The sequence below is a fragment of the Phascolarctos cinereus genome, unplaced genomic scaffold (genome assembly GCF_003287225.1).
Source record: "Phascolarctos cinereus isolate Bilbo 61053 unplaced genomic scaffold, phaCin_HiC Scaffold_9;HRSCAF=440, whole genome shotgun sequence".
In the NCBI taxonomy this organism is placed as follows: domain Eukaryota; kingdom Metazoa; phylum Chordata; class Mammalia; order Diprotodontia; family Phascolarctidae; genus Phascolarctos; species Phascolarctos cinereus.
Genome location: NW_027556402.1, coordinates 217,052,139 through 217,340,496, shown reverse-complemented (window position 1 = coordinate 217,340,496; position 288,358 = coordinate 217,052,139). Strand labels below are relative to the sequence as shown.

At 39.4% G+C, this 288,358-nt stretch overlaps 2 protein-coding genes and 3 pseudogenes across 12 annotated transcripts; 2 read left to right on the top strand and 3 right to left on the bottom strand.

The window, feature by feature from the left end:
* Positions 1-24,874: 24,874 nt before the first annotated feature.
* On the top strand, positions 24,875-25,687 carry LOC110218926 (transmembrane protein 192 pseudogene; annotated as a pseudogene).
* A 21,919-nt stretch (positions 25,688-47,606) lies between these two features.
* LOC110218973 (ubiquitin-ribosomal protein eS31 fusion protein pseudogene) lies at positions 47,607-48,121 on the bottom strand (annotated as a pseudogene).
* Positions 48,122-87,184: 39,063 nt separating this feature from the next.
* On the top strand, positions 87,185-183,362 carry BTBD10 (BTB domain containing 10). Of its 3 annotated transcripts, XM_021002044.2 has the most exons (9): positions 87,185-87,412; positions 119,153-119,310; positions 153,355-153,551; positions 155,667-155,952; positions 160,310-160,412; positions 167,956-168,076; positions 172,087-172,284; positions 174,790-174,900; positions 182,253-183,362. In XM_021002044.2, the coding sequence occupies exons 2-9, from the start codon at positions 119,210-119,212 to the stop codon at positions 182,561-182,563; spliced, it is 1,428 nt and encodes a 475-aa protein (XP_020857703.1). In that variant the 5' UTR covers positions 87,185-87,412; positions 119,153-119,209; the 3' UTR covers positions 182,564-183,362. The 3 variants fall into 3 exon arrangements, with proteins under 3 accessions (XP_020857703.1, XP_020857704.1, XP_020857702.1); XM_021002045.2 differs by lacking the exon at positions 119,153-119,310 and having other exon boundaries at positions 87,191-87,412; XM_021002043.2 differs by lacking the exons at positions 87,185-87,412; positions 119,153-119,310 and adding an exon at positions 135,358-135,497.
* LOC110218898 (small ribosomal subunit protein eS17 pseudogene) lies at positions 136,682-148,567 on the bottom strand (annotated as a pseudogene).
* A 573-nt stretch (positions 183,363-183,935) lies between the features above and the next one.
* BMAL1 (basic helix-loop-helix ARNT like 1) lies at positions 183,936-270,722 on the bottom strand. 9 transcript variants are annotated; one of them, XM_021002038.2, is made up of 22 exons: positions 270,534-270,721; positions 244,928-245,016; positions 237,931-238,104; positions 230,084-230,184; positions 225,669-225,803; positions 221,852-221,999; positions 221,254-221,274; positions 219,449-219,487; positions 219,141-219,182; positions 217,064-217,221; positions 213,056-213,135; positions 202,433-202,525; positions 199,847-199,964; positions 196,266-196,415; positions 195,303-195,549; positions 194,061-194,167; positions 192,571-192,721; positions 189,215-189,303; positions 188,519-188,627; positions 187,085-187,178; positions 185,289-185,391; positions 183,936-184,614 (listed from the first exon to the last, which is right to left on the bottom strand). In XM_021002038.2, the coding sequence occupies exons 6-22, from the start codon at positions 221,989-221,991 to the stop codon at positions 184,454-184,456; spliced, it is 1,902 nt and encodes a 633-aa protein (XP_020857697.1). In that variant the 5' UTR covers positions 221,992-221,999; positions 225,669-225,803; positions 230,084-230,184; positions 237,931-238,104; positions 244,928-245,016; positions 270,534-270,721; the 3' UTR covers positions 183,936-184,453. The 9 variants fall into 9 exon arrangements, with proteins under 9 accessions (XP_020857697.1, XP_020857700.1, XP_020857696.1 ...); XM_021002041.2 differs by lacking the exon at positions 244,928-245,016 and having other exon boundaries at positions 195,303-195,546; positions 270,534-270,722; XM_021002037.2 differs by lacking the exon at positions 244,928-245,016.
* Between the last annotated feature and the right edge of the window lie 17,636 nt (positions 270,723-288,358).

Genomic DNA, 288,358 nt, shown 5'->3' with positions numbered 1-288,358 from the left:
TGAAAAGCAAGCCTTCATTAAATTCCTCATAAAAACAATCAACAACATTTGGCCAATGACAGATCCCTGGGGCATTCTATTATAGAATATTTTCAGAAGTTCTGGGCAGATTTCTTATATTATTTCTTATATTATTGTATTCAGGTTTATTGTATGTCATGTTTTTCTGGGAGATATATGGTCCTTAAGTTATCTCTGCGCATACTGTCTGCAAGGTTAGTCACTCTGGCTTTTACAGAGTTCATATGGTTTTTTTTACATCATAGTCTTTTATTTCTCTTCTGACAGATTTTCCTCTCCTTTTTAATTTTTTTTTTGTCTTCCAAATCTGTTCGTGTCTCTTTTGTTTTAGAGAGATTCTCCATCAAGGATTCAAGTTTGTCTAATCTGCTACTTATGTTTTAAGCTTTTGTGCTGAGACTCTGATTTCTTACCTATATTAAATTCTAGTATCTTCTTTTGTAGATTTAATTTCTCTTTTGAACAAGTCTGGAGTTTCTTGTGGTTCCTTGGTTTCAGAGGAAATCCACAGAATTCTTTCTTCCATTAGACACTACTGATTCACTTTCCTTCATATTATTATATTTGTTAAGAAAGCTTTGTGTTCTCTTTAAGGTTTGGCTCATTTTTCCTTCTGCTTTTAAGATATTCTCTGTTGATTTGTATCCTTGTGCTTAGGCTTTTATTGGGATTTTTTTTTAAATAACTTTGGTACTTCAACCTTTTTTTTTTGAAGGGAGTACTTTTCCAACATTTACTTTCTGTCCCATTTTCTTTTGCTGGTGGGTACACTTGTAAGGCTGGGCGGCCAGGCTGCCTCATTCTTGCTTCGATTTCACCAACCTTGAATATTCTCTTGAAGGAACAGGACTGGCCTCATTTAGGTTTCAGTACCCTTTCCTTCAGGCTTAGTTCAGAAACTCTTCTTGGTTCTTCCTTCTGCTCTCTTCATTTCCTTAACACAGCTAATCAGTGTCAGCATCTGACCTAACATTCCACTTGGTTCTTCCTTCTGCTATCTTCCTTTCCTTAACATGGCTAATCTGTGTCAGCATCTGACACTTCTTTTTGGATTTTTTTTTGGGGGGAGTGAAGGTGTTCGTGCAGAGCCACTGCATCAGTAGGGCAGCTGTACCCTTGAGTCAAGCCCTAGAGAAATCTACAATTTTGCTTAGGCTTCTGACCCCTGACAGATGAGGAAGAGGGATTAAGTTAGCACTCTGAAGTTCTTTTGTGTTAATGGATAAAGAATTTTGCCTTCTTGAGGATTTTATTGTCTTACTTCTGCTTCTAATACATAATCCCCCCTTTTTTGAGGTGGTGTTATGAGGCTAGAGGGTTGAAATGACTTGGAGAAAGTGGCTAATCTTGTTCACCAAGGTCATAATCTGTTCCTTTAATTCAAAGGTTCCCAAAGTGAGCGATACCAACCTCTGGGGGTGCAGGAACATCCAGGGGGGCAGTAGTGGCCTTGGGTGCAATTGAGGGGCATTGAATTAAAAATAAGGGGTTAGTAGAAGCATAAGGAAAGAAAGAGAAGAAAATTTTGAAAAGCCATTCATACATATTTCATCTGTTGTATACCACAATCAAAGTCACAGTGATTACATTATTTTCCAAACAAACACACAAAATGCAAGTTATAAATGATCAATGGTCAAGTCTGACAGAAGGTCTTAACAAGCAAGTGTTGGCGTGTTGCCCATTGTCAGGGAATCCAGCATGTGTTAGCAGGAATACATGTGTATAATGACTTGTTTACAATATGATACTATATGGTTCCATGACACAATGTTACATCATCAAAATTTCAGTACAGGAAAAAAAACCCCACAAATTTATAATAAATTATTAAATTTGAGATGTGTCTTTTGTAATATTTTATTTTTTTAAATGACATGAATTTCAAAAAACTGTTAAAGGGTTAAAGAAAATAGATTTCCAGGGGGTGCTGAATAATTTTTTAAAAAGGGGGCAGTAGGCCAAATAAGTTTGGGAAGCTCTGCTTTAATTCATCTATTTCATTTGGTTTTTTTTTCCATTTGAGTGGTCTGTAGTTCACACCAATGACCATATCTCTTCAGTTTCTTTCTCCTTTGATCTTCACACAGATGTTTTCAACCATGCTTCCCCTCTGGTTTCTAGATTGTTTCATAGGAGTATATGTTCTTTATATACAATGCTACTCCGTCAACCTTTTAATCTAGTCTGGTTTTTTTGCCATAAGATGTACTTTTTTTCAGATTTGTATCCCAGTCATGATTCCCAGCCTACAAGGTCTCAGTGATACCTATGAGGCCTCTGAAAAGTTAGCTGTCTTCTCTGTTGTTGATAGTAGTTTAATAAGTATCATTTAAGTACCCTTCAGCTAGGTACCATCAACTTTCCACTTCCAGCTGATAGATTTTGGAAATCATCTTAGGTCTCTCACATTACATTTCCTTGGATTCAATGTTCACTAAGGAGTTGGCAATTCAAGCTGTATAACTAAGTCTGCACCTTACCTTTTAGCTGTAGGTAGATGATCCTATGATCTATTTCTGATATGCTTCTAAGATCATAATATAGATCAGGAGATGGTAAATCTGCAGCCTATTTTTGTATGACTTATAAGCTAAGACTGGTTTTATATGTTAAAATACAACAAAATTTTATTTAAACACATAAAAACCATTCTTGGCTCAATTTTGACCCACTGGCCTATACTTTGCCAATCCCTGATCTACGTTATGATCTTCTTACATTATGCCCAACTAGGAAGCATACTAGTCAGGCCTCTGATCGACAAGGTAGGAGCTGATCATCTCAAGGGAGATGATCATACACAAAGTGAGAGAATATCTCATTTTTGTCTTTGCACCTCTAGGATACAAAGATTTTATTTTTACCAGAAAACTAATAAAGTAAAGCATGTGTTCTAGAAATTAGAGATGAACTGGGGCCTCTTGTGGTTGATACTCAAAGCCTTTCTAGCTTGATAAAACTCAATTGACATAGACTTGAAGGAACTAGGGTCACCTCTACACCACAATGAGATATGAGTAGCATTTTAGTAGACGAACAGGTAAGAAATACCTTTTAGACCATTTTGGCCACTTTGGTGACTCTGAGAAGAAACGAAGTGCCACCATCTTCACCAAGGCATCTATGATTGCAAGGATCATTGAATCTGTTTCTGGTTTAGACTACGGGTCATTCTAGGTTGTAGCGAACAATCCTGACCATCACCAGACCATTTGCTCCATTCTGCTAATGCCACCATGCTTGCAATGTGGCTAGGAACTCCTAGTTTGGTTCAACTGGTAAACTTTCAAGAGATATTGGAATGAGAAATAGGAAGAATAGGATTCAACTCAGCTGAGAGAGGATAACTCCTACCATGTTGTTGAAGGCATTCATAATAAATGGATCTGGGTATGAAAGGATGACTGAAAACATGAACTGGCATGTTAGCATCTCAAATTCCTCATTACTCATCTTTGGGCATAAATCAATCAGCAAGCATCTATTCAACACATAGCATGAGGGTGCTGCTAAGTACTGAGAAGTACTTAGTACTGAGAATAAAATAAAAAGCAAATATACAACCTTCTTTAAGGAGATTACATTCTAATGGGGCTATTGTAATTGTCCAGGTGAGACATAATGAGGTTGAACTAAGGTTGTGGCTGTGTAAATGAAGAGAAGGGGGAAAACTCCATAAGAGAGATATTAGAGGGAAATAATTGACAAGATTTGGTAACTGATTGCAGATGATGGGGTGTTAATTTATGGAATTATTCAATGGGAACAGGCACACTTGATTCTTTGGGTACTCCAGAAAAGACCATGATGGCAGTAGGGAGTAATGTTTCAATCACACTTTAATAAAGCATAGAAAGTATAGGTGTAGATAGTATATAAAGCATAGAGAAAAAACTGCACAATGTGCAATGGGGCAGACAACATGGAGACAGGGATGGGGTGATGTAGAAAAGCAGGCAGCATGGGAAAGAGAATGATGAGGGGGAGAGGCACAGAGAGTCTCATAACCATGGATTAGAGCTGGGAACACTAGAACAGCATGGACCCTTAGGAGATGGAAGAGTGCTTGGAGAGCAGGAGTTTGATGTCTCATCTTAATAAGGTTTTGGTGGGGGATGGGCTAACTCTTATCTGAGCCATCTTGGGGTTCGTTCATTAACATATCTATATCATCTCAAAGTTATTGGAAACATTTAGGATTCTGTTGGTCTCTGGAGTTTACCCAAGTCTTATGGAGCATGACAGTTAGTAAGACCAAAAGGCCCTTACAGAAAACCTTAACTGGCTTCCCCTGATTTAACACATTATCTCGAGATGTGATTTTTAGTTAATACCTAATACAGTTTTCAAGGACAAGCTAGGGCAGCTAGGTGGCTCAGTGGATAGAGCCCTAGCCCCGTATCAAGAAGACTCCTCTTTCTGAGTTCAAATCTGGACACAGACAGACATTTAGTAACTCTGTGACCTTGGGCAAGCCACTTCACCCTGTTAGCCTCAATTTCCTCATCTATAAAATTAACTGGAGAAGGAAATGGCAAACCACTCCAGTATCTTTGCCAAGAAAATCCCAAATAGGGTGATGAAAAGCTAAACATGTCTGAAATGACTGGACAACAACACAACAGTTTGCAAGTAACTGTTAGGCTCTTTTGATCTTTGGGATGGTCTAGACATGACTTCTAGGTTCCTCTTTGCAATTTCACTTCCTGCTATTGTTCCTTTCTACAGGCTACTTATAAACTTGCTTACTATACTAACTAGAAGGGGGCAGAGGGGCAGCAAGACCAGACACGAAACAATTTCAGCACACTTAACCTGAGCTGAATTTCAATTTGATTTAAGAAACATTTATTAACACCAGCCCTGGATTCAGGAGGAACTGAATTCAAATCCAGCCTTAGACACATAACGCTTACTAGCTGTGTGACCCTGGGCAAGTCACTTGATCTCATTGCCTAGCCAAAAAAAGCAAAAAAAAAAACCCTAACATTTATTAAAAGACTACTTTGTTCTGGATACTATGTTGGATTCTGGAGATACAAAGACAAAAATAAAAAGTCCTTGCTCTCACAAAGTTTGCATTCCACCGGGGAAAAGGGGGCTAACCATTTTTACCCAATAACAAAATCTCAATTTTGCAAGAATTTTATTTTATTTGAAAACTGATGTATTTGGCATTTTATTTAAACTCTAGTACTCCAACAAAACTATGATATCATCTATGTAGGTATTCCCCCCAATAATTTAGATTGCCATCAATCCTAAACCATCCTCATCCATGTCCTTCCATGGGTTTATTATTATCTGGGGCACCCAACATACTGGATTAATTCACCAACAGAGCACACAAGTTCTTCATCAGTTATCCCTCACTCTGCCATATAAGCAGTCCACATTGTTTTTTTGGGTCGTATGTTGATTTGATGACAACCTTTACATCTCCTCACTTTCTTTGACACCTTCTTATAAGGGTGCCTGTACTTTTTCCATTACCCTTTGTGTGGTCTTCAACTTCATTTCTTCAGAACACAGTGTCTCAAGAATTATAGTCACACATCACCAGAAGGATATTAATACTTGGGCAGTGTCATAAAAACAATACTATAAAAATAGACATAAGGTCGGAGGTATCCTAGAGCCAACTCAAACCAGTCTGTGAAAGCTTATGTTAAATTTTTAGCGTGATCATTTATAGTCTTGGAAATTGCCAAATGTTACAAACCAGGGCTCTATTTGTTATTTTGCTGATTGTCTAGGCTAAGAAAGTAATGGTCAAAATGCCGATAATGCTGATTAAACTGAAAAGTATGCATTAATACACTTAGGTTTTTTTTTCTTTCAGAGAGCCATTTGTTAAACATTTACCAGCATACCCTTCTATAAAACTCTTTAAGTATTAAGACATTTTCGTTGTGTGTCAGATAAGGACCATTTCAATGAGGGGCTGCTAATGAAAAGGATATCAGAGCTGTCAAGCAGGAAAGGCATGCTTTAGGCTGAAGGGTAATTATGGGCAAAAGAAAACAGGTAGAGCCCAGCTAAATGAGTGAAAGCAGAACTAAGTGAAAGGAAATGAGAATGTTTGAGAGTGGGATGGAAATACTAGAAGTTGTCAAAGGCACAGAATTGTAGAACCTTAGAGTTTCACGGAACCTTAGAGTTGGGGGTGTACTGCCGATTGTTTTACAACTGGCTCTTAGGGGACAAAAGTATGCAGGACACACTTGGAAGTTTGCTCTGCATTATAAAAATGTCTCTATTGCTTTCCTAAGTATGGACAATCACAAAATGATAAATCAAGCCTTCACTTATTGTATTTGTTGACTTCCAACATATAAATACTTGCACTAGTTTGAGATGGCTCCAGCACAGATTTTCTTAGAGACCATTTAGGCTCTAAAAGACTATTTTATGGATGAGAATATTGAAGCTCTAGAAAGGGGAAGGAACTTGCTCAAAGTCACGGAGTGAGTTCCTGTCAGAATGTGAAATCAGAGTTCATGACACAGCATGACATCAGTTGAATCCTGGAATTTCAGAGGTGGAAGCAGCCTCAGGGGCCATCTAGCTTAACCATATCTGACCAAGAATTTTCTCTTCAACATTCCCAAAAGGGGTCATTCAGCTTCTGTGTAAAGATTTCCAGTAATGAGGAACCCTCTGGTGCCCAAAACAACTTTGGGAGAGTGATACTTGTTGTAATTTTTGCTCCTTATTTTGGTTCTTAATTTGTCTTTCTGCAACTTTTATCTATTCCAAGTTTCACCCTCTGGAGTCAAATAAAACAAGTTTAATGCCTCTTCTGCTCCATGACAGCTCTCCAAATATTTAAATATGCTCTCAGGACTGTTTGCAGTATTTCTTCTCACCCTTCCTCCCCAACTCCTATCCACTCCCACTCAAAAAATAAAAAATAATAAAAAAAACCCTCTGCACTCTCTTCATTAGAAAGACGGGAGAATCCAGGGGGAGTGGTGCACACAATAAGAAGACAGGATAAATATTCCCTACATTGGAAGCTTGTTTATTGAGGGAACTGTATCCTGTTTAGAAGTTGAGCATCAGGGGGTTTCCACTGTCAAGGAAAAAAAGGGGGCAGGAAAGGCAGCAGCTGCTTCCAATAGCTCTAAGAAGACCATGGATCTTTCTCTCCTCTGAGGTGGAATGTAAAAGTAAGGAAAGGCCAAACCTCTAGACTGGTGTTTTGTAATAGACTCATTTGTCACATTGCAGTTATAGAATTGTTTGTGAAGGAGGGAGAGACAGTGAGTTTTGTAAGATTTATATGTGGCTGAACCAGGCACCTCTGGGATCCACGTGTCCCCGGGTGGATTTCCCTGTGTTTCTCTGTTATATTGTGTTGTGTATATGTGGAGGAGATTTTAACTGTCAGGCTGGACTAAGAACTGCTTAAGCTCTTGGAAATGGAGAACATCGAAGGGCAATAATGACTCCTTGTTGTAAGGTCATATTTAATGACAATTTTTTGGAGTCCTTCCCTGTTCTCTTGTATGTACCTTTATTGGATATTGTGGTTCTCTGACACATCGAAAAAAAGGAACCCAGAAGTTAACAAGTAATAGAATTTGTCTCTTTTGATTTATATACAGAAAGAGAGAGAGAGAGAGAAAGAGAGGGAGAGAGAGAGAGAGAGAGACAGAGAGAGAGAGAGAGTGCCAGGCTTAAAAGCAAAATAATCTTCAATAAGAGGCCAAGATGAGCTATATTGATGAAAAGGGATGATCAAAGAAAGGTGAATGGAACAATGATAGCGGACAACAGAGATAAAGCAAAGTTGTTCAACTCTAATTTTTCACCTACCATTCTCTACCAAAGAGAATGATCTTCACACAAGAGAAGCCAAAATAAAATGGTTAATAGAATAGAAACCCAAAATAAGAAGATAATGAGAGAGTATACAAGACTCTAGAATATATATTTATTTATTTGTTTGTTTGTTTGTTTGTTTGGCTAGGCAATGGGATTAAGTGACTTGCCCAGGGTCACACAGCTAGTAAGTGTTATGTGTCTGAGGCTGGATTTGAACTCAGGTTCTCCTGAATCCAGGGCCAGTGCTCTATCCATTGTGCCACTTAGCTGCCCCTCTAGAATATATTATTAAAGAGATCGTGAGTGAACCTCTAAGAAAAAGCAGTGATTACAAAGAGTCATATGACTTTCACAAGAATATCATGATTTTATCACGTCAGGGCAGATTAACCTAATATCTTTTTTTTTAAAGGATGCTAGACTGTAGATTAAAAGAAAGCTATAGATCTAGTTTTCCTAGATTTTGGGACATCATTTGACAACAGTCTCAGGCTATTATTAGAGACAAGATAGATTTGGACTAGATGATAGTACAGGCAGATGAATTCAGAGCTGGTTAAATGATTTGTTATTAATGGGTTGTCATTAATGGGTTGATGTCATTTTAGAAGGAGGTTTCCAATAAATGCCCCCAAGAATTTATGCTTCTGCTTTTAAAAATTTCTATCACTAATTTGAATGTAGCCACAGATGCAATGCTCATCAGATTTCCAGATGATTTAAAATGTTGGGATGTGAATGGGTGGGTAGAACTTAACATATATTATAGTCAAAATCCAAAAAGGCTTCCTACAGGATAGAATGTTGGATCAAATCTAATATGATGCTACTTAACAAGGAGGAATATGAAGTACTACATATGGGTTTCCCAAAAAAAATCAACCTTGGAAGATAAGATGGTAAGTTAGTCACTTTCTCCAAACTTCTTCAAATATTCAGCAAGGCAAGTAAGAAAAAGACAGATGAAATAAATTGAGAGTTAAGATGAATGGAACGAATTGATTGTGATTTTTTTTTAATTTTTAAAAATATAAAATTATTTATAAAAAGTTTTATCTGGGTACTTAGGATGAGGTACAAACATTCATAAATAATTTTTAAGAAACAAAGCTGAAAATTCTAACAATTATGTGGAAATTATGAAATAACTTGAGTGTATAATAGTTATATTTCTACTACAGCTGAGTGACAGTTATCTGTGTCTCAGGGGTGGGTTGACTTTCTTTCTGGAGAAAAGGGTGAAGAGACACAAATAGGGATTCTTAATCTGGGGCTCTTCAGATTTCAGGAGGTTGGTGAACTTAGAGGGAAAAATTATATCTTTGTTTTCATTAACCTCTAACTGAAATTGGGCATTTTCTGAAAATTTATAAAGAACATTCATGAGCCTCACCAGTCTGCCAAAGAGGTCCATTACTCAAGAAAGACACTAGGTGGCCACCAAATTGTTAGGGATGATGAAGGGTTCCTAAATGAAACAAGAAAAATTTCAATATGGGGAGGGGGGAGGGAAGGGTACTGGGGTAGAAAAGGAGAGATTTGACCTTTGCCTGGATGATAAAGAATTTAAGAGTGTTAGAGGAGACAGGAATGAAAATAGACACCTAAAAATCCAAATTCAAAAACAGATCTGGGGTTTTTCCTAAAGAAAAGAGAATTGGATATTCCAAGGAAGGAACAGCAACTTGTCCTCCCATGAATGATATAGTGGAGCCACAGAAACTATCAGGGCAGAGAAAGAGCAGAGTAGCCGGTAGTAGAGATTTTCTGATAGCTGTTTGTTGACAGCTGATATTGTTGGTAGCAACAATGGGGAGGTCTTATCTTCCTGGGGCAGATATCCAAGATATAACAGAGAACTTCTCAAAATTTTACACAATAGATGACAACCATCTGCTTCTGGTGATGCATATGAACACAAATGACATTCCAGAAAGAACTTTTAAATGATTATGAAATCTGGGGCAAGAAACCAAAACCCACAGCAGCACAGGTTGTATTTACATCACTTCCAAACTTTGAAGGTAAAGGATGCAGAGAAGGAAAAAAATATTTGGGAAATGACTAAAACAGTGGTTTCTGAGAATGGGATTTGAATTTCTGGTTCATGGTTTATGATATAGGTTTGAGAGATTCCTGACCAAAAGTGAAACATATCTAACAAAAGTTGGTAAGAATGTATTTGTCAGGTGTCTTGGAAGTCTAATCAATAAGGTTTAAACTAAAAATGAAGAAGGAAGGAGACTGGCTTATGAATATCTGCCAAGTTATATACTATAGGAAGTAGACACAAAGAAGAAAAGAAGCAGAAACATCTAAAATTCATAGGAGACAATAATCAAAGAAAGGAGTAAAACATTATTTCGAATGTTTATGCACATGTCCCCAAAGTTTAGTCAAGAAACACAAGGAACATTTATCCTCATAGATATGACTGAGATTTAGTAGGATGAAACACATGGACTATGGCTCTAGATGGGCATATTTTATTCAAAAGAAACTAGATAGATGAGAGGATAGCATAATATTATAGTAGGTATACTCATGTGAGGAAATTCAGGAACTAGAGGGAGGGAAACATGATGGGGAGAATATTTGGGTGAAAGTGAAAGAAAGGAAAAACAGAAGAAATGTTTGTCATTAGAGCATATGATATGCCACTTGGACAGAAAAGAGATAATGAATGTGGGAAGCATTGCAATTCTGGTACTGAAACATGTGACATAGAAGTTACCTCATCACCTAATTAAGTGATAGCCAGCTTCAATTATCCAGACATCTGCTGGAGCTCTCTCTGCCAAAAGCAGAGCAGCTCATAACTTCTTGACTGCCTTAGTAGTAGTTTCATTCTTTAAAAAGTGGAAAAACTGGGGGCAGCTAGGTGGCGCAGTGGATAGAGCACCAGCCCTGAAGTCAGGAGGACCTGAGTTCACATCTGGCCTCAGACCAAACACTTCATTCACACTTACTAGCTGTGTGACCCTGGGCAAGTCACTTAACCCCAATTGCCTAAAAAAATAAAAATAAATAAAAATAAAAAGTGGAAAAACTGGAGAGGATTCTGGGAAGATGGTGGAGTAGGTCAGAAAATTCCAAGCTCTCCAGATTTCCCACAAACAAGATAAAATAGCTCCTCAGGGTGAACATAGAGGGGTTAAAAATAAACAAGAACAATAGTCCTCCAGTGACTACAGGAGAAAGGAAGAATAATCCTAGGACCAAGGTTTAGAAGCTGAAAAGAAGGTGATTTAGGGTGGATCTCCGGAAAAACTTTCCAGAAATTCAAGTTGTCCAAATGTGTAATGGGTAACTTACTAGAGCAATAGTAGGTTCCTCCTTGAACATCTTCAAGAAAGGTTAGATAACCCCTTGTGGGGCATGTATGCTGTAGTGAGGATTCCTTTAGTGCATGAGTTGGATTTAGTGGCTGCTGATGTCCTTACCAGTTCTCCAATTCTGGGATTCTATAAAGATTATTGGGCAGTCATGAGATATCACCAAGGAGAATGGAATTATGTATTCCAAAAATCAAAGGATCTCAAGCTATGACTCAAAATGACTTGAATCAAATTATCAGTGGGGGGAAAAAAAGATGACTGGTCAAGAAAAAGAGACATTTGAGGCGTTCACTCACTAAAAGCCAGATAGAAGACTACTCAACCTGAAAATACTCCCAAACAATAGAAGTACAACAAAAATAGGTGCAATTACAAAGGAAACAATAATAAAATAAATTATGCAATTTTTAGAGGTTATTGTTTTTCAAATGAGGAGGCATGACCTAAGGAGTAAAACAAAAATAAATAAATAAATAAAAAGAGAGTATCAAGGAATCAAAAAAGGCATAAGAGAATAAAGACAATTGCTTAAAGAAGCAAAAGACATGGATGTAGAAATGCTTAATTGAAGTACCATGGGCTAAATATTTTTCTTTCCCCTTTCCCTCTTAGTGATCTGTTTTAGAGTTTCTTTCCATTTTATAAATTGGGAAACAAACTGAAGTAAATTTACATCTAGTCACTAGCCAGGCTTCCCTGACACCTATCCCAGTGCCCAATTCACCACTGACAGGAGTCATCCTATAGGATCCCCTGTCTGTTTCCAATACACCAGAATAAATTCTTTCTATTTCTACTCTTCCCTTATTTTTAAGAGATTTGAACAGCTTTCTCTTAAGATTCCTTGAAATATCACGTGTAGACTCTTTTTGGTTATGGCATTCAGATAGTATAATGATTCTTAATTTTTTTTTGCCTCAATCTTTTTTCCAGGTCAGTTGTTTTTGCTATGAGATACCTGGCATTTTCTTCTATTTGTTTTAGCCTTTTGACTTTGTTTTTAATATTACTTTTCCTCGTGGTGTCACTAGCTTTTATTTAGTCATTTCTAGTTTTCAGGGAGTTTGGTGCTTGGGCAAGGTTTTATAACTCTTGTACCAAAATTGTTAATGACTTTTCCAGTTTTTCTTCCATGACTGCCATTTCTTTTCTTGTTACTTCCTCAAGTACACTCATTTCATTTACAAAAAATATTTTAACTTCTTTAAAAAAAAAAAATTCTTGCTTCATTGGCTCCAAGAATTCTAGTTTGGTTTTTGCCCATGCTGTGTTTTTCTCTTGTGCTTTGCTTATAGATGTTTTGAAATTATTGAAGGAATTGATTCTGTATTTTATATTTTATTTTATTCTGTAATTGTATTCGGTATTCTATGTAACAAGCCAAGGCTTCTTCTCTGTCTCTGGGTAAAGTTCAGCTTCCCCCTCTCTGAAGAAAAATACCAAAGACACAATTGCTGCTAGTTAAAGAAAAACTCTGTCCTTAGTGTTCTCACGAAACATCATCTCAGTATTTCCTGCAAGGTTTGTGGGGTATCCCTGAGAAGCCAGGACCACCTGACCTTGTCTCATCTTTATCAATTAAGGTGGCCTTATCAAATAATTGCCAATAAATCTGCCCTTATCAGTAACTTCAGGGTGCAGCTAGGACCTGTAAATTTACAAAAACATTCCTTAGAGATAGAGGTGATCCTCAAGACCTGTGGGGATTATGCCTGCCTCCTTTAATGCAACCAATAATGATCTTTCATCTCTGTGATGCTGGCCAATTAGATGATTTCTGTTCTGTTCTTTGTTCTATGCTTATAAAACTGTATTGCATCCTAAAGTTAGGGTCTTTTGGCCAGAGACAGGGCCATTTGACCAATTCTTCATTATCAGCCACATCCCCTGTTAATAAATGATATTTTTTGCTTAGAGAATTGCTTCAGTTTACCTCTTTGTTAAATTTCATTCCCGACATTATTCTCTTCTGTTTGTATCTTGAGTTTCTTTGCCATCATAGCAGCTCTTTATGGTAGGATTCTGTTGTGGTGGTGGTGGTTGTGGTGGTGGTTTTCTTGTTCTTTCAGTTTACTTTCTGACTTTGGATTTGATGTTAGGGCTGGGCTCTGTAATGTAATGCAGAGCATTATTTTACCATTTTAGGTAGTAGGGCCCTTTAAGCCACAAAAAGTAGAAATTACTGCTTAATCTTGCCCCAGACCTCTCTCCTCCTAAATCTAAACAATAGTGAAATGTACTCTTGCATAGCTCAGCACAGCCTCTACAAATAGATAAGAAAACTTGCAACATAATGGCTTTAGATAATTATGTTTATACCAGATGCCAGGACACCTGGTCTGGTTTGTGTGATCTCTCACTTGTAATAATGGGGTGCTCGGGTGCTTGTGCTTGTACTTGTGCCCCAATTTCTCCCTAGTCTCAGAAACACTGTCTCTGACAACCACTCCCCAGCCCAAGGACACTGTGCCTAGCAGTATTCCTGCATGGGCCTCAGCATGACCCTTATCTGTCTCCCTGGTTTAGCTACACAGAGCTGGGCTGCTCAGGCCCAGGCCCTCAGATCATGTCTCTGGAAGCCTCCCAGTTCCTTAGTAAGTTCCTGTCTTGTCAGAAAGCTTTCCCTTGTTGCAGACCATTCTCTCATCAAGACAGAGGGAGAGGGGTGCCTTGGCCAGCCCAAGGAGTTTTGTCCTTGGCCAGCCCAAGGACTCTTCCTCCTGCCAGCCTCCAAAGATACATACCTCTGTCATCTCCCTCCCTGTCTGTATACTCCCTATACTTTCCCATCCATAGCCCCCAAAGTCACCTGCACCTTTGTGAGTGAAACAATGTAAACAATGTGAGATCTCTCAGATGGACTGAGTGTAGCAATTTCATAGACTGTTACAAACTCAAGGTTGGTTACACTAGCCTGAATAGGCCTAAATTTCAGGTTCCTAGAAAACACATGATTTGTACTGTTACATCAGCATTAGGTAAGGGCTAATGCTAAAAAAGAGTAAAATAGCTAGGATTGGTAGTATTATAATGAGATTCCTTGTTTCTGGGGTAGATTTTCGCGTTTTAGATTGTAAGGCTGAAATTCCTGTCCAATGGGAATTTAAGGCCAGTGGTGGGCGGGTATCTCTGCATTAGGACTATACAACCTTTGTTCTGGCCTTGGTGCCTTGCCTTGCTTTGGTCGGACTGCTGGACGAAGCAGACTCCTGCTTCTCATAAGAACATAATAAATCTTTCACTTTATACGTAGAAAACCTCTGAGTGTTATTTTTGGGTAGCGGTAGCACACATTTGGATTACCTCATCAGTGTTCCTGGCATTTCTTTCCCATGCTCTTTTCCATATAAACCTTAGCTCAACCCCTGATTGGGGCTGCTTGATTTGGGTGTGCTTACCCCTTGCAACCGCACACTAATAAATCCACATTTTTAATTATGTCTGGGTCTCACTTGCTGATTTCTCGGTCCAACAGTAACCCTTCTTAAGAGAAGTTTGGGGTTCGTCCTCTTGCTACTTTCTTGAGGTATTGAGTGTTGTAATTCTGGGATCTCAAGGACAGGCTAGGGATCTGACATTTTTCAGGGCTCCCAAAGTGAAAGTGATCCAGAGAAAGTCCAATTGTTAATCCTATGGTTGAGCTCTGCAAGTTTCTGATCTGAGTTTGGGTTTGAGCAAGAGTAGATTGCCACTGGACTCAGCTCTTATCAGCAAGCTGGAAAGCTCTGATTAAGAGCCACAGAATAGTAGGCTCCTCTTTGTTCTGGACTCTTGCCCTGGTTATTCCTAAACTGGTTGGGTTAGACACTGGAATTGATAACTCACTCTGCTGCTAGGGTCTGAGCCATGCTTCTGTTGCTTGCTTCTGAACTTCCTCATTTCTCAGTACTCTGCCTAGGGCCTCCCTTCCAGGAATATGAGTATCACCCACAGGTGCAGTCAGTCCTCCAGGACTAGCAGTAAGTGACAAAGCTGCCACTTGGCATCCTTCCCCATTGCAGTAACTCAGTGTGGATCTGTGACCTCCTCCTCCCCCAATGCATAGCTCTGCGGTACTAAAGTCCTTTGGTGTGCTCCTGATCTCATTTTGATATCCCTGTCTGTCTTCCTCTGCCAACCCTGGGCTGGACAAATGATTCACTGTATCCTTTTTCTGTGTTCCCCTGGCAGGATTCAATTTGGTGCATTTTCTAGGTCTGTGGAGGAGTTTTGCAAAGAGGAGCTTGGCTGCACTGTTTCCTGTCCCATACTGGTATTTTTGAAAGGAGATCATAAAATCATTGCTATTGAGCTAGAATGGATCTTGGAAACCTTTGAGTCCAAAAACTTCCTTTTGCAGATGAGGAAAACAGAGAACCAGAGAAGTTGTAACTTGCTCAAAGTCAAGCAGGCAAGATTCTAATCAAAGTCCTCTGGCTCCAAAGCCTGGCCATTTTTGTGGCTTTATGCTTCCTCTTTTGTTATTGTTACATATTGTGGTTTGATCTCTTCCTAATTTAAGGGGGGTGGGGTGGGTGTTGCAACTCAGATGAGAGGCCAGGGGATGTAATTCTAGGTAATGAGGTGTTAATATGTTAGCAAGGTATTCAGGCTGGTTACCAACTCCCTCTGATTGTGACTTTTTTTTTGTAGTCTCAAAATCTTTATTTATAAAATATAAAGTACCTGGATATATTTACATAATATAATGAAAGAATATCATTTATTTGGTGCTTATTATGTGCCTGGCATTGAGATTACAATATAAATTGTAACTTACAACATTACTAGTTTAAAAATAAATCACTTGCTCTCATAGAGCATGCATTCTAATTGAGTTTTCCTTTTTCTTTTTCTTAATTTATTTTGATTTCTCAACAATCACTCCCATAAGCTTTTGAGTTTAAAATTTTTCTCCACCTCCCTCCCTGGACTGTGACTTTTAAGGGTCACCTAGGGACATGATCAGTTATGTTCATCCAAAGGTGTCCCTCCCTCTGACTCAGCTTGAAGTATTCATATTTCTTAAAAGGTTAAGAGGGTGTTAGCATCTTGATAATACATTAACATACCTTTTCCTCAGAAATTACCTCTTGGGGAAGGAGGAAGAAGAAAGCAAACTCCGTCTTCCTACCTTTATCTCAGTCATTTACCTGGAAAGAAATGCAGATCAAACACTGGGAAAGCCACCCTACCTACTTAGCAGCAAGGAGGTGCAGAAGAAGATAAGCAACCTCTAGGGGGCACTCCTTGCAACTGTGACAGATGCCCCAGATGCCAAAGTTTTTGCACTGTGTTCATTTTCTAAAGGAATCAAACCCCTTTCATGGGAATAATTGACCTACAAAGAAGGTAGCAAAAAAAGTGTTGTTTTTTCTCTTTTATGAATCAGGAAACAAAAACAGAAGTGCACCAATGTCCAGAGACATTCTGTCCCAGTGTTCTACTTACCACCTAACAGGGGCCATCCTGCAAGATTCCCAGTCTGTTTTCAAGACGTCAGAAACATAGAAAAGCCAACCTTGTTACCCTTGATCTGCAGTAAATATCCTTGTCTTCAGCATGTCAGTATAGAATCCCCTGTGAGGCCAGTAAGAGTAGATAGATGAGGGGCTGCTGAGTGGTGCAGTGGATAGAGCACCAGTCCTGGAGTCAGGAGGGGACCCAAGTTCAAATCCGTCCTCAGACACATAACACTAGCTGGACCCTGGGCAAGTCACTTAACCCCATTGCCTAGCCAAAAAAAAAAATGGATGGGTAAAACATGGCATCATTATGGTAAAAGTATAGACCTTGGAGTCAGGAGAGACCTACCTAGCTTCAAATCCTCACCTTGTCACTTCCTTGCTGTATAAACAGCTATGGAACAGAAAGTAAGTCATTTAACCCTTTCTATACTTCCTTTTCTCTTCTGTAAAATAGGGGTATGTATCATACTTACCTGACAGAATTGTGAGAGTCCAATGAGATAATCCATGTATAATGTTCTGCAAACCTTAAAGTCCTATATAAATTCTGCTGCATTCATATGATACGGTCTCTTGCTGCTTTATAGTATAAGGTATAGGAGAAAAAATGTTGGATTTGAAGCCAGAGGATCTGGGTTCAAATTTCAGCCAAGTTGCTACTTATTATCTGCATTACTTTGGAGAACATCTTAACCTTCCTTAGCCATAGTTTTATTCTTTGTTTAAAAAAAAAAAAAGAATGAGCGGGGTAGAGTAGTTGCTCTCTAGATTTCCAAGGCTCCTTTCGTGGAGCTCTATGCCTCTCTGCTCCTAAATCATCACTGAATCATAGTTATTACTTCTATGCCAACAGAGGCTTCCTCCTCTGCTAAGCTATGGCAGCCTTTGGTTGTCTTTCCTCATTAACTCTCATTACGCCCTTGGTAAAAGCAGACAGCTTCTGAAGAGCTCAGATCAGTTCCCCAGGGCAAGAAGGGAAGGAATTGTGTTTAAGTGAATCTGAAAGCCACTGCAGCTTCCAAGTCCACCTCCTCCAAAAACGCAGCCACCCCTGGCTTCAGAAGGCCAGTTGGATGGCTCAGTGGATAGGGCACCAGGCCTAGAGTCAGGAAGACCTGAGTTCAAATCCAGCTCAGACACTTACTAGCTGTGTGGCCTTGGACAAGTCACTTAACCCTGTTTGCCTCAGTTTCCTCACCTGTAAAATGAGTTGGAGAAGGAAATGGCAAACTACTCCATTGTCTTTGCCAAGAAAATCCCAAATGGGGTCGTGAAGAGTAAAACACAACTGAAAAATGACTCAGCAATGATAATATAGTTTGAAGGAGCTTTCTTTTGGGGAGTGAGATATCTCAGCTCAAGCAAAAGAAAGAGTCCCTAAGGGAAATTTTCTAGTATAACAAGTTTCTAGTGTCAAGCTGGAATGTTATCATAGTACATGTTAGCTTCTTGCCAGTCATTTTCCCTTCAGAGGAGCTGGAGAGATGGCTCACTTTCTCTCTCTGTAAGCCAGGAGATGAACCCAAAGAGACTGAAGAGACCAGATAGATGGCTCTTCTCTTCCACTTTCACCAACTCCATCATTCCTTCAAAGCAGGCAAGGAGAGAACCCTATACCAATGGGCATTGGAGCTAGGGTTATACCAGCAACTCTATGAAGTAGGGAATGCAAATAAATTCTAGGCCGCATATAACATTATATAGAGAGACCTATCCACACTTGTTCTTGTATGGATGTAGCTATAGCAATCTTCTCTCCCCACCCCCCATTTCTTTTCTACTCCTCCAGAACCCTAATCACAAAGTGAACTAAATTGGACCAAAGGCCTGACCCAGCAGTGAAAGCAACAGGCACTTTTTTTTGTATGGACTATGCATATATAGTGGAAAATACCATGGAATGATATGTATATGTGTATATGTTATCTTCTCCACTAGCACACATGCTCCACAAATGTTCTCCCTCTCTGGGCCTCAATGTTTATGTCTGTACAATCTGGGGAAGATCTCTGGGGTCCTTTCCAGCTCAGAAGTGCTATATGATTCAGTCCCATTTCTTTTCCAGGAGTAGTTCCTCTTCTTTCCACGTGATGGCAACATTGAGAGTGCTGTGGCCAGGGATGGAACAGCTGGTCTGTTGGCTGCAAGAGGTAAAGCGTTGTATGGAATTAGGGATGCAAGCAAGCATCCTGCCTTCTCTCAAGTTTTAAATTAATGGATTTGCTCCAGTTTGCTGTGGAGCAGAGTATGGCCAAAAAAAAAGAAAAAGAAAACAAGGTACAATCACAAAAATGATACTTGTGATCACCATCAAAGGGCTTACTGCTGTTTTACTGAATTACCTTAGTCTTCTAGAAGCAGGGGTAGGGGGTGGTGGGGTGGCAGTGGGGGGGGGGGTCATTATTAGCTGAGAAAAGTTGCCAACTCTCAATCAACTGAGCAAAATAATACTTATTATTTTTAAAAAGCTTTATATGTGTATATGTTAAAAATAAAAAAGAACAAAGTCGGTGGAGAAATATATTTGAGTTAATAACCAAAGAAAAATAAGACTCAAAAGTGAGAACATTTAACAATTTTCCTTTCAACATGATCGGTTGAAGGCTTGTCGTTCCTCCAAGAGGACCAATGACATCAGGAGTGCTGTCTTGAGAGTGAACTGGATTTAAGTGAAGCGGAGTTACACAAAGTTATCAGCCTCCTCTCTCTTCCACAGCCATGGAAATCTAGTGGCAAGACAAAAGTCAGGACAATGGCAATGGCCCCAGGATGCGGCGGATAACTTGGCGTCTTCCTCGTCTGCCCAAGCTCTAAGCACTCCACAGCGCCTGCTTTAGCTGCCTGTATGGCCTTTGGAGCAAATTGTTCTCATCTACCCATTTCACCAGGGGAAGTCTTCACATGCTTGGGGTGGACACTTCCCTAACTCACCTATGGGTTGGAGGCCTGTCAGTTACCTGGTTTAGCCCATCTTCTGAGACAGTTTTATGGCTGTGGCCACTGCATATACTACAGCTAGTTGGAGCCACAGGTGAGGATTGGGTAATAGGTGGACACCAAAGATGGATGAACACCCTTAAAAGGGCTCAGCAAGCCCTCACACCAGTGGTGCTAGTACCACTTGAACACCCCGTATATCCCAATTGATTTAAGGCAAATTCATAGTAAAAGGACCTTGGATTTGGGAGTCAGGACACCAGGGTTCTGGTCCTGGCTCTCCTCCTATTTACCTGATTAATTAGCACGGTTCCTGGCACAAAGTAAGTGTTTAATAAATATTTATTGACTGACTAACCTGTGTGACCCTGGGCAAGTCCCCTCTCTTAGCTTTAGTTTCCCTCTTTGTAGCCTGAGAGGGTTGAATATTTGAGTCATTTGTAGCATTAGGGTGTTGAACTTCTGGGCTCAGATGGTTTAAGTTCTATTTATGTCCCAGGATTCCCTAAAATCAAAGTAGCATAAAGTTTGCTTTTCCCACTCAAAAGAGTTGGTATTAACCCAAGAAACAGTGACCAATGCTGTAGAGCCTTGGGGCCATATTTGGGATATGCTTGTGGGCTGTATTAAGCCACACATAGACCCTTGCCCTCATTTAGTCAGTAAAGGTTTATCCTTATCTTCTTGCCTAAATTCACTGAGCCTGGTGCCAGAGCTTCCAGGTGGGCCACATGTAGTATGGTGGGCTAGAGAATGGGCCACTGGACCTTTGGTTTTCAGATAGGTATGTTTAGAGTTCTGATGCTCACTTCCCTCCTCCTCTTTCTGAAAGAGACCCTGGAGATATTGTCCATCCTCCAAGTAAGTAGACCAAAGACATAGGGTTGGGGCGGGGGGGGGGGTGGTGCTGCTCCATACCTGGAGCTAATCCTTAGTTCTATTTGACTGGAACGTAGAGTGTGTGACAAAGGCTATTGTGGTATCCTTGTCCATAAGATGTCTAGTCCAGATGTGGACTAGACAATCATACAGTAGATTCAGGCAAAATTGAATTACCAGATGAAAGAATAGTCATTAATAGCTTGACATCAGCTTGACTAGAGGTTTTTAGTAGAGTGCCCCAGGGATTGGTCATTGGCCTTCTGCTGTTTAATATTTTTTATCGATAGCTTGGATAAATGCATAGGTGACATGATCGGCATATTTTCAGAAGACACAAAATGGGAGAGAGAAATCATATACTGGATGATGGAGTCAGGATCCAAAACAATCTTGATAGGTTGTATTGGGCCAAATTTATATAAAGCTTATACCTGGGTTCAAAAGCACAAGATGGGGGAGATGGTGGCTAGGTAGGGCATCTGAAAAAACGGGAAGAGTTTTTGTGTACTGAGAGCTCAACACGGGCCAACAATATAACATGGCAATAAAAAGCAACAACAACAACTAGCATGATCTGAGGCTGAATTTTAAAATACTGGTCAAAAATAAGAGGAGTGATAGAGGCCCACTGTACTCTGCTCTGGTCAGAGGAGAAATGAGTTACGGTGTTCAGTTTTGGGTGCCACGTTTTCAGAAGCATGCTGCTTAGTGGGAGAATACAGAGCAGGGTGTCCAGGATGGTAAAAGGCTTTGAGACTGTGCCATATGAGGATTAATTAAAGGAGTGTGGGCTTTCAGCTTGGGCAAGAAAAGATTCTGGAAGCTAGGAAAACTGTCATCAAATATTTGAAAAGTTTTCAGTCATGCGGAAGGAGTATTAGGGCTTATTCCGCTTAGCCCCAAAGGGCAATATTTGAGATGTAATGTGGTCCAACAAAAAGCATGAGAAAGAGGGGGTGGGGCAGACAGACTGAGCCTAGAAACAGGAAGACCAATAAGGAGTCTATAAGAGAGATAATGAAAGCCTGAACAAGGAAGGTGACTGTGTGAAATAAGAAAAATGAATGGATATAAGGAGTGTTTTAGAGATAAAAGGCACAAAACTTGTGAACTGATTGGCCCTAGGAAGTGAAAGAAAGGGGAGACTCCAGGACGATTTAAGGTTACAATCTATGGTTTCTGCATAAGAAATAAGTTTGAAAGGGAACAGACTTAGGGGAAAGATGATTTCCATTTGGGATGTGAAAAATCTGAGGCAGTGACAAAACATCCAGGTTGAGATATTTAATGGGTCATTGGCAATGCATGACTGGAGTTCAGGAAAGACATAAGGGCTGGACATATAGATTTCAGAGTCATCTGCATAAAGATGATAAGTGAACCAATAGGGACATGTAATAATCTTGCAAAAGACTCCTAAAATGAGTAATCAGTAAAGTAGAGAGTCTTTTCATAGAAGTCTTTAATGATGTATTCTTTCCCTTTCTACACAGCTCACTTGGTAATCACTTGCTAACTTGTTGCATCTCACATTGTTTTTTAGTTTATTTTTGTGTATGTGTGCTGGCTAGCCAGTGGGACTGTAAGCTTCTTGAAGGCAGTGATTTAGCCTGTGTCCTTGATAACTCTTAACACAAATCGATGCTCAAAAAGAATATTAAATAAATGCATACAGTGAAATAACTAGTGAAGGGTAGTCCACCAGGCCACTTTCAGCCATTAACTGCAGTTTGGCTCTCACAGATAGGATGGTCAAATGAAATCTTCAAGGGTTTGGCCCTGTAGCACGGCTTTTGAGAAAGAGAATTCAACGTGGAGTTAGAAGACTGTGTTTGAGCTCTTGTTGCAAACTAGCTTTGCATTCTTGGGTAAGTAATTTCACTTGGTTAGGCCTCAGTCACCTGACTAGATGAACTAGATTCTCTTTAAGGTCTTTTCTGGTTCTGGAGTTCTAGGAGTGCATTAGAACATTAGCATTTGTAGTTATACATTATTATAGTTCTGTCTTCTGAAAAGAACAAAGGACTCATGTCCTACATTAACTCCAACCCTGTGGAGACCTGATCCCACATCCTCCAGACAGATTGGAATGAGGAAGGCAAAATGCTGATGAAGCCCGTATTGCATAGACTGGACTCTTCTCATGCGGGCTGGAGGAGCACTGCTTTCAGGATCAATGCATATCAGTGGATCTTTTCCCTCAGTGCACCAGTCCATGACTAACCACAGTATCCCCACAAGATGTACATTTTGTTCTTTCATTTTCATCCCGAGTGATTAGCAAGAGTCACACAACTTTGAAGAACAGAGTGATATTGTGAAAAGAACAATGACCTTAAGTTCAGAACACTTGTGTTAAAGTTCATGCTCTGCTACTACTGGTAAAACAAAGTAAAGCTTAGTATCAACCGATCTGGATCTTACACAACAGCCCTGAAACTTTTGAAACTATTATCTCTTTAGTATCATACTGACCTTGACTTTAGATGTCACAAGTGAAAATGGAAGGAACAGACCTTTGGGATTGCTGCAACTGGGGCCTCAGACACCAAATTGAATGCTTAAGGGAGAGGGCCTTAGATACTAGGACTGACACAAAGGTGAGGACGTGTTCCTTGTGAGGCGTAACTTCTGGGTGTGCCTTATGCCCCATCATCTTCAGATGAAAAACTATTGGGCTAGTATCACATGTGAGTTCAGTCTGGACCCTGGAGGCCTAGGCTCCTACTCCCTGCCTCCATCACCTCTGGCTTTCCCATGTTTGAAAAAGGAATGCACATGCACACACCACCCTGGAGTACTCACAGGTCCTTGGAAATTAGAATCCCCAACCAAATGGTATTTCCCTTGTCCTATGGCTAGCAGATTCACATCTTCCATTCCTCTAATCATAGTGATTCAGAAATCTCCCTTTCTGTACTACTCTTCTCCATACTTTTGAATCCCTGTCCAGCTGAGTTATACTATTTCTCAGTCCTTTGCTTCTCCTGCCCTGCCTTAAATGCTATATAACCATAAGAATTCCAAGTATTTTTTTAATCAGCCTAAATAATAAGTCCTTCAGGAAGGAGCCAAATGTATCTCACCATACATGTCACCAGAAATAGCCAGAGGAGCTCAGTCTAGCTCCATGAGGTGTACTCTAACCCAATGCCTGCTGTATTCATATGTACTGAAAAAAAAAATACAAAATAAATACAAGTTGGTTAGGATTGGAAAGCAAAAGCAGTTAGGAGGAGCAGAAAAGTCTGAATGTAGGAAATTATGCTTGGGTTTGGCTATAAAGAGAAAAGTGAGTAAGGGATGCATGGGGTCAAAAATGGGAGATGAAATACCATGCGTGAGGAATAGAAAGAAGGCCAGTTGAGCCGGGATAGAGTTCAGGGATAGACTTGAGAGAGAAAAGAGGGAGAGAGAGCAAGTTCTGTGACCCTGAGAAAGTTACGTAACTTCTGTCTCTTCTTCAGCTATAGAATGGGCATAATAGTAATGCCTACTTCCCCAAGGTTATTGCCAGGAGATAATGTTTGTAAAGAACTTCGCACAACAGCACAATGTCTGGCATATAGTAGGAACTTAACAATGCTTGTTCCTTCCCCTTTACATATTAAATGAGCCAGCAAATTTGCCATTTCTGCCTCACAACATCTCTTACATTCTTCTTCTTCTCACTACTCACACAGCCAGAACCTTAATTTAGGTTCCCTGAATCCTTTCTCACCTAAATTATTGCAATTGCCTCCTAGTATGCCTCCCTACAGTAAGTAAGACTCAGGTCTTCCTGAATCTAGGCCCAGCACTTTATCCGGGTACCGTCTAACTTTTTCTAAAGAAGAATGAGGAGTTGAGAATAATATGTATAGACTAAAAAAAATGATGGCACCCTGAATAGAAATGGTGAGGCTTTGTAGTGAGAGGAAGAAAAATTTTGGGGGAAAGACAATGAGTTCCGTTTTGGATATGTTGATTTGAGATTTCTTTAGGACATCCATTTGGAAGTGTCCAATGAGCAGCTGATGATGTGGAAACTGGAACTCAAGAGAGAGACTAGGTCTAGATGTATAGATCTGTGAGTCATCTGTATAGAAATGATAATTAGTCTAATAAGGAGAGACAGAGACAGAGGGAAAGAAAAACCCAGGACAGAGCCATGATGTTGTGTGATATAGATGGTGAACCCACAAGAGAAACAGAAAATGAGCAGTCAGACACATAGGGTGAGAATCAGAAGAGAATAATGAACAAAAACTTAGAAAAGAGTGATGATTAGGCAGGGAGAGTAATTGACAGTGTCAAAGGCTGCAGAGAGGCCAGAAAGGCTAAAGACTGAGAAAAAGCCATCAGGTCTCTCCATTAAGAATTAACAGTGAGCAGCTGCAGAGACATGCAAGCCATACCTAGCAACAAGGGATTCAGATGTCAGATAGAGATGGTAGGACCCAGCTGGAGGACGGTTCATTGACTCTCACACAAAGTATAGAAGATGACCTTCTTCTAGGCACTCAGCTTCTGCCATAGCATTCATTGCACATTCATTTCAGACCTAGATTCCGTGCCTTTCATTATAGCAGATCTCCTCTTGTTAAAACTGCCTTTTATTTGTTGTTTTAGCATTTTTAACAGGTTTACTTTGTTCTTATCTTAATCCAAATGAGGACAAATGCCCAGGAAATGACATCAACCCATTTAAAGTTCAGACTGTGCTCATACTTGGAAAAGTGATTTTATGGGTCCTCCATGCACTTCTTGAAAATTACATCCAGTACCACCATTGCCAAGTGAGAAACTGAGGCTATGTCATGATCTACAGATCCACAGGAAATCTTAACAGACTGTCTTTAATGATACATTTATTGGAAATGCAGCACTGCTCCTTGTCTTGGTATACAGCACTCCTTTCCTGATGACAATCCCCTCTATCTTGACCACATCTTGGCAGTCCTGGCTTTTAAGTTGATTTGTTCTCTGATATATCTAGTCATTTACACAGTGAAAGCAAGAAAATTTAATGAGACCAAACCAAGACCTGATATAATTGAAGAGGAGAAGATGTATGTGTATGCCAATAATAGTACCTCAGAGACTGGATTTCAGACTAGTTTTAGTCTAGAAGTAGTTAAAAAGCAAGGAGATATAATAGAATACCTCAAATTACATAGTGCCCTGTTAAGCAAGTAACTACTGGCCTTCATGTCCCTTGATCCAGCTTTTCAACCAAGTGGAGAGTGAAGGTTCCCAAAGTTTCAGTATTTCTAGAATAATCCAAAATGAAACAGTCCACATTGGACCTTTGGACAAGCTGTTAGAATTCAATTAGAGCATTTGCTGACTAGTTGTTGTTTTTTTTAATAATGATTTATGGTGGAAACTTGAATTTTGGTTTTGAGTATGTTTTTGGACTTTTTCTTCTGTTGCTACAGCTAAGGCTTCTTCCATATTTGAAGAATCCATTTCTATAACTGGTATTTCAAAACATATAGGCTTACACATATTCATTTTTCCCTACCCTTTGGCATAATGGGTTTGAATTGATTTAACTACTCACTTTCCTTGAAGGTTTCAATTTCTCCCCTACTGACACATCCAAATTAATGTAAAGCCTCTAACTTTTAACATCTTGGCCCTTTATAGTAATAGTTTATCATTCCAGAAAAGTTTCTAAATAAATGAGTTCAATACAAATGTGCTGAAGTTGAAGAAGCTACCATAATTGCATATGGCAAAAAAAAAAAAAGACCTTCAAGTCATTTCTACATACATGCCTTGTGGCGCTGGGAAGAAATTCAGTTCACTCACATTAATGCAGCCACTAGAAAAGTTTAATATCACTGAATTGAGTTGTATGAAAGGGACCTTGTACAGATGACAAAAAAGTAAACTGACTTTGTTTCTTCAATCTCATCTTAATTGGAAATTTAGAGATAAGGCCAAAAGCCAACATGAAACATCCAGTTATTAACTGTTCAGATAATCTATGAAAGATACTGACTAGTCAACTGCATTATTTCCCCCTCTGCCTGATATAATTTTACATGACACATTTGTCATCAGTACATTAATGCTTCTTTAGGAAAACCTGATTTTTTTGGTTTAGTTTTTATTTTCCTACAGAAGTTAATCCTGTGGGTAGGAAGAATGGATTTCTTCAGTGGGTCAGAATATATTTTTAGAAACTTGTGCACATGTACATTTATCTTTATTTGGACTTCAAATAGTTTACTTATACATCACTTGCAAGATGTATAGTATTAAGCTTATCACTTTCATGACTATTTCCTAATTGGTGAATAGAGTGCTATATGCTCTTAAAGCAATTGCGTCACTCGCACACAGTTCAAATGTGTCTGTGTGTGTTTCTGTTTTAGGACGAAAAAACAGACTATATATAGTTTCTGACTTGTTTAAGTATGCCTGGACCCTTTTCTAAATGCCAGATTTTATCAGGATTTGCTGCTTTATTTTCACCAACATGTACCTTAATTTCATGCCATTTCTAGGAAGCTTTGTCTCCTTCATTCTAAGAAAAGCTATTTCACTGCCTTCAGCTTCCCTACCATGCTTTAAGGTATGTAGGAGGAGGCAGATTATTTTCAACTCACTTTGGTGTTTGAAATTCCATTTTAATCATTTTGTAAGAATTATAGAATATGTTTTTGTTTAAGTAACAGCTATGTTCAGGAGATTTTTTATAGGATACTCAGGTTTTGACATATGTGTGCATGCCCATCTAGACATAATTTCTAAATTGAATAATAAATACTTTGAATTGTCCAAACAATAAAAGCTACTGAAAAAGTTTTCAAAAGAATTACTAAGTAGCTATGGAAAGAACAGACTCAGTTGAGTCATGAGGTCAGAAACCATATTGTCAAGTGTTGAAAAATGAGTGAGAAGAGAGGAAGTGGAGTCAGTGAGGGTGAACAGCTTTTTCCAGGAGTTTGGCTGAGAAAAGAGATATAGGAGGATAGCTTGTGGGGACTGGAGGGGATAGTGAAGATTTTTAAGGATGACTTGGTCATGTTAAAATGAAGCAGGAGAGGAATGGGTACACAGGGAGAGACTAAAGATTAAAGAGACAGGTAAGATGTTTAAAGGGACAATCTGTCTTTGTGCCCCTTATTCAAAATGAAAGACAGTAGTACAGTACAAGGGGCAGCTAGGTGGTGCAGTGGATAGAGCACTGGACCTGGAGTCAGGAAGATCTGAGTTCAAATCCAGCCTCAGATACTTACTATTTGTGTGACCCTGGGCAAGTCACTTAACCTCTACTTGCCTCAGTTCCTCATCTGTAAAATGGGGACACACTGCAAAAGGACATGGCAAACCACTCCAGTATCTTTGCCAAGAAAATCGCCTGGATGAAGTCTATGGAGTCACAAAGAGATGGACACAACTGACCAACAAGAATATAGTGGAAGGAGTGCTGAATTTGAAATCTGCAGACTTATGTTTGACTTTGGTCTTTATAATTTCTATTTAAGCAACCTTGAACAGGTTGCCTCCCCACTCTGAATCTCACTTTCTTAATCTATAAAATAAGGGAGTTCTAGTAGATGACATTTAAGTTGTCATGTAGCTCTAGCATCCTTTGAGCTCACCCATGATAAAAGTAAGCTTATAATAGGGGCAAAGGAAAGATCTAGTTAAAGAGCTGCGGGAGAGATTGAAGACATCATCATTTGACAATGAATTAAACATTTCACTAATGATTTTTAAGATATCTTTTAAATTTGAAAGCCAATGGTGAAAATCTGCCAGTCACTAATGGTGATTGTTTCTTCTTTTATTTTTTTTCATTCTTCACCCTTAACCATCTAGTCCCTTCACTGGTGGATAGCATGCTGCATCTCAAAAAGTAGTCTAGACTTAATTTGAATGCAATTCAGTTATCATTACAGTAAAAAATCACTTAACTTCCCTGGGCCCAGTTTCTTCATCTGTGAAATGAGAGGGTTGGCCTAGATGGGTTATAAGATTCCCTTCTAGGTCTAGATTTATTATCCTATGATTCAACAACTCTTTGCTGACTCAACTTAACAGTTAACAAACATGTGTCCCAGTTCCAGGGCTGAGCTTGCAAATGTGGCCCACTCTTCAAAAAGACAGTATGTGCAACACCCTTTTAAGTTGAATCTGCAGTGTAACATTTTCTCTCACTTTCTTAAATCTAGATGATTAACAAAACAATAAATCAAGTCCTAATTTGTAGGCTATGCTGAATTCTGAAGTGTAAATGCTCATTCTGAAAATTTAACAATTGGTTCATGTGAACCAATTAAAGTTGGCTCCACCATCCTGCTAACCAATTCCCTCCAGCCTTCAGTAGCAAAAAACAGACCAATATATCTGTACTCAAAGATTCTGGCTTCCAGGGTGTCCAAAATGATTCAAGATTCAAGATTACATACCCTCAATGGAAGACATGATACCCCTGTCCCGGGTGTGAGGTAGCTGCACCTTCTGCAGGCCTTACCACTTAACAGTATCACCCCTTTAAAAGTAGAATGGGCGGTACTCAAGAATAAGCCAAGTACGAAGCTAAGATGTTAAGAGCAGTTAAGTCTATCAGCCCTCTATTGTTTTTATTCCCTTGTTTCTGATAATTCTCAGCATATGTGAACATTTGAAAGTTGGCTTTATTCCTAATAGAAATTCTAACATCTGGACTTTTACATTTTCTTCCCTTGAAGGTCACTTTTACCTGCTACAGATCTGAATAGTGATACTTAAAAACTGTTGAATTGACTCAGTATTCTGCATGTCTTGCCTACCCAAACGATCTTTGTTTCTTCTGCAAGGGAAAAACTAAATCATGGGCACATGTAAACATTTGCTGTAACCATGTTCTTCATCTAATTGGAGTATATGTGAACAATGTATTGTCTTACAAATGGATTGAGAAGATAAACAACAAGGTAAAGGCAGGTTCAGTGTTGAAAGATAAATTTTGGGAAAGTGAGGTACAAAGGTGAGAGATTGCCAAAGGTATAGTTAGCAAAGCACAGTGACTATGTTGTAGCCAGGGAATTCTGGGAACAAATGCTGAAGGCTGAGCAGGTCCTTTTCAATTTTTTTTTCTCACAAAAGGCAACAAGCTTTCCCATGGGAAAGAAATATCCTCATAGTCCTCGTAAGTATATTAATGTCAAATGTCCTCATAAGTATATTAATGCCTAGCCTAGACATAGTCCTTTGTAGTAATGTTAAGCTCCCTAGAAGGACAACAAAATATATTTGACATGGGGTGACAGGCCTAGAGCTCTGATTCCAGGAAACCAACAGATTGCGCCATTCACTCCTTCCACTTCTACAACACAGACACCCAGTGCAATTTTATTCTACTCAGTGAGCATTTATTAACTATATATTTTATTCAAACACTATTCTAGGTACAGGGCTTACAAAGACACAACAGATTATCCCCATTCTCAAGTAGTTTATGTCATGGGAGGGGGTGGAGAGATACAATGTTTACACATTTAAGTAAGTGAAAAATAATTTGACCAAGGAACTGGAAAAGGCTTCTTGTAGGGGGTGCTGCCTTAGTAAGACTTGTAAGAATTATAAGAGATAGTGGTAAGGAGTCAATGCATTCTAGATTTGTGAACAATCTATGCCAGGGATAGAGAACCTATGGCCTTGAGTTCACATGTGGTCTTCTAGGTCCTTGGGTGTCAGATCTATGGATAAGGGAAGACTTTATGACCAAACAAGAGATAGATATCGTTATGAGATATAAAAAATAATTTTGATTATATTAAATTAAGAAGCTCTTGCATAAACAAAACCAAGTCAGCCAAGATTACAAGGAAAGCAAAAACTTGGGGGGAGGGAACAGAATTTTTAGAGCAAGTGTCTCTGACAAAGATCTCATTTCTCAAATATATAGAGAACTGAGTCAAATTTATAGATCCTGTGACCCCCAAGTCAACATTCTTTCTACAGTACTGCAATTCCTCTTCATATTTTGCTGTGACTAGCCTTGAGACTCCTTTCTGACATAAAGGACCTGGCTACACTTTGGGGGGTCAATTAATAAGCATGTATTAAGCACCTTCTCTGTGCCAGGGACTGTGCTGAGTACCTGGGATACACACACACACACACACACACACACACACACACACACACGCACTCATACACACACACACACACACTCAAAAGATGAACTTTGTTTCCAAGTAGCGCATAGTCTAATTGAAGAGAAAATATGTAAACACTGATGGATAAACACATAATATAGAGAATAAATTAGAAATAACCAACAGAGGGAAAGCGCTGTAACTGAAGTAGAATGGGAAGGCTTCTTGTAGAAGATCAGATTTTAGCCAAGACTTGAAGGAAGCCAGAAAAACCAGGAGGCAGAGATGAGGAAGGAGAGCACTGCAGGCATAGGGAACAACCTGCGAAAATGACCAGAGCCTAGAGATGGAGTGTCTTGTTCAAGGATCATGGAGGCTAATGTCACTAGATCACAGAGGAACGTAAGGTATAAGAAGACTGGAAAGATAGTGGGGGGAAGGTCATGAAGGGTGTTGAATACCAAACAAGGTTTTGTATTTGACATAGAAGGGAAAGTGACCGACTAGAGTTTACTGAGTATGGGGTGACATGGTCAGACCTGAGCTTTAGGAAGAATCATTTTCGCAGCTGAATGGAGGAGGGGCTGGAGTGAGGAGAGACTAGTGGCAAGGAGAACAACAAGCAGGCTGTTGCAATAGTTGAGGCATGAAGTGATGATACCTATACCAGGGTAGGGGCAATGTCAGAGGAGAGAAGGGGATACATACACATAAACACATATACATATATATGTATGTATATATGTATATATATATATATATATGTATATATATGATATTATGATAGTAGAATTGATGTCTTAGCAATAGAATGGCTATAGAGGATGAGAGACAGAGAGACAGAGAGAGACAGAGACAGAGAGAGACAGAGACAGAGAGAGAGAGACAGAGAGAGAGAGAGAGAGAGGGAATGGGACCTAAGTTGTGAGCCTGGATGACTGGGAGGATAGTGGTACCCTCCCCAGCTTTAACAGTAATGAGGAAGTTAGGAAGAGGGAGAGTTTGGGGCTTCAGATATCTCTAGGCATTCAATTTGAAATGTCTGACTGGCAGTTGGGAGATATGAGCTTGAAGTCAGAGAGGTTAGGGCTGGATAAGTAGATTTTAGAATCATCTGAAGAGATGATAACTGAATTTATGGCAGCTGATGTGTGGAAAATTTTTTTTACGTTGTTTGAACCTAGCCCTCCCTAACTGAAAAACCAGACCTATTGCTGAGAGACCAGATTTGTTGAATGCTTAACTCAAGACCTAGTTTATATTGACTAGAAATCCAGTCAGATCTGAAGATTAATGTAAGAAGTTTTCTCCCACTATACATCTCAAGCAACCCACATGTGATATCTGGCATCTGAACAATTGACTACTATTTTCTTCTTCCTCTGTTTGAATTCTATATTCTGTGTAACTTACAGATACTTAGTGGGCCCCTCTTTTTTTGGGGGGGGGAAATTTACATATTATTGGACTAAAAGGCCCTTAGGGCAGCACCTAGATGGCTTCTGCTGATTTATTACACATTACCAGGGTGTGAATTTGGTTAATATATTACACAATTTATAAATTATGCTTCTTTGATCTTTGGGACAGTTTGTACATCATTTTAGGTTCCCTTTTGCAATCTTATTTCCTGCTATTGCTCCTTTATACTGGCTACTTATAAACTTGTCATACTAACTAGAAGGCAGGGTAGGGGTGGGGAGGATGGTAGTGGTCGGGGGACCAGAACAAGATACAGCATTCTGTCCATTGTATCACCTAGCTGTGTTTGGACTGTTCAGGCTTTGGTGTGAGAGCTTGCCAAGCCATTTTCAGGGCTACTCATCTACTTTGAGTGTCCACCTGTCATCCAACTCTCAGCTGTGTCTCCAAGAAGCTGTAGCACATTTTGTCTTGGCAGACAGCTTAAACCATGTTGAGGGTAACTGACAAAACTTAAACCTGTTGGTGAGTTATGAAGATGTCTACTCCCAAGCATGTGAAGACTTTCTATGGCAGAATGGGCATATGAGAACAATTTGTTCCAATGGCCATGAAGGTGGCTGAAGCACGTGCTGTGGAGAGCTTAGAGCAAGGGTGGGGAACCTGAGGCCTCGAGGCCACATGTGGCCCTCTAGGTCCTCAAGTGCAGCCCTTTGACTGAATCCAAACTTGAGAGAACAAATCCCCTTAGTAAAAGGATTTGTCCTGTAAAACTTGTACTCAGTCAAAAGGATGCACCCAAGGACCTTGGCCACCACATGTGGCCTCGAGGTTCTCCATCCCTGGCCGAGAGCTTGGTCAGACAGCAAAAACACCAAGGTCATCCACTGCATCTTGGGCCATTGCCAATTGTGTTGACTTTTGTCCTGCTACTGGGCTTCCATGAGTCTAGAAGGGTGAGTGAAGCTGATGATTTGTGCAATTCCACCTCACTTAAATCCGATTCATATGCAAGTCAAGACATCATCCCATATCATTGGTCCCCTTCAAAAAGGAAGGATGAACAACAACAATTTTTAATATGACTGGGTAACTAACTTAGTTAAGTCCCAGTTAAGGTTGTTCTTACAAATGTCTCTGGCTTGTCTTCCCTCCTACCAAATGAATCTTGGAAATGTCAGTATCTGGCACTTATCAAAGGGTAATACTGTCAGCTCATTTGTTTCACTGATCTGCCTCTTTTGCTTCCATTGCAGGTGGTACTTTGGACAATCTGCACATAGCATTCTCCCAACTCTCTTCATGATTATTCAGGCTCACAATGGAAAGATTTCCTTTACCCAATGAAGAACACAGAAAGAACTAATATCTGAGCCCTTAGAGGGTTGATAATTCATTCCCATTTTTGGTTAGTTTGTACCTCCTCCTTAAAGGCCTATGTTTAATTGAATGCAATTCAACCAGCATTAATTAAACTCCCATTATGTGCTGAAAACTGTGTTAAGAGGCAGTGTAGTACAGGAGAAAGACACCTAGGCTCTGGAGTCTGGGGTTCAAATCCCATCTCTGACCTTTGCTAACTGTGTGACCTTGGGGAAGTGACAACCTCCTGGTGCTTCCTCCCCTATAAATTGAAGAGGTCGGACTAGGTGGTCTCCTGATCTATGACCTTACAAGCCTAGGACAATTTATAGCAATTCCTACCATCAAGAAACTTACATTTTACTCTGAGTAGGCAACACATGCACAAAAGAAGTGACTTCAAAATAAATACAAAGTAATCTGGTGGGGGAAGCATCAATAACTTGGGGGGGGGGATTAAGAAAGGCCTCATGTGGTACATGATATGAGTCTTGAAGGGAGATAACTAAAGATTCCAAGAGGTAGATTGAGGAGTGAGAGCATTTCAGGCATGGGTGACAGAGGGGAAGGAGAAGGCTTGTCATACTTGGGACATTCATTTTGCTTCTTAAGCCCTTGAAAATTGGCTTCTCACCCCACCACAGCTACTGAAATTGCTCTAAGTTTGCTAATGATCAATGCCAAATTTGAAAGCCTTTTAGTAATTGCTGTAGTTTTTAACACCATTAATCATCTACTCTTTTTGGATACTCGCCTCCATTGTCTTTTGTGATACTGTCCCTTCCTGGTTCTCCTTCTACCTATATGACCATGACTTCTCAGTGTCCTTTGCTTGATCATCATTCATTCCCCATTTCTAAGTGTGGGAAGTCCTCCAAAGCTCTGTCTTGCATCCTGTTTTCTGTCTCCTTTCCATTTCTGATAGCAACTGTTTTCACAGGTTCATTTGTCATTTCTAGATAGATAGACAACTCTATTTATCCAGCCCTAATTTTTCTCTTGAACTCTGGTCCTGAGTGCTAGATTTCTCCACTTGGATGTCTTATCATCTCATCATCAAACTCAATATGTTTAAAATGAAACTCACTGGTGGGCATTCTGGGAAGATGGCAGAGTAGGTCAGAAATTTTCAGGCTTTCTAGGTTCCCTCCACAAACAGACAGAAAATTGCCTGAAATTAATGTAAAGCAGTTGTCCTCCTAAGACAATTTGAGAGGACAGGGCATTCAGAAGCTGAAGTTTGGCCTTAGTGAAGTATAGACACATCTGAGTGAACTCCACTGAAGTAACAATAGGCCCTGAGGGCAGCTCCCTGTGCACAAAGGCACCTCCTAGTTCAGGACTCTTACCTTGACTATTGTAATAGTCTCCTAATTCATCTCTCTGCTTCTTGTATCTCCCCTCTGAAATTTCTCATCTACAGAGCTATTCCTAGGCCCAGGTCTGACCATGTCATTTTTCTGCTTTAAAATTTTCAATGGCTATGGCTGCCAGGATAAAACATAAACCCCTCAGCTTAGCATTTAATGCCCTCTGTAGCCTGTTTCTTTCTGTACCTTTCCAACCTGATTTCACATTAATTAGTGCCCCCCCCTTTATGTATAGGGAATACAAAACTTTGATTACTAAGGGGTGGAAGGAGAAGATCAATAATTCCTCTAGTTCCATCAATGAGTTATGGTTTGGGATGAATGATGACCCAAAATGGGCCTAAAAACTTGAGTAGATTTCAGGGAGTCCACATTCTATATTCTGTTCAAATCAGACAACTAATTATTCCCAGAAAACTCAATTCCATCTCTCGTATTTATCCAGTCTGTCCCAAGGTTTCCTGGAATGTACACACTCCAACACTTTCCAACTATCAAAATAATGTTATTCCTTTGAAGTTCAGCTTGTCTGCCACCTCCTCCAGAATGCCTTTCCCTATTCCCTTAGTAGATAACATTTCCTTGTTCTCCTTGCCTTAAATTTGTTCAAGAGTTGTATGCTATGCCCGCTCTCAGCATTAAGAATATATAAACTCCTTGAGATCAGGGATCGTCTTGTTTTTGTTTTTGAATCACCAGTGCCTAGTCTCTTTGGATCACCAGTCCCTTGAACAAAGAAGGAGCTAAATAAATTGGTGAATCCAATTGAAGTTGTAGAGAGCCTGATTTAAACTCAGTGTAAGGGAAAATTTCCTCATAATCAGAGCTGTCCACTTTAGAATGGGTAGCTTCTGTCAGTGGTGCATTCTCCTTCCCTGGACATCCCTTAGCAGAGGCTATAAAATCACTCCAGTAATATAGACTATATTCTTGGTCAGATATAGCAAGAACTCAGTGGCCTCTGATTTCTTTTCACACATGAGTTAATAATTTTTTGAAGTACAAATTTCTTAGATTGGCACTGACTGATCTCTACTACCTTTTTTCTTCTTAATTTGATCATCTTCTAGTCCCTTCTCTGCTCTGCTTGGATTGTACCACTAGCAATCCCCTACTCATGCCTATGCTTTCTTGCTATGTCTTTACTTACTTCATTCCCTATTCCCAGAATGTCCTTCTCTCATTTCTACTGATTACAATAATATCTACCTTCCAAAGTCTAGCACAAATGCTATGTCTTCCATAAAGCCTTCTCTGTTCCTTCAAGCAGAACATGGTATAGCGAATAAAGAACTGGGCTCAGGAAGACCTGGGTTCAAATCCTACTTCAGATACTTACTGAGTTGGTGATGTGGTCCAAGTCACTTAACTTTTCTGGGCCACAGTTTCCTCAACTGTAAAATGAGAGAGTTATACTCAAGAGCCTCTAAGATATCTTCCAGTTTTAAATCAGTGATCCTATGATCTGTTCCCTCACCCTCAAATAGCACTCATTTTTGCCCCTCTCATGCAATTATAATGTACTATTTTGTATTATAACAATATAATAATTATAATAATAAATGCTTTGTCTCCTCTATTTTCCTACCTTCACTGATATTCTCCTCTGAAAACTTTCTCTCTCCATGGAAATAGTTCTGAACACCAAACATTTTGTAAATCTTAAAGGGCCATATCAACATCTGCTATTATTATTTTTATGATTATTCTCAGTGTCCATACCAGTGGAACATAAGTTTTGGCTGGTCTTACTGTCCTGGAGAGGTTTCGGTAATGGACCTAGCCAACATACTCTTTCCTCCAAGGACCAACTTAGCTAAGCTAATCAACAGAAAGTTAAGCAGGTTTTGTTTCATTTTGTTGGTTACCATCTAATAAATTACAGAAGGGTTTTTTATAAAACTTGGCAGCAACTGGCATGTAGAAGACAATAAATGGTTGTTGATTGAATAACTTCTATTTACATTAGTGGAAGGCTTATGCACACTGATAAACTCATGGATCCTTAAAGCACTGAATTAACAGTCTTTAAGTCCCTTGAGGGCACCACTACAACTGATTCAAGTCCCTATTCCTCACAGGACCCAGCACAGTGCTGCTGTGTTGCGTTTGCAGTAGGTGCTCAGCAAATGCGTGTTTAATTGGATTGAATTCATGAAATGTGTTCATGAGAGTGGATTAGTTTGTCTAAAACTATTTGCAAGCGGCTGATTACAAGGAGGAGGTCCCCATAAAAAAAAAGCCACTGCAAAGTCTGCTAGCATCCTGTGTGTCCCAGTCCCTGAGTGAAGTGAACACCAATGACAAAGTGTTTATCATACTGGGCTAGTGAGCTAATCCTGATGAATATTTGATTACATGACAAAAACAGAAGTGACAAAACAGTGACAGAACAGAAGTGGGGTCATGGGCTGAGGAACAGCAGCTGTCGCTGGGAGGCATCTGTGTCATGCAAAGAATGAATGTCATTCTATGCAAAGTTTGCATATTTTTAAAGAGCTTTTATTTAACATCTTAAGGGAATGTACTCTATAATATGAAGGAAAAGTATGTCTAGAATGTATGTACAGAAACTGTGACTTCTTGTATGTGATTTGCTTAAAAAGTTTCTTTGTGGACAGAATTGATTATAGAGATGCCTTTGAAGAATTTAATTGCATTTAAAGATGAAATCAGTTTTGATTGTAATAGTACAATCATTAAACATGAATGGGTTGGTCATCCAATTTTTTAATGAATGATGATACAATTTAAATAAAGAAGATTAAATTTAAGGCAATTTCTATACTTAATGGAAATAATGTGATATATATGGATCTTACACAAGCAGGTAGTGACCCCTACATCAGGCCCTGTTAAAGTTGGAGCAAGAAAGATGAGGATTCAAATACTAACTTTTACACTTACTAACTGTGTGATCCAGAGCAAGTGATTTTCTCATCTCATCTGTAAAATGGAGTTTTAAAATACCTATAATATATCAGAGGAGTGATTTGAGGCTTAAATGAAATAATGTGTGGAAATCACTTTGCAAGCTTTATAAATGTCTTTGGTTATTATCATTAATTCCCATTCTTCTAGGGGCTGGGGCTTCTGTTGCCATAAGAGCTATATAAACGTGGTGGTTGGAAAAGTACATGCAAGATCTTATTAATTTTTGGATTAAGTTTCACTCTAGCCTGTATTAGAGGGAATAGACTGGGTTTCCAGGGCATAAGATGGGAAAGAAAAAAAAGGAAGCTTTCTCCCAGCCTATCACCCTACCCCTTAGTGAGTCCTTGGAGCTATTCAAAGAGAAAGACAGTAGGGAAGGAAGAATAGTAAGAAGAAAGGAATGCTCCTAGGAAGTGAAATCTGACAAAGAGATCACTGGAATGCCATGTCTACCTTATTCCTTCTCATCTCCACCTGTGGACACATGACAGAATTTCTGAGGAGGACCATCTTCTGATTGCAAAGTTCTATTTTCAGAGCCTCCCTCCATCCCCCATTGGTTAGCTTCTACTACACAATTCAACCGAAGAATCCTTGTACATTGCAAGAATAATGGGCTTGGAATCAGCAGACTTGGATTTAAGAACTGACTCTGATGTTTAGTAGCCATGTTGCTGTGAGCAGATCACTCTCTGTCCTTTTTTCCCTGTTTATAAAATATATGTGCCCACACACCTCATAGTGTTATAAGGGAATAATGAAGCACAATGTAATTGGGAGCAATTATTATTGTGAAATAGGATTATAAATCATAGGATCTTAAGTCAATAAACATTTATTAAGGACCTATTATTATGGGCATGGCATTATGCCAAGTGTGAGTGTATAAAAATAAAAGCAAAACATACTAGCTATTCTGAAGGAACTCATAGTCTAATGGCTGTAGGTCTGGAAGGTGCCAATCTTCTAGTTCAAACTCCCTCGTTTTATAGATGAAGAAACTGATGTTCAAAAAACTTATATAACATCGTCAGAGTCATGTTGTCGTTGTTGTTGTTGTTGGTGGTGGTGGTGGTGGTGGTGGGGGTGGGGGTGGTCCTTTGTTTTGGGATGATGTCTTGATTTTCTTGTGAATTGGATTTAAGTGAGGCACAGTTGCACAAAGTCATCAACCTCACTCTCTCTTCCAGAGTCACGAAAGTCAGGGGAAGCTAGGCGGCGCAGTGGATAGAGCACCAGCCCTGAAGTCAGGAGGACCTGAGTTCAAATCTGGCCTCAAACACATAATATTTCCTAGCTGTGTGACACTGGTCAAGTCACTTAATCCCAACTGCCTCACCAAAAAACAAAAAAACAAAAAACAAAAACCAGAGTCACGAAAGTCCAGACAATTGGCAATGGCCCGGTATGCAATGGATGACCTTGGTGTCTGATGCCTGGTTAAGCTCTAAGCTCTCCACAACGCCTCTTTCAGGTGCCTTCATGACCATTGGAACAAATTGTTCTCATCTGCCCATTCTGCCGGGGGAAATCTTCACACGCTTGGGGTAGACATCACCCTAACTCACTTAGCAAGTTTAAAGCTTGTTTGTTACTATCGATCTGGTTTAGACTCTCTGCTGAGACGGTTGTACTGGGCAGAGGCTACTGCATTTGCTACAGCTTCTTGGAGCCACAGGTGAGAGTTGGGTACTTACAGGTGGACATCAAAGGTGCATGAGTAGCCCTGAAAAAGGATCATTCTCTATTCCACTAAGGACTGATAGATCAGGAAAATGTGATGGGCAAGGTCTACCTAGATTTTAATAAGGTTTTTGGCAAAGTTTCTCATGGGTTCTTCATGGACAAGATGGAGAGATATGATCTGTCTCTGGATGATAGTTCAGTTAGGTAGATTTGGAACTCAGTGAAAGACCAAGCCTGAACACTTATAATTGATAGGTCAGTGTCAAGACAAAGGGAAGTCTCTAGCAGAGTTTCCACATGGACCTGTGATTGAACCTATTCTTTCCAATATTTTTTACCATTAATTTATTTTGATTACATTTTATTTATTCCATTAAATATTTCCTAATCACATATAAAATTTTTAACATTCATTTTTTAAAAATTTTGAGTTCCAAATTTTCTCCCTCCCCCCCCTTCCCCCAACCCTTGAGAAGGCACACAATATGCAGAAATGCATGTGGAATTATGCAAAATATATTTCCACATCAGCCATGTTACAAAAAAAAAAACCCACCTACACACACACACATAAAACAAGAAAAGTAAAGTTTTAAAAGTATATTTCAATCTGCACTCAGAGTTCATCAATTTTATCTCTGTCTTTTTCTCTGTGTCTCTCTGCCTCTGTCTCTGTCTCTCTGTCTCTCCTTTGGAGGTGCATAGCCTTTTTTATCATGGGTCCTTTTGCATTGTCTTGATCAGATTAGCTAAGTCTTTCACAGGTGATCATAGTTACAATAATTTAGATGAAAGAATAGACAACAGTTATCAAGTTTGCAAATGATGCCAATCTGGGAAAGATGACTAACATGCCGGGGTAACAACATTAGCATAGCAAAAGGCCTCTACAAGTTAAAACAATAGGCCAACTTAACTAAGATGAAATCTAATAGAGAAAGCATTTATTAAGCATTTACTATGTACTAGAACTGTGTTAATGGCAAGTCTTGCTATTGATTAGGCTACTTGGAAGTTTGGGGGGAGATTGACTTGGTAGTGGTGCCTTGTTTCTGTGTTTGTTGGGAAGTGACTTCTACATTAAAACAAAAAAACATATCAATAAAATAAAAATGAAAGAAAACAATGTACTGCTATTATGTTACAAAAAAAAAACAAAACACTGAATACAAGACTGAGGAGATATAGCTAGAGTTCATGTGATGGGGACATGGCTATTTTAGTGAAATGCAAGCTGAAAATGAAGGCAACTGGGCAAAATGACACATTAAAAAAATAAAGAGGTTCTTTTTGGTTGTATTTGTAGAGGCGTAGCATTGAGACAGGTGAAGTATACTTTGACCTGCCCTGATGTGACCACAAAAGTATTGCATTCAGGTCTACGTGCCCTAATCTAGGAAGGACATTAAGAAATTGATTAAGACATGCTCCATGGAGTGTGACCAAAACGGTGAGGAGACTGATAATCATGTGGTTTGTTTGAATGAGCTGGCAATGTTTACCCTTTGGAAAAGATTTAGGAGGAACGTGTTGTCTTCCTTCAGGTATTTGAAGGGCTATCATGTGGAAAGTGATTTGGCCTGTTCTCCTCAGCCCCAGAGGAGACAATTAGATGAGGGAGGTAGAAGTTGCAAAGCGGTCAATTTTGCCAGCTACAAAGAAATTTCGTAATAGTTGGAGTTATTCAAAAGTGGAATAGGCTCCTTCTAGAGGCAATGAATGGGTTCCACTTCACTGGAGGTCTTCACTAGAGCTGAAGCCAGATGACCACTTGTCAAGGGTGATGTTTGCTCAGGTATACCTTAGACTACATATAGAATGATCCTATAAAATATAACACATATCTTGATAGTATGGAATTGCTTTTAGAACTTATTATTTTCTAATTTGTGACTAATGGTAGCCATCTCTAAGGTGAAGGGGGGGAGAAGAAAAAATAAGAAATTTCCATGATAAATTTATTATATACTTAAAAGGAATAGCAAATTGCACATTGTAGATAGGCAGTTTCAAGTGCATCTCTCTTTTTTTATTATACTATGTTATGGAAATGCTTGTTTTATTCTATAAATTAAAAATAAAATAAATTTTTAAAAATTTGTTTTAAAAAAGAACTTATTGTTTTCTAGTCGGAGATATTGGTTGATGTAACTGAATGGTGATAAAATCACAGGATGAATGTGCAGCTGACAGAGAAATAGCACTGGTCAGTAAGTCAATAAACATTTATTAAGCATCAACTATGTGCCAGGCACTGTGCTAAATGATGGGGACGCAAAGAAAGGCAAAAGACACTACCTACCCTCAAGGAGCTCACAGTTCAATATAGGGGAGACAGCATGCAAACAACTATGTGCAAACAGGGTATATACAAGATCAATCCAAAATAATCAACAGGAAGCAGCACTAGAATGAAAGGGGATTGGGAAAGGCTTCCTGTAGAAGGTAAGATTTTTTCTGGGACTTAAAGGAAGTCAGGAAAGCCAGGAGGTGGAGATGAGCAGAAGGAGCATTGCAGGCATGGGTATTGCAGGACTGTGAAAATGCTCAGAGTCAAGAGATAGTGTGTTTCATTCTTGAAGCAAGGGGGCCATGTTACTGGATCTCAAAGTATATGGGAGGTAGGGGTGGGGTATAAAGGATACAGATGCTGGAAAGGCAAAGTGGAGAATAGATTATGAAGGATTTTGAATGCCAGTGGATTTTTATATTTGATCTTGGAGATGGTAGGGAGCCATTGGAGTTTATTGAGTAGGGAAGCAACATAGTCAGACCTGTGCTTTAGGAAGATCCCTTTGACAAGGGAATGAAGGGTGGACTACAACTGCGTTGCTTATTTCTACTCTAGTGGGAATTTCAGGGGATTCTGCTTCAAGATGTCCACAGTGGGCTCAGGTTTGGGGAAAAGGGAGAGTTCCTGTTCTTTTGGTCTGACCTGTAAGACAGATCTACATTTACAAATGAGAATGAGTCAACTGGGCAACATGACAAAAAAAAATAGATGAAAGGGGTTTTGGACTGTGCTTGTAGAGAGACAGTGTTGAGAAAAAGTGATGTCCTTTGACTTAATCTGATTTGACCACATTGGAGATTTAGAAACATTTTGTTTATTTTGATATGATAGGATTATTGCAGTGCTAGGCTATCTTTATTCTTTCATAGAACTGATCCATTACTTTACTTCTTCTCTAGCCCTGTTCTGACTGGTACATAGCATTTAGGAAGTTAATGATACTCTCCAAAAAGATTGGTCTGAGGCAAAATGGTGATGTTGACCAAGGTTGTCCTTGTTGATTCCTGCTTCCTTCTCTGCCTCTAAGGGCCAGTTCATAGGATTACAGATTTAGAGTTGGAAGGGATATCTGAAGTCATCTAGTCTAATGTCCTCAATTTGTAGATGAAGAAGGTAATGCACAGGGGAAGCTGAGTGACTTGTACAAGGGCATATAGGTAGGATCCTCCAATTCCAGAGTCAATGATTTTTGCACTACACTGTGCTAGTGTCTCATACTTTCTTCCAATTGCCCAGAAACTCTCTCAGGCACGACCCAGCTGAGCCCATCCTCTTTGGTAAATATCCCATGCTCTGGACATTTCCCAAGACTTAACTTATCCCAAAGGGAACAGCTAGCTGATTAGATGAACTTGGCTGTGGTCTTATGATTTCAAGAATAAGTGCTTATCCCAGCCTCCTTCTCTTTCAATAACACACATTGTAGCAAGGGCCTTCTGAAGACAACACCTTCACTTTTGTTGTCTAATTCCATAGAGTAACTTTACTGATCGGAATTTCAGGTCAGGGGGGAAGTAAGGGCATAATCATGGCAGATCATGGAGGGAAGGGTTTATCTATAAGGTAAGTAAGCCTGGCAATAACCCTGCACTCTGCTTCTTGTAGAAACAGCCTTGCTCACCCACTATGGTAACTAAATGCATTTGAACCTATCACGCCTTTACAAAGGCTACCCCCAAATACAGTTTTCATAATAAGTCTAAGGATTTCTAAGAAGTAAATAGGGCTTCCTGGGGCAGAACCAAGATGGTGGAGCAGAGAAAGCTTTCAGTAGAGCCATCCCAACATTCCCCTCCAAATAACTTCAAAATAATGGCTGAAATCAAATTCTGGAGTGGGAGATGCAACAAAAAGTCAGAGTGAGACATTCTTCCATCCCAAGACAGAGTTCAGAAAGAGAAATCTGTGACACAAATATGGAGGCTGATCCAAAGCCCACATGGATGAAACACCAGTGGTGGGACTAAGTAATGATGACAGAAGCAGCAGCAGCTTCAGGAGCTCCTAAGTGAGAGATAATAAGGGGACCCATTAACTGGTTAGAAAGAGACCACAGGAGACCACTGAGCTAGCACTGGATGTAGGACCAGACACTGTTTGACAACTCAGTTTCTTATACCCACTTCTGGGTCATAGTTCAAGGGCAGGGAAGAGTGCTTTTAGTCAAGAGGGAGTGGAAGTCCTGAGGGGCAGTATTACTTCCAGCCCCAACGGATCAGGGACACTAAGGAGGAGTATAATTGTAAACCTAAGGGATCTGGGGCCCTTACTAGGTAAAGATCAGAGTGTAGACAAGGGATGCAGTGACCACACCTCTCCCCAGATCATTCCACCTTGAAAGCACCAAAAACTTTCAAACCCCAGAACTAGCTCTGAAAACAGCTTGTGAAAAAGACTCAAGGTTGAGACAGTGCTCCTCCACTCTCCACACCATGAACAGAGCCCAACATGAACATAAATTTCCAAATCAAGAAATATTGTGGAAAAGTGAGAAAACAACAACAACAAAAAAATCTGACCACAAAAAGCTACTCTAGTGACAGGGAAGATCAAGACACAAATTCAGAAGACATCTATAAGCAAAGCCTCAAAGAAAAATGTGAATTGAACACAAGCCAAATAAGAACTCTTGGAAATTATTTTCAAAATCAAATAAGAGTGGTAGAAGAAAAAATTAGGCAAATAAATGAAAGCAAAAGAAGACAATTATGAAGATAATTAACAGCTTGTTAAAAAGAGATACACAAAAAGTGATGAAGAAAATAACACCTAAAAAGCAGAGTTGGCCAAATGAAAAAGAGGTACCAAGTTTCACTGAAGACAATAATTTCTTAAAAATTAGAATTGGGCAAATGAAAACTAAAGACTCCATGAGACATCAAGAAAAAACCAAAACAAAATCAAAAGAATGAAAAAAATTGAAGAAAATATGAAATATCTCATTTGGAAAACAACTGACCTGGAAAATAGATTAGGAGAGACAAATTAAGAACTATCAGATTATCATATTTCAAGAGATTATTGAGAAAAGCTGCCCTGATATCCAAGAATCAGAGGGTAAAATAGAAATTGAAAGAATCCCTTGATCGCCTTCTGAAAGAGATCTCACAATGAAAACTCCCAGCAATATTACCGCCAAATTCCAGAGCTGTCAGGTCAAAGAGAAAATACTTCAAGCAGCCAAACAGAAACAAGTCAAATATTGTGAAACTGCAGTCAAAATCACACAAAATGTAGCAGCTATCACATTAAAGGAGTGGAGGGCTTGGAATATGATATTTTGGAAGGCAAAAGAGCTGTGATTACAACCAAGAATAACCTTCTCAACAAAACTGAGTATAATCCCTTAAAGGAAAAAATGGCTATTTAATTAAACAGAATACTTTTAAGCATTCCTGATGAAAAAAGACCAGAGCTGAACAGAAAATTTAACTTTCAAATACAAAACTCAACAGAGGCTTTAAAAGAAATTAAAGAGAAATCATAAGGGACTCAATAAGGTTAAACTATTTACCCTTCTGTATGGAAAGATGGTACCTGTATCTTTTAAGAATTGTATCAGCAGGGATAACTAGGTGATGCAGTGGATAGAGCTCCAGCCTTGGAGCCAAGAGGACCTGAGTTCAAATTTGACCTCAGACACTTGACACTTACTAGCTGTGTGACTCTGGGCAGGTGACTTAACCCCAATTGCTTCACCAAAAAGCAAAAAAAAAAAAAACAGTTATCAGTATTAGGGCAGATTCTACATAGAAGGTGTAGGAGTGAGTCAATTATGTTGGGATGATATTAAAAAAAGGGATAAGTGAAAAAGAGGGATGCCCTGGGAGAAAGCGGAAAGGGAGAAGAAGAATGGGGGAAATTATCTCATATATAAAAGGACTTTTATAGTGGAGGGAAAAATAGGCAGGGCAGGTAACACTTAAACCTCATTCATATCTAAATTGTTTCAAAGAGGGAAAAATACACACACACACACACACACACAGAGAATTGGTAATAGAAATGTATTTTATCTAACAGGAAAGTAGGAAGGGAAGAGGATAAGAGAAAGTATGGGGCAAAATAGAAGGGAGGACAGATAAAAGAAGACAGTGGTCAGAAGCAAAAAAGGCTTTAAAGGGGAATAGGAGAGAGAGAGAGAAGGATAAACAGAAGAAAACAGGATAGAGGGAAATACACAGTCAACAATCATAACTGTGAATGTGAATGTGATGAACTCATCAATAAAATGAAAGCAGATAGCAGAATAGATTAGAAACCAGAATCCAACAATATCTCATTTACAAAAAAAAAAAAAAAGACTTGAATGAAACAGAGAAACACAGAGAGATTTAAAATAAAGAACCAGAGCCAAATCTATTATGCTTCAGCTGAGGTTAAAAAGGCAGGGGTAACAATCATGACCTTAGAGAAAGCAAAAGCAATAATAGACCTAATTAAAAGAGATAAGCAGGGAAACTATATTTTGTAAAAAGGAACCATTGAAAATGAAGTAATATAAATCCTAAACATATTTGTACCAAATGGCATAGTATACAAATTCTTAAAGGAAAAGTTAAATTGATTACAAGAGGAAATAGACAGTAAAACTATACTAGTAAGAGACCTCCCCTCTCAGAATGAGGTAAATCTAACCATAAAATAAGTAAGAAAGAAGCCAAGGAAATGTTTAGAATCTTAGAAAAATTAGATATGATACACCTCTGAAGAAAACTGAATGGGAGTAGAAAGGAGTATACCTTTTTCTGAGCTTTACGTGGCACCTTCACAAAAATGGACAATATGTTAAGGCACAAACCCTCACAACCAAATGCAGAAAAGCAGAAATATTAAATGCATCCTTTTCAGACCATGATGCAGTAAAAATTATACTTAATAAAGGGCCATGGAAGCATAGATTAAAAGTTCAGTTGAAACTAAATAGTGTAATCCTAAGGAATGAATGTGTCAACAAATCATAGAAACAACTATGTCATTAAAGAGAATGATAACAATGATACCACATACCAAATTTTGTGGGATGCAGCCAAAGCAGTACTTAGGGGAAAATTTGTATCTCTTAATGCATACATCAATAAGAGAGAGAAAGAGCAGATCCATGAATCGGGCATGCAACTAAAAAAACTAGAAAAAGAAATCCTTAATTAAACACCAAAATGGAAATCCTGAAAATCAAATGATAGATTAATAAAATTGAAAGTAAGAAAACCATTGAACTAATAAACAAAACTAGGAGCCGATTTTATGGAAAAAAACAAAAAAAATGTAATTTAAAAAAGAAAGAAGAAAAACAAATTACTAGTATCAAAAACTAAAAGGTGAATGCACTACCAACAAAAATGAAATTAAAGCAATTATTAGAAGTCATTTTGCCCAATTATAGACTAGTAAAACTGACAATCTAAGTGAAATGGATGAATAATTACAAAAATGTAAGTTGCCAAGATTAACAGAAGAGGAAATAGATTACATAAATAACTCTATCTTGGAAAAAGAGATGGACAAAACAACTCTGAGGGACCACATCACACCTATCAGAGTGGCCAAGATGACAAAACAAGAAAATGATAAATGTTGAGAAGATGTGGGAAAACTGGAACACTAATGCATTGTTGGTGGAGTTGTGAAATGATCCAACCATTCTGGAGAGCAATTTGGAACTATGCCCAAAGGGTGATAAAAATGTGCATACCCTTTGACCCAGCAATAGCACTTCTAGGGCTATATCCCAAAGAGATCAAAAAAATGGGAAAAGGACCCACACGTACAAAAATATTTATAGCAGTTCTTTTTGTGGTGGCAAAGAATTAGAAATAGAGAGGATGCCCATCAATTGGGGAATGGCTGAACAAGTTGTCGTATATGAATGTAATGGAATACTATTGTACTATAAGAAATGATGAACAGGCTGACTTCAGAAAAACCTGGAAAGACTTTTATGGTCTGATGCTGAGTGAAATGAGCAGAATCAAGAGAACATTGTTGTTGGGTTTTTTTATAGTTGATTGTTTTTTATTAACACATATACATTTACTTGTCTTCTGGCTTGTTGAAGCAGTAGGTTAGACAACACTTGCCGCAATAATGTCTGTCAAAATGGCTAGCCATAAAGACCCCAGCACCACATTCATTAGAAGGGCACTCTCGTCGAAGGCAGCTAATCTTGCCATTCTCATCAACCTTATAGTACTTCAGAACTGCAAGCTTAACTTTCTTTGTCTTATGCTTGTTCTTTTGGGGAGTGGTATAAGACTTCTTCTTTCTCTCCTTGGCACCACCATGAAGCTCAGAACAAGATGAAGGGTAGACTCCTTCTGAATGTTGTAGTCAGACAAAGTTCGACCATCTTCCAGTTGCTTGCCCGCAAAAATCAATCTTTGTTGATCAGAGGGAATACCTTCCTGATCTTGTATCTTGGCCTTGACATTTTCAATAGTATCAGAGGGTTCGACCTCAAGTGTGATGGTCTTCCCCATCAAAGTCCTCACAAAAATCTGCATCGTGACACTGGGTCCACCCCAGTGGATGGCAGATCTGAAAGACAACCAAGAGAACGTTGTACACAATAACAGCCACGTTGTGCAATGACTAATATTGATAAACTTAATCCTTCCCAGCAATACAAGGATCTAAGACATTTCCAAAGGCCTCATCATGGGAAATGCTATCCACATCCAAAGAAAGAACTATGGAGTTTGAATGCAGATCAAAGCATACTATTTGCTATTTTTTTTTCTTCTGTTGAGTTTTGTTTCCTCTTTCTGGTGGTTCCTCCTATTGGTTCTAATTCTTACTTACAACATCACCAGTGTGAAAATATATTTAATAGGAATGTATATGTATAGCCTATATCACACTGTGTTCTGTCTTGGGGAGGGTGGTGGGGAGGAAGGGGGAGAAAAGTTTTAAACTCGAAAGCATATGGAAATGATTGTTGATAAGTCAAAATAACTTAATTTTTTAAAAAGAGAGAAAAAGAGATTGAACAGGCCATCAATAAGCTCTTTAAGAAAAAATCCTGAGGACCACGTAAATTCACAAGTGAATTCTACCAAACATTTAAGGAATAAAATTAATCCCAATACTATATAAACTACTTGAAAAAAATAGATAAAGGAGTCCTACCAAATTTATTTTATGACATAAATATGGTTTTGATACCTAAACCAGGAAGAGCAAAAACAAGGAAATAAAACCAATTTCCTTAATGGATATTCATTTTTTAAAAATTAAATAAACTAATAGCAAAGAGATTACAGCAATATATCACAAAGATCTTACATCATGACCAGGTGGAATTCATACCAGGAATGCAGAACTCGTTCAATATTAGGAAAACTATCAGAATAATTAACCATATTAATAACAATAACAACAAAAATCATATAATCATATTAATAGATGCAAGAAAAGCCTTCTGCCCATTCCTATTTTAAAAATACTAGAAAACATATAAATCAATGGAGACTTTCTTAAAATGGTGAGTAGTATCTATCTAAAAAAAAAAGAGCAAACATCATTTGTAAACTTGAAGCTTTCCCAATGAGATTAGTCATGAAACAAGGATGTCCATTCTCACCACTATTTTTTCAGTATTGTACAATAGCAATGACACAAGCTATAGCTATAGCAATGAGACAAGAAAAAGAAATTGAAGGATTAAAACTGGGCAATGAGGAAACAAAACTTTCAATTTTTGGAAATTATGTGATGGTGTACTTAGAAAACCCTAGAGAATCAACTAAAAAAGGTTGAAATAATTAACAACTTCAGCAAAGTTGCAAGATATAAAATAAGCCACATAAGTCACCAGCATTTCTATATACTACCAACAGAATCCAGCAGCAAGAGAAAAATTCCATTTAAAATAACTGCAGGCAACATAAAATACATGTGAGTCTGTCCATTGCTAAGACAAATCCAGGTATTATATGAACACAATTACAAAACACTTCACACAAAGACAGATCTAAACAACTGGAGAAATATCAGTTGCTCATGGGTAGGCTGAGTCAAAATAATAAAGATGGCAATTCTACCTAAGTTAATTTACTTCTTCAGTGCCATACCGATCAAACTACCAAAGGACTGTTTTGTATATCTAGAAAAAATAGCAACAAAATTAATCTGAAAGAGCTAAAGGTTATCACAGGAATCAAGGGATAAAAGGCAAAGTAAGGTGGCCTAGCAGTTCCAGATTTCAAACTATATTACAAAGCTATAATCATTAAAATAATAAGCTAAGAAATAGAGTGGTAGATCAATGTAATAGGTTAGGTACATAGTACACAGTAGTAAATGACAATAGGAATGTGATGTTTGATAAGATCCACCATCCAAAGATCCAAGCTTTTGGGGTAAGAACTCACTATCTGACAAAAATTGCTAAGAAAACTGGAAAGCAGTTTGTTAGAAACTAGGCATAGACCAACATCTCACACTGTACACCAAGATAAGGCCAAAATGGATAAGTGATTTAGACACAGGGTGATATCATAAGTAAGTTAGAAGAACACGGAAAAATTGCCTGTTAGATCTATGGATAAGGGAAGAGTTTATTACTAAACAAGAGACAGGATTATGGGAAGTAAAATAGATCATTTTGATTGCATGAAATTAAAAAGCTTTTGCACAAACAAAACTAATACAGCCAAAATTAGAAGGAAAACTGGGAAGTATTTTTCCTGTAATTTTCTCTGATAAAGGCCTCATTTCTCAAATGTATAGGGGGACTGAGCCAAATTTAGAAAAATAAGAGCCATTCCCTGGTTGACAAATTGTCAAAGGATATGAACAGGCAGTTTTCAGATGAAGAAATTAAACAATAGGCATGTGAAAAAACACTCTAAATCAGCACTGACTAGAGGAATGCAAATTTAAAAAAAAATATGGCCTCACACCTATCAGATTGGCTAACATGATACTAAAGGAAAAATGACAAATAATGGAGATGATGTGGAAAAATTGGGACATTAACTCGCTATTGGTAGAATTGTGAATGAGTCCAGTCCTTCTGGAGAATAATTTGAAATTATGGCCAAAGTCTATAAAACTTTGCATACCCTTTGGCCCAGTAACATCACTACTAGGTCTAGAACTCTCACTTATAACAACAAATAAGTACAGGGTGTCCCACAAGTCTTAGTGCAGTTTTAAGCTATTGAAGCTTTAATAATTTGTTGCTTTAATTAGCTTAAAATTTAATTAGCCTTAAAAGCTTAAAACCAAACTAAGAGTTTTGGGATACCCTGGTGATGTGGTCAAATCCATGCTTAAGGAAAATCACTTTGGCAGCTGTGAAGGGATGGGTTTAAATAACCATTAAAGCTTTAATAGTTCTACATTGTACAAAGACTTTTAGGACGTCCTGTGTACAAGAAAAACAAATCAACACTTCGGTCACATCTGAAAAAGTACGCCCCATTCTGCATAACTAGTCCATCATGTTTCTGTTGAGAGGTATGAGGCTTGATTTCAGCATCGGTCATCATCAGTCATGATTCCCAGACTGCCTTTCGAGAGTTTATTTTGCATGTTTTCCCTTTCCACACTCTAGGACCTGCCAAACTGGCCTACTTGCTGCTCCCTGAGGTTGGCATTCACTCTCTTGCTTCCCTGCCTTTGCAAGGGCTGACCTACATGCCAAGAATCCTTCATTAACTTCCACCTATTGGAATCCTTAGTTTCCATTAAATCCCAACTCAGGTACTACCACTAGAAACTGTCCCCAATATCCTGGGAAAGTTACGTAGGCTGTAACTAACCATTCTCACTCTTCAAATCACCTTGCATTTGCCTATTATGCACATTGTATTTCCCCAAATAGAACATGGAGTCCTTAAGTAAAGAACCTGCGTTTTCCCCTTTGTATTGCCAGGTCTGAGTATTATGTTTTATGCAGAGTTGGTGGTTAAGTAATGTTTTTTTCATTGAACTATAAATATGTAGCAGCTCAATATAGTGCAAAGAGCATTCACAGTCTCTGTGGTTCAAATGCTGCTTCTGAATCTTACTCTCTTTGGGTTTCTGGGCAAGTCCCTGGATTTTAGTTTTTTCATGTCTGCAAATTGAAGGGGTTGGACTAGGTGTTTTCTGAGGTTCCTTCTGTCTTTAAATCTGTAGGCTTAGCTGCCTACACGAATCCAATAAACTAGAAAATCCCAGGTTCTTGGATTTGCTTAGTTTTGAAAAGAAGGTAGGGAAGGAGGAAGGAAGGGAGAGATTGTGCAAGGCTAAACCCTCTGACATGGTTGATTGTGTAACTGGGTCACAAGGAGGCAAGGATTTGTGGGGGAAACACTAGTAATGGACAGAGCCAATGGGATCCCCAAGAGAAGGGCAAATCCAAGCAATGGAAGCCAGAAGGGTAGATGATGATCTGGAAGTTTGGAAAGCAGGAGGAGAAGATTTAATAGCATCATGGGATCATAGATTTATAGCTGGAAGCTACATTAGTGCCCAACCCTCTCATCTTACAGATGAGTAAAATGAGAAATCGTGAGGTTAAATAACTTGCTCAATGTCACTCAGCCAAGTAGGAGCAGAGCTGGGGTCTGAATTGAAGTCCATCGGTTCCACATTCTGCATCTCATATCTCACAGCTCTGTACTGCCTCCCAAGGACACAAGAAGATAAAAGAATCTTTAAGAGTCAGTGCTAAACATCTGTGATCTTTGTGATTTGAAACATTTTAAAATTACACAGAAACAGGGGCAGCTAGGTGGCACAATGGATAGAGCATAGGCCCTGGATTCAGAAGGTCCTGAGTTCAAATCCAGATGCAGATACTTGATTCTTAACTAGTTATGTGAACCTGAGCAAGTCAATTACACAGAAATAGTGGGAAATAATAGCAGTAGAGATTAGACTGGTAAACAAAGAATGAAGACTCTTTGGGGGGAAATAGCTCAAAAAGGTTCTAAGGAAAATGGTTTCTAGGGGGAAAAAACCCATCTAGTCAGCAAATTCTACAAGGTTGTCTTTGCCTCCTAGGACAGTAGAATAGACAGGGTGGGTAATTTTTTGTATTTTGTATTTTAAGTATTTGTTAACGCATGTTTATGAGTCTTTCCTATTTTAAGCATTACTTTAGTGATGGAAGAAATAGTTATCTTGTACCTGATATCTATTTTATATTTTGGTGGTGCAATGGATAGAGCACAGGGCCTGTAGTTAGGAAGCCTTGAGTTCAAGTCCAGCCTCAAATACTTAGTAGCTGTGTGACCCTGGGCAAATCACTTAACCCTGTTTGCCTCAGTTTCTTCTTCTGCAAAATGAGCTGGAGAAGGAAATAGCAAGTCATTCCAGTATCTCTGCCAAGAAAATCCCAATACACACAGAGTCACAAAGAGTTAGACACTAATGAACAACAACCAAAATTTTATATATCGAGTAACTCATCTATAAAAGACCCTGTTAATTCTTTTTAGAGAGACAGTGGGGCTGCAAAAGCAGAGAAAATGAGAGAAGCCTGACTTCTTTCTTTGGGGTCACCACACCCCAGGATGAATTTGGACTCTGTGTAAGACCACAGCCAGGGTCCTTTGCAAGAGGGTCCCTCCCCCACCTCTCAGCCACATCTACTATCCCTGCTCCTCCTCCCATGGGTCGTAATTATGTATAAAATACAGACAAATAGTGGGGAAAACACTGGGGCAGTATCTTTTTAACCACACTGGCCCATTTGGATAGCAACTATTATTAGAGTGAGTGGGTATGTGTCTGGGTGGAAGCACGTGTGTGTAGGTGTGTGCTAGGGTACCCACAAACATCCAATTTAGTTTGCAATTGTGCCTGGAACAATCATTGCGGAGGAATTCTGAGTCAGGTTTATGGACTGGGGAAAGGTCAGCCTCAAATGGGGAAGAGGTGAGCCATAGGAAATGGGAGAGTATAGGGGAGTGAAGGTGGGAAGGGCAGAAAGCTGGGAAAGGAAGACATCCTGGGACGAGGCTACCACCACTTCAGTGTGAGAAAGGAGCTCACCTGTTTTATATCCACAGGAGATGAAACAAGAAGTGTGTCCCCTGGGTGGTACTATCTATGTCCTCTAACTCTTTCATGCTGAGACAAAGCCTCAATTACCCTGACCCAGCTACAACTCTAGACTGTGCTGTTACATTTATCTATGTATCACCCCGCTGCGAAGTACATTTCACAATGTAGATGTAATAAATAGTTGAATTAATGAGTAAATAATAGCAGCTCAATTGTCAAATTAAAGAGAGTTTTTTTTTTTGGTTACTCTCCTCATTAGTGGCACTTAGTACATCAAATAGATCTTTAAAAATATTGACAATTAGCCATAGAAGCTACAGAATAACTCACAACCTTTTCTTTTCTTTTTATGGTGAGGCAGCTGAGGTTAAATGACTTGCCCAGGGTCACACAGCTAGTGAGTGTCAAGTGTCTGAGGCTGAATTTGAACTCAGGTCCTCTTGACTCCAAGGCTGGAGCTCTATCTGTGCCACCTAGCTGCCCCTATAACTCCCAATCTAATGCACCACTTTTGTCAGGCTCAAGAAACTGTATTTTTCATATGATAATCATCTTTTGTGATGACAGGAGCTCTCACTTAAATAAACAATTTTTAGACTTAGAACAAGAGGCAGTAAAGTATAATATAATGGCAAGAGGTCTTGACCTGTAATGAGACCTGAATTTGAATCCCAGCTCTAACATTTAATTGCTTCCTCCTCTATAAAATGAGAATAATAATTCTTTTAGAAGAATTGGATCTTTGACTGGGTCCAAACTCGAGGCTGCAGGTTCCCCACTCCTGGTAGGCAAATTCTCATTGTTAGATGCATGTTAGTTGCTCCCTATATCTATATGCACAGGTAATATACATATATATGTATATGTGTATATATATATAGTGTATATATATATATATATATACATATACATATATATGTATATGTGTATATATATATATAGTGTATATATATATATATATAGTGTATATATATATATATGCACACACACACATACATATATACAATCAAAAAGTTAGACCTCTAACGTCCCTTTCATCTCTAAATCTTTGATCCCATAATAAATACCAAGATAACACAGGGACCAAATGCCTTAACTTCAGTCTCAGGAACTATTTAAACCTGATTGAACTAAGCAGTCCCTAAGAGAACAGGATGACAGTGAATATTTGTGTGAAATCCAAATAGCAGTTGAAAATTTTCAATTGTAGAATAACTGAACAAATTGTAGTATATGATTGTAATGGAATACTATTGTGCCATAAGAAATGATGAACTCTTCCCCAATTGATAAATGGTCAAAGGATATGAACAGGCAGTTTTCAGATGAAGAAATTAAAGCTATGTATAGTCATATGAAAATATGCTCTAAATCACTATTGATTAGAGAAATGCGAATCAAAACAACTCTGAGGTACCACATCACACCCATCAGATTGGCCAACATGACAAAATGAGAAAATAATAAATGTTGGGGAACATGTGAGAAAATCAGAACATTAATGCATTGTTGGTGGAGTTGTGAAATGATCCAACCATTTTGGAGAGCAATTTGGAACTATGCCCAAAGGGCAATAAAAATGTGCATACCCTTTGACCCAGCAATAGCACTTCTAGGGCTGTATTCCAAAGAGATCATACAAATGGGAAAAGGACCCACATACACAAAAATATTTATAGCATCTCTTCCTGCGGTGGCAAAGAATTGGAAATTGAGGGGATACCCACCAATTGGGGAATGGCTGAACAAGTTGTGGTATATGAATGTAATGGAGTACTATTGTGCTATAAGAAATGATGAGCAAGTAGACTTCAGAAAAACCTGGAAAGACTCATATGGACTGATGCCGAGTGAAGTGAGCAGAACCAGGAGAACGTTGTGTGATAACTAACTTTGATAGACTTAGCTCTTCTCAGCAATGCAAGGCTTTAAGGCATCTCCAAAAGTTTCGTGATGGAAAATGCTATCCACATCCAGAGAAAGAACTATTGAGTCTGAATGCAGATTGAAGCACACTATTTGCTCTTTTTTTTTCTTCTGTTTTGTTTCTTCTTTCTTGTGGTTCCTCCTATTGGTTCTAATTCTTCTTTACAACATGACTAATGTGAAAATAGGTTTAATAAGAATGTATATGTATAGCCTATATCAGATTGCACACCATCTTGGGGAAGGAAGGGGAGAAAATTTAAAACTGAAACACCTATGGAAGTGAATGTTGAAAACTAAAAATAAAATAATTAATTTTTTAAAATGAATGTGATTGATTTTCTCCCAATGACCTGAATGTGTTTTTTTAAAGCTACCATTTGGGGGGAAAAAAGCTAACATTTGGTTTGCTTTGTAACACAACCTCAATGTTGTCCAAAAAGCAGTTTCTAGACAACAACCCTGTGAGTATCATCCCTATTTTACAGATGAGTAAAGTGGGTCTCAGAGAAGTGAAATGACTAACCCAGGGTTGTTCTACTCATAAATATGAAAGAGTAGATTTGAGTTCAGGTCTCTAGAATTTGAGTCCAGCACTTTTTTCATACCCTGAAAATAACCTGTGACTCTATTATAGGTGCTGAAAGAGTGGGGGAGGGGCAGCTAGGTGTGGCAGTGGATAAAGCACTGGCCCTAGAGTCAGGAGGACCTGAGTTCAAATTCGGTATGAGCTGTGTGACCCTGGGCAAGTCATTTAACCCCTTTGCCTAGACAAAAAAAAATGTAATTGGGAAATGTTTAACAAAATAAATTAAATTATTTTTTAAAAAAAGAGTGTGTGGGCAATGGGCAAGGCATTCAGTTTGTGGTCATTTGCATTTGTGTGTAAAGTCAATTTGTTTTCTCTTCACAGTTCTTTGCAAAACACACACACAATGTGATATCATATCATTTTTTTCTGCATTGTTCAATGGTTAAGGGGAAATGGATACCTTTTGCTGATTCCAGCTCTAAGAAGGGAAATTGCCAACTAATCTACTTGGAAAAACATTTACAGTTGAAAGACTGTGAGCGAGGGCCTTTCTGCACAGCCTAAAAGATCTGCAGTTTCATCGTAATCAAGTCATCTTTCACTGCTTCCTTAGCTACTCTAAAATTATCTTCCAATCTGCAGATATTGCACAAAAGCGTGAGAGTCTGACCTTGAGACATTTTGTGACTAGCAGAAACAAGGCGGCATCCACGTTGAATAGCCAGACCCAGTCCTGTTGAGAAATGTGTTCAAGCTTCCGTTTTCTGTCATCAGTTTCCCAGAGCTTCTGCATTTACAGGCTTGGGTTCTTCCTCTCCCCTGCTTTCCCCCATAGAACTCTCATCCCTTTCTAGCTCAGTCCTACCCCTCCCCTGATCCACTCCATTCCGGTTAACCTTCTATTTGCCTGTTGAATTGCATTCTATGATGCACCTGTTGTCTAGTTCATGAGTCAACTTCCTTTCATGTCATCACCCGGTTTTCTTTCTCATAGCTCTCTCAATGGAGAGAGCAGCAAAGTCTCACTCCCCAAGGATACGACCCTTACTCCTACTCATAGACATGCGCAGAATGTGGACCAAGTGTGCAGTGCAAACCATCCTGTGCAATCCTGTGCTCCGATTGAACCTATTCTTTTCCCTCATAATCACCTCCAGACACCTAGTCCTTCCACTCCCCCCAGTGCATTAGTCTTCTGGCTTCATTTGCCTCTCTACTAGACCCACCAATAAACAGTGTTTTTGCTAACAACCTTATCTTCAGGTTCCTGCAATATATTCACTTTGACAGGTGCATCATAGAACGCAATGCAACAGGCAAATAGAAGGTTAACCGGAATGGAGTGGATCAGGGGAGGGGTAGGAACTGAGCTAGAAAGGGATGTTAGCCTGGAGCAAACTTCATTAACTGCTTTGTTTATTCGTGTATTTGGGTTGCTAAGTGCTCCTCAAAGGGAACCCAATAAAACCAGTCAAATGGCTATAATAACAAATTCATACTATCTAACCACCGCTGGGCCCTCCCTTTATCTCTAGCAGAATCCTTGAAGTCTACCTCTAAGGCTGCTCCAATCCTTTCTCATTCTAAATAGTTCCTGAATATTACCTTGAATTCAGTCATTTTCTAGTCCTGTGACTCTTCCTGACCCCATTGGGGTTTTCTTAGCAAATATCCATTTCCTACTCCAGCTCATTTGACAAATGAGGAAACTGAGGCCAACAGGATTAAGTGACTTGTCCAGGGTCACACAGCTAGTAAGTATCTGAGGTTGGATTTGAACTCAAATCTCCCTGACTCCAGGCATAGCACTCTATCCACTTCAGCACCTAGCTGCCTCCTAACTATGCCTATTTGTAATAAGGGTTTTCATTTTCTTTTTTTTTTCCCTCAGTTGATGGGAGTTGGGGGGGGAGGATCTGAAAATGAAATTTAATTAAAATTTTTTTTAAAAAACACTGGAAAAAAGAAAAGAGAAAAAGCAAAAGATATAAGATGGACAAAGGAGGGCAAAGGGAATCAGGGCAAAGAAAATGGAGAAATGACTGCAATTCCAGGCTTCTCAACCAATTAATCATGCCCATTTAACAAAGTGGAAACTGAAATTCAAGGTCATTGGTGAATAATAGAGCCAAAGCTTAAAGGATGTTTAGATAATAAGTTTTTGAGAAGATCATTTAGTGAAGTCCTCAGGCCTCACAATTTAGGAATAGGCCCCAGAGGGGTTAAGTGATTTGCCCAAAATTCACATTGTAGAATTTGTTTTTGTTTTTGTTTGGGGTGGGGAGGGTGGAGTTAGAGTAGCTAGGTGGTGAAGTGCAGAGCAGCCAAGCCTAGAGTTAGGAAGACTCAACTTCCAGAGTTCAAATCTGACCTCAGACACTTACTGGGCAAATCACTTAATCCTATTTACCTGATTTTCCTCATCTGTAAAATGAGCTGAAGAAGGGAATGGCAAACTGCTCCAAGATCTTTGCCATGAAAACCCCAAATGAGGTCATGGCGGGGGGGGGGGGGGGGGGATAATTGAGCTCAGTTCCAAGAGTTAGCAAAGTGGTGGGGTGGAAAGGAGAGAGGTGCTGGAGAAGACAGAGACTCAGATAGCCTGATCTAAGGCTCAAAACGAGAAGGTTCTGGGAGAAACCAGTTACTCAGAGAAAAGAGCCCTGGGGGCAGAGAGTACTTCGAGTATGAGAAACCAAGGGGAGAGTGAACTTCCAGGTTGAGAGGCTTGTCCTGTGCCGCAGTACAAACAGAAAGCATTGTGCTTGAAGTTGGGTCCAGATACTGGTTCTGACATTGAAGTCAGAGGACCTGGGTTCGAATTCCACCTCTGTTGCTTACAATCTCTGTAACATCTTGGAGAAATCAATTAATGTCCCTAAACCCCAGTTTTTTCACCAATAAAATAAGAGAGTTGGACTGGATAGCTTCTTAGGTCCCTTCCAGTTCTAGATCTATGGCCTTTTTAAGTAATTTAACATCTAGGAGCCTCAGTTTCCTCATCTGTAATGTGATGATAGTAGTAGAATTGAGGGCAGGGACTGCGCATCATTTTATATCTTTGAATCTCTAGCATTATGCCTTGCACATGGTTGGCCCTTAATAAATGCTTGTTAAATTGAATTGAGATAATAGCATTTATACTTCCAGCCTCAAGGGATTATGGTGGGGAAAGCATTTTGCAAACTTTAAAGCATTAGATAAACCACCCAAAGTGGTCCCACTAGGCACTTGGATGCCATGTTTAGCTCCATACCAGTCAACTGGGCTTCTTACTCATTTAAAGTATAAGAAGAGGTAGGAGACTTTTTGGTTCCAAGACCGCTAATCATTTGCTTCAAATGAAAAAGGGACTAGGGGAGTCTTGCTTTGTGAATGAAGAAAATGTGGACTTTTAGGAATGAGGATGGGCCCGAGATAAATTGGAGGGCTGAGTTTCGCCTCTTTGTGGGGATTGTGTCCATCCGTCATATGTATGACTATGTGACGTATTGCATGCTGCTATGTTCAGCCCCCATTTGGTGGGTACCTCAGTTAGCCTTCCAGGGCATGTCTCTCCAAAGAATATGCAGTATCTCATCTTCATTACTGTCCGAGCAAACATTGTAACATTCGTCTGGGTAATTCTGTTCAGCCACACCAAGCTTGGGATTCCCCTCATTGCTGGAAGATGAAGTCAACAGGACTCCTTGTCTGGGCTCCTAAACAGCTTTGAGGTATCTGTAAAGCCAGTGGAAAAGGAACAAATACCCACCTGGGACCCCATCAAAGACCCTAATGACCAGATCAAATAGTCTTGAAAAATGAGGGCCCAAGCTTCTTTACTTATGAGGTCATAGAAATGATCTCATAGGCTGTTTATCCAGCCCCCTCACTTTACAGATGAGGAAACTGAGGCCCAGAGTTTCAGAGACTTTCCTGAGTCACTGATGGGTGCAATAAAGCGGTTGGAGGTTATGTCTGTGAACATACAGTCACTGAGCAGGTACTTATCTTCCTCGCTGGGGAAGGGAAGGAAAGGCAAGGGAACAAGCATTTATTAAGCACCTACTACATGCCAAGCATTGTGCTAAGCATTTTACAATTATTATCTCATTTTTGATCCTGATAACAACCTTGGCAGGTAGGTGCTATTATTATCCTCATTTTATGGTTGAGGAAACAGAGGCAGAGAGGTTAAGTAACTTGCCCAAGGTCACACATCCAGTGAAGTGTCTGAGTTCACATTGAACTCAGCTCTTCCTGACTCCAGGCCCAGTGCTCTAACCACTACATCACCTAGCCCTGGGTATAAGCAATTATACCAACGAAATCACAATTATTCTACTTTCATGGGTGCACTTAACAAAATAATGACAGCCTTCCTAGAAGAACAAGGTTAGTGCTTTCTCTATTTCATTCGCTGAAAACCAATTGCATGAGCTGGTGAACTAAACTGTTACTTTGAAACATAAGAGGAAGAAAGCATTTTTTTAGAAGAGGAGAACAGGGTTTTCTATACGTACTTTGGAGAGTTACAAATCCATGCTTCTCTATAGATGACATTGTGCCTCACATTAAGACGGCTGTCTACAAGGACTAGCCGATGGACTTTCTCTAATGCTACCTTGGAAGGCAGCGGGCTGTCAATAGGAATGACAAATTCAAAGCTGGATTATACTGGATTATAGTCAGAGGACCTAGGTCTGAGTGCTCAGCTCTATGGCCTTATGATCTCGAGCAAGTAACTTCATTTCTTTGCACCTCAGTTTTCTCATTTGTAAAACAGTACAAAAAAGCAGTACTTACCCCCAAGGTTGTTCTGAAGATCAAAGTGGGTGAGAAGAAATTTGTGAATCAGTATTACTATGATTTGGGTTAATATGGCTTTTAATATTTTATAGTCAATTAGTTAATAAATATTTATTAAGTACCTACTTACTGGTGTCAGGCACTAGGGATACAAAGAAAGACAAGAACAGTCTCTGTTCCCAAGGACCTCACAGTCTAATGGAGGAAACAACATGTACACAACTGTGTACAAACATACCACATACAGGATAAACTGGAGACAATCACCAAAGGTGATTAACTAGAATTAAGGGAGATTAAGAAAAGTTTCCTGTGGAGAGTGGGCTTTTAGCTAGGACTTGAAGAATCCAGGAAAGCTTAAAGAATAACAAGGAGAGGGCAGCTAGGTGGTACAGTGGATAGAGCACCAGCTTTGGAGTCAATGAGTTCAAATCTGGCCTCAGACACATAACATTGACTAGCTGTGTGACTGGGCAAGTCACTTAACCCCAATGCCTCACCAAAAAAAAAAAAAGAATAGTAAAGAGGCCAGTGTCCCTGGATCTCACAGTATGGAGGGGTGTGTGTGTGTGTGTGTGTGTGTGTGTGTGTGTGTGTGTGTGTGTAAGAGATAAGAAGATTAGAAGGTGGAGGATGGGAGTAAGTAAGTTATGAAGGGCTTTGAATGACAAAGGATTTTATACTTGATTCTAGTGATGACAGGGAGACATTGGAATTTTTGAGTATGGAGGTGACCTGGTCAGACCTGTACTTTAGTGGGAAATCAGTTATAATGTGGATGCTATACTATATATGCTATTTAGCTAGAGCCTTGAAGGTTAGCAACAGATAAATTAAAATATGGTGGCTTATCTTGGCCATCAGGTTTTATAGTAGGAGGCATCAGGCAGAAAGAAAGCATTTAGAAGGGTGAGGGCTAGGGGCTCTAGGGGCCATGAGAAGCTGATGGCAGTGACAGCAACAGGCAGGAAAGAAGAGCTGAGTACAGCTATTTTCTTTAAGAAGGTGAGATGTGCCTAACATTTATACATGTGTTGCAGCCAAGGTTGGATAATTAAATTAAATTCAAGTCAATAAGGATTAATGAAGCGTATGCTATTAGGGGATGGGGAGGAAGATGACTGAAAAACAAGATTGTCACATTGGTCCCTGTAACTGTAGGAGAAGTCAAATGCCTTGGATCATCTGTGAAATTTAAGACATAATTACCCAAGCACCTAGAAAGAGCCATGCTGTAAGAACAATTTCTTCTTTCTTGAACTATCCATGTGGGTGATAAGTATAATACTCAGCATAAAGTACTTTTCTGTAGTGTTATAGAAACTAGCCTCTTTCTAACTATGCTTTAGACTTAGAGGATGATGGTGCTGGGGCCCTGAACAGAAAGTATCAAATGGTAAAGGGATCAAAACTTCCTTCCCTCCCTTTTTATTGACTATTTAACAATATAAACATTAATCCCTCTAATGTTTAGTCCTTAGGTGCGGCCTTTGGTTTCAGTCCAAGCTTTACAGAACAAATCTTTTTATTAAGGGGATTTGTCCTGTGAAATTTGGATTCAGTCAAAGGACCACACTTGAGCAGCTAGAGGGCCACATGTGGCCTTGAGGTGGAAGGTTCCCCACCCCTGGCTCTATACTCACTGCCCTCACTTCTTCTCCTTCTACTCACTAGTCGACCCTTGGAAATTTGGCTTCTGACTTTTATCACTCAACTGAAAATCCAGAGTTACCAACAATCTCTTTTTTGCCAAATCCAATGGACTTTTCTCAGTCCTTCTTCTTGCTGTCTCTGCTGCATTGACATTATTGACCCCCCTCCCCCTTTCTTCTCTGGATACTTTCTTCTCCAGGTTTTCATGATACCAGCTCTCTCCAGGTTCTTCTACTTCCTGCCTATCCACTCCTCAGTCACCTTTGCTGTCTCATCATCCCTTGCATGTCCCCTTTCTATGGGTGTTCCTCAATGTTCTGTCCTGGTCCCTCTTCTCTTTTTATAACCTCATCAATTCCCATGAGTTTAATTATTAGCTATATGCAGAGGACTCCCAGATCTATATAACCAGCCATTCGACTCCCCTAAGTGTGAGTCCTGCATCACCACCTGCCCATTGGACATTTCAAATGACTCATTAAAACTTTATCTTACTCTAGGGATTCTTTAATTATCAGACAATCATAGTTTTAGAGATGGAAGACATTAGACGGTCTTCACCTTCAGGCACTCTGTGGACTAGCCAAATTGGTCTGTTCCTAACATACTGTCCTCCATCTCTGATCTCCTTGCCTTTCCACTGGCTGTGTCCCATGCCTGAAATGTTCTCCCTTTTACCTCCATCTCACAAAATCCCTCTTTTTTCAAGATGCACCATCCTTTACAGCAGGCCAGCACAACATACGGCCCACTGGCTGCTTGTGGCCTGCCAAAGCAAGTATGTTGTGCAGGCTTCTTTTATATCCTCTACATCTTTCTCGGGCCACCCAAAATCCTTTCTCAGGCCCCAGGTTGTGCAGATCTGCTCTACAGGAAGCCTTTCTTGGTCTCTCCCTGCCCTTAATGGCTAGTGTCCTCCTTCCCAAACTACCTTGTAATTATTCTAAATATACTTATATATGCACATGCTGTTTCCCCTATTGAATGAAAGCCCCTTAAGAGAAATAGTTATTTCATTCTTTCTCTATATTTCCTCAGTGTCTACTATGTGGTGGGCACAGTAAATGCTTATTGCTTGATTATGATGTTATGACTGAAAGTTGATTATTCCTTTTCTTTTTCTTTTTTTTTTTTTAGAAAGAGAGGTTCTGGACCTACTGTTTTTTTTTTTGATGAGGGGCACCCTCTCCCAATGCGGATCAGCAATTGTTCTGTGCCACATCATCTTAGAGAGTTGTCTAGAGCAGAGAATTTAAGCAACTTGTCAATGGTCCAACAGCCTGAATATGTAAGAGGTAGGACTTGAACCCAGGCCTTCCTGGGTCCCCAAAAAATAACACTTCTCCAGGTTTGCACAAACATACTGTACTATTTACCCTCCTTCTCATTCACCTTTTCTTCTCCACCAATGATCTGATGATGTGACAAGTACTCCAACATTTGCCAACTATTTTGCACTTTCAGATTTGATTTTCTTGTAAAGATGCTCTCCTGTAAATTAAGTTGTGATGATGAATCCTTGCCAGTCTGTTGGATCACTTTTCCTAATCTCACTTCAGATTTGCCACCCCACTCTGGCCTTCATTTGAGTTACCTAGCAGACTTTTCTCTAGGATTCTTTCCTCTCCCCTCTGACCTTTTCCCCACCCCTCTCCACCTCACTTTTTTCTTTATGCCCAATTAGAGAATGGTGGACATAGGCAGATGAGTGGGTGGGTATGTTCAGCCCCTATAGTTTGTGACCCAGAGAAATGGGAGGGACATCACCTGAAACAATAAGACGGCTTCTTTTGGTGCATGGAAGACCTATATATAAAAGTCACATTTAAGGGTCCTGCAGTTTAATTCAGCAGCCTCCTCAAGTTTACTCAGCATTAACAGAGAATCAGCTGCTAAGCCAAGCTCTGAAGGAAAAACTTTTCCTCAGACATTCCTGGGTGAGTAGAATTTATTTTTGGTGGGTTCAATCAGCTAAAAGATTTGAATATCAAGGAATTGCTTGGGTGGTACAGTTTCTTTCCAGTGGCATGATATCTTGGGATGTAAGCTAGCCAAAAAAAAAAATATGGCAAAGCAAAAGAAAGCCTTTGAAAAGAATTCAATTTTGTCTTTTGAGATGCTGGAATCTTTATTAAGGCAGTAATCTAAAATCTATGAACATTTGACTTGAAGTATGTGGTGGCTCCTTGGTTGAAATTAGAAAATGAAATATTCCCATGAAGAATGGTTTCAATAACCAAAGAAAGCTGATGAAGGTAGAGGTTCGCATCACTTTTCCTCCATCCTCCAGTCCCACATAAAAAATGCTGGATTTGAAGGTAAAAGAAACTTGGTTTCTACCAGGAATGATTAACCTGAAGTCTGTGAACTTTTTTTTTTTGCAAATATATTTTGATAGCTGCATTTCAACATAATTAGTTTTCTTTATAAGCCTATGTATTTTATTTTATGCATTTAAAAACATTTTTTTTTTTACTGAAAGGGGGTCCATAGGCTTCCCCAAGCTGTCCAAGGAGTTCTTGATACAAAAAAATGTTAAGAGACTGATTTATATGCTAGCATCACACAAGTACAATCTGAATCCTGGAGATATTTGTTTTTACTACCATTCATACCAGGTGTCAACTTTTAAAAAAAATTAGTACCTTTCATTTTAAAGATATTTTATAGCATCTCTCTAGTTCTTCCTTTTGTCATTTCTATGAGAATCCACCATCTTTTGAGGAACAGGGAAACAAAGATGCCAGAAGGGTCTGGGATCACTGGGTGAATGAATCCATAGCAAAGCAAGGATCATGACCATAAAGGCCATGTCCACTATTGCCTTACTGCCTTAATTAGTATAGGAGGACTCTTAGTATACCCCGATAAGCAACATCTTTATGTTCTGTGAGACAGGATGGAATTTAAATGGACAAAACAGGCTATGCTTTCAAAGGTGGTCATTCAGGAATTCCATTTCTGTGTTCAATAAACAGCACAAAACTAAGCATTTAAAAAACTTAAATAGAATAATTGCCAATGAAATGCTTATGATGTGGATACAGGCAAAGGACAATCCCATGGAAGGAAAAAGATCATCAGGAATGGAGGAAGGATAGTGGAAAAGACGCTTTTGTCATTAAAACAAACAGGAAAAAAATGTAGACTCAGAAACTTATGTCTCTGTTTCATAAATAAGTTGTATTTAGCTCTATAGTTTCTTTCAAAAAAGGGCAATGTGAGGCTCAAGTGAGAAGATTGTGCAGAACACTTTGCAAACTTTACATGCCTGTAGTTATTTCAGATAAGGTCAGCTAGATGGCACAGTGGATAAAGTGCTGGGCCAGGAGTCAGAAAGATCCCGGGTTGAATCTGGCCTCAGACACTTACTAGCTGCGTGAACTCTCTTTGCCTCAGTTTCCTCACCTGTAAAATGAGCTGGATAAGAAAATGGCAAACCACTCCAATATCTTTGCCAAGAAAACCTCAAATTGGCTCACAAAGAGTCAGACATGACTTAAAAAGGCATTGGCACCAAACACCTGGCAAATACTTGTTAGAAGTAGTTCAGGAAAACTAAATATTAGTTCAACAAAACCTCATTAAGTTAGGCTAATTTTGAACTTGTGATGCTTAGGACAGAGGTTAGGCTAAAGTTTACTGGCACAGAGGGGCAGAGGTTGCTTAGAAAATCAATTGTGAGAATAGTTTTGCTTTCTCAGGAGAACCAAAGCCTTCAGGCATTTTAGAAGTCCCAGTTTGTAAGCAGAGTATTATGTGTTGGCTACTTACCAGGTCTCCCCAGTGATGGTCTGTCATCCCCAACATGATACAGGCAGTCTTTTAAAAATTACATACAAGTAATAGAAACCAATTCTATGAACATCTGTTTCTATCTCTTCATGTCCTCCCATTGTTGGTGGTGACCATATGTGACATTTTTGACATCTGTTACTCATGTGACAAGAGAGTTGCGCTTCGTTCATTTTGCTTTGCCTTACTTCACATATCCTTTTCACCTCCCATATGTCTATCCCTTTTCTCGGTTCTTCTGTATCTCATAGTACCAGCATACACCCACATTTGTTGATTTAATCTTCTAGCCTGGGGCATATAAACTGTTGCCACTTGTCCCCTGTGTTAGAAGTCCCATGATGAGCAGCCTTATAAAATGACTTCTTCCCACCCTTCTTCTGTATATAAAAGTTATCACAGGTGAGCTCTCCTCAAACCTTGCTCTGTGTATTGGCAACTCTGCTTTTCCTGCTTATATAGGAAACACAACCAGTATAAACAAGACAAATTTAACTTGCCATGTGACTTTATTCTTGAACTTCATGGTTATTCTTTTGAGGGGTATATCTTCAAAAGTGAGGTTCTTGGAATTAAGGGCAGCTAGGTGGTAGAATGCATGGAGTGCTAGACCTGGAGTCAGGAAAACACAAGTTCAAATCCCACCTCAGTCACTCATTAGCTATGTGACCCCAGGCAAGTCACAATCTTTTTCAGCCCCAGTTTCCTCATCTGCAAAATGGGGATAAGAATGAGATAACACTTGTAACATAACTTTGCAAGCCTTAAAGGCCTATCATCATCATCATCATCATCTTCATCATCATAATCATTATCATCATTGCCTTCATTGGGCATGAACAATTTCAGAGCTCGAGTAAAATATCTAGAAGCATCCACTTAAGTCTAATGTTAAAAAGTGGAAATAAAGTTACCATAATCAAGCTTTCCTCAAACTTTGCTCTGTGCACTGGTAACCCTGCTTTTCCTGCTTATATAGGAAACCTAACCAGTATACTTAACAAAAATTCAACTTGCTAGGTGACTTCATTCTTAAGCTACATGATATGTATGTACTGTGAATGTGTTTGTGTGTGTATGTATTGTATATGTGTACGTGTGTGTATGTAAAAATGTTTAACCCAGATAGATTTTTAAAAATTTTTAATATTTCAAAATTACATGTAAAAATAATTTTAACTTTTTTAAAAAAAATTTGAGTTCCTAATTCTCTCCCTTCCTCCCCCCACCCCTTGAAAAGGCAAGCAATTTGATTTAGATTATTCATATACACTGGATAGATTTTTAAAAAACTATTTGGAATTGCTTAAGTTTTAAATGTTTCCCTTTCTTCCTTTCCTTTCAGTGAAGATGGTTTTTGCAAGAGATATGGCAAGAGCCATCGTGGTTTTGTATGTAATTGGCTTCATTACCAATGCTGATGGAAAATCAATTAAGTAAGTATTGTAGCCTGGTTTGCTTTGTTGGCCAATGGGACAACATTGTTGTTGTCTTTCACTTCATTCTGGAAAATGGGAAGGAATGAACCAAATGATTTATGCTCTCTCTTCTTTCTCCTTCTACCTTTCTCTTGCCCTCCACCCCCTCTATTACCTTCCTCCCCAGGAAGAGAATTGTGGCTGAAATAGAACTGATGCATAATTTTAGTGAGTTCTTGAAAAATGAAACCAGGGTGGCATGGCTAAAAAAGTACCTCGAGAAGATACTGGATCCCAGAGATTTACCATGGGTCCCTAAACCCCTTGTAGCCCCTGCAGAGATGCAGCTCCGAAAGAGGGCAGACACCAATCTGGTTGCAAACCAGGATTACCAACTAACTCCAGGAAAGAAGACGCTTGGGAAGACTGACAAGGCTGACATGTACATGTTGTCCAAAGTCAATCCTCAGCAATAGGGAATAGGTCCAGCAAGAGGTTGGGTCACTGTGGCACAGGTCCCTGTGTTACAACTGTCCATGCTGCTGATTTTCCTGGCTCCATTGAAATGACCAAGGTCCATTGGTTGTCCTAGCCCCTTACCAGCTGTGTGTTAATGACGATCCTCGCAGTTAGTTCATTTTGATGTTTTGATGCTATCTATCCATATTCATTTAAAGAGCACTTTCAATGATCCTATTTCTATAACTAATTCTTTTGAACATATGTTTGTGCACACCTTATAAAGGAATAAAATTGCACTTTCAAACCTCTCTTCTACTTTACAATGCCAAATAAAATCCTGCCAATGATAATGTCAAACATGAAACTTAGTATTTGTCATCATTCATGAGTATGTTGAGTTATGACTGATGTCATAAAATGCCAGGGCTGAAAAGGCCCCAGAGATCACCTAGTCCAACCATCTTCCTGTATGCCGGAGAAAACTGAGGCCCAGTGAATTTGGGTGGTTTTCCGTAGGTCATACAACAAGTTAGTGGCAAAGTTGGGACTAGATCTTGGTTTTCTCCTTCCTACTGTAATTCCATTTCTACCATGCCAGTCTGACTCATTTTAACTGACCACTACAGTTAAAGCACATAAGGTAGAAATTAATATATTTCATATTTCTATTTTAATATATTAATTTAAAACATGTATTTTAACTATTGTAATGTTTTAAAATTATATGTATATAATTTTAGTTTTATATATAAATTAAAATTATACACACACACACACACACACACACACACACATATTTAGGGCAGCTAGGTGGCGCCACAGTGCATAGAGTGCTGAGCCTGGAATTGGAAAGACTCATCTTACTGAGTTCAAATCTGGCCTCAGACACTTACTAGCTGTGTAACCCCGGGCAGCTCACTTAACTTTATTTGCCTCAGTTTCCTCATCTGTAAAATAAGCTGGAGAAGGAAATGGCAAACCATGCCAGAGTCTTTGCCAAGAAAACCTCATGTGGGGTCACTAGGAGTCAGAGGTGACTGAAACTACTGAAAAACAGCAATATATTTATATTAAGAGAAATTGCATGGTACAGTGGAATGACAGTAGGCCTCTGAGCAAGTAGGACCTGGATTTGAGTCTTTTCTCTGACACATACTGACTGTGTGACCCTGGGCAAGTCACTTAAATTTTATTTCAGTGTTCTGTTCAACTCTCTAAGACTTAAGTTCCAGAACAGGTGCCAGTATGTGTTGGCAGAAGGAGTTTCCTCATCTGGGAGTTCTCTACACCAATGAAATCCCATTTTCTGTCCTTAGCCATATTTTTATACCTTACATCAGGAGGCAGTGTGGTATAGTCTATAGAAAGGTGACCTCAGAACAGGACAATCTGGGTTCATGCTTCACCTCTGATATACGCTGGCTATGTGGACCCTGTATAAAGTGTCGAACCTCTCAGTGCCCAGGCAACTCTCTAGGGGTAGAAGCACTGGTACAGGGAGTTCCTCATTCCCTGTACCAAGGAAATCAAAAGTTTTCATATTTTTTAAAAAAATGTTTGCTTAATCCTCTTCACATTTCCTAAGGGCTAATTCTCTCAGTAATCATGCATTTACATAACACTTTAAAATTTGTAGAAAACTTTCCTCAAAACCCTCTGAGCTAGGGGATGCAAATCTTATTATGATGCCCACTTTCTGAGCAAATTAAGGCCTGGAGAGATGAGATGACTTGTGCAGCATTACAGAGGCAGGGAGCCAGGGTTTGAACATCCGATCTTATACAGACAGGAATTATTGTCACACCCATTTTACACATAGAGTCTCCCAGAAGACAGGACAGCTGTCTGACACTGGAGAAAACAAGGCATGTGACCATACCCCGATCTGCTAGGGGTGAATCCCTTAACATCTCAGGACTTCCACGTCCTCGCCTGTGAAATGATGCAGATTGGCTAGGTGCTATTTAGGTTCCTTCCCATTCTAGCTCTGTTAGTTATCGATTGACCATGCTTCTGTCCTGGAATAAAGTCTCTAGGGAAGGAAATCTTTTCAGTCTAAAGAAAGTTATAACATAAAATACAACATGTCAATCCTCAGTCCTCTCAAAGGAAGAAAGAAGCATCCTAATCCTATAAGGGTAACCGAGAGGACAAAATGACCCAGAAGATAATTCAGCATGCATTTGGGGACTGGCTAAGGCATGGATCCCGATGTAGAGGTATATCAGATAATAAGAGGAGTTTCAGAAATCAACTTATACTAGGCAGGATTGATCGAGGGAAACCTGGACACTTAGTTTGGGGGAACATTATCACTATCCTCCTATTTGAAGGGATGTGCTATGGAAGAGACATGAGACTGATGGACATGGTGCGTTTTAATGGAAGGGCAGTGAATTTTGCATTACCTGACCTGGGCTGGGATTAGGAATCTGCGCTTACAATCAGTCTCTCACCTTGGGTCAGTCACTTTCCTCATTTGTCTCATCTGTAAAATGGGGGTATATCTACTATCTATCTCACCAGGCTTCTGGAAGCAAAGTGCTTGGTAAACCATTAAACAGTATGGAAATGTGAGCTGCTACTATTATACTATTATTCTGCCTGACCCCAGAGGGAAGAATGATGCTCAATGAGTAGGAACTGAATAGCCAAATTTGGGGCCTAGAGTACCCTAGTGCATTATAAACACTCCATAAATGCTTGCTGGATTGATTGAATTAACAGTTAGAACTTAGAGAGAGCTAGGTGGTACAGTGGATAGAGCACTTGGCTTGGAGTCAGGAAGATGAGTTCAAATCCAGCCTCAGACACTTACTAGCTGTGTGACCCTGGTCAAGTCACTTCTGTTTATCTCAGTTTCCTCATCTGTAAAAGGGAGATAATGATAGCACATATCTCCCAGGATTGTTGTAAGGATCAAATGAGATAATGGTTGTAAAGTGCTTACCATAGTAGCTGGCATCTAGTAAGCACTACATAAATGTTAACTGTTGTTATTATTATATTTATCTAATAGTGAAATGGGCTGTTCCAGGGAGAGTGACCTCACCATCATTGGAGGTATTCAAGTAGAGGCTTTATGGCAACTTATTGGGATGCTGCAGAGAAGATTCCTGCTTAACTACAGGGTCAGCTTACTGACCTCTGAGATCCCTTCTCCTTCTGAGATTTTGTAATTTTAAAAAGTATGCTTTTGTACACTACCAGGGAAGAAGCCAGTGGCATTTTGGGTCTTAGTTAAACTGGGCTGGTTATGACTGACTGGAATAAGATCCATGTGAGTCCAGGACTTTGCCAGGGGTAAAACAGGCTGCTTACGCAGGAAGTACTTAATAGATGTTTGTTGAGTTCTGAAGAGGTTAAGGAATGCTAAGGCTGAGGCATTCTGGGCTTTAGAGGTTTCCCAGGATTTCACTGTCCCTTTACAGAAGGAAGGCTTGCAAATTAATCTTCATGGAGGAGTTGTTTCTGTTGAAATAGAAGTGAAGGGGGCAATAGTCAGTCTAGGTGGAGTATGCTGGGGAAGGCTTTAGACAGTTTTAGTTTCATTCGTTTCTTCCGCTTGAAGCTAATTAAGTCTTCTTTTAGAATAGTGTGTGTGTGTGTGTGTGTGTGTGTGTGTGTGTGTGTGTGTGTTGAACCACTTTTGGATATCACTTCAATATGTTCTTGGAACCTAGGCTATATAGAATGGAATTGCCAAATACTGATCATACCCACCAGCTTTTTTGGTTCCAAAACTTATACACATTTTTGGTTACTCGATGGACTGCTTGTTTCATTGCTTAGGCAAAATGCTAACTAAATCACAATGCTTCCTTCAATATTTCCAGGATGTATGATTGTGCGTAGAAATGTTCACTCCACACAGAAAGATCTCAATCCCTAGGATTTAGAGAAGTCACTAGGAATGAAAAATTGCTCACTCTGGCCAATTTGGATCTAGATATTGTTGCTTCATTTCATGTCAGTCGTGTCCAACTCTTCATGACCCCATCTGGGGTTTCCTTGGCAAAGATACTGGAATGGTTTGCGATTTCCTTCTCCAGCTCATTTTACAGATGAGGAAACTGAGGCAAACAGGGTTAAATGACTTGCTCAGAGTCACACAGCTAGTAAGTATCTGAGGCTGGATTTGAACTCAGGTCTTCTTGACTCTAGTCCCAGCACTTTATCCATTTGGGCCACCTAGTAGCCCCTTTAGACATTGTATTTGGCTTAATTTTGGATTCTTTGTGCATACTTATATATGTACATGCTGTCTCCCTTGGTAGAACGTAAGCTCTTTGAGAGCAGGATTTGTTTCATTTCTGTCTCTGTATCCTCAATGCCTTTGGACACATTGAAAAAACACTTCATAAATGCTCACTGACTGATTGGTTGGTTGATTAATGAGTTAATTTAGCTGGTCTTTAGCAGTCATAGGTGGTCATCAGTCTGCCCTCCTTAAGACTACAGAGTTAAGAGCTGGAAGGGACTTGAAAAGGTTTTCATACCTTCCAGAGATTAAGCTTCACTGTCAGAGCATAGCCTTTAGGAATCACAGGTAGGTCCTTGGACGGGAACTTAAGTGGACGAGCTTCATTCATTCATTCATCAAACATTTTATGGAGTATTTGCTGCTCTACTAGGTGCTGTGGGAGATTGTTTTAAAAGTGAATACAATGTAGACCAGTCCTACTGAAGCTATTGATTAAGTAGGATCCTAGGTCTCTTGCCCAAGAGTGAGACAGGAAGGAAAGAATTACAGAAGGCTGCAGGTAAACCAGGGGTGTCAGACTCAATTAGAAATGGATCCCTGTTAACTCGTATTGACATCTTGTTGTTGAGTCATATCTGACTCTTTGTGATCCCATTGGGGTTTTCTTGGCAAAGATACAGGAGTAGTTTGTCGTTTCCTTCTTCAGTTCATTTTACAGATGAGGAAACTGAGGCAAACAGGGTTAAATGACTTGCCCAAGGTCACACAGCTAGTAAGTGTCTGAGACCAGATTTGAGTCTACCTGACTCCAGACCCAGCACTCTATCCACTGTACCACCTAGTTGCTCCATATTGGCTTTAAAAAAAAAACCCTCAAATTAACCACCTATGTTGTATTGTATTTTTACTTACATTGTTAATTATATTTTCATGTGGCCGGTGCAGCACTCAAGAGTTTTGTCACCTCTTGTGGCTGCAAGTTTCAGCAATTAAAAAAAAATTATTAAGTACTTGCTGCATGGAAAATCCCATGTTAGGTTGTTATAGGTAGCATTTCTATGGAGAAGGCATTTAAGTCAGGCAAGGCATAAACAGCTACTTGGGGTCATGCTTACCTACTACATAACCACAGACAATGGGCAGAATCAGAAATTTACAGTCTCTATACTAGTGTATCAGTCAAGCAATTAATCAACAAACATTTATGAAATGCTTATTATGTGCCCTGCATTGTGCTAAATGGAGACACAAATACAAAAAATCAGTCCCAACTGTTAAGAAGCTTCCATTCAAATAGAAGAGACAACAGTATAAATCTATTATCAAACAAATAGTTAAAAAAAACAACTAAGGTATTTAAGAGAAGGGAGGTATTAGCAATTGTGGGGCGGGGTCAAGAAAGGCTTCATGGAGAAGTTGGTGTTGGAGGTGGTCTTGAAAGAAGAGAGGGGCTCTGTGAGGTAGAGGTGAGAAGGGATAGTGAAGGGGGACGGCTAGGTAAATAGGAAATGGAGTGCAATGTGCGAGCAACTGAGAGAGGGACAGTTTGACTGGATTGCAGAGTGAGTGTAAGAGGTAATGTACAAGGAAAAGTGTTGATGGGGGGGAAGGGAGCAAGTATTTGCCTATTTAGTGCCAGGTACTGTGGTAAGTAATTTTACAAATATTACCTCATTTGACCCTAGGATCAAAGGGCCCAGGGAACAGGTTATGTAGATCTTCAAAGGCTAAACAAAAGAGTTTACATTAGATCCAAAAGGCAAAAAAGGAGTCACTGGAGTTTATGGAGTACCCAAACTACACTTAAAAGAAGATCAATTTGTAACCTGTGTTGAGCATGGACTAGAGGGGAAAGACTTGAGGCTTGAGGCAGGAAGGACCATTTTGATAGTCTAGGTGAGAAGTGATGAGTCTGTATGAATAGAGAAAAGGTTATATTGGAGAAATGTTGTAGAGGTTGAAATGGCAAGATTTGGCAATCCACAGGATATGTGGGATGAGAGTGTGGAGTCATGGATGACATTGAAGTTATAGACCTGAGGGTCTAGAACAATGTTGGTGCTTTTAACAGAAATAGGAAAATTTGGAAGGAAAGCTTTAATTTGAATTGTACAATAAAGGAATAGATAAGACCAGATTGCAGCTCAGCAGAGACTGGGGCTGGAGATATATATATATATATATACACACACACACATATATATTTCTGAGAGTCATAGTCATAGACATGATAAACTTAAGGGATTTGATGAGGTCACCAAGTAAAGGGCCCAGGACACAGCCTTAGGAAACTCAGTTAGGGGTTGTTATATGGATGATACACTGACAAAGGAGACTGGGGAGTGATCAGATAGGTAGGCAGAAAACCAAGAGACAGTAATGAAAACTCAGTGAGGACAGATTTTTTTTTTCACGAGCAAAGTGTGGTCAGCATTGTTAAATGCAGCAGAGATCAAAGACAAAGATTTTTAAAAGACCAATAGATTTCGCAGTCTTGGTATTTTCTCTCTCTCTCTCTCTCTCTCTCTCTCTCTCTCTCTCTCTCTCTCTCTCTCTCTCTCTCTCTCCATATATATATTTCCCTCTTCTATTGAGAGCAAGTATATTACCACAGTCAGGAAGACAGGGCAAACTTATCTGTGGGACTGGGAGACAGCAGCTTCTACCAGTAACCCCAGTGAAACCCTTCTTCCTATTGTGGTATGCCTGGAAGCAGCAGATAGAAGCTGAGGAAAACTGTGCCTTTGGGTTGCTTTTTCAGGATGTTTCATTTATTCAGTGGTAGTACAATATACTATTTTGAAAGAAGAAAGAACATGAAAACCACATGATTCAATTTGTGCAATTCTGGGGTCCAGTGACTTTCGATGACTCTCCCTACTTGTCTCTCTGTCCCCTAATGTTGTCTATGTGCCAGGCTGCAGGGTAAGGCTTTGTTAGCCTTCAAGCACCTAGGCAAAGTGCTAAGCTCTAGTGATACAAAGACAAAAGATAGTCCTTGCTCTCATGGAACTCACAGTCTAGGAGTGACATTGACCCTATGTCACTGGGTCAGTGACATCTGGTTGTTGTTTGTCCTTCCTTCTCAAAGAGGACCATGACATCTGAAAGATCAGGATGACCAGAGGTGGCCCTGGTCTGCAGCAGGAAACCTTGGCCTTTTTAAGTTAAAGTGTTTAACAGGTCTCAGTTCATATGAGGCAAAGCCCATGATTAAGGTTAGTTTAAAAATGAGGCAAAGAATGGCCTCTTTCATCTAGTTAAAAGAAAAAAAATCAATTTGGGAGGGGAAGTTCCTCAGTTTCTGGCCAAAACAGAAACAATTACCACGTGTGCTCACTCTGAGCTATCAGAGCCCAAACAGTGAGGCTTGGTCTGGGGCCTATTATTGGCCAATCAATGAGACAGAGTGATTTGGGTTTAAGGCATGGTCCTTAAAAAAGAAATCTAGCCTGTAAATCCTTAGATATCTTTGTGAGGTTTCAGGGATCAAAATATATATTCCTTTGGGCAGAGCACCCTCAGGTAAGGATATGATTCCCTATGTGGACAGAGGGAGAGAAGGGAGGGAGAAGAGGGAGAGAAGGAGGGAAGGCAGGAGGGAAGGAGGAAAGGAAGGAAGGAAGGAAGGAAGGAAGGAAGGAAGGAAGGAAGGAAGGAAGGAAGGAAGGAAGGAAGGAAGGAAGGAAGGAAGGAAGAGAGCGAGCTGAGCTGCCCAGCCAGAACTGGCCAGTTGGGTCCTTAGTGGGACAGCCAGTACTACTCACAGGTTATTAATTGTTGGTTGTTCTTTGTTCTAAAAAGGACCACGACATTGGGAAGGTAATGTCATGACTTGCAAATGAATTGGATTTAAATGAGGCAGACATCTGGTAGTGACATTAAGAAGAAGCTTAAAAATACAAAGCCCCCAGCTGAATGGAAATGAACAATTTCATTCATTTTTTTATTCAATAAATGTATCGAGCACCTATCTCTTCAAGGTATTAAGCTAACCCCTTGAGGTTGTGTTTTTGTTGTTGTAGTTTTAGGATAAAGGAAGCTAGGTGTTGAAGTGGATAGAGTGCCAGACCTGGACTAAGGAAGACCCATCATCCTGAGTTCAGATCTGGTCTCAGACATGTCCTAGCTGGGTGACCCTGGGCAAACCACTTCACCCTGTTTGCCTCAGTTTCCTCATCTGTACAATGAGCTGGAGAAGGAAATGGCGAACCAGTCCAGCATCTTTGCCAAGAAAACCCCAAATGGGGTCATGAAGAGTGGGACACGACTGAAACTACTGAATAACAAGTCTCAGGATAGGGGAGAACTGAGATTATTTATAAGTTGAGTGAGATGGAAAGATTGAACATGTGGGGAAAAGACTGAATGAGGGAAGGAACATGTCATTGAGGAATGCCTCTTCCTCAGAGGGAAGGAGGATGGATGCTTAAAGACACAACTTTTGACAGAGAGCGGTGATAAGTATATTCTGAGGTGTCTATGAACTTATCTGAGGAAGTGCGTGCAGGTCAGTCTATTTCCTAAGCAGGAAATTTCTACTGAGAGTGAGGAAATGGAATGTCAGTGAGTGAAAAAGCATTTATTAAGTGCTTATTATTTGCTAAGCACTGTGCTAACATGCTTAGAACAGTAGCTGGCACATAGTAGATGCTTAATATATTTATTTGTTCATTGATAGATTGCTAAACGCTGAGGATACAAATATAGAAGCCAAGATAGTCCTTATTCTCTTTGTTGTTGTTGTTGTTATTTTAGGCAATGGGGTTAAGTGACTTGCCCAGGGTCACATAGCTAGTAAGCATTGTGTGTCTGAGGCCAGATTTGAACTCAGGTCCTCCTGAATCCACCGCCAGTGCTCTATCCACTGCACCAGCTAGCTGCCCTGATAGTCCTTATTCTCAAGAGGCTTACATTCTAATGGGGCAAACAACACACATAGGACTAAAGAAGTGTCAGTTTGGTTTGGAAAATTACAGGGATGGTGAGCTGGGGATAGGGAATCTACAAGAGATGGGAGGCAGTTAGGTGGTTCAGAGGATAGAGCACTGAGCCTGGAGTCAGGAATACCTGACTTCAAATCTGGCCTCAGACAGTTACTAGCTGTGTGACTCTGGGCAAGTCTAAGTTACAGAGGTGAAATACCTCTGTTTGCCTTAATCCACTGGAAGAGGAAATGGCAAACCACTCCAGCGTCTTTGCTATGAAAACTTCAAACCCCATGGATGAAGAGTCAGACATTCTGAATAGCAACTACAACGACGACGGATAAAGAAGAGCTATGCAGATGATGTAATTAAAGTCAAACAGCCTGAAGCTCTAATGAGTCAGGTCAGCAGTTTCACGACTTTTTACATTAATGCTCATTGGGCAGCACGTGTGACCAGGGCTCAGGAGTTACAAGGTGGGAAATGTTGCGGGGCTGAGAGGTTGAGAGGTGGTGACCCCTCAAAGACCGGAGTACAGGACTGGCCGTCTGGAAAGAATTCACAGACTCAAGCATTCTTTAATTCAAGGTGGCAAAGATTTATTGTTACGCTTTTCAGAGGGCAAGGATTCTTAAAGGATCCTGCAACCTTAGAGAGGTACAGGTAAAGTTTATATAGGATAAAATGCAATAAAACATATGTCAAATATGCTAACTAGGGGATTCAGGGTGGGATTAGGGAGTGGTTAAGGAGTGGTCAGTTCTCAATTGAAACTCAAGATAAGAAAAGTCCCATTATTCAAGAGAGTATCTGGTCCCAGACATCCTGGGCCCAGTGATAGCAAACAGGAAGAATACTGATCAGCTCTATCTGGTCCTGGAATTTGCTGACACTGGAAGGGGTGTTTTTAGTTCACTCAGAGAGAAAAAGATTAATTTAGGTTTTTGGCCCTTATTGGGGCTCAATTGATCTTAAATGATTATCAAGGGACAGTGTTTCTGAGGCTAGGGAGAAATTGGGGCCCAAGTACAAGCACCCAAACATAAGCACCCAAGCCCCCCAACAGGAAAGGCCTAAAATGAAGGGATGGAATTTTAGAGTATTTGCAAGGCCATAGAATCCAGGCTAGGGTAGGAGGTTAGATGAAGCCAGAAGAGGGCTGCTAGACTAGGAAACTGGGAAAAGTTAAGGAAGTAGCTAGAGATCAAGGGCATAGAGGAATGGGAAAGGCTGAAATTCAGGAAGTTATAGTGGGGGAACAGGGGAATAGCCGCGGAGAGAGGCTCTGCTGAAGATTTTGGAGGTTGAGAAGTTTCAAGTGAAGACAAAGTCCAAGGTGTGATCATGTCTCTCTTAGTTTTGGGAAGTTTGAAAGCTAGGTCTGCAATGAGAAAATTCTAAGCTGTGAACATCTTAACTGCAAAGTGTTTCAGCTACAATAACCGTCTGGGTTAGACATCCACTCTTTTTGGGATTATCTTTCATTTTAACTGGATAATCCAACAACAGTCAAAGTGGGCACAAATAGGTGCTTGAAATCCCCTCTGGTTGTTGATTTTACCGCAGGTAAATCATGTTTCTGTCGGAAGTATGAACAGGGTAAACGGGAAAGGATTAGCTGGGTTCAGAGAAGGGAAGGAAGACTCCAGCACAGTGCAGTTTAACAATGCCTAGGAGATCTTTGATCTAAGGTTTTTTTTTTCCTTTCTGCTAGGCAATTGGGGTTAAGTGACTTCCCCAGGGTCACACAGCTAGCAGTTAGTAGTGCGTGTTGTGTGCCTGAGGCCGGATTTGAACTCAGGTCCTCCTGACCCAAGGCTGGAGCTCTATCCACTGCACCACCTAGCTGCCCCACCTAGGAGATCTTTGAGCAAGTTGTTACTACAAGATTCTTCTGGTGAATAAAAGTTAACTGGGCAGTTTAGAATACTTTGGTCAGCCCCAACTTCAAGGGAAGGAAAAGCCCCACTCCCCAATCATTAAAGGGATATGACTAATAGAGCACAACTGTCTCCTGGGGAAGGAGGGACCCTTTTCCCTCCATATAAAATTGCCTTTGACATCTCTATGGAAAGCATGACACACTCTTCACATGGATTTGGGCTTTAATCTCAGCAGTCAGAGTCCCCTGTGATCCCTATTCAAATTCAACAAACAGCCTCTTTGGGAGATCTTGTTTTAAACTTCGCTTTTTGGGCACCTACCTGGAATCAACTGGTTTGTTTCCTTAGATGAATGTCCCTCAAAATACTTTCTTTAGTGGAATCTATCCTTTACTCACAAGATTCAATGGATTTGTCATCACATCAATGCTGGCGTTCCCTCCCCGCAGATTGCAACCCCTTCATGGCATAAATTTAAAACCGGTTTTTATAGGACTAGATTCCATATCTTCTCAACATGCTTGGGACCTTCTGCTAAATCTCTTGATGGGATAGAATGGTACTAGACCTGTAATTCCATTGGTAAAGAGAACTAACTATGAGAAAACTCCTTCAACTGATGCAGACATCAGACAGGCACCTTCTATGCATTTTCAAGTCTGACAGTCAGCTGCGGGGGGGGGGGGGGCACCAACAGATTAAATGACTTGCCCAGGGTCATATAGCCTGTTTGTGTCAGAGGTGGGATTTGGATGAAGACTTCCTGACTTCAAGTCCACCTCTATCTGCTATACTATCCTGCCTTATATTGATTCAGCTTGTAAACAAATGTCTAATGAGGGTTGTCCACTATTCCTCATTTTTGTTATATGACAAAGCCCTCCTCCTTTTCTGATCACATCCTTAATACTGCTGCTGTACCTTTTTTTTTTTTTTGGTGATACATTGTACCTTACTCATAGCCATCATGCAACTCTCCACTGACCTTTGGGTGATCATTAATTTTAATTCTTTGCAGACTATGGTTTTATTACATGACTCAAAGCCATACAGCATAACCAGGATATTATTGATGAAAAATATGGATGTTTCAGCAAAAGGCTTAGTTCATTAAAAAACACTATGAAGTTTTCCAAAGGTGACCGAGCTTCTTCCTGCTTAATTCTGGGAATTTCTATATTCAGTCTGTCCAAGATACACATTTTAGGGGACCAACTCTATAAGCTATCAATCCACCTGCATCTCATAATCTGGACAGCAGTACTTTTCATCCACTTGGTTTTTCCTGTGAGTATGGTTAGATCAAACTCTTTTGAGTGATTATAGATTTCATTTAAGAGGCTCTGTCATGTTCCCAGACTTTATGTAATCAGCACAGTGACCCACAAACAAGGGCATTGGAGGCCCTTAACATCCATAGGGAATTTTTCTGTTTGGACTCTGTGTAGTGTCACTTACTACCTGTGTGACCATGGGCAAGTTAATTAATTGCTCTGGGCCTGTTTCTTCATCTGTTGAACGAGGGGGTTAATTTTGTTGTTCAGCTATATGCAACCATGACCCCATTTAAGATACTAGAGTGGTTTGCCATTTCCTTCTCCAGCTCATTTTACAGATGAGGAACTGAGGCAAACAGGGTTAAGTGATTTGACCAAGGTCACACAGCTAGTAAGTGTCTGAGGCCAGATTTGAACTCAGGAAGACAAGTTTTCTTGACTCCAGGCCTGATGATCCACTGTACCAGCTAGCTGCCCAAAGGGCTAATAGGTACCAGGTTAAAAGCTTCTTGGGCAAAAATATTTATAGCAGTCTTTTCCCCATCATCCTTCAGTTGAGAACCTTCCCTTCTAAGTACTTCACTGAAAAAAATGGACGTCATTTGTAAAGCTCCCTCTTCTTCATCTCATGACACTAGGATGCCCTTCTGTTATATCCTCTCCTTTAGTTTCACATTGAGATGTGACCCTTTTTTTTTTTTTGCTAAGGCAAACCTCTACATGCACCAGTAATCTCACTGCATTACGGTCTTCTATAAAAGATTGTCCTAGTATCCCTTATCATCTCACTAATCTTCAGTGTCTCACTATCTCCTGGCTGCTTCCCTGCTGTCTATAGATATCATCATGTCTTTCTTGTCCTTAAAAAAACCTCTCATTTGATCTGATCATTCCCACTAGCTACTGCTCTGCAACTCTTCTCCTTTTTTTGGCTAAATTCGACAAATCTGTCTACACCACATGCCTCCACTTCCTTTCCTCTTACTCTCTTCTGAACTCTCTGTAGTCTGGCTTCCAAACTCACCAGCTAACCTGTTCCACTCTCTCCAAAGTTACTGGCAGTCTCTGAATTGCTAAATCTAATTGCCTTTTCTGAATCCTCATCTCTCTTGACCTTTCTGCAGCCTCTGACTATCCATCACCTCTTTCTCCTCTCTGGGCTTCATGCTGCTGCTCTCTTCTGGTTCTCCTCCTACCCTGCAGACCCTGTCTTCTCACTCTCCTTTGCAGTGTCCAAGTAATGCCCTTGAGTATGGGTATCTCTCAAGAGTCTATCCTTCGCACCCATCTCTCATTATAGTATTTCATTTGGCGATTCGATTAGTTCTCAGGGGTTCAATTATCCCCAATCTTTTATAAAGATTGTCAGATCTATTTATCTAGCCCAAACCCTTTTCCTGAATGCCACTTGCACATCAGCTGCCTACTGGGCATTTAGAACTGCATGTTCCATAAATATTTTTAAAAATACTTTTTATTGATGTCTTGTTTTCTACATCACTAGAATTCTCCCCAATATCCTTCCCCTTCCCCTCTCCCAGAAAGAGTCATCCCATTTAACAAATTATTTCAAAGGAAAAACGAAAAAGAGAAAGAGAAGATTTAAAAAGTAGCAAGACCAACCACGAATACGTGGAAAGACTGAAGATACATTTAACACACCACACTTGTGGACCTCTTGCCTCTCCACAGAAGTGGCGGGAAGGCGTGTTACACTAACGCACCACACTCGTGGGCCTCTCGCCTCTCCGCAGAAGTGGTGGGAAGGTGTGTTATACTGCTCTTTGTAGCCAAGCTTGTTCCTTTATCATTTTACAATATTTACTTCATTATTTATGGCTGTTCTATTTACATTGTCATAATCACTGTATATACTGCTTTCTTGCCTCTGCTTACTTCATTCTGCATCAGTACTTTTTTCCATGCTTTTTTGTTCATCGTATTCATAATTTCTTACAGCAAAGTAACATAAGATTACATTCATTTGCTTAGCAGTCCCACAATCAATAGGTATCTACTGTGTTTCCAATTCTTTGCTACCACAAAAAGTACTTCTATCAATAGTTTGGTTATCTGGGGACTTTCTTTCATCATCAATGACCTTTTGGAGTACATAGGTTTTATACTGAAATCTCTGGACCAAAGGGTAAGGACATTTTAGTCTCTCTATTTCCATTAACTTCATATTCTTTTCCAAAATGGATGGTTGCACTAATTCGCAGCTCGATTCCCCGTGCAGCTGTGTGCTTATCTCCCCACAACTCCAGCACTGATTCTGCTCATCTTTTGCCAGTTTTGCCAGAGTGCTGGGTGTGGGTGGATGAAATTTCAGGGTTGTGTTGGTTACATCAACATCTTAAAAGCAGTTAAGTCCAAAACAGAACTCATTATCTTTCCCCCTAAAGCCTTTCTTTGTCTCTACTTCCCTACTGTTGCCAAGGGCGCCATCTTCCTCCCATTGACCCATACTTGCAATCCGGGTGTCCTTCTTGACACCCAAGTTGTCTTTCTCCTAATTTCCATTCATCCCATACATCCAATCTGTTGCCCAAACCTTTCTACTTTTACAACACACCTTATATATCCCTTCTCATCACTCACAATTGACATCCTAGTATAGGCCCTCATCAACTTATGCCTGCTGGTTGGTCTCTCTGCTTCAAGTCCCTTTTGTTCACCTGCCGAAGTGATATTTCTAAAGCACAAGTCTGATCGTTATCATTCCCCTACTCAGTTCTAGTGGCTCCCTATTGCTCCCAGGATCAAATAAATCCTCTCAACAGCTTGTAAAGCCTTCCATAACCTATCCCTTTCTGATCTTTTCAGTCTTATATCCTACTCTTCTCTCCCCCCTCCCCCACCCCATTTGATGATAAAGTGACACTGGCTTTTTCTACTCCTCAAAGAACTCCATCTCCTGACTCAGTCTTTTCTCTGGTTGTCTCCCCATGCCCACAATGCTCTCTCCTCATCTCTGCCTCTTGGCTTCCTTAAAGAGTCATCTCAAATTCTACTTTCTGTAAGAAGCCTTTTCTGGTCTCCCCTACAGCTAGTGCCTTCTGATGTTACCTCCCATTTACTCTGTATACATCAAGTATTTACACTTGCATGTTGTCTCTCCCATTAGAATGTGAGATCCTTGAGCTCAAGGGGTGTTTTTCCTTTTCTTTTTGTTCCAATTGCGTACTTAGCATAGTGCCTTTCACTCAGAAGGTACTTAAGGTTTGATTTTTTTATGCCCTTATATTAGCCATCCCCTCCACGGCAGTGAGATGGCACTGGATAGAGTGCCTAGTCTTGAGTCAGGAAGACATCTTCCTGAGTTCAAATCCAGCCTCAGACACTTACTAGCTGTGTGATCCTGCACAAGTCACTTAAATCTGTTTACCTCAGTTTCCTCATCTGTAAAATGAGCCAAAGAAGGAAACATTGCAAATTATTCCTGTATCTCTGCCAAGAAAACCCTGTATGGTGTCACAAAGAGTCAGACACAACTGAACAACTACTCCCCAATCTCACATACCTTGAATGCATTTGCTTTTTTTAATTCTACCTAGTAGGATCCTTTTCCCCCTCCTTTCCCTCTTTATTAGGTGGGTCCTTCTCAGCTCTGGACTCACAAATGTGGACTGGGTTTAGTCTTACGGAGCATGGCTCATAAAGAGGTCAGGTTCTTTTTCTCATCTTTGGTTTTGCTTTACACCCTAACACCGGAGCACCAGTGAAAATTACGTAGAGCTTAGATTTTGGCTCTTGTCCCGAGACTCCCCCAAACTGGGGGGAGAAATAAGGTACTCAATATACAATGTAGATCAGGTATAGCACAGCTATGTATTTCCTCCATACAAAAGAAATACCCTATGAGACTCACAAGCATGCCTTGACCAAAGTCTTAAACAAGCATACACCATAACTACTATTATATTCTTCTGGAAGGCTGAAGCAAACATTAAAAAAAGTGAAGCGGTTTTTGAGACCGCTAAATAAGCATTTTACATTTCACCTTGGCCCTAACTTTGTCTGAACCAGGCCCATGTCTTCTTGAAAGCCAGGCCAGGGCTTATACTTTCCTTCCTATCAGTGGTGATCTTCTCAGAGAAGCACTGGGGTAGTTACAAAATATTTCAACTGCTGCCAGTCGGTTCTGACTAAGGGACCCAGGATTTCTAGTGCTGGAACTCACAAGGTTGCCTCCAAAGGTTGGAAATATTCTCAGGATCCCTGCTCAGTGACCTACATTTAGGAAAAAAAACCAAACTAAAACAGAAGAGGCAGCCCCAAACACAGGCTCTGGCTTTACTTGGGTACATAAATACACTGCCAAAAGCTCTACAGCTTGCCAAGGTGGGGAAGGGTACCAACTTTCTCCTCCACTACTCCAAGAAGAGTTCACTCACTTAATGGGCCAGAGTGCCAAGGCAAAAGGGGTGTGACTCCGGGCAAGTCACTTAACCCTGATTGCCTCACCCCCCCCCCAAATACATGTAATATACATAGACAACCCACAAAGTAAACCCCTTTTTAAGGTTCACTAAGTCAGTGGTTCTCTCAGTAGCCAGCATAAAGGGATTGCTTCATCTCAGAGGCCCAGGTATCCTCAGATGTTGCCAAAGTAGCCCCTGGGTTTACTTTGTGGGCTATCTATGTATCTTACATGTATTTCTTTTTTTTTTGGGAGGCAATTGGGGTTAAGTGACTTGCCCAGGGTCACACAGATAGTGTCACATGTCTAAGGCAGAATTTGAACTCAGGTCCTCCTGTCTCCAAGGCCAGAGCTCTATCTGCTACACCACCTAGATGCCCCAAAGAGCAATAGACTAGAAGTTGAAAGAGAGAGAAAGAAGAACTACTACGATTCTACCACCTTTTTTTTGTTTTTGTGAGGCAATTGGAGTTAAGTGACTTGCCCAGGGTCACACAGCTAGTGTCAAGTGTCTGAGGCTGAATTTGAACCCAGGTCCTCCTGACTCCATGGCCTATCTACCGCACCACCTAGCTGCCCTCTTACATGTATTTCTAAGCTGCAGGCAAACACTAGCTTTTTTCTCGATTACAACAAACCCAAGGATTGACTGATTAATCTCAGACACTGTTCTGCTGTAATCCGAGAACAGCTGTTTTAGACAAGAAAAAGGACCAGGCTTGGTCCCTCAACTCTTTCATTTCACCCTCCCTAGCCCAACGGTTTATTCTTGCTATCTTTGTTTTCTTGAGGGATATTTATACTTCTTAGAAGATCATCACTATGGCACAGCCTAGAAGACCTTGAATCCTTCACGACTGACTGTTCCCACTCTCATTTCCCCCACCCCAAGCTGATTTCCCCCCACTGTCTTAGACTCCTTCATCAGTGCTGGGTCCAACACCCCTAACTCCATTACACCCTCGTTATCCTTGGAGGGTCTCAGTCCTACATTTTTCCCGAAGGCGTTGTGTGAGTCTCTCCTTCTGCCCTGGGCTGGAAGATGAGTTGGGGCCTAGGGTGACAAAGACGGGGAGGAAGGACACTCCTGGGGGCTCACTGGGGGGAAAAGATCTGGGGTTCCCCAGAGAGGTGTCCACCCTCCCTCCCAATAGGACTCAGACCCATCCGAGGCTGGCTGGGCTCGGGGCAGGGGCGGGAAGTCCCTCCAAGTCCCTCCCAGGTTTTCCTTTGGAAGTTAAACTTTAATGGATTAATCAAAGATAATGGCGCTGGCAAGGTCTCTGTTGGGGTAGAGGTCTGCTCGGTCGGGGCCTGGGCGAGGCTCGGCTGGGCCAGGGGCCCAGGCCAGCACGGGGCCGTCAGGCTTGCCAGCAGAGGTTGTCCAGGAGTGAAACCGGTCCAGGGTGGTCTCCATGTTGGACAGCTGTCTCCCTAGGTAGCTCAGATTCTTGCCCAGGTTCGTCTGGGTGCTGGTGATGGAGTCGAGCGCACACGGAATCGTCCTGGCCAGCACGTCCACCTTGCCGGACAGGTCCCGGATGGCCAGGTGCAGGGACTTCTGAGACTCGTGCAAGGCGCACTGGTTCTTCACCAGCCTTTCCATGTGGTCCCGGAGCGACGCGGCGCCCGCCGGGGCGGTCCTGGGGCCCCCTCGGGGAGGCTCCCACTCGGCGCGCCGGGGGTCGCGGTCGCGGCCCGGGAGGCTCTGCAGGCGGAGCGCCGCTTCCTGTGCGCGGGCGGCGCCGTCGGGGACGCCGAGGTCCCGGGCTAACGAAGGTCCGCCGGCTGCGGGCGCCCTCGGGGCGCGCGTGCTCGGGGACCTCGCGCGAGGCGCCGGCCTGCCGGGATAGTCTCCCGGGGCTTTGCCGTCGGGCGCCTTTCCCCTGAGGTCTCCTCCTCCCCCGAGGCGGTCGTCCCGCTCTCCCTTCGTGGGGCCGTTGCCCGCACCGAGTCTGCGCACCAGCTGGATCAGAGCCACGACTGCCTCCACGCGAGGGTCCATGGGCTTTTCAAAACTGTTGGTTCCCCGCGTTTTCCTAACGGAGACCGGGGAGAGGGGAAGCCTGGGAGGAGGGATACGCCCACCCGGAAACTCAACTGTGACCTGAGAGCACGCGAGCCCGTAGAGGCCCAGGAGGACGTCACTAGGCCAGCTGACTCGGCGGGGGGCGGGGCGTCATCGTTTAAGGACAGGCCCCGCCCCTCAGCAAAGGCCTTCCCTCCTGCCGCTCCGCCCCGCGACGGCTCGGGAGCCCAGGCCTCTCGCGAGAGCGCGGGGGGGGGGAACCTTGCTTTTTCAGGCCCGCAGGCTCTCGCGAGACGAGGAAGCTGAGCCGGCCTGCAATCTTCGGGGCTGGCCCTGGCAGCTCCTTCCTCAGCAGTGGCCGCCGTGGCCGCGCCGGCAGAAGGAGGGGCCATCACCCGGGCTGCGAGCTAGCAGGCGCCGCTCCCACTCCCGCCGCCGGCCCGCGGCCCCCCGGCCCCGGCCGACGCGTCAGGGCCGCTTGCAGGTAGGAGGGCGCGGGAGGGCGGGCCGGGAGGGAGCGCCTGAGGGGCGGCACCGCGGTCGGGACCCGGGAGCGTGGGGAATGGGACGGCCCCGGGCCCCCATCCCTACCCTTCCCCCCCGTGCTGGGCGGCCCCGGCGACCCAGGCTCCTCGGGCTGTCTCCGCACTGACCCACTCATGTTCTTCTCCACGCCCCGCCCCACCCCACCCCACGGCAGTCATTCTCTGGTCAGCGGCGAGAAGAGCCGGTTGGTATCACAATGGGGGCGCGGCCCGGGGAGGGGGAAGGGCTCCTGGGGATCCCGAGCGCCTCGACCTGCCCACGGCCGCCCTGTTTGGTTCGGTGACAGCGCCTCACGTGGGGCTCCCCCGCCCTCCTCCGCCTCGTCCAGCGCCTCTTCCATCCACTCGGACCCGCTCCGGTAGCGAGCCTGCGCCGCCCTGGGAAATGCGGGGGGTGAGGGGCTGGCTCCAGGCGTGTGCGGCAGCTGCAGGGCCGGCTCGCCGAGCTCCCTGCCGCCTGCGCCCCGGCTTGGCTGGCTGGCTTGTTCTGGGGGTGGCTTCTATGGACTCTTACCATGCCAGTAACTGGGATCCACGTGTGTGGGTGTGTCTGTACACACTTTTGTTCAGTCGTGTCTGACTCTTCGTGACCCCATTTGGGGTTACCTTGGCAGAGATGCCAGAGTGGTTTACCATTTCCTTCTCCAGCTCATCAGACAGATGAGGAAACTGAGGCAAACAGGGTTCAGTGACTGCTTGCCCAGGGTCACACAGCTAGTAAGTATCTGGGGCCAGATTTGAACTCGGGAAGAGGAGTCTTCTTGTCTCTACACCGGGCCTCTATGTGCTTTGTCACCTAGCTGCCCTCCGTACATATGTGTGTATGTATAGAAACACACACACAAATAAAAACATGTAAACGCATACATATATAAAAAGGTACATTTTACACAGGCAATAGATGTTATACACATATAGAAAATACGTTATAGGTATATGGGTAAGACGAATGTATATACGTTTGTGTGTGTGTGTATTTATAAAAATAAACATAATAAACATAGCTGATGTTCTCTTCAGTCTAATGCTAATGGCCAGTTTGAGAAGATACAATTTAATGTGAGAAGAAATAGAAGGGTGTCTCCAAAGATATCTAAGACCTTTGAGGACACCTTGTATAAAGATATCTCCACTTTGGTTGAGAATTCAGGTGTGTGCTAAGTACTAAAAGGAGGTGAGCTTGGTCTAACTAGGATTCATATGAAAGAGCCTTTTAGTTGATGGGTAGGCCCAGGCAGGATGTGAAGGCACTAGTTGCCAGAAAGGCTATTTTGATTTTACGTTGGTATATAGAGAAGTATTGTGCCCTAAATTAGGAGGTGTGTCAGAGTTCTGATGAAATTTTTTTTTAAGGCACTTGAGGTTAAGTGACTTGCCCAGGGTCACACAGCTAGTAAGTGTCAAGTGTTTGGTCTGAGGCTGGATTTGAACTCAGGTCCTCCTGACTTCAGGGCTGGTGCTCTATCCATTGCACCACCGAGCTGCGTCCTGATGAACTCTTAAAGTTCTCAGATATAGCATATTCAGTACTGCATTTTAAGGAAGGACGTTGCTGAAGAGTATGTCCAGAGAAAGGTTGGGGGTCTAGAAATTACGTATGAGAGGTAGTGGGAAGAGTCAGAGATGTTGGAGTAGAGGGAGGGTGTAGGGCAGTGAGTAGCATGATAGCTCTTTTAAAATTTGAGGAGTTATGATATGGAAAAAGGGAGATTAGATTTATTTTCTCTAAAGGACCCTGAAGGGGCAGCTAGGTGGCGCATTGCGTAGAGCTCCAGCCTTGGAGTCAGGAGGACCTGAGTTCAAATTTGGCCTCAGACACTTGACACTTAACTAGCTGTGTGACCCTGGGCAAGTCGCTTAACCCCAATTGCCTCACCAAAAAAAGCAAAAAAAAAAAAAGGGACCCCCAGCAGTAGATGGCACATAGTAGGCTCTTAAGAGCTTTTGACTGACTGATCCAGTAATAGGTAGGTAGCAAAAGGTGACAGCTTTCAGCTTAGAGTAAGGAAGAGCTCTTTTTTTGTTTAATATTATTTTTAATCTTATTTTTTATTGACAACTTTTGTTTTTATATCACCCTCATTTCTCCGCCTACTCCTTTGAAACAAAGAATAAGGGTAGAAAAAAGTATCGACAAAAGGAAAAAAATCAAAGCATATGTATGCAATAATTTATACGATCCCCTACATCCATAAAGAATGGAGGAAGGTACATTCAAGGAAAAAATTTCTAAATTTCTAATTAGACCTGTTTAGTATAGTTGCAAACCTTGGGATTTTATGTATGCTTCTTCATTTGAATTTCACAGTAGATTTTTTTTTTAAGGCAGTTGGGGTTAAGTGACTTGCCCAGGGTCACACAGTAAGTGTCAAATGTTTGGTCTGAGGCGGGATTTAAACTCAGGTGGTCTGTCCACTTCGACACCTAACTGCCCCCACAACAGATTTTTGACAGCAGAGTACTATAACTTATCACCCCATTTTTTAGGTGAGGCAGGAACAAAGTTTTTACCTTTGTTTGTCTCTATAGCACTTAGGCCACTGCCCTAGCTTTTAGTAGGAAAGCACTTAAATTCTCATTGCCTGAAGTTATCATTTCCTGGGTTTGTGATTTGCCTAGCATCACACAGCTACTAAGTGGTTAGAATCAGGTCCCAAGTCAAGGTATTTTGACTCCAAGGTCAGTGCTATTGCTGCATCACCTTTCCTTCAAAGTTGACCATGAAAAGATTTATTGGAGGAATTAAACTGTTGAGGTGGATGATTTTTGAAGCTGTTAACATGATTCAAATACTAAGCCTTTAAGAAGCACCAAGTATGTACCAGACACTATCCCAGGCACTGGAGATGAAAAGACAAAAATGTGATGATCAACAGACATTTAAGTGCCAGGTGCTAAGGCCAAACAATTCCACTGTTCTCAAGGAGCTCACAGTCTAGCAGGGGAGACAACAGCAAATATTGTACGAAACAAACTGTAGATAGGATATGTAGGAAATGAGAGAGGGAAGGCTCTAGAATTAAGAGGGGTTGGGAAAGGCTTCTCGTAGAAGATGGGATTTCAGTTGGTACTTAAAGGATCCTTGGGAAACCAGTAGGTAGAGATAGGAACATTCCAGGCATGAGGGACAGAGAGCATGCCAGGAGCCAAGAGATGGAGTGTCTTGTTGATAGAACAGCTAGGATATCAGTGGCACAGGATAGAACAGTATGTGGTGGGGAATAAGGTGTAAGAGAACGGAAAGATAGGAGAGGGCTAGGTTATGAAAGGCTTTGAATGCCAAACAGAGGATTTTGTATTTGTTCCCGGAGGTGATAGGGAATCCTAGATTTTATTGAGTTCAGAGGTGACATGGTTGGATCTGTGCTTTAAAAGGAAAATCACTTTGGTGGCTGAATGGAGGACAACTAGAGTGGGAAGAGACTTGAGGCAGGCTATTACAATAGTTCCTGTCAGGTGATGACTACCTGCAGTTAGTGTCAGAGGAGAGAAGGGGATGTATTCAAGAAGCTATTGCAGATGTGAATTTGACAGGCCTTGGCAATAGATTGGATATGGGGGATGAGAGAGAATGAGGAGTCAAGGACGACTGTTGCCTTGACTGTAACAGGGAAGTTAGGTGGGGAGGGTGTAGGGGGAATGATAATGAGTTCAGTTTTGGAGCCTAAGATGTCTATCGCATATTCAGTTTGAGATATTTGAAAGGCAGTTGGAGGTGTGAGGCTGGAAATCAGGACAGTGTAGGTAGATTTGAGAGTCATCAGCATAGAGATGGTTGTTGTTTGTCCTTCGTTTTCAGAGAAGACCATGACATCAGGAAGGTGGTGCCATGACTTGCAGGTGAATTAGATTTAAGTGAGGGAGGGCTGTGCAAAGTCACCAGTCTCACTTTCTTCTCCAGAGCCATCTGGGCCCAGTGGCAAGACACGGATTAGGATGACTGGAGATGTCCCCCATAGAGATGGTAACTAAATCATGGAAGCTGAGGGGATCACCAGATGAAGGGAGGGAGAAGTGAAGGGAGTTCAGGACAGAACTCTGAGGGACGCCTACAGTTAGAAGGTGTGATCTGGATGAGGATCCAGGAAAGGAGCCTGAGAATGAACAGTAAAATAGGCAGGAGGAGAACCAGGAGAGAGTGCTGTTCCAAAAATTTAGTGTACAGCATTTTCTGCCTTCAAGGAACTTACATGCTGTTGCAAGAGACAGCCTAAACTTGGATCATTATTTATGTACAGGGTAATTGTTTTTCTTTTTTGTGGGAAGGGCCCAGAAAGCTTAGCTGAGGGGATCAGAAAGGAAAGGCCTCATGTAGATGATGGCACTTGAGCTTTAGAAAACTTGGAATTCTGAGAGGAAGCAGTAAGGAGAGAGCACATTGAAGCCCAGAGAAAGGAGATGGAATAGCACGTGGGAGGAGCGGCAAGGTAGCCAATTTGTCTGGCCCGTCAGATGTAGGAAGAAGGGGAATCCAACATATAATGAGGCTGTAAAGGTTGGTTGGAATCAGATTGTGAAGGACTTTAAATAACAGAGAAGTTGTTGAAATGCTATCTGTGTGGGCCTTGGCCTTAGAGTCAGGAAGATGTGAGGCCAAATCCTGCCTCAGACCCTTGTCATCTTTGTGACCCCCTTTCTGGGCTTAGATACCTCATCTCTATGGCCTCTTCAGTTCTGTTCCTTATCTAGGTCTTTGACTCTATGATCTTATTTGATTCTAAAGTAATTAGGGAACTGCTGGTGTTTGAAGGGCATTCAGCAAGCAAGCTCTTACTGTGTTCTAATCTGGGTGCTAGGTGGTGAACTGGATTGAGTGCTGGGCCTGGAGTCAGGAAGACCTGAGTGTCTGGCATCAGACACTAGCTATGTGAGCCTGGGCAAGTCACTTAATCCTGTTTGCCTCAGTTTCCTCATCTGTAAAATGAGCTGAAGAAGGAAATAGCAAACCACATTAGTATCTTTGCCCAAAAAAACCCCAAATTCAGGCACAAATAATTGGACACAACTGAACAACAAAAATCTATGCTAATCACTGGGGACACAAAGAAAGACCCTGCTCTCCAAAAGCTAGTTCTAATAAGGGATATGGATGTGAACTAGGGTGATAGTGATAAATTTCATAAATTTCCATAACATTTCTCAGTGTTGGTGACCTGAAATATATTCTCATGTGGAATACAGGCATATTCTTTTTTAAAGTGACCAAATCCACATAAACTCCAGTGGCTTTCTATACCTCAGGATCAGATATAAAATCTTTAGTGTTTAAAAATCTTTCAAAATCCCCACCCCCCAAGGCTTCTTCCATTTCTCCCCACCACCATACTCTTTGGTCCAAGAAAAAGAATCCTGTTTCTACAGGACTAATGGGAAATAATTAAGACAGGAAAGGCTCTAGAATTAAGAGGAGTTGGGAAAGGCTTCTTTTAGAAGATGGGATTTTAGTTAGAATTAAAGGAAGTCAGGGAAGCCAGGAGGCAGAAAAAAAGAGGCCCTTCATAACCTCCCTTCACTACAGTGTACTCTTAGATCCAGTGACACTGGCCTCTTTGCTGTTACTCAGACATTATCGTGGGTGTCTCCTTTATTGTTGTTAACTGACTTCTCATGATTAACTTCTTCATTACTGTTGAGGGTGCCACCATTCTCCCGGTAACTCACCTAGAGATGACTTCCTCAACAAATTGCTCACTTTCACTTGCCAAATTCTGTTGATTTTACCTTTATAACATCTTTTATATATGCCCTCCTCTGACACTGCCACCATCCTGCTGGTATAGGCTCTTATCACCTTATGCCTGGACTATTACAGTAGTATTACAGCAGAATTGGGTAACTATGTGGTGCAGTGGATAGAGTGCCCTGCCTGGAGTTAGGAAGACTCATCTTCCTGAGTTCAAATGTGGCCTCAGACACTAGCTTTGTGACCCTGGGCAAGTCACTTAACCCCATTCACCTCAGTTTCCTCATCTGTGAAATGTGCTGGAGAAGGAAACCACTTTAGTGTATTTGTCATGAAAACCCCAAATAGGGTCATGTAGAGTCAGAGACTCTGAAAATGAGTCAACAGCAACAATTAATGAAAGCCTATGAATCAAGGAGGTGGAGAGGAGGGAAAGATCTGATCATCTGGTCTCCAATCTCTCCCCACTTCAATCCATCCTCCAGTCAGCTGTCTAATTGGTTTTCCTAAAGCACAGGTCTGACCATGTACCTTCCCTCTCCTCTCCTCTCCCCTCCCTATTCAATGAATTCTAGTGGCTCTCTCTTAACCTTTCTGGTTTTCTTCTACCGCCTTCTCCCAACCCTCTTCCAACCCAAAGTATTCTTCAATCCAGTAATACTCCTGATTCCTCAAACAAGATATCCCAGCTCTGGACTCCAGGCATTTTCATTGGCCATCTCCTATGCTTAGAATGCTGCCCCTCCTTATTTCTCCCTCCTACCTTCATGGGCTTTTTTTCAAGTGTCAGCTGAAGTCTCCTATTATTTATTTATTTATTTTTTGGCTAGGCAGTGGGGTTAAGTGACTTGCCCAGGATCACACAGGTAGTAAGTGTCAAGTGTCTTAGGCCAGATTTGAACTCAGATCCTCCTGACTTCAGGGCCGGTGCTCTATCCACTGAGCTGCCTAGCTACCTCTGAAGTCTCCTATTCTGCAAGAAGCTTTTCCTGGTTCTCTTTAAATTTAATGCCTTCTCTCTGAGATTTTCTCTAATTTGTTTTGCTGATATCTTGTTTTTGTATTATGGTTGTTTGCATGTTGTCTCCTATTAGACTATATGCTCCTTTAGAGCCAAGACTTTTTTTTTTTTTGCTAATTTCTTTGTATCCCTAGTACTTAGCTGCCTTGTCCTTTAACAGGTCCTCGATAAATGGTTGTTGATTTGACTCCTGATTCTGGGCATTTTCACTAGCTGTTCCCTGTAATTAGAATGCTATCTTTCTTCATTTCTACCTCCTGGCTTCCTTTAAGCCCCAAATAAAATCCTACCTTCTACGGGAAGCCTTTTCTGATCTGTATTAATTCTAGTACCTTTTCTCTTGGTTATTTCCAATTTATCTTGTATATAACTTGTTTGTACCTAGTTGTTTGCATTTTATCTCTCTCTTTAGACTGAACTTCTTGAAAGCAGGACTGTCTTTTGAATTTCTTTGTATCTTCAGTGTTTATCACTGTACCTGTAAGTACTTATTATCCCTTAGTGCTAGTGCTTAATAGTAAGTGCTTATTAAATGCTTATTAACTGACTAGTCATTGCATATTGTCCTCTCCCAAGCAGTCTGGTCAAACTGGCTTTCTTTTTGTTCCTCATACGAGACATGCCATCTCCTATCTCTGTGCCTTTACACTGGCCGTTCCACGTTCCTACGATGCCTGTCTTTTTCTCTTATAATTCTTCTGTTCTTTTAAGACATAGGTCAGGCATCTTCTGCATCATCCTTTTCTGATTCTCCCCAGCCTCTCAGAGTGCTAGTACTTTCCCTCCCAAATGAATTTATTTAACTACTTTGTATATGTTTGTATTTATTCACTTTGCATTATATATCTAATAATAATAATAATAATAATAATAGCATTTATATAGCTGTATAACACTTCCTTTGCTCCTGGCACATAGTAAGTACTATGTGAATATCTTGAATATATATATGTACTTGCTGTGTATGTGTGCACTTGTCTCCCCATTAGAATGTAAGCTCCTTGAGTGTAAAAATTGTTTCATTATTTATATTTGTATCCCTAGGCCTGGCACAGTGCCTGGCCCATACAAGGTGCTTAGTGGATAACTTGTGAATTGAGTAGAATCTGACTAGGTTACATCTTAAAGGGAATAGTCACGAATTCACCTTTGCAATATCTCTTGAATACAACCTCTTCTCCCCTTTGATGCTGCCACCATCTTGATGCTGGTGCTCAGTACCTCACACTGAGACTGTTGCCATTAGCCGACTATTGATTCTGCCTACCTTACGTTTCTTCTACTCCAATCCTCAATTCAGATGCCAAAATGATTTTAGTAAAGTGTAGGTCTGATTGTGTTTGATCATGTCTCCTCCCTCCCCCACTCCCCCACTCTTGTTAAACTCCAGCGGTTCCTTTTGTCCTTTAGGATCAAGTACAAAATCTTTTTGGCCTTCAAAGTCCTTCCTAATCTAGCCCCCTTCACCCTTCTTAAATCTTAATCGCTGCCATTTACTTTGTAATCTAGTACCAGCCTCCTTGCAGTTCTATGAACAAGACACTCAGTTTCATTTCTAGGCATTTTTCCTGGCTGTCCCCCATACCTGGAATGCTTTCTCTCCTCATCTCTATCTTGGCTTCCTTCAAGTCCCAACTAAAATCTCTTCTCTAGGAAGCCTTTACTGACCTCTTTTAATTCTAGTGCCTTTCCTCTTTTAATTATTTCCTGCTTATCCTGTATGTAATAACTTGTTTTTACATATTTGTTTGCTTATTGTCTCCGCTATTAGATTTTGAGCTCTTTGAGGACTATCTTTTGCCTCTTTTTATATCTCCAGTGCTTAGCACAATGCCTGACATGTAATAGGTGCTTAATAAATGGGACAGCTAGGTGAAGTGGATGGAGTTCTGGGCCTGGAGTTGGAAACACCTGAGTTCAAATCGGACCTCAGACACTACTTCTTTGACCTTGGGCAAAATTACTTAACCTTTGTCTCAGTTTTCTTAACTGTAAAATGGGGATGATAATATAGTTCCTACCTCTTAGCCTTGTTGTGAGGAAAAATGAGATAATAATTGCAAAATGCTTAGCAGAGTGCTTTGCACATAGTAAGCACTGTATAAAATGTTAGTTGCTCTTATTATTATATGCTTATTGACTGGGCAATCCACCGTGGGGAGCGATGGGTTGGTGACATGACATGTTCTTCACTCGAAGCTTTTCCTTTTAGTTACATTTTTTAAAAATAAGAGCCTTCTTCAGAATGTTTCTCATTTTTTGAAGCCTTTTTGGTGCTTTTTACCCCCTCCTACTCCTTTTTTTTACTTTCTTCTAACTGTAGTATTTTTCACTTTTCTTCTCATTAATTTAGATGTTATTTATTACTGCATTCTTCTCTTGTGCCATTCTTCTCTACATTTGATTTACCTTTCATACCTAGGTACCTTTTTACAATCTTTAAGACCTACATTAGACTGTAGAATTGTAAATTTGGGCAGTGGAGGCTCCTTAGGTGCCAACTAGGCCAGCACCAGTTTTAAAGATAAGGAAGCTAAAGCCCAGAGAGGTGAACAGTAAGCTGCCCAGAGCCCCCAGAATGTCACAGACACAGTAGATAACACTGTGGGATCACCAGTTTCCTTTGTGGGCTCTGGTGTACTTGTTTTATTATGCTACCTTGGCTGCCTCTAGGCTCCACACTGGTGAGTTCTTTTTGGGAAGGGCCCCAGACCAGCCATCCCTCATTCTCTAAACTCAGCCACTTTCTCCCTACCTTAGTATCCCCCTTCCCACTTAACTCCCTTTTTATGTATAGTTTTCCCCCATTAGAATTTAAGCTCCTTGAGGTTTGTGACTGTCTTTTTGTTTGGATTGCCAGAACTTCAGAGTGCCTGGAACATAGTAAAAGCGTAATTGCTAGTTGACTGACAGATTCATACTTTTCCTACTGTAAATTTGTCACTGGGGAGTCTTTTTCAGTTTCTTCTGACATGGTGAGGGAGCTGGTGCAGAGCACTCCAACTGTTAACCTTTCATCTATTACCCATTCTATTCATACTATTCAGCCCATCCATCCTGTCTCCTTCTCTAGTTGCCCTCCCCTCCCTTCTCCTCCATTGTTTATATGTTGCTGTCGAAAAAGATTTGGGGTTGGCAGAGAGGATTTGACTTGTTATCTTTGACCCCAGAAGGGAGAACCAATAGCAATGGATGGAAACTACAAAAGACAGATTTAGTCTTGATATCATGACAAACTTACTACCAATATGAACTGTCTGAAAGTGGAATGGATTTCCTAAAGAGGTAGGGAAAAGGGGGTTCTTTTTCCATGGGAAATCTTACAGGCTGAAACTGGATGACCACTTGTTGGTTATAATAATAGTGGGAATATCTGTCATATGTAGATTGGACTAGAGCATTTTGTTGAGGTCCTTTCTAACTCTTAATTCTATGATTCTGTTCATACTTGCTGTGTGTTCCTCTTTATTATGTGGATGGCAAGGCTCTTTTGGTGTTCTTGCTTGTGAATGGCCATTGTACTAGTTGTATTAAGAAAGGACATTCTTTGTAACTAGAAAGAAAAGAAACCTGTGGATAAGAGTGAAAATAAATTACGAGTATGAGACTGAGAGGAATAGAAACTTGAACATAAAAATGGAAAAGTTCTGTGTGTTGATGATAATAGCTGCGTTTATATAGTTCTTTGCATGCTTTGTACAAGGCTGTTAGGTAGGTGCTATTATCGTCATTTTACAGATGAGGGAACTGAGGCCCATAGTCACCAGGCTAGTAAGTACCTGAGGGAGTATTTGAACTCAAGTCATCTGACTACAAGTCCAGGGTATTTATCCATTGTGACACCTAGCTGCCCTATTGATTATGGATTAGTGAGATGCCATAGGGGTTTTTGGCAGTAGAGATAACTTTTCTTTTGGTTCCAAATTGGTAATTTGAAATAGTATTTTTTATGGGGTGCCATAGATAAAAGAATTCATCACTAAGTGGCCAGGCTGGTATTTTAAGTTTTTAAAATGTGATATTTGTCTTTTCTGATAGTGCCTGGGTGTCTGGTTACATGGTACTTATTTTTATATTCACAGCTAGAGTGATTTATTTTGGAGAGTTAATTTCCTTTATTCTAATTGGCGATGTAGGTGTGTCATTGTGAATCATTGATTGAAGTGCGTGATTAAAATTGTGAATCATAGTTTTCTAAGGTCAGTTAAAATTTGAATACATTCCTGTTTGGAATATCTTTTTGGTAAGTTAATGTTACACACTGTTACTCCTAAAATGTTTACTAATCTAGAGACAGAAATACTCCATCAGAGCTGGTTTAAGAGAGAAAGGTTTAAGAAAGTTATGTGTTCTTAGAATCAGTAAGATACTGTTATCTACTAGTGACTCAGGTATATGGAAGATTATGTTTTAAAGTTTCTCTTGTGCCTTATCTGAGACTCTTGTGGCTTATTGACTAATGGGTTCTTCTGCTTTTTTCAGAAGTGTTCCTTCCCCCCTTTACTGGTAACCAAGATTTTTAGAAAATGAATTTTTAAGTTATAACTTCAAAATTTTTTACAGAAACAACATGTCTTGACTAGAATCAGGTTCTGAATTGAAGAACTTTCTCCTTAGTCACATGCCATGTTAAATGTCAATTTAAACATGCATTTTTAAACTCTGTTGAAAAGGCATCCTGATTTGTAATTTGATTAAAAATGAAATGCCTTTGTAATATATTCCTGTAGGGATAGTTTTCTCACACTTTAAGAAGCAGCAGTTAAACCTTCTGCTTGGTCATTTGGTTGATTCAGTCAAGGTTATTTTATGTCTTTTTTTTTTTTTGGTTAGGCAGTGGGGTTAAGTGACTTGCCCAGGGTCACACAGCTAGTAAGTGTTATGTGTCTGAGGCCGGATTTGAACTCAGGTCCTCCTGAATCCAGGGCCAGTGCTCTATCCACTGTGCCACCTAGCTACCCCCATAGTTAAGATTATTTTAAAATGAAAGATGAATGTTAGCATGGAAGATGGATTTGGGTGCACTCATTTTGGTTCTCTTTTTTAAAAGAAAACACCTCATTTTCTCTTTTAAAAGAGAATTATTTTAAAATATAACTTATATATAGTCTTATAACCATAGAGTTGAAAGAGACTCCAGAAGTGATTTAGCTTGACTCCGTTGTTTTGGATTCAAAAGTACTTTTTCTGCCTGATGATTTATAAAGCACTTACATCAGTAGTGTCAAACTCAAATACAAACAGGGGCCATATAAGAATCCCTGGAAGGGGAAGTGGGGGGGAGGGGTGGCAGCAGGGAGAAGGGAGACCGGGCATATGGACTTAGTTTTAAAATGTAACAACTATATGTTATTGTATTTTTTTTGTTAACCATTTTCCATTTATATTTTTTCCACTTAACATGTAAAAACAGTTTTTAACATTAAAAAATTTTTTTGAGTTCCAAATTCTCTTTCCCTTCTCTCCTCCCCCTTCATTGTGAAGGCAAGGAATTTGCTATAGATTATACGTGAGTAGTCATACAAAACATTTCCGTATTAGTCATGTTGTGAAAGAATACACAGACCAAAAAAACCCAAGCAAACAAAAAAAGTAAAGTTTAAAAAAGTATGCTTTGATCTTCATTCAGACTCCATCAGTTCTTTCTCTGGAGGTGGATAACATTTTTCATCATAAGTCCTTCAGAATTGTCTTAGATCATTTTATTGCTGAGAATAGCAGTAACAGCTGATCATTGTACAGTATTGTTGTTATTGGTTCTGTTCATTTTACTTTGCATCTATTTATGTAAGTTTTTCCAGGGTTTTTTTTTTGAGAGCATCTTGCTTGTCATTTATAGCACAGTATTATTCAGTCACAATCATGCTACAACTTGTTCAGCCGTTCCCCAAATGATAGGTGTCTCTTCAATTTCTCATTCTTTACTACCATAAAAAGAGCTGCTATAAATATATTTGTACATATGGTTCCTTTTGATTTCTTTGGGATACAGAACTAGTATGGTGTTGTTGGGTCAAAGGGTATGCATAGTTTTATATGCCTTTGGGTATACTTCCAAATTACTCTAAAGAATGGTTAAATCAGTTCACACCTCCACTAACAGTGCATTAGTGTCTCAATTTTTCCACATCCCTTTTGTCAGTTTCCTTTTCTGTAATATTAGCCATGTGGGGTGGTACCTCAGAATTGTTTTATTTTGTATTCTCTAATAAATAGTGACTTAGAACATTTTTTTCCCCACATAACTATAGATAACTTTGATTACTTCATCTGAAAACTTTTAGGAGTTTCTGAGAGTTATTTTCATCAGTGAATTTTTATACCTCTTTTTCCACTTGACCAGTTCTGCTTTTTAAGAAGTTCTTTAGTGTATTTTTGTGCCTCTTACCATTTGGCTTATTCTGTTTTTTAAGGTGTTAATTTTCTTCAGTATTTTTTTGTGTCTCCTTTCCAAGCTGTTGACTGTTTTTTCATGATTTTCTTGTTTCACTCTAATTTCTTTTACTCATTTTTCTTCTACCTCTCAAATTTGATTTTTAAAATCCTTTTTGAGCTCCTCCAGGAAATCTGTTTGGGCCTGAGACCAATTCATATTTTTCTTCAAGGCTATATAGCAGTTTTAACTTTGTTATCTTTTTCTGAGTTTGTGTTTTAAGCTTCCCTGTCACCGTAGTAACTTTCTATGGTCAGTTTCTTATTTGTTGTTTGCTCTTTTTTCTAGCCTGTTTCTTTCCTTTTAACTTTATATTAAAGTTGGGCTCCCACTCCCAGGGTAGAAGAGGCACTGTTCCAAGCTTCAGGTATTGTGCAGCTGTTTTCAGAGCTAGTTCTAGGAGTCTGTAAATTTTCAGTTCTTCTAAGGTTGCCACCTAAGTTTATGCCATAAATATAAGTGGAGGTTGCTTTTAGTTTGTTTTCTAGTTGAACACAAAACAGATACTGAAAAAGGGTAAAAAGGTGTGTTTTTGGAAGAAGCAGTATTTGTTTCCCTAGTGATGGTTTAGTTTAACATCAGCTTTGAGCATTATTATTATTATTATTATTATTATTATTATTGTTATTTTGGCTAGGCAGTGGGGTTAAATGACTTGCCCAGGGTCACACAGCTAGGAAGTGTTATGTGTCTGAGGCTGGATTTGAATTTGGGTCCTCCTGAATCCAGGGCCAGTGCTCTATCCACTGCGCCACCTAGCTGCCCCTTGAGCATTATTCCTTAAGAGAGTGGCAGTTTAGAGTTTGATTTCAAGTTAGTCATTAAGAAGGTTATTTGGAATAGTACTTGAAAATAAATGTCACAATATCTCCTAATGGGGACAAGATGAACTTGTGTTCTTGAAAGGACTAGTGGGTATAATTGCTGCACCACTGTCAGTGATACTTTAAAGATGTTGGAGAATGGGAAAGGAATCCTAGAGCCAGAGAAGGGTAAATGTCTTGATTTTCGAAAAAGGGAATTTGGAAACTCTAGCCCAGTGAATTTGACTTTGATTCCTGCCAGAATTCTAGAACACATCATTGGAGTGTTGGCTGATACCTAGAAAAGGGAGGGGTTTACATAAAGAGCTAGCTTTGTCAAGAATAGGTCATCCCAAACTACCTTATTTCTTTGTTTTTGAGAGGTTTACTGAGGTCTTAACAAAGCATTTGACAGTCTCATTTTTTTTTTGTGGAAAAGAAAACAGGGAGATGATGGCAAGATGATAATGCAATGAGATTAATCTGAAATTGGTTGAATGCTGGGCCCAAAGAATAATAATTAATGATATGATGCCAGCTTAAGGAAGGTCTTCATTGGAGTGCCCCACGAATCTGTGCTTGGTCTATCAGACATCAGTTAATCAGTTAGAAGATCATAGACCTAGCCATCTATTCTAAACTCTCCCCTTTTTGTAGATGAGGAAACCGAGACTCAGGAAGGTCATGAAATTTGTCTGCAAGGTCATGAAGATATGTATGCGTCAGGAAGAGATTTGAACCCAAGTTCTCTTGCCTCCAAAGCCAGTGCTCCTTCCACTGCATTTGAAGTTTTTAGTGTGGGCTTTCTTAGACCTTCTTCTGTTTTCCTTCTATACTTACTTGGTGACTTCATCAGTTTCCGAGGGTTCAATTATTATCTCTATGCAAATGACTACCCAATCTCTGTGTGCTCTGGTCCCATATCACCAAATGTCTATTAAACATTTTCAGCTGACGTTCCCATAGACATTGCAAATTCAACATATCCAGAACATAATTCATTACCTTTTCCAAGCTTCGGTATTTCTATCAAAGGTGCCATCATTTTTCTAGTCACCAGGTTCCCAACTTTGGTGTCATCTTAGACTCATTTCCATTCATCTGACATACTTATTCAGTTTTCAGATATCCTTTCTGCCTCTCCATCTCTTGCAGCCTTATCTTCTCTACTCACATAGCCACCACCCTAGTTCAGCTCCTTCTTATTTCTTGTCAATTCTGTTGAAGTAAACCTCCTAATTAGTCTTTCTGCCACCAGTCTATCCCCCCCTAGAGTCCATCCTCTACATCCTTAGTGTCAGAATCAAATGGAAAGACTCTCTATGGGCCTCATATTGACTTAGAAAGTCATAAATTAACATATCTATTGTATTTTTATTTATTTTGTTAAACATTTCCCAATTACATTTTTTTTTTGGGGTGAGGCAAAAAGGGTTGGTGCTCTATTCACTGAGCCACCTGGTTGCCCCTCCCACTTACATTTTATTCTGCTTCTGGCTATTTCACTTGGACTATGAGTTTGACCCCATTGCTCTACATAGTTGCCAAAGTAACATCCCTAAAGTACAGCTCTGACTATGTCAATCCCCTGCTCAGTAAAGTGCAGTGGTTTTCTGTTCCTTCTAGAATTGATATGCACTCCCCTGTGCATTTAAAGCCCTTCACAACTTGACCCTTTCTTCAGTCCAGCTAAACTGGCCATAATACTGTTCCTCAAATGTGACACACTTTTATCCTATCTCCAGTTCTTTGCAAAGGCTTTCCCTAATGCTTCAAATGTACTCCTCCTTCACTGGTGTTTCCTTAACTCAATCTGAAAGTTGAGTTAAGCTCATTGTGAATGATGCTTTTCCTTTCCAAAATTTATTTTGTACATATCCGTCTTCTTTAGGAAGCCTTCTCTGTTCCTCCTTAATTCTAAAGCAACAGTTTATCCTGTATATAGTTGTTTGCATTTGTCTGCTCATTAGACTGTGAACTCCAGAGATAGGACTATCTGTTATCTTACTTTGTATCCCCAGTACTTAGCACAGTGCCTGGCACATAGTAAGTGCTTAATAAATGCTTTTTGGGGGCAGCTAGGTGGCGCAGTGGATAGAGCACTGGCCCTGAAGTCAGGAGGACCTGAGTTCAAATCCGATCTCAGACCAAACACTTGACACTTACTAGCTGTGTGACCGTGGGCAAGTCACTTAACCCCAACTGCCTAAAAGAACAAAAACAAAAACAAATAAATGCTTCTTGACTGACTGGATGGCATATTAGAACGTTTCATTTTTTAATAATGTGTCTGTCTCTTTGCTAGGTTAATTAATTGTATTATTATGTTATTAGAACACTGTGATTGAAAAGCACAAAAATCTCTTGCTTTTCTGATTATCATCAGCATCCTTTACCAAGATGATAGCTTGAGAATTTTGCCACCTTCCATAGTTTTGAAAGGAAAGTTTTAATTTTAATGTGCCCCTTATTTCATAATGTTATCTGATGTTTCATGTTATCTGATAGTTTCAACTTTAAAAAAAATTTTGAATTTATGAGGTAAAATTTTAAGCACTTTGACATTTTTCCCGTAGTTGTTACACTGGTTCCAAGAAGTATCCTTCACTTGCTACCAAAGTTCTTGGTAGAGGCAGGGGGAAACTTCTCAAATATTGTAGATCTGCAAAGGACCACTGAAGCCATCCAGTCTAGGTGTTCTTAACCTGGGGGTCAAGTGGACATTTGATTTTAATATTTTAATAATTGTCTTTCAGTACACTTAGTTTCTTTTGAAAACTTTTGCATTCATGAATGTTATTTTGTTCCATGACACAAATAAAGTTAAGAATCTCTATCTACTCCAGCCCCTTGGCTTTACAGATGAAGAAGCAAAATCAGAGAGGGGAAATGACTTTCATAGTCACATATCTAGCCCAGTCATAGCTCATATGTCATTTTGCCTGTTCATCCTTAGCTTGTTCAGATGAAGACAGGACCATGCATGATGCAATGGGATAGAAATTGATGAGTTTTGAAAAGAGGATGGAAATAAGTTTATTGAGGTAGGAGGTGGAGTTGGGTAAGGTCATTAAACTGCCATGGGGACCTTTGGCATTCTAGAGGATAGCCTGAGGCATTTATAGAGATCTGAAAAAGAGAGAGGCTAGATGGTATAGTAAGGACAATTAGTAACAGAACCAAAATCTTGAGGAATCCTGCCAACGCTAAACCATCATTTGTTTCATTGCTATTTCCAGACATTTTCTGAAATTGAACATTGTTGCTAGGAGGTAGTAACAAATGGCAGCCTCATCTTTTTTGTTTTACATGCATCTATGTAAGGATTGATCTTTGGAAGATGCCATTTTTACGCCTTCTTTCCTATGCTAGAATATAGTTCTATTTTTCTGTGTAGGCAGTGAGTATGAAAAAATAGCCAATTTTATTCATATAGATTTAAATTTCTTACTTGTGAAACTGAAGCCAAACAAAGCCTTCTGCTTTGACCAGTGAAGTTTTGAAAGGATAAAAGAATGACTACCAGAAAAGGACCTTGAAAGTTCTTAAGGAATTTGTATGGTTTAAAGTGGACTGGGTTGGGGGAAAAAATTCTTACTATAAAATTTAAAAATAAGCTTTTAGCTTAAAATTAAATCTGGTTTTTAAAAATTGTTATTTTTTTCTATCAGCAAAATTTCTCTCCCCATTTACCTTATTGAGACTGAAAGAAAAACAAAATCCCTATTACAAACATTTATAGTCAAAACAAATTTCTGCAAAGGCCATGTCCTGTACATGTATACATGTGTGTTTATACCTGTGTGTACAAACACATATGTATCTCATTCTGTATTGTGAGTCCTTCACCTCACTATTGGACTGTGAGCTCCTCATTAGGTTGGGGGCTCCCTGAGGTCAGTGACTGTTTTGTGCTTCTTTTTGTATCCCCAGTGTTTAGTACCTGGCATATAACAGATGCTTGATAAAATGTTTTTTGACTACTAAGTGGGTAGTATATATTACATCATTAGTCCTTTGCAATCAAGGTTAGTGATTACATTTATCAGAGTGCCTAGAATTTTCATACTTGGTTTGTCTTTATAATATTGTCATCAGTATACAAATTGTTTTCCTGGTTCTTCTCTCTTCACTCTACATCAATTCATATAAATCTTCCCATTTTCCCCTGAAACCATCTCCTTCATCTTTTCTTATTGCACAATGGTATTCCATTACATTTGTAGCTTGTTTAACCGTTACCCAGTTGATGGGCTCCCTTCTCAGATTAGAATTCTTTGGTCAGAAAGCTCCAAAAAAGCTACAAATACAATTGTGTATCTTTAGATGGAATTTGTTTTGCTGAGTAGTAATCCTGCCCTTAATCCAGGAGTGGAGAACCTTTGGTCTTGAGGCCACGTTTGGCCTTCTAGATCCTTAAGTGCTGTCTTTTGAGTGAATCCAAATAAGATTTAGATTCAGTCAAAAGTCCACACTTAAGGATCTAGAAGGCCACAGGTTCCCCAAACCCTACAATCTATCTTCTCCCTAATTTTCCCTTCTCCTTTCTCTCCTTTTTCTCATTTTCCTATTAATGAAATGTATTTCTTTTTTAAAATTTATTTTATTAATTTATTTTGATTTATCAACAATCACTTCCATATGCTTTTGATTTTAAAATTTTTCTCCCCCTTCCTCCCCACAACCCTCCCCAAGATGGTGCACAATCTGATATAGGCTATACATTTACATTCCTATTAAACACATTTTCACATAGTGAAGTTGTAAGTAAAAATTAAAACCAGTAGGAGGAACCATCAGAAAGAGGAAACAAAACTCAACAGAAGGAAAAAAAAAAAAGATAGCAATTCGACTTTCACAGTCATGATTACTATCTGTGTCTTTTTCTCCATCCTTTTTTCCCTGTTCATGCTTTTCTTTCTTCTTTCTCCCCCCCCACTAGTGTTTTGCTTTTGACCACCGCCTCCTTCAGTCTCTCCTCCCTTCAATTATTCTATCCCCTCTCCCTTTTCTTTCCCCTTTTCCCTCCTACTGCCTGTAGGGCAAGTTAGATTTCTATACCTAACTAATTATGTTATTCCCTTCTTGAACCAAATCTGATGAGAGTAAGGTTCAAACAATGCTTACCGCCCTCCCTTCTTTCCCTGTGCTGTAATAGGATTTTCTGTCTTTTCCTGTAATGTAATTTACCCTTGTCTGCCTCCTCCTTTCTCAGTACATTTTCTAAGATCAGACTAATCTACTTACTTGGATCCATTTAACCCACTTGATCAGATTTTTTTTTATCATTACATCAAAGTCAACTAATATCCACCCCCTTTATGTATACTCCTTTAACATGGTGTAATAACAATACAGTTCTCAAGAGTTGCAAGTGTCATCTTCCCTTGTAGGGATGTAAACAGTCTGCCCTTATGAACATTTTGTATCTTTCTGTCCCATTTACCTTTTTATGTCTTTCTTGAATCTTGTACTGGAAGATCAGATTTTTTGTTGCGCTCTGGTCTTTTTATCAGGAAGGTTTTGGAAGTCCCCTATTTTGTTGAATATCCATCTCCTCCCTTGAAAAATCATGCTCATTTTTGCAGGGTAGTTGATCCTTGGCTTCAATCCAAGCTCCTTTGCCTTATGGAATATCATGTTCCATGCCCTGTGGTCTTTTAATGTAGAAGCTGCAAGGTCCTGTGTAATCCTGACTGTGGTTCCGTGATATTTAAATTGTTTCTTTCTGGATGCTTGTAGCACCTTCTCTTTCATCTGGTAATTTTGGAGTTTTGCATTATATTCCTTGGCATTGTCAATTTGGGATCTCTTTCAGGTGGTGAGAGGTGTATTCTTTCTATGGTTATTTTTACCTTCTGGTTCTAGACTTCAGGGCAGTTTTCCTTTATGATTTCCTGAAAGATACTGTCCAGGCTCTTCTCTTCATCATGACTTTCAGGTAGTCCAGTGATTTTTAAATTATCTCTCCTGGATCGGTTTTCCAGGTTGGTTGTTTTACCAGTGAGGTATTTTACGTTTTCATCTATTTTTTCATTTTTTTGTTTCTGTTTGACTGATTCTTGCTCTCTCATAGAGTCATTAGTTTCCATTTGTCCAATTCTGGTTTTTAACAGCTTGTTTTCTTCTGTTAGTTTTTGTACTTCCTTCTTGGCCAATTGTATTTTTAAGGGATTTGTTTTCTTCAGTGTACTTTTTTTCCAATTGGCCAATTGTATTTTTTAAGGACTCTTCTATCTCTCTCATTAGACTTTTAAAATCCTTCTTGAGCTCTTCTAAGAAGGCTTTTTGGGCTTCATACCAGTTCATATTCCCCTTTGATGTTGCAGATGTGGGTTTGTTGACAATGTTGTCCTCTTCAGAATTTCTGTCTTGATCTTCACTCTTCCCATAATATGAATCTCTGGTATGTTTCTTTTTACTCATGGTTTCTTTATTCCCTGGCCTTTAAAGAGATTGAGCTCTCCTGCTGGGGAACAGATGGCACTGATCCAAGCTACTTGTGCTGGTAGCCTAGGTCTTTGTCACTGGCTTTGTGTGCTGGGCCTCTTATGTTGGCAATTGGAGACTTTAGGGTATTGGCAGCTTACCTCATGTTGGGCTGGAATCAGCAAGGCTGGAACTTTAGGCAATTCTAGGTTGCCTGCTTTTCCTTTCCTTTAGCTTTCTTCTGCTCCTTTTAGATGGGTGCTGCAGGGTGTTTATCTGCCTGGGGCTCCTTGCAACGTTGCCTCCCTCGTTTCTGCTAATGCCCTGGTAGATTCCTTTGCAGTAGAGTGCTGAGGCACCTGGTGGTTTTCTGATCTGGTTTCCACTGATTCCCGCGCCCTCACTGAGGCACTTGGAGGTCTATTTGTTGGTGTTTGCCTGCTTTACCTCTGGGCTTCAGGATCTCCTCCTGGTTGACAGTTGGAGGCTGTAGGGTTCCTGACAGCTTACCTGGTGTTGGGTTGGAATCAGCAAGGCTGGGACTTCAGGAAGACTCTAGGTTGCTTTCTTCAGCTACTTTCAGATGAATGCTGCAGGGTGCTTTGTAGTGTTGCTTCACTTATTTTTGCTGAGGCACTGGGAGACCTGTTTGCTGGGCTGCTGCACTGCTGTTTGTTTCCCATCTTTCTTCTAGTTCATAGCTGTTCCAGGGTTTTTTTTTTTTTTCTGGGATGATATTTTCTGTGTTTTCAGAGGTTGATAGGGGAGGGTGAAAGTGACTACCTTTTTACTCCACCATCTTGGCTTCCAGAAGCGGAAGTTGAAGATGAAATGTATTTCTATACCCACCTGTGTGTATGTATTCTTTCCTCCTTTGACCAGTTAAGATGAAAGTTAGGTTAAAGTCCTGTATTTGTATAGACTTCCACCCTGATTATGTGAGATAATTTTCCTTAACTTTCCTTTTCCTTCCTCTCCTGTCTTCCTCCTCAGGCTATTCCTCTTCTCCTCCCTTTCCTGCTGTACTCTGCCTTGGTCAGACTTCATTTGTAATTTTGTGTTTGGTTCAGGGACCCAGAAGCTTGTTCCTAAGTTTGAAGAGTGTCCAGAGGAGGGTAATAGAATGGTAAGGTATCTTAAAATTATATCGTAAGGAACTAGAGATGTTTAATAGGGAGAGCCTCAGCTGTCTTCTTTTCCACCCCTGTATCTGGAATGCATTCCCTTCTCACCTCCATCTCTCACCTTTACGTCCTTCAAAAAATTCAGTTCAGTGTTCCTCTTGTATGAATACTTTCTAGTTGGGTTTCCCTCACCTCTCCTCTTCCCTCCCTCCTCAATTATGTGTGTACTTGTTTGAAGGCAGAGGCTATTTTGTCTTTGTATTCCCAGCTTAGCACTTAGTAGGCACAAACTAAATGTTTGCTGATCTGTTGACTTTGGGATGAGGGGGAGTGATTAGTTTTCAGTAGTTAAAGAGCTGTCATGTGGAAGGATGATAAGTAAATCTTGTTCTACTTGGCCTCAGAAAGCAAAAGTAGGAGGAATATCGTGTAGAAATTAGAACCAAATTTAGACTTGATGTCAAGAAAAACTTTGCAGCAGAGTTTTATCCAAAATTGGAATGGACTACTTCAGGAGGTAAATAGGGCTGTTGCTTTACTGAATGGCTTGGTATAGAGACTTTTATTGTAGAAAATATTCTTATTTTCAGGTACATGTTGGAATAGAGGTGACCCTCAAGTTCCTTCAAACTCTGAAATCTTATAAATGTGTTGTTTGTTTTTTTAATAAAGTTACATCTCTCTCTCTCTCTCTCTCTCACTCTCTCTCATATTCAGCTACATTTGTTCTGTAGGGTTAGGGGCTGGCTCCATCATTTCGTTTATTATATAGGAACTCCTGGATGAGGAAACTCTTCCCACTGCAGATCAGCACCTCCTCTGCTTCTTATCATCTTAGAGTTGCATGGGAATTGTTGAGGCTCAGGGAATGATATGTTGAGGTTTAGGGGTGCTGGGACCCTGAAATAGCGACACAGAGGTCCTGCATGAGTGAATTTGACCCAACCCTTCTTTCAGCCAAACACAAGGTTTCTTAAAGATCTGCCATATTGGCCAAACTCTTAAGGAATCTAAACATTTGTGACGTATTGACCAGCAGGCTAGAGTAAATCTCAGCCATTGGCTAGCTTTTAAGAATCTGAGCATTTGGCTAGACTCTTAATTAAAGAATCTGACCACCTTCATGGAGATAAGATAGACCTTATATACAGAAGGACTGTGGGAGGGATCTAGGATTGGCCAAATAGTTTGGGGTGACTTGAGGAGGGGTCTAGGGAGGATCTTGATGGGAGTGACTGTGGGAGGTAGAATGGGGTCTAGATAGGATCTAGGGTGGGAAGTAGCTGGGCTATCTGGAGGTAATAGGGCTGGACTAGGTTAATGGTAACCTGAGAGTTGGGAGATTGGGCTAGGCCTTAATGAAAGGCCAGTTGATAGGATTATAGCTTCAGGCGAAAGTAGAGATTTGCTTGACCTAGTGGGAGTTCAAGGAGAATCCTAGGTGGGGTTTTTTCTAGGGCCCATAGACTAATGGGACCCAGATTCTTTTTTGGGGTAAGGGACAAAGTTTTCTGCCCTGTACCCCATCAGAATGGTGAGCTGAGAAGTTAAGGGGGGGGGTGCGCTGAACCCAGGTCTTCTTGATTCTAAGACCAGCTCTCCGTCTATCATGTGATGCTTTTTCTAGTCCTTCATGTTTAAATAATACAAGAGTATCTCCATAGTCTCAGAAGTATTAAGCTTTAATAGCATAACAATGCATCAAGACTTTTGGGGTATACTATACACATACCAGTTAGTTTAAAGAGCAGTTATAAGTCTTTTAACTTCTGTGAGCCTCCGTTTCCTTATCATTAAAATAAAGGGGACATCATAAGTGTCATTAAAATGATGGTGCTGTAGTGTGGAGGGAAAATTTTCTTTTATTGCTTGCTTACGATAAGTCCACAAAGCCCTATCCTCTTGATTATTTTGTCCTTCTTGAGGCACAGGAGATCTTTTAATTTAATATAGCCTTTTTAGCCTTTATTTTCTGTAACTCCAAATGGCTAACATATTCCTTAAATTTCTGAATTACCTATTGAATTTCATAGGGTCTACTTGGTAACTTCATCAATATGTGCTTCAAATATGGTAATAATTTTGAATATCACATTTGTTTTCTGAAATTTCTCTAAAATTAAAATTTCTTTTAAAATTTTGTAAAGATGAAAGCTACAGCTATTTCTTATTTACAAAGAATATGTAAAAAAAATTAAAAATAGGGGAACATTTCAGACCTTTTGCAACTTTTACTTTCTGGAATATTACCAGGAAGGGAAATACAGGGAAAAAGGTTACTTACTAAACATTGGAAATGACTGTCATAAATCTGGCACCTAAAGCCATACCCTAGGCCAGGGGTGGGGAATCTGTGTGGCTTCGAGGCCTCATGTAGCCCTCTAGGTCCTCAAGTGAGCCTCTTTGGCTGAATCCAAACTTCACAAAACAAATCCCTGTAATAAAAGGATTTGTTTTTTAAAACTTGTACTCAAGTCTCAAGGCTGCAGGTTCCCCACCCCTGCCCTAGGCTATCTCTCAGCCTTTTTTATTCTTGTATGTGTGCATGTGCATACCCATTTTATTTAAAATTTTAAAGCAAAATCAATTTTCAGTTGACAAAAATCTCTCTCCCTGTTGCTTCTACTCCAGTTTGAGGAAATTAAAAAACAAACTTGTAACAAATAAACATGGTCAAGCAAACAGATTCTCACATTGGCTATGCCAGAAAATATGTCTTGTTCTGTACCCTGAATCCATTACCTCTTTGTCAGGAGGTGAGTAGTATACTTCATCACGATCCATCATTGTGTTGCTCAGAGTTCTTAGTTCTTTCAAAGTTGTTTGTCCTCAACAGTGTTGCAGTGATACAAATTGTTCTCCTGGTTCTGCATTCCTCAGTCTACTCTGTATCAGTTCATATGTGTCTTCTCTGGGTTCTCTGAATCTGTCTTTTTATCCATTTCTTACAACCCATTAACATGTTAGGTTCACATAACTGCAGTTTGTTCAGTCTTTCCTCAGTTTATGACCCTTTACTTGCTAGTTCTTTGTCACCACAAAGAGAGCTGCTGCAAATAGTTTTGTGCATGTAGATCCTTTTCCTCTCTGATCTTTTTTGTAGGCATAAACATAATAGTAGTATTGCTGAGTCAGATGGCATGAGCTGTTTAATAAATTTTGGGGCGTAGTTCCAAATTGCTTTGGACCAATTCACAGTTTCACCATCAGTGCATTAATGTCCTTGCATACTTATTTTAAAACCATAGTTTTTAGTAGGCTTGGCTACCTAAGAGACAGGTACAAATGACAGTTATGAGAAATAACACATTTTTTAGTCTTTTTATCTTTCTCTCTGAAATGCCCATGTGGTCTGTTAAACAGTTATTCCTTTAATAATAACCTGTAGAAACAATTGCAGTTATGTGTACAGAAGGTAGTGAAAGACCCAGAGACATAAAATGACATTCCCAAAATCATACAACAAATAAATGGCAGAATTGGGAGTAGAATGTAGGTCTTTGAACTTTCAAAAGTCCTATGTTCTTTCCATACTGTATAGTCTTTTGTAATAATAACTGTAGTAATACTAATAAACATTTACATAGTTCTTTGTATTGCAAAGTGAACCTCAGCACCACCCTGTGTGGTAGGTGCTATTATTATCCTAATTTTACAAATATGGAAACTGAAGCTGAGAAAAGTCAACACAGTTTATAAATATCTGGGGCAGGATTTGAACTCAGGTCTACTGGTTGAGCCACTTAGATCTGTTCTGGCAGACCAGTTATATTTTCCTTTGATCCAACAAAAATAATTTCTATGTTTATAAAATATTGATTTATTATAAATAGCTATTGTAGAAAAAGAAACAAATTTGTCATTTTTTGTCTGAAGCCACTCAGAAAGAACATTGAGTTCTTTGTATGTTGTTTTATGTATGTTGAGTTGAATATGGGGTCCTTTGGACCTGGACATTAGGCTATGGCTCCACGTAGTCCCTGGGTAGTTTACCTATTGTATCTACTGTTGAGATAGACAGGGCCTAATTATGGGGCAAAGGGTTTTGGTGGAGTCCTTGCTTGTGAAAGAGACTAGGACATTTTTCAGAAACTCTGACATCACAACAACAAATCTACAGTGATTGCCCTGTTCTTGGAATTTGGGGAGATAATTTGGAAAAATATGTCAATGTACTCAACCATCATGTATAATTTATATAAAAGAACTTGTTAGATCACTTTTTCTTGGTGACAGAAATACAGTGACTAAGTTGAATTCTGAGAGGTTGATTCAGCATATTTGTGTACTTGCCTTCATCACTTCTTGCTTGTGATATTGAGGCAGTGTGGTATAGTAATAGCAAGGGTACTTATCTGGGGGTCAGGTTCAAAGGTTGCCTTTGCTCCTTACTCATATGTGACCTTGGTCAGTCTCTTAGCCTCTTGGATGCTCAGTTTTTTTCATTTGTAAAAGGTTGTTGTGAGGTTGAAATAAGAAAATGCATTTAAGGTGCTTTTGCAAAACTTTGAAGCTCTCCAAAGATGTCAGGTGTGTCATTATTATCGTTAAGCCACCTAACTCATATTCTCCCTCCAGCTCTTCCCACTCTGATCCATCAGTCACAAAGCCACCAACACAATTTTCCCAATGCTTACGTATTTTTTCCTTGATATTCAGAAACTGTCACTGGCTATCCATTGGCAGTATACTGGATAAACTTCTCTAACCCAGTTATTCCCTCTCCTTCTTCCTCTGTTTTCACATAGGTACTCAAGATACTAAAACCATATTCCTCCACATCTCTGCCTGCTTGATCTCCCCGAAAGGTCTGACTCAAGTGCCACTTTTTCCAGGAAAACTTTAAAAATACCACTTCTTATCCACAATTTAGAAGCGATGTCTCCATTCTCAGATTTTCTTTGGTATTTTCCCACACCTCTCCTCTGTCTTTATCATAGCCCAATTTGTATTATATTTGTTTGTATGTCTTATATACTCTCTCAACCCCCTTTTAGATTGATCTCCTTGGAGTCAAATAGCAGGTCATTTTTTCATCTTTGTAATGCCATCACACATTACCACACCTTAAGTAAATAGTAGATACTTCATAAATATTTGAATTGAACTTCAGTGATGTTAGAGTACCATGAATAATATTGCCATCTTAACTAATATTTATAAGCATTAATTTAAGTAAGCATCATCATTTGCCTGTTGGGCCAGTATGTGGTATATATAATGTACATTACCTGATTAGAAAATAAAAAAACATAGAGCTGATTAACTGCAAGTCAAAATGCAACAAAACTGATATTTTAACCAAAAAATCTACTTCGACAAATCTATTTCTCTTTGATAGCTAATGAAGCTTGGCATTTTCCTTGTAGGTGGCTTGTTTTTAAAATTTTAAACATTTAAATTAGTTTTTTTTGGGGGGGGGATTGCATGGCGTTTTTATCCTAGCATTTTAAAGTGTAACTTGAGGAACATTTGTCATTTGAATTTTAACTTTATAAATATTTTTCCAAAAGTAGAAATCAAGGATTCTTCTTTCAATGCCCTCATGAGTATACAAGATTTTTTTCAAATGTGTTTAGGGCTTTGATTGTCCATAGAATTTGAAGAATTACCTGTGTTTTCAGCGAAGCATCTACAAATGCAGTCTGAAACAATGGCTCTAATTTATGTACTCTTTAATCTCTTACGCACAAGTAATAGTTAAATGTAAAGTTTTTCTTTCTTATTTTCAAAAGTGGTTAGACCAGTTTATAGCTTTTGTACCCTTCTAGCAACATTAATGATTCTGTTGTTGGTGGATGGAGGGCTGGACTTGTAGTAAGGAAGACCTGGGTTTAAATCCTGCCTTCAGTAGATAGCTGTGTGACCCCTGACAACCTTTCTCAAACTTAGTGTCCTAATATGTAAAATGGGCATAATAATAATACCTACCTCCCAGCTTCCATGAAGATAAAATGAGGTATTAGTAAGCACTTTGCAAAACCTTACATTTCTATAGAAATTTTAGCTATTATTATTATTATTATTATTTTTGTTATCTGCTAGTTTTGTGAATGAGGTAAAAACTCAGCTGTTTTGATTTGCATCTCTTATTAGTTATTAACAATAGTCTTCTATATAGTTGCTAATAGATTGAAATTCTTATGAAAACTTCATGTCTTTTGACCATTCATTTCTTGGAGAATGGCTTATTTTTTCTATTTCTGTTAGTTCTCTGTGTATCTTAAATATAGACTCTTGCCAGAGATATATAATGCAAAGATGTTTTCTCCCAATTGACAGCCCTTCCTTTTATGCTAGCTGCATTGATTTTGCTCATTACAAACACTTTACAATTTCCTGTAATTGAAATAAATTTGTTTTACCTTTTGTACAAGTTGGCTATGCTTTGGTTAAGAACTCTCCACCTAATCATGACTATGAAAGATACTTGATCTTGCTCTAATTTTTTTATGGCTCAGCTTTCCATGATGAGGGTTTTGTATCCATTTTGAGCTTACTATATATTATATATATATATATATTTTTATATACATACATACGTATATATGGTATATGTTATAACATATTGATATAAACTCAATTTCTGCTGAACTGCTTTCCAGTTGTAACAGTAATTCTCGTCAAAGAGTTCTTCCTAATTTATTTTCTTGGGTTTATTTTAATGACCTACAAGTTTAAGGACTCTGTCTAATGAACTGAAAGAATATATTTGCAGCCTTGGAAGTTGTATGTGGACCCTTTTTTCTTATTTCTATTGGACTGATTGTAACCTAAAACCTTTCCCCTTTCATATTTATTGTTTGGCATGTGTAGACCATTTGGAAAGTTTTTTTTCCAGTAGAAACAGGATTTTTCATCCTTGCTATAGTTGATGAATTATCTGTGTGTGACAGGGACTTAAGTTTGAATTACCATTAAGTCATCAGAGATAACATTTATTATTTCTTCTACTCATTTCTTTTCTGTTCATCTATTTTTGTTCCTTTGCTAACTTTATTTTTATGTCTATGACATTTAAATGTTCCTTATTTTGAATCTCTATGTCGTACTCTAGGCTTTTTGGTACAGAAGGCCCTGTGTAAATTGAAAACAACAAAAATAGACATGTAAGTATAGGTGGCCCTTGCTTGCGCTGTGGAATAATTTTTAAGGATAATTTGAGGGAAAGAGAATTTCTGTATAGATAATGTATGATGTACCCTTTGACTTCTACTCTAAATTTGAAGATATTTCCCTGGAGACAAACAATCCTTTGGTATGCTAAGTTGAAGCCTTTTGGTAAAGAATAAGGCCTACTGTACTTGATCTGCCAGTCTGTCTGTCTTGTTTCTTCATTTATAAAATGAAGGCATTGAATTAAGAGACCTCAAAGTTCTCTTCTAGCTTTAAATCTGTGATCCCATGGTTATATTTGATGTGCTATTTCATATACTTTAGTGTGTTTGTTGTACTTTCTAAGGTCTATTCGTGGCTTTTGTATCAGTGCAAAACTGGAATGAATGATGCAGTGGGAAGTCCCCTGTGTTGGGATTTGGTATTTAGTTAAACTGCTGTTAAGCAGAGACTGCTGTATGCAAGGTGCTGGGCATTAAAAGACAACCAAGTCCCTTACTTAACGGAATTTAATCTACCTAAACCTTCCTTCTACTCTTGAACCTGTCATCATGTAAGCTTGTGACGTTTAATCACTTCTTTGGGCTTCTGTTTCCTCAATACAACTTGAAAGAGTTGTTCTACTGTGTCAAAGGTTCTTAACCTGGTATGTATACTACCTTACCCACCCAAGGAGTCTGGATGGATTTCAGGGGGTCTATGAATGTGGATGGAAAAAGCAATATTTATCTTCATTAGGTTTAAACTAAAATTCAACATTTCATTCAGTTATTTAAAAAAAATAACATTCTGAGAAGGAATCTACAGGTTTTGCTGAACTGCCAAAGAGGTGGGGGTGGGGGAGAGATACAAATAATGACTATATGATCTTTCTCTTCTTCATCAGTGCGTCCAAGATCCCTTCCAGTTCTAAATCTATGATGAATGAATTTAAAAATGAAAAGCTATATTAAGTATTTACTGTGTTTACTGTATTTAACATGTTAGCACTATGCTAAGAGATGGAGTTACTAAACAAAAAGCAAAGACAACCGCCCTCAAGAATCTTATATTATGAGAGATAGACTGCATAGTGCCAAAAGGTGTTGGGTAGGAAGGGACATTATGGTATAATTAAGATGGTAAGTAGTATTGTAGAGAAGTAGATTGACACACCCTCTCCAGGGACAGTGGCAGCATTGATTTGATCTTATTCTGTTTCAAGAAATGGATATGTGTGTTGGGGTCAGGGGTACCTGCCATCTATCAGAATTTTTTCCAGGGTAGGAAGGAGGTTGAAGTTGAGAAGAGGAGAAGGAAAATATTTGAGCGTAAGGAATGATGCTTATATCAGGTTATTTGTAAAAGCTGAGCTGCAGTGTCTCTTAGATGCTATTGCCTAACAGATCATATTCTCCAGTCTGAATATTAATTGGGTCTTTGAGATTTCAAGGTAGGTAAAATGAATTAGTGTGATTTACAGAATTATAAAATGAGGGCTACAAGTAAGAGAAATGCTGGACTTACAAAGTCCTCTTACCTTCATAAAAATATGGAAGTATGAAGAATATGCAAAGTATTAATGAAACATTTTGTGTTAATTATGAAAGGGGTATATTTTAGGTTGTTTGAACGACCGCACTGCAAATTTTTTGTTGTTACAAATTTGGCCTTTGCTCACATTAAATACAGGAAGTCTTTATTATCCGAGGATATTGGTACTGGAAAAGTCCATATAAAGTAACTCAATTTAGAAAAAGGACCAACATTTCACACTAAATGATGGAAGGGAAAAAACCTAAAATTTGATAGAAATTCTCTTGATAAATACAGATTAAAAATTATGAACAATAAATTGATTTTATCTTTAGCAAAATTTAGGTTATAATTGCACCTGTGTGCTAGAACAAATGGAATGAATGAAGTTTTGATTTTTTTATGAATGAGTTAAATTTTTTTTTTGTTGGTAGTATTTCTAATAAAATTGTGTGATATCATGAAATAACGTCTTCCACTTTTGACTTTGGAAGCATGATCGTTTTTGGAAAAATATTTGAGGGTTCTATCAGTTTTCTTCAGGGATTCTCTTAGTCTTTTGATACCCAAATCATTCTTTTTTGGAATTCCTTGCCTACGGGTCAACTACTGACTTAAAATGAAGACCTTGGTGTCAGTGGGCAAGAATAGTAGCTAGTGTAAAGCAAGGATGGCAGTTTGATTGGGAATTAATTTTATAATTGGTTCATTAGTGATTTTTTTCTTGTTATGTTGATTTTTACTTTGCTTTACAACATTGAAGGGAGACAGTGGATGCAGAACTGATCCTGGATTCACTAAGAGCTGGATTCAAGTGCCCTGTCTGACACATACTTAGTGAGTGAGTAGGCTCCCAGTACAGCGCACTGTTCGTAAGAGCACAAACTGGCAGAATTAATGATTTTTCTTGCCAGAGGGAATTTCTTCATTAGGATTTCCTTATATGAATGAAATAATAGGTCCAGACTAAAACAAAATGTACCCTCATGAATATTCCTGTAATTAGAAACCCAGGTAACTTCTTTTCTGTGTCTGTATTTTTAGGTGGCCTGTTTTTTTTTTTTTTTGGAGGTGGGGAGGGTCAAATAAACAGTCCAAGTTGTAAATCGTTTCTTTTAAAGAAGCCTCATACACATCGCAAACATTTTTCCCTTCCAAATTGGGATGTCTATTTTCATGTTAGATGACATTTACTTATATGAAATCTCATCTTCCAGAAAAAGTTTTTACTATGTTGATAATGCTACTATTTGAAGGTGTAGAAATAATTAGCTTCTACTAAGTTCATTAAAAGTGTGAGCTTGTTTACTATATGGTACCACATTAAATATGAATAATAAAAGAAAAACTTAGAATTGGAAGCTTAATGAAAAATCTTCTTTAAATATGATGCATATTTTGTCATACTTTATTATGATGTGTATATTGGCTTTTGTAATCTTGACTGTTGGCCTTTTAAAAACATACCTAAACTTCTGAAAAGATATTTTAAAATTCTGTTTGTTTTCCTCTTCTTGGAATTAGACTTAAAGGTGCACACTACTTTCTTACGTAGGTTGTGGGTGCTACATGTGTGCTTTCAGAGCTGTAGTGTGAGGAAGCTTGAAGTGGGATGGCAGGACGCCTTCATCCTTATGACAGTAACTCCAGTGATCCAGAGAATTGGGATCGGAAATTGCATAATAGACCTCGTAAACTGTATAAACACTCAAGGTAGGTGGAAAATATATACTTCACATATCAAATCTATGATAAACTGAGTATGAAGACTAGTGCATTTGGTTGTAGCATCCTTATTGGAGGAATAGAATGTTACAAATGCAAGGCAAAATAAGTATTTTCATTTAGATAATTTTGGTATTCCTGTTAGGATTTTTATTTTCCAGGTAATGTTAGAAATTACTTAATTGGTTACATGTTTGAAAAGTGTGGAGAGCACTGGGCTGAATGTCAGGAGTTGGTCATTTAGCTATTATAAAGCAAGGAGGTTGGAGCAAGTGATCTCCAAGTTCTGCAATTCAGTTTCATGTTCCCTAGAACTGGACCTTGCAACCCTCTTATTGGTATAAATTTGCTTTTGCTAATTAATGCCAGTGCTAAGTTATGGGAGTTAGGGCATTTCAGCTCTGCATTAGTTAGCATTAGCTGTGTGACCTGGGGTGTTACACTTAACCTGTCTTGGGAACCCTCAGTTCCTTATCTGTAAAATGGAGATAACAATACTTGGCCTAAGTATACAGCTCTGGGTGGTGGCTGTGAGAAAGCAGTCTGTAAGCCTTGAAATATTAGAGATATTTGAAATTAGTAATGAAAAGTCTTTAATATAAGTGATGATTTATAGATCTGAATTTGTATTTGCCCCCTGTTTTTTTCAGCCTTCATTGGTTTATGTGACATTACATTTTTTATCCTAATTGCAAAAAGATTTTATTGTTGTTGAGAGTGAGCTCCTGGTTTGTTGTTAAATTAAATATGGGATACTTTTTAAAATGCCATCTGAAAATTCTGGGTTTTCCCCCTCTTGTTATATGTGTTTTGTAGAAAGTAAGTTTTGGTCAAGGCTACTCTTAATTATCAGTCAATAAGTGCACTTATAATAATTAAGCACTTGTAATATATTCTAGTCACTGCGTTAAAGATACAAGAAAAACAAGAGTTTATGTTAAAATATGCAAGAGATCCATCTGCATTAAATAAAAGGTACCTTTTCAGAAACTATAGCTTATCCGTTCTTAAAAGTTAGCACCTATAGAGGGGAACAGATATCTTCCAGGTATTTGGATTAGAGGCCAAAGAACAGCTGGTTCTCTAGAGCTGGATGTTGTACCCCTTCTAAGAAGTACAGTTGGAGAGTATGAGCTTTTTGTGGCCTCTATATCATTGCTCACTCACACATAACCTTTAGTCTACTTTCATTTTAACTGAAATATACTTTGGCTTTCCTTAGTCAGAAATTTAATTGAGAAACAACGTTGTATGGTGGAAACAATAGTCAGTTTAGAGACAGAAGTCCCTTCTCTGCCATTTAGTACTTTTTTTTTGATTTGTGTGCAAGTAATTTAATTTCTTGAAACATGTTTTCTCTATTTACTGTGCCACCTAGTTACCCTTGTTTGGCACATTGTAAGTGCTATATAAATATTGTTGTTATTATTATGGGGGGGAGATTAGTGTTAAAGAATCAATTAGCTATTCATAATAAAGGATGTGACACAAGTTACACAGTGCTATTTATGTTATGAAGGAGCAGTGTAATATAGTAGATAGAGAGCCACACCTTGAAGTCAGGAAGATGTGTCTTAGGTCCTGCTTCAGACACATATGCAATCTCTGTTATTCTGGGCAAGTCAGTGTTCTACACAACTCTCTAAGGCTAATAGATGGAGAAGATGCTTACCTATATTGGTAGAAGAAATTTCTTTACCTGAGAGTTCCCTATACCAGTGAAACCAGAGGTCCAAACCTACCCTTTGTTTAGTTTTTTGACTTGTTTAACTTTGGAAAAATATTATTAAAGATGTGTAATTTTGATATTATTTTATTAAAGCAGGCATTCAAGGTTGATTAAAAATGGTATGTAGAAAGTTAAGGAAAACATCGACTTGTTCCATTTCTTTTTCTAATAGACTACTGAATATTTGTATCGAAGTGTCTTCATAAAACAGTATTGAATAAATACTGAAATAATGGAAATTAAAAATTGAGGCTTGGTGTGATTTGCTAAAAATAAGTAATATTTAATCTGAAATACTGAATTGTGATAAATAATATCATTAGGGGATTATTTATTAATTATTATTAATTATTTGAGGATTACCTTCTGAACCTGTGATAACTACTTTCAAGGAAATGGGCCACTTTCCAGGTCTGAGAGGGTCTCACCCCAAGATATAGTTGCTGTCATGTGTTTATTTATTTTAGTGTTCATTTGAGGCTGTTTTCTTAAATACTAGGACTAGCGAAGATATGTTTCTTTTGTTATATTCTTGTAAAGTAGGGGTGCTTTAAGTCCATGGCAGATAGTTTTGCTTTGATATATATTTTTCAATAAACTTAAAATGGGCTGAGATTGAGAATTATGGAGTTTATTAGCACACCAGAGAAGCTTAAGAATCAATACATAACAAAAGAATGTGAGGTTTTAAGTTTTGGTGTCCATTATAACTGCTTCCTTTTCCCATCCTGGAGTCTATAACTGATGCTTGTTTCTTCTTTGAATATATTCCACTAAATTTAGGACTATATTTGTGTCATCTTCTGTTCATCTATTTCCTTCCTATGGGCAAACTTCCCGTTTCTCCTCTTTCTTTCTGCTGTTATGTAGAGTTCTCTGTTATATAGAATTGTACTTTTAAAAGCTCAGTAAAGACAGCAGTGAAAACAAAACGCCATTCATTTGGTTTATAAAATATGTTTACGTATAATTCAATTCAACAAGCATTTATTAAGCACTTACTAAGTGCAAAGAGTATAGGAACATTTTAAAATTGCTGGTCTCATATTAATGTCATCACATACCATGACTGTTCCCAGTATTTATGCCAGGAGACTTTTATGTCCTTTTGTTTTTAGGCAGCCAGGGCAGTGGTTTACAGATTGGGTTGCTTGCTTAAAGGGCATGAAAGAAAAACAGGAGTTCACCATTAAATGACAAATGTTTGGCTAAAAACTGATCTCATGCAGCCTTATTGTACACAGTATTTTAGCACCAGTACTGGAGGTTTGTGCCAGAAGAATAACAGTTGAATTTGTGGACTTTATCATACCAGACAAAACCTTAGGACAACATATTTCGCTACTTTAAAAATTATAATATTTAAATGAGTTAAAACAGATTGTTCTAAGGACACTTCATTTAAGACCAGAATTATATACAGCCGTATAGTCTTTTAATGTTGCCCAATGCCTCTTTTTTCTTTCTTGTTTATCTTAATGGCTTTGCCTGAAGCTGTTAGCTGTAAAACCTCTTGGAAAATCTAGTTAATGCTTGTGTGCTTGTTTTGGAAATGATGAGGAAGGGGAAAAGTTGGAAATCAATGCCTTCTTGAAGAAATTCTGGCAAAGATTTCAGGTAGAAATAAGGATAGTGGCATGATAGCAAGGTAGTAGTCTTGGGGCTCATGAGAAAGAAGAAATTGGGAGAACTCTTCTGGAATTGATATATTTGGAGGCTTAACACTGGTAAGAGGTCCCGACATACATCATTATGTTATTTTGGGCTGTCCTGAGTGATACACTCCTAAAAAAACTCTCTAACTCAAGATACAATGGTAGTTAATTGTGCTAAATTTTTATTAAAATGGCATATTTCTGTAGAAAATGGATAATTCATTAATTATGTTTTAAATGCTTTCAGAACTTTACAAGCCAGTTTTACCATTTAATTCAGTTATTTTTCAGTTTGTCTCTAACTCTTTGTGACCCCATTCAGGGTTTTTTTTGGCAAAGATAATTGGAGTAGTTTGCCATTTCCTTCTCCAGCTCATTTCACAGATAAGGAAATTAAGGCCAACAAAGTTAAGTGACTTGCATATGGTCAGACAGCTAGTAGTAAGTGTCTGAGGTCAGATTGGAACTCAAGAGAGAGGACTTCCTGACTCCAAGCCAGGCACTCTGTCCACTGTGCCACTTAGTTACTCTTTGCTGCTTACTGACTGTCTGACTTTGGGCCAGCCAGTAGTCTCTTGGGGGCCTTAGTTTTCTGCTGAATAAATTATATATACAGAAGACTGGGTGATCTTAAAGTCCTCTTTCTAACCGTAGGTTTTATGACCTAGTGGATCAGAGGAACATTTGTACCTAGGAAGGGGGAAATAAACAACTATTAGCATTTCAGACAAAGGTCATTGAGTTATTGTAGATTGTAGTCAAGTAACACCTGTTCTTATAAACATGGCATTTGTTTTTGTAAACATTAATTTGAAAATAATTTTAAAAAGAAAATTTACCTGTGATATATAACTAAAATGGGCTGGAAAATGTACAAACCTAGGAGACAAAGAGAAATCTAGTATAAGTTTCCAGCCATGAGCTGACTAGAATGTTTGCAGTAATAATGAAGATTCAGGGAACATGTCAGGAAGATGAATCCTTCCCTTGCTTTATTTTTTTTCTGATGGCCAGTAATTTTTTTGGCTTAGGTAGTTAAGAGGATGGTATTGTTACTGAGAGAAATGAAGTAGTTCACAGAATTTTAGAGTTGGAAGATAGTTCAGGATTCACGTAGTCTAACCTCAATAGGAATTCTCTCTACAACATCAGAGTCATGCACTTGGAAGGATCTTAGAGACCATCTAGTCAAACTCACACTTAACCAAGAGTGTCTCCTACAACATCCCTGACTCATCATCATCTGATCTTTGCTTGAAAACCTCTGGTAAGGTCTGGCTTGCATCTACTGTATCATGAATTATTCTATTCCACCTTTATGTTAAATTTGAATTTTTTGTAACTTTCACTTATTATTTCTAGTTCTGCCTTTTGTGTAGCCTTCATATACATTTTGGGGCCACCACATGTCCTGACAAAACATTGTCCTTTAACCAATCCTTACATGCCTTGGAATCAAGGCCCTTTCCTGTCCTGATTGTCATCTTTTGGACGCTCTCCAGTTTATCAGTATCCTTAGTAAAATGTGGTGCTCAGAACTGAGTATAGTACTTCAGTGTGGTCTGAGCCAACCTGTTTGAAAATCTCAGGTGATATTGAACCCTCACCTCTTGAAGCAGCCTTCTCCACTTTTCAGAAGTTCTAATGATTAGGAAGTTTTTTCTTCAAGGAAGAGAATTCTATTTCTATGTAACTGCTGCGTCTAGCTACAGTCAGGCAGAAAAAGTGTGATTTTTCTGCATTGTAGTTCTCCAAGTACTGGAAACAAGGTATCAGATAAGTTTTTTCTTTGCCCTCAGAACTGCACCCTGACTCTCCCATTTCTTATCCAGATTTATCTTTGCACTTACCAACAGATGTAATGGGACAACATCTCCATTCCTCCTACAATTGTCTCCTAATTTTTCAGTACTGATAACTGGTGCCTAGGACTAATGGTAGTATTCAGCATGTGGTCTATCCAGAGCTAAGTGTAGTGGGACTATCTCATTCTTTGTTCTGAACTCTATGTCTTCATTAATATGTATTAGTTTGTTTTAGTACTTCTCCCACTTCCCAATTCATTGTGCACCCACAATAAATTCCACAATTGAATTTTACAAATATTAAGCATTAGGCCTTTGCTAGACATTAGGCTGACAATAATGAAAACCAGGGGTTCTTGCCATACTGAGATATATGTGACATGCATAGATAAGTAGAGTATAATAAGGTCCTGAAGAGATCCACTTAGAGTGCTATAAACAAATTTGGAAGTGGAGAGAGCTCTGAGCTGGGGGTGGGGAAGAGAGGGCCTCTGTGTATTAGGGAAGAATCCTTGTAGGGAAGATTGCCCTTGAGTTTGAGCTTTGAAGATAAAGATTCTGATTGTGGTTTTGAAGGAGTACAGTCACTCATGGGGATGATTTAAGTGAACTTTTGTACAAGTATCAGTTTGGGGAATAGTTTAGTTTGACTAGAATACAGTGTAACAAAAGCTTAGTGAAATTTTAAGATATAATAACTTGAGAAGTATGAGTGTTACAAATTTACAAAAACAATATTTGAAAAGTTATTCAAATTTCAGAAATGTTTCTTATAATTTAACGTAGCCACTGTCTGTCAGTTTTTGAACTTTGTAAAAACTTTCATCAGCTCTAGCTTAATGACTGAAAGGATTATATTCATAATCTTAGCTTTAAGATCATCCAGAGAATGAAGTTTTGATACGTACATGCCAGTGCTGATATGACGCCCTAAGAAAAAGTGTAATGGAGGTAGATCAGGTGACCAAAGTGACCAAGCAAGAGGACCTCCTCTGCTAAATCTACTGGTGTGAGAAACTGTTGCACATGCGGTGCATAATGACAGGATGACCTGTCATTCAGCATTCACAATTAAAGCCTTTATATGATGTTTTTATAAGGATATAGAATTTATATTTCTGAGGTTATTAAAGTTTAAAGCTGCACTAAGACTTTTGGGACTCCTTGTATGGAGAGTCTGTAGGGAAATAATATGAAGTGAGTCTGAAGAAGTGCCTGTCATCCTTGCTAAGGTCGGTCTTTTTACATTTACTCTTGAACTCATCTCCTCCAACAAATTGCTCTCACAGTCATCCCGTTTCTCTCTCAATTCTTCAGTCTTTTCCTATATGCTGGTCCCTTTACTTTTACCTACAAATAGGTCTAGGTCTTCCCCATCTTTAGCTCTCTCTTGGCCTTCCCATTCCTCCAAGCTATTGTACTAAATTTCTTTTTTTTTTTTTTTTACAGTCAAACTCCTTTAGGGTGTGTGTCCTCTTGTTTTTCTCCGTTCTCTCAAATTGCCACATGATCTCTTAGTTTGCCAAACCTGGTGGCCTTTTCTCAGTCTTTATCCTTCTTGACTTCTTTGGATTACCCTTTTCTCTCTGGGTTTTCCTGACACTGCAGCTCTCTTTATTCTGTACTTCTTAGTTTCCTTTGTTGGATCATTTTCCGTGTTCTGTCCCCTAATGGTATATATTTCAATCAAACAATAAGCATTTTTTAAAGCATTTACTATGTATTAAGTACTGTGCTAGGTACAGAGACAAAAATGAGACAGTTTCTGTCCTCAAGGAGCTTAGATTCTATCAAAGAGAGACTGTACTCATATAAGCAAATACACTTTACCAGGTAAGTGAGAGGTGAAGTTGGTACAAAGAGCGTGTGTGTGTGTGTGTGTGTGTGTGTATATACACACACACACACACACACACACACACACACACACACATATATGGTGGGGATGAGGAAAGGCTTCCTATTCCAAGGTGTTGTCACATGCCCTCTTCTCTGCTCCATTCTCTGAATCTTCAACTGCCTGTTGTTCATCCCAGACTGGATGTCTTGTAGGCATGTCTCAAACTGAACTCATTATTGTCTTCCCTTTACTTGATTCTCCAATGGTTCCTTCTTCTCAGATCAAATACAAACCTTTATGTTAGACATTTAAAGCCCATTAACAATATGACTCCAATCTACTTTTTCAAAGTTTTTATACATTTTGCCATTTATCCACTCTTTCGTTCAGCCAAAGCGGTCTCTTTGTCGTTTCTCACATACAGCATTCCATCTCCTTTCTTCATTTCTATCTCTTAAAATCTCAAGTTTCTTTCAGAAGTTTAGCTAAATTGCTATTTTCTAGGTAGGAGGAGAACCAATGGATTGTGTCATTGAAACCATGGGAAATTAAAGTACCCTGAAAGTGCTTGTGTTCCAAAAGGACTGAAAAAGGGCCTTAATATTCAATAGTCATTGATTAGTGGTGATTTTTTGAGAGGGTACTTTGAATAAAAGGATGGGATTGGAAGTTAGATTGCAAGAGGTTGAAAAATAAATGTGTGGTGAAAAACACAGTGCTCCAAAAATAACTGCATATCTTTTAACCACCACTAGTATTCTGCTCCTGGAGGTCAAAACCAGAGGGATAGGACCTATGTGTATAAGAATATTTATAGCAGCACTTTTTTATTGTAGCAAATATTTGAAAACAAAGTTGGTGCCCATCAGTTAGAGAATGATTGAATGAATGAGCAAATTGTGGGGTAGTAATGTAATATAATTCATCATAAGAATGATGAATTTAGAGAAAACTGGGAAAACTTGTTTCAACCAATGCAGAGTGAAATGAGCAGAAAAAGAACAATTTACAGGATTGCCAACATAATGTAAAGGAAAACAACTTTGAAAGACTGTAGAACTGTGATCAGTCACCAATCATGATTTTAGAAGACTGATAATGAAGCACTTCCAGCTCTTGGTAGAGAAGTGATAGATGAAGAGAGAGGTGGGTCCTGAGGACTATATTTGGCCTGCTGCTTGTTTTTGTGTGGCCCTGAAACTAAAAATGGATTGTATATCTTCAAATATAATAAAATCTTATTTGAAAATGTGAAAGACATTTTAAGCTGATGGGCCTGTGTAAGAGCAGAATAGCTGGTCTACAGTTTGCTGACCTCTGGACTAGAGGTAGAGAGTGAGATGAGTGTTTCTGGATATGACCACTGTGTTGAAGTGTTTTGCTTGACTCTATTTAATTTGTTTCAGGGGAGTGGTTCAGTGAGACTGTGAGTTTGAGTTATGTAGTAAGTAGTATTGAGTATTTACTGAGATAGAGATTTAACAAATACAAATGTAATAATACAAAAATTCATAAGGAAGCACATAATGATTTTATTACTACTGTGGTTAAAACACTTAAAAAAACTTGTACATAACAAGTTTGTGATTTCTTATAATCAATAGCCAGAACACATTATAGGTCATTGAGTTCAAACACCCCCCCCCTCGTTTTATACATGATGAAACTGAGGCACAGAATGGTTACTTGCTCAAGGTCAGTGATAAGAGGTAGTTAAGTGTCTGAGGTGAAGGTTTGAACTCAGGTCTTCATGACTACCAATCCATCACACTCTTCACTGTTCCGTGTATGTAATATACTCTTTTTTTGGCCCTTTCTTTATTGAAATGTTCATTTTTTAATTTAAGTTCACAATAAAGAAAATTCTAAAAACAGTTTTTAAAAATGGGTGTTGAGACGTTAAGTGCAGGTATTTTTTCTTAGAAGTTTAGCAATGAAGGGAAAAGGGAGGAAAATAGGCAGCTAAAGTGGAGGCACAGACAGGTGAAATTTTTTCATTATTTTCAAAGACAGGAGATATGAGTATGTTTTTGTAAGCAGTGAGGAAAGGAGTCATTAGATAAGGAGAGGTGGAAAATAGGAATAGGAGGGAAGGAATGACTTCTAATGGAGGTGGCAAGGTGTTGTTGGTCAGGTCAGATTCAGGCCAGTCTGGTAGTTCAGGTTTAAGATTGAGATGAAGTGAGAAATTTTAGAACATTTAACAGTTAAAAAACCAAAAAGGTTTACTGAGTCAGAGCAGAGGAAAGATATTCAGCAGGGACACGTTAAATTCACTACCTCAGTAGTATTGGCCATGCTTATCTGTGTTTCAGAAGTCTGGGGGAAGAGCTGATGACTCTGGTGTTGCCTTCTTATACTCAGGCCTATGGGAAGCTGCACCAGCAACCCAAGTTTTATTCCTCTAAGCCATTTACTCTAAGTCTTGAGGATTTTTTTTTATTAGCTTTTAAGGATAAATTAGCCCAGCTTATACCAGATATTGCTTCTACCATAGGAGAACCGAGGGCGCAAATGGAAGGGTTAGTCTTGGCAAGGCTGTACTCTGACACTGGAGTAGAGAAGAGTATAGGTTTGAGTAACATATGAAGAAATTTTTGAGGTATGGAGTAGGTGATATAAAAGATCTCTTGATAGATTTCCTCAGTCTTCTCAGTAAAATAGGCAAGGTTGTCATTTTAGAGAGAATGAGATAGAGGTAGAGTTGAAGGCTCAGCCACTGTTGAGGATAGGGTTTAAACACAGAAAGGACAAGGGGGTTAGGAATGAAAGGTAAAGGAAAACAGTTTCTTAAGTTGTCTTAACACTGAGGAGGACGGAAATGGAAAAGAGAGGGAGGCCAGATCTTTTTTTTTATGCATTCTATCCATTCTTGTCTGTGCCTATATTGTGTCATAATCGTTTTTTTTCTGAATCCAGATGTAGAAGGTGAAATTTAAAAAAAAATTCCTAATTCGAAATTTAAACAGCATTTGCATACACAACAGCAGAATAAAAGAAAGGATTCCCTAGAAATTGTGAATTTTCATTTCATATTATTTGCTTTTTTAAAACCATTTAATTGTACATTTAACTTTTTTTTGTATCGTTGTTCCTGAGACCCCTCCCCCACTTCCTGGAACCTCTCACTCCCCATTAAAAACTGAAAGGGAAAATAAACACACTTGTAAAAAATAAAGCATAGTTAAGCAAAACAAATTCACGTGGTAGCCATGTCTAAAAATGTATGATTTTTTTCCCTGCACTTTGTGTATATCTTCTTTTGGAAGGCGAGTAACATGCTTCATTATACATTCTCTGGAGACAGTTATTGCATTGGTCAGAAGTCTTATGTCTTTTAAAGTTGTTTTTCTTTACAATATTGCTGTTGATGTGTAAATTCTTCTTTTGGTTCTACTCACTTTATTCTGTGTCAGTTCATATTATCCAGGATTCTCTGAAATCATCTTTTTTCATCATCTCTTATAGCACAATAATATTTCATTATTTTATTCAGCCATATCCCAGTTCAACTCCACCCCACCCCCCTACGTCAAAGTCAGAAAAATTGTATTTCTTGCTGCTATCCTCCTTCCCTTATTTCTAACCCCCCCCCCTTGAGTTTGATTTATTTTTATCCCAGACTCCTTTCTCTCCCTCTCTCTGTATTTTTAACCTTTCTTTGTCCATTTGAGGTGACTGAGATTTATCTGATGCTTGAGTTACTTATCCTTTCTTTCGTGCTTGTGTACTCTTGTGTACCCCACTTAGAAGAAATAACAAATTCTACCTCCTGTTTCCTTCTTTCTCCACATACTGTATTCCTCCTTTCTGTTTCTGTTATTCAAGCCCTCAAAACAACCAACCCACCCCAGGTCCTCTGTTTTTCTTATTTAACTCCCTCAATATCTTTTGAAGTTCTTTCCCCCTTAATAGAATGGAGGCACTATATCATCATCTAGCTCCTTTCAGTTTCTCAAATAAAGTTACCTTTCTAGATTTCTCTGGACTCCAGTGTTTATATTTTGGAGTTCCTAGTTAGCGCTGGTCTTTTAATCAGAAATGCTTTAATGTTTTCTGTGTCACTGAAGGTCCATGTCTTCCACCGTAGGATTATTCTCAGCCTTGCAGGGTAAGCTGTTCTTGATTATAAGCCTATGTCTTTTGTCATTTGGACTATTATATTCCAAGATCTCTCATTTATGCCAAATCTTAATGTGGTCCTTACTGTAGTTCTTTGGTACTTGAACTACTACTTTTTGGATGCTTCAGGTATTTTTTTTCTTTGATGTGGGAACTCTCAATTTTGGCTATGACATTCTGGGACTTTAACGTTTGGAGTTTCAAGAAGTGATCAGTGGATTCTTTTGATCTTCACTTTGTCTACTTGTTTTTTTGTGTGTGTGTGTGTGCGTACACACACACAACACACACACAGAGGCTTTTTTTTCCACCATGATTTTTAGAGACTTCTATAGTTCTTAAATGCTCTCTTGATTAATTTTCCAGGCTTAGAAATATTTTGCATTAGGTAGTTTATATTTTCTTCTATTTTTCCTTTTTTTTTTCTTTTTGGTAAAGCAATCAGGGTTAAGTGCCTTGCCCAGGGTCACACAGCTAAGTAAGTGTCAAATGTCTGAGGCCAAATTTGAACTCAGGTCAACTTGACTCCAAGGCCAGGCTCTAACACTGAACCGTGTAACTGCCCCTAGTTTTTTCAGTCTTTTAAATTTGTTCTAATATTTCTTGCTGGCTTTTGGAGTTAAATTGATTTCTTTTTTTTTGGTCTCTTCCAAACAATTTTTCTTCCTTCCAGTTCTTTCCTCCATAAGCATTTCAGTTTTTTTTCTCTCCATTTCTTTTAGGTATTCATATAGTCCTTGTAGGAAATCCATTTTTTCCTTTTAGTCTCTGCTTACAGTTTTGGCATTACTTGTTTCTTTGGGGAATCTCTAGATTTGCAATAATTTTTGATGCTGGTCAGTGTTTTCTTTGTTTACTCATTTCTTCACCTTTAATTCCCGAATTAGAGCTTTGTGCCATACCTCAGCTCTGCCACCTGCTGTGTTTTCACATATGTTGAGGTTTTTGGTCTCACCCTGGGTCTTCTGGGTTCCTGCACTGAACTTATCTTCATGACATATTCCTTCTTCCCCAACTTTGGGGTTACAGTGCTGCATCTTCAGTACCCTCTCTGGTATCTCAGGATGATGGAAAGTTAGGTTCCTTAAAGACCCTTGACCTGGGTTGACCTTGGCTGAGTGCTACTGCTTGGGACACCAAAAAAAAAAATCTCTCCCTGGGTCTTTTTTTTTTTCCTTTTAAGTGAGGACTTGCCCACAGTCACACAGCTAGGAAGTATTACGTTGTCTGAGGACGGATTTGAACTCAGGTCCTCCTGACTCCAGGGCCAGTGCTCTATCCACTGTGCCATCTAGCTTCCCCATTCTGGGCCTCTTTTGTGGTGCGCCTTCATTCTGCATCTATACACAGAGCCTTCTGTTTCTCTGACTAGTGTCTGGTCAAGCTGGGAGGCTGGTGCTGGCTTTGCTGCTCTTCTTTTTCCTTTGCTTTTGGACTTCTGGCTGACTTTTTGGGTAGTTTTGGGGTCGAAAAAGTTACTTTAGTTTTACGTTAGATTTCTTTATTACTATTTGGTCTGATGAGAACTTTAGAGTTTTGTTGGAATAGATATGCAGGAGTGGGGCAGTTTGCCTTTTATTCAGTCATCCTTCTTGGATGTAAGTTGAAAGTAAAATTTAATAGGCATACATGTGGTCTTATTTTTTATTTAACTCATCGTTCTTTCTTGTAGAGACTTTTAATTTCTGACTGTCATCATAATTGCTCACATTCACATCGCATATTGAAGTTTCCAAAGTGTTATCTTCAGAACAACCCTATGAAGCAAGTATTAATGCCATTTTAGAAATGAGAAAATCAAGGTCTTGAATACTTAAATGATTTGCCTAAAGTCATACCTTTGCCAGGTAAATATTTGATGTAGTATTTAGCTCATTTTTTCCGACTTCCCATCTCTCTTCTGTGCTGTGCCATGTCTTCCATTGTACTTATTATTCCTCTTTGTGTTCTTATCTGAAAATTCTGATAAGCATCCAGCTAAGTTTTCGTTCAAATCATTGGTCAAAGTTTTGAAAAGACTTAATGACAGATTCCTGGAGCAGGCCACTAGAGATCTCCTTTACTTCGGCAATAATGAGTACTCTTTGGGTCTGGTAATTGAACTAATTCCCAATTTACCTAACAATATTGTCATCTAGTGCACTTCTTTGAATCTTCTTCATGAGTGTTGGATGAGAGATTTTGTCAAGGACCTTGCTGAAATCAAGATAAAATAAGTTAAACTATTTTCTTGACAAACCAGTCTAGTAATCTCAAAAAAAAAAAGGAAAATGACATTGGTTTGGTATGACTTCTTTGGTGAAACCATCTTGACCCTTTATTGAGAAAAGGATTTTGTTTTACTAATGAGCCCTTACAATGTTGTAAGCCCATTGTTGTGAGTTCTAGTATTATGCTACATATGTGTCTATGTACATAAATAGGCTCATTTTAAGGGGAAAAATTTAAAGTGGTTGTACTTGCAAAATTATCTGATATCACAACTCAACATAGTTCCTTTCATATATTAAGCACTCAGTAATATAGCTTACATTTATATAGTACTCTGTAATTTAGAGTGATTTACTTGGATTACCTCATTTGATTCTCACAAGAATCTGGGAAGAAACTGGAAATTAGGGGAAAGGGGGAAGACGTTCTTGCATAAACATCATCAAAATATTACATTTTAAAAACCTAGCTTGCCAAAGTATGTCTGTTATTTGTTAATTGACTTTGCCAGAGTCAGATAGCTAGTAAGTGAAACAATTCTTTCTACTGTTTCATACTTCCTCATGTTGAATGAAAATATGTAGGCATAGAGATGGGCATATTCTCTTCCTACCTTTCTATTCTTCCACCTTGTTTTCCTTTCTACATACTGCACAATCCAAGGACAATGGCCTCCTTGCTGTTCTTTGAAGAAGACACTCTCCATCTCCCAGCTCTGAGTGTTGCTACCTGTCCTTCATATACGACTAATGATCTTTCTCCTTGTTTCTGTCTCCCTTGGCTTCTTGTAAGTCTCAGCTGAAGCCTGATCTCTGTAAGATCCTTTCCAAGTTCTCCCTAGTCATGATGCCTTTCCTCTGAGACTGCCCTCAAGTTATCCTGGATTTAGCTTGTTTGTGTCTGGTTGTTTTCATGTTGTCTCTCCCATTAGACTCTGAGCTCCTTGAGAACAAGGGCTGTTTTGAGGGGGGGGGCGGCGGGGAGGAGCAGCCTTCTTTCTATCTCCAGTGCTTACAGTTCCTGGCATAGTGTAGGTGTTTAATAAATGCCAGTTGACTCTCTCTCTCCCCTCTCTCTCTCTCTCTCTCTCTCTCTCTCTCCCTCCCTCCCTCTCCCCCCTCTTCTCTCTCTCTCTCTCTCACACACACACACACACACACACACACACACACACACACACACACACATATTTCAATCACGATATAAACTCTCAGGTATGTGTATATATGTGTCTGTGTGTCTGTGTATTTCCAGCTCTACTGTATACTAGTTGTGTGACTTAACCTTACTGAAGCTAATTTTCCTCCTCTATAAAAGGGAGATGATAATATTTGTAATCTAAGTATTATCCGAGTAGTCCAAGGAGTAGATAAAATTAAGTCCATAAAATGAAGTAATATATGTAAAATACTTTGTAAATGATATGTATAAATGTGATCTCTTTTAGAAAGTATGTATGATATATCATAATATATTATTAGAAATGTAATATAAAATACATAACAAATGCTGTATATTAGATCTGATATTTTGGGCTACAATTGATGTGATATATTAGGAAAGAGAGCCTTGAAACTAATAAAATTTTAGCATATGTTTTCACTAGGGTTTTGGTTTCCTTTTTTTTTTTTTTTTGCTTTACATAGAGGTTTGATAATTTACCCATATTTTAGATGGCATTTTTGCTAACAAGCTCCTAATTCCTTTTCTGAAGTTAGCCAGAATTGTAGCTGTTTTCTCTCAGTTGTAGGTCAGAGGAAGGCTCTTTGCTTTAAGAAAAAAATAGAATTTCATTGTATATGATAAAAATTAGATGCCTAAAGCAATTAACTATAGACTAGAGGTACTTTGGAGGACCATCACTGTATCAAACTCAAATCTGCAGCCTGCTCAAGTTACCAAAGATACATGCATCATACATTCAATATGAGACTTTGCCGCAAGGTTTCACTCCCACACACGGGGAGCGCGTGCTCTGTTCTTCATCTGGGCTTGAATGAAGACTGAGCTGTCCATTTACTTTATAAATTATAGTCTAGTCTCCACAGCTGTTTAGAAGATAAAAAAGTTTTGTTTCTTTGAAGAATAGTACTTAGTTTCTTAAAACAAATAGCATTTCTTGAACTTTATTCTTTGGCCTTAAATTCAAATGAATCTTTACTGTCTCGAAGGACCTCAAAATAAAAGGTAATAAAATGTGGTGAGAAAAGAAGTTTGCTGTATCATTTTCAATTGGCTTTCCCCGCTTTTACTGAAACCTGGAAGGCAGGCAAGGTTAGAATTAGCTTTACAGATGGCATTTGGCAGTGTACCACTAAGCTCTCTTCTCTCAGCCTTCCTTCTCCTGTCTGTCAATTACAATATCCAATGGCTGTTCAGAGATGGAGAAATGGACCGACCACAGCTCATACGATGCTGTTAGGTTAGAGACGTCAGTGCTGCACTACCCACGGCTGAGTCAGTGACTGTGAGAAAATGAACTGAATTAATATCTAGAGGGGGGTTGCATCTCTGTACATTAAGCAGCCTAAATAACTGCAACAGGATTATTGCACTTAGAAGGCAGAGAAGCAGGAGAAAAAGCTAGAGGAGTTGGGTGTATGTGAGAGGAATAGGATTATTTTTGAATGGTTCAAAGGAATCTTGAGAAGATAATGGAAATATCAAGTGTGCTAAACTTTGCTAGTAATGCTCAAGGATGCTGACCTGGCTTTCACTGCTGCATTGTTTGAAAGAGCAGAGCTCCTTTGTGCTCTGATTTCAAAAATTTTTCCTTGCTTTTGTGTGTCTGCCTTGGCATGTTCAACAGGAAGGTGTGTATTCATTTATTTATTACAAGATAGTGTCTGGGTTTAATAAGAGATAAACAGGGGAAAATACTTGGGCCCCTGCTCCCCTTCCCCCCTCATTTTGATCACTTAAATCTTTGGATGCTAAAGGTCATTCATTCTCTCTCACTTCAGTGGCAATCATTTTAAAATAAGTAGCATGTGGTTTTTTTTCTTTTGTGTTTATAGGTGGCTTTTTGTTTAGAAACCTACTGGAATCTTCCTGTAACTTGAGATTGTATTAGATTTGGTAGTTTTTTTTAAAATGAGTATCATCAAAAATTATTTAAGAAAAAATTAATTTGGAATTTATTTGTTTGTGTTTCATCTTTTTAAAAATCAAATCCAAGGTGAGAATAAAGTAAATGAAATCATTTTTAAAGAGCAAAAAGTTAAATGTTCCTTCTTTTAAAAAAGCATATTGAATCAATACAACCAACCATTAGTTAAAATAATGCTGTGATTCATTAAAGAATAGAAATTGTTGATCAGATGATATGGTGATTGTTGATTTGAAACAAAAAGTAATCTATATGTAATTATTCTTTAAAAGATGGTACAAATTGAGTTTATTTCCAAGATTGTCGGTATAGTATTTTCAAATGGAGCAAATTGTATTACAGTCATGTGTTTCTGTTTTAATAGACTGAAAGAAAATTGCTTAATTCAGAAACCAATATAATTTAAAACTTCCTGACTTATATTAACCTCTTCTTTGCTTTCTCTCATCCTTCTGTTATATTTTCTCTCAGTGAATACTATTATCTGGTTATTAATATTGAAAGGACTTCTTTGAATATGTCATATTTACTTAAAATTTTTTATTTAAATTTTGTATACTTGAATAATGGATAAAAGATGGACTATCTTCATTTCTCTCCTAAAAATTAGAAGGTTTCTATTAATGTCATGTTAATTTACTGTTTAGGTTTGTGTCTTCTAGTGTCACCTGATTTATATGTATTTATTAACTTTTATTAGAGTAATGTAACTTAATAATACCTAAAGATATAAATCTTAGGTTTCTAAACTGTTCATTTAAAATATTGTACATTCTTGAGCATCTCATCTGAATTTATGCTAGATAAAGAATGAAGAATGGTAGCTAACTTTTTTGGAAGTAAAGGGGAGAGTTACTAAGTTTATTGGAAAAATGGTAAAAGTAAATATTAAATAATTCTTCTTGGTGTTTTAAAGTTTATCCCTACTATGGGTTGGGTAACTTGAATGTTGGACAAACTACCGAAGTCTAGAAGTTTCAACATTTCTTTGGTATCAGGGTCCACTTCAGTGACCGGATCCAAAGCACAGATCTCGGGGACATAGTTATCCCTCCTTTCTCTTTCTTCTTCCTACAATTTGATGGAGATACCTTTCAGAGAGCCTCTCTGGATTCACTTCAACAAATGAGTAACTTATCCTGTGATTTTCTTGTGGAGCTTCTTGCTGGAGTTCTCGATGATATCCTCATATTTGTTCTTTTTTGTGTGGAACTTGTTGCCCAGGCAGGTGTAGTACTTTTTGATGATAACCTTCTTCATGGTCTTGGTCCAAATGTGACTCTTATTAACTCTAGGGAACAAAGGAAAATGACACTAACTTTTCTAATCAAATTTTATCCACCCAAAAAATTCATTTAGTTTTTTTTTCTTAATTCTTTGATGCTTAGCAACAGGGATAGAGGCCATAGGGGAAAAAAAAAAAGAGCAAGTGCTTTGTACCATCTCTACATCTCTATTGCCTTTTCTAGTTCTCTCAAATTGTACTTTGAGGGTAGGGTAGATAACTATAATATTCTTAGCTACATGGTGAAAATAATTTATAAAAGGTAAAGATAAGTGTTGTCACTGGGGGAAATGGAAAATACAATTCTTTAATAAAGATTCTTATTATAATGCTAGAGATGAGCCTTAGTTTCCTTAAGGGTAAAGAGAAATGGTTGAATTAGTTTATTTTGAAGGGTCTTTCCAGCCCTGACAGGCTGTTTTTGTAAAATATAGTATTTACTTTGAATTATATGACCATTAAAAATTGTGATTTTCCATTTTTCCTCTTCAAGAAATTAAACATCGGGGCGACTAAGTGGTGCAGTGGATAGAGCACCGGCCCTGAAGTCAGGAGGACCTGAGTTCAAATCTGGCCTCAGACCAAACACTTGACACTTACTAGCTGTGTGACCCTGGGAAAGTCACTTAACCCCAATTGCCTAAAAGCAAATGCAAATAAATAAATAAATAAACAAACATCTAGAGGCTTGTTTTGCTATAGAAAAAAAATCTTGTATAAAACTGCATTTAATTTTTTAAAAAATAATTTTAGATCAGCCTAGAAATGCTAATTGTTACCTTTTAAGATAATTGTGTTGTACATTTTCCAGCACAAAGGATTTTTACTTACATTCTTATGCATTGTCTATTCAGTAGTCCCGTAAAAGAATTAATCTAAGTATTATTCCCATTTTAAAGAAGGTGATATTGAGGCTCACATGGACTCAAATCCCAAGACTAGTCTTTAAGTTTATATAATTACTTAAACTCTCATTTTCTTTCTGAGAATGTTTATAATGTCTTTTTTTTTTTTTACTGAAGTACATATATTTTCATTAGTGTTAGGCTGAGGTTTGCAAGATATAGCACCTTGAGTTGCATCTTGAGAAACTTTGATTTTTCAAAACACATTATTCCATTCCCTTCTATGGTTTCTGGTGGATGCAGAATTGTCTTGTATTATTTGAATTTCCTTTCCTTTATTTTTGAAGGTCTTTTCCCTGGTTGCTTGCTGAATTTGTTGTTTGTCATTGTCATTGTAATTGGTTTTGGGGGTTTTTTTTGGCTAGGCAGTGGAGTTAAGTGACTTGCCCAGGGTCACACAGCTGGTGTCAAGTATCTGAGACTGGATTTGAACTCAGTTCCTCCTGACTCCAGGGCCTGTGCTGTATTGACTGTGCTACCTAATTGCCCTGTTATTGTAATTGTTAAATTTAAGTACCACAAGTATTGAAATTTGCTGCCTAGGATCTTTTCTTTTATCTGGAGGCATTCTGTGGATTCTTTTCATTAGCATTTTCGTTTTTGTATTCAGAAGTTCTTGATAGTTTTCTGTATTATTTTCTGCATTATGGTGTTAAGATTTTTTTTTACTTGTGTTTTTCTTGGAGACCTATTATCTATCAGTTGTCTCTCTACAATTCTTTCTTTAAAATAAATTTTGCTTGTATAGAGACACATTTTCTTTTCATGTTATTGCCTTTTACTTGTCTTCCAGATATACTTTCACTTCATGTATTTGTTTTCCCAATCAGTTATTCTTTTTTTTTTGTTTGTTCTGTAATGAGACTTGTCACCATGGATTCAAATTTTTCTCTTGGGTCAATTATTTCTGTTACACAGGCCATGAATTTTGCTTTAATAATTTTATGTATTTATTTATTTTAAACCATTTGGGAGCATTCTGTTGTGATTCCTTGCTTTCTTGGGAATCTACAGGGTCCTGTGCCCCATCAGATAGATGTTGGTTCATTTTCCATTGTCTTGAAATATTTATTCATACATGTCTGAACTGTTTCACCTGATTTGGAGGCTATGTTTTCTTCTGTCATTAATATCATCCTTTTTGATTTATCTCTTCTCAAGGTATTTAATTGAGTTTTCCTCCTGAGACTTTTGGTAATTTCAGTCTTTTTCTTTTCTTTAATTCCATCATTTAACTTTCTGGTTCTCTTGGATGGCAATTTTTCTTGGGTTCTGGACCTCAAAGCTGTTTTAACTTCTCCCCATGCTGAGTAACTCAGGTTTTGCTTCCCTTAGTTCTTTCTTGAAGTAACTTCTTGTAATCAAAACTGGCCTCAGCTAAATGCTGGGCTTTTTTTCCTCAGGTGTAATGGAGTGCCAGCATAGCCGCACACAGGTCGTGCTCTAGTTCCCTTTTGTTCTTCAGTTCTCTGGCTGAGTTTTCTTTCATCACAAGAGTACTGCCTTGCTGTTCTTCCACCCTGAGCAAGCTTCTGCTTTTTGGTTTTCTGTAACTGGAAAGGAGGGTGGTGGTGGAAATGTGTTTTATTCTAAGTCCATTGTGGATTGCCTTGTGTAGCTCTGCTGTTGGGAGTGTGGTTGTGGGAAGTAGAGTGCTGAGAAAGTACATTATGGGTAAAGGAATTGTCCCCTCTAATGTTCATTAAATTATTACCTTGTTTGGATTCTTGGTGTCCTAGACTTCTATGGAGACTGCTGATACTACTTTTGTTCATAATTCCTGTTTTGGAGAGGTTTAGAGATTATGAGGATCAGAAAAGTTGTCCATTTTGTTAGTCATGTGATATTCCTTTTTATTTTATAGAAAAAGGAATGGAGAATATTCTTTTTTCCATCATCAGTCCTTTGGAATTGTGGTTTGTTACTGAATTGATCAATTCTTGAGTCTCTCAAAGTTGTTCATTTTTTGTAATACATACATACATACATACATACATATACATTACATATATATGTGTGTGTATATATAATTTTTTTTATTTTTTGGTGAAGCAGTTGGGATTAAGTGACTTGCCCAGAGTCACGCAGCTGGTATCACACAGTTATGTGTCTGAGTCTGGATTTGAACTCAGGTCCTCCTGACTCCAGGGCTGGTGCTATATGCACTGCACCACCTAGCTGCCCCCAATTTTTTGTGATATTATTGTATAGATTGTTTTCTTGGTTCTATTCACTTGACTCTGCATCAGTTCATATAGGTCTTCCCAGTTATCTCTGAAACTGTCCCTTTCATATTTTCTTGTAGCAAAGTATTGTTCTGTCACATTCATATATTAATTCTCCAACTGATGAGAAAAAAATCTAATAGGAATAAATCTAAAGGTATGAATTTAGATAAAAAAACAACTGCACAAATTAAATTTCAGGAAGATATAGCTTAATAGCAGTTTAAGTGAAAAAGATAACATTTTAGATATTTCCAGCATGCTGTGGTTTCCAGAAAAGTTAATGTAATTACAAATAATTAACATGTTAAATGAAAACGTATAACTAAGGTTAAAGACATTGGAAGTAATATATGTCCTTGATTCTAGTCAGGTTATATTTGGAACTGTGTATTTACTTCTAGGTGCCACATTTATAATAACCATCTTCAAAAATTTAAGTCTTTTGGTTAGAAGGAGAATCAGGCCTACTTTGTGTACCTGTAAAAAGCAGAATTAGAAGCAGGAGTTACATATAGGAAGAGAGATTTTTGGCTTAATATAAAGAACTCTTATGATTAGAGATGTCCAAAATTGGAATGGCCTGTCCTATAATGTCTTGAGTGTTTTATTGGATGTGATCTTTTTCTTGAGCTCCTCTTTCCTTTATTTGTCTTTATCTTTTTATGGTCTGTAGTGTACTTTAATGATCTTATTTCTGTTTGTACTTCTGTTGATCTTTGTCCAAATCCTCTTCACCGTGTTTCTTCCTTCTGGTTCTTGATTTCCTTACATGACTAGCTTTTATAACTTGGTAAATAAATATAAGCATTTTCCTTTCCCCTTCCCCTTTCCCTTTTAGCTTAAAGATTTTTATTATATTTTTAAGACTTTAGGGGGTATGTGTATGTGTATATGCATGTATCCATATGGATATTTTTGGCCCTTTTAAAAAACATTGCTGTCACTTTCCAATAGATTAGCTTCCTTTTAATAAGCAACAGTAGTTAAGTTAACAAACATATTGACCACATCTCTATTTTTGGCCAGGTTGTCACCAGCCTTCTAGTCAGTTTCCCATCCTTGATTTCTCACTCTCCATCACCACACATATTCAGTCATTTTCCAAGTCTTGTCATTTCTACTCCTTATTTCCATTCATATGACCACACTCTAGATCAGGCCTAGTTCTCTCCCGGACTATTGTTTTAGATGCCTAATTGATCTCCTCTCTTAAAGTCTCTTCCCTTTTCCTGTCCATCTTCCCCATAATTTTTTTTTAAATTTTATTAATTTATTTTGATTTGTCAACAATCACTTCCATATGCTTTTGAGTTGAAAATTTTTCTCCCCCTTCCTCCCCTCCCCAAGACGGCACACAATCTGATATAGGCTTTACATTTACATATCCATGAAACATATTTTCACATTAGTGAAGTTGTAAGTAATAATTAAAACCAATAGGAGGAACCATCAGAAAGATGAAACAAAACTCAACAGAAGGTAAAAATAAGTGATAGCGATTGGACTTCCATAGTTCTTTCTTTGGATGCGGACAGCATTTTCCATCCTGAGGCCTCTGGAGATGTCTTAGATCCTCGTAATGCTGAGAAGGGTTCAGTGTAACAATATTAGTCATTACATAACGTGGCTATTATTGTGTGCAAAGTCCTCCTGGTTCTTGCTCACTTCACCCAGCATCAGACCATATAAGTCTTTCCAGGTTTTTCTGAAGTCAGCCTGTTCATCATTTCTTATAGCACAATAGTATTCCATTACATTCATATACCACAACTTGCTTAACCATTCCCCAGTTGATGGGCATCCTCTCAATTTCCAATTCTTTGCCACCACAAAAAGAGCTGCTATGAATATTTTTGTACATGTGGGTCCTTTTCCCATTTGTTTGATCTCTTTGGGATATAGGCCTAGAAGTGCTATTGCTGGATCAAAGGGTATGCACATTTTTGTAGCCCTTTGGGCATAGTTCCAAATTGCTCTCCAAAATGGTTGGATCATTTCACAACTCCACCAACAATGTATTAGCATTCCAATTTTCCCACATCTCCAACATTTATCATTTTCCTGTTTTGTCGTGTTGGCCAATCTGGTAGGTGTGATGTGGTAACTCAGAGTTGTTTTGATTGGCATTTCTCTAATCAATAACAATTTAGAGCATTTTTTCATATGAATGTGTATGGCTGTAATTTCTTCATCTGAGAACTGTCTGTTCATATCCTTTGACCATTTGTCAGTTGTTCCCTGTAATTTTCTTGAAGCATGGGTCTGACCACTTCACAGCTTAAAAAGCTCTGTTGATTCCTTATTGTTTCTAAGAAAATGTACAAACTTCTCGCTGTCATTTAAAGCCCTTCACAACCAACCCACCTTTTCAGGCTTATTATATATTTCCTTTACATACTATTTACTCCATCCAAACTGGCTTTAAAAAAAAAAACAACCCTGCAAAACTTCCTTAAAAAATGTAGCCAATTCCAGAAAAGAACATTTCTGTATGCAAAGTAGAACAGAAAAAAGACTATGTGAAGCTACAAATTTGTATTATATACAGCTTACCTTTTAAAAAATTATTTAATTCAGCATATTACTTTCAAAACTGCTTTGTCTGTATTTCCTTTCAAACTTCCTTCTAACTTCTTATAAAAAAAAGTTTCCTTTTTTCCTTTCCCTCTTTTTTTTGGGGGGGGGTTTATTGCTAGTTTTCTAACTCCCCAATCTCTTCCTATAATTACAAAAAGTCATAATCCTTTTGAAAAATGTATATAATCAGACATAATAAATCCACACATATTTGCCATGTCCAACAACATAAATCTCATTCTGCATCTTGAGTCCATCGCTTTTTGATCCGAAGATACATCATTATTTGTCTTCCTGAGTAGTGGTTGGTTAATGCATTGATCAGAGTTCAATTCTTTCAAAGTTTTCCTATTTATCGTTTATAACTGTATAAATTGTCCTCTTTGTTCCACACAATTCATGCTGCCTTAATTCATACAGGTCTTTTCAGGTTTCTCTGATAATATTCCTTTTGTCATTTCTTACAGTGCAATAATATTTCCAGTTATATTAGTGTATTGTAAATTTGTTCAGCCATTCCTCTGTTAATGGGCATCTTCTTTGTTTTTATTTCTTTGCTGTAACAAAAAAGAGTTGCTGTAACTATTTTTGTATATATGGATCCTTTTCTTCTTTCTTTGATCTCCTTGGGATTTAGGCTTAGTAGTGTTGGCTCTGGGTAAAAAGTTGTGAATGGTTTAGTGATTTTATGGTCATAGTTCCACCTTGCTTTCCATAATGGCTGGACCAGTGCACAGTTCTTCGAAGAGTGCATAGCTTCATCTGTCTTTCTACAGCTCCTCCAATAATTTGTCATTTTCCTGTTTTGTCATTTTAAGTCAACATTTATTGAGCACCTACTATGTGCCAGGCACTGTGCTAAGGCCTAGGGATACAAAAAAAAGACAAAAGACAATCTCTGCCCTAAAGAAGTTCACAATCTAATAGGGAAGACCACAAGCAAACAAATATGTACAAACTATATACAGTATAAATAGGAAATAATTAAGAGAAAGGAGGCATTTTTCTAATTGTTGGGATTTGGAACACTTTTTTTCATACGGCTCTTGAATGCTTATCTTTCTTCCTTTAGGAATTGTCTGTTCTTATACTTTGGCCATTTCCCTATAGAGGAATGACTGTCATCCTTATATATTTGAATCAGTTCCTTATGTATTTTGGATATGAGACTTTTATCAGAGACTTGCTGAAAATTTTTTTTAAAAAAATTAGCTGTTGATTTTGTTTGTGCAACAACTTTTAATTTAACCTTATCAGTATTATACATAGTATTTCCTATTATCCTCTCTATCCTTTACCTGGTCATGAACTCTTCTCTTAGCCATAGTTACAAAAGGAATTTGCTATGCTTCTTCAATTTACTTATAATGTGAACTTTTATATTTGGATTATGTATCTAGTTGGAACTTGTGGTGGTATATGGTATGAGATCTTGATATGGTGGTATATGGTATGAGAACCTAATTTCTGTCAGATTGTGTTCCTCAAATCGGTTTTTGTGATGTTCTTCATTAAGTGACACCATCTCCTGTCTCTCATAAGCTATCCTCTATGGCAGGAATGCATTCCTTCTTTATCTCTGCCTTCTAGAATCCCATTTTCCTTCAAAGCTCTGTTCACATACTATTGCCTATGATTCCCTATGTGTGACCTGTTTGAATCTCCTTAACTGCTAATGTCTTCTCCCTGAAGTTGCCTTGTTTTTATTCTGTACGTACTTTCATGTGTACCTGTTGCCTTCCCCTATATTAGCTCCTTAAAGGCCGGGAATATTTTATTTTTGTCTTTGTATTCCCAGCACCTAGTTCACTGTCTGGAACTTAGTATGTAGTTAATGTGTGCTTCTTGATTGTGATGTTGGTATGGCCTCTTTCTGTACCTGTAGTTCATAGCCTGACTTTTGAGAAGAAATGACATGCTTGCTGTCAGGATTGGTTGCAGCATTGATCAGTTTTTATCTATATCAGTAGTGTTAATTTCCTTTATGTTGTTGTAGTCATTGTATAAATTATTATTTTATTTGCTTTCTTTGTCTGGGATCAGTTCTTAAAGTCTTCCCAAATTTTACTAAATTCTTCATAATCATTGTTTCACAGGGAAGGATAATGTTCAGCTACATTTGTATACCACAGTTTGTTCAGCTGTTGCCCAGTTCGATGGGCATCCACGTTAACTTTCTTCTATAATATGTTTTTGTATTTTTGCCTTTCCCTCTGTTTTTTACTTTCTTTAGGTAATTTCTGGTAGTTGTTTTGCTGAATTGTGGGTTTTTACAGTTTAGTGAATGATAGTATAATACCAAATTTTATTCCTGAATGGTTGAATTAGTTCACAAGCTCCATCAAGATGTGCCTATCTATCATAGCCTACTCCTTGCAACAATTAACATTTTCATCTTTTGTCCTCTCAGGAAAGCACACTTCCTGACTTCTATTAGGAACAGCCCATGCTTGGATTGGGAACCTATTCTTCCTGTATTCTAAGCTGTGGTTCAGAAATTCAAATCCTACCATTCTCAGTTACTGTTTCTTAACCATCTTGTTACTTATTTGTGTTGGATGAATTTTGGTGTTAGATAAGCCATGAAACTATATTCAGAAAATACTGGGCTCCGAGAGGTCAGTTTTATAACCTCGACAAGGGACCTGGTTGTTGAAGAACATAGCCCAATTTTCTGCTGGAACTAAAAAGGTATTCAGAATAACAGCTAACAGAAAACATCAATGCTTGCCTTTTGTAAAATCAAGGTATGTCTGAATATAATGGGTACTTTCACATACTTCAAGAAATGTACTAGAACTATAAAAGGTCCAGAGTAGGTAGTCTAAAATGAACAAAGCAGTTAGGGAAGTACATGTGAGGACAGATCTTCAACTTAAAAAATAATTTTAAGAAATGGTATTTGATTATAGACTCTTACTATTTTAAAAATCAATCTGGAAGGAAAAGGTTTGAGACACATCAGGATGGGTATGGGCATGGATTTATTTACCAAATCCCAGATTATTTACCAAATCCCAGAGTTTATGCCAGATTATTGCCCTATCATCTAGAGAAAAAGCAGTGTTCCTGGAAGTTTTAGAGGGGCAGATAATAAAATAAGCATTATTGTATGCTGTTGATAGCTTTTGAACTGGTTATCCCAAAGAGGAAGATATAGGTTGAAAATATAACTTCAGTAAAATCTGTTACTTGGTACCTTGAAGTTTGGCAGTTAGGAAACTGTTGATGCTACTAAAAATGAATTCCTAATTGGTGATTACCTTTGCTATTGTGTGAAAAATACTAAATTCATCATGATCATCTATAGTCACAGTGTAGGTTAAGTGCTAACTAAGTCTTGGAATACAAAGAAGGGCAAAATTGTGATCCTTGTCCTCAAGGAGCTCAAATTCTAAGGGAGAAATAGTGTGCAAACAAGCCACAAACATACAAGGTATACATTCATATATGTTGTATAAATGGAAGATAATCTTAGAGGGAAGGCACTAGCAGTGGGTGGTTGGGGTGGGTGGGAGGCAAAGGTCTTTTGTGGTAGATGGGATTTGAACTGATCTTAAAGGAAGCCAGGAATCAGGTGAGGAGGGAAAGTAAGAAGATAGCCAATGAAAAGTCACAGAGTTGTGCAAAGGAAACTGCAAGAAGGCCAGTCCCCCTGGAAAGTGGAATACCCAGCACTGGGGAGAAAGGTAGAAGGTTGTCCAGGTAGGAAGAAGATACATTGCAAAGGGCTTTAAAAGCCAGAGGATTTCATTTATATCTGATCCTGAAGGTAACAGGGAACCACTGGACTTTATTGAATTGGGAAGTGGGTGGGGAACAGAGACAGAGAAATGTCCAGACTTTTACTTTAGGAAGATGTCTTTGGCAGACGAATGTAGCATGGACTGCATTCAAATTATCAGCTTCATACACAAAAAATGGGTGCTTGCTTACTGTTGAGGCAGTTAAAACTTGGCAGCAGAAGAAATTGAAGTAATTATTTCTGCATTTTGTTTGCTATATGCATTCTTATTCTCTTCCTTTGCCCTTTCTTACAGGATGAGAAGTCCCTGTGTATCTACCCTAGGGGTTTTTGTTTTTAAAGAACAGGTAGATGTGTAGGGATTTTTGGTACTTAACTATGAAGAAAACAACTATTTCAAGTACAGAGGTGGGGAGACCCCCTGGCAGGCTCTTGCCTGCACCAGAGTAGCAGCTGGGGGAGTGGAGAGAAGGGTCACACAGTAGAGGTGTTGCAAAGGTAGAAATGATGAGATTTGTAAACTGATTAAGTACGAGAGGTGAATGTGAGTGAGACATTGAGGGAGGTTGTGAGCCTGGGTAGTTTGGAGGATGATAGTTCCCTTTACTGTGATAAGGAAGCAAGTAAGAAGGAAGCCTTTTGGGCAAAGATAATCAGTTATATTTTGCCCAAGTTGAATCGAGATGCTTATGGAACACCTGGTTTGAGACGTCCAGTAAGCAGTTGCTTAATTGGCAGCAAATAGCACCAACTTGCCAAACACCAAGGATACCAAGCTATGAGACAGATGATAGAGGTTCTTTGTGCATTCAGAGAGTTTACTGCTCTGGTTGTAGAGATAGATTTACCCCTAAACATGGCAATAATAACAACATAGTGTGGAAAGTGAATACCAAATGAGTCATATCAGAGAGTGCTAGAGACAGAATCATCCCTGATGGCTGGCCTTGTTGGGAAAGATAAACAGAGCAAGAGGGGTATTTGCAACAGTTTAAATGTCTTGCCTGGGATGATAGTGGGAATATGAAAGAATAAACCAATGCAAGAGACCATTACTAATAAAGACTTGTCCAAAGCTTATGACTATAGTTGCAAAATTCAGCCTGATTAAATGTTCTTTATTGAATTAATGAAGAAGTTAGCATTTTTAGGTGTTTTCCTTTTAAGTGCCAGTGATAATATTTGAGTGTTCTTTTCTAAAAGTCTATAAAATGAGTACTTTCTCCTACAAAAGAAGACTTCTTAGTCAGTGACCAAAATAAAATTGCAAATCTTTTCTCTGCTACAAGGCTGATATAAGCTGGATGGGATTGGAATTGAAACTGGAAAGCAGATTGAAGTGGTCACTGATGGCAAGATAATAGAACAGTTTAGGTGCACTCCCAGAAAAAGCCATTTCAACAATTCACTTAACTTTATAGAAAGGAAATCCAGGAGATATAAACCCAGAATTCTGTATCTTTTTTTTTTTAAATGAGAGACACTGATATTTGGTGTCATTTTTATAGGTTGAGGTTGCAAGGCTGGCACGGGAGAAGATTTTTATATTCTCCTGAGTTCCTTAACAGCAGTTAGGGTAAGCTGCCACTAAGTGAAGAGTTCTGCCTTGATCTGAAAAGTTACCCTTTGCAGAACTGTGATGAACTGAAATAGATGCATTTTTTCCCCTTCTTTACCCACCTCACAATATTGTTTTTGAGTATCAAATGAAATGCTATACATAGAGTGCTTTGCAAACCTACGAGCACTATATACATTAGCTGTTAGGGTGTTTTCAATCTCTGAGGCTTCCATCAGTGCACATCATAACTTATTCATGCCTTCTCATTCTGTGCAATTCTTGCCTGTCTTCTCCCATAGAACCTACATAGGGGATCCATCTATTTGGTAGAAGCAGTCCTCTGTATCTTTTTGTGTTTTATGTTTACCACTATAGCGTTGGGACTTCCATCCTTTTCCTCTTTCACCGCACTGGCTCACCTCCTTTTCTGATCGGGCATTACCACTCATCTGTTTGCCTTTATTGAGCGGCATACCAGTGAACACGTTAGGCACTTGTCTAGATTGGACATTATGGCTGAACTTAGCCAGTAGTGCTTACGTGAAATAAATGATCACCTTCACACACAGAAAATGGGTCCTTTCTTAACAACAACAATAATAGCTAGCACTTATATAATGCTTTAAGGTTTCCAAAGCACAAATATCCATCTCATTTGATCTTACCGTTTAGTGGTATTAAAACCTGGCAGCGCAGAGATTTGTAGAAATTATTCCTGCATTGACTTTGCTTAATATTATTCCTTCTTTTGCTAAATCTTGAGTAAATGGATAAGTAAAAGTCATAGTGTACCTACTCTCAGGTTTTTTTTTTTAAACAGAGATACACAGTGACTTGGTACTTAGATATAACAAAAATTACTATTTCAAGTGAAACACGTAAGTGCCAACTCTTATCTAGAACTCACAACACCTGAATAGGTTAAATAAACAGGGGTTTTTTTTGGGGGGGAAGGATGTCTATTTTTATAAGAGATAAATTGCAAATGAGAGAACAGATATCAGGTATTCCAAAAAAGAAAACTCTGGCGTATATTCTAGGGGCAGTGTTTATACTTAGTTCAATTACTTATACCTTATACATCAATATCGTAGTTCATATAATAATGAGCACTCTAAAGCACTTTATAAAATTGAAAAGACTTGAGTCGTTAAAAATTGCTCATGTAATCAACATAATTTCAGTAATGAGTATAATTAAGTACTTTTTAAGGATTTACTTATATACCACTGTATGTATAAGAATACTTCATATATATTCATTGTTGTAGGTACTCTTATTTCCCTGATTCAGTTTTTAACTCTTCCATGACTTAGTAGACAGTCATTGAGAGTTATGCAGGTGAAAAATTCACTGTCTTACATTCTGGTGGTGAAGCTTCCCATATGGAGCCAGGCTGCTTCTCAGATGGCAGGCATGTAAGTGACTAATACTCGAAGCTTTTCTACCTTGGCATAGGGCCTTCTAGAGTTTGTACTCCATCAGTATAATCTTGAGACCTGGCAATATTTATTATAGTAAGTGGAGATAGAGAGCAGAATGTACAGTAGATCATTGGACAGAAAAGTCAGGAAACCAGAGCTCACATCCTCTCTCCTCTGAGTCTCAGTTTCCTGAAAATGGAGATAAAATTTGTAGAATTTAATTTATAAGGTTATTGTAAAGCTCAAATGAGATATAGAAAGCAGGTGCTTTGCTAACCTTCAGGTGTTACGCTACCAACTTGACTTTGGCCGAGTCATTAACTTTTCTGAGCCTTATTATCTTCATTTGATTGGTATTTAATTTTCATGTATACATATCTAATCTCTCAAGTGAGATTATACTACTTAAGGGTAAGGATACCATATTATTTTCTCACCATAGTGCTAGGTGTATTGTGTAGGTATATAAATACTTGTTGAGTGTAATGTAGATTTTATCAGAGCAACCAGTTCCCTGACTCTTCTGGATACCACCATATAGAAAGCAAAATTGATTTACTACTTGACTCTTCTCTCTCCACCCCTCTCTGTTCCTACCTGACTGATGTCCACATTTTTTGACTAGGACTTATAATTTATAAATCCCTGAGGAAGTGTTGATTTGCTAAAGCCATCTCACCAGCATTATAATTGGAAACTTGGAATAGTTTTTCACCTCCTATGTTACCACTCATCAGCCTCCTTTCCTCATCATCCATGGCCTACTCCTTAACCAGGGGCCAAACAGTAGTCAGTCTGTCCAATATTTAAGTGCAATTATATGCTAAGCATTAGGGATACAAAGAATGATAAAAGACAGTTCCTGCTCTCAAGGAATTCACAGATTTTAGGGTTGGATGTCAATAAGTGTTTATTAAGTACTTACTATGTGCTAGACATTATGCTGAGACCTGGGGCACAAACACAAGGGTGAAAGAATCCCTGCTTTCAAGGAGCTTAAATTCTAATGGACGAAACAGTGTGAACACATGCATGTATGTATAGATTATACAATATGAGTACAAGGTAGTTTTTAGGAGAGGTTTTCTAGCAGATGGTGGGACCTGGAAAGAAGATCTGAAAAGGGTGGTTTTTAAGCTGGATCTTGAAGAAATTAGAGGCACAAAGATAGGGACGTGCATTGTGGTATGTGTAGAAAATTGAGGAGGCCTTTATGACTGGGGGAGTGAAATGTAAGAAGACTACAAAGTTGTGAAGGCTTTTTAAGGGCCAGGCAAGAGAAGGTACATTTGATCCTCCAGATGATAAGGAGCCACTGGAGGTTTTTAGTAGAGAAGTGATATGATATCTATGTGTATGCTTTAGGAAAATCATGTTGTGTTTGGGACCTCCTCTTTTCTCTTTATGTTCATTCTCTTGGTGAACTTGCTAATTATAAGGATTCAGTTATGTCGTGTTGATGACTCCCAGTTGTATATATACAGTCCCAGTCTTTCTTGATCTCCAGTTTCTCTTTTCATCAACTTAGTCTGCTTGATATCTCCACCTGGAGGACCTACAAGCAGGGTGTTTGGTAAATATTTTAACATCTTACCCCTGCTTGATAGGCAACTCAGTCTCAACACATCCAAAGCATATCCTATTGGCTTCCTCCACCATAACAATTCCTCCTGAATCTCCCTGTTTCTATTGAGGACACTAGTGTCTTTATAGGGAATTATTCGTAACTCTTTCCTCTTTGTCTCCTCTCTTATCCTGTCAGTTGCAAAGTTCTATCAATTCTGCTTCTGTGTTCTCACTCCTCACATGACCACCACCTTAGGTCAGGCTGTCATTACCTTATTATTATCATCTGCATTATTGTAGTACCCTCTTAAATAGATGTAAGTGTCTAGTCTCTTTTTTTAATCAGTCTTCCATATAGTTGCTAAAGTAATCTTCCTAAAAGACAAATCTGAACTTGTCATTCTCCTACTCAAAACCTAAGAATGCAGAATTTACTACTCTGGCATTTAAAATCCTTTCCACACTGGTTCAGTGAGACTTATTGCTGGTATATTCCAGGTTGTTTTTTTTTTAATTACTCCACTTAATGCACTTTATTCCATACAGATAAGCCTTTTGTTGTTGCCTGAACAGGCTGTCTCCATGCCATGAATACCCTCCTTCCACACCTCTACCTTCAGAATCTCTAGCTTCCTTCAAAGCTCAGGCCAGATACCATCTCCTTTTCTAATCCCCTTATCATTAGTGCCTTCTCCAGTGATCACGTGTGTGTGTGTGTGTGTGTGTGTGTGTGTGTGTGTGTGTGTGTGTGTGTGTGTGTTTAAATGTTGTGTTCTCCTAGTAAAATGTTAAGTTTTTTGAGGTCAGGGAATAATTTTTATATTTTCTTCGTATCCTTTGTGCAACCTTTGGTACTTAATATTTTTAAAAAGTTATATTGGAGGGGCAGCTAGGTGGTATAGATAGAGCATTGGCCCAGGAGTCAGAAGGACCTGAATTCCATTACTACTGGCTGAGTGACCCTGGGGTCACTTAAATCACTTAACCCCAATTGTTTCCCTCCCCCCCAAAAAAAAACCCCAGAAGAAAAATTATATTGGAGTATTGCAGTAGCTTTCAGATTAATTTGGGGTGCTCATTGTTTCCCGCTTTTCCAAGTTCTTCTACTCATCATTGCCAGGTTAGTTTTCTTTCATTTCAGCCAGTCACTTTACTCTTCATTGCCTTCCTGCATAACAAATAAAGTTCAGATTCTTGAACCTGGCATTCAGGAACATTTTGATCTACTGTGTTCATAGGATCATAAATTTAAAGCTGGAAAGGACCTTTGAGACCATGTGGTCTGCACCCCTCCTGATAGTTACTATGCAGCTAGTGTCAGAGGCAAAATTTGAACCCAGGTCTTCTGATTCCAGATGCATCATTTTTACCATTATGCTATGCTGTATTACTCACCTTTTCTCCAAATGCATACTTAATTTTCCTGCCTTAGAGCCTTTATTTACCCTGCTTCTAATTTTGAAATGCTTCGCACTTCCATCAGTTTTTTAAATACTACCCATTCTCCAAGGCCCAGAAAAAAAATGTCAATTCTTCCACCAAACCTTTCCTGATTCCCTCTTGCTGTTTCTTCACAAGCTAGAAGTGATCTTTACTCTGAGCTACCAACTGAACTTTGTTAACATACATTTGCTATTTTGTAATATGTCGTCATTTGTGTACAGTGTGTAAGTAACTACTAGATTTGATCTTCATGAGAGCAAGCATTATTTCTTAGGTTTCTTTGTGGCTCTTTGAACATCTAGCACCATATGCTTTGACATCTTAAATACTCAGACATTTATTGAATGAATGAAATGCATCAGGCAGACATTTCAGTTGAATGGTACTGAGAGGTACTTTTCATTTTTTTCATTTGTTTCATTGTTTTAGTTGTTCTTCAGCAGTCAGTTCCCAACTGATCCGCCTTAAGTGGTCTGCCAGCCTAGTAGATTATGGATCAACCATAGCCAGATTTTCTTTGACTCTCAGGTTGATTTTATTCTTGTTCTAATTTTGATTCACTTATTGACTAGATATTCTAACCTTGGTTAAGTGCATTTTCTCTCTGGACCTCAGTGAAATAATTTTTTAAGTTAAAAACTGGACTAGATAAGTGTACTCCAAGGTGCTCCATAGTTTAAAGAATCTGTGAATTTCAAAGCTGCTTTTCCCAGCTTTGAATAGATTTGGTTTATGAATCTGGAAACTTTTATGTTTGCTTAAATTTTTTTTCTTTAAAGACTTAAATAATTTTAACCTTTTAATAATGGAATAATGTTCTTTTTTAGTACTCCATCTCGTGTTGCTAAAGGAGGAGCAGACCACACCAAAATGAGTTTACATGGTGCTAGTGGTGGACATGAGAGATCCAGAGATAGACGACGGTCAAGCGACAGATCCCGTGACTCATCCCATGAAAGAGCAGAGTCACAACTCACTCCATGTATTAGAAATGTTACTTCTCCCACTCGACAGCATCACATTGGTATGTCAGAATAACATTCTCTGAGTCTTAGAAAAATAGACACTTTTGATTTAGCTTTTCCAGCTCTAGTAATATGATTGAATTCTTGCCTTAAAATACATTGTACCTTTATTTCTTCATTGCATCCTGTTATGACAGTTTTTGCTTAGCTGGATGGTTGTTGTTTTTAGAAAAAGACAGTTTTAAAACGAACCCAGTGGTGAGCTCAGTGTAACTAGAAAATCCTCACAATCTGGAATTCTAGGTACTGGTGATAATGGAATTTTTTAAATGCCTTTTAGTCTAACTCAGCTTTATAGATATGAAAATATTTTGAAGTAGATTTTATGCTCAGATATAAAGCAATGATATGCCTTTCAGCATTGTCTGGAAGAGGTGAAGGAACTTATAGTTAAACTTTCAGAATATTTTCTAATCAAGAATTACTACTTTGGATTTGGAGCAGTCATAATGCTTGAGTAAAAAAATAAAGTTAGTATATCAGGTTCCAAAACTAGTAAAAAGTACTGCCTTCCTTAGCCATATTTGTTAATATTCCTTATTCCCTACTGTCTACTCCATTTTTGGCAGTAGAAAGTGTTAATTTCCCAGACAAATAATTCTAAAGCTTAGGTGAGCTTTAATCTCAGTGATTTATATTTACATTTTTCCTGGGGGAGTAGGTACTTGTGAGGGAGAGGACTGGAGAGGGAAGGGAAAGATATGGGTGTGTGTCTTTTGTGTATGTATGTGTCGGATATGCATTGGCTTAACCGCACCCACTTAATGGACTGCAGTTTTTAAAATTATATATGGCCCCAAAGAGTAAAATAGAGATAAGATTGTTAGTGCTTTAGATAATCAGTTTAAAAAAGACTTGAGAATTGTCAGTAATTTGTGTAGAATGTTTGTCTTAAATATAAATTGGGGATAGGGAGAATAGGGTGAGGACATATAACTGGTGAACTTGGTGTTGTAATTATGTGGTGTTCTCAGGCTATTAATATTACCAGCATGATGAAATCTGACAATCAAAACTATTTTCTAGTATTAGAAAGTTCTTTTGGGACCTGTCAAACTAATTATAAAAGTATAAACTATGTAATCAGTAAAAGGAACATCCTAAAGATATGTAATTATTAATCAGTGATGTTGTACTAAACGTTCTTATTAAAATGCCTGGTTGTTGGAGAAATTTAGCTAATGCTTATGAAACTGATCAGATGTTGCTAAATTTGTGGGTCACTGTGCTTTTAAATTTCTTATTTAAAAATCAAGATTTTTTTTAGAATATATAAAACATCTAAATTGAATCTTCAGATTTAATAAGTTTTTTTTTAACTTCTTCAGATGTGAAGTGATTAAACGTTATTCCCAGAAATTGGCAGCGTTGCTTTTCATGAAAAAATCAGAAGGATGTGGCATGCTATTATCTGTAAGCCATGTATTTGGTAATCACTTAAGTAGATTTTTGAAAAAAGAACATGCCCTAGTGTCCTTAGTGGATTACTAAATCTTCATTTTATGAAGAGTTGCTGCTTCCATGTGATGCCAGAGCTAATACTTTGAGCATTCTGAGAGATTTTAGTCTTTAGGATACAGCACAGTTAAAATCGATGCTCTTAATAGAATTATCACTGAATTTGCAGTGTTTATATTTGCTTGCCATGTGAAAATATGCTGTTGTGTTAGGTACAGAATTATCCGGGTTAGGTACAGAATTAAATTAATGTAGTTCCTTTCTACTATTAGTCTGGTTTAACTAGTACTGTCAGTTTCTGTGGACCATATATCTTAGACCATGGCCAACTATTCAATTCATGTTGACATTTTATCCTGGAGAAGTAATAAGTTGATATATTTTGCATTAGTTTCATCAGAAAAGGTAAGCTAGAATTAGTAGAAGCTGATTTGCAATGAAAAAAATTATGGTCTGAAAAAATGGTATCCCTTGATGAATCTGAGACTCACAATCAACTTATTAGACACTAAGATTTCTGTGTTTAAAAAATTCTGAAAATACAAAGATATATGTTCAAATTTGTGTGTGTGTGTATGTATATATATATATATATATATATATATATATATATATATATATATATACACACACACACATTTTTTTTTCTGTTGCAGAACGAGAAAAAGATCATAGTTCTTCCCGCCCAAGTAGTCCTCGTCCTCAAAAAGCATCCCCCAATGGTTCCAGTAGCAGTGTTGGGAACAACAGCAGAAACAGTAGTCAGTCAAATTCAGATGGTGGTTGTAAGACTTCCGGGGAAATGATATTCGTGTATGAGAATGCAAAGGAGGGAGCTCGGAGTATAAGAACATCAGAACGAGTAACATTAATTGTGGATAATACTAGATTTGTTGTAGATCCATCTATTTTTACTGCACAGCCAAATACAATGTTGGGCAGGTTGGTATTAGTAGTAATAGCTAACTATAAAATGAATTGTTATTTGAACTCTTTGAAACACAAGTGACACTTGCGTTCATGAAGAACATGTATTTTAGTATTATATTTTGTTGTTAGAAACTTTGTTGCCCGAGGCCAGTCCTGTGGGATAGGTCTTCCAGGGTTCTTCCTCACTCCCCTTTTCCCTTTGGTTTTACCCCTTCACCTGGGACCATGGGAGGCCCACAAACTAAAATAGCACCCAGCTGTATACCACAGTGAAAATAATGCAGAGTAGAATTTCTTCCAGTCCCTTTTTAATCTGTGCCCAGACTAACTCTTTAAGGAGCTTTGGTCCCATAGGATTTGTTAATTGGGATATTCTTGTATCTGAGAATAGTATTTATGACTTTGAAAAGGTTACCAAAATTTACTCCTTTTTTCCCCCCCCAGAATCAATAAGTAATTGTCCTGTGGTCTTAGAATTGGAAGGAACTTTAGAAGCTCCTAACCTTCAGCAGGAATCTCTTGTCATCTAGCACCTGCTTAAACACTTAAAGTGGCAGGTGTTCTCTTCTTTTGGATGTAGACCATTCCATTCTTTGACAGCTTAAATTGCTTAGAAAGTTTTTTGAGCCCAAAAAATTGTTCCTCTGTAATTTTTTTTGGGCAGCTACATGGCGCAGTGGATAGAGCGCTGGGCCTATAGTCAGGAAGACCAGAGTTCAAGTCAGCCTTGTGATAGTAAGCCACACTTACTAACCGTATGACCCAGGGCAAGTCACCTAAGCCTGTTTGCCTCAGTTTCCTCATGTGTAAAATGAGCTAGAGAAGGAAATGGCACACCACTCCAGTATCTTTGCCCAGAAAATCCCAAATGAGGTCATGGCGAGTGAAGACCAGACTGAAACGACTGAACAACAACAAATAACTGAACGTTTCCCCCTTGATTCCCTCAACCCACTCTCAAACAATGACAGAATTTTAAGAGATTATCACATGTAAGATTTATTTATTCTTTCATTTGAATGGCAGATTTTAGGGTTTTTTTCCCCTTTTTTATAATGCAACAGAAAATTCCCTAGGTTTCTCTAACACAGGGATTCTTAACCTAGGATGTGTGGATCCCTACAGGGTCTGTGACAGAATTTAAGGACATCTGTGAACTTGGATGAGTAAAAAAAAAAAAGAAATCACATATTTTCACTGAGTTCTAATGGAAATTTAGCATTTCCTTCAATTACTTAAAAATATTATTCTGGGAGGGGTTTCATAGTTTTTAACAGACTGCCACATGGGTCTACAACAAGAAAAAAAAAGATTAAGAACATATGCCCAACATATGTTTTGGTATCACCACAAGCCTACCAGATAAAACCTTCCCTCTCCCCTACCCCTTTTCTCTTACTAATTTGAAAAAGTTAACATAAAGATTAATAGTAATAAAGCTTAATAATAAAAACTTAATAGCTTTCTATATTGCAAGCATTTGATAGATGCCAAGAGAAAGAGGGTGTGCCCAAATTCTGAAATATATTAATCTTTGGAAGTTACTCTGAAGTGTTGCAAAACTTCCATGGCTCCATGATCTCAGAGAACCTTAGTGTTTAAGGAACTTCCAGTTCCACTTACACCCAACAGAAATGCCTTGTATATAAGGTCAGACAAGTGGTCATCCAGTGCTTACTTGAAGGCCTTTGATGAAAGGGAACCCACTTAACTTGTCTATGTGGTTACTTCCTTCCTGGTGTGCGGATGACAACCCATCCATTCTTTTAGTATCTAACATGATTTTTATCCATGTTCTTCCACAATATCCTGTGGATATTTCATTACTCATGGTCACCAGTTCAACACTGAAACTGTCTCAGACACTTGATTTTAGTTGTGTGATACTGGGCAAGTCACTTAACGTCTCTCAGTCTGTTGCCTCATCTGTAAAATGGGAATAATAGCACCTGCTTCAAAGATTTGTGGTAGGAATCAAATGAGACGATACATTTAAAGCGCTTTGCAAAGTTTAAAGCAATACCATTATTATTATTATGGCTATTATCTACCCCTCAAAGGAAATTCCTGTGCAGGTACTTACTAATCAGCTCTGCTATGCTGAAGATTTTAGATATATAATCTTTTTTTCATGGTAGTTCCTATTCAAGAGAGTTTGCTAGGCAGGAACTGGAATGTTAAGCTTAGTTTTTGATTGACCACTATTATGTTATGCTAACCTAATTGTGAGTAGAGTATATTCATAATTAAAACTAAGCAGCCTTCAACCATGTTACAAAACAAATAGCTTTGACCTCATTGGTTCCAGTGTGAAAATGGAGGGGTAAGGGGGAGGTATGTAGGGGAAAGAAATGTCTGCTTGGGACACATGCGAATGGCTTATACTGCATTTGAGTGTTTTGTTTCTTTTTGGCATTTGTTATTGTGTTAGATAATGGGGTAAGACAAAGAGTAACCAGAGCACTCTAAAGGGCAAAAGTAATGAAATTATGTTGGGTCCAGGGGGGGAGAATCCATGGCAGGAATTTACTTATTTTTTAAGACACACATGGAAAAGGGTGTTTTAAGGAAATGAGACTTATTAGTGCTATACACGCTTATCTAAACTTTAGAAAGTATAAAAAGCTGATATCTGAAATTGTATTTAAAATTGTAATTCCACATTTTAATTCAAAGGTGCCTGTGGGATTTGTTAAAAATTTCCAGACTGATCTAAGTATATTAGCTTGCCCTTTTGGTCCAGTTCAAGTATTTGAGAACTGTGTGACATTTAATTCCTGAAAGACAGTCTTTTTTTTTTGTTTTTAAACAAAGAAGGCATCCTTTCATTTAAAAGGACTACAGTATATCATTGTGAATGGAAATTAATATTCATGGGAACTGTAAAAGTACTTGGTTGGCTTTTGGAAAGTTTTGAATAAAAAGGCTTTGTTCTGTATGGGTTTCACTTACAGTAAGAGCAGAAACCTTGTGAATTGGGAAGTTGTTGGATACTTGGCCATCTTTACTTTAGGACATAATTCATTTAGAATTATGACTTTTTACAGTAAAGATCAAACCTTTAAATTTGGTATGAGGACTATGCATTTTAAATTTCTAGACAATTTTTTTTTGTAAATTAGCTTCCACAAAGCATTTGTGCATCCATTATCTTTTTTCACACTACATGCATGCAAGGCACTTAGATATAAAGATGAACAATTTAAGAGTATTTTTATTGTTATTGCAAAAGTGGCTGGTGTGTGTTTTGCAAAAATTTAACCTTTCCATATTTTATACTTTGTGCTTTATTTTGTAATGGAATCCAATACTAGGTTATTCAGGATATTGATTTAAGTTCCCTTTCCTTATCTTTCTCCTTTTCCTAGTCCTGTTCTTTCCCTGCCTAGTCATTTGTTCTTCATTTCTATGTAAGTGGCAATGATTGATGGCATGATATTTTTACATATAGTTAAAAGATTATGAAAAATAAAATTTTACCTCCTATCCATCCCCTGAACTCTCTAGCCTATTATATACATTTTTTTCTCTATTTATTCTCTCTTTTACAGTAAGCTAGCAATTTTAAATGAAGATTATGGGAGTGTATTTTTTTTTAAGTTGGCTTCTTTAGCCAGCACCACTCTTTTGCCCCTCCTCTCCATTTCTGCAAAGTTTAATGAATGGATTATTAACTGCATTGTGGGAAGGAATTGATAAGATCATAGCTTTAGGGTAAGAATTTTTTTTTTCAATGTGTATCCAACATTTAGAAGGAAATTCTTTTTTTTTTTTAAAGGCAATTGGGGTTAAGTGACTTTCCCAGGGTCACACAGCTAGTAAGTGTCATGTGTTTGGTCTGAGGCCGGATTTGAACTCAGGTCCTCCTGACTTCAGGGCCGGTGCTCTATCCATTGCACCACTTAGCTGCCCAGAAGGAAATTCTTGAACATGTGTATTGCACAGTTTAGGAATTTTATTACTATTTTATAGATAAAGAGGCTACTGTTCTATATTCTCTTCCATTAGGATGGAACTACAGTAAACAACTCTTAAGAGGTCTTTCACTTCTGCTTTGTCAGTTATATTTCTACAGAAATTTCTGTAGTTACTGTGATAATTTTCTTTTGGGGTGGGTGAGGCAGTTGGGGTTAAGTGACTTGTGTAGGGTCACACAGCTAGTAAGTGTCAAGTGTCTGGTCTGAGACCAGATTTGAACTCAGGTCCTCCTGACTCCAGGGCTGGTGCTCTATCCACTGTGTGCCACCTAGCTGCCCCCAATGATTTTTAATATTTGCATTTCACAGTAAAGAGAAATAATTTTAACTTTAAATTTTTTTTATCCCACTTGGAGGAAACTTTGATTTGTTTTTATTATTTTATGTGATAGGATGTTTGGATCTGGAAGAGAACACAACTTCACACGTCCTAATGAGAAAGGAGAGTATGAAGTAGCAGAGGGAATTGGTTCTACTGTATTTCGAGCTATTTTGGTGAGTGTTAAGTATTTTCAGGTATATGGACTATGTTGTGGTACAAAGAACTAGGAATACAACTAGGTGTTGCATTCTATTTGGGTACCATTTTGATACCATTTTAATGTTTGATAACCTTTTAGCGAGAAAAAGGGATATATTATAAAAAAATGCTAGGTGACCTTTTGTAGAGGAAGGTTTTGGGCAGGGAGCAAATTCTACTTTGTATGCAGTAAGTTTTTGTTACAGCTTCACTCAGCTAAGTATATTTAGGAGTGACGTGTCCATTGCAAAATTTCCCCCAATAAATTTTCACATAAGGATGAATAGGTGATCTCCTGTGCTTTATGTGTTACTTATTTGAGACAAGAATATAGAAAGTTATGGAGGAATTAAAGTATTTCAGAGTTGAAATGGACTTTAGAGATCACCTTGCTCCAACTCCTTATTTTACAGATAAGGAAGCAGCAGCCTAGAGGAGTGAAATGAGGGCAGATACAAAGGAAGTGGAAGAGGCAGAACTCAGACACAACTCCTTTGACTCTTTACATTCAGCTTTCAAAGTTAATTTGACAACAGGTTTATTTTTATCAGAAAGAATTAAATTAGGTTAGCTCATTTCCCTACTTGTAATTTCAGTTCGATAATGAAGAAGATTCAGCTTTAAACAGCTTGTACAATTTAAAAACTTTTATTTTGCTTTATAAAAATTAATGCAATGTGTAGCCAGAGGCCATAGACTAAAAGCTTAGGTGGTCAGTCTTTTTTCCCCTCTTTATTCTGAGGTGCTTAAGGAGTGAATAAAAGAGGAGGAGAATATTTAGGCATATAAGATTGATGAGATTATAGGATATTTCTTGGAGAACACAATCCATCCTTACACTTAATTTAAAAAAGACCCCTCACTTGAACATTTTGTATTTTATATTCTTGGACTGGGGTACAACTTAGAAAATTTTATTTGAAACTAGCCTAATTTTCTGTGAAGTTCTTTGGACTATATACATTTGCTGCATAAGCATCTCCACTACCTTTCATTAACTCTTAGATCCTGACACTCATCTACCTGGTTTTCTTTAGTATTTGAAAAGGGAATGAAAAGGCCACAATTTGGGTTGGTTTCATATGAAAATTAGCAATATGGATTTTTTAAAAAAAGTTCACATGCAAAGAATCCTGCACCAGGAGCCAGAAGATAATGTTTTTACTTGCAACTCTGCTATCCTTTTACATCCTCCATTACATCCTCAGTTCCAAAGTTCCCAGACTTGTACCTAGACTTTATGCTTGAGCAGATGATTAGCCTCTTAATTCACTGAGAAGATTGAGGTCATTGAATTTGGAATTCTCTTTGCCTCTTTATTTCTTAGAATCATCGCTCATTCTCTCTTCCTTTGTTTTATCAGATAAAGAGGTACTTTTAAGCCCCTTGGGCTAACTGCCATGTGCCCTTGACTTCATCGTTTCCTTATTCTCTCATAATCTTTAATCTCTCAGCTCCTGATGACCCCTTCTGTCTGTCTACAAATATATTTAGGGTTTTCCAGTCCAAAAAAACCCCCCCAAACGTTCCCTTGACTGTTCTACACTAGTCACCTGTTATCTCACTTTTATCCTCCCCTTCATGTATTCATTAATTGGAAAAAAGTTGTCTATGCCACATACCTTTACTTCTTTGCCACTGTATGCACTTCTCAACCCCTTGTGATTGGATTCCTTCTGCACCACTCTGTTAAAACTACTGCCTTAAAGGTTACCAGTGATCTCCTACATACTAAATTAATGGTCTTTTTATTCCTCAGTCCTCATTGCCCATAACCTCTCTGTAGCATTTTACATTTTTTTTTCTTTAGTGAGGCAATTGGGGTTAAGTGACTTGCCCAGAGTCACACAGCTAGGAAATAATATATGTCTGAGCCTGGATTTGAACTCAGGTCCTTCTGACTCCAGGGCCAGTGCTCTATCCACTGTGCCACCTAGCTGCCCCATCCCTTTACATTATTGACTATCCCATTCTTCTGGGTACTTTTCCTTGACTTCTGTGACATTATACTCTCCTTATTTTTCCCACCTCTATTTCTTCTGTATCTACTTCATGGGCTTTTTGTCTTAATCAGGACCATTTAAATAGAGTGATCGTCTTTTCTCCCATGTTTGAAACCTTGGCTTTTTCTTTGATCCTGTCTTCTCCTTCATCTCTCCTATCCAGTGATTTACTTGTTTTTTTTTCTTTCATCTCAATATCACTCAATTTTCCCCCTTCTTTCTGTCCCTGTTGCCTCCATCCTAGTATAGACCCTCATGACCACCTGCTTGGATTTTTGCAGCAGTTTCCTAACAGATACTTTCCACATACACTCTCATGCCTCTTTAATCTTCTTTAGGCATAGATCCAACTATGTTCCTCTTCTGCTCAAAATCCTTTTTAATGGCATTCAAGGCCCTCCACAACCTGGTGCAAGCCTACCTTCTACCTTTTTAAAACTTGAGCTTTCTAAAAATAAATTTTTATGCTTTTGTTTTCACATCACCAGAATTTCTTCTAGTATCCTTTCCCTCTTTCTTCCTACCCTTTCCTCCTTCCCTCTCCCAGAGAGCTATTCCATATAACAAATGTCATTTTTTTTTCAAAGAAAAAGAAGGCAACAAAAATCAACAAAACCAATCCATATATTGAGAAAGTGGCACGGCAGATACAGTGCTGGCATCTGAAGTCCTGAAGACTTGTCTTCCTGAGTTCAAATCTGGCCTCAGACACTTACTAGTTGTGTGACCCTGGACAGATCAGTTAACCCTATTTGCCTCAGTTCTTTCATCTGTAAAATGAACTGAAGAAGGAAATGGCAGATTCTCTGCCAAGAAAATCCCAAACAGCGTCACAGAGACTCAGGACTGAAGAACAACAATAAAAACATAAATATATATGCAGTGTTCCATATCCATTGACCCACCTCTGTAAAGAAGTGGATTGGGAGTGTCTTTTCTAATATCTTCTTTGGGGTCTTGACTTGTTCTTTGTGATTTTGCAACAGTCTCTTTTTATTGTTTGTGGTTCTTTTCATTTATGTTGTAGATTTTATGTATGTTTTCTTATCTCTACTTATTTCACGTCATATTAGCTCACATAAGTCTGTATGTCTCTGTTAATCATATTCATCGTTTCTTAAAGCACAATAATGCTCATCTCATTCATGTTCCTGCAGTTTTTTTAGCCAATCTCCAATAGATGAACATCTACTTTGTTTCCAATTTGCCAGGCTTATCAGGTACTATTTTCCCATCTCTTTCCCTGGTGTCTTTGTTTCCTGTACTTTAAATACGTCCACTTTCCCTCCACCCCATTCCCATTCTAGGTCTGCTACTGAATTCCTGCTATCATTTAGAGCGCAAGTCAAATTCCATCTCTTTTATGAAGTGTCTTGCCTGATCCTCCCTGTGCTGGACCTTACTTAGCACTTTTTTAAATTAAATTTTATTTTTTTCCTCCTCTACTCCTTCCCCGAACACCCCCCCCAAACCTTGCAACAATTAGTCAAGCAAACAAATTCCTATATTGCCTATGTCTAGAAATATGTGACTCTGCATATTAATCTGTCATCTCTCTGTCTGGAGGTAGCATTTTTCATCATTGATCCTTTGGAACTATGATTGCTCATTGCATTGATCAGAGTTCTTGTCTTTGGAAATTTGCTTTATTTTATTTTACTTATTTATTTGTTTTTAGCTTTCAACATTCACTTCTATAAGATTTTGAGTTCTAAATTTTCTCTCCTTTCCTCTGCTCCCCCTTCTGGAAATTTGCTTTTACAGTGTTGATGTTATAGTATAAATTGTTTTCCTGGTTCTGCTTATTTTACTCTGCATCAGTTCTTCATATAAATCTTCCCAGGTTTCTCCAAAACTGTCTCTTTTCTTACTGCGTAATCATGTTTCATGAAAATCACATGCTGTCCAGCCATTCCATGATTAATAGGCACCCCTTACTTTCGAAGTCTTTGCTACTACAAAAAGAGTTGTTATAAATATTTTTTGTACATCAAGGAAGACTTTCACCTTTCTCTTAGATCTCATTGGGGTGTATATAGTAATGGTAAAACTGAATCAAAGAGTATGCTCAGTTTAGTAGCTCATCGGGTAGAGGTCTTAATTGCTTTCCAGAATGGCTTTACCAACAGTGTGCTAATGTTCCTTTTTTTCCCCCATAGCCTCTCCAACATTTGTCTTTTTTTTTTTATCAGCTTTGCCAGTTTGATGGGTGTGACATGGATGTGAGGTTTATTTTTTTCTCTAATTATTAATAAATTGGAGCATTTTTTAAATGCAGGGAAAGTCTATGATCTATGGCTATGGGTAGCTTGAATTTCTTCCCTTGAGAAGTACCTATTCCCTTGAGAAGATTTATTGACCATTTATGAATTGAGGAATGGATCTTATTTTTATTCATTTGAATCAGTTCCTTGGATATCTTGGATATCTTGGAAATGAGAGCTTTATCAGAGAAACTTGCTGCAGAGATTTTTTTCCCTGAATCTTTTTTATTTGCCTAATGTGAATTGTTTTCCTTCTACTATTAGTTGCATTAGATTTGTTTGCACAAACCCTTTAATTTTGTGAATTCAAAATTGCCAATTTTATCTTTTCTGATCCTCTGAGTTCCGTCTTTGGTAGTGAACTTTTCCCTTCTTATAGATCTAAAAGGTAGGTTTTTTTTTCCCTTATTCTAATTTTTTTATGATTTGACCTTCTGTGTCTAGGTCATATATCCTTTTCGAGCTTATCTTGCTTGAGGTGGAGGTCCAAATTGCTTTCTAGAATGACTTTACCAACAGCACGTTAATGTTCTTTGGTCCAAAAGACCAAAACTGATTTATGCCAGATTATCGGACCAGTTTTGCCAGCATTTGAGTCCTTCTTCCTTTAGGTGGGGTCTTTGGATTTGTTGAACAATAGGCTGCATTTGCTTCATTATGTTTTATACCTAATCTGTTTCACTAGTTAATGTCTCTATTTTTTAATCATTATCAAATTGTTTTGATGATTGCTGATTTATAATACAGTTTGAGATCTGGTACTGCCAGGATCCCTTTCTACCTAATTTTTTTTTTTCATTATTTCCCTTGAGGTTCTTGACTCTTTTGTTCCTCCAGATGAATTTTGTTATTAAGTATTTTTTTTGTAATTCTACAAAATAATCCTCTGGTAGTTTGGTATAGCACTGAATTATAATACCACCTTAATTAATTTGGATGATATTGTTGTTTTTAATATATTGTCTCTTCTAGGCCTACTCATGAGCAAATCATATTTCTTACATAGCGTTATGCTGATGGCCTCTGTCATTTCCATTTTGTTTTATATTCTAAGCATACATTTGTGTGTCATTTCCATACTGAATTCTTGCTCCAGGAAGGCCAGTACAGTGTGACCTCTTAATTCCAAATCTGTTAACCTCTTCTTGGTTTTCATTGTCCTTTCCATATTATTTGGACCTGGAGAGAATGGTTCAGGCAAGTTAGAACCAGTGTGAAATGAAAAATACTTATTTAGCAGTCTTACAAACCGCTTCACGTTTTCAATGTTTATTTCAGCCTTCCAGAAGAACATAATAGTAGTTATAGTGTTACTGCTTTTTAAAGACTTTTGTCAAGGCATGCTTATGAGTCGTCTTAGTTAAGTATTTCTTTTGAATAGAGGAAATAAATAACTGTCCTCTACCTGATCTGCATTGTATATTCTTCCTCCATTTTGGGGGAGACTCTAGACATAAGCCCAAACCTAAGCTTTAAGCAATTTTCTCGGGTGCTCCAGAATAAGAGTGTAAAGCAGAACCAAAGGTGAGAAAAAGAACCCGATCCCTTTATGAGACAGGCTCCCCAAAACAATTCAGTCAACATTCAGGGCTCTGGACCTGAGAATTACTCTCTTAATGAAGAGGGAGAGGAGGGGGAAAGGATTCCTACAAGGTGGAATTAAAGAGATAATGCATTCAGGGTATGTGGGATTAGGGGGCTGGAAGGGGGATTGGCTAATGTAAAGGCATAAAAGATCAACAAGCATTTATTGAGTACCTACTGTGTGAAAGGAACTATGCTAAGTAAGCAATTGGAATAAAAAAAAAAGGAAAAACAGCCCCTTAAGAATCTCATGTTCTAATAGCAGAGACAACATGCAAAGAGCTATGTTAAGTACATGATGTAGTGCAGGGTAAATGGCAGGTGATCTGAGAAGGCACCAGCAGTAGAGGAGGCCAGGAAAGGCTTCTTGCAGAAAGTAGGATTTAAGAACCATCAGATCAAGGGTACCCAATAGGCCTCAGACCTGTAGGTGAGTTAGGAGGTATCTACCCCAAACATGTGAAGACTTCCCCTGGTGGAATGGGCACACGAGAACAATTTATTCTAATTTCCATGAAGGTGGCTGAAGCAGGTGCTGTGGAGTGCTTAGAGCTTGGTCAGATATGCCAAGGTAATTCACTGCATCCCAGTCTACCAGTCATCCTGACTTTTGTCTTGCCACTGGACTTCCATGACTGTGGAAATACAACTCTACTTCATGTAAATCCAGTTCACAAGTTAGTCAAGACATCACAGTGTGATGCAAATGACAAGAAGGAAGTACTTGACCACCGTTTTCCTTCTGTATAAACACTTCTAATTTGGATTCTGTGACAGAGTCGTTACTGATTCTCCTGTATGTATGACTACTCTCTTACCTGCCTTCTTAGTGTTGGTTAGCATAAGGGGCTCTGTCCACATCCTGTTCCTTTTTAGCTCTGCTCTTTCCTTTGGTGAGCTCTAATACAACCATGTCTTCACTAATCTTTAGCTGTACAAATAACTCCTATGTCTATTCCTGAATCTCCCATTAGTACCACAGACTTAATATTTCCAGAATTGACTCATTGTCTTCTCTTCTCTACTCACCCTTCCTTCCCATTTCCTTATTTCTGTTAGTAGCACCATCTTCTTTTCAGTCACCCAAGTCATCTTTGACTTCACTTTCTCTGTTTGGTTATCCCAAATCCTGATTGTTCTATAATAGTGCTCACATATGTTCCCTCCTTTCTATTAGAACTGTCACCATTCTAATTGAGGTCCTCATTTTTTCAGTGCACGAATGATTTAAGCATTTACTGTGATCCTTGTTTGAGGCGTTAGGCAAAAGACAAATTGATCTCTTCTTCCTCAAGTTTTTTGAGAGCATGTAGTCTTGATCTCAGTGTTTTGTAATAAGTATTTGTATACATGGCATATCTATCCTATTGGATTATAAATTCCCTAGGGCCAGGGACTATTGTTTTTATGTCAGAACTTATAGTACTTTCCATTTAATAGGCACTTAATAAATGCTTAACTCTAATCTTGTATGTTGTACAGGGATTTGGCATAATACTAGGTATTTAATGAACATTTGTTGAATTGAATTTTTTTGTGATGAAAGATATATGATAAAGTGGTATCCTCTTTTCTCTCTCTCCTTTTATTTCTAGTAATGCCGTTACTAATTCAGGGCTACTGTTTTAGGCTACTAGATATTTTGCTAATTCTTTTTTTTTTTCCAGGATTACTACAAGACAGGAATAATCCGTTGTCCTGATGGCATATCTATTCCTGAACTAAGAGAAGCGTGTGACTATCTTTGTATCTCTTTTGAATATAGTACTATAAAATGTAGAGATCTCAGTAAGTACAATATCTATGGAAAAATGTATATAGACAGTGTGGTGATTGTTTTTAAGGGGAGCTGTAATGCATTTGAAGGAAAATCGTTACTTAACTCAGCAAAATATTTAAAGATCTCCATCCTTATATACCCTAAGGTCTTCAGGATCTTTGTGTGATTTTTGAACTTTGAACTTTTAAAATGTAGTATTCTTAATTGTAGGCTATGATACTCACAATCTTCTGGTGATTTTTAAGAGGCCAGTGTTGATATACCCAGTCATTGCTACTATCTGCCATGTGACAGTGCTGCTTGAAAACTAATAGCATATGTATGTCTGACCCTAAGTTCGACCAAAATTTTTCTTTCGCATTTCAAGAATCTGTAATTTTGTTGTTGTATGTGCATATTTTGTCAGTATAAATTATAGGGCAGTGACTGACTGAGCCTGTGATTTCATTGGTGTGATAGACTCCCAGACAAGGAAATTCCCTCTACCACTGCAAGTCAGCCATTTGTCTGCAGCTTATAGTTACTGAGAGAGCAGGGGAAGGGACTTGCTCAGGATCACACAGTCAGCAGGTGTCACAAATGAGACTGAAGCCCAGGTCTTCTTGGCTTTGAAACTAGCTCTCTGTCCACTGTGCTACATTCCCTCTTGTCCAGGTGGGATCTCACCACAATTTAGTTTTTCAGAATTGCTGGGACTGAAAATTTCATCACCCTTCATCCAACCAAATGAACTGGGTGTATAATTTTAGGATTCAAGGTAATCTGTACTAATTTTTTAAGTGATACTTTGCAATTGTATCTAACAATGCATTGTTTTATTTTAGGATATAGTAAGTATAATTATTCATAAGACCTTAGCTTTAGAAGCAGTAGTTACCACTTGAGATGACACCCCCCCTTTTTTTTTTACACAGATGAGGAAACTGAAACCTAGAGATAGAATTTTTTGTTGAAAACAGTGAAGGGGACGGTTAGTTTTGCAACCAGCTGTAATAAAAAAAAATAAGCAAAATCAGTATTAACCAACATTAACTTGACAAAAGTGCATAACTGAAAGCCTAGTGTTAATCATTAATCAATTTTGAAAAGATCCATAAATGTATTGGTATTTAATAGACAGCTCATCGAAGGTATATCTCAATTCTGACTCAAATCTTCGTCACTGATAGTGGTTCTCAGCTTTGGTTTCAATGGTTTCGTAAAAGAGAACGTACTTTGAAAGAATCTAGTGAACCAAAACCTTGTTCAGAGTTGGTCTTGCATAGTCAGAAGTTATAGGTGGTTGGACCGTGTTGGCCTGCTAGCTCATGTCTGTTAGTTTAAATTAAGTTTAAAAAAAGTTTTTGTTTTTGTTTTTTATTTTCTGGGGGGAAAAATACCCAAACTCTGGTTGGTCATGCCCTAGGGTTGTTAAATAGGCTTGACTGGTCTGTAGGTCAGACTGGATGTCTGAGTAGAAAGGAATGCCTAAATACAAAAGAAATGGCTCTGTGTGTGGATGTGTGGGTGTATTTGTCTACAGTGCCCACCAAAAATTAACATTATTTTAAAATATTGCATCTACAAAGAGTTAATTGACTTGCTGATAGCAAATGCTGCTTTTGGAAAAGTGGTGTAGTTTTTAAACTTTACAAGTATTCAGCCAAATGTGGCTTCTTTTTAAAATTTGATGAGTATATTTATAGCAGAAGGAACACTGAACTGTATGTAGTGTCTAGAGAATTTGAGTTCTGCTCCAGAGTCTGTCACTGACAAGCATGGTGGTCTTGGACAAGACACTTGATGTTTGGGAGCTTACTTCCTCGTTCTTGAAATAATCAGCCAGTAAACATTAAGCACGTCCTGTGTGCTAGGCACTATGCTAAATGCTGGAGATACAAAAAGAACCAAAAGATAGTCCTAACCTTCAGGGGGCTCACAGTCTAAAGTGGGAGAAAACATGCAAACAAATATGTACAAGCATCCTCTCTATAAGATAAATAGGAAATAATTAAGAGAGGGAAGACTGTAGAATTAAGAGGGGTTGGGAAAGGCTTCCTATGGAAGATGAGATTTTAGTTGGGACTTAAGGAAGCCTGAGAGGTCAGTAGGCAGACTTGAGGCATGGAGGACAGCCAGAGAAAATGCTTAGGGCTCAGAGATAGGGGAGTAGAACAGCCAGGAGGCCAATGTCATTGAATTGAAGAGTTATGTGATGGGGAGTAAAATGTAGCAAGGGGCTAGGTTGTGAAGGGTTTTGAATGCCAAGCAGAGATTTTGTATTTTATGGAGTAGATAGGGAGCAACTGGAGGTGTATGTGTGTAAGGGGAGTGAGTGACATAGAGTGATTGGTGATGCCCATGAAAATTTCTCAAAATGTCAGGCTGGCTATTGTAGAAGATAGGCAATTATCTGACCTTCATTTCCATTACCCTCTGCCCTTTCCTACTTAGACAAAATGCTTTGGATTTGTCAGCAAAGATTTTCCTTTTCTGGAAAATCTCATTGTTGTGAACTGTTGTAAAATAAGGAAGTGTAAAAGGGGCAATATTTAGAAGGCAGGTAGTGAAAGGGAGAGCTAATGAAAGTCTGTCCCCAGGGCCTTTTGGTCCTTGATCTTTCATCTTTAACATTTAGATTTCCTCCATGACAGTAGAGAAAGCTCTCAGCTGAATTGCACCTTCCCTTTCCTCCATGTAACGTGATGTAATTCTCCTTATCTCGCGTCCTACCTCAACTCTGTTTACTAGGAGGGAGAGCTCCAGGGCGATGCTCCCCAATCTGCCTAGGCCTTTGGGTAAGAGACTCAGTTCAGAGCATCTCCAGGCCTTCTTTTAGTTCATTTTCTTGGAACACAGAATGTCTGAGCCCTGACTTTTATAATCTTTTCTGATTTTCTAGTAAAAACTCCATTCTTTACTGGTAATTACAGTATGTTATGACTGAACTCATGGAGTAGAGTTGTATGTCATCCCCATTACTGTAGAGCAGAGAGTACTGTTTAGGTCCCCATGTTTATTTTGTCTGTAACAAGCTTACTGTTCTTACTCTAGAACTTGGCAACATACTCTCTTGTTTTGTTTGGTCTTTTACTTTGTTATTACCAAACCTCCCTCCTCCTTCCAGTGTGTTCTTGATACTTTTTCTGGGTATTTTTCAAAGAAGGTGGAAAAGGAGTAATGGTGATGATAAAATTTGAGGTTTGTAAACACCTCCTAGTGTGAGTAATTTGAGTTAATGTACATATTGAGAAATGTTTGTTTTTGCATAAAAACTTCTTTTCCTATTCAAGTTTTTGTCAGGTAACACCTCTACAAAATAGTCAATATTTGGCTAACAGATGTCAAGAAGATAAGCATTGAACCTGTGGTTTTATAGACATGTAGAACTTCTGGAGGAGAAACTCTCTCAACCAATGCAGTTTGACACCTCTGCAACTTAGAGTTTTTAAGTGACTTGTCCAGAGTCATACAGCCAGTTTGTATCACAGGCTAGGTTTTCACTCCTCCAGTCTACCTCAATAATAATGTCATTGATAAACTTAATCAGAACCGGAGTCATTTATTTATTCAGCAGTCATTTATTAGACACAGAATATTCTACTAGGTATTTGGTATGATAAAGTGGTTAGATAAAAACTGCTTTTTCCCTCATTGAGCATGTAGTCAAACGCTGGAAGGGGGGGGTTGGGAAAGACAAAGTAAAAGACCAAACAAAGCAAGAGAATATGTTGCCAACTTCTGGAGTAAGAACAGTAAGCTTGTTATAGACAAAATGAACTTGAGCTGAATAGTACTCTCTGCTCTGATAATCTATGACTCTACTTTATGTGGGTAGGAGACACAGTCACATGAGGTCATCAAAGATAATAAACAAAATGCTAGTCAAGATTCACAGGTTTACTTTATTCAAGGAAAGTCTAAATCACAGAGGGATGGGAAGGCTTTTCAAAGATGGATAGAAGTCTTTTTATACTTTCTGCTGATACTCATCATGAGTCATCCAAAAATCATGATATATTTATGGGTTTGATTTCAGGTGCCCTCATGCATGAATTATCAAATGATGGTGCTCGTAGACAATTTGAGTTTTATTTAGAGGAAATGATCCTCCCTCTGATGGTGGCCAGTGCCCATAGTGGTGAAAGAGAGTGTCATATAGTGGTACTCACAGATGATGATGTGGTTGATTGGGATGAAGAATACCCACCACAGATGGGCGAAGAATATTCACAGAGTAAGTATTGGGAAATGTCTTTTATCTGCTGGTCCAGGGCTGCTGGTTTATCACCTTATCTTTAGTTTATTTGTTTTAACTTCAGTTTAATAAAAGAATACATTTTTATTTTAGAATTTTACTACATATAACAAATGTCTTTTCTTTATTAATGAGTAACTCTTAGAAACATCTTGTAAAGGTAGGAATGGTTTGTTAGAATGCTTTTTGGTCACTGTAGATTATAGTGGTTTTTGACCCAAAAGCCTAAATGAACTGGCCCGTGGAAGTGAGTTTTGGTCTGAAAGAGCTTCATTTTGTTTGATAACCTGTCCGTTTGTAGATAGTATTGTGACCCACAAATACCTTTAGAAGACCATAGTATTTTTGCTTGTTTGCTCTTTCTGCTCCCTAAGGCGATATCTGCATTTTTTTAAAGCACTAATCATTTAGCTTCTCTCTTTCTAATTACATTTTTATTCCCTTTTTTCCCCCCTGCCAGAGCTTTTGATATTTTTGGTAAATCATACATGAGGCATATATTAATTCTCTTTGGCGAATTTCCTGGAAGTGATTGAGATTTCCTCTCAGATGAGAAGAAAATTTTAGGGTAGAATTCCAATGAAATAGATAGATAGATAGATAGATAGATAGATAGATAGATAGATAGATAGATACACACACACACACACACACACACACACACACACACACATATATTTTATAAACATCTTCATTTAATCTTTTTAGAAGAACGTATCAGTCACTCAAATTGCTAACTTTGTAAAGGCCAAGGTTTTCCAGGGCCTGGATATAGAACGTAAGCTGGAGGAAACACAAAGATACTGAAACTCCTGGGGTTTGTTGTGGGGGTGATGGTTTGTTCTTCCTGTTTCAGTTCATTATGACATCGTCTAATGGGGAAAATATTTTGGGATTCTTAAAAGTACTTTCTTTGTTTAAAAATTATTTTCTTTGTTTAAGCTATAAATTGCCATGTTGTGCTCAGATAAGTGTTGTGTTCTTTCTTGTGAACAGTATACTACTACTGTTACTACTACTATTGTTACTGCTACTAGATAGCTGATATTACCATACATACCCTTGGTCCTGGGTCTCTGCTAACTTGGTTTTTATGATGTCTTGCTGCACAAGTCAGACAAAATACAGGAAGAATTAATGATTTATCAAAAAGACTAAAGTGATGCAAAAAGATTTTTTTAGAAGCCTGTCATGTTTGTAAAATGTATTTCTTAAAACTTTGGGATTTATTTTTCAAAACCAAAACTTTCACCTGCAGAGGATGGGAAAAAGTTTGAAATTACTTTATTCAGATCATTATGAAGCACAGTTTTGTTTTTGTTTTTTCATTTTTACTTCTTTAAAAAGGGATTTTTGAAACTTATCTTAAACTTTGAAGCTTACAGACTGAAAACATTTTTTCCTTAGTTCAACTAACTACTTTCAATTCCTGTTTTGCTCTGAGAAAGATATTTTAACCAAAGAGGATTTATTTGTAGGAGATGAAGATAGTTCTGCCAGCCCTTTTCTTATAATTAGGAAGTATTATAAAATAATGATGGTTGTGATGTCATCCATTCTGTGAAGCTGTGACAAATCTTCTCAAATTTTCAGCATTTTTAAGGACATAGAAATAGATACAAACTTATTCCAGAGAAAGCAAGTATTTATTTTCCTTTTAATTGGATCTTATAAACCAGCATGTTTGGTTTGTGAGTGTGTCTTTCTTTTTTTGCAAAAACCTTTGCAGTTCACCTTTTAAGGGAGATAACTCCACCTGAAAGAGAGAAGGCGAGGAAGGCCCATCTGTCTAACTCCCTGAAGTCCCCAGCACATTTGGAAGACTCATCATGTTGTCAGTGGAGTGTCTGTCCTTTGCAAAGCCTGTTTGACCTAAACAGACTAACCTGGGCAGAACTTGCTCGAATCTGCCTTTTAACATCAGTAGTGAGTGGGGTGGCCACCTAAGTGAAGAATAGTTGGGGGGGGTCTGTACACTTCTTCGGAATTATAATAGTAGCTCAATCCATGAAATTCAGAAAGTGTCTTGTCTCTGTACCCTTGGGGGATGATAATCATCTAAATGGTTTGTAACATGTCCTTCACTCCTTCATTCTGCCTGTTTGACAGGGTTTTAGTCTGTGTCTGTGGGCCATTGTCTTTAAAGAAACACACACTCTTTTTGTCAGGTGTCTAAAAACGGTTTTTTAGAATTGAGTTATTTTTCTGATGGATTGGGTTTCAATATTAAGCTGTAGTAACCTGATGGATTGTCAGAGCTTCTCTTGTTTCAGCCCTGTTAGAGATCTGCTTGTATATTAACTCTACTGAACTTAACTGTTGTGTCATGTTGGCTAGTCATCCTTTGGCATCACTGCATCCATTGTGGGGTTTTAGGGTGATCAGGCCCTGCTGATTGTGGAGCAAGATGAATTTAAGGTAAAAAAACTTCAGTAGATTTATTTCTGATACTAACTTCTAAAATCTGTTGCTTTTTGTCCCCAGTTATTTATAGCACAAAGTTGTATAGATTTTTCAAATACATTGAAAATAGAGATGTGGCCAAATCTGTTTTGAAGGAACGAGGTCTTAAGAAAATTCGATTGGGTATAGAAGGTAAGACATGTTTGTTTCTCCTCAATGGGTCTTCTCTTCCTAATGCTTTTTTTTTTTCAGGGGTAGGGGTGTACTATTTATGCATCTTTTTTTTTCCCCTTGAAAAAAATAGAAGCCTTTGAGATTATGGGTGAAAGTGTAAGAAAGAAGTCTGATAAGTTACTGTTATTGGAACTGTTTTCTAAATAACAAATAGCCACCAACCGTACACATTATTGTTCAGTTGTTTCAGTTGTGTCCAACTCTTTGTTACCCCATTTGGGGTTTTCTTGGTAAAGATACTGAAGTGGTTTGCTGTTTCTTTCTCCAGCTCATTTTACAGATGAGGAAACTGAGGCAAACAGGGTTAAGTGACTTGCCCAGGGTCACACAGCTATTAAGTGCCTGAGTCCAGATTTGAGCTCTGAAAGCTGTGTCTTCCTGATTCCACGCTCAGTGCTCTATCAACTGCACTACCTAATGTCCAATTTAATAGAGTTTATAGTTTTAAAAGAACCACATTCCTCCTAAAAAACCTTTAACGTAGTACAAGCATTAATCTTATTTTTATAGTTGATAAACCTGTGAGATTTAGAGAACCTGTTATATATATAGCAAGGAAGTATTGGAGCCATGATTTATAGACAGGGCTTCTGACTTCAGATCCAGTGCTCTTTTGATAGTATCACTGATGAAAGGTTAATCATCTTAATGTGATAGAAATGCTAGCTGTACCACTCTTTGTTATCATAAATATATTTATATATAATACATAACATAAATATTATTATAATACATGAATGTTGTATTTATATATAAATATATAATATGTTATTTTATATATTAAAAATATAAATATCATCCCTCTCATTATATAGAGTAGGGAAGGTAAAAAAGCATTGAAGTGACAGCAGAACTGGGAGGAGTTTTATTAATGTAACCTAATTCAGTTCCCAAACTATTCCTTTTGAGCATCTTCTTTGTAGATGGCAGTATGGGAGACGGTGACAAAAATGAAACCCTCCATGTTCTCCTGGAGCATACAGTGTACTGGGGGAAACAACATCTCCACGGACAAGTAAATAGAATGCATCTATGATAGGGATTGAACCTGTGATTACATAAATATAGGGAACTCTTTCCACCAATGCTACTCAGCACCCAGAGCACTGAGAGGGAAAGCGATCTGCTCAGGGGACGACCAGCATGTGTCAGAGGTAGGACTTGAGCCAGTGGGTCCCTGGCCTCCAGGCTAGCTTTCTGCCCACTGCCATTTTGGTGGGAAAGAGCATTGACAACTTCAAGAATGAATCAGGAAGGGTATGTGTAGGCGGTGGTACTGACATTATGTTGTAAAGGAAATAAGGGATTTTTCATGATACAGAGGAGAAGGCAGGGAATTCCATACCTGGGGAAGGAGGGAGCACTTCTTCAAGGACAGCTGTGTTTGAAGAGTAGACAGCTTGATTGGAATTGATCCCGGGAAGAGACTGAAAAGGGAAGTGGAAGATATATTATGCAGAACTTTAAATACTAAGTTGAAGTTAACTGTCATTTGTACTAGAGGCAAGAGAGAGCCATTGGAAAATGACAGTATCAGTTTGGTAGCTTTGTGGAGGATAGACTAGAGAAGGGAGAGACTAGAAGAGGCAACAAGCGGGGTGCAGTGGATAGAGCTCTGGAGTCGGAAAGACTGAGTTCAGATCTGGCCTCGGACGCCTACTAAACTGTATGACCCCAGGCAGGTCTTTTGCCTCTCTTTGCCTGTTTCCTCTTCTGTAAAAGGAAGATTGTAATAGCAAAGTTCTCCTAAGATTGTTGTAAGGATCAAATGAGATAATTATAAAATGCTTAGCATAGTGCCTGGGACATAGTAGGCACTATATAAAATGTTAGCTATCATAATTGTTATTACCACGACTATTTCCAGATAAGCAGGCGACAAATTAGCCTGATAATAATCCATGGTGAGCTCCTAAAGTGGGGAAGAGACCACATAAGTGTAGAGAAGGGTCTGGGTATGAAAGAAGAATCGACAAGGCCTGATAATTGGTAGACTATTAGGGAGTGGGTGAGTCAGATTACTTCGTGTGTGTGAACTCCATGGTTACTATTACTAGAACAGTAATCTCAGGGGGAAAAGGCAAGTTTTGAAGAGGGATTTCAAGGGAAATATGCTTTATTTTGAACACGTTCTGTGATAATCCAGCAGATAGCTGGTAATATGGGATTAGAATTCAAGACAGAGATTGGAACTGGGCTAGACGTATAGATTTGGGAGTTATCTGTATAGAGATTAGCCGAAACTATGGGAACTAGTGAGATCATAAAGGCAGAAAGTGTGGAGAGAGAAGAGCAGAGCCCTGGGATATGCCCATGCCAAGAGGGTGGAAGAAGAACAAGATCCAAGAGAAGGCCATTGACTTAGTATTTTAAAAGATCATTTGTGGGTCAGCTAGCTAGGTGGCGCAGTGGATAGAGCACCAACCCTGAAGTCAGGAGGACCTGAGTTTACGTCTGGCCTCAGACACTTGACACTTTCTAGCTGTGTGATCCTGGGCAAGTCACTTAACCCCGATTGCCTCACAAAAACGATATTAACAAAAAGCAAACAAATAAAAATTTTAATCAGTTGGTGGTGTTGGAAGCCAAATTGCAAGGCATCATCTCGAGAGTTGGAGGTGAAGAAATGAAGGTAACAAGTATTGACAAGTATCTTCTCTAGTAGTTAGGCTTCCAAAGGGATAAGGAATCTAGGATGATGATAAGAGGGATAATAGATTCAAGGGAAGGATTTTTCTAAAGGGTGAGAGAAATCTGGATATATTTGTAGGTGACAGAAAAGGCAGTGGATAAGGAGAGAGCGAAGATCACAAAGGGGAATGATCAACAGAGCAAGATTCTGGAGGAGATGGGAGGGGATGAAATAAAGAGCACCAGTAGAGTAATTGGCTTTCACAAGGAGAAGGTACTATCCGTTAGAGACTGGAACAGAGAAGAAAGGGGCAAAGAGAGTTTTTGAGGTGTACGGTTGGAGCTCACAATGAATGCCCTCCATTTTTCCTTAATGAAGTAGGAGGAGAGGTGATCTACTGCTGAGAAGGAAAGAGATATGAAGGTTGTATAGGAAATTTAAGGATAGAGAATATTTGGAATGGGATAGCTGATTAGAGAAGAGTCTTAAGTTTTCATGCAGCATAGTGGCAAAGTTGAAATTATAAAATGCAAATTTTTAGGGACTCCTGTTGGCACAGGTTAGTGACTTCAACATTCAGCAACAAGGACTTGAGACTGAGGAAGATGGTTAGTGGGAATAACCCAGGCTGGGTGGGGTTTGTCAAAGTATGGAAACTCAGCAGTGTGATAGGAGAAAGGGGCGAGCAATTCTTAAAGGTAGTTGATAGTTTAAAGTCAAGGTGATTAAATATAGGCTCAATTGTGAAGGAAGAGAAAAGGAGATCTCAGAGCAGGGCTGAAGGACTGGGTAACAAGAAGGGATGGAAGGACAAAAAAATAAGTTTAGGAAGAATAAGGTAAAGTTACACTTAATGGGCATTTCAGAGCTCTTGAAACACGGAGGTAGGGATCTACTTTTCAAAGTCATCATATGATAATCCCTGTTTTGTGGCTGAGGTGACATGGAGTTGGAGGTCATGAGCATTTAGCAGGCTGATGAACTCACAGGTGAGCACATTCCAAGGTCCATCATCAATGATGCATGTTGCAGTCTCCAAGTATGAAGGCAGTGGTTTTGGTGGAAAAGAGGCCATGAGCTGTTCCAGGCATTAACCTTGAGAAGGAAAAGGGAATGGTCTGGAGGTCAGTAGAATACTAAGACAAAGATTTAGACTCTGTGACCAAGATGGATAGAATGAATCTCCAAAAAAAGAGAGGTTGCTGGGGGATGAGGGCAGAAAGTCATTCTAAAAGTGAGAGAGAAGCAAAGAATATGCCTTTCTCATCTTGGCCCCATGCTTCAAGGGGCAGAGGAGGAACTCCCAGTACTGCATAGGCCAACCAGGGATACTTGGGGTGGTAAAGAGCCAAACTTTGTTAGCACCAGAAGATGGAAAGACTGTGAAACAGAGTGTAGATTACTGGACTTGGAGTCAGGAAGATCTCAGTTCATACACTTTAACTGTCTACTGGTAGGCAAGTCTTCTAACCTCTCAGCCTTGGTTTCCTCATCTGTAAACTGAGGATGATAGGAACACCAACCTTACAGAACATGTAAAGTATTTTGCAAACCTTAAAGTACTATATAGATGCTTGGTAGGATAAAAGTGAGCATAACAGTAGAGGATCGTGACATCATAGATCTAGAGCCGCTGAAAAGGTCCTTAGAGGTCATCTGCTGAGAAAGATTGTCACTTGCTCATGATCACACACATAGGAAATGGTAGTCAGCTTTTCTGACTCCATATACAACATTCTTTTCCCTATACCATAGTGGGAAGGCCAAAGATGATACAAACTTTGGAGAGATTGAGCTTAGATAGATAAAAATGAGAGTATGGGGAGAGGATTTTGGCCTTGGAAGATACTTATTTTGAATCGTGAGATAATCTTGAAAATAGGAGATGAGAATTGGTCTATAACATTGGGAATAACCAGTTGAAGGGGGGTCTTCACTCTCTGGGATACTGTAAGGACTGAGCATATCGTTTCTATGCTCTTATTGCTTCATTTCCAATATCTTCAAGGTTCTGAGATCTAGCCAGCACACTTATCATCTGAGAAGTCAAAGTAGTGGCTTCACTGACTCTGTGACAGACCATAGGAAGAGATCCAGAACGTGGAGGAAGTAAGCCTGGAGCTGCAGGGTTGTTTCCTACGACTGTAAAGTTAATTCTTGGCATTCTAGTTCTGAGAAACATAGGCAGCATTGCTGCATTGACAAAATGGTATTTTGGGTATTGGTTTTCTTTTACTTTTAAATAAGTGAGAAATTCTGGCTAATTTACTTTTCTACTGTAAGTACTACAAAATAGGCCATTTTTAATTTTTTTTTTAAATCACTGATACCTGATATAAGTAGCTACATACAGTTTACTAGGCTCATGGCATTAGAGCTGGAAGGGACCTCAGAGGCTATCTGTCCAATACCCTTATTTTACAATTGTAGAAACTGAGGCCCAGAGGTTGTGACTTGCCCAAGGTCACACAGGTTTTTAAGTGTCAAGGTGAAGGTCAAGATGGACCTAATGTAGAGTTCATAGGGCTGAGAGAGTTTGGTGCTCCATCTAGTGGACACATACCTTATTAAAGGTAGGACCTCTGACCCAGGGAAATTTCCTAGAGATTTAAATAAAAACAAAACAACTCGCATGGTTTTCTTGATTTGTGTATATGTAGATGTTTCTATTTAGAGCAATCCCAGTGTCATGTGTGATGTACATTTTTGGATAGTTTGAGTGATAGCTAGGAGCAGGTAAACTTTGAATGGTGTGCCCCTCAAACAGTCTTTGAAACCTTGTTGGTAGCTTGAGTCTAGTGAAAAGGGAACTTCTTATTTGTCAGTCTTCCTATATGACTTATGTACATTCCTTTCCATTTTATTTTGCCACATGGTAACCCCAATGAAGAATGAGTCTTCCATTGTCCTGAACATAAACCATTTGCTGTAGTTAAACTGGCTCTCTCATTGCCCACCATATGTGTACCTCCCTCACCCCAGTTTTCCTTTAGCATGACTTGTGCATTCCCCAACTATAGTTTGAAGAGTTGACACTCTCTAGGAAGGCATCTTGATATGGTGGGAAGAAGCCTGAGCCTGGCATCAGGGTTTCATACCCTGCTATTGACACTGTATGTGACCCTAGGGCCTATTTTTCCTCCTTTGTAATAAGGTTAGGCTTTGTGGTTTGTTTTTTCTTGGAGAGGACCATGACATCAGGGAGATGATGACATGACTTGCAATTGACATTGATTTGAGTGAGGAAGGGCTGTGCAAGGTCACTAGCCTTATCTTCTCCTCCAGAGCCATGATATCAATCTGGATGACTGGAGATGGCCTAGGATGCAGTGGGAGACCTTGGCCCTTTTAAGCTAAGGTCTTTTCAGGTTCTCACTTTTAGTGAGTTAACACACCCATTCAGTAAATTAGGCCTCTTTTAAGGAGTGAGTCTAGGGATGGCCCCTTTAATGTAAAAAAAAAAAAATCAACCTGGGAGGGGAAGACCCTCAGGGTTGCTGGCCAAAAGAGGAAATTACTATATACCTCCACTCTGTGCCTGGAGGGCCCAAAAATAACCATTAAGAGGTGCTTGGGCAGGGACCTATTGTCCAGTTTATGAGCTCCAGAGTGATTTGGGTTTAAGACTTAGTCTTTGAGAAAGAAATGAAACCAGGAAACCCCAAGTTCACTGGGTAACTTTCAGCCATCAAAATTTACCCTCCTCAGGGCAGAACACCCTAAGGTTAGTGGACAGGAAAGGACAGGACAGGACAGGAGAAAGAAGATTGGGCTAGATGTTCTCCAAAGTTGCTTCTTGTTCTAGATCTCTTATACTATGTATATCATTTTCTCTGCCTGATATACTCTTTCCACCTTTCTGAATCCTTACCTGTTCCTCAAAGCTTTCTTAGTATTACCTCTTCCATACCTCTCCCTGGACGGTCATCTTTGCTTTCCTGATCTACCCTAATTCTTTGGCATTTATCACAAACACCCCTAAGACACCTTGGCTTGTTTTTTTTTTTTTAAATGCAGGTGCTCAGTAAATACCAGTTGAATAAATAGGCTAGCCAGGGACCAGGGAGAAGCTGTTACATTAAAACGTCAGCAAGGAAGGCAGGATTTTGATTCAGGACGTAGCCATCTGTTTTTGAAACTGTGTTTTAGGGTAGATGGAATTGCATTCTCTTGAATTCTTTTTCCAAGGCGGGGGATTTGAAAGTTGCCCCATTTAACTGGTAAAATGTAAACTTCCATATTTTTTTTTCATTCTGCTTATTAGTAAAACTATACGCTTAACTAATTTGCAAAAAGAAATGCTTCCTATTTTCTGTTGATAACAACTAGTTTAATAGGTTTTTAAGGTTTGCAAAGCACTTCCTCACTACAACCTTGAGACAGTAGCTATTGCAAGTATTATCAACTGAGGCTCATAGGCTACTGTCTTTCCCATGATCGCAGTTATAGTAAATTGTGTGAGGCTATGCGTGAATCTTGTTGTCTCCTGACTCGATGTCTAACCTTCTTCCTTTGTTATGCATCTGCTGTTCTGATGTGTTGACAGTATAGATCCCCTAATGTGAGAGCAAGAAAAGATTTTAGAAGTCTTCTAGTCTAATTCACAGATAGCATAGATGAAGAAAATTGGGGTTCCAAGAAGTTATTTCATCAATTTGTGCAAAATCTTTTCCTTTAGGGTATCCCACTTACAAAGAGAAAGTCAAGAAGAGGCCTGGTGGGCGCCCAGAAGTAATCTACAACTATGTCCAAAGACCATTTATTCGCATGTCCTGGGAGAAGGAGGAAGGAAAAAGTCGGCATGTGGACTTCCAATGTGTGAAAAGTAAGTCTATCACAAACCTAGCAGCAGCTGCCGCAGACATTCCCCAGGACCAGCTGGTGGTCATGCATCCAACACCCCAAGTGGATGAGCTGGATATCCTACCTATTCCTCCTCCTCCTGGCAGCAATGAGATGGATCCTGAGGGACAGAGTCCAATGCTGTGATGGAGGCAGCCCGTCTCACAAATGCTAGCATGCTCCTCTCACCAGTGATGCTGCCCTTATCCTTCGGCATTGCAGTGCCACTGTTCTTCATTGTGAAATGCACACACCAGTGTTTAGGAGATTGCAGTATGTACTTTTTTTGTTTAGAAGACCAAAGGGATCAATTTGACATCCTGAGGTTCCACTGATATAAATGTCTTTGTTTACCAGTAGGTTTGTGAAATTGGCTCTTTGTATGCTGGACGGTTCTCTCACATTTAGAAATGGTGGGATTGGCAGTAGGGGGTACTCGTGCACCTTTTCCATAGATGTTGGCCACAGCCTGGACAAAATGCAGTAACACGATTTTGATAGTAGCACTTTATAAATGGTGGTTCCATGGAATTCTTAAAGCCATTTTTTATAGTTGTGATGCACAGTACAAATTTAAACAAGTGCTCCTATCAAAGCCTCTTCAGCAAAAGATGGAAATGCAGTAGGTTTTGCTGCTCACCGTTGAGTGAGCGCAAAGTAAGTATTTACCATTGGGCTCATGAGTGATTAGGATGATACTCAGTAGCTGTTTAGTCTGTTTCCCAGTGCAGTTTTTCACTCATCTTGTGTGAGTCACATGCAGGGATGTGAACAGCAGAGGTGATTTATCATCCAGTCTGCCTTACCCTTAATCTGTTCACAGATATTTATTTACTGACAAGGTGTTTTCATAAATGTCATGGGATAGGAATGAAGTGTTCACTTCTCGTTTACTAAATGATTGTAAACTTGAGTTTTTCATTGAAATAAACTTACATTGTTTTCATGTTTCTGACCAGATTATTAATTCTTAGAATCAGCAGATTGTTTGCTCTGTCATACCTGTTTGGATGGCATAAAGGCAGACCCCTAAAAATAATCATCACAGCCATGTTACATTATGGCACTGCCTTCAAACTAGCAAATGGTACCTTGCATATAACAAGCCTCCTGAACCCCAAGGATACTGGAAAATTAGGTGCTTTAGAATTGAGGGTACACCATTTCCAATCCTTCTAGCATTACCTAAGGGTGCTAGTGGAAAAAATGATTATTGTTATCCATAACTAATTTTCATAAACCAAAATAATGCTAAAAATCAAATTCTGAACTTAAATTTCAAGGATAGATGCTAAAATGTCTGTGATACATCATTTTTGCTTTCAGAATTAATGTCTGTGTCAACATTGTGGTTCCATTTTAGTGAAAACATAACCTGTAAATACCTGAGCCAAAGGGAAAGCACACTAAGTTGTTTACCATGAAAGTAAAGAGGGATGGAGAGCATGATAATCATCATGATAGTTAAAGTTAGTGACAGAAATGTTCTTTTCAAAACTTATTTAAAAAGTAAATAGTATTTTATAGAACAAAGGAAACATTTATTTTAAAAATATTTAACTGTCTAATACATTACACTTTAACCCATATTTATAGTAAAGGATTCTTACAAGAAAGAATAAACAGCTTTATGATACAATTAGTATAAGAAATGTCCACATGGGGGACCTCTTTGTAGTGTAAAAACACCAATACATCTGAAATGACTGTTTGCATATAAAAGCTACCAATGATGCTTCTGTGCACAATGATTTAAAAATTCAACACGAACAGAATCCAAAATATACAATTAATGCAAGCTATTCACAGCTAGCTCAATAATCAATGATGCAGAAACACTGTAGCGGTTTTAGTTCCACTTTGTCTTAAGTTACACATAGTAGGATTGACTTGTATCAATGGCTTTGAGATGGCTTTTATGAAGTTTGAACATAAAAGCTATTATCTCTTTATCCAAGAAGCTTCACAGACGGTCAAACTCCACCAATAATGCACTTTGATACTGCAGATGTTGCTGAAGCAACTATACAGTAATGTTTAAAGTGGCCAAGGTAAGTCACTGAAGTCCACGGGGCCACCAAGACCAGCGTCTGCTTCCAAGAGGCTCATGATGACTGCCATGGCTGCTTCGTCATTACTGGGGCTGCTGGAACCTTGGTCGTTATCAATCATGTCTATACCAACATGGGGGTTCTCACCTAAATAGAAAACAAACTTATTAGTAATCAAAATTACTTCCTGTGATTTTAATTTTATCTTGTATAATTCCTACATCAAACTTTTGGTATTCTCAGCTCAGTGTTTTAAGCAAATCTTTCTATTTATTGCAGAAGTGGGGGCCCTTTTTTCTATTAAGATTTTAGGAGAAGGATAAAATTAAAATCACCAAATTTTTAGATTTAAGAACACAACTAAATTTTGTGGGTATCAGAAACATTTAAAATATAATTCAATTCCATATTAATTAAAAGGGGGAAGGGTCTGTTACAAAGGAGAACGAAAAAAGGGCGGACTGATTTATAAAAGGAAAGGTAAATAGGAAGATTAGGGAGAAAAGCTCTATAGGTTCTTTTTTAAATAGAAGTTAGGCGACTATTGTTTATAACTCTTCAGCCATTACTTTTGTCCCCAAAACTTCAAATTCCCCTCTTAAAGTCGTAGCCCACATTGTAAACTATACTAGCTTACTAACTTGCTACTTGTACTAACCTGACTTGCTGCTAAAATTTGGGGTGGTGGGATCTGGGACAGGGGAATGGGGACACACCTTCAGGGAGGCAAAGCTGACTTGTATAAAAATTCAATATCATTAAAACAAAAACTTACTATATTTGCCAGGTTTTTTGAAAAGATTTATATCAGTGCTACTTACCAAGAATAGAGGAACTGTCGGAATATGGATAGCCAGGGTTATCTTGGATTTGCCCTGGTAGGAGTCCAGCAGAAGGAATGTCTGGAGTTCCTCCATTTAAAATCTATCAAACAGAGAAAAGCATTGGAGTTTTCATTATTTAAACTCAAAACTTATACAAGCAGAATGAGCACTAAGAAATAAAAAGAGGCCATTTGAAATAGCCTTAACCTGGAAAATTTCTCATTTTAAAAAAAATGTTACAAAAGTTAGTGGGGGGAAGTCGTCACTCCTAAAATTGTTCTCTGTTCATTTGGTTCAGGACCATCAGTCCATGGTGAAGAACTCTCCCTGGAGTATTAACAGTACCTTAGAACTTACTGCTTAATGCCCAGTCTTGACCTCTAAAAGTCAACAGGCCCACCCTGGTGGCCTCTGCATGTGGCTGACAAGGACAGGCCAAAAAAATAGGATAATAGGGAGTTGAGAGCCACAATAAATAAGGAAATATGATGAACTACATCCTTGGATACGGCTATGGTCAGACAATATACGAAGGAGAAAATGTCCAGAGGAAGGTGACTAGAATGATTACAGAGTAAAGGACCTTGAGTCTATGCCATGGCAGAATATGGTGAAAGAAATGGGTCTGTTTAACGTGGAGTAGAGAAGATGTGGGGGTGGAGGGATGGAGGTAGGTACAGGAATGATACTTGTCTTAAAAGCAGTGGAGTGCCTGTCAAGGTGGCATGGTTAGACTTGTCCTGCTTGACCCCAGCTTGTAGAGTTGGGAGCCACAGGTCTAAGTTACCAAGAAGAAAGTCTTTCTTAACAATTAGAGATACTCAAAAATCAAATGGGTGGCCTTGAGAGATGGAGGCAGAGCTCAGAAGACCTCACCTGTCAGGTGTAGTCTGATCCTTTTCCAGATGTTCAGTAAGCCTGATGTCCCTCCCAACCCCCATTCTGGCTCTCCATGACACCTGGCCCCATAACACTTGTGTTCTGCGCAGGCTGTGGTCTGTGTTACTTACTGCAAACTCCGCCTGTTTCCTAGCATAGGGTGGTGGGCATGTAGATTCATTGGGGACAAGAGGGAACAGCCCATATGGCTTATGCTGTGGGTGGCCAACTCCCACATACACTCTGGAGGTGCTACTTTTGGACTGTTTTTGAACCCTTTTCTTGGACAAATGTGCCAATAGATGAATGGATATATGCTCAGAAAACAATATACAAAGCAGGGGGAAATAGCCCTTCAGATGGAGGAGAACTCTTGGTAAGAGCTGATCAGTGTGTCACAATCTTCAGCTTGGCTTCTGTGCCCTCCTAGAATAGTGAAGGAACTGGGTCTGTTTAGCCTGGGGTAGACAAGACTTGAGGCTGGAGGGGAGAGGGTAGGCATAGGACTGGTCACTGTCTTCAAGCAGTTGAACAACTAGTAATCTCATTTCCCCACAAAGTACAGTAATATAAATTTCATCCTTCCAAACCCAGGAAGAACAGACATTCCAAATAGGCCATTAGGAATATACAGCCCCACAGCTGTAGGTGTACATATACCACTGTGAACATGCACGTATGTACGATTTTATATCTGACACATAAAATGATTTACATAGGCAAATACATGCATGTGTATGGATGTCTGCTTATGTGAATATACGTGAGCACATATGCATATAAAGTCTTACAGTGCTAATTAAAGAATCAAAATAATTCCAGTTCTTCTTTAGAAAGCTGTTCTTGTATTGTTCAGTGACCTCAGGTTTAGGGAGGTGGGGACCACAGTGGGTAGTAGAATTCAGAAGTCTTACCTTCTTGCCTCCTGGGGAAGATGCATCAGGGGGAGGTGTGCTTGTGATGTTCAATGGGCTGGAGCCACAGCTAGAGGGCGATGACCCCCTTATCCTATCACAGAAAGGGAAGGCTTGAGTGGGAAGTCATAGTGAGAGTCGGGAAGGAAGGAGAGAAGGGATTCAAACTCTGGTTGGAGAACTCTTTCTCCCATGGTCAGGCATTTCACAAACATCTTGGGTTTGGTATTTGGACTTTAACCCCTGTGACAACTGCAGAAGCACCCACACACGTACAGACAGTCACCTGGTCTCATTCTTTTGTTGTCTGTTAGGCTGGAGTTATCCTTTCCCCTGTCCTTGCTCCCCAGATCTCCTTAACCAGAGCCAAAGAGCTAAGTCAGTGAATTCAGTCATTACACTTACAGTCTAGAATAAAGCTGTACTGTCCATTTTAAGATTCAGACTTGACTGCCTTCTTTGGTTCAAGAAAGGGCCAGGTGGGGCTGAGTATGCTCCCAGGAAAACGACTCAGCTGTGTGTATCGGCATGGATTTGTCCTCAAAGATCATAGTGATTCTGATCCTGACCCCTTGGAGGTCTGTCCATTTTGCCACATCATACCTATTCAATTAGGACTCGGGTATTCAATTATACTTCCTTTATGAAAACATACCCTCGGCCAGATGACCAGTGCTATACAGCTGCCAGTAAACTTAGCTCTCCTTTGAAGACAGCATTCCCCTAGCTGCCTGTATACATTCTTGAGGGAACCCTGCTAAAACCTCATGCTGGATTCTTCTCAGCCCATACTCCACCCTCTGTCCTCTTTGTGTTTGTTGCAGGCCAAGTTAACATCTTGCTTTTCAGTGTCCTGTAGTTGGGCTTCCTACATTTAGACACCAGCATCCACAAAAGGAAAATTTGAAAGCATTTCCATTCTCCAAGTTCCTGAAGCTTCCCTTTCCAGAGGTGAAACAACTTGACTCATTGTCTTATGAGGCTGGTCCATTAAGTTTTAAATTCAGGAATCCCTTGATTCCACGTCATTTCATAAAAACCTTCTATCATGCCCCTCCTAATTAATTTCTGTCATGGTGGTCCCTAATATTCTAAACTATTCTGGGTCATTTTCATGAATTCTGATAGCAGAGCTCCCTTCTCAGTGAGGGGTTATACTATGCTGTGAGATGTTCCATCACCAGAACCAACTCTTCTTTGCCTTAGTACAACCTACAAAGCAGTCCCCCAGGCCTAGGATGGAATGGGATTTGGCACACAGCTAACCGAGTCCAAAACACTAAAACACAACCGAGGCACCTCAAATGATTCCTTTTTCATGATGCTCAACTGTCATAATTTCCTTAGGGGCACTAGGACATGGACCACTGTATCAGGGCCAACTTCTTCAACTGTTTCATTTTAAGGGGAGCAAATTAGAGGTCTGTTACCTACCTATGTATCTCCATGATCTCTTCTGCAATCATTCTACCAATTTTCCCTGCACCAGCTCTTGTTCCACCTGGAATTCCAGGAACAGTCGGATGGCTCCTCTTCTGTCCACCTATAACAAAGAAAGATGGAAAGAAACATTCATGGGAAAGGGGAGGGAATGGGAAAATGCTGTTTTCCCTTGGAGTAAGTGAATTCAACAAATCACAATCGCTAGGTCTGTGATACATTTTAAGTGTCTCAGAACATCTCAGAACCTGTGTCATACTATTTTAGTTTAAGATTTCAAAGATCTACAACTTCACTGGGCCTCTTCCAACTGGCACAGGTCAGTGGTCCCTCTTTGACTGTAAATAGTTTTCAAGTACTGTTGTGGGTGATGGAGAAATTCATCATCTTGTGGTGGTGTTCTTTTCATAGTAGAGGACAAAGAACATGGATGCTTGTATCTGTGTGTGTGTGTGTGTGTGAGTGTGAGAGAGATTTATAGGGCCAACAACTACACTTAACTGTTTTTAAAAAAAAACTAAACTAAAAAAAACTTCTAGGATCCACTGAAAAATCTAAGCTATAAGGATCCTCTGATACTCCCCATTTGTTTAAGAAAGAGAATGAAGGTGTCTCCCTCTTTCCTTCCCTCCCATTATAATAGAGAATGTGATGCGAGGCTAGCCTCAATATCCCCAAGAACATAATTACCTTCTCCAGAGGGCAGGATGCTGTCCATGCTGTGGGGGGAAGCTGTGAGCTGTGGGAAAGTTGGGTCCCCGCTTTCTAGGACGTTGGCTCTGTGAACATCCCAGCAGTAAGGGAAAGTGAGTCATGCCTGCTTAGAACTTTCTGTCTCTCACCTTAGCAAAATCAATAATCATGGACTTGCCTTACTGGTATTTCCCCTTTAAAAGGCAGAGAAAGCAAAAAGTGGTAACTGCTATTCCGGCCTGGCTTCTCACCCACAAGTAGCTATGGAAGTACAAATGAGAGGCGCGTTGGCGGGAACTGACCACAACGTCTCAGAATTTGTATCAGAGAAAAGAAATCCCAGGCATTGTCTAACATGCTCCCCAACTGCAAAAGGTCCATAAAAAAAGATAAGTTTCCATGTTTTAAATTTTACAGGCAAAGTTAGCCTTGGAGGGCTGGGAAGCTCAAGAATGAAAATCTGAAGACACAAAGAGAAATAATTCCAATGATGAAGAAAAAGGACAGTTGTGTAAGAGACTGATATGGATACACAGGAAACTCACTGACCAACCTGGATTTTAAAAACATGCACAGAGGGTAGAAGCGTGGGCTGATTGGGAACAAGATGATGAAAACAAAAGCATGGCATGGTCTTAAGAGGATGTCAGGAGTATTAAAGCTCAGGCCAAAGCTGTCAAGTGTTAAAAAACAACAACAACAACAAAAATGGTCTTTAAAATTATCAGGCAAAAGAATGGTATTAAAGAAGGAAGAGGTCATTAATCAGGGTGGAGCGAAGACAATTTAATATGACACAAGACAGAACTGCTCGACTCTTGGTTTGGTTCTGTTCTCTTTTTGTTCCTCTGAGGCCTCTAGAAAGGGTGCAACAGGCGGGAAAAATCCTAAGGTAGTAAGAGCGCTCCTAGCTGCCAGTGACGACTTCAAGTCCCCAGGCCTGGGTGAACCACATTCCAGCGTACTGAAATCGCTGGCAGACAGAATTATCGAGCTACTTGTCTGTGATCTTTGAAAGATCCTGGAGAACGGCAGAGGTGCCACAGGACTACAGAAGGGCAAGTATCCCATTTTCCAAAGGGGAAGAGACTGAGCAAACTAGGTTAGTGAGTTTGACTTCAATTCTTCCTGGCAAAATCTAAAACATTATGAAGGGGATAATTAATGAACATCTAGAAAAGGTAGCAGTGATGAAAAAACCATTTGACTCTGAGACAAGGTCATGCCAGACTAAGTTAATTTTCATTTGTGACAGGGTTAATAAAGTGGTAGAGCAAGGCCATGCTATATAGATAGTTTACTTAGATTTTGGCAGAGCATTTACTTGCTTGTCTTTCATGCTACGCCTCTAGACAAGATGGAGATAATGGGCTCTACAATCAATAGTAAAGTCTAGTGTAATCAGAACTGGTTGAATGGTCAGGTCCAAAGAGGTCTCTAGTGGAGTGTCCCAGGGATGAGACCTTGGCCCTCTGCCACTTAACATTTTTATCAGTGATTTGGATAAAGGCATAGATGGCATGCTGACACTGCAGATGACACCACGCTGGGAGGGAGAGCAAATAAGTCCGACAGAATCAGGATCTAAAAGGTCCTTGATATGCTAGGACATGGAGCTGAATCTACTAAGATGAACTTTAATATGGATAAATGTAAAGTCCTACCCTGAAGTTCAAGAAATCCATTTCAAAAGTGTGAGATGCAGGAAGAAGCGTGTTAGGTCGCAGATCTTGTGAAGAAGCTCTAGAGGCGGAGTCAATCAGTCAACAGTGCCACATGACAGCTGCATGAGCTGTAGCCAAGAAAGCCAATAAAATCTTAGCCTTCAGCACTCCTCCAGGGTCAGAACACATCTAGCTAGAGCATGGTGTTCATCTCTGGGCGCTACCTTTTTAGGAAGGACATTGATCAGCTACAGAGTGTCTAGGAAGGCAACCAGGATGGTGAAGAATGGTGAGATTAGGCAGCCCAGAGAAGAGAAGCTTAGAGGCCGGGCAGGGAAGAGAACATAAGAGCTGTCCTCCACTATGCCGAGGACTGTCCAGGGGCAGAGGGATTAGAGCTGGGGGGGTACAAGGGAAAGAGCTCTAGATAAATCCTGGGGCAGCATCTTACTATCACTGTGATCCTGGAGAAGGGACTTCATGGAAGTTTCTTTGTCTCCATGGGTTCATCTATAAAATGGGGGGTGGGGGGTGGGAAAGGGGAGTAGATCAAAAAGCCCCTAATATTCCTTCCAGTTCTAAATTTGAACCTAAGCCTGACATGAGAGGGTAGAGCTAAGCACAAAGGGTAGAAGTTATAGAAGGATGGATTTTAGGGCTTGACCTAAGGAAAAACTTCCTGCCAATAAGAGTTAACCACAACTGGAATGGGCTGTGTTAGATGGTGGTAGATTGCCCCTGACTAGAGTTCTTCAAGCAGAGGATGGATGGCCCCCTGTCAGGGATGCTGCCGAGATTCGGTATGGACTGGACCAGATAGCCTCTTTAGTCCTTTCTAACGTCAGATTCTGTGATCCTGCTGTTTCTCGACTCTGACAGGTCAGTAAATGAAACATTTTAGGATAGGTTTCCTTGATAATGGGTAATAAGTGGCTAACAGCTGCTTTTCTATAACTCCATTTTGGGGCCTTTTTTAGTCCACTCTCCAGTGGTGCTAACAATAGTTGTCGACCCTGGCTACCCTAGTGGCTGTGCTAGGAATCTGCTGTGTGCTCCTTGCTCATCTTCTGACTGTCATAACCAGGTTATGTAGTCACAGTGGAGGGGAGGGGGGCTCAAAAGGTTAACTATGCAGACTGCACTACTCGCACTGTTATTTTACTCTCCTCTGTTATTTTAAGTCAATAATTATAATCTTCAAGATAATATTTCAGGGTATACTGCATAGGTAGCTCACCCTCTAGTGAGCTTATGAAATGCAACTAAAAGTTGGTGCCAATGCGAATCCATCTTTAAAAAAAAATTACAGCTTTAGGAAGAGTCCTATACTAAAGTTAAGAAAATGAACACACACACATCCACATAGCTTTATCTTCATGCTTTACGTGAAGGCCAATTTAGTTACTTCCTGTTGCAGTTACACAAACTGGGATAGGGAGGGGAGAGAGCATGAGGTGAAACCTAAAAGGTTGTGAGGATCAATAGTCAGCACTGTATAAATGCTAATCCCCTCCCCCTACGGCCTTTCTTTTGGTTCCCACGCTAGCTTTGGTTGATAAATCTTGAGGCATTCTGTCTATTTAAGCATGCAAGTGTTATTCTCTCTCTTTCTGTCCCACTCCAATAAGCAAAGTCAAATCAGTCATTTTCATTTTCTGAGAGAAGGCTGGCAGAAAAGGGAACACTTACGAAACGACGGTGTTGGTTGAAACAATGTATTCTACCTCCTTTGTCCAAGGGTTCATGAAACTGAACCAGCGACTTCTCAATGTGATGAAAGAACCATCTTTGATTTTAAATTTATAGCAGTTAGTTGTAATTTTTTCTCTTGTCTGTAAAACTGAAAATGTAAAGAGAATGTGAACATTGCTATTTCTTCCACCTGGCACAATAAATAATGAAGAGAAAATGCCATGAAGATTACCAAGGGAATCATGGATTGTACATATAGCACTGTCATTTGTTAAGTTTATGGCACCGGACAGGAGCTGTGAACCTTCACCAGCTTCAGAGGACAGTGTTTCCAATGAACTGGGAATCCAAGCCTACAAAAGCTAATAAGCACCTACGCTCTGCTTTACATCCATCAGAGGGAGGAGACGGGCAGCACGATCTGTGGCAGGCAGGACCAGGCTGCCCTGGGAGGGGGCCTGGGAGAGGCTGCTTTCCCCTCTCTGAAGCTCAGTGACCTCTGCTCCCAGCGGGGGATTAGACTTGATGGTGTCCTAGGACAACCTGTGCTTCTTGAAGCCTCTTCTCTCTCTGGAACAGCGCAGGCCTGGGGCAGCTATTCTGGACCATCGTGACCCTGGGGCTTCACTCTGATGGAGGTGATTGTATCTCTTCGGCTCCTTCTCCCCTCCAACACCCCATTTCACATAGCTTTAGTGACTCTTTTTATAAGCCACTGTTAGGAAAACATGGCACCAGATAACTAAATCTAACCCTGTGAGCCTAGCAAAGCTGGTCCTCGTGCCATAGAACAGAACCCCAGGTCTGCAGTTAGCAAGACTTGAGTTCAAATCAGCCCTAGATACTCACTAGATGTGTGACCCTGGGCAAGTCATTTACCCTCTGTCTGCCTCAGTTTCCTCATTTATAAAATGCATTGCATGGTGCCTGGCCCTGCAGTGTCCTCTAGGCATTATGTATAGGTGCTACATAGAAATGCTAAGCTACTACTATTATTATTATTAATAATCACCATGCCTCTACTCTAAGTCTTTCCGGTTTGGTAGGACCTACCAGAGCCTGTGTCCTACTGGCATAGCCTTCAGGAACTCCATTAACCTCGATGCCCCAAAGAGAGCCTCAGTGGAGGCTGGGATCCCTACTGGATTTTGGAGGAGTGCTCATACAGGCCTAGAGAGTAACCTATTCTTTGCAACTGGATCCTGGACTGTAGACCCTGCTTCCCAAAGCAAACACCTTCTACTGCTTGGAACATGTTTTATCCTGAGATCACGTGAAATATTCTTGATTTTTTTTTTTTTGCTTTTTGGTGAGGCAATTGGGGTTAAGTGACTTGCCCAGGATCACACAGCTAGTTAAGTGTCAAGTATCTGAGGCCAGATTTGCACTCAGGTCCTCCTGACTCTAAGGCCAGAGCTCTATCCACTGTACCACCTAGCTGCCCATTGATTTTTTTTTTTAATGTTAGTCCATACTGGAGATCTTACCTTGCCTATGACATTCTGCGAGGTGCCCTATATCATCTTGGTGAAAGTATTCATAACACGAAGTGCCTAGAAGTTCTTGGGGTAAATACGCCAGAATTGCTGTTGCCCTAAAAATGACATTTGGAAAAAGGCAAAGTGAGTTCAAAGGCATAGCAGGATGCTGCAGAAACAAGAGCCATGCTGATTTCCCCCAAATAGCTCCATACATAAATGTTTTCTTCAGCTATTGGAAGTTAATCAAATATTTTAAAAGCTCTCAAGGGGCACATGAGCAGGAGAAAAAAAGTCTTTAAAACATTTTAAGAGTATTACAATAGCATTCATACAAGTTAGAAGACAGGTCTTCATAAAGTCCAAATGTTGGTCCAGAGATTCAATTTTATTAGCCCCTTGGTAACATTAAAATTGGACAGCGATTATATAAATCTCCTCTTGCATCAACCCAATAGCTGTCTTTAGTGGTCAACATATAATCTGCAGGTGAATACTTTCATAAGCATGTAGTAGGGGAAGGAAAAGAGCACTGAATGGAAATAAAGATTTTACGGGCCCTGTTCGGCAACTGCCTAATCAAGATCACAAAGAGCCAGCCAGGGAATTTGGACTTCAGGGAAAAGTGACCTGAGCTGAGGTTCAGTTCTGTCCTTAACTCCCTGAATGACCTTGGGTAAGTTACTTCCCCTAGCTGGCCCTCAGTTTTCTATTCTGTAAAGGGCTTGAACTAGATGAATCTCTAAGGGCCTTTCTAGCTCAGATGTTCGATTCAGTATGGCATTTAGGAAGTACATTTTATGAGCAAGGGATGGGAGAGATTAAGACCAAAAAAAAAATAAAGACAGTCCCTCTCTTCAAAGAGTTTACAATATATACTACACCAAGGCATATATGGCATATACCTTATACTTTATAAGATATTCTTACATAAATAAAGTACAAGGTAGGGAGTGATGGAGGCAATGCTATGCTTCTTAGTTCCAAGATTCTAAGTTGCTAGGTTATTGTTTTCCAAGGTGTGCTGGAAATTACTATGGAAACTACATTTAACGATACTCATCAAATAAACGTGTCCACAAGTGTTCATGAATGACAGCAAATATCTGGTAAGCGGGTTTCTAATGACCCTGGTAATGAGAATCATCTTAGCAAAAACAGGAAAAGGCAAATGGTTATATTTGCTTAGTTTTACCAACTGCACGTTTTCTGTCACCATTTTTACTTTTAGCATTACAAGGAGGCTCTTACCTCTGGTCCACAAAGACAAATTTCCCATCAATTGCATGGCGAGAAACATATTCTGTAGATTTCACCCTGATTTCCCCATTCGCTGGCTGTGGAACGACATGAGAATGTAACCGTCCAATTGCTACAAGGCAGCTGAGGTTACAACCTTCGTTATCTGGTTCATTGTCCTCATCCAGGCCCATTTTTGTGGGTGGCCAGCTTTTTAAATATCCCGTGCTATGGATGGTGCAGAAGCTTTTCCGGTCTGCTAGAGAACAAAGACCATAGTTGGTGTCAACATAGCCTTTGGAGCCCTTTATAGTGGTCATCCTTATAGCATCTGGGTTAGGAAAGGAGAGTCAAAAAGATGTCCTTTTCCCCTGAGTGCCCTTGGACATCAGGGCCTCAGGAGCAGGGAGGCTGGTATTAACTGTAGAACCTCCTGAGACCGAGCCAAAGAGGAAAAAAAACAAAACCAGAAAGTGAAAGTATTGCCTTTTCTCTGCATTGGCCCAGGTCCAAGTGTTCAGTAGTTTTGCTCCTGCTCCCAGTTCTGGCTCCTTTTCTCTATTACAAATAGGGGACGTTCCCACTTGCAGGAGGACTTGTTGAATTGCATGAATAAGCAGCAAAAAAGAATTGTCTTTGTGGTTTTTGTGAAAAGTGCTCTGAAAATGAGTACAGCATAGTAGAGTAGAGGCTGTTTGAAGTTCTCCATTTTAGAGCTCTAAGTATGGGGCTTTGCCCTCCAACTCTGGGCCATTCTCCATGTTCCCCAGCCACCCCTGCCCACCTGAGTCACAAGAAAAGCAGAGGAGTTCGAGCCCACCATGCCATCTGCTGATGTAGCTGAATGGAACTGACCCCTTAAAGGAAGTCTTCCGCCGGAAGGAAAATACCTAAAATGCCTCATACTTTCTGAAGGTTTTCCATATTAGCACTCCCAACCCATGCACCATTTCTGCAAAGCTGATCAAATGTTACCTTTTTTCTTTGAACATGTTGAGGGGAAATCTTTCTCTTCCACTTTAACTGAAGGCCTATTACATTTCATCCTACAGAAGAATGAACGTCTGGCTCCAGAACATAGTCTTGAAGGCCCAGGGGTTATATCTGTCTTAACTGGAAGTCCGGCTGCAAAGGAACACATAGGACTGTAACCACTGGAAAGCATCATGTACGGAATCCTAGACTCTCTGAAGGGACCTTACATCCACCTAGTACACTTCCCCACTCCGAGAACTGTTGTCTGGAAAGAACATGGAGCAGTAGTGAGGCTGGCACAAGGCCCTAACAAAGCTGTCTACAGTCACCTCAACTTACACTCCTCTCACTTTTTAACCCCTTGCAATCTGGCTGCCAGCCTTACATTCAACTGAAACTGCTCTCCCCAGAATCACCAAGGATCTCTTCCCTGTCAGATCTCTGCCTTTTCTTGATCCTCATCACTCTCCACCTGTCCATGGCATCTACCATTGTTAATTCTCTGGATACTTTTCTCCACTCTGGGATTTTAGGACACTCTCCTTCAGTTCATCTTTGACCTATCCAACTACTCCATTTCAATCTCTTTTGCTCGTTCATCATCCAGATCATACCCCTTACCTGCAGGAGTACCTCAAGGCTCTGTCTTTGGCCCCTTTCTCTTCTCTACTTTTACTTGGTGACCTCATCAGTTCCCATGGGTCTAATGATCTCTATGAATTCACAGCTACCACCCTCGTTTGGGTCCTCATAATACCTCTTCCACAGACTTGTGCAATAGTATTTAATGCAATAACTGGACTTTTTTGAGTCTTCACTACTGTAAGCCATCTTCCACCCAGTGACCAAAATGATTTCCCTAAAGGACAGGTCTGACCATGTCACCCTCCTACCCCTTATTACCTAAAAATTACCTAGGATCTAATATAAAAAATTTGGGCTTCTGAATTTGGCATGTAAAATTCTTCCAAACCAGGCCTCTTCTTCTCTTTCCAGTCTTCTTACGTATTACTCCTCTCCACACCTTCACGGTTTTGCCATCCTACCCTACTTTTGCTGACACACAAAGTTCCATCTCCTGTAATTATACCTTTGTAATGGCTATTCCTTGCCCCCTTCTCCTTCCTATCAAAATAAATTCAAATGTTGTTATTTCCACCTTCACAACATCTCTAGAATCCATTCTTCTCCACCTATGTGGTCACCACACTACTTCAGGCCCTCACACACTTCAACTGAAGCTGCCTTTGACCTCTCCTCACTCCAATCCATTGTGCATGCAGTTGCCAAGCTGATTTTCCTAAAGCCTAGGTCTGGTCGTGTCACTCCACTACTCAGTACATTCCAGCAGCTCCCTATTACCTCTGAAATAAAATACAAATATCTACACTTGGTTTTTGAAGCCCTTCACAACCTGTCTTCAAAGCTATCCTTCCAGTCTCCCATTCTTCATCATTGGCCGTCCATTAGACTGAGCTCCTTGAGAGAAGGGACCACCTTCATCTTGCCTTATGTCCTCAGCACTTAGCATGGGGCCTGGCACATAGCAAATGCTTGCTCACTGGCCGATGGACATTACGTCTCCCTTCACACATTCTCCATTATCGAGCTGGCCTCAAGCTGGTCCTTTTCCTCAAATCTGTGTCTGTGCGTTGTCCCGTGGCAGGCACTACACTCCTTCTCACCACTGCCTCTTAAAATACCCAGTCCCCTTCAAGGTTCAGTTCAAGCGCCACCTTCTGCCTGAGGCCTTCCCTGGGCCTCCTCTCTCCGCTCTCCCCACAATCAACCACGACCAGCTGCCTTCTCTTTTGTCTACACACAGGCCCCACAGAGGCAGGGAATACGTCCCATTTGTCTGTCATCTTCAGCACCTCGCACGGTTAGTGCCTGACACACAGTAGGTACTCGCTGATGGACTGAATGAATAACTCTTTGAAAATGAGCAGCTTATTCCTTATCCTTTCGTCCTGCGAAGCCTTGAAAATAAATCTTCTCTTTGGGATGTCTTCAGCAGGTTCGTGAGTGCCTTCAAACCAGTTATTTCTGGTACAGATTTGGTGAGGTTTGACTGCTTCCTATCTCGCTATTTGTTACCCTTCATCTTCATCTAAAACTCCTCTCAGGGTGACATGCCTTGGAGGAGCCCCATGCCAAGGTCCCTGACAGCTCATCTGCCCTTCAACTATCTTGTGAAGTATCTCAGCTCATAATCTCCCATCCACAAGATTCTTAAAATGAACCTGTACCCTACACTGCTTTTGGCTCTGGCTGCTTCTAGACTTTTTTGGCCTCTTCATTAGAGTAACTTTTCCATTAATTAAACAGAACTAAGAAACTGTAATGGAGATGATGTCTAATTTTGTCCATTTCCCATTTTTCAGAGTAAAGAGCATATATTAAGTACCTCAGATGGGAGCAGATGTAAAAGAATATTCAATGTTTTCTCAAATTCTTTCTTCTATTTGAGACAGAGTTCAACCTTTGCTCAAACCAGTGGGTGATGTGACCATGCATAGACAGCAGATCCTAACATGACCCCAATGTCCACCAGCAATGTATTTTTTAAGATAGTTTTTTTCTCTTTTCAAAATTCTTTTTTTTAAGGGATGGCTCCCGGTGGAGGGAGCGGGGAGGAGAGACACTTTGGGAAATATAGGTGATATAAAAACCAAAGACATCAATTTTTTAAAAAGCCATGCAGTGTTTCCCACATCCAGAGGCTTTCAATTCTCAAAGTGAAGAGGATACGCTATACAGCCATAAGACTCCTAAAGCCTTTCTTCACCCTGAACCACATTTTTCAATACAGCCTTTACTGTCCTCCCTTGTGCCCACCATCACAATTAAGTAATGAAACATCAAGGTAAATATTGACTTTGTTTAAAGGACCTGCAGGAATTTTATAAAGAACATGACTTCTCTATCTAACTCTGCTACAGAAGGGGTTTGTGTAGGAGGAATGAGTCATTCTTTGACAGGCAGCACAGTCTGCCTAAAATGCTTCTGAATCCAAAGCCTGGACTCAGCCACATCTTGGCATCAGGCCTTAGTGGCTGTGTGCTCTGAGCGCTCAAGTCACTCCAACTCTCTTAACTAACCATTTCCTAGTCTATAAAATGGGGGGGGGGGAAATACTTGTACCATCTGCTTCACTGTAAGCCCAGAGAAGAGTCGTCTTTGCAAGGGTTTTCTGAACACAAGCTTTTACTGGTCTTCCTCCAGCAGCTTCCTCCTCTTGCGCCTCCTCACGCCCTGGAAGCAACCCTGGGTTCTCATGGCCTGTGCCAGTGAAGTAGGCACTCTAGGAAGCCTTCCACCAAACTGGAAAGGTGCTGAGTGGGGGGCTAAGGAGGGGCGCGGATGTATGTTTCCCAAGAAGCAGACCATGTAATCTCTGAGATGTTCATGACATCTCACTGGCTGCCTGCCAAGGGATGGATTTTTTCAGCTACACCAACTCATCCTTTCTACTAAGGCAAAAAGAGATGGCAGCCTACTCCAATGGAGACCCACCCACTCCTATGAAAACACAGACTGCTGAGAACATGGAATAAAATGACAGAAATAGCATTACTCACTTTTTGCATCTATTAGTCTTTCTCTTGGAGCAGTATCCGAAGAAGACAGTTGTTCCTTAACTTTGGCAATATCTTTAGGATGTAGGTAGTCAAATAAACTCTGACCAATTAGATCATTCTGTAGATATGAAATGTTAAAAACTTATGTTAAATATAAATAGGACCTTGAACAGAAATCATCAAATAAATGCTGTGAAGTCTGTACATTTTGGTATGGAGTTTAAACATGAGAACTTCTGAACTTTCCAGTTAAGAATCTCTTCAGAATAGTACTGTGAGAAAAAACCCACACATGGATTTGGCTCCATCATTTATGAGAAGGGTGACTTGGGGTAAAACTACCTCCTCTGTCTAAACTGCAGTTTTCTCATCCGTCAAATGGAGATTATATTTATGCCTCTTAATCTCCCAGGGTCGTTATAAGGAGCAAATGCCATGTGCCTTTTAGTTAGAAACCATTATATTCCATTCAATAAACATTTATTGAGCACTTACTATATGCAAGGCACTGCTCTCGGCATTGAAGAGATAAAGACAAAACCCAGACCATCCCTGTCCTCGGGAAGCTTTTATTCTACTAAGAGATGCAGCACCAACACAGGTGAGTGAATATCTTGTTAACTAATAAAGAGATCTTGCAAAGCTTCCCTGAGGAGCAGACAGACAGGCAATGTGACATATACTTGGAGGGAGGAGATCTAGGTTGGAAGTGCTCCAACATTCACAATAATATGATCAAAGACAAATCACTTCATCTCCCCAAACCTCAGTTTCTTCATCTGAAAATGGGGATAATAATAATAATTGCACTACTTATCTTCCCAAGTTTGTTACAAGGAAAACACTTTGCAAATGTTAAAGAACCAAATAAATGCAAGTTATTGTTATGGAAAGAATTTTGAAAGGCAAAGATGATGAGGGAGATGGAGTCTGGAGTTCGGGCCTAGCCAGGAGTGCAGCTGGGCTTGGAATGCAGTCTGTGAGTGACAGGAATAGGAGTAAAGCTGAAAAGGAAGGTGGGAACCAGATGGTAGAGATTCTTAAACATCAGGGTGAGAACTTTCCCTTTTACCACAGAGGCAACGGGGAACCACAGAAGGCTTCTGGGCAGGAGAGTGACATGAGCAGCTATTATATGATTCTTATAATAAAGAAAAAATAAATCCTGAATGGGAAGGTAGTAATATCCTTGCAAAAATGGTTTCTATTACTCTGAGGTGGTATAACACAACTAACTCCCAACTAATTCTAATTACTTCCAAAGATCCAGGATTTCACTGATATCGGTACTTCTGCCAGTGCTTATCAAAACCCACTCAGGATGGGTTGTTGTCCCCCCATCTCCACCTCCACCCTCGCCCCAATTAAGAAGACTTCAGTTGGTTTTCTGAGCTTAAGTGGGCTAGTCCTTTCTTTGTGGATACACAGTTCATCACTGAGCTGGTACTTGAAGTCTTCCAGCTTGGTAGGACCTTCCAAACCTTAAAATTCACTAGCACAGGTTCAAAAGTTTAAGGTCACTTCCATGTCAAGGTGAAGAACTGGAGAAAGGCTTTAATGGAGCTTCCTTGGGAGATACTCTTCCTTTTAATTTCTGCCATTTTTTTCCCCCTTCTGATGGCACAGATCCCTTCTAAGAGCACAGGGCGGGAAGTCAGGAGACCTGGGTACAAGGCTTTGCTCTACCACTCACTATCTGTATGATATTAGGAAGTTATGTAATCCCTTTTGATCTACGTCTTTCTCCTTAGGATACTGTTATGGTAAGAACTGTTATGATAATAAATTCTACCTATCTTGGAATTATTGTGAGGATACAATGATCATGTGAAGGCACTTCCAGAAAGTTAAAAGTACCATAAAATCCAAAGAATTACTATTTTTTAAGGTTTCAATTATAACCCCGCAATTTTCTGCATATATAATCTTACAATAAAGAAAAGCTCTTAAAGATCACATTCAAAGACAAATAGGACATTAGAGGTCACCTTTTTTTTTTAAAGTAAATTTTCTTTTTTAATATGAACTTAATGGATTCCAACAAACATGAGCATTCCAATCAACTCTCTCATTTTTAAAGAGAGGGAAACTAAGTTCAGAGAGATGAAAAGATGTGCCCAAGGTTACACAGGTGGTAACTGGCAGACCCAAGGCTATAGCCCAGGTCCTCTGACTCAATATCCTGTGTTCTTCCCATTCATTTATAAACACCATGCTGTTTCATACATGTGCACATGTGTCCTACGATATTCATATTCAGTACTCCCTTTTCCCCCTTATGCTTCCTTATCCCTAACATGGAATTGAGCTGTTTATTGTATCGTAGTAAAAGAGGAAATGATTCATTAATGAGAAGAATCACACGTTCCCATGGAAAAATACACTTTCGCAGATCCCCAGGTTTAATTAACTTACCGTCAGAGAAGCTGTAATTTGCAGAGGGAAGACAGTAAAAAGTCAACGCACTTTGTGTGCAGCTTGTATACTACAATTACTGTGGCAAGGAGCTGAGCTTCACAGGGTATCTCATCGCCACAATTGTGAGGCTAAAAAGCTGCCCATCATCAACAAGAATATGAACAATACCTGGCTATAGTTGAGGATTTTAAAGACCGACTCTGAAACAAATAGTATCTTTCCTCTGTCACATCCGACGACAAAGAGAAATCCGTCTGCTGCCTAATCAGGAAAAATGGATCATCAAATTAGCACATTCACAAAAATAAGATTCTCAGTAATTCTGAAGTGGAATCAAGGACTCATTTCATAAGAAACCTCAAAACAAATATTTTCACTGAAATTATACATGCATGAGAACAGAAAGTTAAAAAATCTATAAACCTAAACTCTTTATGCATGAAATAAGGCTTTTCTGGCACTATCCCCTTTTCCAAGGCAAATAGATACATGTTCTCTCTCTTAAGTTCTATTTTTCATTCGCTGTCTCTCTCTCCACACACACACGCACGGTAACCTACATGTCTAAATTTGAAACACTGACAGTAAGCCCCATCACAAATCAAGAGGCTACATACTCAAAGTAGTTTCCCATTAGATGAAGGCCTGCCGAGGCCATGCTTTCTCCATCGAGTCCCATGAACCATGAGTAAGTAATCCTGTACCTGACTGATTGCTATGCTCACAGCTCCCCCTGAGACGGGAAGAGGAAAGATGAGCCTTTGTCTGCCTTGTGAGTAGTAACTCCCCTTCAGTTTCATCATTCAAAAATAGTAATAACCTGAATGGGTCAAATCAGGATGTCTGACTAAGTATGCAAAATAAATGCATTCCATTGATTCATGGTGGTATGCAGCCAATTACATGTCGGGGGTTGTAGGGTGAGGATCTATAGAGCCTGACTTGATCAAGAGAGCTTGAAACTACTTATAAATACTCAGCACTCCAGATACTAGCACAGAGTAGCAGGCATGGGAGGATACTAGTGACAAGGACAGGCATACTGATCTCAGGAGACAATATCCAAGAAAGGCACTCATTTCTAAAAAAAATCACAGCCTCAGATATTTATCTTGCAAATGCATAGTGTGGATAATAAACTAGATGCAATACAGATCTTAAAGCAAAGAAGTAAATTTGACTTTCCAGGTATCACAAAGCTACCCCAGACAGGATGTGACTTTTGGCTAGCTTTTTTATCCACATGCAGCAGAACCGTGAAAAGGGACAGAGGAGCAATACTGCACATTGAGAACATACACATGGGAGGAGATACATGAGCGGTGGTAGGAAGCACCTGGAGAGAGAGCACATGGATTTGGATTGACTGAGGGTGAAAAAGAAGTCAGATCATAGTGCAGGTCAATTAACGACCATCTCACCACAAGAGAAAGTCAGGATCTTGGCACAGTGGGATCCTATGGTTGTGAGGTGACTTTAACTGACCAGGCCCCTATTGGTGAGAACACTCTACTTCAAGCAGACCCTCTGGTACCTCAACGATCAAGCAGCTGTCGGGGGTGGGTGGTTCTTTCACTAATAAAGACTCCTCTACCCCTTTAGTAGAAAGTCTTCATGAGCTGTTACAGCCAAAGAGTTAATCGCTCTCTGGCCAACCTTGCGATATAAGCCTCTAAATCTAATGGATCTAGCCTGGTCTGCAGAACCCCCCCCCCAAAATCACACCTAGTCTGAAGCTGGACCTGCATTTGAAGCCCTTCTAGCTTAGATGGCCCACCAGTGTTTATATGAGAGAAAAAAGGAGAGTCAAAGAAGTGTCCATGACACTGGACAACAGAGAGAACTTCTCTTTTTCTTCTGTTTTTCCTACCAAGGAGAACAGTCTTTGCACTGGGAACGATGGAACAGAAGAGGGTCAGTAAGGAGCATTCCCTCAAGAGGAGGTGAAGAGACGGCAGCCTCATTGAGTTCGTCCCCAAGATCAGATAAAGTACAACTAAGAGTACTTCAACTTCAAGTCACTTAACGTCAGGGCAGCTAGGTGGTGCAGTGGACAGAGCACCGGCCCTAGATTCAGGAGGACCCGAGTTCAAATCCGGCCTCAGACACATAACACTAGCTGTGTGACCCTGGGCAAGTCACTTAACCCCACTGCCTAACCAAAAAAAAAAACCCCAAAAAAACAAACAAACAAGTCACTTAAAGTCAGAGGTGATAATAGAGTAAGTCTCAGTGACCCGAGGAAAATCAAGGAGCAAAACGGATCCTTCCACTCATTGGCTGTTAGAACTTAAAGGGGCCTTAAAGCTCATGTAGTTCAACATCTTCATTTTTCAGATGAAGACACATCTTCCCCAGAATCACACAGCTGGTAAGCAGGGTAATCAGGACTGGACCAAGGTCTCTTGACCCCAAGGCCAGGACCTTTTCCACTACACCATTATGCCTCCATGGGTCCTCTTCCCTATAATACATTAAACAACAACAAAATCCATAGAATCAAAGGGAAAGAACAAAACTAATCCAACTGATAATGAATAGATCAAAAATCATTCTAATTTGATTTTTTAAAAAATCTGCTATTAAAATAATTTTAAAGAACAAAACTAATAAGTTCTACATTAAATTAGGTACAAAAGAGGCAGAAGAAATATGAAAAATAAACCGGATAAGAAACACATCAGAGAAATTAGATCCATATTCTCTCTTTACCTGTTTAATAAATGAAAAGGGATGTGTAAGAATTCAAGTTTTACCAATGATATTTTACAGCACAGCAATTTCACTATATATATCCCTACTTTTGCCATCCTACCTCCAAATGAATCCTTCTTTGAAACAAATATGGTGTTTTTGCCTCTATTCTTATATTAGTCGATAATCTCCTACATGTTAGTTAGGGACTGATTTAGCTCAACTCTCCTCCCTTCTCTCCCCCTTACCTTTTACAGTGCCCAGCGGCCTGTCATTATCTATAGTTAAGACTACAAAGCAAGATAGGTAAGTTTCAAAAGCAAAATACAAATAAGTCAGACTTTTTAATAGATGTTTTATATTATAACAGGGGAAAGGTGAAAATCTGTGACGAAGCATATTTTTTCAAATAATCAGTTGTTATTTTTTAATGTAACGAGGAAGAACCAGCTAAAAGTGAGGCATCACAATGGAGAGGCTACAAAAATTCCACGTAACATCTGCCATCAGAGCCAGCCTTGGAGTTATTAAGACCTAGGTTCGGATCAAATTATCATGCAATAAAACTGGAAATAAAGTGATGACAATAGCCTAGCATTCAGGACAGTGTCTAGCATATACTACATGCCTAACAGATGCATCCTGCATGAATGAAGCTGTCCCCTAGGCTGGTGGCTCTGATGCTCAGCCATTTAAGGCTTAGCTCTACTCCTGCACGTCACCATCCCTCATCCCTCAAATTGTCAATGCTTTTCCACCCTGCCCCAAATGAGTTTTTAATTTACCTGTCTGTGTCCCTGTTGTGCCCCCTTGCCCTCTCCCTCCTGAATATAAGATTCTTGAGGGTAGGGGCTATTTCATTTTTGTCAAATATTGCCAAGTCTAACACACAGCAGACTCTTAATAAATGCTTGCTGAATCATGTAAAGTAAAAAAAAAAAGTTACTTGGAAACAATTATACAATTATGGGATTAGAGAAGAATTTTTTTAAAATGGTAACAGAATATAGGGTATCCCAAAAATCTTAGTAGTTTCAATAGCTGTACTTAAATGATAATGATAACCTTAATATGCTACTTATCATAATCTGTGGGATGCATGCAACATTAATGAGGGAAAAATAGAAACTAAATTAAGTTGGTGCCTAAAGAAATTTGAAAAAGAACCAAGTAATAATAGTACAAAGGGAAGTAGAAAAAGAGAGAGACAAAAGCAAAAAGATTAGAAAATGGAAAAATTCTACTAAATCAATTGAATTGGATTCAATTAATTTAAGAGCTGAATTATAAAAACACAACCAATAAAACTGATAAACCATTAACGAATTTCGATAAAAAAGGAGAAAGAAAATACAAGTGGGAAAAAAAGAGATTACAAGAAGAACAAAAGAAATTTAAAATGCCCTTGGGGAATATTATATATAAGCTACATGCTAAGAAATTGGAGAACTTTAATGAAATAGACCTTTTGAAAAAAATATAAATTACCAAAAAAAAAAGGACGTGACAAGAAAAGGTTTAGACTGATTTCAGAGGAAGAAATGTTAAGTCATTTTCTTTAATGACTTTACACATGTTCCCGGAAAGTTTATGGGTGAATTTCTCCAAACCTTCAAAGAACTGCCACACTAGAGAAACTATCTCTAGAGAGCAAAAAGGATGGCATGCTACTCAGTTCTTTTTATGGAACTCAGTGGTCTGGATTCTAATATTTACTTAGTAAATACCTCAGTATCTTAAGGACCTGCAATCCTATCAGAGTGGGAACTCTCTCCATCTACACAGATAACCAACTAAAAGTTGCCTGGGGCCACATGATGAATACAAGAAAAAAAGCAGAAAGAACTATCTCACTAACAAGTGTAAATGCAAAAATATTCAATAACAAAAAGTCAGCAATAGAGTACAGCAATACATTTTTTAAAGGCAATGACTATAATCAAATGAATTGTACCAAGAATACAAGAATGGCTCAATATTAGGAACAACGTGAATAATTCCAATAAACAAAATATAACCATCATATGATCTTATCCACGGACACAAAAAAGACCTGTAATATAACACAGCATCCACGTTCCTTGTTAAATAAAAAAAGTACAAATAAAGGTACAGGGCCCTGAAACAACTTCCAAATCTGATTACAGGGCTATTGTCATCAATCTTTAAACAATCATGGAGAAGAGGAAAGGCACCCAAAGAAGGAAGGATGGCAACACCATCCCAGTTTTCAAAAGCAAAGGGAAGCGCTGGAAGGGAGGGGAAGGGACAGCTGATTTTAGAATTCCTGGCCTGGTAAGACCGACAGAACTACACTAGAGAACTTAAAACGGGAAATCAGTGAGGACTGGAAAAAAGCATAGGTTCATGAAGATCAATAATACCAGATAAATCTATTTCCTCTATTGATGAAGCTAGGAGAGTGGTATAACAAGTGATTACTAAAGATCTAATGTGTTTTGATAAGAGAAGAGTTAATATATTGTGATGGAGAAATGTCGACTATCATGTACAGCCACAGCATGTAGAATAAGTAATCATATTCAAAGATTTGTAAGCAATGAATCAATGCCCACCTGGATGGAGCCTCTGTCCACATGGCCACGCATACCCCTAATCAAACTGGGAGATCGCAGAGGGGTGGACGGCAGGATGACAGAATAAAAATTCCGAATGCTTTTGATAGGCTAGAGCAGGGGTGGGGAACCTGTGGCCTCGAGGCCACGTGTGGCCCTCTAGGTCCTCTGAAGTTTGGATTCAGTCAAAGGTCCACACTTGAGGACCTAGAGGGCCACATGTGGCCTCGAGGCCACAGGTTCCTCACCCGTGGGCTAGAACAATGGATAGAAAGAAGTCATTGCTAGGGTGGACGTGTAAAGTAACGTACTATGTTTAAAAACACTGCACGGGGATAGGATATGAGAGGGTTGACTTAATAGCAGTACAAGTGAAAAAGGCCCCAGGGTTTTAATTGACGGTAAGGCTCAACTTCAGGTAATAGTACAGCTCAGCTCTGCATGGGGGACAAATGAAAGTTTCCTGAAGCCCGGGGATAAGGCGGTTGGCAAGGGCCCAGTTCTCTCCTGCCTCCAAATTCTGCATTCTGTTCACTGCACCGAAGTGTCACAATGAAGGCTACAGAATTAAACTCAACAAACATTTACAAGCACTGACTACATGTCAAACACTGCGCTAACACACCTATTTCACAGTCCTAGCAGACGGCCCGTTATAACAAGGCTTTGTTGATCTGGCTATGATGAGTCAACTTCCTGTCTCTGCCATGTTAACTCCCTAACAAAAGTAGCTGCCTAGCTGTTTAGCCTGAGCGCCGCCTTCCACATGGAGCTTTTCTGGATGTCTGCTCCTCAGTTGCGAGTGCCTCCCCACCCATAAACTACTTTGGATTTACTGTGAATATACTCTCTATGTACTTCTGTACATACGTACGGTCTCCCTTTTTGGAAGATAGCTTTCTTGAAGGAAGGAAATGTTTCATTTCCATGCTCGTACCCCTAAGAGGTCAGCATAGTGCCTGGCTCATAGTAGCTGCTAAATAATTGTTGACTGACTGAGGACTTTTCCTACCTTATACACCCCAACTCACTGCTCCCTGGTGTTTCACACCGAGAGAAAAAGAAAAAAAAAACAGCCCCACAATTACTCTATATTTCCAAACTAGCATTACCACAAAGTGCAAAAGATCCAGTTGTCTGAAGGTAAAGGGAGCAAAAAATGGCAGAAGTAGGATAAGTGCGGGGGCATTTCCCTTCTTCCCCACTAAGACTAAAGCATTCTTCCCTGAGGTAGTGAGGGGGCGCCATAGTGCACCAAGTGCTGGGCCTAGAATCAAGAAGACGTAATTCAAGTCTAGCCTCAGACACTTGACTAGCTGTGTGACCCTGGACAAGTTACTTAGCCTCTGCCTCAGTTTCCTCAACTATGAAACGGGGATAAAATCAGCACCAACCTTGCAGGGTTGATGGGAGGATCAAATGAAGTAATATTTGTAAAAGTGCTTCAGTGCCTGGCACAAACTAGGTGCTTAATAGAATGCTCATTTCCCAACTTTCCCCACCACATTTGCTAAGTCACCAAAAAAAAGTCTTGGTTACTTGTCATGTTCCATCTCCATATCCTGTGGCCTGGGAATATAATATCTAATATTGCACTGTTTTGAACAAAATTCTATCACAACAAAACATTTCCCATGTCCCATAATCCCTTACAGATTCTCACAATGGAACTTCACCAAGTTCTTCATTAAGCAGTAATGTGTTACTGGACCTAGAGGATAATGATTATATAAACAGGGCAAGTCCCATTTATAATGAAAATATCTGTGCAACAAAATCTTTTCCAAGTGTCTGCCACATAGGCAGCTAGGTGGCGCAGTGGGCCTGGATTCAGGAAGACCTAAGTTTAACTCTGACCTCAGACACTTAGAAGTTGTGTGACCCTAAGCAAGTTACCTAACCTCTGTCTGTCTCAGTTTCCTGAACTAAAAAAACAAACAAAAAGCCCTGGGCATTCTAGTAGCACCTGCCTCATGAGGCTGTGAGGACAGTTAGCACTAGCTGTAGAGTGCTCAGCACAATACTTGGCACTGGTAGGCACTTAACAAATGCTTGTTCTCCTCCCTAGTAGGTGCTTAATAGATGCTGGATGATTACCAAAACAGTCTCTGTCTGTCTCTCTATACATATATGTATATGTGTGTATATATATCTATATATAGATATATATATATATATATCTGTATGTATTTCAGAAAGGTCATCAACTTAAAATTCATGGACAGTAGGCATTATTTCTCAACAGCACTAAAATATTCAAATGCTCATTTTATTTTTAAAATTTTCTAAAATTTACATTTTTCATCGTTTTTCAATTTACAGTATTTTTGTCTTCCTTCTCTTAAAATACATAAAATATAGGTCATATAATTTTAATATTTTAATGTCTTCTTCTTTAGATGGTAGTCCCAAATATGGATCACTGGCATTTGGCATTTTGGTTTGCTAAACTGACATTAAAATCAATCTCTGTGATTTCTATTTTGCGTGTTTTTAAGAAAGAATCAAAGTTATTTCAACATTCACTATTTCAGTAATCTACAGTGGTCCAAATATTGACTGTACCCATAAAATTAGATCTCTCTGAAAATAAAATATATATGCATATACTAAAAAATAACACTGATCACAGGCTGCAGATTTTATACAAGGCAGATTTGGGCATGTCTGTATTTGGACTGGTATGGTAACCAATACCTAATTAGTTTATACATTACAACAACATCTAGAAGACTAGGTGGTAAACTGACTTTTCATTGCTAGTGTTCAGGAATTTAATTTTTAGTTTAAAGTCACTCAGTCAAAAAGTACTTGTTGACTATCTACTGTATGTTCAACTCTATATAAGACATTGTAAAGCAGAAGTGTAAATAAAAATATAACAGATAATTTTAATTTGTGGTGGGTTTTTTTTGGCTAGGCAATGGGGTTAAGTGACTTGCCCAGGGTCACACAGCTAGTAAGTGTTGTGTGTCTGAGGCCAGATTTGAACTCAGATCCTCCTGAATCCAGGGCTGGTGCTCTATCCACTGTGCCACCTAGCTGCCCCTGAATTTGTGGTTTTCTAAGTCAATATGTAAGTCATATATGCCACAGAAATCTGTTTCTGAGTTTGACATTACTTCTGTGACAAATATGGAAGTATTCAAAAAGAGTCTATAACGTGGATGAAATTACACACACGAAATTATAGCATAAGAGAAAGAACCTTGGACTAATGTAAAGAGATCTGGAGTTCTAATCTTAGCTTTGCTGTTAGAAAGCTATATGTGACCTTCGCCAGATTATTTTCCCTTTCCAGACCTCAGTTCCTCATATGTAGAATGAAAGACTGGAAGGTCCCACATCTAGCATCTGATAGCATCTGACTGTAAAACAATGAACACTGCAGGACTATGTGTAAGTAAGCATTAAATTGTAAGGTAGGGATTAAAGTACTGAAGGAATTCCAACGACAGGGAAATTACTGTTCACTGTGGTAGTCAGAAAGCTTGAAAGCAACCAAACACTGTCTATGGTCCTGAAAACCAGCCCCTGCCAGAGCTAGAGAACAAATATTCAAGGCTTAAAAGGCCCACGTGCTATTGGCAGGTAAACAAATTGTTCTCTCTTCAAAGAGGTGGCCAATTCAATGGAGCCACCCCTTCTATCCATCTGGTAACAATCCTGTGCAGCTGTACTCATAAAAGTGCCAGCAAGGGGCTCGTACTTTAGCAGAGGGAAAAGGGTTTTTACTTAACAGTAAAAGCATTGAGGCTGCGAATGTGTTCCTGACAGAAATACAGGTCTTCAGATGACCAAGCCTGCCTGCCCTCCTGTTCGGAGGATGTATGTTCTGCTCCCTCGCAGAGGTTCACGTGTTTTCTGCTGGACTGAATACATCTGTCTGTCTCTGCAGGGCTGGGGGAAATACGGTAATGACTTATGTAGGTTAAGAGGGGACAGAGGCTGATAACTGGCTGTACACTCGTTCATTCACTTGCTGATTCATGCAACCATGTAAGCTGTCTGCTATGTGTGAATCATGGTGCTTAACACTAAGGGAGGCAAGGATAAACATGACATTGCCCCTGCCTTTATGAAGCTCACAATCCATACCCGTGGGTCTCAAGGGTTAGAGGCCTATTCACCAGGAGAGAGAGCAATTCAGAAGAGACCCAATGCACGGCAGCGTAACTGAACAGTGTAACAGTGTAATCAACCTAGAAAGCAAGGCTTTGGATTCTGTATCGGGGCTTTTATAAATACAGACACACTGATAGGACTGCCCCCGAGGAAGCAGCTTCACTAGTCATATGAAGGCACATTGTTTATCTACCATAATAACATCTGCCCCTTCGCAGAGATAGATTTCAGTCTAACTCAATTTAAACACATGGTAAGGGCTGTACCAGACGCTAGGACTAAAAGACAAAAACAAGACAGCCCCTGCCCTCAAGGAGCTTACTTTCTAACAGATATCTTATTTGGACCCAGACACTTTGGGGGCCCAAACACACAATGCCTGGCTACTAACAAGAAGGTGGTGGGCCTGAGGCAAGGCCCTGTGGGAAGGAGCTGGGTAGGAAGAGCAAAGCAAGAAGGTAGGACAGGCAGCAGAAAATGTGGCCCATCAGGGACCCAGAGCAAGGCTGGTGAGGTTGGATCATGGAGAGACCACGCTATTCAAGGAAGAGTCGAGGGCCTGAGGACGGAGAACTCTTCAGGATACTTAAGATAAGTCAATTGAAGGGGTGGCCTGATTCAAACTGTGCCCCATGGAAGCTGGCTAAGGTTCTGTGGGGTTATCCCTCCTATGGGGTAAGGCTTTGGATGTTTTGAGAAATGACTGAATATTTCAGTTTAAGTTTTTGTGACCCTTTTTTTTTTAAATGTAGCTCTTTTCTCTCTTTTTCACTCCCAGGTTATATTCTCATCATCCTGAAGTGGTGTGATTCCTCTCAAATAATAATGACTATGACAAAAATTGAATAGGAAAAATAGTCACTTACAGAAACTTTGTGACATTTGCTTTTACTCTTACCCATATACGGAGCATAAAGAATGTTATTTATTAAAATCCCCAGCTTTCTCCTCCCCCATCAATCCCTATCCCCTAACATGAATCAATGACTACAAACTCATAAATTTTGCTTTATTACCATTACTTTATGGCTTGACCACAATTCAACACTTAAAAAGATACAACTGTTGAATGACTAAAAAAAAACCCTCTGAAAATTCCTTGCCCCCATCTGGGAAAAACACACACAAATGACTTGTCAATGACTAGTTCCAGCTTTAAAAGTCTAGCATCTTATGACTAGTAATAATAATTTCTAATAAATTCTTAGGACAGACATTAGGATGACATTGAAGGTCATGAAAAGAAGCCTGATCAATAGTTCAATACTAAAGCAGTTCATTATATTCTCCTGAAGACCAATTGTATACATAGCCATGTTTCAGAAGTTTATAAAGGTAAATAATTCATTGATTTGGGGGGTAAGAGTAAAAAAGGTGAGATGCAATCCCAACATACCCTGAGAATGAGATGTTTTAGCTCATCATCTGACAGAAAAGTAGGTTTGTAGTTTGCTTCTGTATATGGGTTGGTGGCACCTTAGAAAGGGAAAAAAAACCCAAAAAACAGTTCATATTCTTAAAAAAAAATACACCAAGAAACTGCACTAATGTCTAGCTAGCTTAAAAAGATTCCTATTTAAACCTTCTGGAAATGGCTGTGCCCACAAAGGGCATTGAAATTGTAAGCATTTCTCTTCCACTCTAATTGGGCTAAATTTGGTCTTGGAAAATATCAGATAACTCATTTAACAGTGAATAGTGTTGTGCTCTGGGATCTTGGGGAGGGGGAAGAAAAGTGCTTCTCTCATTAAAATGAAAACTGAGAAATAATTATGGGAAGTTAGAACTTTTCTCCTTCTTAGCCATTTAATTGATTCTAGAAGTAGGCTGGCTGAGCCTTAAGTTTGGTTTTGGGGTGTTTTTTTTTTTTGCCAACCAAATCTCAAAAGAGTCTGGCTTTTTTTTTTTTTGGTAGAAAAGCAAATAGTTCTTCAGTAAATCACTCTGACTTTTCCTGGAAGATATAATACACCAGTCATGGCCTTAAATAGGGACACTTCCTGAAACTTCTTAGAGGTGGTGCCTCTTTATAGGCATTAAATGAAGAGAATACAGAGTGATACATTTCCTGGTAAATGCAATGGCCAGCAAGTGCCTGAGCAAAGCCAGGACGTCTGTCTCCAGATACTGCCACTTCTAAATTCTTTCAGGAGGAATAAGTCAGCAATTTATAAAAAAGAAAGAAAAAAAGGTAAATTATTATCACCATTATTATTAGATGACCCTGACTTACTGTCTAGTTAATGGAATAAATACCGAAAAGGAAAAGTGTGATTGAACCAACATGAATTATGGAAGGGAAAGCAGTATATTTAATTGAATTTAAGACTTGCATTATCAATTAATGAAGAACAGTGTATTGATCCACATCTTGGCAACACAATTTCAGGCTTTCCACTCTTTTCTTTCTCACTTGTTGAGAATTCATTTCTAAAACTTCCTCCCACATCTTTCCCCCATTATACAATCTTCTATCAAATTTAAAACATCGACATCAAAATAGAATAGAATACATTAGTTGCCTTTCAACTATTAGCAAAAAAAGAAAAGAATTTAGGTCTGTGTTTCTGATAGCTGCGGAGCAGCCATTTGGTGGCCTGGAAACGATGCTGGACCAGAAGCCAAGTGACCGGGGTGTCAGGCACCCTTCTATGAGCTCTGTCACCTTGGAAAATTCACAGAGTCTGTGCCTGGCCCCTGCAGCCTATGTGACCTTGAGCAAGTAACTTAACCTCTCTGGAGTTCAGTTTCCTCATCTATAAAATGAGGAGAGTTGGACTAGATCATTTCTACGACTCCTTCCATCAGTAATGATTCCATAGATCTCTGTCTGGGCCTCAACTTTTTTTTTTTTTGTAAAATGATGAGGCAGGACTAGATGAAAATTCTATGTGTTTGTGAGTTTAAAATACACATCTTTGCAACCATACGTCTACACATCAGTACCTATCTCTCAATTTGCTCCTATATTTGAAGACTGGTTAAGGAAAAATATAAAAGCGAGACAGCCTTCTAGACTTATATACTGCAGCAAAGATTTCTCCTTTGGTTTGGATACATCATTTCCACTTTCCCTCTCTGCTTCCTTATCCTTCTCATAATTAGTTTTAAAAAAAGAGATAAAGATGAGAGGGGCAACTAGGTGGTGCAGTAGATAGAGCACTGGCCTTGGAATCAGAAAGACCTGAGTTCAAATGTGGCCTCAGACACTTACTAGCTGTGTGACCCTGTGCAAGTCACTTAACCCTGGTTGCCTCAAAAAAAAAAAAGAAAGAAAGAAAATATGACTTCTCTTACAAAAAGAGGCATTATATGGGGAAAATTCCAGGAATATGATAATACCTATTCTTGATAAAATAAAATACAAGAGTGACTACAAGATGAAGATTCATTTTTCATCAGAATCATAATTAATTTTCTCCTAAAAGTTGAAGCTTCCTTATCTGTCACTATGTACATCACATTTCTGATTCTTATAATGTATCTGTGGAGCAATCCACATGGACATATATGCAGGACATGGCATCATCTGTATCTTCTAAAGCATATAATGCCTTAACTGTGTACACACACACACACACACACACACACACACACACACATAGGGAATGTAATTAACATTATGTTATTAATAACAACACAGGCACAGATCATGGATCTGTGATCTTGTTAATGTGAATACTCACTCCATCAGTGTGTGTGTGTGTGTGTGTGTGTGTGTGTGTGTGTGTGTGTGTGTATTTCCTCTGATATTTGAAGACTAGTTAAGGAAAAAAAGCGAAATGAACACATACACATAATGAAATACCTACCCTGTTGCAAGTCACAATCTGAATAATATAATCTTCATCCACTTTGTTTTTCCTGCATGGATAGTTAAATCAATGGTCTTTAAAGTAACTATATTATTTCACTGTAGAGGCCTGTAGTGTTCCAAAGCTGTATGCAATTAGCATTGTGACATCTATGAATGTGGATCTGGAGAACTTCACTACTTGTGCAATAGTAGTTACACTACTTATAAATCCTTCCATTTACATTTTATGCAGAACATCTTCCCTGACACTGGAAAACACCAAAGACAAACATGTATCTCTATTTATACCTAACTGGAAATTATTACTCAGTCACTGAAAAAAGTCATTTTCAGAGTTGCATCTGTCAGATTTCAAAACTGTTGGAACATGTGTGAGAGACACCTTAAGAAGAACTATAAAAGCAACATTGTGTTCTGTCAAGTCAAAGGCTTTCATTAAACTAACAGACACAGTAAGCTCCTCTAAGTCTCTCGGTTGTATGACTATAAAGACATGTTAAACTAGAAAAAGTGACCTTTGAAGGCCTGTGTTTTCGTTGCCTGTATTCAACGAGCAGCCTCCATGTATGGACAGAAACCATTCTCATAAAAGACGAGCTATTTAGACAGAAGTTCCTAACTGCGTCTTCTTGGTCATCCATTTCTTGTAAAAGCACCACCTGTGATCTTCCATTGTCTTAGCATCTTGCCCTCTTGGGTACATCTTGAAAATCAATCCACTTACTCCATCTGTAGTCTCTTGCACAGATTTCCCTTTGCATGTATGTCAGGCTAATGCACTCCTCCTGACTTTGTAGATGCCACCACCCTTTCCTCATACAGTACAATGGGTGCCAGGATCTAAAGTGGTAGCTCCACTATTGTCACTGATGAGAACAGATCAAATTAGAAATGCCAGTGACTCCATGTCATTTTCCATCGGTTTGCTGTCTTCCTTTTAATATTGTCTCTAAATCCTTTCCAGATCCTCTGACTTAGCTCGCTTTCCTGCTAGGCTCTTTGCATACGTGTTTTCTCAAGAGTTCTTTGAGAGCTGGGACTTTTTTGCCTTTTCTATTTATCAAAATTACAAATGTACCGTGGCTAAATAATGATAGGTGATACTTATAGTTATTAATAGTCACAAATGTCTTCTTATTCATTCCAGACAAAAACCCTGTAAGTATCATTATCCCCATTTTTGCAGATGAAAAACAAGTGAGGCTCAGAGGTGCCAAAGCAATTTGCCTTAGTCACATGCCTATAAAATGATGGTTCTGGGCCTCAAACCCAGGTCTTCTCACTTAAATTCCAGTGTCATTTCTACAACTAAACAGAAGTTGGGCTGGATTTGATCCCAGGTCTTTTGACTCTAAGACCAACATTCTTTCCACTATAATGTACTCTGTACTTAATATACAGTTGCATAAACTGATCATTTAGTATCCCATTCATGATGAAATGGCAATACATTTTTTAAAGGATGAAAATCAGCAACTGATTGTATTCGCTTAGGTACTTTGGAACATTCTAAATAAGTATGGGAAAATATGCCATTTAGGGTACAGAAGAAAACAAAACACAAATTCTCTGACATAAATGACTCACCTCGTAATGTTTTCATATGTTGAACAGCCATTCTTAATACAGTAAGTTTATCCAACTTTCTGGACATTGCATTGCATGTCGGTACCAAAGAAGCTAATTCATCAATAAAACTGTTCATTTTATCTCGGCGCCTTTTTTCAATTTGACTGTGAGCTTCCCTAAGCAATAACATAAAAATGATTATTCACAGAACAAAATGGCCAAAAATAGAAATGTATCTTCTTTAAACATTCATCTGATGTGTCAAATCTAGAATTTACACAATGTTCAAAACTGGAGGTTTGTCTATAATAGTGATAGTTAACATTTATATAGCACTTAAGGTTTGCAAAATGCTTTACATATATATTTCTTGGCTCACTACTACCTTAGTAAAAGTTTAATTATTCTGTAATCATTTTATTTCGTTCTAGAGTTAGCTGGAACATTACAACAGTTATCTCTTTTATATTTACCTTACTAATTTAGTACACACATAAACTACACTTTCACCCCCCCCAAATTTGGCTTGTATAAAATCTAATGTTTAGTTTGTAATTATACTTTTAGTACAATAGGTTCTTTTCCTATTCTCCCCAAAGTAAAAACCTCAAACTGCTGGTTCTAATGAATATTCAATTGGCATTTCATTATTATATGAAAAAAAAATCTCAAGAAAGATAAATGAAGCTTTCACTTCCTTGAAAATTTATTTCCTTTTCATATACACTGATGCAGAACATTATACTAAGTACATGTATTTTTCCCTTCAAAAGAGATCTCATTTTAGAGGCATGGCCTAGATTCAAACTAATATGGTAATACGAATATTTCCCACTCTGTTTTCACTTTCTTACTTTCTGTCCTTCTTTAAAAAAAAAAAGAAAGAAAGAAAACAAAGAAAAACACTCTCATCCTTATAGCGGTTATTAGTTGGGGATCTGTTCCACAGTTAACCATCCTTTCAGTTTTAAAAAGATCTTAATGTTTTTCTTTAGGAAGTATATTTCAGGTTATCTTTCTAGTTAAAAAATAGTCTATCAATGACTCATTCAATGAGTCATGTTTAATAACCCTTACATCCTTTCCTCAACTGCTATACCCCCCAACCCCCACCCTGCAGAATGCAAATGGACTGTCCACCTGACCTAGGGCTTTATTTTTAAAAAGTCACTGTCCTTCAGGATGACCTACATGCCAATCACTCAGTGCCACGGAAGAAACTTTTTCCTAAGCCATAACGCCATAAACGCTAACATTACCTTTCCAGGTCATATCTCCTTTGCTAGCAGACACTATCTCCCTGAGAGGTGATCACCATCCTTCTATAACTGTTCTCAAACAGAGACTAAGGCTGGGTCTGTATGTGGAGAGCAAACAGAACCAGAATCAAAATGTGCTCTGCTGATCTAGACAGAAGATCTATACGGGAGGGACCAGAAGCACCAGTTCTGCCACTCACACAATGTAAGGAAAATCCCTGGTGACACAGTTCAAACAAATTTCACAGCTTCACATCCTGTTTGCTAGGACACAGCCTAAGTGTCTGTATTCATGGCATGAAGAAATAGAAAAAAAAAAGATCCCCTATTAAAAACAATGAGCAGGGCAGAGATAACTGACTTCAGGAAACATCTGCTGTCAGCTTTGAACAGTGTGCATGGGTAAGAGGTGTGCCATTTGGCCTCATTACAACAGCAAAGCATCGCCCACAGTCTGGGCTTGAACACTGCCCTGTTCAATAAAGGCTTTGCTCTGGCTCAGAGTAGAGGAGACTCCAAGTGTCCAGGGACACCTCCTTGCCCTTCGAGTTAAAATCCCCTCTAACAATCAACAATCTGCTAAAGCTGCAGGGATATTTTTAGCTTTGGGACATCCTCTGTTGCCTCCATCGTCCCCTGAGCCTCCATTCTGCTAAAAGAGCTGAGAACAGGGCCGACCTAACCTGGAGAGAATCCTAGCACAAGGCCCAGCAGGTCACAAGTCAACTCCTTCCTCCTCCCTTGTCCCTAATGGATCGATACAGTGATATCTTTTCTTTGGTATCCGACAGGATGAGTCATCATAAGTAAAATATGTGTTGAGTTTGGGCATTTACCTGGCATTTCGGATTCTGCCCTGCTGGTCTGGGTATTCCAACCTAGAAGAGAAAAATCCCACAAAGCCCGGAAGATTAGTGGCACAGTCAGCCATTTTCTTTCCCATTTCTTTTCTCAACCTCTACTGTCTTTATTTACCTTTAGGCCCTTGTCCCCTAGGCAATGCCACGAAGTGGCTCTGTGCCTGAGAGAAGGGTCATCACCGTCTCTTTTGTAATTTGGGGGGAAGGGGAGTAATTGCTCTGTGCTATATGCAAATTAACCAAGCATAAAAAAACAACAACAGCAACAAAGATGCATAATGTACCTTCCATGCTGGTCATCTTTGTCTGTATCCATACTTTCTCTGAAAACAAAACAAAAATATTCAAACTTGTTAATAAAGTATTCACAAAAGTTTCTTCATAATATGGAAAGCTTCCATTTATCCAGAATCCAAGCAGCCAGACTAATCAAATCATACGATATCCTCAACCCCGAGAAGAATATTGACCAAAGGATATTCCTAAGTGGCAAAATGGAGTAACTCTAAGGCACTGAAATGCCTTCCAGATCAAAGAAAAATTATACTTAGGTTTGGTACAGTGTTAGCATAAACTGCCAAGTGTCTTATTGTATGCTCCTTTTAAATCACTATGACATACCGAGAACCATTCAGACGAGCAGAATATTCCCTAATCATTGTGGATGAATGAGCATCTATCTGCAAAGTCCTCTGCTGGGTCAAAAACAACGTCTTATCAGAACTGGAAAGAGACTTGAGTACTAACACCAGAGGGACCGACCTAAAGTCCTGTCTCATGGTTTGCTTCCTTCTCATTTGGGAATTTTTGAGTACACTGGGTTTTCAAATTTTCAGAAGGGGAAACCTTCCTGCATTGGGGGGGGGGAGAGCGAGAGCGAGAGCGAGAGCGAGAGAGCGAGAGCGAGAGAGAGAGAGAGAGAGAGAGAGAGAGAGAGAGAGAGAGAGAGAGAATGTGAGTCCTGGAACCTACTACTTTAAGTGGCATTATAGTTGAGCCTTAAGATAACCTCACAGATTCTGTCTGCTGTGATTCTACTTTTCTTTCTTCCTTCCTTCCTTTCTTTGGTAGGTAATGAGGTTAAGTGACTTGCCCAGGGTCCCACAACTAGTAAGTGTCAAGTATGTGAGGCCAGATTTGAACTCAGGTCCTCCTGACTCCAGGGTCGGTGCTCTACCCACTGTGCCAACTAACTGCCCCCCATTCTACTTTTCTTTTAGGGAATTCTTACGATGTCTCACTGAACTCTGAAGGTCAATGGAAAAGTCTGAAAACTACTCATCTAGTGGTTCCAAAGGCTCATTAGAATAACAACATTCTGGGGCAGCTAGGTGGCACAGTGGATAGAGCACTGGCCCTGAAGTCAGGAGGACCTGAGTTCAAATCTAGCCTCAGACCAAACACTTGACACTTACTAGCTGTGTGACCCTGGGCAAATCACTTAACTCCAATTGCAAAACCCCCCCCCCAAAACCAACAACATTCTGCCCACAAGGTAGGGCTAAATAAAGAAGCCTGCCTTTTCTCTTGGGCATCTGCTTCTTGTTAGAGAAGCTTCTCAAGAAAAGGAATATTAAGGACAAAACTTCACATACATCAAGGCAGATACAGACCAATCTGGAATATCCAGAATTTGGATCATGTCAACAACATAAAATGAGCAGGGAGAAAGGTCTCAGCCAAACCCTTCTAAGAAGGGAAGGCAGGAGTATCTTCTCACAGGCACTGTCTTCACACTCACCATTCCACTGGGGCTTTCTCCTTTCCAACTATCTGGAATCTGGAAACTGCAGATATCCTAAAGCATCTCCAAAGAAACTCTAACGTCCCTAATTCTACCATAATTCTTCAGTAGAAACAGCATTTACTCTAGAGGATATACTACTCTGTGGATTTTCTTCTTCCCTTAAAAAACCCCCACCAAACTATTAAATGGATATTAGGACAATAATTCAAACATTTCAACTCATTGAAAACCAAATAAATAAGGCTTGTCACAAAAATCTTGGTGAAGTTTTAAATTATGACTTGTCCATTTTTACCTAAGTATGGTAGAAATATAAAAATTTAAATGTGAAAATTTACTTACTCAAAAGAAAAGCCATCGAGTCTGAAAAGAAACACAAATACTACTCATTATAACAGGTACAAGCTCATTTATAATATCTTCAATGAAATGCAGTCCTATAGTCAAGTGCTCTAACATTGCTCTCATGACAACAAAATGACCACCTTCACTTATGAATGATCTTAGACACGATTGTAAGATGTGATGGCAGGAAAGAAATCTGTCTTCAGTAGGGGGGGCACTTAGTGAATGTACTGAGGCAAAAGGCACAGACGTATTCATCCATTTAATTCAACAAACATTTACTTAAAATAATAAGGTCCTGGGCTCTAGAAGGAAACTGAAGAACCTTAGCAAATTGTAGAATTTGGCTTTTAAATCTCCTCTTTCAACTTATATGGGAGAAAAGAGGAGGACAAAACAAAAGTTAGTGAGAAAGAGAAGAAAAAACAATTAATAGAAGCAATGTAAAACTGTCTTGGGGAGTGTTTTTTTTTTATTTCCTTTACAGTGAATAAGGTCACAGCTTCAAAGTTACACAAAAAGTAATGCCTAGATTTTAGATTTGACCACTTTTCAGAAAAGTTTAAATAAGAGAAAGAAAACCTTAAATCCTTACTGATAATCAGTTGAACTGCCTTTCCTTTTTCGATTACAATCCATCCCGGTAGCACTAAGGGAGCTGGAGATGAGGTCGGTGGGACCTGGTGACATAAAATCACTAATTGTAGAAGAAATGTCCATTCTCTGGTCAGCCATTGAATATTCTGAAATTGTCAAGAAAAGCAGGCAAGTTCAGTTGTTAAAACGTCACATTCAAAAAGGGCAAAGGGACCCAAGACACCCACCAATATCCCAAACCTAGCAATATCTCACAGCCAACCAAAGCCCATAGCAGGTCCCACGCTAGATCTTTGTCAAATTGTCAAGTCAAATTACAGCATGTCAGACCTGGGAGAAACTTTAGAGATTACCCAGTCAATCCTCTCATTTCACAGTAGAGGAATGAAACCCAGCAGGAAGTGATTTACCTATTTAAAAAGGCCAAAAAAAGAACAGAGACAAGACAAGCATGTTGTCCCTGGGCTCTGGGTCTTTCCATTACGCCATGCTATTTAGACAAAGCTTACCATGGAGGGCCCATCGAGCATCCCATTATCTGGGACCTGTCTCCCCTAGCTATACCCCATGGTACCCTCTGGTACCAAGCACTTTGCGTAGCTCAGTTCTCTATCTTATTCTCTTAGTTTAGGGTCACTGTACCTTCTAACATGACAATTCATTAATGTAATAAACTATATTAATATTCTAAGAGGATTACGATCTTAATTAATAACCAGAGGAGTTCCCCTCACTGCCTTTCTTCCTTTCTGGGTAATATGTGCCTTATACTGGGGGACTCCAGTATACAATGCTACCATCTTTGTTGCATAACCTAAAGGAGCATCCATAAAGAAAAGAAATTCAGGACTTCTATCTATAACTATTTAGTGAGAATGACACTAGATAGGTGGGCTCCACTCTATTACATTACATAAGGGATGCTGGTCTAGGTCTGGTAGACGTAAAGAGAATATTATCAAGTTTATGATTTTGGCCTACTCTTTTTTATCCATGACATAAACATTTGTTAAAATGAACTAAATTGTGGAACATGGAAAGCAAAAAAAAAAAATACAGAAAACTGAAACCTTCTTTTTGCTTCCCTTTTGGCGGAACCTAGATAGCCAAGGTACGTGAAAGAGGGAAAGAGAAGATGGAACAAAAGAGGTTTCAAATTGTATCTATTTTAACTAAACACATTTTAAGAGGCATAAGATTCACAAGAGTTCTTTCTAAACACTACTGAACAACAAAATGTACTTGCAAAGATATTTCATTACCCCACTACCCCACTGCCACCTCCATAAAAATGGAGATCAATGGATAATATTGAAAGTACAAAGCAATTGTGTGGAGCTCAAAGTTTAGGATGGAACTGGGGCCATGAATAGTACTGGAAAAAGAAAGGTAAAAGATAGGTAATTATGGGATAAAAGGAGGTAAATAATAATTAAAGAGAGGATGGGGGTTGGTGTGGTAGGGGTGACGGCAGTGTAAGGAGAATGAAGCTTATTTAAAAAAACAGAAACAAAACTCTGAATGAAGTAAAATATTTATAGGAACAGAGAAAATTGTTTGAAAACACTTAACCTGATGATGCATCTGTTATGGCTCCTAGGTTCTTGAACATTTCCAGAGGACTACAAGCATTGGCAAGTTCTTGCTACTTAGCAAAGGTTTCAAGTTATGGTTCTAGAAACATATTATACGTAGTGTCCATGGGTCCACCTAGCCAAGTCCATGGTAAGTAGGCTGGATACCTTGTAACCAATCATTTGAGAATAAAAACCAAAAAAGTAGCAAATGACCCTCAGTTTTGTGTGGCTTTTTCTATTTCTGCAGTGATGGTGGTAAAGCAGCAGAAAAGGAGAAGATGATAACAAGAACCAGCTTTTCAACTATCTATAAACAATAACTTAGCTGTTGGTATTCTAAATGTGAAATCTTTACCCAGTGACCAATGAGTGGACACAGAACTACAAGAAGAAAATCCTATCCACCAGAAGACATGACTCTCAGCTTCTCATTGGAGAAATAAAAGACTAGACAGATAGTTTTATTTTGGGTCTAAAGGTAACGTGTTTTTTTTTTTAATTTCATGGCACAACTGGTCACTTGTATTACAGTACTCAGGACATGGATGTGCAAAAAGAACACCACGGAAGACAATTGCAGCTAAGTAGGCAAATGGATAAAGTGCTGAACCTGGAGTCAGGAAGACCCAAGTTCAAATCCAGCCTCAGGCATTTACTAGATGTGTGACCCTGGGCAAGTCACTTAGCATTTCTCAGCCTCAGTTTCCTCAACTGTAAAATGGGCATAATAATAGCACTCACCTCACAAGGTTACTGTGAGGATCAAATGAGATAATATTTGTATAGTAGGTACTTAATAAATGCTTGCTCTCTTCCTTTCCCTTCCCCATACACCAACTGTTGTAGGGGATGAGGAGGTAAAGAAATTCTACAACGAACCTATTAATTCCCTCTAAATTAAATCAATATATATTTTAATACAAGGTAACTTCAAGACAAAGGAAGGTATATGGGAAGACATGAAAAATGTTGAAAAACATAATTCAAGAGTAATAAATAAAAAAGGACAAAGGTTTATAGACTATAGAGAAAACACACATGTAGATGAACACTTTTTTCAGGAAGTTGGGAGGTAACATAGATGGTGAGCACCATACAGCATCACAACACATGAAACAGACTGTATTTTTAAAGAAAGGTAGCAAAGGACTGGTAATCTGTCTGGGAATCATTCAGCTGTTTATGTGCAGTTAAACTACGGTCTTGCTAACACAAAAAGCAAAATCAATATCACATTAGAAGAACAGAAAATGAGAAGACATAGAGCGCAATTAATGCAACTCCAATCTCAGCTATTTAAATAAACTATTGACAACAAAAATGGGAAATGGATAAAAGAACAGACAACTATATAGGTTATCATCATCTCCTAAGGAAGGTTAATTAGTTTAACCAGTGTCAGTCAATTGCTACAATGAAGAGGTATACAAACCATCTCCATCAGCTTATACTATATTTTATTGCCCAGTAGAGAAAGATGTTAACTAAGGGTAACAACAATTTAGAACATAACATTTTTATGTAATAAAAAGCAGAGGAAGGAAAACAAACATATAAAAGGCTTAGCAAGAGTCCTGAATGGAAAAAAGCAGTCAAGGTTTTAATGATAAAACTCTTTTCTTCATTAAAGACACTGGAGCCCGCCATGAATGAACTCTAAAATCACAGTCCCTGGCAAGCCACAGAAGGAGGTAGAAATTACACAAAAGGGAACAAGAATGGGAACCAGACTAGCCCTAGTATACACAGAGTAGCTTCATGCTTAAAACAACACAATTTTAAGGGTGCTGAGGATCACTTCTCAAGATATCTGAAAGAAGACATCTGAAAGATAGCCAATGCTTGGAGGGAATACAGGACATTAGTACTATTACCTGAAAAAGGGAAGGTAAAAAGCCTTGTGTTGACTTTCCCACTTCTACATAATCTTTATGAGAATAACCTAGAAAAGGTACCTTTGATGAAGAAGCAAACAGACAAGCTTTCATAAATCATATTCTCCATCAATTACATAACTGACTGAAAGATGTGGTGAATACAAGATCACACTGTGCTTGTGCTCTTATAGTCAGCACTCTCTGACAGAACCTTAAAGGGTCTGCTCTCTGCCAAGAAAGTGTCTCCCATGCAGGTGTTAAAATCACACAAGATTCTTAAAAAGGTATAACAGAGATGACTTGGAAAACTCTCTGATTACTAATATCAAGTGAGGCATAAAACACAGAGATATATGCTCACCAAAGGTATTTACTGTGTTCACAGAGGATGTCCAGTGCAGAGTCTAAATCGAAGAGGAATCCCCTATAGAAGGCGAGGTCCTGGAGATGCTCCTCTTTGCAGATGATATCAAGTCCCAAAACATTGTAGAGCCTCCTAAACAAAATCCAAAATCACTTGGGTGTGATTATTATTATTCATACAAGAAAAATGAAAGAATGCCTGTTTGCTAGATTATGATTTGCAGTTGGACAGACAACCCATAAGGCTGATCCATCAGTACATCTATCTTCAACAGACATAGTAGATAATGAACTGCTTCCAGAATTGAAAAGGAGGAAAGAAAGCTGGATTGCATTTGAAAAATTACATAATGACTCCGAGCTTCTTCCTGACACTATGACCCAACTTTTTCTATCAATATTTTTTTGAAAAAACATTAAAAGACCTCAGAACTCTGATCAAAGTTGTAAGCAATCATGACTTCTGAGAACTGACAATGAAGCATTATTCTTGCCTCCTGGAAGAGTGGAGGTGGATGGTAAGTGTGCAATATGGCATATATTTTCAGACATAGTAAGGTATTGGTTTGCCTTGCTTAATTGCATTCATTTGTTATTGGGGCTGGGGAGAGTAATTGAGAAGTGACAGTGATATGAAAAAATACCAAAAAAAATTTTTTTAATGTGTTTTCATAAAAAATTCTTCTAGTCAGCCGTATAGTAGCAAGTCATGGAATATGACAGTCTCCAAACAATTCAACTTTTAATCACCGAAAGGGTAAATGAAAGGAACATGGTATAGTCACGAAGAAGGTGCAGTATATTACCAAAAAAGTACTGATGTCTTGGCTTGCTTGTATGGATCATAGATCCACATGCATACTTCTACAGTAGTAAAGATTGTAAACCCATCCATGACATTTCATCCTGTGTAACTCTCATCTATAACCTCATAAATTCTTCAGAGTGGGTCTACCCAATGTAATGGTGGCCCAAAGAATGGCATCAGAGAGATGCATAACTGGAAAAGGAGGTAGAGCAGTCAAAACATGGGAAGTGAGGGATAGCGAATGGCAGCCCACATATTCACATTATGTCGAGACATCTAGAGAAAGGTCCCAGCACAATGGATAGACCAACTATGGAGGATTTATATAAGGTTACAGACAACAGATGCACAGGATGAGATACATGGATGAGTTGCAAGCTGCACTATGAAAGAACCACCCATAGTAGTAGATCTATGATCATAAAAGTGAGCCATCAGAAGAATTAAAATAACAACAACAGCCACCCGCATTTACATCGTGTTTATTATGTGTCAGGCACTGGACCAAGTGCTTTACAAATACTATCTCATTTGATCCTCACAATAACTCTGGAAGGTAGGTGAGATTATCATCCCCATTTTACAGGTAAAGAAACTGAAGCAAATAGAGATTAAGTAATGTGATCAAAGTCATACAGTTAGTGTTTGAGGTTCGATTTTAACTCATCTTCCTGACGCCAGGTCCAGCTCTATTCACTACACCACCTAGCTGACCCAAGATAAAATATGAAGGTGAGTATAGCTGTAAAAAAGCATCAGTGTATTTCAGGACTTTGAAGTCAGCCGTTTGGCCCTTTTATGGTATATGTTTGTTGAGCCTGTGGACTGACTGACACTGGTTTTTTTAAAGGATGTAAAGCCTTTTTTTTTTTCTGTTTCCTAATTTCTTCTTCTGCAAAGGGAGGACATTTCTCTACCTCTAATGTTACACCAATCTGTATGCTTCTTGAATTGTTATATTTATTAGGTCTTTATTATGTAAAGAGTTCAATTAATGCTATAACTGATGTATCAGTAAGTCATTATTTTCATGTTTCTCATATGTAATTGTTTTTAAAATCTAGGAATAAAACCTTGTTAACTTGTGCTTTCTTAATATCATTGATCTTTCTCTGTAAGCATTTGTGTACACTGTCATTCCAACTGGGCAATTATTCTGTGATGGTAACGAAGTCACCTCTCTCTGGGTCATTTCCTAGAAAATACATCATATAAGAAGGCAAGTCTTGCATAATGGTAATAAAGACACACTATAAAAGCCTGCAAAGTTTTAAAACTAGATTTCATTTTGCCTAGCATTTAAGGGCCACAAGACTATGAGTAGCATCTTGAATGACATCCATCAGAGCAGGACACTGGGACTCCTAGATTACTGTGGGGGCAAAGGGTGATTCCAAGAATGTTACAGACAAAAGGAATACCCAGTCAATGACCCCTTTGCTTCAGCCTATTCTAGCAGAATATGAGGGAGACTTCCATTTCCAAACTGTTCTCTGAAGGAAATAAGTTGGTGTTACTAGAATAAGCAATGGTTAATAAAGCCAAATTGACAACATAAACATAGTTACAGCACTTGGAACACATAGCATTCACTGGAATCTTTGGATGAGATCAAGGATAAATGCAGGAACATATGAATCAAAATGTTAGAACTGGAAGGGTCCTAACAGACCATCTGGTTGGAATCCCTCATTTTAGAGAAGAAGAAACCAAATATTAGCGATCAGTAGAGGCTTACCTACAGTTGCAAAAGTCAGAATGTAAGCTCCTCCAGGGCAAGGAATGTCTTATTTTTATATTTGTACCTCCAGGACCTGGAATAGTGCTTGGCACACAGCAGGTGCTTAACAAATGCATAATGATGGAATAATTGATTGGCAGCAGTTTCAGCACTAGAACCCAGATCCCCTAAGTCAGTTCAATTTCATTCATTTCAAACATTTACGAAGGCTCTATTATAAACAAAGTGGTGTACAACGTGACACCCTGAAAAGGAAAATAAGACTGCCTTCAAAGAGCTTACATTCTATTGGGTAAAGGAATAGAACATGTACTGAAATTAGGAAACACAAGGTAATCTGAGGGGGGAAAACACTCTATGTGTACACACATGTTTGTGCGTGCATGCATTTATGCTGTGTAAATTTGTGTGCATGAGTATGTGTGTGCACATGTATGTGCATGTGTGTGTATACACACATGTGCAAGGAAAGGCTTCCCAGAGAAGGTGGCACCTCGATTCTGAAGATGGAGAGATAATGGTGAAGAGGAAGGGAGGGCATTTGAGGAATAACACCAAAGTGACTAAATGTCTTCTCTCTGATACATCCAATACTATGTATACAACCTGTCACTATGAAAGGCCAATATGCCAAGAGGGTGAAGGGTTATAAAGATGAACTCTAGAAGGTACCTCGTAATTACAGACCAGTGTACCTATAATTCAGGAAAGGGATAGGGCCTGGGACCTGTGATTTCACTGGCAGAGGGACCTCCCAGGTAAGGAAATTCTCTCTATCAATCTAGTTAGGTAGCTTCTCTACCACTTCTAGTCTGCTCAGAGAGCTTCCTTAGAGACCTGAGAGGATAAATGACTGCCTAGAAATAGCCAGCTGGCAGGTGTCAGAGGCAGGACCTGAACCTTGGTCCTCCTGGCACTGAGGCCAGCTCTCTCTTTTACCACACCATGTTGCCTGCCTCTCAAAGCTATAGTTAGTGAATCTATAATAAAGGATTATTTCACTAACATCTACCCTCCATGCTTCATCATCAAGGGTACCTTCAATTTTCCAACACTATGGCAAGTAGATACAAGCTTTGGGCAAGCTGAAGATTCTTTGAATAGAGGTCAAGGAAAAGATTGTGCATGTCTTCTGAGGCCCAGGGTAGCTAAATTCAGATAAATTCACCACCAAAAGGTTGGTCATCAGGGGATGAATATTTTTGGTCACAGAAATTCATGTAGAAATTCATTGATGTCTGTTAAAGCACAGAGGGAGACTGATGAAATAAATAAAGAACAGGATCATTAAAAACGTAAAACAAAAACAGCCTACTGGGGAAAAGACAGAATGGTTTTAAGAAGTACAATCATGCCTTTCTCATTTACTGGAATTCATAGGCATGTAAAACAAAGGAGAACCAAAGCATGTAACCTTCTATAAATTCAGAGTTGGAAGAACCTCAGCCAGAAGACATCTAGTCTAACCCACACTCAAGTCAGACTCTCCTCTTCAACAGCCCCCAAAATAGCAGGTCATTTAGCCTCTTATCTGGAAAAACTGAATATTTAAGGCACTTATCATGAAGGATAAATGTCACCTCATAGAATATCCTTTAGGGCTACCATTGGCAAAAGAATGACTATTTCGGCTGAGGAGACCAAGGAATCAGATCCCAAAGGGGTAATGTCTCTATTCTTTTTTTTAAACTCAGATACAGCTGGTTAATGTGGACACATTCTCCAAAGCCAAAGAATCTAAAAGCACTATAGAAAAATGAGCTATTATTACCTGACCTACATTTCTGAAATGAATAGTTCAACCTTAGCAATAACCACAAAAATAGCTCCAAAGTGAGCATATCTGTTGGGGATGACTTCTTACCTGGAAATAGGGTTTTTGAAATTCAAATTCAGACTAGGAATCAGGTCTCTACTGCAGTCACCCACAGGCTTTTCTGATATCCGTCAGCTTCTCATGGAATCCTAGAAAGGGGAACACATAAAGGGGGAAAAAAACCCCATAAGATAGTTTTAACGTAAATGAAAGAATAGTTTAACAAGGGTGAACAGAGAGGGGTGGGTTCATTTATAGGCTCTTCATTTACAGACAGTGACAATCAGATATTTCATGATCCTACCTCTTTCCATAGTCTAGCCAATTATTCTGAATGTCTCTACCTCTTCTTAAAAACATAGCTATAATAATGTAAGGGTGTGAGGAGGAAAATAAAGAGATGGAGAGAGACTGGTGAAGGATATTTTCTGTAAAGACTAATTTCCTAGGTTTTTTTAAATACTAATTCCTAGACATACCTACCATTCAAAAGGGAAGCAAGACAGACAATTTTCATATCATTAACTTAAAAAAATTACCCTGATGCCTATTTACCATATAAATATGTCCATAGTGGACAATTGGGGAAAGATGGTGGTAAAAACATTGTCTGAAACAAAATGTTGACATGGTGATGTTGTTCAGTTACTCCAACTCTTTGTGACCCCATTTGGGGTTTTCTTGGCAAAGATGTTAGAGTGGATTACCATTTCCTTCTCTACTCATTTTACAGATGAGGAAACTGAGGCAAACAGGGTTAAGTGCTTTGCTCAGGGTCACACAGGTAGTAAGTGTCTAAGGCCAGATTCAATCTCAGGGAGATGAATCTTACTGACTCGAAACTCAGCACTCTATCCACTGTGTCACCTAGCTGCTCCTAATGTTGTGATAGCTGGGAATTATTACTAAAGATATTATTTGGAATTCATAATAAAAATCTAAGGGAGCCTTATAACTTTTAGCTAATTAATTTTAATGAGATTTCAACTCTGACTCCCATTCCCCATTTCCTCTATTCCTTCCTAAGAGCTAAAGTTGATTTGAGAAAGAAGGAACGTCCTCTTTTCCCTTAGGATTCCCACACAGAACTTGTTTTTCTTCACCTCCTTTTTGACACAGCCGATCCTCTGCACCTCCACATGTTACTGATCCCCCACCTTCCCCCACACTCTGCCTCAGAGGCCTCATGAGTATCTGTGCTTTTTCATCTGACTGTAAAACAGCACTTGCTGGCACTCCCAATTCTGTGCTTTCTCTTCTATGTCTTGTGTTTGATTCATGCACAAGACTCATTTGGATCTTGTCTTCTCATTAAAAGGGTCTTAACAGCTTGTTTCAGAATAAAATCTATTCTGTTCTCCCATCTAACCACTCTTTTCAGTCACATCCAGAAAACAGAAGACTGGCTCACTTTCCCTTGGACAGAAACATACACAATTTTATTAACCACGTCCTGTGTGTACTGCACAGCGTATGCTAAAAGGATTTTTAAAAGACGTCACCCATGTGTTAAGCCCTCATCTCCAGCCCAAGAAGTCACACAAAAGTTTTATCACATGATAAAAATGATAACAACAATAATAACAATGATAGAAGTTGTTCATGTTGATTCTGGCACTCTAAGCACCCCCAAATCAGAAGGTTCTTGAACTAAGATTTCATGGGACACCTAATTTTTTTGGTTAGTGTAATTTTGCTCAAATGAGTTCTTCAATAGAATGATAATCTCATTGTGTGGAAAGACCCTGGACAAATGTGGGTTTCAGCTTCTCTGTGACTTTGCAGCCCCTGTGACAGTTTTCCATGCCTTTCTATAAACCTTCCACAGAGGATCTATCCAACACACGAGAGGCCTTCCTCTGATTTTTAAGAATGTGTCGGCAATAACACTGCAGCATGCAGTTGTCCACCTTGGCCTCACTAAATGACTCTCCCAACTCATTAAGCCAGTAATTGCCAGCAAAGTGTTGTTGGTAAGATGCTGGAGCCCATGTACAGGTACCACGCATCTCTTTATGGTCCTTTGGGTCACCTGAAATTTTGCTTCTTCTTTCATGACTGCAGTGTTCCCTGCCTTTCAGTCATAAAGAATGACTGGGACAATTAATTTAAAAAAAAAAAAGAATGACTGGGACAATACTCTATAAGACTACACGGATCCATCGCCCCCTCAATAAGGACACTCCCTCCAATATGGCACCTCTCCAGCCAGCTACATCTCATCTCATGCAATTCTTATTTCTGTCCTCCCACAAATCCTACATAAAGATCAAACCCTCTTCCACATTATAGACATTAGATGATGTTTGAGGACAATGATTATATCTTCCCATAATTTTTCTTTTCTCTATTTTTTTTTCCTTAGACATCCCCAGTTCCTACAACTGTTCTTCACATGATAAGGTTTCCAGTCTCCTGGTCAACTGAGTCGCCTTCTTTTGGACACACTCCAACTTACTAATCAATGCTAATTAATGTGTGGCAACCAAAACTAAACACCTTGCATAATGTTGCCCCAACCAGTCAGTTCATAATAATGATGTTAATGTTACAGCCAAACTCCACTAGAACATCAAGAATTCTGTTGTAATGTTCTTCAACTGATCACACAATGTACAACATTATTTCCATGATACGGACAGCTCTCTAAAATGCTGCTGGACTCAAAGTCAGATTTTTGCAGAACTAATGAACAACATAGGGTGAAGGTATGCCTGTATTCCACAACGGGCCAGATCAAGGCACTGCACAGTGGACCTATCACCTTTCTCACTGCAGGTAACAGAATGACAGTTCCATTAGTGCTGCCTAAGACTTAGCTTTGGTGACAGTCATATCAAACCAGTATCTCACAGTGAGTTTGTGTCTATTAAAACTACCACGCCTTTCTACTTAAATTTCTCTCGGATCCCAGGAATTACTCTGGAAATTTTTCTTTTGAATATATTTTTACCGGCTCATTTTCTTTCATGTGCTTATGGGAGACAGCCTGGTACAATGGAAAGAACCCTGAACTTAGTGTCACCAGAATCAGAATCCTGGCTCTGCTACTCACTACGAAAGATTGGGCCCATCACTTAACACCTCATTCTACCTTCCCAGACTGAAGAACTCAGCTTCCTAGGATGATATCACTGAAGAGATCTATGACTTTTGGGGTGCTGGAAAATCCCCAAGATCACGGTACCGGGCCCTGCTGAATGAATTCAACTCAAATCTTCTTCAGCCAGAGGAAAAGTTTATTAGTGATAAATCACATTGAGCAGGTGACTACGGACGGGCATGAGAGGTTCTCAGCCTTGTGGGCCTGAGATTCTCAGCATCTGAATGAGGGCCAAGGTGGATCTTAAATACTAAAGTAACTTTGGGTGGCCAGAGAAGGGGGTTGGGAAAAGGGTCTAGGTAAGAATTCTAATTGGGGAGGTCAGAGAGATTGAATAGACAATGGGAATAGACAATGGAGGGAACAGGAAGGCAGAAGTTTGAAAGGCATCTGCACAAAATCAAGGTGGGGCTAGGATTTTCAAAAGGAGATAAAGGAAGGCCGGTCTGGGACCTATAGACAAAAGGGAGCCAGATTCTTTTAGGGCACATCTGAATAAGATTAAAAGGTAAGGCTAAGGCTTTCAAAGGGAGATGAGGGTCTGGTGCCTGTCAGTCAGATTCCCTTTGGGGCAAAGGGCCAAGATCTTGGCTTGGGCCCCGCCCCCATCAATACAAGAATACCTCCATATGCTATATGTGGGGGACAGCCCTCTCTACATACAGAAATGCTTTACTATGCAAAATTTAAAAGTCCTACAAAGGTGTAACAATAAAATACTACCACATTGTGCAAGGAAAGAATGTGGGATTGGTGGCAACAATGCATATGATATTCAAACCCTGAATCATTAATCTACAAATGGTAGGAGGTAGAAGTGGTACAAGAGGTGTTTCTGTATGACTGTTCCTCTAGGCCATTCCCTAGGACAGGGAAATTATTTGGTTATCTGAAAAAGCAACAACAATACCTTCATTGTTGAAATAATGTTCAAGAAAATGAGATCCCGTTTGCAAAAGAAAATAAAAATAATAATAATAAAAGCTTAATTTAAACCCTGCAGGCTTCAGGCAACTTGAAAGAATCCCACCCAAAGACAGCACTGGAATCTTCAAAACCATCTCAGTTCCACATGCCAACACTTAGGGCAGTACATTAGTCAGCACACAGTGAACACTGCCCAGTACACCCCCTCATAAGACTTAAGCTTGCCAAATCCAGTGTCTCTGAGGCCCGCAGCTTATGCATTCACTCAAGCTAGCTAGGCTTTGATTGGCTGCTATAACCAAGTTAAACTCTGTAATTTTCAAAAGCTCAGCCAACCTACCTTATCTTAATTTCTGGGCAAACATGAAAGGGAACTAAATGTGCCTACCTAGGGTTAGGAATTTAAAAATCCAAAACGCCCAATGTCTAAATAAAGCAATGTGATAGATTCACTTGAGAGTCTTCACTTTTTTTTCAAATGAAGAGAAGTCAGAGTCAATACACTCTCTTTCCCAAACACCTAACTGCCGCAAAGCAATGAATACCAGTTCAGATTTCTAGAGCTTTCTATGGTCACAGAGCTCTTTAACATAATAAATAATAGCTTACATTTACATATGGTTGTAAGGCTTTATGTATATTATTCCACTTGATCTTTACAACAACCCTGGGGTGAAGGAGGCAAGTTCGGTTATGAATCTCAAACCCTTCAGGATACCAAACCAGCATCAATTTGTTCAAGTCAATTTCTAATATTAATACTGGCCGCCATTTACAGAGCACTTCAAAAAGTTATAGAGTGTTTTATGTGTATCATCTCAGCGAATCTGCACAACAGTTCTCTGAGGTTGATAATAATGTTTGCAACCTGCTTCTCCATACCCATCTCTTTTGAGCACAAGAACCCTGTGAGTTCAATACTACCAGTATTATTATACTGTTTTACAGACAAGGTAACTAAGATTCAGAATGTAGCAGAGATAAGAGTTGAACTAATCTCCTCCTGGGTTCAAGTTTGACATGTTTATCTACTGCTTGAAGCTCCATGTCCATCTTCAAAAAGATCTGTTATTTTTCATCAACTGAACACAATATTCTAGCTAGAGATTAACCAGGGGAGAGGACGGAGGAGCTGTCAAAGAATCTTAACAGCCAGAAGAAACCTCAGGAGTTCTCTCTATAGCTACATGACCAAAAATTCTCTCTATTCCATATCCAATAATCGGTCATCCAACTTTCTCAAGAAAAGCTCCAAGTACGGGAGTATAAGGCTTCATGAACAGAAACACAGTGACCAGAACCAGAGTGTACTGGCAATCTGGGGCAGACACATCATACTGTTGACTCCTCTTTGAGCTTAAAATCCACTAAACCTCGGGATCTTCACACAAATTGTGGTTGTCTAGCCAGGCCTCCCCATCTTATATTTGAGCTTTTAAAAAACCTGTTATACGAGCGTAGGACTTTATATTTATACCCAGGAAATTTCTTCTTACTACTTTACAACCACTGCTCTGCTCAGCTGAAATCTTTTTGGATCCTGACTGTGAGCCACCTTAATAAATATCATACTTCACGCCAGCTGCTAGTTTCAGAAGTATTAAATGTAGGTCTTCATGTTAATTACTGATAAAATGTTAGACACCACAGAGCTATACAACATAAGAGCTAAGCTAATACTCACAGAAGAGATGTGATTTTCTTAAGGCAGTTAGGTGGCACAGAGAGGATCAGAGTCCTGGACTTGGGAGGAAGAATGACCTCAATTCAAATCCAGCCTCAGCTGTGTAACCCTGGACAGGTCACTTAACCTGTGTCTCAGTTTTCTCATCTGTAAAATTGGGATAATAACAGCACCTATCTCATGAGCTTGTTGTGAGGATCAAATAAAATAACATGCGTACAATGCTTTACAAACCTTAAAAGCACTGTATAAATGCTAACTATTGTTTTAGTTGTTACGATTTTGTTCTTATTATGGGAGAAGAGTTGGTGAGGTTGAAGGATGGAAGCTTGGAAAAGGATCATTAAAAAGGGTTAGAGAATGGCAGCTAGGTGGTGCAGTGGATAGAGCTCCGGCCTTGGAGTCAGGAAGACCTGAGTTCAAATCTGACCTCAGACACATGACACTTACTAGCTGTGTGACCCTGGGCAAGTCATTTGACCCCAATTGCCTCCCCAAAAGGCAAAAAAACCCAAAAACAAAAACAAAAAGGATTAGGAGAAAGATGGCCTGGAGAATATTCCAAAAGGCTGATGAAAGTTTTTGAAGTCATTTAAGAAGGAAGAATGTACAAAAGTAGGAGTTTAATAAATGCTTTTGGACTGACCGATGTTGAGGATGGAAAGGAATAGTCAAGGCAACAAAACAAAACAGCGATCTTAGAAATTAGAGGTCAAGAGGTAAAGTGGTCAAAGTTCAGACAGAAGGCTTGGACTAAGGCTGAGAAGACGGAAGGGAAGAGAGACAAGATATAAAAGCTCATTATGAAATAAGACCAGATGTGAACATTCAGGAAACAGATCATAAACCAAACATAGGCTACAACAGTGATGGCAAAGTTTAGTCAACTAGACATCTGCTAAAGCACTCCTGTAGCTAACGGCAAAGCAGCTGAAATTCCTGACTTGCTTTAATGATAATTTCATTCTCTGAAAAGCAGAGGAAGCCATGAGAGGAACTGCTATTAGGGATCCAACTCTGATACTTCCAGCTCTGAGATTCCATGTTCTTCAACCAATGAGGGGGAAACACTTGCCAAAGTAGAAATGATGGGAATCTTGCAAGGAAACAACTATTACATCTTAGAATGCATGAGGGAAAGGAAGGAAAAGGCTCCTAGAGAGTGGATTCCAAAGAGTTCAGAATAAGTACGATCCCAACGCCTAAAATATAAGTCAGCTAAAGAGGGATGGGATGCGCTCAAAAATTTACTTTGAACAACATAAACACAAGTTACTCTATCTAGAAAGAAGCAAAAGAGTTACAATGCAAATAAAGAGACTGATGTGGATGAATGAGGAAGTCATCAACCAACCTGGATTTTAAAACTAAGAGATTAACAGAATTCTTGGTTCTGTTGTAGAAAGATCAACTTGGATTTTTAAAAAAGGTATGAACAGATAAAGGAAGGCCTAAGGCATCTTTCCAATATCCTCTACCATGGCCCTGCTCTTTATTCATAAGCCTGTCTCCAACTCCAACACACTGGAAGTTCTTTCTGCTCCGTGCCTCTCCCTCTGATTGGATGGCTCCTCCCAGAACCTCCACTTAAGGAGGGCACACAGGCTTGCCATGCCTCATTCCTCTTCTGGCAGCACTATGGATTTCTTCTTCTACTAAACCCATCAGTCCCACAGGCTTTTCTGTCATTCCTTCCCTCCCTTTTCCAGCTTCTATTTATGCACTGTCTTTCCCCAATAAAATGGAAGCTCCTTGAGGTCAGGGACTAACTATTTCTCCTTGTATTTGCACTCCTTGCCATGACATAGTAAAAAATAAATGCTTGCTGACTGGCTAAGTGAATTAAAAAGCATCAAAATAGCAACACATTAAGAATGTTAAAGTTCAGAATATACTGAAGTTGGAAACAAATGTAAAAGAGCAAAAACCAGGAATGCTGGTTTTGTTTTTGTTTGTTTTTAAGCTACGTTGCAGGCAAGAAAAAGCTTAATGAAGAGTTAGGCGGAGTCTCAGAGTGGATGAGATAAAAACAGACAGCAGAGAAATGGCAGAGCCATTCATCACTTTGTTTTAATTTTTTCTACGTGTGGAGAATAACTTTCTGGAATTTCTAGGAAGCACAGAACCAAAATGATTAGCAGGAAGTTGAAACCCAAAACAATAAGGAAATGGCAAAAGTACCTGGCTGCTCCTGATGAGATCAAGTCACCGGGCCTAGATGAAATACATCCCAGGCTACTGAAAGAACTGGCAGACAGAATTGCTGGTGATCTTCATCTTTTTTCAAAAACTCACAAAGAATGGTGACGAGAGGTGGCTACAAAACTAAGGGTGAGCAAACGTCATCTCAATTTCCTAAAAGAGAAGAGAGCAGATTTTTAAAATTATAGGCTAGTGACTCTGGTTCCTGAAAAAATTCTCTAAGTTACTCTTATGAGGCTTTTAGGGAGAGAAGAAGTGAGCACTCCCAAGTCAGTACGAATGGAGCAAGAACATTCTATGACAGAGTAACTTCAATTCCCCCTTTTTTGAGCAGAATCTCATAGATTATATGTTATTTATTGGATGGGAGGCTGTTTTTATTATCAGGTCAGGCTACACATTCTCTGTGCCACTAGTGTTTGTCTATGCTGGGGAGAGTTTAAGAACTTCTGGAGCTGCTTCTTGCCCAGGATGCTTCGGTGACCTTCAGCACATGGAACGTCTCCATCTTGCTAAGGGAAGGGCACTCATCCAGTCTTGTGCACTTCTAGAATTAGCTGTTTGCGGACATAACACGAGGAGTCATGGCAGATGACAACTGTGCTCATCATCTTCATTTGGGTCAACATACAGGACAAGAGTCTGCCTTGAACGGAAGCATTGCTGGTGAAGGGATACTTCTTGTCAGTAGAGATGCCCTTGAGGACCTTCTTGCAGATCTTGGAGACAAGTCTTTTAGCATATCTTGACAGCTTCTCTTTGGTTGTATCCCCCAACAGAAATGCTTCTTGTTTGGGAAGATGGAGGGCTGCTTCTGGTAGGCATGCATGCTCTGTCTGGATATCCATGCCTCTGCTGCCTCTCTCTCCCTCTCTCTTCCTCTCTCTCTCTCTCTCTCTCTCTCTCTCTCTCTCTCTCTCTCTCTCTCTCTCTCTCTCTCTCTCTCCTTTGCTCTCAAATGGAAGGGTGGAAAAAGTATATACCAAAGATTTTAGCAAATTATTTGACAAAATCTTTCATTTGATCTTAGTAGGTAAAATGGGTAAATATGGACTAGATGACAGTATAGTTAGGTAGATCTGGAATTCATTCAATAACTAGTTCCAAGGAATCCAGTTGTCATTCTGAAAGTAAGTACAGCATTAGACTTTTAATTGGAGGGTTCAGGGTTCATGGCCCTGTTCTGGCAGCAAGCTCTACTTTAGAGGCAGTATGACCTTGTGGCAGGGTAGAAACAGATACTAGCCTTGAAGTCTAGAAAATAAAGGTATGAGTCTCACCTCTGCTACTTACTTACCTGAGTGGTCATGAACAAATCGCTTAACCTCTACAAGCTTCAGTTTCCACATCTGTAAAATGAGGAGGTTAGACTAGATGGTCTCTAAGGTCCCTTTCCAGCTCTAAATCTGAGTACGGATTACTGGCTTTATGCCAGTAGAAGGTCTCACATTTAGTGTGGCAGGACATCTGTCACTGGGCCCATTCTTTTTGAGTGGCACAGGCAGAAAACCTTCTTAATAGTTACTCAAAAGTGAAATGAACTACCCCCAGAGAGACTGGTTTCCTTCTCACATTAGGCTTTTCCAGAGGTAAATTGTAGAGGTAAATTCTGTTCATGTAGAGATAGCACCAAATGATTTCCTTTTCAACCTTAAGATTCTGTAATTCTGTAAATGGAATGGAGACAGTAACTTAGCAATAGAATGAAAAGAACATGAGTCTTGGACTCAGAAGACTTTGGTACAAGGCTCAACTCTCACACTTGATTAGGTATAAGACCAAACGTGAGTCACCTAATTTACAATAGACCTTATCAGTTTCCTCATCTGTAAAAGAAAAAAAAAAGGAGGGAAGAGGGAGAGATCAGGGCAAGGTTTAGACTAGATGATATCTAAAGTCCCTCTAAAGAGGCAGGTTAACTTAATTATCTTTATCTCGTAGATAACAACAGGGAACACTAAGTGACATACTTAGTGAATGAAAAATGGATTTAATTATACGTTTTCCAGATTTCTAAAATACTGGCTAGAATGATAGCAAATTCTCCCTTATAAGTCAAGTCACCATACAATGACTGACTTGTTAAGTAAGGGTAGAGTCGACTTTTTTTTTTTTTTGCACATAACTAAGTATCTGAACAACTGACTGCTAACTAAAAAATACACAAGTCTCAGTGGCGAGGTCCTGGAAGGACTCCACTGCACAAAAGCAAGAGTAGGAGCTGGTGGGCATATCGTAAAAGCAGAAGCAGTATAAAGGAAAAAAAGATCCATCCTCAGAATCTCTCTGGATATGGTTGATGAGCTGACTGAAGAATCCACAGAACCACTAAGATGGAGCAGGTTCAGGGATAGTCTGCAAATTTTACAAACAAGTTGCCATTGTACCATCTATCAGCGGGGGATTACAGGAAGCTGCTGTCCAGTGCTAGGAAGCTACTAAGTTAAGCAAGAGCTGTGGACCTCTTCCCAACTGACAATTAAAGATGGCTTCCACTTTCAAGTCAACCTCAACCAGTGACTACAAAAGCACAGTGAAAAGAGCATGCACCACCAGGTATTCGACACCAGCTGTTCTCTAAGTTGGCTGAGATAAGCTGTCACTCAACTCTTATTTATTTCTGTCTTCTTTGCCAAGGAGAATGATCTTTGGACAAGAAAGGACAGATAGATGGCTAGTTGAGTGCTGAAAACCAAGGTAGGTTAGGTGGTTGCAAGGAAGTATGTAACTGCCCTTGATGAGCCCAAGTCACCAGATCCAGAAGAAATACAACTTGAGGTCCTGAAGCTAAGCAGACATGATTATCAAACTGCTGTCAGGGATTTTTGAATGACTGTAGAGAATGGGCAACCAGAAAAGGATAGTTGTTCTGATTTTCAAAAAATGACAATAGGATCAAAGACTTACAGTTAGAAGGGACCTTAGAAACCACCTGGTTATTCACCCTCAATTTACAGTTAAGAAACCTGAAGCCCAAATAGATGAAATGATATGTCCAAGGTTACCCAGGCTGTAAGTGGCAGAGCTGGGATTCAAACATAGATCTTCTGACATCAAATCTACTAACAGACTTTCCATGATGCCATGCTAAGAGTACAATAGAGTCTGCAAACCATAGGACAATGAGCTAGACTTCAAATCCTAGAAAAATTCTAAAACATATAATCAAAATTTAGAAAAATTCTAAAACATTAAAGGGATGGTTAGTTACTTGGATAAAGGCATATTTGGCATGTTTACTAAATATGCAGGTGATCAACACATTGAATGTCAAAGTAAGGCTCCAGAAACATCTTGACTAGCCAGAATATTAGGTTGATGCTAATATGATGAAATTTAAAACTAGGAAAATGATGATAATGATAATAGCTAGTATTATTAATACAGCACTTTAAGGATTGCAAAGCCCTTTGCAAATAATCTCATTTTATCCTCACAACAACCCTGGGAGATTTTAGTATTTTCATTTTACAGCTAAGGAAACTGAGGCTGGGAGAGATTAAGAGGTCTAAGGTCACATGGCTAGTAAATGTCTGAGAACAGATTTGAACTTAGGTCTCCCTGACTCCAGGTCTACCACTTTATCCACTATACCTCATAAATTCCTTACCCTTGGGTTTAAAAAATCAGCTTCATTAGTACAAAATGGAGATGTGGCTAGATAGCAGTAGTCCGAGAATTTTGGTGACTCACTGAGTCACCAGTCTCACTTGGTAGCCAAAAAAACTAATGTAAGCTTTGGCTACAGCAAAAAAGGTATAGTATTCCTACCACTAGGAAGGCAGCAGTCTTATATTCTGCTCTAGTCAGAGCACAGCTAGAATGCCGTCAAGGAACCAAATTTTAGGAAGGACATAATAGGCTCGGGGAAGGGAACCGAGATGGTGAAAGGCCCTGCGATTGTGCCAAAAAAGATTCTCTGAAGAAACTGGGAATGTTTAGCTTAGAGAACAGAAGACTTAGAGAGTAAATGATAGTGCAGGTACTTCCTCCATCAATGCATAAACTCTGCTAAAGCCTTGTAGGCCATCTTCATGAACTGCTATGGACCACCATCTCCAAAGGGGAAAAAAAATCTCCTCTTGGCCAACTAGCTTTCGGTAGGACTTTCCAGAACTTTCCCTCCACTACTACAGCCTTTGAGGACCACTGTGACAGGCACCTCAACCTCCTTATTTAGAAAGCACGCATTTTTTTTAGGTAAATAATTATTCACTTAGGCATAACTACACCCTCTATCCAAATGAAGATGACTCAAATTCAAGTTCATGGACTGAACAAGAGTTGATTTATAAAGCTCTTAAAATGTGGTTCCAACAGACGCTGGCAACCCTATAGTTATAGATGTCAAGCTCCGCCATAATATATTTTTATAATAACTCTGTTTTTATTCTGGTGCTTTTTAAAATGGAATCTGCTCCAAATAAATCCACATTTAGTGACTTTTCAGCTTTCAGATGCTTGTTGCTTATAATATTCTATAAATAAAAGAAACAGTGCCCTATAACACACTGTAAACACCCACAGACAAACAGAGCCAAATTCTTCCAATTATGACCCTGAGGCTGTTGCCAAGATACTTCAAGGACCTACTTGAAAGAATGCCATCTAGGCCATTTCCTGATTAAGCTTCCATCTAGAAAGGAATCAAAGCATACTGTCTTTGCCCAGTGTCCTATCCATGCTCAAATAATTGCTTCACTTTATTTAAATGAGAATCTTTCCATGTGATGCAGTTAAAAAACAGGAGCAGTAAAACCCTAAAAATTCCCACTGCACATCTTTCTGTGTGTTGAAAAAAAAAACTAGTTTGTTACACGATTGGCTTAATCATGGGTATATTAATAACATTTCATTGTGCAAATCAAGGTCAAACCCAAAGTAGGTCAACTAAAGCAAGGTCTGTAAGTGACGGGTGAATCTAAAAGAAGCTGCATCAATCCCTCCCCTCTGATGTGCAAAAAATCAATACAGATCACCAGAGTTCAGAGATCACAATCATGTGGTAAGCCACAGAGATCACCAAGGTCAACAGCCATGCCAGACACCATTCAATTAAGGTCTTGTCAAGAGTCTAGTTACGTGCCCAAGCAGAAATTATGACCTTACAGATGCTAATAGCTTTAATATGGTTTATACGGACTGGTAAAATAACTGCACCAGCAGGAAACATATTTTTCATATTTCCAAAGAAGCATCACTCTGAGAATACTCCTTCCAAAGAGATTATACTTGTGGTTCACTTCCTCTAAGAATAAACTACTTTCAACACTTGTCCTTTAGACTGCCACTTAGAAACCAAAAGGCTTTGAAGCAATATTTGTAACAAAATAGTTTTCAGCTACAAACTAATCCTCAGTACAATCACCCCAAGTGACAAAATCTTTAATCCACTTTCAACTCAACACAACAAGTATTAACTGAGCATTTACTATGTGTAAACCCCAGCTGTGGGGTATCAAAAACATACAACATAGTCTTGAACCTCAGTGCCCTTTAAATCTTGTTTGGGAGACATGATGAAACAATTAGAGAATAGTACAAGACAAAATAAATATGTCAGTGCTTGAGTCAGCTTCAGAAACTCTGTTTAAATTCTACTTCTGCTGTTTGCTAGCTGTGTACGTGGCCAAGCGGCTTAATTCCCTTGAGCCTTGGTTTCCTTGTTTGTAAAATGAGGAGGATAAAACCTGTGAAGTCCCTACCTCACAGGACTGTCATGAGGCTCCAATGACAGAACATGTAAATGTCTAAGAAACCTTAAAGTTTCTATAGCTAGAAGTACATACATATATATATATTCAGTCATTCAACAAGCATTTATTGACATAGCTGACTGTGTGTCAGGTACTATGAAAGATGCTATAGCTCCAAAGACAAAAATGAAACCGTTCGTGCCCTTCAGTTAAGGGCCAAAATGTGGGAATACTAGGAAGTAGAAAGATCAGAGATTCCTTGGAGGATGTAAAACTAAAAATCATGAGGATCAGACAGAAGGAAACAGCAAGGCTATTACAAGAATGGAGGATGAGAGGCATGAGAGAAAAGCATAAACAAAAGTGCAGAAGCAAGAGTGAGCTGAGCATGTCCTCAGGCACTTCATTAGTCGGACTGGTAAGTGTTAGCAGTAAAGGCTGGACAGGAAGCACAGGGGCCTAGAGATGTGAAATCTCCTCCTATCCTTTGCCCCCCAACCCCCTGTACTCCCAAGTTCTTTTAATTAATTGGTCTGCATATGAGAGTTTTGAGTCCCCCAGTCATTCTGGCCACCCTCCTCTGGACATATTCCAGTTTGTGACTATCACTGCTAAAACACGGTATCCAGAACTGGCCAATGTTGCACACGCGGGCCATCAAGCTCTAAGTACAGTGGGACTATCATCTCATTTCCTCTGGACATCACATTGATGCTACACCCACAGAACTTCCTTTCCAGCAAACCAGAGGCCAAATCACAGCCTCTGGAGGCATGACTACACTGCAGGTCATTGTTCTGATGCTTTCCTCCACCGTTTTCTCCCCCCAGCCCCCAGAAGCATTGTACAAATGATGTTGAATACAATAAGCATTTCCAACCTCTACTGGAATGAACACATAATCCTGATAATATAAAAATGTGACTTTAAAATATCAAAAATCACTATATGGGAATAATTAAGAAGGACCATGCGGAAGAAAGGACAAATAGGTATTTTTCAGCATAATGGACACAGACAGCTTCCTCCTGCTGCTGCTTCTCCAAAACCAGTAACTATATGAAGGCTAGGCTAATAGACATTCTCAAATAACTAAATATTCCAAGTGTTAATATATAAAAACCTCTTCATTTGCAAAACAAAATGAAACCAAAAAAATGAGGAAAACAATATCCAAGTGCTTGTAACGTCATACGGTATTCTGTGACACCTCTGTCAATAACGGGAAATGCACATGGGCAGGCAAGTGGTTTCATTTTTAATCACTAAGAGCATGATACCTTTGGCCCTCGAGATAGCCCCTGAGTAGGTGAGTAGGTCACGTTGGCAGGCTGGCAGCACTAGGACTGGGAAGATCGGAAGGCAGGAGCTGGAAAGCACCAAACAGTTCAGGTGAGTAAGTTGAGTCTGAAGTCAGAGAAGTAAAGACCAGAAGGGAAGAACAGACAGAGCAATAAGAGGGCTAACTCGTCAAAAGGGTTTCATTCCTGTTTGTTTGTTTGTTTTGTTTGTGTTTTTTGGCTAGGCAATAGGGTCACACAGCTAGCAAGTGTTATGTGTCTGAGCCACATTTGAACTCAGGTCCTCCTGAATCCAGGGCTGGTGCTCTATCCACTGCACCACCTAGCTGCCCCCTCATTCCTGTTGTTACAACAGCACGTTTAAGAAGCACTGTGTACAGCACACTGTGCCAGGGGATGAGCAGTGGCTTTCTGCTCTAGTCCTGGGTTTGATGCACCTTGCAGTGCAGGTCATTCCCAGAGCATTTTACACGTTACTTCATTTGAGCCTCACAAGACCTTCTGAGGTAGATACTACACATATCATTTTACAGACAAGAAAACTGGAGCTTAAGTGATTTGTCCATCAACATGTAGGTGGTAATAATAACAACAATAATAATAATGATAATAACTATTTCTATAGCACTTTAAAGGTTGTAAAGAACTTTCCAAATATTATTTCATTTGATCTTCATAACAACGCTGGGAGGTAGGTGCTATTATTATTCCCATTTTACAGATAAAGAAACTGAGGCAGTTATTAAGTAACTTGCCTAGAGTTACACAGCTAGTAAGAATCGGAGGAAGGATTTGAACTCAAAGTCTTCCTAACCCCAAGTCCAGCACTGTATCTCCTGTGCCATCCAGCTGCTCAAGTATCAAAGGTCAAAGGGATCTGAATCCAAGTTTTCTTGACCCCAAGTTAAACATTCTATCCAGAATGCTACAACTATAGGTATGTACTTATATCCAGGGAAAGGCTGAGTTGGATCCATAGCTACTAGTTGGTCTCCATTATATTAGGGGCAGATTGCTAGATGATGCAGAGATGTTTTGTTTTTCAGAATGAGAATGTGCGTAATGGATTGAACAAGAAACTTTAATGTTTCTCTAAATGCTCCTAGGGAAAAAATATAAACTCCTTAGTTTGACATTTAAAGATTTTATTTAAAAAAAAAAGATTTTATTTCTTTGGGAAACTAGGCCTTTTCATCTTACCCAGGCTGGTAGCGCAGTAGTCACTTACAGGTCAGATCTCATTAGTGACCAGTAGAGAAGCTTGAATAGGCTTCCTTTTCTGAGTTTATTTCTCCCTCCTTCGGCAGCCTGGTGAACCCCTGCTGCTGAGGGCTCCCCCACTTTGGTGCTAGACTTAGTGCATGCATCTGACTGACTCAGCAATCACAGCCCAGAACTCCTGAACACAAGCAACCCATCAACCTCCATCTCTCCAAAAGCAGGGACATAGAGTGCAGCTGAGCCTTTAAAGCCTTCCACAAATACAATGCCTGGCACATAGTAGGCTCTTGATAACTATCTTTAAAGCCTTTTATAAGTACAGTGCCTGGCTCTGTGTGCTAGCTTACCTTTCCAGACTTTCTGAACATTACTCCTCTTCACACTATCTTCCAGCCAAACTGAGCACAACAATTCATTAGCCCTGACTCCCAGTCTTTGCCAAAAGACCAATGATGAAACATGCTCTCCATTAGGGTGCAGAATGAGACATACATACTTTTGTATACAGTCACTGAGGGAATTGGCTTTGCTTGACGAAACATATTTGTTACAAGAAATTTATTTTTATCTTCTTCACCCCCTCCCCCATGGTATGGGGGTGGGAGGAAGAAAACAGATTTCTGTTAAATTTTTTTTATAAGGAAATGGGGGAGGGAAGGGAGTAATGCTACAGATATGAAATATTCCATTCACTTTCAGATGAGGTCATGTATTATTAATTTTACTTATCTGTTTTATTTTGGGGCAAAAGACCTCTCACAAAGTGGGAGTAATCTGTAAATGTTTGTATTGCTAAAACTAAATATATCTATAAAATTTTATTTTATTCTAGTTTTTTTTTTAGGCAATTGGGGTTAAGTGACTTGCCCAGGGTCACACAGCTAGTAAGTGTCAAGTGTTTGGTCTGAGGCCGAATTTGAACTCAGGAACTCCTGACTTCAGGGCCGGTGCTCTATCCACTGCGCCACCTAGCTGCCCCTTAAAATTTTATTTTAAAATAAGATGTTCATGTGCTTTCTCTTACAGACTTTCTCGATTTCCCTTAGTAGTTAGTATTCTTTCCTTCCACTCCTAAACTATCATGTATATATTTGTCTCTTTACATGTTGTATCCCCCAGTAGACTATAAGTTCTTTGACATTAGGAACTATTTATCATGATGGGATCACTGGTTCACTGTTGGCTGGGAGTTGGTCAAGCCATTCTGGAAAGCAATTTGGAACTATATGCCCCCAAAGCCAATAAATTGGGCACACAGCAATAATACTACTAGGTCTATACCTCAAAGACATCAAGTAAATAGGACTCATATGTACAAAAATATTTACAGCAAGCAGTCCTTTTCCTGATGGCAAAGAAACGGAAACTAAAGGAGTATCCATCAGTCGGGGATCAGCTGAACAAATGACAGTATATGAATGTAATGAAATATTATTGTACTATAAGAAATGATGCAATGGTACCATGAAAAAGCATCAGGGTAGAGCTTTTATGATTTACCACTGAAAATGTCATGCTTTTGCAAATAGAGTGCAACACAGGAGGGGCAGGGTCTATCATTGCATATATTTATGGTAGGTTTGGAATCTGAGTTCTATAATTTGCACGCTACAATGATTAATTATTCTCTACTATTATACTGTTCTAATAACTTTTATCCTATATAGACCAGAGTAGTTTTGTAGGAATCAATGACTGTCTGGTTGAAGACACAATGGTGTAATGGGAAAATCCCAGGATTTAAGTCAAAATACTTACTAAGTACTTAACTAGATATCTACTGTAACCTGTGTGGAAGTGAACAAGTCACAAACCACTTCAGGCCTCTATTTCCTTACCTAGAAAATGAAGAGATATTCATAGTACCCATCTCAGGCATTGGTTGTAAGGATAATTTATATAAAGCGCTACATCATGAAAGGATCGGTTTCAGGGAAACTTGGAAAGACTTGTATGAACTGATGCAGATGAAGTGAGCAGGACCAAATGAATGATTTATATAATCACAACATTCTAAAGACAATTTTAAAAGAACTCAGATCAATCCAGTGACCAATCATGATTCTGACTATGCATAATTCTTATGAAGATTTTATTGCTGTTTTTACTCTCATGGAAAGAGAAGGGAGAGAGAAAGAGGAAAAAAAAATAATGTCGTGTTAATTGAAAATAAAAGTTTTTTTTTAAATAACTGTTATGTCATAAGAAATGTTATGTCAGAGAACACCTGGGAAGACTTGCATGAACTGATGGAGGGTACAGTGAGCAGAACCAGAACAACTCATAAAACAAAAATATAAATTACAAACAACTTTGAAAGGCCCTTAGGAACTCAGATCAGTTCAAGGCCCAACCATGACTCTGGAGGACCAACGGCAAAGCCATTACTTACTTCCTGGTAGAGGAGTGAAAGACTCCAAATGCAGCATGTGACATATTTTTGAGCAACAAGAACTCCTTCCTGATCCCCCTGAATTCTAATGCCCCCTCTCTGTTGATTATTTCAGATCTGTCCTGTACCTACCTTATTTGTACATAATTGTTGGCATACTGTCTCCTCCATTAGACTCTGAGCTCCTCGGGAGCAGCAATATATTTTAGCTTTCTCTGTATTCTCAGAGCACGCAGTGGTTGGCACACAGCAGGTGATTAATAAATGTTTCCTGACTGACTGAACATGCCAAACGGAGGAATCTGCTTCGCTTGACTTTGCTTCTTTGTTACAAGAACTATGTTTTTCTTTTTCTTTTTTTCCATTTCGGGAGGTGAGGGGAGTCAGTGATCATGAGGAGGAAGAGGAAGAAGAGAAAGAGAAGGAAGGGGGGAGGAGGAGGAGGAGGAAGAAAGATGGTCACTGAAGCAGGACAACTTTGAAAATATTATGTCGAATTATTTCATACAGACATATTAAAACAAGGTGTATGTGAAAGAGTTACAGTTTTACACAAACATTCTTTTTCTGGTCTACTTTGTACATATATGGAAATGTTCCCTTTTTTGGTATTCATCAAGTTCAGATTAAAATAAAGTGAAACAAATGTATATTTTGGGGAATTAACTAGTTACTGTGAGTTTTAAGTACTTCGAGGCATTGTTGACTCCATCAGCTTTTTATAGAACAGACCAAAGTGGGTATCCACTTAGAAAAATTATGGCTTCTTAATGATATCAGGAAATTGGACACTCTTTAAAAGTTCTACAGAAGAATAAAAGTGCTCGTTAGGCACAAGACTAAATAACCACTTGGTGAAGGTATTACAGAGCAAAGATTCTTAACTTTTTTGTGTGTCACGGCCCCTTCAGGCAGTCTGGAAGTCTATCAACCCCTTTTCAGAATAACAGTTCAAAATAATCGAAGGAAATGCTAGATTTCAGGTAGAGGTTAGTGAAACTAAAGATGTAATTTTTCCCCATACAAGTTCACGGACTTCTTCAAATTTATTTCGGGACTCCTTGGACCGCAGATTGAGAATCTCTGAGCTAGAAAGTATTTCCTCCTATGAACCTCAACTATCATAAAATCGCTGCTTAATTCAATTCGGCTTATTCCCCAGACTTAAGTAGAGTCTACGCTGGTCAGAAACTTTCTGGGCTACGACAGATCAATTAAGCATTTGTTGAGCCTTCTCCCGTCCTGTCTCATTTCACTAAAGGGGATTGGTTCCTTGCTCCAAGCACTGAACTGAAAAGAAGGTCACACACAACTTCCCTTTCTTCTCTTTTCTCTAGTCATTCCCTTCACTCTTGGCAGCTGAGGCTTAGGGGATATCTTCCTCTGGAGAGTCCCCAGTTGACCCTAGCTAATGGACTCAGGCATGCTACCCCATGGCAAAGTGTGTCCTTGGCAGAAACAGTGGGGTTAGTGATTCCAGCACTAACTTTAATTCATGTATTAAGGTTCTTTCCCTAACTTTTATTGGGACATCTGTGAAATTGAAGGGGTAGGGAAAGATGGTGTCTAAAGTATCTTTCAACTCAAAAACTTCTGATCTTGCTAAAAGGATTGATAAAATCATATGCTCTAGAGCTCTCCCTTAGATTAAGAGAAAGCTAAGCATAATCAGACATGTTCCCTAGACTGTATGAGAGAAATTAACAAGTATTTATTGAATGCTAAACTATGTGTCAACTACTGTATTAAGGACCAGACTGTCTGCTACCCTCAAGGAGCTCGCAACCTAATAAAGCAGTCTTTTAAAAGTCCAGAGAAAAAAAGGGAGACTCTAAAAGGAAATTTCCTGAGGAGGTCCTTAAAAATTTAATTGTAATAAAATTACTGCAAAAGATCCTGATAAGGAAGAAAAAAAAGACATCTAAAATACCAGTATGGATATATATGAAGCTCTTTAAGTAACTCTGCTCTTTTGCATACATTGTTGTTTAGTCACGTCAACCCTTCCTAACCCCATGGACCATAGCACACAGTACTGTGCGTAGGGTTTTTTTGGCAAAGACACTGAAGTGGTTTGCCATTCCCTTCTCTGGCAGGTCACACAGCTAGTAAATGTCTGAGGCTGAATTTGAATTCAGGGCTTCCTGACTCCAGGCCCAGAGCTCTATCACTGGGTCATTTAGCTGCCCTCTTTGTACACATACAAAAGCTAAACTAAAGAGCACTATATGACAACAAATACATAACAGACAAATACACAAGCGGTATAGACCTGCTAGAATAGTGTCAAGAGGTCTAAAGCCAAGAATAAGCGCGGCCTGGAGAGAAGTACTGAAGAGAAACTTTTTAAAGAGTTTTGTTTTGTTTTGCTACATTCGAAGCAAGAAAAACCAGGAACATCGAGGCCCATTGCTTGGGGTAGATGGTTTAAAAAAAAAAGGATCAACTGATGACAGCAAACTCAGAGCTACTTAAAATCCTGTTTTGCTTTCATCTAATCTGCCAAGGAAAATGATCTTCAATCTGGAAAGGAAAGAATAAACATGGGGAACTGAAGCCCCACACAGGGAAGGAGCTAATAAAACAATAACAGCTCTTTGAAATGAATTCAGATCCTTTCGCTAATATAAAATTACATTCAGGACGCTGAAAAAACTGGTAAATTCGATTGCTGAACTGCAGCTGGCAATCTCTAACGAGTGCTGAAAACAAAAAAAGGTGCCGAAGAGCAAACGGCGCCCAAATTATTTTAATGGTAGCGACAGCAGATTACGGAAACTATACAGAAGTTAGCTTGATGTCAATTTCCAGAAAAACTCTAGATCTGATGATTAAATGGTTGGTTTGCGAAAACTTAAATAGGTGATCACTAAGAGCCAGCACGGATTCACAAAACACAAGTCACAACAAACCAGTGCTTTTTTTGGGCTAGATTAATAGATAAGAGAAATATTATCTAGATTCAGTATTAGGATTATTACATATGATGTATTATGATTTAGCCAAGATATTTGACAAAGTCTTTCAGATATTCTTTTTTTGGCTAGGCAATGGGGTTAAATGACTTGCCCAGGGTCAGTGTCTGAGGCCAGATGTGAACTCAGGTCCTCCTGACTCCAGGGCCAGTGCTCTATCCACTGTGCCACCTGGCTGCCCCTCTTTCAGATATTCTTACAGACAAGACAGATAAACATGAGCTTAAAGATACTACAATTAAACTCATAGTTGGGAGAACAACAATACATAAACAGTGCCTATTAATGAATCTGGCTTCCTTGGCTTCTCCCAACTAAATCTCATTTTCAGGAAGCATTTCCCAATCTCTCTTAATTTTAGTGCCTTCCCCTTTTTAATTATTTCCTGTTTTTCCTGTATATAGCTTGTTTGTCCACATCTGTTGGCTTGCTGTCTCCTCCCTTGGATTGTGAACTCCTTGAGGGCAGGGACTGGCTTTTGCTTCTTTTTACATCCCCAGTGTTTAGTGCTTATAGACCACAATAGACACTAAATGTTTAATGACTGATTGACTCAATCAAATTCAATCTGAAGGGAAGTTTCTAGTGATATATCAAAATTTCTATTCTTAGCCTGATTCTGGTCAATATTTTTGCCAGTGACTTAGGGGTGTTTATTAAATTTGTGGATAATACAAGCTGGGTAACAGAAGCTGAATTTTAGAAGATCTAATCGATGCAAACCAGTGAGCTAAATCTAACTCGACGAAATTCATAGGAATAAAATAAAGGTTCACTTAGGTTCCCCCTTTACCCCTCCCCCTAATCAACTATGGCAGCATGTAGTAACATACTATGCTACAGGGTTTAACATGCACATATTTTGTTTTGGACCTGTTATTTTATCAATATATTCCTGGGGATGAACTTTCTATACCGATGAAGGTCGGCATCTTCTCTGCAACATAAATGTCTTAGAGAGCTACTGAGTCACTAAAGACTAAGAGATTTGCCTGAGTCCCATCACCAGTCTGAGTCACAGGTAGGAGGACCTTAACTGAAGTCATCTAGACTCTGAGGCCAGCTCTCTAACCACGGGGCCATGGCACCTCTAGTGCATGTGTTTAGGGAGAGAGACAGAGAGGCACCCTAGGCATTTAGAGCATGCAATTTCTTTAGAAAAACACTCACGATCAGTATATTTTGACGATTTCTTATGCAGTCCTGCATCTACTCTCAAAAAACTATTTCTCAGTGGATTTTTCTTTAACCTCCCACCTCAGGCAACTGATTACTCCTTCTTATGACAGAAATACAGCCAGCCCTAAAATGCCAATTACTTAAAAGAGATCCTTTTTGTTATCATTGCCATCAATAGAAAATTTTTATTCCATTTTGAACTATCAAGGAGCAAGGAAAATGTTTTCTTTAAAATCTCCAACTACCACTTGTTGAGTCTGCTATAAAGAGAATTCTTGTTCACGTCTGGGTTTGACTAGGTGGCTCTGAGCTTCCTTCCAACTCTTGGATGTTGTAAAACTTCAGTTCAGTTTCAAAAGCAGAGTGTTCATTCAGTCAGGCATGGTTCAAATCAGGCAGGGAGCAAAGCCAGGTGAAGTGGTTGGGCCATTACTATTAAATGATCAAAATGAGGGGGGAAAATGACTCAAATTAGTCAACTGGCAACTTTTTTTTTTAAATCAAAAGCCAACACAAAAGGTTTACACCACAGCAAACTGGCTGAACCCATTTTTCCCTTTCTGCTGCCACTGACTTCATGTTCTATAGAGCAGTGACCAAAGCCTATAGAGAATTAAGTAAACAAAAAATTTTTTTTCTCTCTCTTTTTTTTAAGGTGAAACAATAATACGTGGCCAGATATAACTTGAAAACACAAAGCTCCCATTTGTTTTGCACATTAAGAAGGTATTTTTAAGGACTGATTCAAATCCATAGAACAACTCAGAAGACACTGGGCTGCCTCGCTACCCCCACTCCACTAAAGAAACAAGCATATTCAGTTGAAATAATTTAATAATCAAGGATGAAGCCAGGACAAGAACTTCCTGGTCCTAAAAGGGGCTCGTTATCACCAACCTCTGAACGTCATCCCTGGAGGTGTGAGGTTTGAGCCTGGTGACAGCACAGGAGCTTCCCACTGCATGGTATACAAATGGGCAACAGGTTTTCAGGGGTGGCGTTTGAATTCTTTCATCTTTTCCATTCTACCCTTACCAGCTACTAATTCTAGCTCCATCAACAACCTGAATCAAGATTATGGAGGAAACCACAAACTCTAACTCCATCTCAACTAGTGCAAAGAACTTAGTAGTTAGTGCTGAAGGCTATAGTGAAGGTTTGAATTGGACCCGACAGAAAAATAAACATGGATTAATCTGCAATGAGAATAGCAGGCAAAGGGGAAAGACACCAGTGCTGACTTCCTCATCATACAGACACGTCTACAAAATAGCGCTCAAATGTGGGGAGTAGTCTTCCAAACTAAGCTGGCAGGTCAAACTAGACCTGGTCATGTGCCTTTAGATACAAGAGCATCCCTGGGCAGCATTCTTTTGACACTCTGAATTCACTGAAGACTACTCCCAGGTAATCATCTGCCCTACAGAGTAGGCCATAGTAAGAAAAGAGGGGGGAAGGAACCTGTAGTTAACAGGGAAAGTAGACATGTTGTTTTAACTGAACTCCAAGAGGTCAGGAGAAAGGAGACCCAACTTTTCTGGTGATAGGTGATCTAGCAGTACTATCTTGTTTGTAACCTTGGCCTAGCACTAATACTTAGAGTGAGTGATAGATGGAAAAGAGGTATATTTTTACCCGGAAAGAAGTGAATAGGTCACTTGAGACTCAAAATCCAAGATAATGTGACTCTGGAATCACAGAATCACAGAATGTTAAACTCAGAATGTTTTTTTAAAGGTCATCTAGTACAATAGCCTCATTTTTAGAAATGAAGAAAACGAAGCCAAGAAAGGTTTAGTGCAAGGGTGTGGGGAACCTGTGGCCTTGAGGCCACATGGGCCCTCTAGGTCATCAGGCGTGGCCCTTTGAGCCCAAGTTTTACAGAACAAATCCTTTTATTAAGGGGATTTGTTCTGTGAAGTTCTGTGCTAAACTTTAGTGAACCGCCATCCAACCCATACCAGGGACAGATCTGACAAAGTCCTTGAGCCAGGAAGGTTTCAAGTTCTACCTCTGAAACAAACTGGTTTTATGACCCTGGGCGAGTCACTACCTCTCAGCGCTATAGGCAACTAAGATCTAAGTTAAGGGCAAGGTGTACTGGTAAAGGGAGCTTCCTCACCTGGAAATTTCCAAAAGCAATGAAATCACAAGTGCAATCCCAATCCCCACATTTCATGTGCCAGAAACTTTCTAGGTGCTGAGGATACAAAAACAAAAGCATCCATGTCCAGAAGGAGTTTCCAATTTATCAGAGGAGACAAAAGCACATGTATAAATATATGATCATGGGGAGAGGGAAGGAAAAGCACTAGATGCTGGGCAGGGCAGGAAAGCAGGAAAGACTTCCTATGAAACTGGGGTGAAGCTGACTTTTGAAGGAAACAAGTGTAGCAGGTGATTCTAGCCGTGGGGAGCAAGTGCAGAAAGCACGGAGATGCAGAGTGGAATGTTCATTTCAGGGGCAGGTGCACTTCAAGAACACTTTGGTTATTTCTTTGGCTGGGCTGAAACCTAAGGAAAGACAGACACAATCTTGGAAGAGTCAATGATCACCAAAAGATTTTTTGACATCTGTCAAACTTGCATACTGTGGGAATGCCACAGACATTATACATTTGTATTTCAAAAAGAGATCTGACACAGGCTCTCAGGATATGTTTATAGACCAGAGGGAATGACACAAGCTAGATAGTAATATAGTTGGATTCATAACTGATTAAATGCTCAAACCCAAAGGGTAAACATGAATGGTGGTATTTAGTCAATTGCACCCCCCCCCCAGACCTTCCCCTGGCCTGGTTCTCTTTCCCGTTTTTAACCATGACTTTGATTAAAAATATAAACTTATGGCATACTTATTAGCTCTGCAGATGACACAAAGCTGGGAATGATGGCAAACATGTTGGGAACAGAATTTTAATGTGAGATACTAACAGGTCTCTAGAGATAGACTAATGGGCCAACTCTAATAAAATGCAATCAAATAGGGATAAATGTGAAGTTTTACACTTTTAAAAAAAACTGTATAAGCACTAGGTATGGCTGGACAATAGTTCATGTAAAAGCTATCTGGGGATTTCTGTAGACTACAAATGCAATATAAGTGTCATTTGGCAGCCAAAAAATTCTAATGATGTCTTAGGCTTCACTTTTTAAAAAGAATAGTGCCCAAGGGAAGTGGTAGGCCCATTGACACCGATAACTTGTGGTATGATGAAGGGACTAGAAGCCAAACCACATGAGGATCAGTTTAAGGAATGAAGAGTGTTTACCCTGGAGAACAGAATATTTAAGGAAGGGGGAGAGAAGAGAGATGGAAGAATGGTTGTCTTCAAATATCTGAAATATTGTCTTTTGCAAGAGAAATTAGGCTTGTTTTTCTTGCTATCAAAATATAGATTTAGAAACAATAGGTGGAAGTTGCAAAGCAATAGATTTTTTTCAAAATTTAATTTAAAACTTTTCCCATGAACAAAATCCATTGCTCTCCTCCCCACTCCCAATTCCCCATTGGGAAAAATAAAAAAGAAAACAAACATTTAAAATACTCATAATAAATAAACATTAATAGGCAAAACTAACTTCTACATTGTCCACATCCAAAAACCATATGTCTTAATCTTAAAGAAGTAGATTTTGAGGTGATAAGTAAGGGAAGACTTCCTAATCAGCGAAGTTATCCAAGAACATCAGGGGCTGCCCCACAATGCAGGGAAGGGGTTTCCTATTGTGGGAGGCTCAGAGGCTGGATGGTCACAGGTAAGGTTACTAGGCATGTAGACAGGAAATTGGAAATGAAGGAACAATTGTTCTTGTCCTTGTGCTCAGCTCAATGTGCATTAGCTGTTGAACTCAACACACATTTACTGTCTACTATGTGTAAAGGGACTGTATCATGTGCTAGAAATAGTAAGAAACAGTGAAAAATGGAGCCTGCATCTAGAGCTACTGTGGGCTTTGCCTAGAACATCCAGATTAGCCCTGTATGGTAGGAATGCTGCCAAACCTCCAGAGCACAGCCTTGATGTCCGGGGCCTCCTCTTCTGGCACTGTGGTTGTCTTGTATGGGGGGGGAGGGGAAGGAGAAAGAGGAGTGGGAGGTGGAAAGAGGGGGATATGGGTGGAAATCTGTACCTGGACACAACATTCAGGCAGCTACAAAATCGAGCTATGAGAGCTACAAGTTAAGAACAACCAAAACCAGAGGCTGTTACTTGCAGCAAGTATGGAAAAGGCAGAAAATTTTGCAGTGACATTAAGAGGTAAGTATCCTAACTTCATTTGTATTTCCTTGAATGACAAAGAGATAGCTATAGATGTAGAAAGCACAAACTAGCCTCCCTATCAGAGAGGGTAAGAGGGTTGGAATAACTTCTCTTCCATCTAAGTTGAGATGGGGTTGAGGGGTGGGGTGGAGTATCTTACTTGAGAGAATGAAAAATGTGTTTCAAAGGGAAAGTTTTTTTAAAAAAAATCTCTCTAAAGATGGTGAGGGAAGCGCTAACCCACACCAGTAAGCTGGAGGATGATATTGAGGGAAAGGAACAAAGCAGGATCACTCAACTTTTGGAGCTAATATTTAGGAGGCTCTCAGCTCATCACAGAGCAGGAAGCTGACTTCTCGTGATGTGGACCCACAGGTGCCACCAGCATAAAGGCTATCTAGTCACTAACTGCCAGAGGCAAAAAGGGAGACAAGTAGTGAGAGGTGCTGACTCCCTGATGAGGGGGGGTACCCATGCTGTTCTCTGTTGACTTGATATGAATAATTAAAAGGCATGGCCATCTTCTTAGCTAGTATGTAGCTAACATGGAGACAGCCTTCTCAGATTTTATAAATAGGAGGCACAAATGATACCAACAGAAGGAATGCAGCGATGATGAAATCCTGGGATAGAAAATGAAGACCACAGGGGTACAGAGGGTATCTTCATCATTGCTGCCAAGTGAAGGCAGTGGCTTCTTAAGAGAAACGGTGCTTTGAAAAATGAACAGCTGGACAAAAATATTATCTGAGAACGATATTTAGATTTCTGGACTACAACTCATAGAATGAGGGGCTCTTGCTCAATGATGTAACACACCTATAGAGGGCCAGTATGGAGTCCTCCAAATCTAATGGCAGAGGGATTAAAATTGAAATTTGAGAGGAAGGGAGAAGAATGTCTACAAAGAGAGCAGCTACTGCAACACCAAGAAAAAAAAATTAGTAGAGGCTTGATGATACAGGAAATAATTCCCAATAAGAAAGCCAGGAGCAATAAATGCACAAAGTCTGAATAATGGATCAGATGAACAAGAAATCCTAATACAAGGAGGCAAGCTCAGGTGTTTCTGAGTCTTGGGGGGATGAAATTCATGAATGGACACAGCTGTACAAGAGTACACCTTATCGAAAAGGAAAAGAATAAATATAAAAGTATAGCAGAGTAATACAATTTTGAAAATATATCTGTGAGAAAATATAGGGACAGAAAGAGGAATCCCAGTAAAAAATAAATTAAAAGGGATAGTAATGATTAACGGAAAAAGAAAAAGAAGCAGTTTGTTCTGGGACTATACTCTGGTCCGGAGGTGCCAAAGATGTAGCCTCTCGAGTGCTGCCCAAACCAGATTAACATGTAAGGGGGACATATTTAACCAAATAAATAAAAATATAAGAAGGCATAAAAAAATCACATTTCCAAACTAAGCCAATATGCAGTCTGTATGGATTAAGTGGCCCACACTTTCTATTTGAGTTTGACACATTTGCTCCAGACTACCTGAACTCTCAGAGGATTACGATGACCTGGTACAAAGATAGGATATCACAGTCATGGGGGACGTCAAGTCTCAAACGTCTACCAAAACTCGAGCAACTGAAAAATTCTTGACTTGCCTTAATGACAAGTACAAGTACCTTCATCAAAAGGTGTAGTAAACAATGGGTACTGCCATACTAGGGCTGCTTTTGACCGACAAGGAGGAACTGAGTGCTGAAGTAAAAATGACAGGGACCATGAGGGAAAAATGATGAGGAAAGTCAAGCATAGTCTGACATGCAACCCACATTTTTGGGGAATGGATTTCATTTCAAAGGGTTTGGACAAAAGATAGATAGTATCTCATGGGTTGAGAACACTATAGGAGAAATCAGTCCTAGATGGATGAGAAATTCTCAAGGATGAAATTCTGAAGAAATAAACACAAATGATTCCAGTGAAAAAGAAAAAAGAGAGATGTCTAAAAGATACTGATGGGGCTGTATAGGGAACTCATCAATCAACTGATTAAAAAAAATTATAGAAGATGGAGGCAAGTACAATTAACAGGATGAATACAAAAAGAATGATATGGTCCTATGAGGACAAGATGTCCATTGTGATTACTAAGCCCTGTCAGCAATCTTTGAAAGGTCATGGAAAACACATGGAAATACCACAGGAATGGAGACAGGCAAATGCTGCCATCATTTTCAAAAAAGAAAGAAAAGAGGATCTGAAAACTACTAATTTCATCAAAGCAAGTCAAGCCAAACTTGGATTGGCCCCAGAAAGCAGAGCTAGAAGGAATAGGTAGAAGTTGTGTGAGACAGATTTCAACAACGACCACCATCACTAGAGTCACCAAAAGAAGATCTCTTGAGTGGCAAAGGAAAAGGGTCACAAATGTTACCTATGACAACCATGAAACACCCACAGTAATGACAGCAACAGACCAAACTGTAAAGAGAAAAGCAGGGGAAATGTGGGCTAATAGGAACAGGAAGTCTTTATCCATCTAAACTGCCAGGAACCTTAAGTTTCTGAGCAAAAATGATTCAACTCCTCTAAAAGCTTTTAAAACTATCATTGTATGTTACCAAACTACACCAAAAATAGTCTAAATGAATATATTTCAAACTTGTTTCTGATTTCGTATTCTCATTCTCAAACTAATGCATTTCACTTGAAGAACCTTCAAGTATGTTACAAAAGAATGAAAACTGTAGTTATCATTTTAACTTAAGAATATAAAAATATATTTTTCTGTTTATCTTTTGTAAAACTCAGAAATTTATCTGCATTTCTTTTAATTCAATGAGAAAATCAGTAGGTCAGTGTCACAATTCAACTTGGATACAGAATTCACGGGTGATTGAACTACGTTCCTAATCATTTTCAGTATCTGGTCTAACTATTCTGGCTATGCACACCTCTAAATTTAAGCCAAAAGATGCAGCAGGAAAACTTCTTTCTCTTCAATTGCCTTGGGAAGAGGGGCAAGAAGGAAGAAAAGGACAGGACCGATCGGAAGAAATAATAGTAAAGTGTTGATTTAGACAAATTAATGTTATGAGTGTTGGTAACAGCTGCAACAGTAGTGTTTAAAATGTAGCTAAAGGTACAACAGTTTAACACTCACATGGAGGAGCAAGAGGACCTAGCAGTACCAGCTCCCAAACTAAACTACAATGTAGTAATCATCAAAATAATCTGGTGCTGGTGAAGAGGGGCTCATCAGTAGAATAAATTAAGTATACACCTACAGAAGCAAATGAACATAAGGGACTACTGTCCGATAAACCCAAAATCCCTATCTACCGAGATATGAATTTGACCAACACTGCTGGGAAAAATGAAAAGTAGTCTGACAGAAATTAGATTTAGACCAACATCTCACACTACAGACCAACATAAGCACCAAATGGGTCACTGGCTGAGACATGAAGGGTGATGTCATAAAAAATCAGAAAAGCAAGGAAGGAATTACCTTTTAGATCCATGGATAGGGGAAGACTTCAGGAACAAACAAGAGGAAAAGAAGATCACAGAAGATAAAATAGACAAATTTAATTATATAAGATTTAAGTTTTTGCAAAACCAAAGCAGTTGAAATGAGAAGGAAGCAGGTAACTGGTTAAAAAAAGAAAAAAGAAAGAAAGAATCTTTGTAGTATGTTTCTCTGACAAAGGTTTCATTTCTAAGATATATGGTAACTGATTCAAATTTACAAGAATAAGAATCATTCCTCAACTGATGGTCAAAGGATACAAACAGGCAGTTCTCAAAGGAAGAAATCCAAGTGCTCAACACCTATTTGGAAAAAAAAAGCCTCCAGATAACTAATAATTAGAGAAACTAAGGGTTCCATTCTATACCCATAGTAAGATTGGCAAAGTTGGCAGAAAAGCAAAATGATAAATGTTGGAGGAGCTATCAGAAAAAAGGTACATTAATGCACTGTTGGTGGAATCGTGAATTTGTCAAGCCATTCTGGAAAATAATTTGAACTATGCCCAAAAAGCTACTAAACTATACATACCCTTTGACCACTAAGCCTACACCCCAAAGAGATCAAAGAAAGGGGGGAAAGGACCTATATGTATAAAAATATTCATAGCAGCTTTTTTTGGTAGTGCCAAAGAATTGGAAATTAAGGAGTTGCCCATCAATTAGTGACTGGCTAAACATATTCCGGTATATGAATGTAATGGAATACCACTGTGCTGTGAGGAAGGTTTCAGAGAAAAGTAGGAAGATCTGTATGAAATGACACTGAGTAAAGTGAACAGAACCAGGAAAATAATTTATACAATAACATTATAGTCAAACAACTTTGAAGGACTTAAGAACTATGACTGGAGTGACCAACCATAATTCTAGAGGACAGATGATAGAGCATGTTACCCATTTCCTGACAAAGGCAACAGAATTCAGATGCAGAATGAAACATTTTTTGGATGTGACCAGTGTAGGAATTTGTTTTGTTTGACTATGCATGTCTGTTGTGAGGGTTTTGTTTTTCTTTTTTTCCTTTTTTCCAGTGGAGAGGGGAAGAAGGGAGGGAGAGAAAAAACAGATTTCTGTTGACTAAAAAAAAAATTAATTAAAACACCATAAGAATATACTATCACAGGGTACTAATGACTTTGGCAACCTTACAGATTGAACACTACTGAGGCCCTTAAGTATTATTTACTCAACATAATGACTTGCCCTTTTTGAACTGAATCACTGATTCAAATGCAAAGGAAGAAGCATTCTAAATAGACAGAAAACATAAAAGTAAGAAGAAATAAAGTACATACTGTCAGACGCAGCCACAAAGACACTGGTCTAACTAAAACTGAGATTTCATGTTGAGAGTCAATTTGAAGAGGTAGGGTGAGGCCAGATTATGGAGGGAGGTCCTCGACAGCCAAGCATAAATTCAGACTCGATGCTGCTAAACAGCAGAAGTAGATTAGGAAGAGAGATCAGTCTGGGAATGGAATGCAGAATGGGGGGGGGGGAGGGAAGCCTGAAGGCAGGAAGATCAGTAAGGAGGCAGCTGCAGTAAATCAGACGAGAGGCAGAGGCAGATTGTACAGGCATATCAACAAGAAACAAAAGTGAACAGGCTAACGCTTAAGGAAAAAAAAAACTTTCACTGCCAGTCCTAGGGTCAAAATAGATTCGGTCCAAAGTCCTATACCTGCTATTGCAATACAGCTGAACAAGTGTTTAGCAAATACCTACTGTGTGCTAGGCACTATGCTAAGTACTATTCATAGATAGGATGATTACCCAAAATCCTGAGTTAAAATATAAACCAAAACATGTAAATCATGTATTACCAAAGATTAAATTATGTTCAGTGTACTTTTACTGTATTTTAATTCTTTGGAAAAATACAGAACACAAATTTACTGGATGGTATAGAGGAGAACGAACCACATATAGCACATTTTATATAACATGTTCTTGACATAACATTGTTTTGCCTTACTGTCTAAATTTATTTTTAGCAGATAGCATTTTAAAATTCTACAGGCCTACCTACCCCCCCCCCCATTCTTAGGTTAAGAAGTTGGCAAGGAGCTGAAAAGCTGGAGGGAAAGGAAAGAATGTGGGAACAGTATCTGAGGGGTGTTTCTTCAATAAGAGAAATAATGGAGTTTAAGGTGAGGGATTTTCAGATTTGGAGAAAAGGAATTCTTAAACTCCCCCATCACCAATGAGCTGAGTGAACAGGATTTTAATAAAGGCCCATATTAATAAAGTAAGAGGAGAGGAAGACAAAAACAACCAAACAAACAAAACCCAAGAGAAACAAAAATTTATAACAGGATCTTTTTTAAGGCAACACTTACATAGATTTCATAGGATTTAAAACTAGAAAAGAGCTTAAACATAAACCATCTATTCCAACTGCCTCAGTTTACATATAAGGACACTAAGTTCTGAGAGAAGCAAGTTAACCACGGTCACACAGGTATTAAAAACAAGGTGGGATTCCAACTCGAACTCCCAGACTCCAAACCTAGGTTGCTTCTCCTAACTCCTAACATGTTCTCTTCTGTGAATCCTAACTAATTGTGGGGGGCAATGGCCAAATCAGCACCAAACCTGTTCTTAAAGTAAGCTGTACCAATAAGGATAAAGGATAAAATTCTCTTGAGAACAATTGTGTCATCCACACACATGCTGGTGCTTCACAACTTAGGGAGTAAGTGATTCTGGTTGCTGGGGAAGTAAGGCAAAGTTTGCCAGCATTACCAGACTCACCCATGAATTTTCAGTTTTGCTCCGATGTTGTTCTGTGTAAGAACCAAGGATATCATGGGAACTGAAAAAAAAAATCTCTTTACCCCAGCTCCTCTGAAGTTTTGCTTAGTGGAATGCTCAGGGTTGTTTGAAGGGAATTCAAGTTAAAAATGTAGAGGTGTGCTAGTAGTGGAAAGAAATTCAGGTTACCAAGATAAGGTCAAAATGGGTACATGATTTAGATATAAAAGGTGATATCATAAGCAAATTGGAGAAGGGAAGGATTTATGATCAAACAAGAGATAGTATTATGAGATAAAAATGGATACTTTTGATTATATTAAATTAAAAAGGTTTTGCACAAACAAAATCAATGAAACCAAGATTAGAAGGAAAGCAGAAAGCTGGGAAACAATTTTTACAAGTATCTTGAATAAAGGCTTCATTTCTCAAATATATAGAAAACTGAGTCAAATTTATAAGAACACAAGTCATTCTCCAATTGACAAACAGTCAAAGCATATGAATAGGCAGTTTTCAGATGAAGAAATTAAAGCTATCTATAGTCATATGAAAAAATGCTCTAAATCACTATTGATTAGAGAAATGCAAATTAAAACAACTCTGAGGTACCACCTCACATCTATCAGAATGGCTATTATGACAAAAAAAGAAAGTGATAAATGTTGGAGAAGATGTGTGAAACTGGAACACTAATGCATTATTGGTGGAGTTGTGAAACTGATCCAACCATTCTGGAGAGCAATTTGGAACTATGCCCAAAGGGCAATCAAACTGTTCATACCTTTGATCCAGCAATACTATTATATTCCAAAGATTTCAAAAGAAAGGGGAAAGGACCTATTTGTACAAAAATATTTATAGCAGCTCTTTTTGTGGTGTCAAAGAATTGGAAATAGAGGAGATGCCTATCAATTGAGGAACGGCTCAACAAGTTGTATTATATGATTATAATGGAATACTATAAGAAATGACAAGCAGGCTGATTTCAGAAAAACCTGGACTTCCACAAACTGATGCAAAGTGGAGTAAGCAGAACCAGAACACTGTACATAGTAACTGCAATACTGTAAGGAAGAGAAATGTGAATGTCTTAGCTCTTCTCAGCAACATAATGATCCAAGACAATTCTGAAGGACTCATGATGAAAAATGCTATCCACATCCAGAGAAAGAACTGATGAAATCTGAATGCAGACTGAAGCATACTATTTTTCACTTTCTCTCTCTGTGTGTATGTTTTCTTTTGGTCTTTCTTCTTTTGCAACATGACTAATATGGAAATATGTTTTATATGATTACATATATATATAACCTATATTAAATTGCTTACCATCTTAGGGAGGGAGGAGGTGAGGGAAGGAGAAAATTTGGAATTCCAAAATTTTTCTAAATGAATGTTTAAAATTGTCTTTACATATAACTGAGGAAAAATATTATTTAAAAAAAGAAAGAAAGAAAGAAAAAGGATTCGGGGGCATAGTCCAGATAAGAATTAAGACGTAAAGAACCTTAGCAGCAGCAGGGGAAAGAGCAATTCAAAAGACAGACTTGAAAATGTCCATAGGCTTCTCTATTTAGCTAGGAACCTAATTGGGGGTCTGCATCACAAAAGAGCTTAAGTTAACCCAGAGGGCTATAAGCTAAAGAGCTGACAGAATTTCTTCTTATGAGAAAAAGCTGAATTACAGGTAATGACCAGCTGGTGGTAGCAGAGAGCAGAAGCACCTTAGTGGAGACACCCAACAGAAAGCAATTTTACTGCGAGAGAATATCAGTACTGCTACAGCACTGGAGGTGGGAGCTCCCCTGGTCAAACAAGTTCCTTGACCACACATATTGCCTATGGATGTGCTCCTCCATGCCATGATCCTATATATCTTCCCTCTACCACTGCTGGCATATGGTAACATGTGGAAGGGCAGGACATATGAACGGGGAAAATCTTTCTCGTCAACTATTTTACTGTTGTTTGTTTTGAACTTCTACACCTTCTGGTTGGCTCTTAAAACAATACATTGCTGGGGATACTTGTGGCTTAATGGTTTTAAGTGCATACTGACCAAACAAAATGACCTGCAGTAGCTCTCTCGGGGTCCCCTGATGAAGGAAGCCTCAAGGGCTATAATAGCAGCTCTGACAATTTTGGGAGACCATGACTGTAGTGTTTATGGGGAAAAGGGATTTAGACTTATTATGCTTGACATCAGGGGGCAAAATGTGTCCAATGGATCAAAGGTCCAATGAATCAAAGTCACAGAAAAGCAGATCTTTGTTTCAGCTTAAGGAAGAACTTCCTACCAATCACAGCTCTCCCAAAATGGGATGACCCACTTCATCAAACAATGTGCTTCTATCACTGGAAGTCTTCACACAGAGGCTGAATGATCAGTTATCTATCAGACTCTGGAAAAAGGGATTCCTATATCACAGGGGATTTGACTAAATGACCTCTGAAATCTCTTGCAATTCCAAGATAGTAGGATTCTATAGATGTTCTACTCTAGCCATCCAGAATTTGTATTTACATAAATATGTATACATGTATATGTATATGTATATTTGAAAATATAATTCAATTTGACTCAACAAACATTTATTAACTACGTGCCAGATGCTAATTCAAAGGCAGAAACAAATCATTCCCTGACCTCAAGGAGCTTACATGCCACTGAGTACTATGAAATAATGGTTTTATCTTCCCTATTAAATTATAAACTCCTTATGGAATTAACAGCAATACCTGGCACAACTTTGTATCAGGTACAGCACATTAAAGGGGAAGGAAAAAACTACATATATGTACATGATAAAAATACCAATTATGAGTTTTATAAACTTTATGGGGAGTTCTATATTAAGCCGGTATTTTATGAAATAAAGTCCAATATTTATTCACTGGAACATTTCCATTGTTAAATCACAGCAATCTTTCAAGTGTCCCATAAGACTCTGTCCAGGGTCCTTTTTTTTTCCTCCCGTAGTGATTTCATTGATTTCTATGGATTTAATTATCATTTCTGTGCAAATAACACCCAAACACACACACAAACACAATATTAAGAAAAAAACTGCACTAAGACTTTGGGGACACTGTGTGTATGTTTCAGCCACAACTCTCAAAGAGAGTTGTAAGAAGTTGTAAAGGCATCACAGTCTATACTAGAAGAACAATACTAAAGAAATATTCATTTTTTGACATTTAAAATATTACATATTAGTCTACAGGAACGGTTTAATCTTTTGAAAAAGGACTATCTCCTCACTAAGACCTTTGATTCTAGCAGAAGTATTACTTCATCAGAAATAAGCCAATAAATAATGGACAGAAGATAACACATCTCAAAACAAGGCCAAAAATGTTTAATTTTTGCATCATTATGCTCCTGGTGTTCTCATTAACTAAGTCAGTTTATACTGTTAGTATGTAAACTATGCAGAAGATACAGCCTTTGACATAAAGGAAGAAATCACACTCACTTCCTTTTCCTGCCCTGCTACAAAATGTAATATGACTGAATGGAAAGACTGGATTGTGAAACAGGACGGCTAGGCCATAGGCCGGCTTCTGCCACTATCTGTATGACACTGGGCAAGTCACTTAAACTTCTCCCTTGTTTCCTTATCTATAACATGAGGGAGTTAGACTGGAAGAAGGTATCTGAGGCCTTTACAAGGCCTTGAAATAGTAGGTGCTTCATAAATGTTTCTGTTCAATCCAACTCTACCCTAATGATTCTATGCCACAGAAACAGAGAATCTTGGAGTTGGAAGGGACTTTAGAACTCATCTAGTTTAAATATGGGAGCTAATGACTCCAATGAACTCTACTCTTATCCACCACATCTAGAATGTGAATTCCTCAACTGAGGCATGAATTTCCTCTGCAATACTTTTGTTAAATAGGAACTCATTATGTTCCAAAGCAGCCCATTCCATTTTTTGACAGCTTTACTTGTTAAAAAGGTGGTGTTTTTTTTTTCTCTCATGGTAAGCAAAACCCTGAAACTTCCTCCCACTGGGCATAGGTCTTCTTAAGGCCAAGCAGGATATTATTCTATCTCCCAAAGACAGTGATTATATTCTCCCTAAGTCCTCTCTTCCCAGGCTAAACATCCCCATTTGCTCCAAGCATTCCTCAGATAACAGAATTTCAACTCCTTCCCTACCACTCTCACCATCCGGTGAGATACATGAATTACTTTGACAATGTCATTAAAATGTCGAACCTACAGCTGACCACAAAACTTTAGATGTGATCTGACCAAGGCAGATTGCAAGGCAAATGTCACTTTCTCCTTGACAATACTCTCCTATGAATGCACTCTGAGATCACATTAGTGTTTCTGGCTGCCATGAGACAACTTGGCCTCATGCTGTTTGCAATACTACTCAAATCTCTGAGGTCTTTTTCATATGAACCCCTGCCTAGCCATGGTTTCCTCATCCTATGTATCTTTAACAGTTTGTTCAGCTGAAAATGTTTTAATCCCAGTTACATTTATCTCTATTTTATTTTATTAAATTTAGCTGTGATTAAATTTGCCTGTCATCACTGCAGCTAGGATTGTTTCAGATCCCAAGTCAATTTTAGACAGTCCAAGGTTTTTATCTTCTCAAAATTTGATAAGCATGCCATCTATATCTTGCAGCCTGAAAAAAATGTTTTCCCCAGAATAATTTTCAAGCAAAGACACTTCAGAGATATTCAGCAGGTAAATATATTTTTTCTGAGTTTCTAATTAGTTATATTTAGAAGGTTAGGGCTGGAAAGAGATCATCTTGTCCAACCCCTTCATTTACAGGCAAAAGACCTTATAAGGCTCACCATGGTTAAATGACTTACCCAAAATCACAAAGGTAGGAGATGCTAGGGTTGGACTTTGGACCCAGGCCTTCTGACTCCTAGAGTCTAGTGTTCTTACATCTATAAGAGGCTGGCTATACATCACAAAGAGAAGGAGGTTCTTTTATGTTTGATGTTAAAATAATAATTAATGCAAAATTAAATCATGCCATGTTTTAATTTAAGCTAGCCACCTTTTACATCTAAAACATGGGAATTCCACTAGACATCCAATTGTCTGATTGTACATAGTTTCAAATCCTGCATCAGAAATTAATTTTAAAAATTCATCTTAAATGTGTTAAGTGAACCATTTTTAAGACTTGGCAATAAAATGTGAACTGAAAACTGAAATTTTTAATATTTCAGGACGTACTGATATGGTAACAAAATTCAAAATAATGCTTTTCTCTTGGAAGAAAGGGACAGGTAGGTGGCACAGCAGATAGAGCACTGGGTTTGGAATCAGGAAGACTCATCTTCAAGAGTTCAAATCTGGCCTCAGACACTTACTTAGCTACTTGACCCTGGGCAAGTCATTAACCCTGTTTGCCTCAGTTTCCTCATCTGTAAAACGAGCTGGAGAAGGAAACAGCAAACCACTCCAGTATCTTTGCCAAAACAAACAAAAAACTGTGTCACTGAGGGTTGGACAATACTGAACAATAACTTGGAAGAAAATTAAAGCCTAGCTCAAAATTACCAATGGTAAAAATTATTTTGACCTCAACAATCAATAAATTAAGAATCCTACCTAGCCAAATTTACATCAGAAGCCAAAGTCATTATCTAGCACAATGAACATTTTATCAATAGTATATCATAAAACAACAGCAGATGACAGAAATATAAATGACAACTATCAGAACGAATGATACCCAAAATGCAGCTTTGAAACACCAGTTTTTAAAAGTACCTTTCCAAAATCAAGCACTGTTAAGGAATGCTTGTGGATCAATACTAAATCAACTATTCAAAACACAATTAAGAAAATATTCATTTTCATTTTCTACTGAAACACGGAAATCATTTATTGCAGTTTGAAGGATGAAACCTTGAAGGTAGAGCAGCCTATAAAGTAGGCAGGGACCCAAGCCAAGTGGGTTCAATTCAGGTCAGTTACCTCAACCTAAACTTTAAAAAAAAAGACAAACATACCTAAAGCCATACCAAGTGCAATGACTTTTTTCCACCCCCAAAACACACTTCCCTCTCTTGAATCCCTCCCCTTTTCACCTGGAGGAAAGACTTGTGTAATATGAGAGTCACAGAAAGCAAGTCTTATTTTTATCTTCAGTCCCATTCACTGCGCAAACAAGGGTTAGTTTTGCTGTTGACACCAGACAAACACAAGAACCTCCCCCCCTCCCCTGACATCTGTCAAACCCTGGTGGTTCCTGCACCCCCTTCCGCCTTCCCGACTTCGACAGAGGCTCTCCCCAGGGACCGGGGAACTGACAACGCGCCCCAGAAGCGCTACCCGTCCTCTTGGCACCAGCTCGACTTCGGGCTGCTCCCGGGGGCTCTGGGAAAAACCGTGCCGGGTCCAAATTTCAAACAATTAACACATCTCGGGTGGAAGTCCAACCCCATGGACTCAGTGGCCCATCATCGCTCACGCTCAGCAGGCGATCCAGCCATCCCCTCAATCCCTCCTCCCTCCACCGCTGGGGCAAGGGGAAGTAACTGGCCACGGCACAGAGTAAGCCGGGCACCTGACAAGGTCGGGGGGTGGCAGGCCCAGTTCCCCCCAAACCACCAACTTGCACCTCCATTCCCTCTTTCCCCACACCTAAAGCCGGACAAGTCCTTCTCAGCCTCTTTTTGTATCTCCGGGACTTAGCACAGTGGCTGACACACAGTAGGCGTTTAATAAATATTTATGAATTGAACTGAACTGCTCGGAGAGAAGAGGGGGAGGGGATAGAGAACAGCCCCTTCTCGAAATCTGCCCGAGGCTTACGTCGATTTCCCCGCTTCCCTGCGAAATACACTCGCGCGAGCCTGCCACAGCTCCCCCATTCCCCAATAATTTCTCTCTGGGGGAGGGACTGTCCCTTTAAGAGGCAGCGAGCAGTCTCCCCTCCCCCATTACAGGTAGAGATGAATTGGAGAAGGAGAGGGGGAGGGTCTGGTGAGTGAATTGGGAACCCTGCACCTTTAAGGTGACAGCAGGAACCTCTGCCGCTCCCCCCTCCCCCGCTCCAGCTGGGGGGCACCGGAGAGAGAACAGTCGCTGTGCGCCTTTAAGAGAGGCTGCCCTCTCAGTCCCGGGGGAGGGGAGAGCAGGGGGGAGGGGGGGTCTATGCCTTTAAGGGAGACAGACAGTCCGAGGGCGCTCGGCGGCCCGAGGGCACTGTGCCTTTAAGGGCGTCAACGGTCCCTGAGGGCAGCCGGAGCCCAAGCTGGGGCCCAAAGCCTCTCGGCTCCCCGCCGCCGGGCCAGCCGGAGGGACTCACCGTGGGCGGGCGAGCTGCCCGGAGGGCACGCAGTCCGGGGCCCCAGCTCTCCTCAGTTTCCACAGCGGCGGCAGCGGCAGCAGCGGCGGTGGCAGAGGAGGAGGCAACTGCGAGCCCCACTCCAGTAAACAGGCACCTCCGTCCCTGACCTACTTTCTGCCTTCCCTAAATGTCGCACCACTAACCTACTTTCCGACCAATCCGCTCCCCGCCGGCCCAGGCCCGGCCCCCAGCCCACCAATCGTAGAGCCCAACCCCCCTTACTCCTCCCTCCAATGGAGGAGCCAGGAAGCCCAGATACCTGCCTCTCTCCTCGAGCCAATCAGAAAGCCCAGAGGGACCTCAGTTCGGCGGCCACCGCCCGCCAATCGGCGCTCGGCTGTGAGGGCCAGATTCACCAATCGTTGAGAGTCTAGGGAGAGGCTCTGGCCAATAGAGGGACGTCAAGGAGGCGGGGCAGCAGGAAGGCCGGGCGGTCTACCTGACGCTTCACCCCAACCAATCAGCAAACGCACCTAAAGTTCACACCCTGGAGACCCCTCCAATCAGCGCGGGCGCTTCCTTTTCTATAGGGTTCTTCCCCACCCCACTGCCCCGCTGGTCTGCATTCCTCAGCCAGCGCCAGGGTGAGCACCTGTTGCATTTTGTGACCCTGCATTGCTCGATGCCTAGTCATTCCAGCTCGAGCTCCCAGCTCCGTTGGGCTGGCTACGGGGCTGCGGCGTATCCCGACCCGGCGCCCGCAGTTGGAATTGGCCCTCACTCCCAGGTCCTCTTCAGTCTGCGGCGCTTTCTCCCTGGACGCCCCGGCAGCTTTCCAGCCCACCGATTCATTTTTGTCTGCTGGGAGAACCTTGGACCCTGGGCGCCTGAGGTTACCGCAGCGGTTGTGCGTGCAGATGAGGAAACTGAGGCACGTAATAGTTAAAGGACCTTCTCAGAGGTCATACATTAAAACTGACATAAAAACAGCAGTCCTTTTCTAGCTGATATAGGGTTTGACTGAGCACTGTCCTCGAAACCACCCCAGAGAAGTATGAAGGGTGAGTCGAGCCAAGTTAACAAACATTTATTAAGTGCTCCCTTTGTGCCAAGCACTGGTGACGGTGTTGGAGTCGCCTGTTATCTTCTTTCAGGTCCTTAGATTTTGAACTGGAAGGAATCTCAGGCCAACCCATTATTTCACAGAAGAGGAATTTCAATTCCACAGGCATTTATTAGGTCCATGTGCAGAACACTGTGCTGGGATCTGAAGCTACAAAGACAAACATTTTTTAAAAATTTCCACTCTTAAGGTTCATTTTGTAGGTTTGAGGGGTCGCCACAGGCATACAAAGTATGGTCAAGGAAAACTGAGGAGAAGATACTGACAAGGGGACCAGGAAAAGCGTCGAGAAGGTCATGCCAGACAGAAATCTGTAGGAAAATTATGGATTTTGGGAGGCAAAGGTGAGAGTACATATTATGAGGGAGGAGGGGAAAGGGGTTGGGTGGGTCAAGAGACTGCCTGGGCAGGGCATGGAGGTGAAAGGTGGAATTAGGGTTTCAGAGAACAGCATATAGGAAAGGGAAAGTGTGTAAAGGGAACTAGGTTGGCTAGGGCCAAATTGGAAAGTTTTAAATGTCAGGAGGTAGAACTGGTATTTTATCCTAGAGGCAAAAGGGAGCTAGCTGGTACTAGAGATTCTTAAACAGAGAAGTGATATGGGAACAGGGAAGATGACTTTTGATGCTATGTGGGAAAATGAATTGGAGAGGGAAAAACTGGAAATGGGATTAATTTGGAGGCTTTTGAGGTAGTCCTGATGGGGTGCTTGGGTGCTTGGCTTTGGGTGCTTGTACTTGGACCCCAATTTCTCCCTAGTCTCAGAAACACTGTCTCTGACAACCACTCCCCAGCTCAAGGACACTGTTCCTAGCAGTTATTCATGCCTGGGCCTCAGCATGACCCTTATCTCTCTCCCTGGTGCAGCTACACAAAGCTGGATGAGAGAGTGCTGGGCTGCTCAGGCCCCAGCCCTCAGATCATGTCTCTGGAAGCCTTCCGATTCCTTAGTAAGTTCCTGTCTTGTGAGAAAGCTTTCCCTTGTTACAGACCATTCTCTCATCAAGACAGGGAGAGAAGGGTGCCTTGCCCAGCGCAAGGAGTTTTGTCCTTGGCTGTCCCAAGGACTCTTCCTCCTGCCAGACTCCCAAGATCCATGCTACTGTCATCTCTCTTCCTATATACAGGGTATACTCCCTGTACTTTCCCATCCACAGCTCCCAAAGACACCTGGACCTTTGGATTGCCTAATCGGTATCCCTGCATCCCTTTCCCATGCCCTTTTCCATATAAACCCTAGCTCCATCCTCAGTCTCTTGCAGGTTCCTTAAGAATCCTTGCCCACTGAAAAGCATAACAATAAATCTTTGCCACCTTGACTTAAAGAATGCTTGAGTCTGTGAATTCATTCCACACAACCCCGTCCTGTACTCCAGTCTTTGAGGGGTCTCAACCTCTCAGATCACAACAGTCCCAACCAAAAGCTGATAAGGGTCTGATTCAAAGGAGTGGCCTGTGTGAGAAGTGAAAAAATAAGAGGAAAACTATTAGGAAGGTAGAACTGACAATACTTGATAAGTGATTGGATATGGGGAAGAGAAGAAGGGACTGTTAAAAATGAGGGAAGGAACTGAAAACCTGGGTGCCTAGGAGGATGTCGTCCCTACTAGAAGCAGAGAAGTCTGGAGAAATAGGATTAAGGGAGGGGAAGAGGAGTTCCATTTTGAGTTGTTTGAGATGCTTAGCAGACATCTAGGTGGAAATGTTCAGTAGGCTGCTGGTAGTATGGAGCTAGCTGAGGGATTTGTGTCATGGACCTCTTCAGCAATCTAATGAAGCTTATGGACCCTTGATCACGTATTTTAAATGCATAAAATGAAATTCATAGGCTTGCAAAGGAAACCAAGTACATTGAAATAAATTATCAAAATCCTTTTTTAAAGTTAATGAACCCCTAGACTACATCAAGAGAGGGATTAGGACTACTATAAATGTGAGAACAAACAAGCTGAGGTAGGCGGACTGTTCACGCTATCTCCTTATTCCTGGAATTATTCCTTTTTAGACTATAAACTAGAGAACAGGACTGCCTGGTACATCTTTTTATCCCCCACAAAGACTGCCTTGCAAGAATTGGGTAGTCAATAAAAGCAGAATGCCTTTTAAGATCGGTCAGTCAGCATCATTCACAGAGATACTTGCTATCTTGTGTACTCTAGAAGGAGATGAAATAAATAGAAGTATTTGGTCATAAGTAGCCTGCAATTTAATTGGAATCTTACTGTTTTTATCTTTTGGATCTGTTCCAACTTCATCTAAACTTCACACCCCAGTTTTTCCTTTCTTATAACTCTCTTCTCTTTCCTGGTATACCTACTCCTCTCTCCAGGCTCTTTTCTTTGTATTCATAATAACAATAGCCATAATTTTATATAGCACTTTATGCAGTACTTGATTAACCAAATCACAGATGAACTAATTCCTCAGGAACTGGAAGACCTGAAAGATACTGATTACTTGAGCCACTCACGGTCAGTGATATCAGAAAGATCAGAACAGAGGAGGTACCTCAGAACTGGAGGGCTCATAATCATAGCTAGCATTACAGAGTGTTTGACAGATATCTCATATAATCCTCACCACAGTCCTAGAAAATAGGCGTTATTATGATCCCCTTTTTACAGATGAAGAAACTGACACAAACAAGTTAAAGTGACTTGCCCAGGGTCATAACTGTAAGCATTTGAGACCAGATTTGTACTTAGGTTTTTGTAACCCAGCACTCTCTCCACTACACTGACTAGCTGCCTGGGCAAATTTTGTTTCATGTTTCAAAAATGGGAAGAGAGTGGAATCTATGAACTATAGAGGGGTAAGCTTGACTTCGATTCTTTGGGAAAGTCTACAGCTATTGAGAATTGCTGTTGTTTTAATCTTGTTTTCATTTAGAGAGAGTTGGCTTTTGAGGAAAGTAGACCTGGGTTCATGTCTCATCTCTGCGGAGTATTGGCCATTTGACATTAGACAAATCACTTAAACTCTCCGAGCCCCAGGCAAGTCTCTTAAGACTGTAAGTTGGGAACAGGGCGCTGATCTGGTTTGGCAGAGGAAATTCCTTGCCTGGAGCTCCCTACAGCAATGAAATTACAGTTGTGATTAAAAAAATTATTGATGTCTTTTTTGTTTGTTTTGGCATTACCTTTATTTCTGAATATATCCCTACTTCTTTGTCTACCCATGTAGAGACTTTTTTTTTTAGCGCTCTGTCCATGGGAGTCACCTGCTTTCATCCAGTGACTCAAAGTCTCCAATTCTTTCACATTTATTAAAGAGTTAAATAGATATAGTTTACTTCTGATGATTTAATCAAGATGCCTGGGCCTTCTGTATTTATACTGAAGTACGGTTGGAACACCTACCCTTACACCATGTAACAAACATTGAAAAATGGAAGAGAAAAAAATGGTTCAGTAAAACCAGTTAACATCAACCATGTTTTGACAGGATATATAATACTGCAGTCTGTGAACTTGGTTTGTTTTGTGTTTTGTGTTTTTGGTAATATAGTTTGGTAATTGCATTTCAGTATAATTGGTTTTCTTGGTAATCTACCCTGAGAAGGTGTCTATAAGCTTCACCAGACTTCCCAAAAGGAGGGCTATGACACAAAAAAAGGTTAAGAATCCCTGCTCTAGAATGTATTATTAAAGAAATAGTAGTGAATATTTAAATAAGAAAGTGGTGATCACAGTAACTAGAGTGGCTTTATCCAGAACAGGTTATACCAGACTACCCTAGTATCCTTCATACATTTTTCAAGAATTGAATCCTATCTGGCCTTTATACCAATCCTGTGAGAAAAGCAACATTATCAATGAAACAAAGAACATTTATTAAGTCTTTACCATATGACAGGCATTGTGCTGTTTGTCATAGTGGATAGAGCGTGGCACCTGGAATCAGGAAGACCTGAATTAAAATCTAGCCTCAGACACTTCCTAGCTGAGTGACCCTGAGCAAGTCACTTAACTCATGTCTGCCTCATTTCCCTCACTTGGCCTTCAAGATCCATTTCAGTTCTAAATTTATGATCCTATATACGTATACAAGTATATACAAGATAATTTGAGGAGGAGGAAGTAGAGAGGGACCAGGAGAGGCTTCATGTGGAAGGGAGCTCTTAAGCTGAGTTTGAAGGAAATGGGATTCCAGAATGGAGATGAGAGGTAAAAATATTGTGTGTGAGAAACAACAGGATCGCCAGTCTGCCTGGATCCCAGACTAATGTACGATATGTAGGAGAGGTAGGTTGGGGCCAGGTTTTAAAGGGCTTTAAAAGCCAAACTGAAGAGTTTATATTTGATTTGAAAGAAAACAAAATGTTGATTGAGTAGTGGAGTTGTGTCCAGAAGAGATGCTTGAGGCTGGGAGAATAGTTAGAAGTCTAGTCTGGATGAGAGGTGATAAGTTCCTAAACCAGTATTTGACCTTATGAGCAAGACAAAAGAGATGGATATGAGAGATATTGTAGAGGCAGAAATGACAAAATATGGCCGCTGATTGGATTTGTAGATGAGGGAGAATGAGGAGTTGGGGATAATGCTAAGGTTGCAAAACTGGGGTGACTACAAGGATAATGGTGGCCTCTAGAGCAATAAGGAAGTTCATAAGAGAGGTGAGTTTTGGGGAAAAGATACTGAGGTCTGTTTTGGACACTTTGAGATACCTGTTAGGCATCATGTTTGTAATATCCTATAAGCAGTTATTTGTTGTTCAAAACCATTCTTAATCTGATCTCCTCCTAACTTTCCAGTCTTCTTATACCTTACCCCCATGGACTCTTTGATCGAGAGACACCGGCCTCTTGGCTGTTCCTTGAATGAGACACTTTGGGTATTTCCACTGTGTATCCTCTGTGCTTGGAATTCTCTTTCTCCTCTGCCTCCTGGCTTTGGTGGCTTCTTTTAGGCTTCTGCAGGAAGCTTTCCCCAGTTCCACCTTAATGCTAGTGCCTTCCCTCTGTTGATTATCTCCAGTTGGTGATGTGTGTATGTATTTATACATAATTGTTGTCTTCTCCATTAGACTGTGAGCTTCTTGGGAGCAGGGGCTGTCTTTGGCCTTTCTTTGTGTCTTTTAGCACTTAGCTCTGTGTATTAAGCACATAGTAAGTGCTTAATAAATGGACAGCTGGAGATTCAGGACTGGAGCTGAAAAGGGAGGTGAAGACTAGACATGTAGATCTGGGAGTCATCTGCATGGAGATGATAATTAAACCCAGGAGAACTAATGAGGTCACCAAATAAAAATGTAGAGAAAGAGAAGATGGTCCAGGCCAGAGTTCCGGGGTCTACTGATTTGTCAGGGGCCACGGCATGGACGATGAACCAGCAAAGGAAATCAAGGAGCAGTCGGACAAGAGGAGACCCAAGGGAGAACAGTGTCACAGAAAGTCATTATTCAGAAAGAGAAGATGATCCATTGTGTCAAATATTGCCAAAAGGTTGAAAAAAATGAGAATTTAGAAAAGGCCTTCAGATTAAGGGCAATTAAGAGATCACTGCTAACTTTGGAGAGAACAGTTTCAGTTAAACGATGAAGTCAAGAGCCAGATTGTAAAAGGCTGAGAAGTCATTGAGAATGGCAGAGAGAAGACAGGGAGCAGAAGTAGCTTTTTCTATGAGTTTGGCTAAGAAAGGGAGAAGAGCTAGAGGGGGGTAACTTGAAGCAGGGCTAGGGTCCAGTGAATGTTTCCTTGTGGTAGGATGGAAGCTGCTTGAAGGCAGGAACCATTTTCATTGTGTCTCTGTATCCTCAGCACCTAACACAGGGCTGTGCACATAGCAGCACGTAATAAATAGTTGTTTTGCTGTGTATCAAAGACTATGTCAAATGATCCCAGAGACCCTTGTTTCACTTATATAAAAATAAGTGAAATTGCTTCAAGAGACATTCCATTTTTAAACATGATGTTTATATATATTATAAATGTTCTTTAAATCATTTCAAGTAATTTATTTCTTAAGAAACTGAAACCGTTTGAAACATTACTAGGTATAAAAATTTCCTTGCTCTTAGATTCCACACATTTCATTACCATGATCAGCAGTTCATTATATCCTGGGCAAACTGTAATAAATGGCTATAAATTGAAGTGATTACGGAGGGATTTATTTCCCAGAAGATTCTGATGCCTCTTCCTGGTATTTCCCTCTTTATCATAAAAGAGGTTATATTGTAAAGTGTAAATAAAAACTTTGTTGAAGCAGAGTTTAAAAGAAGACTGAAAATTACTTTAGATAAGTTTATTTTTTTTTGATTACACCAATTCTCTGTTTCAATGTACACTAGAGATTTCAAAAACAATTAGCAATAAGTACTGCAGATAAATAAAGCCTCAGTAACTATGGAGTACACTTTGTATTATAACTCCACTTAGATCAATATCCTCTAGTGACTCATTGTGGCATAAAGAGAGGAAGGAAGGAAAAATAATTTAATCACCTAATATGTGCCATACACTGTGCTTGGTATCAGGGATAAAAATGGACATTAGGCAGTCCCTTTCCTTAAAAAGCTTACATTTTAAAAGCGGGATACCACATGTACAAACCAGTAGTGGGCCAGGGCAGGGAGTTTTGCCCTGGGAAGACACAGGAGTTTGTGAGTGGAGCCATAGGTAAGTCAGTTATATAAGGCCCTTTCCAATATCAGTGCTAGTATTTATTTACTTTATGTTCGAGTAAGAGCAAGAGGTAAAAAGCCAGGGCTTGGGAATGGGTTGGGATGTGGCACACTTGTAGTGGCAATGGTTGATGCTTAGATGGGATCTAAAGCATGGTCTGGGGCCATCCAGATATAATAGCTTAGGTGAGTTTTCATTCACCCCACCAAACAGGACATCTTTGTCCTAGACCAGAACAGCTTTACTCCCCCATGCGGGGAGGGGCATGATCTGTGTCTTGAGGTCCAAGTAAAAGGGTCGATTTTCTAAGTGGGAAGAAAGGGGCCATTTGTGCAGGCTAAGTGGCAAGCTGCCCAGATAGCCTGGACATCTGGATGGCATGAAGATGACCCTCTCTTCTTAAGGGTAATGACAGCAGAGCTCAACCTCTGACAGGTCCTGCCAAAATGCAAAGGCTTCATTCGGTTCAAGGGTAGACCCAGTGATAACTATGTGTCTGTTGTTAGAAGTCCAACCCCATCATGCATGGAGAGGTTCATCACCAGGTTGGGTTGGCTGTCGGGTGGTAAACTACACATTCAGTGACTCTCAAAAATCGTATACGAGGTCATAGAGGGCTTATGCTCTGCAACCCCTGGTGGAGGCAGTGTCCATACCTATGAAATCCCAGGTTTTTGAAGTATTAAAGACAAAATAATCCACGTTTGTCTTTTCTCTTCCCTCCAGGTTACCTACGTTTTGGGGTGATTTCATTCCTCATTAGCACATCTGCCACGTGCAAGTGGGTAAATCTAGAGCTGCAGCTGGGGAACGAATATCTATTCAGTGCTTATCTCTTTTGAATTCCAGGCCTACTTGGTGATGCCTACTGGGCATGTTTACACGGCATCTCAAACTCAGCATACCCAAAAGAAAATTCCTTCTCCTTCTTCCTAAACGCATCCCTTCTAACTTTCCATTTTCTGTCAAAAGTACCACCAGCTTTTCAGTCCAGGTCTGCAACTCAGGTGTCAGCCTTGGTGCTTTGCTCTCTCTTATTGCTCCCCACTTCCTACCTAATTCAGTCAGCTGCCCGTTGTTGATTTTTCTCCTACAATATCTCTCGCATCATCCCCTTTTCTCCCACAAAACGTCAACCACCCTAATTCAAGCCCTCATCTTTTCTGTCCTGGATTATGGCTACAGTATCATTGGTACCCCAGCATCTAGCCTCTTTCCTCTTCCAATCCATCTTCCAAAGCTGCTACCTTGATATTTCTTTATTTTTAGATTCCTTAAAAAAACATTTAAAAAAATTTTTAGTTCTACATTCTCTCGCTCTCTTTACCTCCTCCCCCATCACTTTGCCAAGGCAAGAAATAGGATATTCATTATACATATGCAGTCATGTAAAACATTTCTGCATTAGCCATGTTCTGGGGGGGAGAAACAAGAAAAATGACAGAAAAATATGCTTCAGTCTGGAGTCTTGGGTCTTGGTCCACCAGTTCTCTATCTGAAGGTGGATAGCATTTTATATCATGAGTTTTTTTGAGTTGTGGTGGATAATTATATTGATCAGAGTAGTTAAGTATTTCACAGTTGATAATCCTCACAATATTGCTGTACAATGTTCGCTTGGCTCTACTCACTTCACTTTGTATCAGTTCATACAAGTTTTCCCAGGCTTTTCTGAAGCCATTCCCTTCATATCTAAAATTGACATTTCGAAAGCACTGGCCTGAGCATGTCACAGAAGCTCAAGTTTCAGTGACTCTTGATTGCAAAATATAAATTCCTCTCTTGGGTATTTAAAACCCTCCACAATGTGGCTCCAACCTAGCTTTCCAAACTGATTACAATTATTCATTCTATGTACTTTATATTCTACCACAACGAATCTACTTATTCCCTGTATACAACATTTCATCCCCTGGGACAGCTAGGTGGCACAATGCATAGAGACCTGGCTTTGTAGTCAGGAAGACCTAAGTTCAAATCCTACTTCAGATAATTACTAGCTGTGTGACCCTGAGTAAATTGTTTAATCTCTCTTGGCTTCAGTTTCCTGTTTCCTCATAATTGTACCTACTTTACAGTGTTGTCTGAGAATCAAAAGAGTTAATAAATCAAGCACTTTAGAAACCTTAAAGTGCTATATAAATGCTGAGGCTGCTGCTACTGGTACTTCTCCTGGTACTCTCACTCCTACTCCTACTCTATTGGCGTGTATGGGGTGTTCAGGGAGGACTGGCACCTCTGGTTTGAGGGCTTACAGAGCCCTTTTCAAGGCTGCCCATCCACCGTTGGTATCCAACTGGTCACCCAGTTCTCATCTGTGGCTCTAAGAAGCTGTAGCATGTGCTGCAGCCATGTCCCAGTAAAACCGTCACAGGCTAAACCAGTTTGAGAGCAACCTGCAGTGTCATACCCGTTGGTGAGTTAGGGGGATATCTACCCTAACTGAGCGTGTGAAGACTTCCCCTGGCATAATGAGTAGATAAGAACAATTTGTTCCAACAGCCATGAAGGTGGCTGAAGCAAGCTCTGTGGAGAGCTTAGAGGTTGGTGAGACATTGAAGAGGCCAAAGTCGTCCACTGCATCACCAGGTATCCTGACTTTTGTCCTGCCATTGTACTTCAGTGACTCTGGAAGAGAGAGTGAGGTTGATAAGTTTGTGCAACTCTGCCTCATTTAAACCCAATTTACATGCAAGTGAAAACACTGCCATTATTGTATTATCTTATTATGCAACTATTTTGCTCTCTTACTGTTTAACCTATCTGGAAGTCCTGTGGCAACAGGCTAGTGACAAAGCAGCATATATCCACACCGGGAGCTGTAGTCACAGCCCTGCTCGCAAGTGGCCCAAAGCATACAGTCACCTTCTCACTGGACTGAAGCAGCAGTGACATTCGGCAGCCCCTGGGTAGCTGAGCAGCCATCTTTTTTAAATGATATTTTATTTTTTCCCAGTTTCATGTAAAGGCCATTTTTAACATTCATTTTTTTTAAAAAAATCTGAGTTCCAAATTTTCTCTCTCCCTCTCTCACCTCTCCTTTCCCTGACACAGTAAGTAATTTGATATACGTTATACATGTTCAATCCTGCAAAACATTACCATATTAGTCATGTTGTGAAAGAAGATATGGACCCAAAGGAAAAAAAATACAGAAAGTGAAAAATAGCATGCTCTGGTCTATATTCAGGCACCATCAGTTCTTTCTCTGGAGGTGGATAGCATTTTTCCTCATGAATTCTTTGAAATTGTCTTGGATCATTGTATTGCTGAGAATAGCTAAGTCATTCACAGATGATCATCACACAGTATTGCTGTTACCATGTACAATGTTCTCCTGGTTCTACTCACTTCACTTTGTATCAGTTTGTGTAAGTCTTTCCAGGTTTTTCTGAAATCAGCCTGCTCATCATTTTTTATAGCACAGTAATATTCCATTACAATTACATACCACAACAATTAATGGGCATCTCTCAGTTTCCCATTCTTTGCTGCTACAAAAAGAGCTGCTATAAATATTTTTGTACAGATAGCTCCTTTCTCCTTTTTTAAAAGAAATCTATTTGGTATACAGACCTAGTAGTGATATTGTTAGATCAAAGGGTATGCACGGTTTTATAGCCCTTTTGGCATAGTTTCAAATTGCTGAGCAGCCATTTTTAAGGACCACACTGCTCATCTCCTGGCATGAGGAAAGGGCTAGAAAAGTTGACCAAAAATGTTCTTCTTCATGTAACCTAACCCTGACCTCCTTACCTGGGGGGTGGGAGGTGGGGGGAAATCCTGCCCAAGGTCAAAACACAACATACAAAAATTTTTGCAAAGATGATTCTACTTACCATTGACACGTAGAATATGCACGTGCTCATGAACAGCATGAAATCCAATAGACCTGAAAGAGAAACAGCTCTTGTTGGGAGACAACTCGGCAGACAGCGCATCCATATAGCAACCTTGAATGAAACGAGGCTGGCACGTGAAGGCCAGCTTCACCGACTTCGGAGCTGAATAAAGGGTGAATAACAACAAAGAGCAGTAATGCCAGAGTGGGCACAGGCTATCAGACACTGCAGGAAGTCCTTGGGAGGAATGAAGTTGGCAACAGCAACAGCAGTGGTCACTAACTGCTGAAGGCTTGTGCGTCTCACAACCTTCTCATCACCAACACTGTCTTCCGTTTACCTAAACCCAACCAAATGTCATGGATGCAAAAATAATGGTCCTCTTCGAGTATGAAGGATGAACAGCTCCTACCTCTGTTGTTCTACACGCTGAACCTGATGCCTAGAAAATGCCGTTTTTTTTTCACTTTTGCCTCTTAAAACTCTTAGCTTCCTTAAAGGCTCACCTGAAGAGCCCCCTTCTACAAGATGCCTTTTCTGATCTCCCTGCTTGTTACCGTTTTGCCACCCTCCTATAATCTTACATTTATATTGTTTTGACTTAGCTGAGTATCTATGAGTATGTCCCAGGAGAATATTAGCTTCTTACAAGCTGAGATTCTCTCACTTTGGCTTTTGTATCCTCAGAATTTAGCAGAATGTCTTGTGCATACAAGGCATTTAATAAGTCCTTGTTGAATGAATGAATGGACACCTCAGTTTGTGGATACCTACTTCATATCCCCGACACTGATTTCCCAACTTTCTGGTTTCCATGAGCTAATTCTGCCTGTTTTGTACTACCCTTCCTTTATGAATAATTGTTGTTGTTTAGTCATTCATTTGTGTCCGACTCTTCATCATACTGTTGATGGGGTTTTCTTGGCAAAGATCCTAGAGTGGTTTGCTGTTTCCTTCTCCAGTGGGTTAAGGCAAACAGAGATTAATTGAGTGGCCCAGGGTTACACAGATAGTAATTGATTTGAACTCGGGTCTTCCTGATGCCAGGCCCAGTGCTCTTATCCACTGAGCCACCTAGTTGCCTCCTCCTATGAGTAATATGTTATTCAGTCATGGTTGACTCTCCATGATCCCATTTGGAGGTTTGTTGGCAAAGATTCTAGAGTGGTTTGACATTTCCTTCTTCAGCTCATTTGACAGGTGAGGAAACTGAGGCAAACAGGGATAAGTGTCTGAGGCCAGATTTAAATTCAGGAAAATGAGTCTTCCTGACTCCAGGCCTGGTGCCTTATCCATTGCACCACCTAGATGCCCTCTCATGAATAATAGCCATAACTTACATAGTTCCTTAATGTTTGAAAAGCATTTTACAATTATTATCTCATTTTATCATCACAACAAACCTGTGATGTAGAAACTATTATTATTCCCATTTTATAGGTGAGGAAACCAGGGCAGATGAGGTTAAGGGACTTGCTCAGGGTCACACAGCTAATAAGTGTTTGAGGCTATATTTGAATTCATGTCTTCTTGACTCCAGACCCAGTGCTTTATCCACTGTGCCATCTAGCTGCTTAGGAATAACATATTCCTACAGTTAACCTCTAAAATCCCTGCTCACCTAATACCTGTGAGCCTGAATTACTTCTCTAGGTTCAAACCTACTCCCTGCTCTCTCCCTTCCATAATCATCACTGTTATTCCACAGGCCCATTTTGCTTCTGTACCCTCTTTTGCCAACCTAAGCAATCATGAATGTAGAGCTAGAAGGCATTGTAGAGATCATCTGGTCCAATTCAATTCAACAAACATTTATTAAAGTCTTACACTGAGCTCGAGGCTGCGGATACAGACAAAAACTGGAGTTGTAAGACTTCAGTGAGCCTCCCCTTTACTCATTTTGTTGTAGAAGCTGAAACTGAGATCCAGAGGTGTTGGCATCTGCCCATAGGGGATGATTAAGTAGAAATTTAAAATCCACATTCTCCAACTCCATACAGTCATGCTCTTTCCACTCTACCACGCTGCTTCTGTCCCTTTGGCTTTGCACCTTGGAGCTCCCATTTTATTGTGAGTCAATGCCCTTCCTCAGTCTCTTTCTACTTCACTCCTACCTCAGTGAAGCCTGGCTCTCCACAGAGCACCCCATGGTTTTGACATGTGACTGTCATCTGTCCCTTCTCCTCCCCTGAGCACACGGACATGAGAAGGAAATGGCATGTTTCTCAATGGCCAGTGTTCATCAGCAGTCTCTCTGTGCTTTGTCTGACCAGTCTTTTCCTGTCTTTGTCACTGAGAAGCTGATTTCTGGAATAATGTCCCACCCACCTCATGACTGTATAATTTCTACTGTTTTCCATCCCAGCCCCTCCTCTGACTCCATCCTTGATGACTTCAACGTCTGTATAGATTGCCTTTGACTGGTCCCTCAAACTGTTGGGTTGTGAGTTCTCTGTCATTACAGGTCTTTGGTCAGAAGCCAGAGGAGCACTTCTCAGGGATATTACAGGTAGAATTTCCAGGTTCAAGCAGGGGTTGGAGTGTAGATCATATGATGTCCTCCTCAACTCCTTTGACCTTGATCGCCACTCTACTTTAGCTCTCCCCCTTAGCTATCATACCCTAGATCTCTCCATTGCCTGCAACTGCTCTACCTTCAAGACCTTGCAGTCTGAAATTTCTCTCTCTGGTGAAAATATTTCGTTTTCCATCCTCTCCCATATCCTTACTCTTATTTTTAAAAAATCTGTCGTTTGTCCTTATCATGACTTCCAGATCCTTAAGCCCTTCCTACTTTGTTACTGTTCTCTCATGTATAGTACAGTTATAAGTACCCAGAATAAAGAAACAATAGGAGGAAGGAGGATTGCAGAAAAGAACCTACAAATCCTGTACGGACCATCCCAAAGATCAAAGGAGCACAATCTGCAAACTGCATCCCACATTAACCAAAATTCACATCCTGAGAATATGTGTTAAATCAGAGGAAGAAGCCATCTAGGCCTTGCCGTCAGGGCCTTTTGGTCCAATTGATGTATAAATCTCAGATAAGTTCCAGATGTCCTTAGTAAGACCAGCAGAATGCCAAATGTTAGTGATAACTTTGAGATGTCATGGAGATGTTAACTTTAAAGTTTTACTGACAATTTCAAGGTGGATTTGGATATGTTAATGAACTAATCCCAAGGTGGCATGGATAAGAATTCATCTGTTCCTCCACAAAAATCCTGCCCTGAGCATTCTTCCATCACCATTGGGTCCATGCTGCTAAGTGCTCCCAACTCTAGTCCATGGTTCCTTAAGTTATTCTTTGTGTCTCTTCTCCAAGCCACTTGCATTCCTTCAAACCTATCCCCATCCCCACACTGACTGCCTCTGTACCCCTTTCTTCCTTTTACTCTTACATCTGTTCTTTCTCTGTCTGTTACCTCTGAGCTTTATTAAAGTGAGATTGAAGCCTTATTTCCTCCTGCCATCGTGGTCTTTCCTGGAGAGTACTCAAAGAACCAGGCATGCCTGCTCCATTTCATAATTTCACAAATTAATTAGCAATTCATCCTCATTCTAGATTCACTTCCTTTCCTACCCCTTCTTCATTCCATGGCCAACCATTCATATCACTTTAAAGTTTTCAGAATTCTTGTCAGATGTACTGTCAGCTTTAATAGCCTCTCCCACAGAGATCAGAGACAAATCACTTTATCTTTAAGAGGCAATAGTCCATTGGAAGACTGGCAGTTCAGCTGACATTCTCCTGAAGCTGGTACCTAGCTTGGCAGAAGAGAGATTGAGTAAAGTACAGAGAGAAATCAGGCAAGCAAGCCAGCCAGCCAAAGGACCATGTGAGTTTCAGGATTCACAGAAAGATAAAAACAGGCTCAAGGAACCCACATTCCAAATAAAGAAGATGAAGAGAACTTTTTTTCCTAAAAGCATAATTTTAAATCTTATCTTCTGAAGAAATGGTATACAGAGAATTATTACAAGGCTTTGACTGCATTCTTGAGAAAGCTGAATGGTGGGACTGTGTTTCTAGAATTGAGGAGGTCAACATTTGTAGTAATGGTTAGGGGTGACTTTGACTGTGATCTTCCTCATAGCTCAGCCACTTAATATTCTGTTTGTTTTATTATATGTCATACTATAAATAAATTATATAGCTAATAACTTTTATGTTTAAACCCAGGAGATTAAGAGATTGATATATGGAATGAGATTTCTTTTTTTTTCTTCAAAGTACATAATATTTCATAAATTTAGTGAGGGCCTAGAGCTAATTGATTACTGAGAGAAATATTGTAATTTTGGTAATTAATGAAGAAATATCACAACATATACCTTGATTGCCTTAGAGCCAAGCATAAAATGAGAAGAAAAATGGGACAGTAACAGATTAGAGAGAGAAATGATCACCCCAGCTAGACTACGTGTAAGGTAAAGACTGACCTTAAAACCCTTGTCACATATATACAGTTTCCCAAAGGTCTCAGCGCAGCTGCTGAAGCTTAAACTTGCACTAAGATCTTTGGAACACTCTAAATTATCTCATTTGCTTCTCACTGCAACCCTATGAAGTAGGTGGTATTATTATCCCCATTTTTCAAGCGGGACTAAAAAAGATTAAGTGACTTGCCAGCATTCACACAGCTATTGTGTCTGAGGTAAGGTTAGAACTCAGGTCTTCCAGGCACTTAAGTAGAACATTGAGAAGACTACATCAAGCTCCAGAATATTACAGAACCTTCTTAGTGAGATCCACCCCCAGTCAAAAGAGTTTAACCTGAGATTCCACATAGGAAAAACCAGATAGACAAAGAGTCATTATTTTCCAGACTTTGACCTGAAATTCAATAGGAAGCCTGTTGAGTTGATACATTAGTACATATCCAATATATATCAGTACATCTTAGACTGTAAAGATGGACTTTGAATTGGGCCAAGAAATAAAAAAGAAAACGAGAGAAGATTGGATTGCATTTCAGGAATAGCACAATGATTTTTCACAATGATTAAGAATCATGAAACATTGCAATCTCTAGATTGAAGCTGGGTGGCACAGTGGATAAAGGACTGGGTCTGGAGTCAGGAAGACCATCTGTATGACTTTGGACAAGTCACTTAACCTTTGTCTGCATCAGTTTCCTCAACTGTAAAATGGGGAGAATAATAGCATTTACCTCATGGCTTTGTTATAATGATCAAATGAGATATTTGTAAAGTCTCTTATCACAGTGCCTGGCCCCCAGTAGGGTCTTAATAAATACTTATTCCCCGATTCCCTTCCCTTCTCTAAAGAATTAAAATTGTGAGTTAACCAAAGGTCAGTGGAGAGATGTGTGATGGGCACAAGTAGGCTGCTGTGCATTTCCAACAATGACATGTTTAAGAAGAGGTGTGAGGGATACCATCGAGAAAGTGTGTGATCAGAAAACATGGGTCAGTCATGTAGCATGTAGTGAGAGGTAACAGACCGCTGGGGTGCTTTTCTGGAACCAGAAAATATAAGGCCTAGAAGAAGTCCTCTGATATATTGGGTAGATCTTTTGTGAAGGATCTGTGAGAGAATGCACATGTATGAATAGATTAAAAAGGCACAAGATGGGGTGTGCTATGTGTCATTACAGGGACCATCAACTGATAAAATTTTGGATTCATTCAAGTATTGAAGTGTATGTGTTATTTCCTCTTCTAATCTCACCCCCTACCCCACCCCCAGTAGAACATAAGCTCCTAGGGCAGGGACTGTTTTCAATAATAGATGATGTTTACATAATACTTTAAAGCTTACCAGGCACTTCACATTCATTTTCTCATTTGATCTCAACAATACTATTGGATAGGAATTTTTATCTCTTTACAGGTAAGGAAACTGAGGCTTAGATGAGTTAAATGACTTAACTCTGGTAAAAAAACTGTTGGAAGCAGGATTTGACTTGAGGTCTCTCCAGATTTTGATTCCAATTCTGAGGGATTCCAATCCCTTCCCACTACCCCGTGCTGACTATTATTCTTCATCTTTGTATCCGTAGCCCAGAGCACAAGGCCTTGCATGCTGTAGTCAGAATGAATTTAATTCATTTTAGCACATTTATTGATGTTGATGGCACTGAATTGTGGAGCATCTTCTCTTAGGGGGCACAAACCAGTGAAGAAGGGGATGTCAGAGTGATAACCGTGACACCGCAGGGTGATGAATCCAAAGACAAGAGGTTGTTGAGGGGACAGTGGCCAACAGTATAAGATGTTGCTCAAA

Excerpts from the sequence above, each read along its gene's own strand:
- BTBD10 (XM_021002043.2), top strand. The coding sequence starts at position 135,373 with ATGCTCAAGGATGCTGACCTGGCTTTCACTGCTGCATTGTTTGAAAGA. Across the intron at positions 160,413-167,955 it reads CTGTATTTCGAGCTATTTTG|GATTACTACAAGACAGGAAT; the intron begins GTGAGTGTTAAG and ends TTTTTTTTCCAG. Across the intron at positions 168,077-172,086 it reads TATAAAATGTAGAGATCTCA|GTGCCCTCATGCATGAATTA; the intron begins GTAAGTACAATA and ends GTTTGATTTCAG.
- BMAL1 (XM_021002038.2), bottom strand. The coding sequence starts at position 221,991 with ATGGCTGACCAGAGAATGGACATTTCTTCTACAATTAGTGATTTTATG. Across the intron at positions 189,304-192,570 it reads TCAACCAACACCGTCGTTTC|AGCCAACGTCCTAGAAAGCG; the intron begins GTAAGTGTTCCC and ends GGATGTTCACAG. Across the intron at positions 188,628-189,214 it reads CATCCTGCCCTCTGGAGAAG|GTGGACAGAAGAGGAGCCAT; the intron begins GTAATTATGTTC and ends TCTTTGTTATAG.